Below are 288,358 nucleotides of genomic sequence, written 5' to 3'. Positions count from 1 at the left end.
AAGGCGTTCTCGTGCAAGGTTTTGCACAACGGCGTCATGTCCGACCACATAAAGTTACTGCTGGTGTGAGACAGGACTGCATTTTATCGCCGCTGCTGTTTCTCATCGTTATGGATTAGATATTAGTTGAAGCGATTTACAGTAGACCAAATCGAAGATTGCCTTGGAATCCTCTAAAGATGCAGCAGCTAAATGATCTAGACCTAGTCGACGATATTGTGTTGCTCGCATAACGACGAAACGATATGCAGAGCAAGTGAGATAACCTTTCAGAGAGTTTCCAGGCAGCAGTTCTTACAGTCCATATTGCACAAACTAAGCCTATGGTAGTGAACAAGGACAATCCCACCAACTTTACAGCAGCGGAACAAGAAGTTGAGCAGATGGACGCCTTTAAATATCTTAGTAACCAGACAATGCCCAATGGTGGTACCAAGGCTGATATTGCCACATAGATCAGGAAGGCCAACGGCGCTTTTGCAGGTCTGCGAAACATTTTACGCTCTTGCCAGATAACTCTACATACGAAAACCCGGATTTTCAACTCAAACGTTAAATCTTTACTGATGTGTACCGGAGGGACGGTAATATTATATGGTGACCACACCGGTGCAGCGTATTTTTAGAATACTGCGAGCAATAGAGCAATAGAGCGTTTTCAAAGCATAAGCATCTTACTTACTTAATTGGCCTAACGTCTTACGACGCAGTATAATTTCTCCATCTGTTTCGGTCCATGGCAACTGATCTCCATTTCCGCGGGCACCCAGTGCTCGCCAGATCTCGCTCCACCTGGTCTTGCCGCCTCGCTCGCTGTGTTCGTCTTGTTCCTACCGGATTTGATGCGAAAACCATTTTTGCAGGATAGTTGTCCGGCATTCTAACAACATGTCCTACCCAACGTATCCGTCCAGCTTTAACCACTTTCTGAATACTTGGTTCGCCGTAGAGACGCGCGAGCTCGTGGTTCATTCTTCGTCTGCATACACCGTTCTCTTGCACTCCGCCAAAGATGGTTCTTAGCACCCGCCGTTCGAAAACTCCGAGTGCTCGTAGGTCCTCTTCTAGCAGTGTCCACGTTTCGTGCCCGTAGAGGACAACCGGTCTAATTAGCGTTTTGTACAGTGTGCACTTTGCACGGGGGCTCAAATTGTTCGACCGCAAGTGTTTGTGGAGTCCGTAGTAGGCCCGACTTTCGATTACCATGGTACTGCCCAAACGGGCCCTGTCGCGCTCGGTCCCGCTCGCCAGCATATACTTTGTTTTAGACGTATTTATCTTTAATCCAATCTTATCTACTTCGCATTTTAGTCTGGTGTACTGATCTTTCACCGCCGACAAATGTTCTGCCGACAGCATCCACGTCGTCAGCAAAGCAGATAAAATGACTGGATGTATTGAAAATCGCATTTCGATCGCCGCTCGTCTTATCACACCTTCAAGCGCAATGTTAAACAGCAGGCAGGAAAGACCATCTCCTTGTCGAAGTCCCCTGCGAGATTCGAATGGGTCCGACAATCCACCCGAGATTCTCACACAACACTCGATACCATCCATCGTAGCCATGATAAGTCTAGTAAGCTTTTCCGGAAAGCCGTTTTCGTCCAAAATTTTCCATAGCTCTTGTCGGTTTACGCTATCATATGCGGCTTTGAAATCGATGAACAGGTGGTGCTTAAGGACTCGGAATTCGCGGCACTTCTGGAGGATCTGCCGCAGGGTGAAGATTTGGTCCGTTGTAGACCGACCCTCCATGAAGCCGGCCTGGAAACTTTCCACAAATCTATCGGTTATTGGCGATAGTCGATGAAAGATGTCTTGGAACAGCACTTTGTAGGCGGAATTCAGGATAGTGATTGCTCGGTAGTTCTCACAATCCAGCTTATCACCTTTCTTGTAGATAGGGTAGATAACCCCGTCTGTCCATCCACTCCTCCGGTAGTCGTTCCGTATCCCAAATCTTGACAATCAGTTGATGCAGACAGCCGGCCAACTTGTCCGGGCCCATTTTAATAAGTTCCTCTCCAATGCCATCTAAGCATAAGCATCTAAATATCTTTCACATCAGCGGCATTTCGACAGATGAAACGTATGTTTTGGATGAAATCGTGCTTGTAAAACCTTATCTTGCTGTCGATCGTAACCCCAGATCTTGACGAAACAATAGTGTGTTATACACGTGCATCCAGTATGTAAAATGTTGTCGGTTATGAAGGCGGTAAAATGAAATAACGTTGCATTTCGATGCAGTCTTTTCCATACCGTTTACGAGGCACCAATGCAGCAGATTGTTTACATCACTTTACAAAGCATCGCGGTCGAGAAAGGAACAGTTCGGAAGATTTTTAGGTCGTCTGCAAATGACAATTTCTCAGATTCGATCCAACTGATCGTCCACAGAAAATTAACTCGAAAATTAACGGTCCTAGGATACTGCCATGATACTCAGTATGGAATGGGAAAGCATTAGCATTTAATTCCTTGAACATTCACGGAAGCCGTCATGCCAATCAAATAAGAGTGCAACCAGTTACATATCCAGTCCTGTAAACTGAATACCGAATGAATATCAACTTACAACAGGAGTCCCTCAGGCAAACAAGAGTTTTATAGTTAGTCTTCCCTCCTTTCGTGTAAAAACCACTACTTAGACGAATGTGGAGACATTCCCAACGAACACTAAATTTAAAATAATTGTTGCAGCGTGCGAAGAATGGGACCATCAGTGCCTTGTCTGTTTGTTTGTGCTTATAGCGAATTCGATGTTCAAACAAAACCTGAACAGTCGCCCCATTCAATAGGAAGGGACACTATCTACTATCTATACTACAGGCTCGCAATCGATGTGAACTCTGAATTATTTATTGACCGCTTTGACATTACTTCGACTAACATTCATGACCCGTACATGGCTCATGAAACAGGTTGATAAACGAGTTCGGTATAAATGTTTCCCAAAACAAAAACCGATAGTAGTATTTATAAAAATAGCTAAGGATTTATTCATCTCAAATCAACCGTCATTGCGACAGGAAATTATTTGCAGCCTATAATACATAATGAAACTAGTAATGACATACCACAGCCTTTGCCGGCCGCATGAATTTCGAGATATTTTTATGGATTTCATTTGCGACTAAGGCATCAACAAAGCAAAGCCAAGCATTTTATAATTTAAATATTTTTAATTATTTTAAATTTTTCGGCAAGGTAAATATCGGACATGTGTTATGCGTGTTCAAATTGCATGCGAAGTACAAGGATGAGCTGATACTACAATATTAAATAATCTAGCGCTTTATGTTTGTTGTTTCCAAACTTGAGTAATGCTTCTGATATTTTTTCCTCCTCGAAACCCAGATCCAGTAATTCACTTAACGGTATCAGATGTTCAACGATCTAAAAAAAATAGTACAGTAAGTGTACAGGATTTGACCGTAACACAGCATTACTTTAAGCTGCGAATTTAACATAATATACCTTTTTATCATCGCTCCCTATTCGCTTCAGTACAGCCGCAACACGTTCCAACGGGAAACCCATTGAACCTATACTTTTGACTAGGTTTTGATCCGCTAACGACAGTTGGTTGTAAATTGTGAAATCTTGTTCCGTCGATGCCGCTGTATTTTGCACTTTCCTTCCTAACATGAGAATAAAAATTCAAAATAGATAGCTTACTTTTTTCCTTTTATTTAAACTTACATTTAAAGAGCGATTTTTAAAATTTTAATTCGAGATGAAATTAAACTCTAAACTAGATTTTATAACTAACGTAAATAAAGTAAAACTTGATTATACGGTACTGTTCGTATAATCTTCAAGCTCACTGCCTTGTGAGTTCCAGAAAATATACTCAGTGTCTTTCCAAAAAACTATTATGTTCTCCACATTAATCACTTCATAGACAAAATTCTGACAGATCAATGAAAATATCTCTGAAGTCTTCGAGAAATACCAGGATTATAATGATTATAAGCGTACAAAACGTAGCCTATTTTGCGTTACATGTTCACTTTTCATTTTTCATATTAACAGGTAATGAACAAAGACGTAGTCCTACGTTAAAATAAAAACAATAGTTCAGATGACGAATTCACCAAGCCGAATGAACAAAACGGTATTTTGTGGCAACACTAGGCCACTTTTATCTGGAAATTTGAAACAACTGATTTTGCGTTTCCTTTTGTGATGTTTATATTACCCATGAAATTTAATACATCAGAGTGCCACATGATGTAAAGTTAAAAAAATTGAATAAATGTCACAAGAATACGATTTCAAGAATATTAACGTTTTAACGGACTGTACTGCAAAATGAAATTTCTGCTTCATTACTTACCATTGTCTTGTTCGTCTACAATGGATTGACTGTTGTTTCTAGTTCTTCTCTGGGCGGAATCCTTCACCTCTTCATCTAACTGCCGAACAATATCTGGTACGCTTTTGGATTTTGATCTATTCATAGCTGTTGACAAAGTTGAAGCGTCCGTTGTTGATAACTCGCTAGCAATATTACTAGTACCGTAGGCTGATGGTGCGTCTTGCACCATTGTACCGGCCTTTGCTTGCACGGAATATCTATAGCTTCCGGTAGATGAGACCTGTTGACCGTAACTGTTATGATACGAAGAATACGAAGGAGCGTACGTAGATTGCGACACGGAGCTTGCTAATGAACTGGTATAAGGGTAGTAAGTATATGTTGCAGGGGATCTACTGCTTTGACTATAAGGTTGATATTGCGTCTGTGACCCTGACTGATAGGAAGTATTGGAAAGTGTTTGATACTGATTGAGCAATGCAGGATTTGCTGTTGCAGGTGCGTAGCAAACGGATGGAACAGCTGAAACTGGGACATATTGTCCGTAATTGTAATGGTAACTATTGAAAGCGCTGTAGTAATCATTTGATGTGGATGTTGGTTGCTGCGTCACTGGCGTGGGATAAGCTGCATGTTGATACTGTGCTTGTTGGTCATAATTTAACTGTGGTTGTTCTGCCGCTCTCGGTTTCCGTTCAGGAACATGTACCTCTAGGTCCATGGATTCAGTTTCATTTTTACTAGCTTCTTCTGTTTTCATTTCTGAACAAGAATTGGAAACGTTTAAGTTTAGTACCTGTGCCAATATATCCAAATCATTTATTGTTTTCAACTCCATGTTATCAAAAGGACTTGACGTATCGTTTTCAAAATCCGAATAGTTAATTTTATTATATCCACTGCTACTGTTATTATTATTGTTATTGAAAAGATTGGTTTTCTTTGGAATGTTATAACTAATGAGCGAACTAAGGTCAATCATTTTGTCATTTGTATTTTTTACTGACGTATCTGGGAGTACCGTAGGAATCAGAATAGAATCGAAATTCATCTGACTATGTTGACCGGCCACAGTCGATTGAACATGTTCTTCGGATGATCCTGACGGATTTGAGTCGTCGTTCTCCTCCGATTGTTCATCTTCTTCGCTTGCACTCGATAAGTCATCTGTATTTGGATACGATATCTGATTCAACTTACGCTTTTGTTCTTCTTCAATAAAACGTATCCGTTCCTGTTCTTTGAGCCTAAGTCGCTCTTGTCGTTCATACCGATCCTTTTCTTTCACAGCACGCCATTCGGTAATCCGTTTTAATACCGTTTCTTCCAGCGTAAAGTCATAAGTATGAGAATATCTCACACTATTAGCACCATTTTCAAACTGAACTAATCGATTGGTCACACTTTGCGGAAGGCTAATTTTAGGAGGTGGCTTAAAACTCTCTGAAATCTTCACCGGGACCCCGTCCATAAGGCTTGGTGGACTTTTCGACATCCTTTTACAATGGCCTTGAGCGACAACATTCGACAATACGTTAGATAAGACAGTGATTCTACAACAGCAATTCTTGATTGCTTGCTTTACAAATTGAATTAATCACTTTTCGAGTATTCTTCCGTGTTCATTTTTAGGAGTGTTTTGTAAGCCAACCAAAAATTAAATATACGCAACGTTTATTTATGCAATATTATGCGATATTTTAGGCGATATTATTCTTCACAAACACGCAAAACCATCATGAAAAGCGAAATTTATAAAACATAAAACGAACGAAAACCACGAAAACTATTTTTTCTGTATAAAAATGACAATTAAAAATGTCAAAGTCATTATTATTCAAAGTATAATGAAAATAGAAGGTATATGATATAATCAATTCTAGATAGAATTAACAAAAGGGCGCATGTCGCAAATGTAAACAAAACGAGTAAGAGTTAATTTTTGCTGGGCCAGCATAGGAAAATCAACTCTCACTCGGTTTGTTTACGCTTGCGACATTCGCCCTTTTGTTAGTTCTATCTTCAATTGGAGATTGCCACCCCATCGGCAGGCAACCATCCCGGAAAAAATGAAGATATAATTAACAAAAGGGCGAATGTCGCAAGCGTAAACAAACCGAGTGAGGGTTGATTTTCCTATGCTAGTCCAGCAAAAAATAACTCTCACCCGTTTTGTTTACATTTGCGACATTCGCCCTTTTGTTAATTCTATCTAGAAATAACAGTAACACCACAGAGAACAGACATCCAAGCGAAAGGTCCCCACTTGGATAAAACTTATGTCTAATTAGTTAGGAAACTATAGGCGAATTCGAGCAAAACTAAGAGCAACCGTTCGCTACCTGATTGTGATTATTGGAACTACAAAAAAAGTGCAATTCCCAAAATGCTTGCTGGCACCTATATGGAACTCGACTCTAAATGTAATATTTTATTGAATTACCAAAAGTGGAAATGATGAAAATGGATAATAGAGGTAAGAAAAAGCATTACCTTTCATTTGATATATATTGTTCCTGCTTCGGGAGATTATTAGAGCTTCGCAAGTGTATTTATGGTTACGAACTGATAGGTTATATGTTTGGTTCTTGGCGCAGATGATGCTAATCAAGAAAATAAATCCGTTAGCACTTGAAAACACATTGGAAAACGCCGAAGACTGAAAATAATTGGTGATTCTCTATCCAGGATATGTAAACTTTACAGCTGACTCTATGTACTTTTGTTTCATGCGGTACAAAATCAAACATTAACATTTTTCTGCCATAAAGTTAATTAATTCGAATATTTTCACTAACCTTAACGTAGATAAACAAATTTCTTCCAATATTTCGCTATCTAAAATCCTGACAATTGGGTCCTAAAGCCCTATGTCGTTTTTAGCTTGAATCGATGAGGTTAGGGTTAAAAACACATATTTTGATATTCAATTTTATATTTTTAGGCTATTACCGTTAAAAACCTTTTTTTTTTAATTTTGTGAAATTTTAAACAAAAAGTAAACATTTGGGCAACCTTATATAGACAAACTATAGTTGTGCATGGTTGTATCAAGCGGTGTTTAGACAACACGAATTATAAAAAGAAACCATAGTATGTCTTGGAATGTCACGGAAAACTTTGTTTACCTTCACGCTCATGTGATAGTGTGTCAAAAAGTCAAAAGTCAAATGTCAAAATCAGCAATAAGCGTAGTGACTGCACTTGGTCACAGCGTGGATGGCTTCAGTTTTTGGATGCAACACCCGCCATCGAGATGCGACCGTGTTTGGTTTGAAACGCACAGAAATTTTTGGTCTGCCGTTCGCCCTACTGCTGATTCACATCGGAGTAGCAGAACATACCAATCTGATTGATAATACGGTGCCAGTTTCGGTTGGCGTTTTTTTTTTCATACTGTTCTGCGGGGTCGATTGTACCGAGATTATACTGTTGGCCATCAGTTTGACATCGTTTAGTCATTCTTAGCGCAAACTAAATTTGGACAAAGTCTAGCACCGTGAATCGATGGATTGGAATACATTGCCCGAATCAAAACTTTTATCCGATAACTATAGTACAAATTTGATGTTCCACTTCCTCACGACCAGCAAAACGCAGACAAGCACAAGAGACAACTGCGAAGCTGTAATTGTCAAAACGATCAGCTGCTCTAATGTCAAACCAGAGTTGCCAGTGAGAAAAAGTTATCATTGTTACCAGAAACGTGTTATTTTCGTTATGTCAAGGAAGATCTCTAATGTCAAGGGAGAATAAATTACAATATTTTTGTTTTTAATTTTTTAGTGCTCTGCATCTTTTTAAAAAAGAAAAAACTATACTCTGGTAGTCATAATGCGAAGCTTTATCGTTCCTTCTAAAAAAATCATCGCTTTATCACAAATTTTAGGACCCAATTGAAAGGGTTAATCAAAAACTGCATTTTATTTCAGTTTTTTTCAAAAATGTATGGAGTTTGACAGCGATTTTACTTTTCATCACTTTTTTTATGCAGCGCCTCTAAGCGGGCGATAGCTTGTCAAAAACGCCTATAGGCTGTGCACCATTTCGCGAAATTTTTAACTTTTTGGTTAAAATGTGACAGTTCGATGGTTTTTTATCTTCTGTCGAAAATAACGCTGCTCGGGAGCATGGTTAATTTTGACCAAGGTTTTGACAGTTCGATGGTTCGCTTCTGAGAGCCAATGAGATATGCACAGGTGAGGAAGAGAGCTTCGACGTGTTTCACTGATTTTTCGTTGGATATTTTTACATTGGTATGGATGCTTATCGCATAATAAGGTTTTGCACGGGCGAGCATAACCTCTCTTCTTTGACGTCTATCAGTGGTTTGTTTACATGGACTTAGAATGTGGGTTAACATGTTGAAAGTGAATATTGCTTAAGGCCTTAACGGCAAGTCAGAAAAGCACAAAAACTGCCATTCCGAGTAGTTTGGATGGCGACACTGCTGGATAATACGCTTTTAAAACGTTTAACTTCAATTTATGCATATCGCGTGCGCCTAACAAAAAGTAAACAAACCACGAGTGGATGTCAAATGGGTGAATTGCATTCATTCCGGTTCATTCGTGACGTCACCTTGCAAAACCTTATAAATTTGTTCAAACAACCCGGGTTGAAATGAGATGAATTTTATCTATCAAACAAAAGCAAATGAACATCAAAAATTCATCCAATTTTAACTCGGACAGAATAAACAATATTTTGATCCTCACCTTGTATGCTCTCATTGAGCTTTTTGCACCAACAAACAATCATGAATGTATCCATAGTAACTCCGTCAGGGCGAACTCGACGCGCCTGCAATGAAGGTCAAAAGATTGTGCCCACTTGTGCTCAATATCCGCCATTATCGCTCGTGGAAAGCTGGATAGCTTTGAAGTATCTATGAAGTACTCACATCACTTCGCAAAGCATTTAGTTCCACGTATACTTGATATACACTACTAATCAGCAATAAAGTTCCACGGAACTGAATTTGAACTAATTGTGAACTTTCGAGTTCGCGTGTGTTAAGTAACTTCTGGTTGCTTGGGATACCACTTAACCAACGTTGCCACACCTGTATATATCACATTGGTTTGGTAGAACCCACTTACGAAAAAGTCGGAGGCCTGGCAGAAATCGAACAGAATCAGTCTTCATTTTTCGCTCGATTCTCTTTATGTCAAACCACCCCATCGGCAGACAACCATATGTTTTCGCCGCCAACATCTCGTGTGTGCGAAAATGAGATAGCATGACAGCACTGCGTTTCACTCAACTGCCAGCAATCTGATTTGGGTCCGCTGTCAAATTTTAAGCCCCGGACATGCTGTCGCTGACGTTTACTGCAGTTTGATATAGAGATGTCGATGGGGTGTGTCAAACACTCAAAATAAATTTCACGTCGAAGTCATTGGAAAAGTTATGTGAATATTTTCCATTCAGCTTTTCCTGTACTATTTACGTGATTTTCAGGTAGTCTGCACGCATACTAATGCGTTAACGTGAAAATGAGATAGATGCTATTATTTTTCCAATGCTGTCAGCTGAAAATCTCGTAACTGCCTGTAAAGATATTTACGTGATTTTTCACGTGGAAAGGACGTGTGGATTATTTTGAGTGAATGTGACACTTTGAGGCTGGAGAAAAGTGGTTCATCAGCAGGGATGCCAGGTGATTTTTTGAAAAGTCTTCACGAATCAAGGAAAAATGCCTCCATTTGTCTTCCTTCGGCTTTCCGCCCATTTAAATTGCATGGTGAAGAAATGTCTTCAAACGAAGACATTTCACTTTTTTGTAACAAAAATGTCTTTAAAATGAAGACATGTACCGTGGACCCCCGTTCGTTTGACCGTTTTTAATCTGAACACTTTTTAATTTGAACCCCGCTGGTTTGCACGATGTGCAAATTAAAAATGGTTCAAATGTCATTCTCAACATGGCATCATTTGCCTTCGCAGACAATGCACATAAACACGATTTGTTTGTACTGATCTAGCGTGTTTAATCCTAGTTTAATCAGTTTCACATTTCGTTTCCCAACGATTACGATAGAAATCCGATCGGAGAATAACAAATTCGCTGCTTGCAACTACCAACTAAACGAGACTAAATCAAACCACCAAAACAATAACAAAGAGCAGGGCGGCCAGTTCATACAAGTTTCAGCATATTTAGGGTTGCTAGTTGTTCAAATTAAAAACGAACCCCGTTAGTTTGCATGAGGAATCGTTCAAACGAACGGGGGTCCACTGTATTCACTTCTGGCATCTCTGTTCATCAGTTTTGCAGTTTCAGGCAAAAGGTAAGAGAATAATATGGAACATGATAAAGCAGGTATAATTTAATTGTTAACCTGTTTATTGCAAGCTTCTTGCTGCTACCGTCCGCTGCTGCTACCCTCCAAAAAAGGAGGGAAAGCTGAATCGATGCAAAACCGGTTTTTATTCGAAACCTCTGGCAGAAATCGAACAGAAATCCGGCAGAAAAACCGGGCGAAAATTTCTGCCCGAATCAGATGTTGCATTTCTGCTAGTTTTCACGGGTAACGGCGGCCAGAAATTCGGCAGAATGTCTGGCAGAAAAAGTTTTTCGTTGCCAGATTTTAGTTCGATTTCTGCCGGACGCGCCTAACGGGACTATGCGACCTTTTGAAAACTATAAAGCTATCAGAAAGGTTCATCTTCATCTTCATCTGCCACACCTTTTTAAACCTCATTGCTACCAAATTTCTCATCAGGCAACTGTCAGATGTCAGAATGTTTGTATAATGAGAAAATCGACAAAATCAAAAGTTTTCTCCTTATTCTTCTCATGAACGTCAGGTGCACAGAGCGGATGGAAAAAGAAAAAATCAAAAATATAAAAAAGAAGATCATCTCACTCACTTCTCGCGTCGTATCGGTCTGGTTAGTATAGAACAAAAGTAAAATTTTTTTGGAAAATAGTAAAATTTCTCGTTTGAAGTAAGCTAGTATAAACGAAAATGTTCAAGTATATAAAATAGTTGCATAAACTTTGCACGGTGTTTGGCTGGTTATTTTTGTTTGTGCAAATTGAAATTGGAAAACGCCCTTTTCCGAAAATTCATCGTCAGATCGTCTCTAGTTGAACAAAAAGTAGTACTGTGGAACAAGGACCGGAAAATCTTACCCGAGCGCTGCGAAGATGAATAAGTGAAGATCTCTGAATTTGTTTTTCATGATTCAATAACGCAATCGTTTCTGACTTTCAATTAGCGTTTAAACTTCGAGCTTTGTCAGGCATGAGCTATTTTTATTGTGGTTTCATTGGTGATGCGAGATGAGTCATGATTTGATTGAAAGTATCATCCAAGCTTGTTCGATTAGAAAAAAGAAAATGCATCAATGAATTGTCGCTCGTAAAAAAATAAAACAGCAGTCGGACATTTTGGATTAAATCGACGTTTTTCTCAGTGCTTGGATTTAAAGTTTTCAGTCATCTGAAAAGCTACCATTTCAATGCTAGCTATTAGAGTGTCAAGTGTTGAGTAAATAGTCATTTGCTAATCGTGCAAAATATATACCTACAGACATCGACAGTGATACAGGTACATATGGGTATATGTAAATGGAACTATCTATTTGGTTAGCTGCGACCGGTAATTTGCGAATAAAAATTCGATCGTGCACAATAGAAACGCTTCCGAAGACTATATTGAAAGTATTCAAGCAGCACATTCTACATACTTGATTTTTTTCCAGTAGTATATACTTCAAAGTACTATGGGTTAAGACTAGACTTGGTCCATATTCATAATTTTCACTATTAATATAATTACTCCAAATAGTTCGCATTTAGATTATTATATAGACAAGCTGAGTTGCTAAAATTGAACCGTAATTTTGTTTTTAATTTATTGTAACTAGGGTAATTGATCTTGAATGGACCTATTTAGTGCTTTTTAACACCACCACTCGCACTCCTGCTCAATTTACTCGTCATTTATAAATAATATGTGGTGATGTTACTATTTGTTGGAAAGTACCACCTTTTTTCTACATTATCAGTACTTTAAAAATGTATAATTGATGAAACTTTTATTAAATATATCGTTTTTTGCCAAAGCCTTTTTTTGATCTTGAATGGACCCAACATGATCTTGAATTGGACCTATTTTTGATTTTGAAATGGACCTAAATTAGGATTGTCATAGTTTCTTCCATGTAAATGAACAAAATAATAACAAAGAATTTTTTTTTAATAGTACAACTATACTACTGTTATTTATTAATAGGACACAAGGTTGAACAGCTTTTACCTTTCTTATACTCTGTTAGAAAGGTATGAAAGTCGGTTGAAAAATTTGAAATCGGTCACAGTCACCGAGGGTCTTGTTTTTATGTCAGCCCAATAATTGAACAATGTTTCAGTGACTTGATATGCGTTGTGTATGTATCTGTGTGTGACATTTGTATATTGGGAATTTATTATTACCTGTTGTTCAGATATGGTTGAAACGATTTCCACGTCATAAAAAAATTATGTCGCCTATTAGTTTCAAAAATTTAAACCATTCATTAAAAATATGTAATATAACTTGTATTAAACGTAGTTTATCAAGTACAGTGGGGTTCGAGTTTTTATTTAGTGACTACATATTTCGAAAGGTCAGACTTTTACTGACGTAGGACTACGTCTTACTGCAAAGCATCTAAAGGTTTGCGACAGCCTCTGTCGAACATTTTGAATGTAAAACCGTCGCAATCGTGAAAAATTCGTTAATTAGTGGTAATTATTCAATTTTTGACACATTTATATGCAATTTTTTCAGTTAAAAAATGGTCTAGATTTTGCCACGGTTTCGATTTTGGCAACATAGGCGACACGCATTTGTTGTCAAATTCGAAATCATACTGTAAATGGTGCTTGAAAAAATTAGACTTGGTAATTCTACTAGGTTTAAAGGTAAGCTTAGATACTAGGTTTTAATTTTAAATGATAGTCGATGAAGAACTGTACCAGATAGAAAATAGGAAGTTTCAAAAATGAATATTTTAGATCTCAGAGTCACTCAATTCCGGTGGACAAGGAGGTATTAATTTTGTCACAAGTCAGAGGGGAGAGGTGCTTAAAGAAAACTTTACATCCCCCAAGAAAAAAATCAGAGGGGTTGTGTATAAGATACGACCACGGATGATGTAGTACAACGTTAGTACGGTTGCATGATTTTGAATATTTTACTAAACTGATTTTTAATCTATCTGTCAATCGACCAAAAGGTGATGTGAAGTCAACCTGCTTACTTATCGGCGGAATATAAGGCCTTTGCAAAATATTTTTTAAGTTTTTGTCACCCCCCCTTTGGAAATTGACTTGAAAAATCGTGTGGCTAAAAAAAATTTCGAGGATATGAGTATAAAATCAATTGTCCGTGGGCTCTACAGCCTGAAAAACTCGAAAAATGAGTGTACTTAACACTTCTAGCACGAAACAGAAATGGAAATTCGAATTCGGAGTTTCCGAAAATCGTCCAAAAAAAATTCTCTCGTTTTTGCCTTTTTTCGTACATTTTTGCATGGAAAATAATAACGTATATACGTATATATTAAAAGCAAGAACAGATTTGGTTTTCACGCTGAAACTTTAAATAAAAATGCTTCAAACCCATGTTTTTTGCTCGATTAAAAAATTCACTTTGTCCCCCCCCCCCTTTAGTGGCCCAACACCGGAAGGACAAAAACTTTATAAAATATTTGTAATGGCCTAATTTTACTTTATTCTGAGCCTCATAATTATTTTAACTAAACTAGAAAATTATCAAATACAATATTATTTTTTTAGGCATATCCAGTTCGAAAATGGTCCAGATATTGATCCAAATTTTATATTTTTTGCACCATATTATTATCCAGGCCTTTACCTAATTTCTAAATCCTCCATTGACACACAGATGATTTTATTGCCAAACCGGGTAATTTTGTAGGGCGGTTGGGCATCACAAAGTTTCACGAGGGTGAGGAAGTTGGCGTTCTTAACCATCAGAAGTGGCTGCTTCTTTTTACTCAGACGAGTCTGATTTTGTGACTACAGGATCCGGTTGAATTTTATTGACCTTAGGGTTTTCGGTCAGCGCGCTAAAGGTGTTTTGAAGCTTTGGTATATGCTTGATTAACGTGTTTAAACTATTTCTCATCTGAGTTTTGTCAAAACTTAAACTTACAGCAAAACTTTTTGCTGTATTTATATGGAAAATACAGGGCGTTATTTGTCCATGAAAAAAATTTTGATTCCAACCATTTTTACGATGTTGCCCGTAGTTAACTATCTAGCAGGGATAACCACTTTAAATAGAGTTTGGAATATTAGCTTCGAATTCTCAATTCGAAGTTCCAATATTAGAGTTTCCTATACAATAAAGCTATATATAAATCTTCAGAATTGTATTCTCAAATAACTTGTTTCATTCTTCTGTGCATTACTTTTAATGATACAAGAATTGTCCCGTTTAGCATAATTTGGGAATTTTTTTACATAGGGCGAATAAATTGGGAAAATTTTGCTCTACTTATATAGATTACTTATATAGATTATATAGATTACACTTTTGCTTCGTGCTAAAACAAATACGTAAAATTCAATTGAAAAATTTAAGTGTAACTGGTTTTGTGCTAAATGCAAATGAAGCAAAAATAGCTCTTTTTAAGGGGGATAGTACCTTTTACACCATATTTTTTGCCTAATTTCAAATAATTTTTTCTCGATAACGCGAAATGCAAATTGAATCGGGTTTTTTGCATTTGAAACATTGCATTTTATACTAATATTTGCAATTTTGTTTTCATAAGGGAACCTCTTCCCCTTGCCCCTACGGCTCCTTGAAGATAGTCGTTCAAAAAAACCATGAATTGTGGTACCATGGATTGGCGCTGGGGGGGCTTATCCGAATTGAAAAATTCCAAAACGAGATGAAAGAACATTAAATTATCTCGTGTTTGATCCATCCTTTTTTAGAATTCGAACACACAACAAAATGGCGGACATTGAAACATAAAAGTATGGTTTTTAAGCGAAAAAATTGACTTTAAACATTTCTAAAAAATTCAAAAATTACAATATCAAGAAAAGGATGGGTCAAACACTAGATAATTTTGTTGGCTTTCAATCAAAAAAAGAATCATAAGAATTGCTTGAGCCGTTCTTGAGATATTTATGGTACCGACTTTCAAAACCTGGTTTCGAGAAAAACAACGCTGAAGTTTTTACTCGTTGTTTAATCGCTCCAGACATGCGCGGTACAAATAGCTGTAACTTTGTCAATATTTGGAATTCATGAAAAGACTTCCAACACATATGGTCAAAATGTTAATCTTTCGAAATAATCAATAAAAAAATTTAGGTTTTAAAAAATTGAAAAGGTACTATGCCCCCTTAACAGAAGGCAGTTAGTATCCCTCTTATCTTTTGATCCATCTTATCTTTAAATCAATGATGGTTAAAATTTTTGTACAATACTGATTTTGTACAAATTAAGTTTATATTATTTTAAGCATAAAATGACATATGTTAGCTAACTAATTAGGAAGACTTTTTAGTTTCAAAACTAGAGGCTACAATGTACAAACACTATGAAGCAACTACGAAAAAGGATGAGTGATAGTTAGTTTTATCAATATAATTAAGTTTTTATTTAGGCTATAAATCAAGCCTACTTTCAATATCCCGTGCTTATAGATTAATTATAAACGGAGATACTATAGTGACAACAAGCAGTTTTATGGAATATAGAACGGCGTGTTCGTTGGTGGTAGGCAATGATAGCTACCGGCAGTGATGTCTCGGAGCGCAAAACTAGGTCCATTCTAAAATCAATACTAGGTCCATTCAAGATCAAAAAAGGGGGTTAACATTTTTAAGGAATTTGAAGATTTTACTAGTTTTACTGAATTTTTAAATACCTAAATTGAAATTACACATATTTTAGCATCATTTTAAGAGTATTGTTTTATTTCAAACCAGAAGGGTTCCGGGTAGTAACAGTTTGAAAATACTCTATGGTGACTGCCAAAACGCTGAAAAACAGCTACTTTTAAATAAGCGGCAATAAAGTGGTTTTGGCTATAATTTTAATTTAATTTTAATATATTTACGTTCAGAAATGATTAAAGATAAACATAAAAGCTAAATACAGTACAAAGACTTGATAATTATATCCTAAAATTCTTATTTAAAAATAGGTCCATTCAAGATCAGAATTCGACTAGGTCCATTTCAAAATCATTTACCCTATAGATTGTTCAGTCCAAGATTGAAATGTTTCAAAATATTAAAAAGATCAGCATAATGTTTATCGAACATAATGTTTAATGAACATAATGTTTATCGAAGCGCCATAGCATACCACCAAGCGAGACATTGTCCGTAGGGCATTCTGAAATATCAGTTTGGTGGTTCAAACAAGCATCATTGAAAAGTAAGAAAAAGATTTCAATGAATTAATTAATTTTCTTCATAAATGAGACTCAGCCAGTGGGTTCGCAAAAAAACAAAAAACAGATTTTTATATAATGGATAATGAAACTCTAAACATAACTGATTATGTTTAGAGCATTAAAACAACTTTCGAAAAGCAGATATAGTAGGATTTCGAATTTGGCAACAAATGCGTGTCAGCTATGTTGCCAAAATCAAAACCCTTTTTTGATATGAGAAAATTTAATGTAAATGCGTAAGAAGATGACTGCATATTACTAATCAACGATTGCAAACATTTTATGTTTAAAAAATCCGCCAAGAGCTATCCGCCCGGTGAAAATAAGTTTTTGGCAACCTGCGGTAAGACGTAGTCCTACGGCAATATAAATATAATTCGAAACCGCAAATTTTTTTTCATGAACACACTGAGGGCATAATTTTTTTGTCATTTAAAACATGCATACGGAAATTGACTACTATTTAAGCATATTTTTGGATGTAAAATATTTTGTGTTGCCAATAGCGGGCACTTTTGTTGCCAAAATCGAAATCCCACTGTACAATGATTTTTTATGTACAACTCCTCACTAGGAACGTAAACGCTGCAATCCTGTTCATTTGTTCTATTTAGCTAATTCTAATTAATGCCTATCTTTTATCCCTGTTTACAGAAACAATCGAATGCCTCGTGTTGCGAAAAGTAAACAACGTTTGCTTCATTAGTGCCAACACCGACATATTAGAATTCGATTTTAAATTTTTGGAATTTCCGATTTAAAATTTTGGATTAGAAATGACGGAATACAAATTAGTAGTTGTCGGTGCTGGAGGCGTTGGAAAATCGGCTCTCACGATTCAGCTCATACAGAACCACTTCGTGGATGAATATGATCCCACGATCGAGGATTCCTATCGAAAACAAGTTGTGATTGGTAAGTAACCGGTACACTGTTGTTTTATACCACCACATAGTTATTATTTTTGACGTACTACAATAGTAGTATTATATAATTCAGCTATCTGTGAGTAGGTATGTGTTAATTGAAGCGCAGGCCTGATTTCAGCTATGACCTGATCTGTTTAATGAGACCGGGAGGGTCCAGTAAAACTTCTGGGGATTACAAACTGGTTTCTGTAGTGCACCCACTTAACCCATTAAGCCCCACACTTTTCCCAGCAGGGATAGAAAGTTGATACTTTCAGGAAAATTCTCTTTTAGGTCAACTAAGAAAAAGCCGCTGACATGTATTTTCAATTTTGACCCTGTGTCCCGAAACGCTACGTTGCGAAAACGCAACGCTGGGCGTTAAGGGTATACCGTTTTTGCATACCTTCATTATTATGCATATAAATGCTTCATACTTTTTTACCGTTAAATCAAATTTGGGATTTTTTTTGTGATTTTGAGTATTAATAAAGATTAAATAAACGTCTTAGAGCATTACATGTTATGTTTTATGCTAGATATCGAACATTCGGGTTATAGACCATTTTTTGCACTAGACGCATAGTATGCAGTTTGAATGCTAAATGCATGTCATCGCAGATGATTAAATACCTACCAACACGTTCCGGAAAGGTTGTAACATTAAATTTGGGTCCATGAAACTGTCGTTGCCATCACTCAATTCCTCCAGATATTCCGGAGGCAAAGGTACTTTAACAATTTTATTACGCTCTTATCACAACGGCTTCTCCATCTGCCATCAGTGTTTGAAGCTGCGAATTCTATGTTATGTAAACTTTTATAATGTTTCCGGGATATTTTAAATAAGCGAAAGATAAGATTTACGTTCATTTGTTTACTAAAAAGCAACGACATCAAATGAAACACCGCAGCGAACGAACGAAAACAAACGTTCCCGTTGCAAATTTTGAATATCGTTACTTCCTAGCGTTGCGTTTTCGCAAATCCTACCTGCTTTCCAACTAGTTTTGGGTTACTATACTGGGTCATTATACCAGTTATGGTATACGCGTAACTCGAATCGGTCCGAGGGAGGCCTCAGACTCGGGAAAAGTCGGGAATTCGAACCTGTCGGGGAAAATGCGGGTCGGGAATTTGATGAAAATAGCTATAAATCGGGAATTTAAGTAAAGATGTTCAAGTTGTATTCTTTGATAGAATCTGAGAGACATGTCGACACTCGACACCCCTGCAGTTCTGAGACACATGAGTCTTTAGACCCCAAACGAAATCTTCGTACCAGGAATTTCCTTCACCTGCAAAGACGAACTAAAAACCGTCTGTAACTGTGAGCGTGTGACACTCTCTGTATCAGCTTTTTCGTAATTGTAGTGTGTGGAGGGTACAACTTTCCAGATGGCTTCAAGGTACGTCGCTGGACTTGATTCCTTTGTTCTGCCGAACCATAAAGCAACGGACATGAACATATCGGTAATTAAGTCATCAGCAACAAGAAGAATATTACAATAATTTAAAATAGTGGACGCAGTGGTTCAGCCCGCAACAGAAGAGAGCTCCATTTATTACTAACCGTCTCCTTCCTGGTACGATACTGATCCAACAAGCTACTCGTCATATGTTCGAATCTCGGATGAGAGAGATTGTTAGAGTCAATAGAATCGTAGCACTAGCCCAGTAATTGTTTTGTACTCTGACGGCTGGCTGCGAAGTCTGTTGTATGTATGTATGTATGTATGTATGTATGTATGGGGGTAGCCACCATCATCTCAAGGGTTTTCCATTGCATGCAAGTAGAATTACTGCAGAATCGAGTTTATCTACCTAGCCATTTTCATTTCAATGCTGTCGTGAAGGACCAAAAGGAGTTGGGTGGATCTATAAGCAATGTCGCTTATATGATTCCACGGGATATAAGACACTCCTTCCAGCATAGACTTCTGGTTTCTAGATACATAACTTCGCCGTGCAAACTTATCTTGCGTGATGATTTGTGTGCTAGAAGGGCGCGTCAAAATCCTCTCCGTCCTTATATGACTTGGACTGGTTACCACATCCCTCACCCAGTCTTCGATTCATTCGATACCCTGATGTTCCTTCCCCTTTACGATAATGATGGTATATGGCAATGTAATAAAATATGTGTTTGTATAAGATTATACATTATATGAAGATATATAGACAAAAACAGAACAATCTCACCAGCAGTCCTTCGAATGGAATAGAGTTGCATCATTTGAGTTTACATGAGTGCTTCCATTATTAATTTAATTTATTCTTCTGGTATCCATGAGCATTATTTAAACTTTCTGCGGCCCGAGCTTTCACTGTACAGTAGGAGGTGCTTGCTCCATGAGCTAAAACGAAACAAATCATTAAAATAACTTATGTTAGGCTTACCTACTAACAAGGTCGTGTGGCTCAGCCGTCATCCAAACCCGCAGTTTTGATATCAGGCAGCCGGGAACCACCCATTATCGCTTGGTCACTCAATAGAGCATTACCGGGTAAGGCCACGTGGAGGCGCTAGGTAGGGGCTTGGGATGGCTGAAGATATGTTGGACGCTTCCTCATTTGCCTTCCACATTTCATACCCACGGCTGGCTGCGAAGTCTGTTGAGCAAAAGCAGAAGGTCAAGTTTCAAAAATGGTATATAGCGAAACTCAACCACTGCGTCCAATATTTTGAATTATTGTAATAATCCCCGTTTTTATTTTATTACTGATGTGTTCATGTCCGTTGGCTTGTGGTTCGGCTGAACAAAGGGATAAACTCTGCCATGGTTTTCTGCAATTTGCCACCTGTCGCCAGGCGTGGTTCCAATAATAATCTAAATACAGCTAGCAAGGCCACGCGGTCAGTAGCCTCTAGTTTTGCTTATTCTGTTCTCCTATTGAGTGTCTTCTTGCCGATTTCATTCGCTCCTCTTCTCAAAATATATCAAATCTTCCTCTACTTACGCTTCCGAATCTCTGTTTCTATCTGGTGATATTGACGATAGAGGAAATCCAAGTGTGAGGCCAACAACTCTTTTTTTTTGTATTGTTTATGCCGGGAGAAAATCTTCATAGACAGCACGGTGCCGAATAGGATTCACAAGGTGCCAACATGCGCCTACCTACTAAAAACTCTCCTGCTGCCCGTTCCTGAACCCCTCCCGGAACTACCGTTAGGGAGGACGTGCCTAAGCACTCCGACTTATCCGTTGCGTATGTGGGTTCACACAATACCCTTGTCACTTCATACCGCCACTACCGCCATTACTGACCCTAGCTAAGCTATGTCAGGCCCTGTCGTTGCAAACGTTCCAGCCGTTGCAACTCCGTTAACACCTCCGTTGCCGCCCTATCGACGGCACCCCATTCGCGCTGCTCAGCGCACATTCTCTGCACGATGTTGTCGGCGTTGGTGTCTTCCCCAACGACTACAAGCATCACCTGCCGAGTGGACGTGAAACGTGGGCAGTGAAACATCACATGCTCCGCCGTTTCCTCGTCTACCGTGCAAACGGGGCAGAAGGGTGAGCCTACCCGCCCACGTGTATGTAGATACTTCTTAAAGCATCCATGTCCCGACAGAAACTGGGTAAGGAACAAGTTTACCTCACCATGTCTTCTACCGATCCAGGACGATTGGTTCTGGATCAGCCTATGGGTCAACCTACCGTGGTCGGTGCGATCCACGTCTAGCATCCGGTCAAACTGCTCCGGCGACCACCTAGGTGGAGCGTACCAGCTGCAGATGCAGACGCTATCGACCACAGCAATCACGAACCCTTCTTGGTTGGACGAAACTACCTCCTGGATCGGGTATCTACCCATCACAGCAATTGCTGCCATCCGACCCTTGTCGATTACCCAGTTTGCGCTGCCCGTGGGACCCGGTAGGGATCCGCGATAATGGAAATATCGCCCCCCGTTTCGGCTGCCGTTTGCCAAAGCAACTCCTGTGCCGTCTCACAGTGGTTCAGGTTAATCTGTATAACCTGCACCATTATCGTTGCAAAGCCCTCCTATAAGCCGCACACAGTGGACCACCTGTGGCATGCTTATTTCCCGCTTCGACTGTGCAGAGCAAGCACCTGGGGGGATTGCTACATCCCCTGGCGAAGTGGCCATCTTCGCCGCAGCGCCTGTACATCTTAGACCGACCGGGGGCCTTACACTTGCCTGCCCCAAGGCCAAAGCCCATACACCTGAAACAGCGTTCGATACGCCGTTTCGACACAAGTGTACAGACTGACCAGCCCATCCTAATTTTGCCAGACGCCAACTTTTTGTTGGCGATTGCCTCTGGCACGTTTAAGGTTGCAGTTTGCATATCTCCATATGCCTTCCGCAACCGGATGTCTGCGGGTGCCACATCAACATTAAGCTGATCCCGCAGAGCATCCTTCAGGTCAACTGCCGTCGTAATCTCGTCGAGGTTTTTACACTCGACAAGAACACGCTGCGACAGCGCCTTTTCTTGGCCACCAACTCTGAATGATATATAACGTAGACCTGTCTCCTGTCTGTTTTAAACGTGAAATTCGTTCGATTGCCTGTGTGACGTTGTCCGTATCGGTGGAGACAGGTCTTACTTACTTACTTAATTGGCCTAACGTCTTATGACAAGGCCTGCGCAGTATAATTTCTCCATCTGTTTCGGTCCATGGCAACTGATCTCCAGTTCCGCGGGCACCCAGTGCTCGCCAGATCTCGCTCCACCTGGTCTTGCCACCTCGCTCGCTGTGCCCCTCTTCGTCTTGTTCCTACCGGATTTGATGCGAAAACCATTTTTGCAGGATAGTTGTCCGGCATTCTAGCAACATGTCCTGCCCAACGTATCCGTCCAGCTTTAACCACTTTCTGAATACTTGGTTCGCCGTAGAGACGCGCGAGCTCGTGGTTCATTCTTCGCCTCCATACACCGTTCTCTTGCACTCCGCCAAAGATGGTTCTTAGCACCCGCCGTTCGAAAACTCCGAGTGCTCGTAGGTCCTCTTCTAGCAATGTCCACGTTTCGTGCCCGTAGAGGACAACCGGTCTAATTAGCGTTTTGTACAGTGTGCACTTTGTACGGGGGCTCAGATTGTTCGACCGCAGTGTTTGTGGAGTCCGTAGTAGGCCCGACTTCCGCTGATAATACGTCTTTTAATCTCACGGCTGGTATTGTTGTCCTCTGTTGCCAGCGAGCCAAGGTATACGAACTCGTCGACTACCTCGAACTCATCCCCGTCGATTACCACGGTGCTGCCCAAGCGAGCCCTGTCGCGCTCGGTCCCGCCCGCCAGCATATACTTCGTTTTAGACGTATTTATCTGCAATCCAATCTTCTCTGCTTCGCGTTTCAGTCTGGTGTACTGATCTTCCACCGCCTCAAATGTTCTGCCGACAGCATCCACGTCGTCAGCAAAGCAGATAAATTGACTGGATTTATTGAAAATCGTGCCCCGCATTTCGATCGCCGCTCGCCTTATAACACCTTCAAGCGCAATGTTGAATAGCAGGCAAGAAAGACCATCTCCTTGTCGAAGTCCCCTGCGAGATTCGAATGGGTCCGACAATCCACCCGAGATTCTCACACAGCACTGGATCCCATCCATCGTAGCCATGATAAGTCTAGTAAGCTTACCCGGAAAGCCGTTTTCGTCCAAAATTTTCCATAGCTCTTGTCGGTTTACGCTATCATATGCGGCTTTGAAATCGATGAACAGGTGGTGCGTGGGGACTCGGAATTCGCGGCACTTCTGGAGGATCTGCCGCAGGGTGAAGATTTGGTCTGTTGTAGACCGACCCTCCATGAAGCCGGCCTGGTAACTTCCCACAAATCTATTGGCTATTGGCGATAGTCGATGAAAGAGGACTTGGGACAGCACTTTGTAGGCGGCATTCAGGATAGTGATGGCTCGGTAGTTCTCACAATCCAGCTTATCACCTTTCTTGTAGATAGGGCAGATAACCCCGTCTTTCCACTCCTCCGGTAGTCGTTCCGTATCCCAAATCTTGACAATCAATTGATGCAGACAGCCGGCCAACTTGTCCGGGCCCATTTTAATAAGTTCCGCTCCAATGCCATCCTTTCCCGCTGCTTTGTTCTTCAGCCGCTGGATGGCTTCTTTAACTTCCCTTATCGATGGGGGTGGCACATCTTCGTCGCTTGCTGCACCAATGTGGTCACTTCCTCCGCTATCATGGTCTTCCGCCTGCACGCCATTCAGGTGTTCATCGTAGTGCTGCTTCCACCTTTCAATCACCGCACGGTCATCAGTCAAGATACCTCCATCTTTATCTCTGCACATTTCGGCCCGCGGCACGAAGCCTTTGCGAGATTCGTTGAGTTTCTGATAGAACTTCCGTGTGTCGTGAAAGCGGTACAGCTGTTCGAGTTCTTCGCACTCCTTCTCCTCTTGGTGGCGCTTCTTTTCCTTGAAGAGTCGGGTTCGCTGCCTCCGCTTCTGTTTGTATCGCTCCACATTCTGACGGGTGGCTCTACGCAGCATTTGTACCCGCGCTGCGTTCTTCTCATCCAATATCTGCTGGCATTCCTCGTCAAACCATTCGTTACGTCGATTCGGTACCACACTGCCTAGGACGTTCTCCGCTACGCTGTTAATGGCTGTTTTCACGGCATTCCAACAGTCTTCAAGAGGGGCTTCATCCAGGTCTCCCTCTTCCGGCAGCGCGGTTTCGAGAGATAACGCGTAGTTTTCGGCGACCTCTGGTTGCTTCAGTCGCGCTAGATTATACCGTGGCGGGCGGCGGTATCGTATGTTGTTCACAACAGATAGTTTTTGACGTATCCTTACCATCACTAGGTAGTGATCCGAATCAATGTTAGCGCCCGGATAGGTTCTGACATCGATAATGTCTGAAAAGTGCCGACCATCTATTAGAACGTGGTCGATTTGTGATTCTGTCTGGTTGGGTGATCTCAAGGTGTACCGATGGTAGAGGTTATGCTGGAAGAAGGTACTACGTATGGCCATGTTCTTGGAGGCGGCGAAGTCGACAAGTCTTAGGCCGTTTTCGTTCGTTTGCGGGTGGGCGCTGAACCGTCCAATCACCGGTTTGAATTCCTCCTCCTGACCAACCTGAGCATTACAGTCCCCGATGATAATTTTGACATCATGTCTTGGGCAGCGGTCGTATTCACGCTCCAACTGCGCGTAGAATTCGTCTTTGTCATCATCGGTACTTCCGAGGTGAGGGCTGTGCACGTTAATTATGCTTATATTGAAGAATCGGCCCTTGATTCTTAATCTGCACATTCGGGGGTTGATCGGCCACCACCCGATCACCCGCTTCTGCATCTCGCCCATCACTATAAAAGCTGTGCCCAGCTCGTGTGTATTGCCGCAGCCACGCCAGCTACCGCATTCAATTAGGTCTTCTTTTTTAGGGAGTTTGGCCAATATGCTCTGAATCCAGTCCATCGGAAAAGTTACGGTTTTTCATATATTGTTAAAAAGCTGATGCACCATCTGGGCTGACAAAGATGGCTTTGCTACTAGCGGAAGGTTGCACAAAGTAACGTCGTCATTTATTAGCTAGATAGTTGATCCTGGCTCTCTTGTCCTGCTTGCAAGACTTCTTAACAGCCCTCCCTAGTTTGGCGTATCGTTGACGGGCTGTTGTCTGAGCTGACCCTTGTTTTGCTAGGCTGTCAGCAAGCTCGTTATTCTCGATTCCGCAGTGTCCAGGCGCCCTGAATGAAGAAACTTTGTTTTGGCGGGAAAGTTCCCTTAGTGGTGCGGCACTTTTACACTAATTTTGATTCACATTAGTGGACTTGAGAGCTAGTCGTGTCCAGGCTGTCCGTAACATTATTTGAACTTCTATTTCTGTTTCGTGGCAGAATCTATGAATGTACTTCGTCGACTCATTTTTTGATCTTAATTGCCATAGGAAGCAACTGCAGTCACACAGAATTTTTGTGAAATCCTTGAACTCTTTAACGCTTTAAACGCAGCTTGGCTGTCCAATAAAGGTGGATATTGCATATATGTATTAGTATGTAGTTCCTCTAATTTGTAAGGGGAAAAATGTTAAAAGGGAATATAAAAGGTGTATGATTCAATTGTCTGAGGAGCATAAATTTCCGGCATTTCAGATGATTGATAAGTTATATCCTTGAGCTTTTCTCTGCAATATACACAGCATATAAAGCAAAGCCTGGGTACTAATTCCGTTATCGAAATTTGACCTTCTGTTTTTATACGACAGACCACGCAACCAGCTGTTAGAATACAGGACAGTGCGGGGTCAGTGCTACGATCCTATTGATTCTAACAGCCTCTCCCAGTCGAGATTCGAACATTCGACGACTGGTTTATTAGACCAGCGTCTTACCTCGAGGCCAACTGGAAGGTTTAAGCCATGGGTTTAAACAGTATAATCAATATATAGAATAACCAACTTATTTTTGTCCCCATAAGTAACTGTACATAATTTGGATAGTTCCATTTGATTTTTTTGATTTTGCTGTAAGTGTCCAAATTATGTACAGCTATTGATGGGGTCCAAATTACGTTGGTTACCCTATATATTGATTATACTGTTTAAACCCATGGCTTTGCTTTTTCTGTTTTTACGTCCGTGCGGTTTACGTGATTTCTTTTTACTGCCACTTTTTTACGTTCGAAAGTTGAATTGATATCCTTCCGCTTTACGTCATTAACGTCCTCTCTTTTTACGTCCAAAATTTGAATTAACGTCTTCTCTTTAAATGTCCGAAATTTGAATTAACATCCTCTCCCTTTACGTCCAAAATTTGAATTACTGTTAATTTTTATTTGATCAGTCTTAGTAATGAGGACGCCTGTTACTATACACCCGTATTCAATGAAAATCTAAACAGAAAAAAAAACTTTTTCTATGTTATCTAGATGGCGAGACATGTTTACTGGACATTTTGGATACCGCTGGACAAGAGGAATATTCAGCTATGCGTGATCAGTATATGAGAACAGGAGAGGGATTTCTTCTTGTGTTCGCAGTGAATAGTGCCAAAAGTTTCGAAGATATTGGTATGTAACATGAATCAAACATTTGCTTTTGCTGATACATACGATTACGTTAATTATACATATTTTACTAATTTTTTCAATAGGAACATACAGAGAGCAGATAAAGCGCGTAAAGGACGCTGAAGAAGTTCCCATGGTTTTGGTCGGCAACAAATGTGATCTTCAGGCATGGGCAGTTGATATGAACCAGGCGAGAGATGTAAGTTCTCGATTACACCGTACGCATGCTAACATTCTCGACGCTAATATTTATTTCGTATTCTTAGGTGGCGAAGCAGTACGGTGTTCCATTCGTAGAAACCTCTGCAAAAACTAGAATGGGAGTTGATGATGCCTTTTACACCCTTGTGCGAGAAATTCGTAAGGACAAGGAAAGAGGGAAAAAGAACCGAAAACATAACAAGTTAGGACCGGGTCGTCGTTTCAAATGTCGGCTGCTGTAATTTCGTTTCTACTGCATAAATGAGAGTCGAGTGCTGCCCCTGTCTAACGAACGCTATCCAAAGGAAGGGAATCTGTCATCCCTTGTACGATCGCACAAAGCTAACAATCATTCAGTTGCGTTATCGTCTCATTTAAACTCTATCAACATAAATTGAAAAGATATGCAATCAAGTTCAGACTGTCTACCGCGGATCAGGTACCAGTATTGTGACTCGAGTAGCACATTCTCCATACTTGCCTGGAGATTTAGGCTTCTATTAAACCACGCATATCTGCTAACAAAAATATTTGTACGGATTGCGGGTAACTTGTGTTCAATGTTTCTGAATGCGCAGAGATTCAAAGAAAAACGCAATAGTTATAAAAAATGGCACAATTGTCTCAATGATTAGTTATATTCAATAAAATTATCGGATTTAACAAAAACCAGATGTAATTAAAGAAACAATTTGCATTAGCACTCTTTCTATGTGGTCTTGTTTTTCATTGTATTGTGTACCAAAGTCTGTCAACCACAACAATGAATAACGATGAAACTTTACAATATTTGATTATAATAATTGGAAACCAGACTTAAAAATGGAAATCTTTGTGAACAGTTTCGGAATGTTTTTTAGTTTGTTTCATTTTTCTGTCGTTGATTGCGCAACGGTCAACAAAGGTCGCAAAGGTCAAAAGTAGAAGAGGCCTCTTTTCGATTGTATGTTATTCGATTCTGTTTTAAATTGATCGAGTCGATTGCCAATTCATCTTGCTATTATATTCAAAAATTCTGCACGCTGCTTGTAAGGTCAAAATTGATATTTCATTTTCAAGAATAAGGTCAAAAGTCGCGGTGATTCGATTTTTTTACATGTAAGAAAAATTTTAAACGAGGTAATTAAAATATCTAATTAATTCATAATTTGTGTCGCATAAAACTTGTAAGCTTGAAAATTATTCGAAAAATTCATATTAATCCATACGCATTTAAAAGTCGTTTCACGCACCCATACGAGGATCACTAACAATAGTTCGGTTTTATTCTCAGTACTCTATTAATAGTTTACTACATGATATTTTGAAATAATGGAATGGTTATTTTCAATTTATTTTTAACATAATAAATTATGATTGTAGGCCGCTAGTAATAATTATGTATTAAATTTTCATACGCAATTCTCGTAACTCAAGATGAAGCGCGTTCACATGAATATATGAACATTGCATGACTAGATCTACTACGATAAACAACATTATGGGTATAAATGGTACCTCGATGTTCACCGATTAGACGAGAAATTAGAGGAAATATGTATGCGACAGCAGTAATATGAACTCTCCCAATTAATTTCACCCTGCTTATAAGTAAGTACATACATCGCTGTATTCAAAACAGTAAGGACTATCACGGTATCAATGCGTTCTTTGTACATAGAATTATTTAAGAAATTATGACTACACAGTCCAAATCTCAAGCCTGCATAAAAGTGCTGCAAGAAAAATGAAATTCAATCACTTTACTCAGAATAACCTACCAAGCATTTGCTAAAGTAAAAGCTAGTGAGCCGTATTGGATACAGATAGATTATGTACCAAAACTAATAATACCTATTATTGAATAAAAAAAACCTGTAGTTAAAAATATATTGTACTTATATCTGGATAGTTTTTGTATGTACTTTCGAATAACAGGCATTTACATGGAAAAGCGTAAAAATGCATGAAAAACATCAAATGGAGATTTTTATTATTTGGTTGAGAATGCGGTATTGTACCGCAGAATCTCACATGCACGTCGCAATACACATTACAAGGAAAAAAGTCAATAAAGGCACTAAACCAATGTTTCTCTAATTTCAAAGAATTTTCCAAATTTCGAAAGTAATTATCGCTTATTTAGCAAATAAACTTGACGTCGTTATGAAAGCAAAATAGGGTATATTCAAGCAGTGATTTGATTTGGAGCTAATGGCAAACATGCTGTTTGCTGACTAGAAAATGTCCGCGACATACACTAAATAGGTGACCAAGCCTTGGGCTTGGCGTCAGTAGTCTGAATATTAAAAACCGAGAAAAAAAAACTTGACGAAATGTATTTTCAAGTGTATCGTTCGTGCTATGATAGGTTTCCAGCAAAATGTGTAAATGAATGATGAAAGAATTCTGATGTACAGAAAAGTCACGCCTGAAAGACGATTGTAGTCAAAATATCGATTAAATAAAATTGATTAATTACAGATGATTCCAATACATCAAACTTTTTTTCTATAGTTAGACCAATCCTTTTATCATTCGTGGATGTGATGTGATTGAACTCTCCGAATAGTATTTCCAGCCTTGAATGCTTGAATGTTGACTACGAGCAACTTTTGTGCGAATAAAACGAGTAGTTTACGACATTTATTCAGTAGAATTAAGGGGAAATGAGCAGTAATTAACTTTTCGTCGCAAAGCCCGTTTTCTAAAGCACATTTTGAGCCTTAAACAGGGATTCAGTTTTTATAAATGTATTTACTGCATACAGAGCCATAGCGTGACATTGAGGCGGAAACTTGGCGGAAACCCAATTTAGCACCCCGTCGTTTCCTAAATCAGTGTTTTCTCCAGATCCAGATCATTTTTTCGTGTTCGCTTCTCATCCAATACTTCGCTACATTCAACGTATACATTTTAAAAATGGACTCATTTCGAATGGCTATGAAAAAAATATAAAAGCTAATTCAATGAAAACGATTTTCCTGAAATACTATGTTCATTAAGCCTTCTGTAACAATGTTTCGACGCCCTGCCAAGTAGCTCACCGGAACCTTCACTATGGCCGATCAAAAGATAGACATCGGCATATTATTCAACTCCAGTGTTGAGAGTCAAGTAGTTTTCGTCGTGCATTATGATTACGACATCGTGTTTTGTCGAAAAGATTTTTTTCACTAGCACCTGCAGCCGTTCTCTGGGCGATTGACTGCTACTCAGACACAGTCAGACCTCAGATCTCCCGGCCTAAGGTGCGGAACGATGAGACCATTTTGCTCTTAGTCTTCATTTTCAGCTTCTACTGCACGTTAAGGTCGCGCAGTACTGTCGGGCGTCCGAAACTAGTTCAACGCTTTCGACTTTCTCGCGTGGGAGGATGTAAATGCCAGATTGGTTCTATTCAGCGGGTACGAAGTGCTTCAGCATGTCAAACTTTTTCGCTACGAGGTGGAGCTGGCAGTATGAACAAAGTATCAAGCGCAGTTGTTTGACTGTTTTCGCCAAAATCCGTCCAGTTTTTTAATGAAATTTATGTCAATAAATACTAATACATTATTGAATACGAATTCACAAATTATAATCCTCCAGTACCATCGGTCCTGGACTGCCGTTCTCCAATCTCCACGAACACCATCTGAACGTGCATCGTCTTCGACAGCACACACTCACCGGATGCGGGGTCTACCTCGGAGTCTACGACCTCTTCCTGGTTCTCTATGAAAATAGTTTTGGCTACTCTTTCATCGGCCATTCTGGCCACGTGTCCAGCCCACCGCAGCCTGCCACATTGCACTACCTTCACTATATCAGCATATTTGTATACTTGGTATAGCTCGTGATTCATGCGTCAGGGCCACACTCCATTTTTCATTTTGCCACCAAGCATAGTTCGCAGAATTTTACGCTCAGAAACCCCAAGCACTCGCCGATCAGCTTCCTTTAGCATCCATGATTCGTGTCCGTTAAAAGCCACCGGGAGGATTAGTGTTCTGTAGAGCGCCAGTTTTGTGCGAATTCGCAAACTACGGGACTTCAGCTTGCTACGTAATCCGTAGAAAGCCGCTGCAACTCGTCGTTTCACTTCGCGGCTTACATCGTTGTCACATGTCACGAGTGTACCACTTACTTACTTAGGTGGCTTGCCGTCCTAAGACAAAGCCTGTTGAACAAAATTTCTCCATGTAACTCGGTTGAGGGCTACCGCTCTCCAATTCCTCGGACACCGAGTACTCTCCGCCAGATCTCGCTCCACCTGGTCTAACTACCGGATTTGAGGCGAACACCATCTTTGCAGAGTAGTTGTCCGGCATTCTTGCAACATGCCCCGCCTATCGTATCCGTCCAGCTTTAGCCACCTTCTGAATACTGGGTTCGCCATAGAGCTGTGCGAGTTCATGGTTCATCCTCCGCCTCCATACTCCGTTCTCCTGTACGCCGCCGAAGATCGTTCTTAGCACTCGTCGTTCGAAAACTCCGAGCACTCGCAGGTCCTCCTCGAGCATTGTCCATTTTTCATGCCCGTAGAGAACAACCGGTCTAATAAGTGTCTTGTACAGGGTGCACTTTGTACGTGGACTTAGTCTGCTCGACCGCAATTACTTGTGGAGCCTATAGTAAGCACGACTTCTGCTGATAATACGCCTCCGAATTTCACGGCTGGTATCATTGTCCGCCGTTACCAGTGAGCCAAGGTAGACAAATTCATCGACTACCTCAAGCTCATCGCCGTCGATCAATATACTACTGCCCAAGCGGTGTCGTTCGGCCTCGGTTCCGCTGGCCAGCATGTACTTTGTTTTAGACGTATTTACCTTTAACCAAATCTTTTCTGCTTCGCACTTTAGTTTGGTGTACTGTTTAGCCACCGCCACAGATGTTCTACCGATAATATCCATGTCATCGGCAAAGTAGACGAATTGACTAGATTTGTTGAATATCGTGCCCCGCGTGTTGATATCCGCTCGGTTCATAACACCTTGAAGCGCTATGTTGAACAGCAGGCATGAAAGACCATCACCTTGACGAAGCCCTCTGTGTGATTCGAATGAACTTGACAATCCACCCGAAATCCGAACACAGCACTGTGTACCATCCATCGTAGATTTAATCAGTTTGATGAGCTTCTTGGGGAAGCTGTTCTCGTACATGATTTTCCATAGCTCCATTTCCGGTCGATGGTATCATATGCGGCTTTGAAGTCAACGAATAAATGATGCGTGGGAACTCTGTATTCACGGCCCTTTTGGAGGATTTGCCGCAGTGTAAATATTTGATCCGTTGTAGTCCGACCTTCGACGAAGCCGGCTTGATAAGATCCCACAAATCTATTCGCAATTGGTGATAGACGGCGGAAAATGATTTGGGACAGCACTTTATAGGCGGCATGATCGCTCGATAGTTCTTACAGTCCAACTTGTCGCCCTTTTTATAGATCGGGCAGATAACCCCATCTTTTCACTCCTCCGGTAGCTGTTCCGTATCCCAAATTCTAACAACTAGTTGGTGCAGACAAACGGCCAGCTTTTCTGGTCCCATTTTAATAAGCTCCGCTCCGATGCCATCTTTTTCAGCTGACTTGTTGTTTTTTAGCTGCATGATGGCCTCCTTAACTTCGCCTATCGTTGGGGCGGGCACGTCTTCCCCGTTTGTTGCACCGTCGAAATCGCTTTCCCCGCCGCCATGGCTCTCCGCCTGGGCGCCATTCAGGTGTTCGTCGAAATGCTGCTTCCACCTATCGGTCACCTCCCAATCGTCCGTCAGAATACTACCAGTCTTATCCCGACACCGACACATTTCGGCTCGCGGCACAAAACCTTTGCGGGATCCATTCAGTTTCTGGTAGAAATTTCGCGTTTCCTGAAAACGATGCAGCTGCTCCAACTCTGCATATTCCTGCCCTTCCAGGTAGCGCTTTTTCTCCCGAAAGATTTGGTTTCGCTGCATCTTCTTCTGTTTGTGTCTTTCCACGTTCTGTCGTGTGGCACTGCGTATCTTGGCCGCCCGCGCAGCGTTCTCCTCATCCATCACCCTCCTACATTCATCGTCAAACCAATCGTTCCGCTGATTCCGGGCCACATGCCCGATGGAGCTCTCTGCTACACTGCTGATGGCTGTTTTGATAGTGTTCCAACAGTCCTCGAGAGGGGATTCGTCCAGCTCGTCCTCTTCCGGCAGTACAGCTTCGAGTGAATGCGCGTAATTTGCGGCGACGTCTGGCTGCTTCAGCCGCGCGAGATCTAACCGAGGCTGGCGTCGGTACCGAATGTTGTTCACAATGGAGAGTCTTGGGCGCATCTTAACCATCACTAGGTAGTGGTCCGAGTCAACGTTAGCGCTTCGATAGGATCTGACGTCGATAATGTCTGAGAAGTGCCGACTGTCGATCAAAGCGTGGTCGATCTGTGATTCTGTCTGATTTGGTGACCTCCAGGTGTACTTATGATGGATTCTGTGCTAGAAAAGGGTACTACGGACGGTCATATTCTTGGAGGCGGCAAAGTCGATAAGTCTTAGGCCCATTTCATTGGTCCGTTGGTGTACACTGAACCTTCCAATCACCGGTTTGTATTCCTCCTCCTGGCCGACCTGAGCATTGAAATCCCCGATGACGATCTTGATATCATGTTTTAGGCAGCGGTCGTATTCACTCTCCAACTGCGCGTAGAATTCATCCTTGTCGTCATCGGTACTTCTGAGGTGAGGGCTGTGCACGTTGATGATGCTTATATTGAAGAATCGGCCCTTGATTCTCAACCTGCACATTCGAGGATTGATTGGTCCCCCCGTTTCCGCATCACGCCCATCACTATGAAGGCTGTACCCAGCTCGTGTGTTGCCGCAGCTCTGGTAGATGGTATCTCCATCTCTGAACGTACGTACCGTTGAGCTCTTCCAGCACATCTCCTGCAGCGCTACGACGTCGAACTTGCGGCTCTTCAATACGTCGGAGAGCACTCGAGTGCTTCCTTGGAAGTTGAGAGATCGGCAGTTCCACGTCCCGAGTTTCCAATCCATAGTCCTTTTTCGTCGCGTGGGTCTATTCCGATTGTTCCAGTAAGAATTTATTTGTTCTTCGTTCCGTGCTTTAGTATTTTTCGTGGTGACGGCTTGCAAAGCCTGCTACACCAACGAGTGTGTGAATTCTCAATGGCATAACAGGTTTCATGTCAGACGTCATTATAAATCGCACTGTAGAAATCACTCGACGTGGAGAAGCGCAGTGTGTACAAAGTACGTCTTACCTGTCCAAGGGTCTGCTGGATAAGAGGCCGATACGTGAGCAATGTTGCCAATGATAATCGCGCACTGTAACAGCTTCACATAACAGCGTTGCCAACACTTTCGTCGTTAAGGGGGAAGTAGAGTGACTATATATAGAGTCCTGCATGCACTTCACTTACATGCATCTCACAGAGTGTACCAAGGTATATAAATTCCTCCACCACTTCATATCGTTTCCCATCTAACTCCACCTCGGCACCAACACCACTTGGGCTCCCACGTTCCCTACCAGCAACCGTGTACTTCGTTTTGACGGTGTTAATGGTAAGTCCCAATCTCGCCCAATCTTACGGCAAGGTTTGGGACAGGGTGTCGTTCCAAAAAATCGAAAAATGTTCTAAATAACTGCTCGAACGAACCACGACGATCAAAACAAAATCAAAAAACAACAATACAGAATGTTTGTTATAGGCCGTATTGAACCCACGATCCCCACGATATGTGCGTTGCTGACAGTTGCAGTTGAAAGGGATAGGGATGCACATTTACAATTTCTTCCTCACCTTGATTGGGTATACTCACTGGTCGATTTTGGAAAAATAAACTATATAGACGATAATACTGCCCTAATTTTGACAGATCGTCGCTCACAATCTTTGTCGACTGTCATTTTTATTTACTTTTTGTTGCAGCGTGAATGAAAGTCCGTAATATAATAGAAATTATTAAAAATGAGTATTTTGAACCGAATTTGGCAGTATTCTGCACAAATTTGTAAGTTTTCCAAAGCTGCCCAATCTGGACTGATTAATTTATCTGGGAAAAGGTCTGTAAGCATCCTATTGTATGTGGGTAAGACAGTGTTATGAAGGCAAATTTTCTTCTAGTGCCAGCTTGAACACACCAGCAAACAGCTTAATTTCTTCGACAAGATATTTCTCACTAACTAGTCGTCGAGACGATTTATCAGAGTTTTTTGAGGACAAAAAAAACCTTGGAGAAAATGAAATCAAACATGGGCGAGCATGGAATAAAGATGAATTAAGGATAAAGTCCAATACTGATTTGCATAAACTGTGGTTTATTTTGCTGAAGGAACGAAATATGTTGCTTACTATGGAGCATGAATGTAATGAAAAAATGGAACTTTTCCCCAGTCCTGAAAGGTTCGATAAAGTAAGGGAGTTAAGAAAAAAAGTAGATATCAGCGTTGCGTAATATTTTATTTTATATTTTCAGGTGAATGAATCGATGACAAATGTAGAAACTGTGGTTCGAGAACGTAATCGCGCTTATTACGAACTAGAAACTGGTGAAACGGGCGAACGCCCTGGCAAACTAGAGTACAATCAATTAGGACTTAAGTTTTACTACAGAATGTTCGAACACGTTATTCCCAAGTATCGCAACGGAAAATGGAATCAAACACACAAGTTTTACTATAAAGGAGCTGCGGTAACTAAATTCCTTCGACTTTATCGAGAGCAGCTTTACAATGTAAAACGAAAGCAAAGAAATCGGGACCGAAACGAAGTAATGCATTTGCTTAAAAGATTCCCTAATATGGATAGAAACATAATAGCAGCAAAGTATCCATCAGTGAATCTAGATAAGCTCGCGCGGTTGGATAAAATACGAGGAAATTACGATCCAATCAAGGTATGATTTGACTCAATGAAACTATATAGTCGATTATCTGTTGTATCGGTCTTTTCTAAGCAGTCCGAATCGTCAAATATATTTCTAGTGTTCTATTTATAAACTAATTATCACAATCACATATTGGTTACGATTTTTTCACGCTTGAAATTGCTTTTTAACTTTTAAGACTGTTGGTCGATAAGTCTTACGTTGTTCACGTTCTTCCATTGCTTTTGCCAACGTCGCCTTTGGATGGACGTGTTGCTTTAGACGAAACAGTCTACCGGCGATGTCGATGTGATATACTGCGTTTTTGTCCATAATAAATTCAGTAGTTATTACTTTCGATACATCTCGCTGCGATCGACTGATATAACCCAAACATACTAGCCTTTCCGAAGCAAATCCATACCTGTACAAAATGAGACGATTCTAGTAATAGATTCAATTGTTACAAAAAAAGACTTGAAATGGTAAAGGGTCTTGAGGTTAATTATGATTTAATTTATCATATTATTATTATCATTTGTTAAGTTATTCCTGCAAGCGAAAAAACATTGTCATTTATTAGTTATCGGAGTAATTTAAAACACATGGCGTGGGACTACGTCTTGCATGCAAAAAATATTTACGATAGGCAACGAAAACACGATAGATGTGCTGTAAACTTTCGATTTAGATCCGCATGATAGATTTGTGTAATTTACGCTCTTAACTTCAACTACTGATTACGCTATTAGTTTTTGGTTTCAAGTGGCGAATATAATTTGGGTATTTATCGAACCATGTTTCCGAACTATGCTTGAGGACCGGGCTTGAGTAGACTACCCACACCGGTAAACGTAGCAAACCAGATGCTAACTTTTCTAAAAGAGCATTTTCAATTTTAAAACTTTAAATAGAAGCAGCAAAAAAGGTTATTTCATTTTTAAATACTGATTTTCTGTAAAATTATAAAATTTTGTGTGATTAGACAGATAAGATCCTGTGTTATTTACAGTGTGCAAGAAAACTGTTCGTGAGTTACCTAAAACACATAAATTGATCACGCCATCTTACCCCGCGGACGTAACGGTACCGCAATACTCGCCATTGCGATAGATAGGTTCACCACCCCAAGGCCAGACATCCTTTTCAATATCAATATCCTCCAGATGAAACAGAACCAAACGCTTTTTTAGTCCTTCTTGTTTCTGTTTTTCAAGGGCAGATCTTCCCACGAAATTCTCTTTTTTCTTCAATTGTGAAATCTGTAAATGACTTTATGCTCAGAAAAACAAACATCAAACGGTCTACTTACATCCAATCGTACTGAGTAAAAAACGCCGGCCTCGAGAGGAGTTGTCATACTGGTTAGTTCGTCGCCCCAGAAGGGAATAAATTTATCGATTCTTAAGAAGCGTTGAGTTAACGTGCCAACATCTCGCGCTCCATAGTCGCGTCCCACTGTCATCAACCTGTCGTAAACATGCAACGCGTATTCGGACGGAACGTGCAAGCAGTATCCTGGCATTCCTGTGTGTGTAAAAGTCATGATCATCACGTCACTTGCGAAGCCAACATTTATTTTTCGATACGTAAAAGGTTGTAACTTTACATTTGAATTGGATAGTTCACTCATGAGTTGGGTTGACTTCGGTCCCACCACGTTAAGGACAGTGTACATCGATGTAACGTCATTAAGTTTAACACTAGCATCCTGTGGAAGATTTCGTGACATCCATTCATAGATTTTGGTCTGTTGGGATGATGGCGATATCATAAAGTAATGATCATTACTCTGACGTATAAGCATACAATCGTTCTCATATCCGCCACGTTCATTTAACATACCAGTATGGACGATGTGACCGATTTGAATGTTAACATCATTAGCACACATTTTTTGTAAATAATCAAGAACACTGTTCCCGTGGATACTGCTCTGCACACCAGGCTGAAAGCACAAAAACGTAAGCTATTGAGATCTTGAAAACTATTTTATATTATACCTGGATTTCAATCTTGGAAAAAGATGATATATCTATTATGCCGACATGTTGCGCACATGCGAAATATTCTTTTTCCATAAAATTGAAAAATTTTGGTTTATAAAAACTGCCCGGTGGCATTGTTGGAGGAGGATTCCCCCCTGAGGAATATAAAAGTTACTATTAATAAGTGTTCATCTGTCATTAATTTTAGAAATAAACCTAGACTAATACAGATTTTGATTTTTGCAAGGTACTGCTCTTAGTAATAATCTAAAATTCTAGTTTAAAACTTCGAAAATATTCAGCCCAAAGTCAATTTCAACCATGTTTTCGCTGCAATGTTTTACATTTACGTTGGTCAAGCATGCTTTTCATTTTTACCTAAACCCAAATAAGTCTTAACTGTGATTTGTTTTGTTACCTTGACTTTTGTAATGATTTGAAGCATTATTTAATTTTTTCTAACCGTAGTTTTTTTTACAATCTACGAAGATAACGGTAGAAGAAAGTAATGAAAGAAAGGTGTTAAGAGTATCGCATGGGAAACAAGGCATTAATGGGAAAAAGGGGTCATTGAAACAACGCTTATTAAAAGTTTATATAATGTTTGTTATTAAAAGTATGTTATAATGTAATGAAAAATTTGTAAAATTAGATGCTTGCATCCTTGATTTATCCGCGATTATTCCTAAGTCAACTTTGTAAAAATATAGGCGATTTTTTCGTTTAAACCATTGTTCTGAAAGTTTGAGTCAGAATAAAGTCGACACAGGCTTTGTTCTTCTGGATAGTATGTGTTGTAAGTTTAATGCGTTTATTGTTATATTTTGGTATAAAACTGAGAGTCTGGGTCGAAAAACAAGTGAACAATGTCAAAAGTGCTATTGATTCATTATATATCAAAAACATTCAAAATATGTATCAAGCAGACCTCGTAGAATGAAGGATTTAGAGTTCAACTCAGATTCTGGGAGGTTTGTTGGACAGAAATTGACGTCAGATATGGAATTTCTATAAAAATTGTTAGGGTGTCGGTTTTACCCACAGTTCTTCCGTAAGCAAAGTTACTGTCTCAAGTCCCTCGACGACTACCGGTCTGATGAGCGTTTTGTACTTCGTCAGCTTTGTGCGGCGGCGTATGCTCCTAGATCAAAGCTTCTTGCGGAGGGAAAAATAGGCTCGATTTCCAGCTTGAATGCGTCGTTGGGTCTCCTTACTCGTATTGTTGTCGACGGTTACCAGAGATCACAAATATACGGACTCATCAACTACTTCCAGTTCACCGCCGTCAATAGTCTCTGTCCGTGGGAAGCAGACGTTGCTTTCTCTGGAGCCTCGTCCTGCCATATATTTGGTTTTCGACGCATTGATTTGTAACCCAATCCTCCTAGCCTCCGTTTTTTCCAGTCTGGCGTAGATTGCCTCTGCCATCCCAAGGTTTCTAGTAATGATGTCGAGGTCATCTGCGAAGGCTAGGAGTTGGCTACTCTGGCTGAAGATCGTTCCTCTCGTTTCGATGCCCGCTCGCCGGATCACACCTTCAATAGCGATATTTAATAACATACAGGACAGTCCATCCCCTTACCGCAACCCTCTGCGAGATTCGAAAGGACTCGAGAGTGTCCTCGAAACGCACACGTAGCACATCACTTGCTTCGGGTTCAGAGTAGCTTTGATCAACGGCGTCAGTTTGTTCGGAAAACGGGTTCGAAACGAGACGGGGCTTTTGTTATAAACAAACCCTGCGCATTCATATAGGGATGTCAGCGGCCTGCTGCTAGTAGTATGCCGTTAAAAAATATTCAAATAATTTTCTTGTTGGATTAGTCGAATTGAACGAATAATAGATTTATTTTAGCTGAATAGACTTCCATGTGATTTTTTCTGCGTTTCACACACATTTGCAATTTAGCAATTTGCACCACCAGTTTTTTGTCATTGCCTCGGCTCCTATATTTTCACAGTCACCTGACTTCTCTCACGGGACCTATTCACCCGCACCTAACCCAACAACCCCTATTTGATTTCTACAGTCACCCAGGTGACTGTACTCCGAATCGCAAATTGTCATCAGTATATTCAAACCTCGGCTGGGAGCGGCTGTTAAAGGCAAAGGGATCGTAGCAGCCCCGCAATTGTTCTGTACTCTAACAGCTAGCTGCAAGGTCTGTCGTATAAAAAACAGGTCAGTTTCGCTAACGGAATGTAACATCTAGGCTTGGCTTTGATTGCCTTTATCTGTGGAAGGTGTAGATATATTTACACTAAAACATTTGCTTTTGTTGATTATTTATTTGAATCATGTATGTACTTGTTTTGGTAATATTCCTCGTATACGTCTGAAGAGAATTATATCAGCTATTCAACAATAAATTCTTCTTCATCTTTTGCCATTAGTTTTGGTTATATGTAGTTTATATTTGAATTATCAAATTCTTTAGATTTGGTCTATGGTCTTTGGACATTTTGGTCTATTGGTTGAATCATTGTTGTGATGTTCAGCGGAAGAACAAAACTGACGAGCTCAATGTTATTACATTGTTATTAATATTTATTTGTTAAATTTATTACCAGTTTTTCACACATTACAGCAAGGCATAGGAGTTACTCCTATTGTGCTGTCCTGTGCCTAAACAACAAGCTATAATCGGAGCTAATTATAACCGGATTCGGACCCATTCTCCTTCCAGGTCATTTGAATCGCAGATATTGGTTAATGTTTTAACCACAACGCACTGGGTAAGAGGAAGGCCTGGAAGAAGAAGGTGTTTCGAATCCCAGCTTGGGTAAGGGGTACAGTACACAATTTCTGAAACGTTGCTTCAATGCCCTTCCCTTACCTAATTCATCTTCACGCCTAGTCCCGTTCTGTTTGGATGCTATCAAAACCTTTGTTCCATTACTTTCTTCTAACGTCTCCTCCGTTGATTTTAAAAAACTACCTTTATAAAAAAAATATTACAGTAGTACCTCGATATAATGCAACTTTTTTATTTTATTTTCGTTACGTTACATCGAAGCAAAAACGAAATTTATTCCTATTCGAACGAAATTGATTGCAAACAACTAAAAAAGGAGCCTTTTAAACCGTTATCTCTCAAATTTTATGATTGGTCTTGTAGTTTGAAAGATACATTAAGAAATGCAAATATGCGAAAGATTTTGTTAATTGAAATTTGAAAACCTAAATAACGGAATTAGCATAAGCATAAGCATAGGATTCCGCCCGTGTGCTGCTACTCAGTTATTGACCAGGACCAATGAAAATTGCAAAATGATGGCTGAAAAAAGCATGCTTGGGACAGCGCACTGTTCCTCATTGTGCAACCTTATCAGGTCCCTGCGTGCTGATCAATACCGACGCCGACCACGTCCGAATGCGGGTCTTGGTGGGATGGGAAGGCATGTTAGTCCAATACTTGTTGCTACTAAAGACCAGGGAATCCTCTGCATCTTCACAAGCATTTCGGGAAAGAAATTGTTGTTAGTAGAAGGGGGAGCTAGATAGAGATCCAATTTAATGGATAATGTAATTTGTCGAAGATTACGCGCGGATTCGAAGTGTAATAATGCAACAAACGAGGCAGAAAAACAAACGATGCTAAATTTCCATACGAAACGATACTCGTTATGTAAACATTATTCATTTGAGACTAACCTGGATGTTCGAAAATTTTCTTGTAGTCAGTAATTACGAAAATTAAGACCACAAATACAGCTTTTTATAAATTTATTAAAATTTACAAATTACGGTTGTTTATGAGCAATTCCAGCTCAAAACGCTGGAAAAAAGGCCATTTTTGACTCGACTATTTTTGATTAAAACGAAATTTTCCTGATGTGTTGGTTGGGTACCACGCAAGAACTCATTTTCCACTAAACTTGATTTTTTTCGTCAAGAGTAACTTTTCAAAAGGGCGTATTTAGAAATGAGATTACTTTTTTTTTAAACATCATATCTTGTCGGTAAAGTCAAAGTCGGTAAAGTTGTAGGAAATTAAGTGTATTTTTAGAAAAAAATTACCAAATGAAAATTATAAAATGTCAATTATCTCAAAACCATCCCCTCCGATTTGCATATTTTTTTTTTAAAGATAGCTTAAATTGTGCTCTAAAATCTGGTGAAGAGCTATCGATGGATACGATTTCGATTTTTTTTAAATCTGAAATTTCAAAAATATCCACATTTTGCAGTTTTTGGTAAAACTTAAACAAAATCAAATTCTATGCATCATTTTGAACAAATTATGTCATTTAAACTTTTTTCTTAGGCCCAGCCGTTCTTAAGTTATTGTACATTTAAAATCTAAAAAGAAAAAAACCTTGATAAAAATCATAAAATGTCAATTATCTCAAAAACATCCTCTCCGATTCACTTAATTTTTTTAAGATAGCTTAAGTTATGCCCTGGTCTGGTGAAGAGCCATCGATGGACACTCTTTGACACCTTTCTGATCAAATAAGTAGTTTTCAAGATAATATGTTTTGAAAAAGAGTAATCTCATTTTTAAATATCAATTTGAAAAGTTACTCTTGACAAAAAAATCAAGTTTAGTGGAAAATGAGTTCTTGCATGGTATGCAACACGTTTGAAAAATTTCGTTCCAATCAAAAATAGTCGAGTCAAATCGTTTTGCTAGTTGAGCTGGAATTGCTCTTTTGTAGTACCATTAGGGTAAGGTGGGGCAAGACGGGTCACGGGGCAAGATAGGTCAGTTGCATTAACATGAAAGTTTTAACTTAATCCAAGCCAACGATTTTTTCATATAGTACCTAAAGTAACGTTCTTTCATAATCATTATAATTCGTAACTTATCTTTCACCCGTTTTCGATAGAAAAATTTGAATGTAAAATCGCTGCATTTCTTACGCGATACATGAAACGATACAAAACGAAGCATATCCAATACTGCGTCAGCATAAAAAATAGCAATGTTTTCTGTTTGCTCTTATCATTTGTAAACCCACTTAGGATAACAATATTTGCTATATACTACAAAAGTTTTAAATAAACATGTATGTTGTGCTACCATCTCAACAGGGGCAAGATGGGTCACATTGTAAAAAGCTTGTGTGGCACCCTATGTTTGTCCATATATCTGTATTTTTGAGTTTCTTTATTGTCTATTTGGCTATTTTTAGCTGGCCCGGCGTATATTTTATCCACAAAACAGTTAATCCGGCAAAAGGTTAGTTTTTCAACATTTCACTTTTTGTCTGATATAATTTTTATTTTATATCGTTTTGTTTATTTTTGTTGCCAATTTTGAAATGTACAAGTCGTTTTTCTGCAGCAACAATGAATAATTTTTGTTTCTGTAAAGAATTCATAAAGGTTTTCGATAAAAAAAAATCGTTTTTTGTTATGCGACCTATTTTGCCCCGCATTTTGACCCATCTTGCCCGTACTTTTTGAGAGCTAAAAATAACATATCTTTTAAATGTATTCACAAAAAATATATGATCCTCGAAAAATCGGTCTTGTTGATTTTTTCGGAAGAGATTATTAGTGACTCCATCTAAATAAATGATAAGTGGGTTAAAATTGAATACGTAGAAACACGCATCGGGTACTTTCCTTAGGTGACCCGTCTTGCCCCACCTGACCCTACATTATATTAAATGTAATGGTATACTACACAAATAACCGTAATTTGTTAATTTATACATGCCAGACTCACGGTGGCTCGAAATACACCTAAAAATAAAAATCAGGCACAATATTGTCAATTGTTCCATCCAAAGTGCGATATCGCTCATAAAAGTGCTATTTTGCATTAAATCGTTTCGGTATCTTCGGCGCACTTTTTCGTTATCTTCCAAGCAATAAGTGCGCCGAAGAGACCGAAACGATTTAAGCTAAAATAGCACTTTTATGAGCGATTGCGCACTTTGGATGGTACAATTTTTCTTGCAATTGACAATAAAACGAGCCAATATAAAATCTAAATAACGGAATTGTATCATAACGTCCAAAATTTAAAAAATAAAAATGATTTTCACACAGTAGCAATGCGAGGTCACACCATAATAGAAGTTAATTCTGTTGTGAGCTAATTTAAGGTAAACCGAACCGAAAACTAAAAATATTCAATAACTCTGTAACGATTGAGATTTGGCCAAATGCGTAGGATTTTTTTCGTCAAATATGATCCTTTATCACCCTCTGAAATATTTACACTCAGCTACCTAACACCCTGTATAGCAAAGGTTTAGAAATTGGTCGAAAACACGAAATTGATCTAAGGTCCGGAGGGCCGAGTCACATATCCAGCTTTTTACGAGCCATAATGGCGGACGTGTTCGTGATATTTGAACAGCATTTTTGACATTTCCCTAATACATCGCACGTTTTCTTTCCGTTCATTCCTTTAGCTTTACCGTGAACGCGCGGAAACAAGACGTGCGATGTATTAGTGAAATGTCAAAGATGCCGTTCAAATATTACGAACACGTCCGTCATTATGGCTCGTAAAAAGCTGGATACCAATCGATAGGGTTCGACGAACTGAGCAATTGCTGTGTGTATGTGCGCGCGCACTGAATTTTCTATCGCCTGTTACTCGGAGATGGCTGAACCGATTCGACTGCTATTACTTTTGTTGAAAAGGTATTATTGCCTAGTACATCACTATTAAATTGTTTCGTGGTCTGACGTTTTGTTTAAAAGTTATAAGCAAAAATGTGAATCTTACGTGACCCGATTTTCTCCGGAACCACACAATCAAATTTAACGATTTTAGTACCAAACGAAAGCTGCTGCTATTACTAAACTTTTCACCAAGTTTTATTGAAAGCGGACAAGCAGCTTCAAAGTTAGCCTTCAAAAGTCTGTTTTGACCAGGTACAAATGAACGCCTGTTTCACAGAAATGGCATGCGCTATTAATCTCATTTGAAAGATAATATAGCCTCGTAGATCACTATTGAATTGTTTTTGGATTGGACGTTTAATTTGAAAGTTATGAACAATCGTGCACAGCATATCAAAATTAACAATAATTTATAATGATTTATCTAGTTTCAATAAGTATCAAAGAAAGGTTTTGGTTTTGACACTGCGAATATATATACAGAATTTCATAAGAATGGGTTTTACCGGTCAAAAGATATTTAACAATAATTAGTGAAATTTATACAAGAAAACTTTACTGAATCAGCGTGGCCAAACCTGAAAGACGCGATAATTTACTATATCGTAAAAATGTGTAATTTTTCAACGGGTGTTTCTTTAGAGCCGTTTATTAATAAAATATAGTACATTTTCTTACACTATTAGCGTGATCGTGAATCCGCCTAATAGCGTGACACAAATTTTTGTTTTTTAAAGGGGCCTAAAAACATAGTGTCTTCACAAAAATTGTAGAACACACTAAAATAAGCAACTTCGCTGAATATAGTAACTATCTATCTGTTACCGGTTGCAAAATTTAATGACTTGTGAAAGCAGTTCTGCTCAAAAACTTCGCACACGATTTTTTTCATTGCTTTGAAATGTTCAACAAAGTTATTCAGTAGCTTAAAATACACTCTGAAGATTGTTTAACGCTAAGATGCATATAGGTGATAACTAAGTTCTGAAGACGTGTCGATTTCTATATGAGCATTTCTAGCTCAAAACGCTGAAAAAGCCATTTTGACTCGACTTTTTTTGATTGAAACTGGGATGTAAAAATAGTTTCTTTCTTTCTTGAACATATTTTTTTTTCTAAATATATTAGTCATATTTTATCCATAAACAAAAGAAAATAAAAAGGGTTGACAAAACGGGTATTTCCTTTTAAAAAGGACATACCACAGACTAACAGACGTAACATTTCGAACAAAGTTTCTGGCAAAACGTCGTTCAAATGATTATTCTAAATCTCGCAAAAAACACTACCATCACCTGATATAGTCTTCGCGCTACGCAAAGCGGCTTGCTATAAATTTAGCTATGCTATAAATTTACTAGTATTTTATCTGATTGCAGCGCCAGCGCAAGCGAACGATGTTTTCGCACAGCGACTGCTGTTTGAGTCTTGGCTAAGAGGAGAATTTGGAATGATCGTTTTTGTTGTCGATGGAACTATGCTCCAGTGTTACGTCTGTTAGTCTGTGGACATACTATCATTAATGATGGGGAGGAGCAATCGGTACCAAATTTAGGATTTTTGCTTTCTGACCTAAAACGAACAATGTGATAAAATTTGGTTCAAATCCGTGAAGGTCGATTACAAGGTTAATGAATACTTTGCATGAATCGACCCTAATACAAAATTTTTAGATTTTACATTTGCACTTCAGAACGAAAAAAAAGTATAACCTTCTGCGGCTGAGGTGGTAGTCTGGCAGACATCGAAAATCAGACAAATATTTACAAGAGATGCGTTATGTATCGTATTTTGATTCTGAAGTTTGCAGTGTCCAGTGTCTTCCCGACATATATCTGCGATTTTATTACATCCGATAGGTTGCTACATATATGATCTTAGTTCTAAAATAATTAAAAACTAGATATACATAATGCAATGATAAGAATTATAAACTTAAGTTTGGGTGTCCAGCAAACTACCACGTCAGCATAATCGTTAAGATTAGGGCACCTCAGCCGCAGAAGATTAGTGGAAAATGAATCCTTGCGTGGTATCCAACATATCAGCAAAACTTCATTCCAATCAAAAATAATATTTGTGCCGTAAATCCCCATATCAAATGACAAATAAGATGGTATAACAAAGGTTCTTTTCACCACTAGGTGGATTAAATCGGGTTTTTTTCAAAATTTTTAGTCCGCCGTGTCCCCTTAATTATACGCAGAAAGAGACAAATTGAACGAATTTTGATTTGGCTTTTAAGTTTGTTTTTCACTTTCGCTTTGCTACAAGAGAAAAATGTCTGTTCTAAATCTTTGCAATCTTACTTTCAATGTACAATGCGAATCACTGGAATTTTTAGGTGTATAATATTCCTTTCAATTGGCTTCGAAATACGACGCTAGTCTAACCAGACAGTCGTCGTATGTTCGAATCTCAGCTGAGAGAGACTGTTAAGGGCCAAACAGAATGCTGCGTCAACGCATCCGTCAGCGTCAATTTGACAGTAAACCCATGGGAAAACTGTCAGAATAACGCTGACGGACGCGTTGACGCAGCATTCTGTTTGGCCCTTTAGAGTCGATATAATCGTATCATTAATCCCGCAATTGTCCTCTATTCTAACAGCTGGCTGAGAAGTCTTATGAATAAAAACAGAAGGTTAAGTTTCGAAAACGAAATGTAGCACCTAGGCTTTGCTTTGCTTTATAATATTGTTTTTTCTGATCGGATTGTTATGAAATTAATATAAAAACAAACGGATAACTAATTAAATCGAAGTGTTAAAATTAAAAAAAAACATTTGTTGTAGAAAATGAATTTTTTACTTGTTTTCTGAATCGAAATCCTGAACAACAAAAGTATGATCAAACTTTTACTTTTTGGATAGAAATTCATTTGTTTACGCATCATACTCTAGGCCGTCAAAGGAAAGATTGTAAAATTAGAAATGGTTAGGATCATGCAAATTAGCTTCAAGAAGTAATGTTGTATGACCCGAGCAAACATTGGTTTTCAAGTTTTGTTACGTATGTGAAGCTAATACTTACGCTTATAGTCAGTATCAAAGTACAGCGCCCTCTCGTAAGCCATTTTTGTTCCAAACACCGCCCCTCGTGTTTCCAGAACACTGTACAATGGAGAACAACGCAGTTTTCGCGAGAATTTGTACTCACTCTGATTTGGGTACAGAATAGCGTATTGTCGCCCCACAACTTCTCTTATACGGTTTTGCAGATACTGTCGGTTATTGTGGAGATCTAAGAATCGCTGTATATTAAAGGGTAACATTTCTATCGTAGGTGTTCCTGCCACAATCCATTCGGCAAGAGCCTTTCCAACGCCACCAGAGCCTTGTAAAGGATTTCCATTCAGACCACAAGCGACGTAGTAGTTTTTAACTTCAGCAGTTTCACCAAAAATCCATCGCCCGTCGGGAGTAAAATTATCTGGACTATTTGTAATCTTTGGTTGGGCTGTATCTTTTAGTGAAGGCATTCGATCTAATGCTTTATCCCATAGTGGTGTACAATGATCTTTCATATTTTGCGATAAATACGCTTTCCAGCCTTTAGGAATATCCTTTGTATTTTCGAAAGCAGGTATTGCTTCTTTCTCAAACCAACCAATCAACATTTCTCCGCCGTACTGTCTAGCGTACATGTTAGAATCGTAGTCACGAATACACGGTAGAAGGCTATTAACCGGAAGATCTAAATTTGCTGAAAGAGCATAAAAATGCTGCGCAGGATATGCAGGAATACACACTGGCTTTTTGCACTTTAATCCCAATTCACGGGCCCACATTCCACTGCAATTGATGAAGTATTCACATTTGATTGTTCCAATATCTGTATCAACACTGTCAATACGACCCCCTTTAGTGTTAACCTATAAAAGGTATAAAATTGTTCAATAACATTTTACTATCAATTTGGATTATTTACCCATTTTACTTCACATCCTTCAAAATATTTGACACCTTTTTGCTTAGATAAAGTAGCAAGCACCTTTAGTACCAATGCTGGGTCGGCAACGCAATCATCAGGTACGTGTACGGCCCCTTGAATATCGTCCACGTTTAGAAGAGGATGTAATTGCTTGGCTGTTTCTGCATCAATAAATTCGCAAAATAGCCCTGTCGGTACGTTGTACGCTATTCTTCGCTTAAACGCTGTCACTCGATCGTGCGTTTGAGCTAGATTAAGGCTGCCACATTTTTGTAAACCCACATTATGACCAGCACGTTGTAACCGTTCGTATAATTTAACACTCTCCATTATAATGTTACGTTCCGGGGTAGGCTTAAATAATCCTATGGTTCCCGACCCGAAATCCGATGTGCCACTTCCTATTTTGTGTTGATCCAGTACCACGACGTTAGTCCAACCATTCTCAGTCAAATGGTATGCCACCGAATTACCTACCAAGCCTGCTCCAGCAATTACCACTCTTGCAGTTTGTGTTGAATTGTCTGCAAGACCGGTACTGTACCATTTCCAACGAAATCTTTTTGGATGGGAAAATTTGGTTAAGTAATTCATGTTGAGTCGAGTAACTTCAGTAAGCAAATGCAAACTGCAGCTGTACGTATTATGTGTTTCTAATTAAAGCACTTATATAATGTGCATTTTCAAAGTAATCCTAACCAACGCACACTAGTATTGAGTGCAATGGTTGTGCACTTGCTCCTTTAGGTGCTGCACTTTCATTCATGTTTTGATGTCTTATTTTATTCTCCTTCAACTACCAAATCGATTTTGTGCAAGAACCGTCATCTCATAGCTAAGAAGAGGCTTGGTTGCATCGGCGCAGTTTGTATGCAACAGAAAGTATAGTATATAACAGTACCATGCCATGTGCACAGATTGTTTACTAACAACAGATATTTTCAACAGAATTTCGCTAGCAACAGACTCTGAGTATACTGGGGCAAAATTTATTACATAATTTTGCTAAGTTTTACTAAAAATCATACAATGCCAACGATATGCTCTACACATGATTTTTATACGACTGGACAATAGACATTTTACAAAAATAGCATGCAAAATTGGTCGGTCTTAAAATTTCATGAATTGAATTTTATTTTTTATACATGAACATACTTAATGGATTTATGAATAAAAATAGCATTTAAAAAATTGTGGTTACCTGTTGTCCCAGAAAGGAGGGAGGAAATTTTTCGATTTTCTTAGATGTCGCTTATTTAAAAATTTATGGCTTTTGAACCAAGTATCATAAAACAAAATTTTATAAAAGAAAATATAAGGGTCATTCCACGCGAAGTCTCCGAGTCACCTGTAATCGACCTTCACGGATTTCAACCAAATTTGGTCAGATTGTTCGTTTTGGGCGAAAAAGCACAAATCCCAAGTTTGGTGCCGATTGAACCCTTCCTTGATTAATGGGAGCCCCCATCTTTTTAATGAATAGCCCAATTTTTGCTAATTCTTTTGCTTATATCTCCGTAGATATTAAGTTTAGAAACAAACTTTCTTGTGCATTTTCAAGGAAAATTATCCAAGGAATCCGAAAAAGATATCAGTTTTTAGCAACAGTGCTGCCAAATATTGTTATTTTCGATTTGAAAACTAAATTTGCATTTTTCTTTCAATGAAGACAATTTGATCTCCAAAATTTCAACACCATCGTATTCCTCGGACTTTTTTACTTAAGAAACGCTCATCACCCCGAGGTTTTCTTAGCCGATTCCGAGATACAGCGTTTTGAAATAAACAACACCCAATGTATCATGTAAAATTACAAGCGAAATAAAACTTTTTGAAACATGAGCAATCTAAAAGCACTTTGCACCGTTGTGGAAACACATAAACAGTATGTAACATAGTCTTCCTAACAGTGATACCAACTATTATTAGGACACTATCCATCCATATTAATATTTTATATCAGTATTAACATATACGGCATTAACAGTATTAATATATTTTTATTTCTCTCAATAATTCTTTCCTTCTGCTTTTATTGCTTATTTCTATGACACTATCTTGAATGTTGTCCCTGATTTTGATTCGGAAATAGTTTTCATTATAACCGTGTTGGTGCCAGACGGAATTGCAGCATGCATAGATCGGATACCAGGAATAGATGCTGCTGACTTGAATCGATCCTTCAAAATTTGTTTTTCTTCGCAGCATTCTGCGGTCGACACGAATTTCACCTTGAGTTTACAATTATTTAGCGCCCAGTAGTGAAGTTGTTTGGGTGTCTGTACACTCTTAAATGATTCTACCCGTGAATAAGTCGGATTTAGCTAAAGCTAGGTTAAAACTACTCAAAATGCCCTTAAAGTGTACAAACTCAGATTTTGAGTAGTTTTTCAACCAAAAAAAAAATCGCTGAAAAACGTGGTAACGTGGTGGTTGTATTGTGCTCTAAAGTGTCTGAAATTATGATACAATTCCGAGGCAAAACAACTCCTTCCTGTCCGATATATGCCGCAAACGGATGAATCGTAGCCTGACTATTATTATAGTGAACCGCTATCTACGATCGGCCACTGCGGGGGACAACCCTTCGTGGAGATCACCTCTATCTAGGTTTATTTATTTTCCTAGATCTACTGACCTCTATAACTTTCCTTCAGTTGGGTCACCCCTGCGAAATTGTACTTGCTACAAAAAGATTTTCCGTTAAATGGTATATCCCGCGTAAGGTTTTTCGCGAAATGGTATTCTGCGAAACTGTATCCACCTTTTCGCGTGCGTAATGGCGGCTGGTGGGTACAACTTTCGGAAAATATTAGCATACCTTTGGCAATTTTATTCACGTCAAGTTAACATTTCCACCTTTGATTGTTGTTGTAAAATTATCAAGCGTACGTGAGCGGGGTTGCTAAAAGCAAATAAACATTTTCGAAAAGTGTACCCACTAGCCGCCATTAAGCGCGCCACTAGCCACCAATAAGCGCGCGAAAAGGTCGATATTCCGCGTTAGGGTCAACCGAGAATTGGCGTCCGCAAAATGGTATTCGGCGAAATGGGTTGTAATGATGTCGAATATTTAAATGCTATCCGCTTTGTTTTATCAGGCTAAGCAATGTGGGGAGTTGTTTTCTACTTTACTGTGAGGAAAATTTGTATATTAAAACACACATGAACTCCACAGAAACTTGCATAACTCGAGATTGTGACAAAGGTCATCCGAGATTCACGATTTATGTACAACACAGTTTAATTTGTGGCAATACTAAGTTTGTCGGGTCATCTAGTATACTATATATATACTTTATTATTGAATCCTCATGATCCTTATTGTTTACCTTGCCCTACTAACACGATATCCTCTGTTTTCCTGTAACATCTATGAAAGTAGTATGTGTTCCCTGCACTTTCAAAAGTAGATGCTATCACTACCATGCCTACCCACTTCCCCTGCGTTTGTTCGGACGTAGCCAGGTATATAATGTGGTTATCTATCCATCTACGATGTGTCCAACCTCATATGCTAATGCTAAATGCCATTAAAGTAAAATGGTATAATTACTTACTTGCATTTAACTTACAACAAGTTGTACGTATAACTACTCAATTTAAGAAATAAAAGCACAAAGGTCTGTGTCCAGGGACATGATCGCTGAGTTTACGTATAGTTTACATTTTTCAAATGTTCAACAGTTTTACAACTTTTAGGTGGAAGTCTTCTATCCTCAGACACTTCAGGTTTTTAAGATAAAACTAAATAAATAGCGGGTTTATTACATCTATTTTCCCTTTAATGTGGAGAAAAACAATATTATAATTGGGAAAAATGATATGCAGACTGTGAAAATTAAACAACGGTCCAGGTGGGACTTGAACCCACAACTCTCAATCTCGTGTCGAGTGCATTTTCATTACACCACCGGCCAGTTGTTCTGCTTCTGGTTCTGGTTCTCGAAGTATTGGGTTTCAGCTGCAAAAGTTCGCAATCATACTGTTAAAATTGCGCCAAATGAGCCAGCTCTGAAATCAGCAACCTATGATTCGCGCTATCTGATAAATAAATTAAGAGCGCTATGGAGAACGCCGCCGTCCAGTATGTGAACTTTATTTTTCCTTTAGCGACTGTATGTATGTATGTATGGGGGGAATCCACCATCAGTTCAAGGTCCTGCCAGTGTGTGAAGATCCAAATTTGATTGTCAAATGAATTTCTCATTAAAACTGTTGTAGAAGGACCAAAAGGGATTGGGCGGACCCACAAGCAGAGACACTTGTGCGCATTCCGGGTTATAAGAATTTCCTTCTAGCATTAGGATCCTTCCATGTAACAATCAATTTTGCTGCACCAGCTTTAACCCACGTGATGGTTTGTTTGTTCGAAGAGTGCAACATAAATCCTAGTGATTCCGGTTGACTCCTCACTCCATCCTCCAGTCTTCCACTCATATGATGCCTCTGTATTCATGAATTTATCATATAATGCAGATAATGAATTTATCACATGATGTATAATGAAATGAAATTAATATGGCTAAAAATAGAACGAGCTCACCAGCAGTCCTTTGTTCAGATATAGTTGCATCATAATGATGCCATCATTTGAGTTTCCATCAGTCCTACATGTACAACAACCCAACAATATCCATGTACATTATTAGCAAGTTTTACGGTCAATGTTTCCATTGTATAGTAGGTTTCTGAAGAGCTAGAACGAAACAAACAATTAGAATATATGTTAGGGCTTACCTATCAACGGGGCCGGGTGGATCAGCCGTTTGCCTAAAACTACAATTTTGTTATCAGGCAGCCGGGATCCACGCAGCATCGCACCTCCTAGCCTAGCTACTCAATCTAAAGGAAAGAGCATTACCGGGTATGACCACGTGGTGCTAAATAAGAACTTGGGTTGGCTAGAGCTATCTTGGACGCATCCCCCTTGTCTTCCCCCTTTCACAACCTTATTTTTGCTTTAGCGATTGTGGCAGTCAACTCTCACATGCTATAAATACTGAGTCTGAACTTTAAATAAAATCAGTTTAATTTCAACTAAATGATTTTTTCCGGGAGCACCTGTATGTATCAAGTGTCCATAAGGGTGCTTAGAATATATTTTATATTGTGTGTTCAATCATAAATGGTTAGTTCAGGCACTATTAGAATTTTATTTTTTTAGGCAAATGCAGCGAATTTTTATTTAGTTGTACAATTATTGTGGTTAGAATTAAAGTATTAATATTTTTTTGAAACGATGGTTCTACACGAGTTTGATCAATAGAATTGAAGTGTTAATTAAAAAATCTCAAAACTAGAGTCTTGCGAACATAGGTTCAACGCATGTTAGCTGCAGCCTGTGTTAGACACACACGTGGCGTTACTGAAAAAATCATTTCATTTGTTGAATACTGATTTTTTCGACAACTGAAAGTAGCTCACTAGACTGCCTACGGAAAGTAAAACGCGCGCAAATTCAAAATCAGCCCTTGGATATGCGCAAACATGTCCTCTGCTTACCCTACTAGCACGGTTGTTACAAAGTAGTTGTGGTAACCGAATTATAATAAATTTTAGTCGTAATCCGGTTGCTTCAACTAAATGAACCTAAAATGTGCTACTTGGGTATACAGTAGTAGCTCGGAAAGGTTCAGTCGGACATAATCCGCTTCATTCAAAATCTTCGCCGGAAAAGAAATCGCTTGAGCTTGAAGAAATTAAACAGCACTAGTTTAAAGAACATGAAAAATCCCTCTGGAAAATGGCAAAAGTGGAGACCTTTCCTTCAGAAATAGCGGTTCTCAAACCTACTCAAGGATCTCCTCAATCGTGCCATGTCGTTGCGAAATCTAGTTCCATTTATAAAACGTGGCCGTTTCTCGACGAACACAGCATATTCCGTAAGCGCTGCACCATCCGTTCTATTTAAAGCTAAATCATTTTTCCGACCATTCTCCCAAAGGTACATCTCATAGTTTTCCTTCTGACCGACTGCTATCATCGTCACTTTTGACATGCTAATCGGGAAACCGTGGTGAACGAAATGCGAAGCGCCTCGAAATATCTAAACTTCGAGAGCAAATTACAAAGGTGATGCAAAGGGTTACCAGGTGAATTTTTGAAAAGTCTTCACGAATCAAGAAAAAATGTCTTCGTTTGTCTTCTTCCGGGCTTTCAGAATTTCCCGCCCATTTTAATTGCATGGTGAAGACATGTCTTCAAGTGAAGACATTTCAAAATAAATCCTCAAAAATGTCTTCAAAATGACCTCTTTACCATCTACAGAACTGCCCGTAGTTGAATGCGTGAAAATTATTTCCGATATATTTCTGTCTTTTGCACTCTTTAACAAATCGCTATTCTGCTTCACGCAAACTCGAAACTAATGTAGATGTCTCCACTGCGGCGCCGTCGTCATAGCGAATTCGTTCGCCTTTTACTTCTGTCGACGTGGACTACTTTGGTCCAATTCATGTCAAAGTCGGCAGGAGCAGAGTAAAGCGGTGGGTGGCCCTATTCACCTGCATAACAATTCGTGCAGAGCATTTAGAAGTGGTGCACAGTTAATTAACGGAATCATGTATTATGGTTGTTCGGCGCTTCGTTCTACGACGTGGATCTCCGGCTGAGTTCTACTCGGATAATGTCTCGTTTTTCAAGGGTGTCATTAATCTTTTGCAACACCAACAAAAGATAGGGGAAATAAATCGAGCATTGGCCACAACATTCACAAACGCTCAAACCTGCTGGAAATTCATTCCTCCTGCAACCCCTTACATGGGTGGCGTGTGAAAACGGCTTTTGAGATCCGTCAGTCGCCATCGGATCAATGTTGGATTCCCACCGAGTTTCGGACGATAATGTACGAAGCAGAAGCCATGATAAACCATAGATTATTAACGTATATCCCGCTCGAGTCGGCTGATCAGGAAGCGCTAAGGAAGGAAGCGTTCGAGTGGGAATAAGACCCTCCCATTGTAACCAATAAAAAGAACGCTACTCTGCGTAGCAGTTGGAAATTGGCTCAATATTTATGCGATGAGTTCTGGCGACGCTGGATCAGAGAATATCTGCCAGTCATAAACCGCAGATGCAAATGGCTCGCCGAAGTCGAAGACGTCAAAATAGGTGACTTGGTATTTGTGGTGAGTGGATCTTCAAGGAATCAGTGGATCAGAGGTCGCGTATTGTATGTGATGGCCGAGTACGGCAGGCATTAGTACAAACGGCTACTGGCGTGGTAAAGCGTGCAACGGTGAATTTGGCATTACTCGACGTCAGAGAGAATAGTAAATCCAACCATGGACACTTGGAGGAACCGCGACCACACCAGGATTTACAGGCGGGGGACTGTTACGACGAAACCCCTCGATAAAACGCTATAGCAGACGCACATTCTTGCGATAAGCTTGGTCGACCAGCCATATATCAAATAAATCGACCTGCGATCAGCTAGATCGATGTAAAATCCGCTACGTCACACAGTGGGGCAGATTGATCCGGCGCTCGGACAAAACCTCATAACTTCTTTCATATGCTTCGTAAAGCTTTATTGTCTTCAGCAACATTGTTTGTAATAAAATTGCGCATCTTTCTGTAAATTTTAAGTAGTTGTATTTTTATTCCTGTAGATGGCGTTGAGATCTAACTTTTTAAATAATGACTTTAGAAATATTGTGTCTTCAGAAAAGTTGTTTGTCCTGTAAAGTTACGTAAAGTTACTGAACATACCAAAATTGTAGGACTTACGGGAATCAAGTTATAAATATTTTAAATATTCAAACACATTTTTTAAGTAGTCGAAATTGGTAGTCTGACGACTTCCTATACAAATTATCACAATCTGTATATCAAGAGTAATTTAGTATTATTATTCTGGTATAGGGTAAATCAACCATTTGTGGACCTTTCTATACATTATTTTGAACTCGTTACGCTAAACACCCAACCAATGGCACTTACAATATTAGTAACTTTCGAATAAGCCTAAATATATCAATTTCTGATGAAAATCTATATTTTACAGATTTTTTAAAACAGATTGGAATGTCCATTTTCCTTTCATGGACCCTTGCGGTTTACAATAGAATAACAACCGGGTCCATTATAAGAATTTTAGTGTATTTTGCATGGAGAGAGTCCGGTGGCGACATTTTTTGCATTGTATATAATGGACCCACTTGTTGAAAACGTCAATTTTAAAGCATTAATAATGAAATGCAGCTAAAATTTTATCAACTCAAATGTGTGTTATGTTTAGTACGGTCTGTTTCATGTTATATATCCTCAGAAATAAGAAGTATAAGCTAATAAATACCGAAATTTTATCCGAGTGTTTATTACAGGTAGATGGTTTACTATATAGGTTAACTTACCCTACTATCTGCTTTAGTGCATTCATGTAATTTTTTTAATTCATTAGTTTGGCCATACGCAGCAAAAGGATATGAGTGGCGAGATAGGCTGTCATCGGCCTCAGCCAAATCCTGGCAGAAGGCACAAAAAATAACGAGTAACTGACAGAGTATAGCAATCTGTTTATCCTGCAAACACGTATCAACATGTTCGACTCTAAATAAACAAAATGGAGGCTAGTTGAATCGAGCTGAAAGTCCAATCGAACATATTCTACTGCCAACTTGACTTGAAACAGAGCTAATTGGGAAAAAACCGTTAAGTAGTCGCCTTTACAATGTCCTGAATTCCCCTTATCGACTCCGATGTATCTCATAACGATAATAATGCTATGTCTTACATACACAAGCATGACTATTTAACGTACAGCAGGAATGAACTTCGTACTGGCGCGCGCATTTACTAATTTGTAGCCTAAAATGCCGGAAAACATGCATTCGAAAAACTTGAATATCTCCGAACATCGCAACTAGTAGCAGCTAATTTTTTGCTTGTTACTAGTTAACACCCTGAATGTTGATTTTATGGTAGTGTCAGAGCGGAAATCTGTGGAAATCTTTTTCTACACGCTATTGAAAATTGACAAAAATAACAAATATTTTGTTCTAAAACACTTCGTCAGAACAAAGCCTACTAGTAAAAAATCTGTCTTAATATCACCTAAACTATTAGTTTATAATCCCTTTAATGTGAATTGTCCTTTAAAAGTATAGAATTTTAAGCAGCATGGTAGCCAGATACTAAAAGATTAAATGATATTTATTTTTTCATTTTCCAAAAATTTTTTACACTGTGTTTCACCTTCTTTAATGCCTATTGAAAAACTACTTATTAAAACAATTTATGTATATTTACAGATTATATAGATTATATGTCTACTATACGTAGAATATTAAGTTTGATAGAATATCTCAAATAAAAATTTTGAGGTTTTGTCCGAGCTTTTTCGGGTTCTGCCCCATAGTGCGTCAGTATTGATACCAATAGTATCTTATTGTCTATGAAAAAAAGCCAGAATTAGATTACAAAACGAAGTTCGCTCAGTTATAATCAGTCGTTTATATATTTTATAGTATGTACAATCGACTAGTTTTTGGAGCGTCTTAGTAGAGTACGAAACCTGGAAATTAAATAAAAAAAAACTTATCCAATTATTTCTACTATGTATATTTTATTCTTGACAGATACGTATTTCGCCTACGACTTGCAGGCATCCTCAGTGTCTGAAACAGAACTGGATAAGTTTTCTTTTTATTTACTTTCCAGGTATGTACAATCATTTTTCTTATACAACCTAAAGGATAAGCTAAATAAAATGCTAAGTTAAATTAAGTTATACGTGATAAAGAAAATAATGCGTGTTTCTCAAGCCGATGTCCGAAGTCCGCCAATTTGCATTGAACAGAGGTACTTACTCGCCTCGTCATTTGCTATAAATACGCATGCGTACCACAAGAGAGCTCTCCCTCCGGAGACGAATGAATATTTTGATTTAAAGTCTCCGTTAACAAATTAAAAACGAACGAACGAAGAGAGCTCATTCAAACGTCGAAGTCGAACGCTGAGAAGTAGACATCGGCAGCAGTAACCAATTCAGCCATGAAAAAGGGTTAGCAGCAACAGCTCTTGGGTCTTCAAGAAGCAGAGCCCAATCGAGCCGAAGGACATCATCCGATCAACGGATAAGCGAGCCATTCTTATTCTACAAACCACATAATATTTTTCTATCTTTAACGTAGATTGGCGAAGTTCATAATTCGGTTCCCTGAAAGATTTATTTCTTGCTATTATTATTTATTAAATATCTATGATGTAAGCAATGTAAGTTTAGTTTATAACCTAAATATGAAAGCACATTTATTAAAAAGAATCAACATTAATTAGATAATTGGTAACGGATTTCTGCCTCGTGTTACGATTCTTCATTTGAATAGCTGAGTACACTAAATAATTGAAAGCTCGCAAATTCGATCACATTATTATGCCATACTTAACACAAATAATTAATATTTTTTGAAGCGGTAGTTCTTTTACAATTGGCGAAGGGACGGTAGAAGAAAGCAAGGAGATTTTAGAGTTAAAGAGAAAGAGCGGAAACGTGAGTCATCTAGGTGACACGGGTGACTCGCCTTGCCACCCTTGTGATTCGGGTGACACGGTTGTCACCTAGGTGACATCACCCCATTCGACTCGCCATGACGAGTATAAGTATTCAAAAAAATATTACGTACCCAATGATAATGTGATTAATTAACACAATGGACCAGCTTCCTAAGCATACGTACAATACTTTATTAATCAATTTGTACAGTAGTTCGGGCTTTTGAAACATAAAAATAAAAGGATGCCAAATAAATTGAAGTCAGCCAAAAAGATCAAGCTGTTGCTCCTTTACAAATTGATAAACAACTGTGTTTTATTGATAAGATTTAAATTTCATTGTATTTCACATCAAACACATCCATAAACGGAAAGTGCGCTACAGATGGCTGCAATAAGTCTACTAGAAAACACACTGTTCCGGCCAATCCCTCATATAAGCTATACGGGCGATCAGGCTTTCGTGCACCATTTTTGAATGTATCAGTAGTTAAGAACTCCATGAATTTAGCTGCTCGGTACAAGTATTTGTTCTCCCGTGTTAAGCGAAACATCAGCAAGAAAGCGTATCCGTTTCCTGCTACACCATGGCAAATTCCTGGTCCTTTACGCAACAGCCCTTGACCCCAAATAAGATCAGCGCACTTACGTGCAGCTTCCAAGTATTTGTCTTCATTGAAAATAAGATAGGCTTTTGCTAGTAGGTAGATTACTCCCGCGCATCCATGGCACCAGTGAATCAATTTTTTATTCGAATTATAGTATTTTGTTGGAAAATTGCCATCTGCATCCTGAATTAACAGAAAATGTTCAACTGATGCTTTTATGTCGTTGAGTTTAGTTACTGATATATTGTTGAACTCACAACCTATCTTCATAAACCAAGGAGATTCGAGTAGCATGTGTAAAATGGCACACAGTCCATGTGCTGCTCCCAAATAATCGCTTTCGTGGTATGCATACATTAAAGGAAGAGGATACCGTCTAGCACGTGAATATCCCCTTCCGCGCTTAATTATGGTTTGGCATACATCTTGTATTACTTCATTCTTAATCGGTTTTGTTGGTAACGACTGATTTAACCAATAAGCACCACTTAGATAACCCGCTCTACCAACCAACATTTCATCTGCTTTACAGTTATCGTTACATATGACGTGTCCTTTCAAAAAGTCTGCAATGAGACGTCTGGACTCGTCATGGTTACCCAGATCATGTGATATAACTGCAGAGACAGCATTTATTCCGGATTTCCCACATAAAAAAGCAGCTATACTCGAACTATCTTCAGAAGGTTTAGACTCTGAAATTTCGTATGCTCGTTGAATATATGAAGATGCATGTTCCAAGCAAGGAAACAAATGTTTGAACTCTCGCGATCGACTCAGTTTCCAAAACATGAATGCAATTCCTGTGGATTCACAAAATCAATAGCATTATTAAATAAAATTGTGTGTTCTTACCGGCTTCGCCAACATACAGATCATCTCTAAGTTTATAATTACTCTTTTTAGTTTCAGTTAGAATGGTTGCAGTAAAATCTTTTACTAATTGTACAACCAAATCCTTGTTAACAATAGTTGTCGTCTCTGTTCCGTGTATCGACTCGTTGTACTCATCATACGGGTTATCGAAAAATCTGGACATTTTCCTTTTTTAAGTTTGTTTTCTGTGGTAGCCGTAACGGCAGTTGTAAACATTTTATATTGTATCCTAATACTTATTTTTCTTTTGTGTTGAAGATACGATGTTGTCATTAAGGCTGTGAGCAGGGATGCCATATTTTCTAAAAAAATGTCTGCAACTGCTCGAAAACCGGAAAAATCGAGCAGTTTTCCAGCTACTCGAATTTTCTGGTTTGAAAATAATCTGCGAAAATCTGCACACTTTTTTAGGAAGTCTGTGAAAGTTTAAAGAGCTTCGAACAAAAATCTGCAACAAAACAATAAAAGTCATAAAAACTGCAAATATCTGCAAATTTATAATGATCTGCAAGACCGTTCCAAAAATCTGCAATTTGCAGACAAATCTGCAAATCTGGTATCCCTGGCTGTGAGCCATTTCGCGAAATTTTTAACTTTTGGGTTAAAATTCGACAGTTCGATGGTTTTTCGAACATAACCCTGCTCTCGGGAGCAGAGATGCCAGAAGTGAAGACATGTCTTCATATTGAAGACATTTTTGCACCCCGCTGTCACAAATGTCATTCCCATACATTTTTCGTGTAGCCAACATCTCATCTAGCCCACAACAAACTTTGCCTCGGACAAAATGTATTTGTGAGTAGCCCGCTCTAACTTCAGCCTCGGAAGAATCTGTATTGGTAAGCTCCCGAACAAAGTTACTTTTTTGCTTTTTTTCTTTTTGTGTCGGACGTGTAGGAAGCGTAAAAAGATGTTAGCTACTTCTTTACCCTTCAGTTTCATACGCCTGCATTTTTGTTACAAAAAAGTGAAATGTCTTCGCTTGAAGACATGTCTTCACCATGCAATTTTAATGGGCGGAAAGCCGAAGGAAGACCAATGAAGACAGTTTTCCTTGATTCGTGAAGACTTTTCAAAAAATCACCTGGCATCCCTGCTCGGGAGCTAGGAGGACAGGCATGCCATTATCTGGCTTCTTACTCTTCTTCTCATTATTATATATATTGTATCCAGCTTTTTACGAGCCAGAATGGCGGACGTGTTCGTAATATTTGACCAGCATTTTTGACATTTCCCTAATACATCGCACGTTTTCTTTCCGTACATTCCTTTAGTTATACCGTGAACGCGCGGAAAGAAAACGTGCGATGTATTAGGGAAATGTCAAAAATGCTGTTCAAATATTACGAACACGTCCACCATTATGGCTCGTAAAAAGCTGGATATATTATATATTATCCCGATTGAATATTCTATAGCGTTTTTGTTTTTGCTTAGGTCCAACTTAGGTTCGATCTAGTTCCAATCGTACGGCTGTCAAACAATTGTTTTTTCACTCAGGTTGAATTTAGTTTCGCTCTGGGTTGAACTTTTTAGACGACGGGTTCGCTCTGAGTATTTTTACAGTTTCAACCCCGCCGTGAGGAATACACTGACAACCTGAAAACGTTTGTGTGAAACGTCTCCCGAAAATGTTTGTTTATTCAGTGGTCAAGTTGGAACTAATCCAGGTTAAAAAAACGCTAATACTAAATAGCTGGAAAAGTAGGAGGGATTTTTTTGGGGAGATCGGAGAAATGTTTTGAGGATTTTTGACGTTTGTACTTTGTAGCTCAACCCTGAGTAAAAAACGCTGTGCCGCCCTGTGCCCACCCAGACAGAAAATTTTGAAGAGATGTCGGCCGTGTCGGGTTCTCTCTCTCAAAAATTCATCGGTTCGAGCCCGAAAAGTAACTCGAACGAATCTATACACGGCCGACACACGAACCCGCGTACTAGTGTGTGGTGCTGGAAATCATTCGTTACTGTCCGGGCTGCCAAGTATGCGAATGTGACACTGGAAATTCATCATAACTTTGAAAATCTCAAGATTTACCAATAAAAACGCTGGCAGCCCGATTGATCGATGACAGTTACAGTTTGCGAAGTGAAAATATCTCGTGTGGTTGAATTGAACCCGTTGAACCGGCGCAGCGGTTGTTCAATTTGTTTTAACTATTTTTTAGTTTGTTTTGAGTCGGGCAAAATTTATAATTTTAGTTTAGTGAAAACAACTTGCGTTAAATAGTTGAACAATAGTGTAAATGACCCATGATATGAAGTAAATTGAACCCTGACGTGTGATTGAACTGAACCTAAAGGTAATTTAATTTTTAAATATTATTTTCGCTGTTATAAAACATTTTTCTTTTAGATAATATGTGCAAAAACCTTGAACACAGAGCCGACTGCGTAAACGACACTTTGTGCAGTAACTACCAACGTATTTTGCGATAAATTTTGCAGCCCGCTCCTGGAATATTATGGCATCGCCGACTGCTGGCTTCGGTGCTGTTACTATTGGAAGCTTCCGGGATGACGACAAACATGGCCAATAACATAATAAAAACCAGAGCCGTTTCGGATAATCACAATAGGGAAAGTCGTTGCCCGCTTATAGGTTTTTTAAGAGGGCCACATTGTCCAAGTCAAGTGGAACGTACAAAGGCTGTGATTGGACAGGTTAGTTAACAATTGTAATTTAGATTAATTATATCAATTAGTGCACGTGCTAGGACTTAAGTTTATTAAAGAGTGTATTTTAAATTACACTTTGAATAGAATTCTTGCATTTTTTATAGTTTTTAAACTGTTGTTTCTGTTGAAAAAAAATGGTTCCAGAATTTACTGTATTATTGTACGAATTTAAGGGAAACTATTAAATTTGATCAGACTCGTATTGTGTAACCGTGGATTGCAAATCAACAGATTTCGATCAATAAGTTGACAAATAAATGAGGTTCATCAACTTCACTTTATGATTCTTTATTAGTTTACATCATTCACAAAATTTTTGTGTTGAGCGCGTTTTGCGTTGAATTTTAATATTTATGAAAAGGTTCGGAAGCTTTTTATAACTCGAACAAGTTATTGATACAGAGTACTTTTTTCGGTTGCGGATCCACGAAAAGATATCAATGAGTCTCTCAGCAAATCTGTTGAGTTTTACAACAATTATAGTTACAGTTTTTCTTTCAAGCCTTTTATATAACTACTTAAACATTATTTCTTCAATTTAGTTATATATTATTAGTTTTCCAAATATTTTACATGAACACTCATGGTTGTGAATACTATTTTGTTCATACCAATTTCGATTTTCCATATAATTAAGAAATATTTAAATATTGTTCTTTTCCAAGAAAATGTTCGATTTTATTTCTATTCATGTTTTATGTGTACAATATACCGGAGACTAGCGATCTTCTGCTAAATCTGCCCATTATTTTTAGGTTCAGGGCATTTAGTGATTGTATAATTTAGATTTCGATTCTCTACATAACTCGTAACTAAGAGGGTTTGTATAAAGTTACCTATAAAGTATAGGGATCAGGTACGTCAGAGGAAAAGTCGACAGATTATCTACTAGGGTAAGCAACTTATATTGGATCCCATCTGCAACCGCACAGCATATGGCCACCGACAGTCGAAATAAACTACACCTAGAAATACGGCCCGAATTCAATTGACATTTAATATTGAAGAATCTTAAGTAGTTGGCATTCTAGCTTAACTATATAAGAATGCAGTAAGGCTCGATACTCAATATGAGCAATTGCGAAAAACACTATCAGGTATCAGGTATCAGCATCTTTGGCTCGAGCAGCACGTTCCTCACAATCATGTGGAAGATTTGTGCCTTGCCCATCTTGCCCGTGTCATCATTTACCTGATGAGGACGGGAAGGAAAACAGGAGGAATAGGAAGGGGTGGATGAGGAATTTGGACAAACACAAACATATATATACCGAGAGATTTTTGTACCCCCGAGGGGATACTGCAATCCTTGGTAGTTAACTTATCAAAAGTACACCCCCTGGGGGGTATACTCATGATAAATAAGAGCTTATAGCTCAATACCGCTTTCGGTAAGGAACATCAAAATGTCTCGTAATTTTAGTTTCCTAAAATCCGATTCATTTAAGACGTAGGATCCAAAGATCCTATGACGCAATTGTGCTACTGCAGGACAGTTGCAAATTACGTGATATGGTGTACCGTAGTCGGATTCACATAAATTACAATGAAACGATTCAGCTCGCTGAATCGTAGCCATATGATAATTTAGTCTGCAGTGACCAGTCAGTGATCTGACAAGAATACTGCAATTTACCTTTGAGTGTTGCAAAAGAAATTTCGCAACCTTCTCACAAGGCTTAACAATGAAACTTTTCGTTTGACGACAAGTTTCAAGATTTTCCCAATAACGTACATGTTCAGATGAAAACCAAGATCGAATCTTTTGTTTTATCCAACATGCCGCAATTGGTAAAGCAGGTTCCGGTCCGAAAACCGACTTTTCTGCTCCAGATCTTGCTAGTTCATCAGCCCATTCATTTCCGGTTATACCAGAATGGCCAGGAACCCAAACCAGATGAACGGCATTTAGAATGCTTAGTTCTTCTAATTGGGTGTGGCAGGCGATGACTGTTTTAGATTTAGAATTAGCCGCACAAAGGGCTTTTATAGCGGCTTGACTGTCAGAACAGAAGTAGATAATCTTGCCTATCAGTTCTTTCTGAAGTGCAAACTGAGCTCCGCACATAATTGCAAAGATTTCAGCTTGAAAAACGGTGCAGTAACTACCCAACGAATAGGATTCCTCCAATTCCAGCTCACGGCAGTAAACACCAGCACCCGCGCGACCTTCGTACAAGGAACCATCGGTATAACAGACCACATAGTCGGAAATTTTCCTTTCCATGTAGCCTGACATCCAATCCTCTCTAGGAGGAAAGTCACTTGAGAAAGTCCTATACGGGAAAGTACGCATGAGCGTTACATCGCTAGGAGCAAGGGCAAACTTGTCCTCAGCAACAATTTGCGACCACAGTCGAGTATGACCAGTGGAACCGTCCACAGACTGCCAAAGGCCAATCGCGTGTAGTCGATAAGCACATATTAGTGCCTCTTGCTTCAGGTGGAAGTGTAGAGGTTTAATATTGAAAATAGCTTCTAGGGCGGCAGTAGGAGTTGTAGTAAATGCACCAGACATTGCCATTAAACACATCCTTTGAAGATGGTTTAGCTTTGTCTGGACAGTCACAACTTCCCCTCTCTGCCACCATACAAGACAACCATACGCCAGTATTGGTCTGACAACGACCGTGTATAACCAGTGTATGTATTTGGGTTTAAGCCCCCAAGAGTTGCCAATTGCTCGTCTACATTGCCCAAAGGCCATGCACGCTTTTTTAATTCGGAAATCAATATTTGTGGACCAGTCAAGCTTGGAGTTGAGAATCAACCCCACGTACTTCACTTCGTTCACAACATCAACATCCGAATCGTAAAAGCGCAGAGCGCGAGCTCCATTGGTATTTCTACGTCTTGAAAATAAGACGATAGATGTTTTGCTCGGATTTACCGAAAGTGCAGTTTCTCGGCACCACGTTTCTACGACACGTAGTGCCTGCTGCATTAAGTCAAATAATGTGCTTATGCACTTTCCAACTACAAGGATGAGATAGTCATCCGCAAAACCATATGACGGATAGCCTAGACCATTGAGTTTCCTCAATAGGCCGTCCGCCACAAGGTTCCATAAAAGAGGCGAGAGAACGCCACCTTGTGGACATCCACAAACACTTTGCTTCCAAATGCTTGCTTGCCGTAAGGACGACAAAAGCAATCGGTTACTAAGCATTTGTTCTATCCACTTTATGATTATTGAAGGCACATTATGATAACGAGCAGCCTCCAAAATGGAAGCGAAAGATACGTTATCAAACGCGCCTTCAATATCCAAAAAAGTTCCTAAGCAAGATTCCTTTTGTGAAAAAGCAACCTCAATTTTATCCACCACATCATGTAATAAAGTGGTTGTAGACTTGCCACTTTGATAAGCATGCTGTGCTGAATGAAGAGGAACTTCTACTAAGCTTGTTTCGCGGATGTGGTGATCAACAATCCGCTCAAGTGATTTAAGCAAGAAAGACGTTAGACTGATTGGTCTAAAACTTTTGGCTTGCTCGTATGTCGCGCGTCCACCTTTAGGAATAAACTTAATGGTTATTTCACGCCATTGAGTTGGGATGTACCCAATAGCAATACTACACACAAACATCCTTCTCAGAATGTGTTTGAAGTACTTGAATCCTTTTTGCAGTAGAATAGGGTATATTCCATCTGTTCCAGGAGATTTGTATGGAGAGAAGCTGTTCACGGCCCACTCAATCGCTTCAGTTGTGACAAGTCTCCGAGCAAAAGCCCATGAGTCTAAGCCACCTAAAACGATTTCTGGATCGTTTCGTACTTCAGGTTCCACACAGCCCGGAAAGTGACTATAAAAGAGACATTCCAGGATTTCATTGTCATTCGAACAGTATTCACCGTTCGAACTTCGAATGTTATTAACCTGATAATCTTTCGATTTTGACAGTATTTTATTAAGTCGACTTGCCTCGCCGAAACTGGAAACGTTGCTACAGAACCTGTGCCAGCTCGTGCGTGCTGAAGATCGTAAAGCCTTTGCATAGGCTTTCCGGGCCTGCTTGAAAGGCTCCACGCCATCCCTCCGACGTCTATTCCAGGCTCTCCTGCATCGTTTCTTTAGTTCCGCGAGATGAGAGTTCCACCATGGTGTTCCTCTAGTCGTTTTAATAGTTTTTAGTGGGCAAGCTACTTCAAAAGCTTCCGCAATAAAAGATGTTGTGACATCTACAGCCACATCCAAGTCGATCGATGACTCAATCGTTGGTTCGAATCCTTGAAATTTCGTCGCCAGTTCCTCCTCAAAGAGTTCCCAGTCAGAAAATCTCGGATTGCGAAATGTTGCAGCGTTCAAGGAGACACCCAAATGATCAAAATATATAAAGCAATGATCAGATATTGGTGTCTCATTTGAAACATGCCATTGTGCCAACTCATGACTGATCCTGTTAGAGCAGAGTGTTATATCTAACACTTCCTCTCTACCAGCTCGTATGAAAGTTGGACAATTGCCAATGTTGAGTATTCCAAGGTTGGTACCACTCAAATATTCCATCAAATCAGAGCCTCTCAGATTGATATCCGAGCTGCCCCAAATGATGTGATGGGCATTGGCATCACTGCCTACAATGAGCGGAAGCCCACTAGATTGGCAGTATCTCACCACATTTCTGAAATCGTCGCTGGGAGACGGTTCATCGTGTGGTAAGTATGCAGAACAGTAGACATAGCGCCTATGGACATCATCCACGACGAGTTCTACTGTGACTGCACAAATATCTCGAGTAGTCAACTCAGAGATAAGGCATGCACTAATTGACCTATGCAACAATATGCATGCCCTGGGCATCAAACGAGGATTTGTCATACCAGTTTTGCTGAAAACAGCAAAGTTCTGGTTTCCAATATCCGTCGAATGAAAGTACCCCTTGCGAAAATATGGCTCCTGGACCAATGCGATGGTGACAGAGCCATTAAAAAGTTTTTCGCATAAATACAAATTTGCTGCCCGTTTGTGTTGAAGATTTATTTGTGCGACTCTAACTATTTGACTAGCGGAGTATATGCACAAACAATCTCCAACACAGATCAGACAGCAAATTGTAAGCGAAGCCAATTAAGTTGGCCAGAACGCACTTGGCGTAAAACCCATAAGGGAAATTGGGCAGGACTACTATGCTGTTCCCACGAAACGCAAGGGACAACAAAGATCGACCGTACCAGAGCCCCGCATGGCACAGTAGGGGCAAGATGCCCAAAGCACTCCGTTCGCGACTGGCATGTTTTCACCCCTCCAGCCATTCAGTCATCGGCACGGAGATAGACCTTGACTTAGGGGCACCTGATTTGCCGACTCCCGGCAGGATCAGGTCCCGTGGCTCAATTTTTGCCCAAACGTACAATTCGGCACCAACCGCCAAAGGGCGTAAGTGCAGATTGTGTAAAACAGACCGATTAAGAGTCTCTCTCTCTCTCTGTGCTAAGCCAGCTGAGAAAATAACTCTCTCCCGGTGTGCTCACACCCCGCAGCCGCGCCCTCCGAAAATCCTGCGCCGAACTGCACGATTAGGTAGCCGGAAACCACACGGCGAGTGTTCCACCTTCTCTGTCTGCATACGACAACCAAAGTTGCGCACCACCAGGTGCGCAACTTTGGCTACCGTACCCCAGCCGGCACCTCGTGGAGGTAGAGATAGGAGTTAGAAAACAGAGGTGATATATTTGCACATGTTCACTCATTTGCCAGCTTAAGGCCAGTAAGGCTCGATACTCAATATGAGCAATTGCGAAAAACACTAACAAGACTAGAAAAGATCAGGCTAAAATGAAATAGGTGATAAATGACTAAAAGACAATCTAGCGACAATAAACACCGAACCGTACCGAACATGAATAATTTAAGTTCTGTTACTAAGGAAATGTACTCATTTTATCAACAATTGTAAATGTAACTGCAGCAAATCCTTTGCTGCATTGCCTCGCGAGTCGGTTCGATATCCAATTAGCAATATGGTGTAGCTGCTTATCAGCTAGCACAAAAATGAAAATTTTCTGTATGATTTACTACCAACTAATGATAGCAAAAAATTTAGATTAACTCCATATAATTCTTTAGGCTGTGAAGAAACTGATAACATTGAGAGTTGTTTGGAGGATTTTCAATCAGAATCAGGACCTTGGGAAGATTCTATAAATAATTTTAAGATCAGAATCATGAGACCATTGACACTAATTTACGCACAATGAATAAGGAATTGAAGGGTTGACGAAAAATTCTTTTTTAATTCTGCTACTTATTTTGAAGTCGTTAGCGCGTTTCTGTTTCATTATGATTTTATAGTTTTGTTTAAGTTCGAAAAAAGTTCAACATGTGCATAATAAGATAAATAACTACACGTTTAAAGTGTGCGCACCAGTCGAGAATACTCTGCAACTCTAGTTGCCGTAACAAAATGACCATAATATGTCGGTTTACCTTGGTTTCTTCGCTGTAAAATAGCGACACGTACAAGATACTGTTATGGTTTTATGATTATTATGTACTATAGTTTGAGTATTCAAAGCAAAGCAAATTCCCGGTGCAACATTCGATTTTCATAACTTGATCTTCTGCTTTTACGCGGCATACTCTGCAGGCAATTGTTAATACACAAAACAACTATATTGCTATCCGCTTTATTTTATCTGGCTATGCAAAGGGGGCAGTAGTTTTCTACTTTACTGTGAGGAAAAATTGCGAATTTAAATATTAAACTACCTATGCTTTCATAGTGAATAGTTCATAGTTCATAGTCTTATATATAAAAATATATTTCTGTCTGTCTGTCCGTATGTTCCTTATAGAATCGAAAACTACTGAACCGATCGGCGTGAAAATTCTTTCTTATGATTAAGAGACCCTTCCCCCATAAGACGGGGGGCTTCCATACAAATGAAACACAAATGTCTGCATAACTGGAACCAAATTTGGCATGAGGGTGTTGTTGGAGACAGGAATTTTTCCTATAGTGAATTGAGACCCCTTTCCTCGTAAGGGGTGCTCCCATACAAATGAAATACAAATTTCCGCATAACTCGAGAACTAATCAAGCAAATGGAACCAAATTTGGCGTCCGGGGGTTTTAGAGGCAGTATTTTTTTATATGGTGAATTGATGCCCCTCCGTTTTTAACAGGGGATGGAGGTCCTACACAAATGAAATACAAATTTCCTTACAGCTCGAAAACTAATCGAGCAAATGGAACCAAATTTGGCATATGGGGTTTTTTGTAGGCATGAATTTATTTTATGATGGTTTTAGACTCTTCACCACTATGGTAGGGGGATAAGGACTCTCATACAAATACAGAAATTTTTGCATAACTCAAAAACCAATCGAACTCGAGAAATTCAAGACTTTTCCATAAAATATTAGTCCGAGATGACCGCAGGCCGCGAGTGTTCCCGGCCATTGCGAGGGGGTTCGAGTTTTCGAGGGTTGAAGCATCTAGCTTCATAGAGGAAGGCAGAGCTTCATCCAGTACGCGCGCGTAGTTTTCAGAGGGTTGTTTAGCTGCTAATGTTTAACCGAGGAGGGCGGCATTGTCGCGAGGTATAAACCGTTGATAGTTTTGAGCGCACGTGTACTGCTACTAAGTAATGGGCCAAGTCGATATCTGCACCCCGTAGCCCGTAGGGAGCGTACTTTAATGAAGTTCGAGAAAAACTGGCCTTCGATGAAAATATGGTCGATTCGGTTCGAAGTTCGTTGGTCAGGTGATCTCCAGGTGGCTTTGTGATTATCATTGTGAGGAAAGAAAGTGCTTAAAATCACCAAGCCTCAGGAAGCTACGCAAATGAACATGTCCAGTTTCCTCAACATCCACGCATTCGGGATACGCGGGGGACTCCCCATGCCCAAGTTTGTGCAGATACTGTCTAAAGCAACCATGCCCTGACAGAATCTGTGTCAGGTGGAAGTTGACTTCGCCGTGGCGCCTGTTAACCCACCTGGATAATTCCGGGATAAGTCGATGTGTTCACCGGCCTTTTGTGGAATCAGACCATGCCCGCTGCCATGCGGTCTTCGAGGCCGATCTTGTGGTACTCCGTATGCCTCTAGTTCCACGTTGATTGAAGCACTGTACGTCCTCGCTGATGGTGATACCAATAGGCATCATACCCGCTAATACGCAGATTGCGTCATGTGAAACTGCGCGATACGCACTTGCCACTCTCAAGCACATGAGACGATAGGTGCTTTCCAGCTTGGCTAGATAGCTTTTGGTACCCAATGCCGATGACTACACCGGCCTGCCATACCTGAGTATGGACTGGACCACGTTGGCTAGCCTTCTCATGCTGCCATATACCGCAGGAGTTCCAGCTAGCGCTATTAAGGGGGCATAGTACTTTTTAAAAACCGAAATTTTTTTTATTCATTATTTCGAAGGATTAACATTTTGACCATATGTGTTTGAAGTCATTTGGATAAATTCCAAAAATTTACCAAGTTACAGCTATTTGTACCGCGCATGCCTAGAGCGATTACACAGCGAATAAAAACTTCAACGCCGTTTTTCTCGAAACCAGGTTTTGAAAATCGGTACCATAAATAACTCAAGAACGGCTCAAGCAATTCTCATAATTCTTTTTTTGTTTTAAAGCCAGCAAAATTATGTAGTGTTTGACCCATCCTTTTTTCGATATTGTAATTTTTGTATTTTTTAGAAATGTTTAAAGTCAATTTTTTCGACTAAAAACCTTACTTTTATGTTTGAATATCCGCCGTTTTGTTATGTGTTCGAATTTTAAAAAAAGGGTGGGTCAAACACGAGATAATTTAATATACTTTCGTTTTGGAAATTTTCAATTCGGATAAGCTCCCCAGTGCCAATCCATGGTACCGCAAGTCATGTTTTTTTTGAATGACTATCTTGATGGAGCCGTAGGGGAAAGGGGAAAAGGTTTCCATATGAAAACAAAATTGTAAACATTAGTATAAAATGCAATGTTTTGAATGCAAAAATCGCGTTATCGAGAAAAAAATATTTGAAATAAAGCAAAAAATATGGTGTAAAAGGTACTATGCCCCCTTAAACGCATTTTTTACGCCGGGTGTGACAACTGCGCAATAGCGGATACCTGTCCTCTTGCCCTGGATCACCACCTCGGCTGTCTTAGTGACAGATAAGATGGTATCCACCGTAGATTTGACTTTGCGGAAGCCGAATTGGTTCCTTGACAGACCGTTTGTGCCCTCAGTGTACTGTACAAGTCTGTTAAGGATAATCCTCTCCAGCACCTTGCCGGCAGTATCGAGCAGACAGATCGGCCTATATGACGAGGGAACACCCGGAGGTTTTCCCGGCTTCAGAAATAGGACCAGGTTCTGTCGCTTTCATCTGTCCGGGAAGTGGCCAACTTCCAGGCATCTACTCATTACTGCCCCGAATAATTCGGAAGCTTCTAAAATAGCCGCTTTAATGACCATATTTGGGATTCCGTCTGGCCCCAGAGCTTTGCTCTCCTTTAGGGATTTAGCGATCTCAATGAGTTCCTCGTTTGTAACCGTTACTTGCTCCCCAACCTCTAAGCCGCCGTCGCCCACGTTACTTTGGATGTTCGGCATGGAGGCCGACCATCCCACGCTATCGTCTGAGATACTTGAACGTCGGCCTTGGGACGACTCAGCGGCCTGAGGCCAGGGGCTTGGCTCGTGGCGCGGAAAGAGGCCCTCGATGATCCGCTCCAGCATCTCTGGCGATCGCTCTGCGGGCGCCATCACGCCCTTGGTCTTTGCCATTACGACTCTGTAGGCATCACCCCACGGGTTCGCATTGGCACTAGCACATAACCTTTCAAAGCAGGCTCGCTTGCTAGCTTTTATCCCACTCTTAAGCGCTGCGCGTGCAGCAACTAGTGCTACTCGACATTCTGCCCTGCCCTCGTCCGAACGAGCTCTTTGCATAATTCTCCTCGCACGAAAGCAGGTTCCGCGAGGTTCCGCAATTTCTTCTGTCCCCCAGTAAGCCGGTGACCTCCCATACCTTGGTCGGCTTTTCCTAGGCGTTACACGCTCGCGACAGTACCTCAACCAAATGATCAGCGTTCGGATCAGACATATCGCGATCACTGCACTCTCTTCGGATCGCTTCCACAAATACTTCGGAATCCATGGGTGGTAGGAGTGTTGGCTCTACCCGCCGCCTGTCGCCTCATTATCTGACCGACCCTATAGCGAACCGCCTGATGATCATTGTGAGTGTAGTCATTGTCTACCCTCCAGGCTCTTTCGGACCAGGACTGCCGAATGGCACGTCGATAATAGACTCTACACCATTCCTACTGAAGGTACTTATGGTTCCTATGTTGGCCAGGTCTACGTTGAGCTTTGCCAGAGCCACAAGCAGAATCCGACCCCTATGGTTCGTGCGACGACTTCCCCACTAAACCGCCCAAGCGTTAAAGTCGCCCGCCACAACCACCGGCCTTAGACCAGTCAGCACAACTGATACTCGATCTACCATTCGCGTAAACTGCACGATAGACCAACTCGGCGGAGCATTACAACTGCAGTGAAACATTCCACCCACTTTGGCAACCGCAAATCCCTCGTCTGCGTTTGACACAACCTCTTGAACCAGGAAACTGCTTGTCCATATTGCCGCCGTCCCGGGCCTATCCGAGACCCAGCCGTTTCCGGCAGGGATGCGGTATGTGTCCGAGACTCAGTAACTGCTTGGTACAACAGGTGCTGTGCCGCGTAGCAGTGATTCAAGTTTAGTTGCGTTACCTGTACTACGCCCGTGTTTTAGTCGCCGGCGCGACTGCCGGGCACTTTGGGCCTCCTGTTATGTATTTAGCGCCCCTTGGCCGGTACATATTAGGCACTTGGGCGGCGCAGTACATATGGCCCGCACCGCCTCATCTCCTACACAGGTGGCTTCTGTCAGGCCCCTTACAGCTCCAGCACTTGTACCCTCGCACAAAGCACCGGAAGCAGGCCTCTGGCTGCTGGAACACGCTTAGTGGGCATACGGACCATCCCACCTTCAGCTTAGCCACTTTCAGGGTTGCATTTCCGTCTACTAGTGGAAGTCTTATTGTAGCTCCAGGTTTTTAAGCTGGAGAGTCATCTCAGGCGTTAGTGCGCATACTTTTTGAGCTCAAGGATCATGTCGCCAATGCGGGAGCGGCGGATACTCCGCATATCCGCACCAAGACCCTTCAGTTGATCGTCCCCTCTCATGGCCTTCAAGCGTTCTGAATATCTCAGCCCCTCAGTTTTGAGGATAATGGCATCACCTTTGCTCCTCTTGTTTCTGACCACTTTCGGCGGAGTTCGATCCTTCTCTTTCTTCCTGGCCTTTTTCTTTTTCACTAATTCCCACTGATTGTCGGACGCTAACTGAGTCTTGTTATCCTCGGTGGGTTCCTCAGTTGGCTTGCGACCCTCAGCGATCAAGTGCTTCTTCAGACCCGTGGGGGTTTCTTCCCCTGGGGACTGCCTTACACGTTTGGTGGAGACCATGTCATTGGACTGCTCCGTAGTCGCAAGGACCACGGTGTGGTCAGTCGTTGACGGGTAGGCATCCGTTTGTGCAGACCTCGATTCAAACGCCTTCACTGTCTCTTTCTCTGCCACGTTTACTCGCGCTTCGAGTTCACTGTGTTCCTTCGTCGCAGCACGCATGGTGCTCCGAAGCATGAGCAGACTTTGTTTCAGGTCCTTCGCCAGGGTACTGCGAGCTGCCATGAACTCGGTAATGGCATCGAGCCGATGAGACACCGCTACCACTCTTAGTAGCATGTTCCTCTTTCCTTCCACTGCTTTTATTAGCGACGGGCCGTTCATCGCTGCGACCGGCGGAGATGCAGTTGAAGCGACAGGTGTGCGCCCTTTCCGCTTACGCTGGCGCTTCTACTCGTATCCTTCAGCGGAGATCTCTGGATACCACCTCTTGCGAACGGATTATCTAATCCGTCCACGCTCACTGAAGTTAAGTTTTTTTTAGATTTTGATTGTTCAAATAGCATCCCACGAGTTAAGGGGAAAGAAGAGTCCGCCGCATCAGAGCCCCTCATGATGCGGTTAGGGATTATTACTGTGGAGGGCGCTCTGGTACTCCACAGGCTCCGTTTGAGGCTGAGCTTTTATAGAACCCCCCCCCCCCCCCCCTTATCATTCATCCCTCGGGTCGCATGACGCCTTGGATTAGGGGTTTTAGCTATGGATAACAGCTATTTAAACCATCCTCCTTTTGGGGCTTTGGACCCTCTGCTTAGGTTCTCAGTATTTCCAGGTTAACTGAACATGCTTCTACTGAGATCCGTCATTTGCAGTCGGAGTTTAACATTGGGCTTTGCTGTTACGGATCCTACACACCTCGGTTTTGCGACAGATCTCCTGCAGTGCCAAACTTTCGAGGTTCTAACTAATCGAGCAGCACCCTGTCGTCACCAACGAAATTTAGCGATCTGCAGTTCCAGGTACCAGGTTTCCATTCCATGTCCTTATTTCGTCACTTTTGTCCATGCCGAATGTTCCGAGTAGAATTTTCTTGACCCTTTTTAGCTTTTAGGGCTTAGATAGGTAGCCGTACCAAGGCCTACGCTAACGAGTCTCGTGATGGGGCTGCCATCTTAAAGTGTGGAGATACACTGTGCCTCGTTTCCTGTTGATATACGACCTTAGTTTTCACCGGGGTTGGTTACCCGATCTCCGCTAAGGTTGCTCAAAGCTATTCAAAGGTATTCAAAGCTTGCATATTAAAGAGATAATCGGTCACTCCAGATCACCTGCTTCAACGTACCGCACATTACAATAATTTTTGTGCCCAGCTGCGTTGCCGCTGTTCTCGGAAATCTGATAATGGTTTAACTATTTCTATACCTACGTACCATCGTTTTCTTCCAACATACTTCTGCAGCGCTACGATGTCATAGGGGAGTGTCGTCGTGGTTGGGCCACGTTTTGGAATTCAACCATAACTTTCATTTCAAAAGGAATTTTGGAAATCTTAATACAGCGTTGGTCTAAGAATAAGGTATATTTCCGGAAAGTTTTAAACTGATTGCTTGACAAATGAAAAAGTTATAGGCAAAATGTTGTCATAGTCGGGAAGTCGGACCATGTTGTACAGGTTGGGCCACCGCAGAAAATCTAAGACATACGTATCGAAATTCTGTATAGAGACACGAAAAGAATGAATTCCGTGAACAACGGTTCATAGGTTAAAAACCCTATTTTTAATTGCATTTTTGCGAAATTCTGGCGATCTTGTAAAATCAATATTGCTACAAACGCCTTTTCTGAAGTGTATAACTACAATGAAAAATACAACAAAAATCTAGGTTTTTATGGTATTAATTTTGCTTTATTTCATGACATTTTACGTGACTGACATTCTCTAGCGATTATTGCGCTTCTGCGCTTCAAATTATGGTGGCCCAACCATGACTACTCAAGTGGCCCGACCTTTACAAATAGCGCTTTTCTAGTATTTCACCTTAGCCTTCCCAAACACCTTACTAGAGGGGATTTTTCTATAGTCTTCGTGTGCAGCACAACACACTTCATACATATTCAAAATTTATCTCGATAATTGCATTTCAGAAATCATTTCTTGCAGAAAAGTTCATTGCGCCTGAAAAACTTTTTTTTAAGATTTAGTCACTGAAGTCAGTACGGGTGTTTTGAATACACGATTGAAACTCACAATATTGTGAAAAGTTAGCTATCACAGTAAGAAGTTTTACAGTAGTTATATCGAAGATATCATGAGTTACTAAAACCGTAAAATCGTGATGGCCCGACCATAGCAGTGGCCCGACGATAACGACAATACCCTACTTGTAACCCTTCAATTCTTCGAAAAGCACACGGGCACTTCCCAATCCAAGGTCTGTTTTTGCCATCAAGGTCTATGTCGATCGCACTGATCTGAATTACTTGTTACGATATCCGTTACTTGAGTTTGGGAGTACCGGCTTGCGAGACCCACGACCAATCCCACTGTTTCGTGGAAGGACTATCGTGGTGCTGCTGTTTTTGGTCACGAGCACTACAAGGCTTGGGCTTGGACAAAGCTCAAAAACTTGCTTTCGAGGAAAACCCACTTGCCTAGTTAGCATACGACCAACTACCTCACCTGGTTACCTGGTTACTCGAACTTCTTATTAGTTACTCAGTTATATCCCAGTTGGTACCACAAATACGTAAGGGTTCGGAAGCTAGAAAGCTAATATTTATTAAGTAGGCGCTATATTGCACCATATATCCAGTCATTCGCATTGACGAATGGCTAATATTGCAGGAAGTAACCAATATTGGCGAATAATATTTTTGCTTGACTGTTGAGAAAGTTTGCCAAATTTCCATGAAAAATTTGTTTTATGACGCTTGGTTCAATTCAAGAATTTATAATTTTTTATATAATGTCCGAGATAATCAGGAAATTTCTTTTGGTGTGTTTCGAGATATTGAATTTTTCAAATTGGCAGATATCGAATTTTTCTAAATTGTTCTCGTTTATAAGTTCACTACCGGGACAAAAAAAGCAAAGCCTAAGTGCTACATTCCGTTATCGAAACTTGACCTTCTGTTTTTCTACGACAGACTTCGCAGACAATTGCAGAGCCAGTTGCTACGATCCTATTGACTCTAGCAGCCTCTCCCAGCCTAGATTCGAACATACAACGACTGGTTTATTAGGCCAGCTTCATACCTCGAGGCCAACTGGGAGGCTACCGGGGCATACGCATAGAAATGAGTCTTTTCAGCCCATTTTGTATGATAATTTCGTAAACAGCTAGTACCGTAATTTCAACATTTTGTATCAAATATGATAAAATGATTGTAAGCCAAGTTGTAAGTAGCTTGGAATATCATTTATGTCGAATGAAAACGAGGAATAAAGAACTTGAATATTGCTGTTGCAGTTGAAAACTGTAATAATCGACTCGCGACATTCGGTTTCATTCTTGTTCTGTGTGTCGCAACTACGTCGCACGTGGTGCGCTGTATAGCGCATCAATGTGCGATCACAGCGCACCACGTGCGACGTAGTTGCGACACACAGAACAAAAATAAAAGCGAATGTCGCGAGTCGATTATTACGGTTTTCAACTGCAACAGCAATAATTGAATAACATGTTATTTCTTTTCCACCGAAATCCATTATTATCTGTAAGTTAGAAAATAGTATAATAAATAATTGCAGTACCGTCTAGATGAAAATGCACCACTGTTTATTATAAGTAAGTAAAATATTTTATAAGTGAACATTAAATTTGATTCTCATTCCTGAACGGCGATGCACACTTCTGTGTTTAAAATACCGATAAACCCTTAAACACAGGATCATTTACAAACATCCGCAGCGTCCGCAAAAATGAATAATGTACTATTTTATTAAGTACTATACCATTTCAATCAATTAGCAAGTTGAAATCTTGATGCTTTCTTTATGGTTTTTGAAATGCATGTCCATCGATCATTAAAAATTTATTAAGTAGGTATAGGATTTAAAATCTGGGCGGTGCATTCCACGGGAAAACTATCAGAATAACGCTGACGGACGCATTGACGCAGCAGTCATTTATTTATAGATTTATAGATTGGTTTATTGGACTATCGATTTATTGAATAGTTAATTTGTCATTATTTTAATTTATTGAATTAATAATTATTGATTTATCGATTTGTTAATTCGTTAATTTACTGATTTATTGGTATACACTAGAATCTGTTTTTACATCCATTCATTTTACGTGATTTCGTTTTACGTCCACTTTTTTACGTTCGAAATTGGAATTATCATCCTCTAGTTTTACGTCCGTAATATGAATTAACGTCCTCTCGTTTTACGTCCTCTTTTTTTACGCCCTTTTTTTACTTTCCCCCAATAGTGCACTTAAAACTAGATTTGAGTGTATTGATTTATTGTTTGTTTGATTTATTGATTTATTGATTTCTCAATTTTTTGATTATTTTGTTGATTCATAAATTGGTAGATTTATTAATTTATCGATTTTCTGGTTTGTTGATTTATTGACCTGTTGATCCATTAATTTTTAATTTTTAACTTATCGAATATTAACCACGACCCAGCTAACATTCTATATTGGAAGGATGCTTCGGTTTTAATTAATAATCCATTATACTTTACTCTAAAGCACATAACAATAATCTAACATTTGAAAAATTACCATAAAGCCTTGCAAAAAATTACATAATACTGGTCTTTTCTGTATTGAATTTCCCTTTCCTTTATTAATAAAAAGAAACCAAGCAAAAATACCTATGTAAAATTAAAATATATTTAAATATACTTTATTTTGAACCGCACTAACAAAAGTGAAGCGCCCTAAGAATGCGCGTCATAAACAAACATCCGCTGCGACGGTAGCGGTCAGCCATCGCTGCTGTGTGAAAAATGTTTTTAATTGTATTTGTTTTGATCAAGTCCGCTTCAAACACCAACCAGCAGCAGCGGATTTACTTCAAAACAAATACAATCAAAACGCACTCCCGGCTTCGTGGTCCCGTCGCCGGGGGGCAACAAGCAACCGACACGTTCAATTTACATCGATCCGACCAAAGGAATTTACATCAATCCGAATAAAGGTGCTCGTGTCGGGTTCGAGCGGACGCGACAAACGACCGACTCGTTCGATCTGTATGGATCCGACCAGAGGTGCTCGAGTCGGATTCGAGCGGGTGAACTTTCAACCCGACAGTTCCGACATTTTTGTTGCAAAATAGCCCGACAATGGATTCGAAACGGGTCGACATGTCGACTCGATGTTGAGTTGACAAGCAGAACTGTGGAGTTGATGTCGACTTGATATCGGGTCGAGAATTCTTACAGGGCAGGGTTGCCACATGCACAGATTATTCTGTGTTTAACAGATATTTTAAAGAAATCGCCTGTACAGAATCTGTATGCATAGAATACAGATTTTCGCCAAATTACACAGATTAAACAGATTTTTGAGCTTTTACATGAGACGGAAATAATCCGGAAAATGACTCTCTATCTCTTTCACTCTCATTGTTTTGCATTGGACAGATTTTTGCACAGATATTTTTCCTCGCCGTACAGATTGTCAGATTTTTCCAACAAAAAACGCAAAAAACACAGAATTATATGTGGCATCCCTGCCTGTGCCTGTACGCCGCCATTGTAAGAGGTGTTTTTATCTGCTGTTGGATGTCTTGTGGAAAAATCAAGAAAAACTTATTTAATATAGTCACAAGTTTTATTCACTTCGTGAGATTGTAATTGTGCCTATCTCCAGTTTTTAATTGGTTTATGGTGATGAATCAATATGAGTGAACTTGAAAAAATCATTGATAGGAAATTAGCGGAGGCTCGTAAATGTAGTACAACTACTAATACTGTTTCAGCTAAGCCCAGTGAGAGTAGAAAAAACAAAATGCAGGATTCTAAAGACCGCGAGAACAAAAGTGCTGATAACCCGAAAGCAAAAACTTCAAATAACGTAAAAAGTTCTAATTCTAACAAAAACGAGAAGACCACCAAAACTCTCAATGAAAAAAATGAAAGTAGTTCTAATAATAAATCTGAAGAAAAGGCTCCCCGCAATAAAAATTCTTCCGACGATAAAAACTCTAGTTCAAAAAATAATTCAACCGACGATAAGAAGTCTAGCACGAAGGCTTCGTCAGCGCAATCCAGCAGCAAAACTATGCTCTCCGTAAAAAGTAATACGAAGAAAAGCCCAACTGAAAACCCGTCGAAAGCGCAAGATAGTGAGAAGCCTCGCAATGAAGACGGCCCTAAAACTTCAGCATGTAATAGAGATAAAAGTTCTAGCAATCAAGCTTCACAGAAAACAAACAATAGTGATAAGGCATCTGTAAAAACAACGCATACTTCAACAACAAAATCGAACGTTAAAAACAATACAGACAATGGGAGTAATAAATCGGCTGGTCAATTTGCGCCAAGTGCTAATGGTAAAGACAGTAGTGCAAAAAATGATAAAACTAAATCCGACAGCATGACCGCCTCCAAACAAAATGAAAACAAAAGTTCAAATGCGAGCAATAAAACAACAGTTAATAAAGATCATGAAAGCAAAAGTACTAATAACAGAGATGAAAAAAGCAAAAGCTCCATTGACAAACGGTCTAAAGAAGACACTAAAAAAACGGAGGTAAAACGTGATACTACTGATCGCACAAGATCCTCAAAAGAGACATCTAGAAGTGAACGAAGTAAGGATAGTAATCGATCTAGATCCCGCTCGAGAACATACCGTGACAGAAGCCGAAGCCCAAGAACCTGGAGCAGACGTTTTTCACCTTTGTATACATCCAGACGGTTTTCCCAAGATCGATCTCCGCCTCGTCGAAGATCAAGAACACCAGTGGCTGGTTCATTTCGTGATACGCTGCGTCGACGATCACCTAGCCGTCCTCGAAACGACCGAAGTCGTTCTCCGGCCACTTCTAAAGCTTTGATAGCTAAGAAAAGCTTCCTAGATGATTTAGCCGTTAAATTTGCTCAAGAAGGAAAGGAATTTCCGGAATTGGAACAATATCGTTGTGAAATAAATAGTCAGTTTATCTCTTATCCGAAGCAGTATTATCCTGAACAATATGCGAAGCATCCATTTTCTGGAGGTTTTGATGGTCCTGTTTTTCCAATGATGGATGTCGGTCCACCAATGAATGTCGGCCCTCCAATGAATGTCGGTCCACCAATGGGTATTGGTCCGCCTATGGATGCTGGACCAATGATGTTTGCCAATCAGTTTGATCCACCGAGATATGATTTCGGTCCTGTTATGCAGCCTGAGCCTACTATCGATGTTCCTCCATTGGTTTCATATCCGATTCCAGGAATGTTACAAATGTTGGATTCTCCTGGCTTTTTGAACGACGATTCACAGGATACAATGCTGGCTGTAAGTATTGTTTTGATATGTTAACGGTTTTAATTACTGAATATTTAAACTTCTGCCATTTGTAAACGATCAGCAGATCAAAACACCCTCAGAGAACAAGATATTAGTTACGGACGTTCCAGAAATCAAGTCTGCGGTTTTAGGTAAGTAAATATGTCCAACAGTTAAACAAATTATTGATGTATACCCTAAACTGTGTCCACGCCTTGTTTGTTTAGAATCTCAGGCTAAAAGCTTATTATTCTACTGTACTTTTAGGTTGTATGCACTAAATGCCGGGTTGTTTAATATGGTTTGTTGATTTAATTTTTTTATATTCCGATGCAAACAAATTAGCGTTTCCGACATTATACATCTATTCAAATATTTTTGTTATGATATTTATTTGAATATTGCTTTGTTCATTTAAAAGTTATTCACGTAACATAAGAAAGTGGATGGCACTATCAAATGATTACAATTTATATTTCATTACCAATAAGCTCGCGTCCATTTCAGTCAATACAGGTAAATCCTTTAAATAGATTTTCTTCGGTTGTTTCCGTGTATTGTTATTTTATATCGTTTTGCTGCATTATCCAAAACAATGTCTCACTGCTATCAGCATAGGGGGTTGACAAAAGGGCGTGTGTCCTTACAAGGCGAAGAGGTCCAAATAAAAAGAGAGGACTTTGTATCTCTTACATTATGAAAATTTTGAGACGAATAACCGACTTCAGACCTAGGCACAATGCATACGAATTTTAATACGTTCTAGAGACTTGAAATTTGAAAATCCGTATGCATTGTGTCTGGGTCTTTACAAGTACGAAATCTGACTTGACAATCGTACGTCTTCTTGACAGATCTTCGGCCCCTTTCGTTGCGATCGCAATATTCACAATAACCTCAAAAATACATAAATTTCGATTGCAGCCCAATGCCAGTTCAATGTCTCTATAATCGAAAACAATGATTGGTTGTGATGTCCGTCGAGAAATTGTGGGTGACAGAGCTTTCCGATAGTACATTTTTGGTGTGCAATCTGTTTACCTCCGCATGATTTAAAAGGTCATATCGGCACTAACTTTTCAAAAAGGCCAATCTGCAAAATGTAAACAAACCGAGTGATGGTTTCTTTCCCTATGCTAGTCCAGCAAAAGACAACCCTCACTCGGTTTGTTTACATTTTGCAGATAGGCCCTTTTGAAAAGTTGTTGCCGATATGATCAAAAACGTAAATAGTTCGTTGACGGCTGCAGTAGGTGATGGAATTATTCTAGACAATTTCAGCAGCGCTAAAAATAAACTGAAATCTTTTGGAAGCATGTCAACGAACCGCGAAAAGATGACGGTGTACCTTCGGTTATGTTCCTGGGAAGTGAAACAGCGAGTAATATACATAGAAAAGACATCCAAACTGCTTTCACGGAAATGCGTCAGAGTGTTGACAACCAGTGGCGACTCGTCCGCATGTTCAACCTGTTCATAGGACAGGCAAACAAAATTCAGCCCGACAAAATTTCGTTTGAACCGACGCATATGCAATGCAATACGAATTTAGTTTAGTTACGAAGCTGATAAGCAAACCGTTCAACACGACATTTGAACGTTGCTTTTGAGATCTCAATGCACAAGCATACCAGCACATTATTCCTGGTATTGATTCTTGATACTGAATTAGTACCAGGGACAATGTGTTGGTACGAAGGAGATAAAAAGAGAATGTGACACAGCTTTTACTCGAAAGCGCGGGCGCTTTATAGTCTCGTTCATCTTCAGCATTGAACAACTTACTACCACATATCCCTATGGCCTGCGCTTTGATTCCATATTTTATTTAGTTAGGAAGCTAATGAGTAAAACGTTCAGCACGACGTTTGAACGTTGCTTTAGAGATTAGCACCAGGAACTGGTACGAAGGGGATTAGAAAATAGAGCGCGGTTGGCAATTTGGCATGCATTATTCGCAAAATTTTCTCATTAACTCGTTCATCTTTAGCATTGAACAACTTACGCATATTGCTTGTTGCTTGTGGTGCGTGTGATGTGGGCTTGTGCGCGCATCGCAGTAAGGTGGTAATTCTTGAATTTGGTTCAATAGGTAAATTGAACGAAAAGTATCCGGTTCGTAATTAAAATTCAGAGACGAGTTTGCTGATAAAGTAAACCGTCGTATTCCGTTGTTATTTAAATAAATAGGGATATTCACGTAGCACTTGCTATGTTGCGAATACGGAGTATTGCGTATTTATACTGCCGCTACTCGCATAACAGTTTCATCTCCATAGAAACTGGAACTGCAATGCGAATTGCGGCAGTATATACACGAAATACACCGTTTACGCAACATAACAAGCGCTACGGTGAATATCCCTAATGTTTGTTTTATGATTAAAATATAGAAATGCGATAATAAAAAAAAGCTGCGTATTAATTTGTATTTTTCGCTTGTTGAACAGCAGAACAGGTAAGCTAAGCCCCCACGAGTCGCCACTGTTGACAACGAAAGGTTGTTAAGAGCAGGAATTTCCGCACCCGTCTATTGTGTTCCTGTACTTTTCCAGTAAGAGTTTGTCGGACAGTCGCAAACAAAAAGTGGGCTTGTGCGGACGTCCGACAATTCTTACCAGGTTGTTTCGTTGCCTCACCTCATTGACGAAGTAGTTAGATAGTTACATCAGCCTCTGCGCAGTTAAAATCAATCCTCTCCTTCCTTCGGACCGGATGGTATCCCATCTGTTTTTCTGAAACATTATGTCAACGCACTTTGTGCACCGTTGAGCCACCTGTCAATCTATCAATCGGTAGAGGTGTCTTTCCAACTGTATGGAGATCAGCATACTTGCCTGCACATATAGATGAAAATAGGAGACATGTGAATGACTATCGGTGTATCTCTACACCAAATTTAATATCAAAACTGTGAGTTCGTCGTGCGTGCATGTGCAGCTGTATTCGCATTTAGTAAGCAATAATATTGATATTATGTCGTTAACGATCATTACGGTCAATATCGCCATATTCACACGGACCTTTCTGATGCTTTCGATAAATCGCCATCAGTATCTGTCTATTTACCGGTACTGTTTCACTGGTGTCAATATCCTACTTAAAGATACGCGGGGTAGTCGGGGTAGTTGGTTGCTTTAAAAAAGGAGTGATGTTGAGGATGTTGATGAATGGATGATAGAGAAGGATAGAAGTATTGAGATTGATGGGTTAGGGGCACGCGCGAGAGTGAAAAAAGACTCGTACATTTAACTAGTAATAATTTAAAAACTTCGATGCAGGAACTCATACATTAATAATGTTGAATTTAACATTTGGATGGATCTGTTAGTTGCACAGTAATAAAATTTCGATGCTGGATTGCTAGTACATAAAGAAACATTCAATTATTGAGTCAAATAATTTAGTTATTTAAGTTTTATGTTTAAATTATTGCAGTATTCATATCAAAAATCTATAACTAGTTTTCTTCATATCACCAGGGTCGCAACCGATGGTAAAGTGCACTAAGGGTGAAGGTAATTGATTGATTCATATTACCATGGTGTAAAAATGTATAGCAAATTCCTTCAAATTCGTTTTCTAGTGAAAAATCATGTGATTCAGGCGCTTGATCTGTTAGACGAGTTGGGACTCACAGTCAGTAGAACTGCGAAATTTATGTATCGTGCGCCAACCTTTTACGAGAATGAAGTTTACTTAAAGCGGTCTCCAGTGGTTCAGAGTAGGAACAATCCGCTTTTCATGTTCAGTAGCCGTTCTGGTGAATCAAGTGATCCGTTCGGGAATATTCCTCGTAAATTGAAACCAATTATCAGTCTGCTCTCCTTGGATGAAGGAATCATTTCGAAGCAAATTTTTCTTCGAGAACAAAAACATGCCCAGACTCGTCATCGTCGCCAAGAAAAGGCAGAACAAGAAGAACGGCAAAAACGCCTGCAACCAAAGGTTACACTGCAAAAAAATACGCAGACTGACCCAACGGTATGCAAGGAATGTTTGCTGCGGATGATCAAAGTGAAGGTTAATGGTGAAACACAAACTTTTACACCTCATACCGTGGAGTCGACGACACAGACCAATCCTATGCCAGTGCAAACGGTTAGTGAGTTTGGTTCAATAACCGAACTTACACCGAACCAAGTTCGAGCCGTTAGCGAATTGATCAAGTATATAAAATTAACAGTAACGAGTGGAACATTAACCGAAATGCGTGATAGTATGCGCGATGATCAGGTGTATAACCTCAACAGCGACCTGCGAACTGCATTTCATTATTTTGATGCAATGGTGGAGCATAAAAATCCTACCGAACATGCACCAATGGCAAATCGAGGTGCCTTGTTGTCACGATGCGACGAGTTTGAGGACGAGCTTGCCGATCAAGGGGACGATATAGTTAACAACGCTCCGACATCCATTGCTGAACCATTAGATGAAGAAGATGAATATGAACAATACCATAGAAACTTCTGTGAAGGCGATCCTGATAAAGAATTTGAAGACCCTCAAGACGACTATAACGAGGACAGCTTTAACAATGTACAGGATGATGATGCTTTACACGGATCTCGTTATATGTCATCGGTAACTCACCCGAGAACGTTCGAATTCAACAGTAACTCTAGGACAAACAATTACATAGCTATTGATTCATCTTACAACTCTAACGATAGGAACTTTGGCGCGCAGTATCAGTCCAATTCATCGCAACATTACCAAGCTGGCGGCTATAGGCATGGATACAACCGAAGAGGGCATTCATTTATGAACAGAAGAAATTAGCTTTAATAAATAGCATTTGTTAAATTGAGATAGAGAATTAAATGCTTATAGTTACACTTTTCAGTTAGAACGCTGTAGGGTTGTTATTAAATTAACAAAACAACTATAAGCAAATAAAGATTTTTGGTATCATTCATACGACTTTAATTTCATTGTAAATATACTATAGTTTATTCCCACACTGCAACTATCGTGCATACGAGCTCTGGGCAGACTCTGGAGGATCGGAAAAACATCTTGTAGCTCACTGGGATGCTGGACATAAGATGTTTGGATATAAACCAAAGCGGTTCTCTACATAGAAGCTTAATTGTAAATAGGCTGTGTTTGAATAAAAATGATTAAACATTTAAAAGACTTGTGTTGTATGTATTTGATGAAATAAACAGCTGCACTCATCAATTGATTAAGTAAGCATTAGACTAAATTCGTCCAAATGAAATAAAGTGAGTCAGCGGTGATATTCCAACGCAACAGGCATGTCATTCTACTTGAGCTGGGTGGTAGAAACAAGAACATAGACTGCGCAGATCCCAGTGGAGGCCGAGCTAGGTTCTGGTTAGTAATCGTCCCCCAATACACTACTGCTCGAACGCAGTCAACGGAAGTTACGACCCCTGGACTTCTGGGCTGTTAATGGTTTAAATGGAAATAAAAACTAAGAAACCGTTTGACGGTGCTATGGGTGGAGCCATTTATTGTATTTATGGTAAAAATGTGTACATTAGTTTTTATATACATGCCATAAATTTAAATTGTAACTTTAAACTATGTACTATCTTTAGCCTCATTAAATATATATATATATATATATGCATAATACGAAAAATAATATGGAAAATCTTCAAGTATTACTAGCAGATGGAAAAGAAATTTCAGCAGCTTTGCGAACTACACCAGACTTAGCTGTGCTGTAGCACGATATCACAATCCTGTTGTTTATTTTACCGAACTATAAACAACCTGTATGCCTGCATCTGTTATGAACATGGTTCAGTCAAAATACTATTTGTGTTTAAATACGCTGATATACCTTTCAAACGCCATTAAGACGGCGCAAATCTGTTTAATCATTGTTTAGAAAACAAACTGAGCTTAAAGTGAAACCTACGCCAATATCACCTATTTTCGAAATAGAATTTATTGCTATATAGGTATGTGTTTCTTTAGGCAGCCTTTATTAATAGGTTCATTTTGAAGTGAAATACTAGTTTTCTTGAACATAGAAAACTTTTCTGGTAGCTGAAATAAAAACAGAAAAAAACCTAGTAGGATGCTTCGTAAATTTTATTGAAATTGTCAAATTTTGAAATAAAGCAGATTATTTCGTACGATGATAGTGTTTCTATTGCCGTTTTTCTTTATCCCTCTTTACTACTCAACGATCTATCGACATCAGCGCAAGTTTGATGGCATTGGCCTTTTTTGGTAGTATCGCTCGTTTTAAGTATTCGTTCAAGCTCAAAAAGGTGACTATCATTTTCTTTGGGATATAAAAGTCTCATGGCATCAGCAAGTTTGTAAACATATTCAACATTATCGCCACTTTCCCCAGAGGCTCCTAAAATTTGTGTAGCAATTGTGTTCAAACTGTCATGTTCACCAGCGAACGAAGGATTATCTTGCGTGGCTAAGTATACTAAAATCGTTTTTGGTTCATTGGTTTGTGAGCTGCTCGGGGGGTAAGGATAAAAAAGCACCTGTTGCCGCTCGTAGCCGTTCTTTTCTCGATAGTCTAAATGACTCAGCACTTTATCGGAATCGCTTTTCGCGATTCGGTACCCCATGCCCCAAACTTTGTCTTCAGGATTAAGTGATTTTACCAGAGTAACTACTCGACCAGGCTAATGAAAACAAACGTATTAATAATATTTTTGGAAATAACGATAAAAGCTTACCTTGGTACTTGTTCCCCGATGATCGATGCTATTTTGAAAAAACCTTCGCAAAAATCCCTTTATATAACCGGTGCGTTTTTCTTCAAAGGGAAAGTCAGCCTTCCACACCAGCGATCCATAACCGAAAACCCAGGTTTCTTCGGTTCCATTGTGTTGGCTGCTATCACAAATGCTCGAATTTTGTCTTTCCATACTTTATTTAAAAAATAGAATTATAAAAATCAATTTTATACGAGACTGGTTAATTTTTTCAGCATTTATCTAAGTTATTTTTATCGACATATACTTGATTACTTGGATTTCGTGTTTTATTTACTCTCAGAAATTTACTATCCGCAAGCAAAACGCGACGCGAACAGGAACAGGACATCGACTGAACTTAAAATTCCGCAAGCAAAACGCGAACAGAAACAGGCAGGACCGAACTTAAAACAAAAACATCGCATATTAGGGAAATGTCAAAAATGCTGTTCAAATATTACGAACACGTCCGCCATTTTGGCTTTTAAAAAGCTGGATACCTTTAGAGGGCTTTAGGTTATTCAGCTTTTTACGAGCCATAATGGCGGACGTGTTCGTAATATTTAAATAGCATTTTTGATATTTCCCCAATACATCGCACGTTTTCTTTCCGTACATTCCTTTAGTTTTGCCGTGAACGCGCGGAAAGAAAACGTGCGATGTATTAGGGAAATGTCAAAAATGCTGTTCAAATATTACGAACACATCCGCCATTATGGCTCGTAAAAAGCTGGATATTTATGGGTGGGAGAACGGTAAATATAATCCAGCTTTTTATGAGCCATAATGGCGGACGTGTTCGTAATATTTGAACAGCATTTTTGACATTTCCCCAATACATCGCACGTTTTCTTTCCGCGCGTTCGCGGTAAAACTAAAGGAATGTACGGAAGGAAAACGTGCGATGTATTAGGGAAATGTCAAAAATGCTGTTCAAATATTACGAATACGTCCGCCATTATGGCTCATAAAAAGCTGGAGAAGGAAAAAGTAATATATTTTCGACAGCCCCTCCGTTCATACTTACACGAAATCCCACCCCGACATCTCTATCCAGCTTTTTACGAGCCATAATGGCGGACGTGTTCGTGATATTTGAACAGCATTTTTGACATTTCCCTAATACATCGCACGTTTTCTTTCCGTTCATTCCTTTAGCTTTACCGTGAACGCGCGGAAACAAGACGTGCGATGTATTAGTGAAATGTCAAAGATGCCGTTCAAATATTACGAACACGTCCGTCATTATGGCTCGTAAAAAGCTGGATATCGAGCTGCAGTGAACGTCAACGACAGCATGTCCTGATGGGCTCAAAATTTGACAACGGGCCCAAATCAAGCTGCTGGCAGTCGAGTGAAACGAAGTGATGAAATGCTATCTCATTTCGCACACACGAGATGTTGACGGCGAAAACATGGTTGCCTGCCGATGGGTGCGAAATTCTATCCAGCTTTTTACGAGCCATAATGGCGGACGTGTTCGTAATATTTAAACAGCATTTTTGACATTTCACTAATACATCGCACGTTTTCTTTCCGTACATTCCTTTAGTTTTACCGTGAACACGCGGAATTTTTAATAGCGTCATCAGTGGCTGTTAATAAATAAAGTACGTTATTAAAGAACCGGAAAACTGTCTTTTTTGTTGCGTTCGCAACAAATGCTGTTCAAATATTACGAACACGTCCGCCATTATGGCTCGTAAAAAGCTGGATATGCTCTTATCTGACGTAAGAAATAACTTTTTTGTTCAGATATGATGTCGTATTTCTCAGTTGCAATCGAGATATCCAGCTTTTTACGAGCCATAATGGCGGACGCGTTCGTAATATTTGTACAGTATTTTTGACATTTCCCCAATACATCGCACGTTTTCTTTCCGTACATTCCTTTAGTTTTACCGTGAACGCGCGGAAAGAAAACGTGCGATGTATTGGGGAAATGTCAAAAATGCCGTTCAAATATTACGAGCACGTCCGCCATTATGGCTCGTAAAAAGCTGGATACAAACCAAATGGTTTACTGGGATGGATATTTTTTGATGCGTTTGGCAAACTATTTCTGGAGGGCGCCACCGACAGATTTTACACACAAAAATCAATTGCTTCCTTCGAGCCAGTTAATCTGTTCTCTGTGCTGATACGACATGGCATAAATTAAAAGAGGACGCACCACAATAGATCAGAATAATGGTCGCGGTGGTAAGTCTGCAATACGAAAAAAAACAAGTTGCTGCTAGTGCTGCTTGGGCATTTTAGTTGAAACTGTCGAGCCAATTTCCTCTTCTGCAACCCGTTCGTTCAGTATTCGCACATATTCGAAACGTTTGTTTTCGTCAAATCAAAACAACACCTTAAAACACCGAAGCACTGACGAACTGACATGACACATAGGAGAAATTCCTTTAAAAACCATCGTCTTATACATTTTGCTTGCACCACTAGCACGCTCTGTTATGCATGTTGCGGAGCAGCTTGCATTTGTATGATTTTATGCTGCGGGGTTTTTACATTTGTATGGTTTTATACTGAAAACTCAAAGCAGCACTCGCGTCGCGGTGTGGCCATGTTGCGAAACATGCATTTTTGAAAAATGAGTGGTTTTTGATTGGACGATGTAATTAACGCGAGTGTCCCGTCTGTTTGTCTGACTGAAGCTTAAACACACACAAAAAAATCGACACGTCGCATCTACGTGAAAAATCATGTAAAATTCTGTATCCAGCGTTTTACGAGCCATAATGGCGGACGCGTTCGTAATATTTGAACAGCATTTTTGACATTTCTCTAATACATCGCACGTTTTTTCCGCGCGTTCACGGTAAAACTAAAGGAACGTACGGAAAGAAAGCGTGCGATGTATTAGGGAAATGTCAAAAACGCTGTTCAAATATTACGAACACATCCGCCATTATAGCTCTTAAAAAGCTGAATAGCAACTTACGTGAACTTCATGTACTAGTTAATGGGAAAATTGATAAAATTTACCGGGGTTGCACGTAAACTGGTTAGTACACTCAAAATATTCTGCACATAACTAATGGTAAATTTCCATATGAAATTCTAGATGATTATCATGTGCCACATATAAACATAATCCGCCTAGAAATACACATAGAAATTATACGGATATGAATAGTATGTGCAATTATACACATAATAAATATACGCATATGAATAGTATGTGCAAAAGTTTCGCTTACCCATAAATTATAACTGTGTGGCATATAAAGTTCATTGACTAGGCACATTGCAAAAATCTATGTGTGGGACACATAGAAACTATACGAAAAGTTTTCTCAGTGTATGAGTGCGAGTTACCAACAATTCACGTGAATGTTACATGAAAAGTGTGATGGATGAGAATTACCTATGTTTTCACGTAAACTTGACGTGCTGATTTTTTTGAGTGCGCCTTTTCTTAAACACCGAAAAATACCGGACGTCCTTTGTAAACGACGCCCAAAACCGAATTGAGTGAATATCACCCTAATTTTATTTTTTCTCTGCGTGACCGATCATTGACATATGTCATGTGCACGAAAAAAATTACACCTCGGTCCGTCAGGTCAGTCGTCAGTCTTTATCATCGAAGCAATGGTTTATTAGAAAGTTTAAAGAGTCCTCAAAATCAATCACCCTTTTTATTGAAACACGAAGGTAAGTTAGATAAATATGTTCTTTTTTAGTACGCAATAGTTTTTGATGATCATCGACTTAAAGGAAACTGGTCTTAGTTGACCTATTTTCGAGGATATCGCTACTGTCCAGTTTTTTTGTATTGATTTGTTTGCCAAATACGGCAAAATGAAGAAAAAATAAAGTTTTCTGTTCAAAAGTTTATCTAAACCATAGAATCATAATACTATCTCTTTAAGACCATACCTAGCTCAAATCGAGCCTTTCAACAATTTTTAATGTATTGCACAAAGTGGTTTTACAAGTAATTTATGATACATATTTGTTATATTGGACAGTTAGTGTAAACTCGAAGGTCATTCAACGTAAACTAATGTAGAGTCCACGCCTGGAAATTATTTTAATAATTTTATTTTTCTTCCAGTATTTCACGCAAATTTAGTCGTAGCTTCAACATGGAGCTTTCTCACAGTCTCACATTAAATGAGGATGCTTTGAGCCAGATTCCAGAGCAAAAACGTCCAGTATTCATTTTCGAGTGGCTTCGTTTTTTGGACAAGGTTTTAGTTGCTGCTCAGAAGTCGGATATAAAAGGTTGTCAAAAGAAATTAGTAGAACAGCTAACGCAGCACATACAGGGTTCGCCAGGACCACCAACGCGAAAACTAATAGCGCGCTGTCTTGCTACTTTATTCTCTGTTGGAGACACATTTTTGCTGTTTGAAACTGTGAATAAGTGTAACGACATTTTAAAGAACAAGGATGACTCACCAAGCTATTTGGCGACTAGACTTGCTGCCATTTGTGTAGTTGGTTGCATGTACGAAAAACTTGGACGAATGATGGGCCGCTCCTATGAAGATACAGTACAAATTTTGATAAAATCTTTAAAGAACGCCGAATCGCAAGTGCGCATTGAAATAATGCTAACATTGGAAAAGGTTTGCTCTGGAATGGGGTCAGCTATTTCTAATGTCCATAAAGACATCTATAAAGCTGTTCGATACTGCCTCACGGATCGGGTTATGGCAGTACGCGTAGCGGCCTCAAATTGTTTACTTGAAATGACTAAACACGCTCCATTCCTCTATACAACAGAGCTTGAGAGTTTAGCAGCGTTGTGCTTTCGAGCATTCGATAGTTGTAACTATGAAGTCCGCTGTGCTGTTGCCAAATTATTGGGAACTTTGATAGCATGTACACAGAACGGAAGTTTGAAAAATTTTACTAATATGACTTCTTCTGCATCGAGCACCAGGTCTGTTCGACCGATATCTTTGGACGAAGCACTAGGAGTTCTAATGGCTGGTTTCCTTCGCGGCGGTGTTTCATTTCTGAAAGGAACAGGCGAAATTATTAAAGGAAGTTCTGGAGTCAATCGCGAGGTTCGTGTTGGTGTAACACACGCGTATGTAATCTTTGTGCAAACCATGGGTGGCTTGTGGTTGGAACGGAATATGCAAGCATTTTTAATACATGTACTAGACCTTGTCGCCAATCCTAAAGCTGCGTCATCTCATATGGATGCTGTATACTCAAGAAAGTGTACCAATTTTATACTTCGTTCAGTGATAGGAAAAATGCTTGGAGAGAAAGCACAAACGTCAGCTTGCAAAGAGTTAATTCATATCATAGCGAAACAGATGAATTCAATTGATTTCAATCCAGAGAATGCAAAAGATTCCAACCAAGAAACATTGTTTAGCCAACATTTATTGGTTTGTGCGTTACAGGAGCTTGGCAGCCTTGTGTTACTTTTAGGAACCACGGCACAAAATTTGCTTACAGATCAGTCATTGAATTTTATTGATGCCACATGCGCAGTTTTAATTCACCCTTGCTTGGCCGCCAGACTAGCTGCTGCGTGGTGTCTGCGATGTGTCTGTGTTGCCGTTCCTAGCCAGATAACTCCTCTTATTGACCGATTTATAGAGGCGATAGAGAAAATGCGAACCTCTCCCGATGCCATATCTGGTTACAGTTGCGCTTTAGCCGCTGTGTTGGGAGGCGTTAGCAATTCACCACTGGGCATTCCACATACAAGAGGCAAAGTTATATTCAACACTGCAGAAGAACTCTTACGGACAGCAAGTCAAAATAGTCGACTGTCTCTAAATAGAACGCAGGCCGGTTGGTTATTGATTGGGGCAATTATGACCCTTGGGGTGCCTGTTGTGAAAGGTCTTCTTCCGCGTATGTTATTACTGTGGCGTAACGCATTTCCTCGTTCTACCAAGGAGCTTGATTCGGAAAAAGCACGCGGAGATGCATTCACCTGGCAAGTCACACTGGAGGGCCGTGCAGGCGCTTTATCTGTTATGCATAGTTTCTTGTTCCATTGTCCTGAGCTGGTAACAGACGACATAACGCGACGTCTACTAACACCCATCGAAAGCGCTTTGGCAATGTTGATAAAGTAAGTATTTTTTTCTTTCAACAAACAAAGCGATTTGGAATACAATCCTGATCTACTTCCAGCTTTACTTCCGTTTTAAAAAGCTATGGGCAGCATCTAAAAGCTCCAACGGCGATGGTTCGATTGCGTTTATATGAGACTCTAACGTTGCTACCAGCGAATGCATTAGAATCATCTTACACGCATCTGCTGCGCATGCTAGTATCAGAGTTCACTCTCACAGAAAATCCGGCAAATACCACAACATCTCTCTTACGACAGATGTGCCATGCGGATGATTCCATAATTTTAGGAACATGGCTACAAGAAACGGACCATCGTAGCATCGAAGACCAGGTACGCAAACAAAAAATAAGCCATTCTTGACATAAATTAGAAATCTATAGAAACGATTATTTTTTTGTTCGTTCTGTTTTCTATTTATTATAATTCCAAACTTCATTATCTGAAGATGGAACCGAACCGTAAAGCTGACCGTGAATATGTAAGTTTGTAGTTCAAAACTAGTATTTCATAATGATATTTAGCGCTAACTATTGTGCTTAGCGTTTGCTTTTTGGCTTTGTATTTTTTACTGATTTGTCTATTGTTGCCAGCCTCCGTTTAATGCATTACCTAATCCTATTAGGCGTCATCGCACATCGTATCTAAAGACAATTGCCAAATTTTTTACCTATATGTGAACGTATTTGAATTTTAAAGTTGATAACACGATTTTCTTTGTTCTAAACTTTTAAGGTAAATTTTCTGAGGTTGACAAAGAGTCTAGAAGGTTTTGGAGCACCTTGATCAACTTGAGCTTTATACTTACTTATAATATGTGACGTCGACTCAGAGCAAAGGACTAAACTCTTGAATCTGTCATGCGTAATAGCATAACTGTTCATATTTCCAGCCCACAATTATGATAAAGGGCCGTAATCGTCATTCAGTACCATCAAACGTTCATTTTCAATTCATAAGCTATAATTTTTGTGTTCGTCGCTTTCCAAGCCTATAGTCAAGCACACCCATGTAATTCTAGAGTTCCTTCTGAAAAAACATTCCCTTTATTTTTCAGCTTCAACCTAACAGCGCTGCAGGTTCTGGAGCCCTTGAACATGATCCCTGCTGTTTGTATCGAGTCGTTACTAGTGGAGAACAATGTCCCGGCCCGCTGCCGTTGGGTGTCGCTGTAATAGATCAGTCTGTTACACTTTTCGGTTTAATATTTCCAAAGGTGGCCAATAAACATCGGTTGCAAATGCTGGAGCATTTCGGGGAGTGTATCAGGCATGCTAAAAGTTCACGTCAAGAAGCAGTGCAGATGAACATTTTTACCGCTCTGTTGAGTGGACTAAAAGGGCTGACCGAAACTAAATCTGGAATTGGTCAAGAGGAAGTAAGAAAAAGTGCCACCAACCTGATAATCAATGCATTAATCTGCACGAATCCAATACTAAGATGTGCAGCTGGAGAAGCGCTAGGACGCATTGCACAAGTTCTTGGTGACTCTCGAATTACCGCAGAGTTGGCTCAAACTAGTTTTGATCGTCTCAAGTCGGCACGCGATGTTGTGACTAGAACTGGCCACTCTCTTGCATTAGGCTGCTTGCATCGTTATGTAGGCGGAATGGGTTCGTCTCAGCACCTGAATACCAGTGTCTCTATATTACTTGCACTTGCCCAAGATGGAAGCTCACCTGTTGTGCAAGTATGGTCCTTATACGCACTATCGTTGATCGCAGACTCCGGCGGACCAATGTTTCGAGGGTATGTTGAGCCAACACTCTCACTATCGTTGAAGTTACTTCTCTCTGTACCACAGTCACATGTAGATGTTCATCAGTGCATTGGGCGCGTATTGAGTGCGCTTATAACCACTATGGGTCCAGAGCTCCAGGGTAATGGTACTTCGATTTGCACTGCTCGGTCCTCATTGCTCTGTGCGGCAGCGATTATGCAAGCTCATTCCGATCCGCTGGTACAAGCAGAAGCTACTGGTTGTTTACAGCAACTTCATCTTTTCGCACCTCGCCATGTCAATTTATCCACATTAGTTCCTAATTTGTGTCAAAATCTGAGCAGTAACTACCTTATGCTACGCAAAGCAGCAGTTTCCTGTCTCCGTCAATTAACTACGCGCGAAGCGAAAGAAGTATGCGAGCATGCATTGAATTTGGTTAGCGATGACGATAGTTTCGCCCTGTCGGACTATGGATTGCCAGGAGTTTTGTTCGGAATGCTCGATACAGAGAGTGATAATGTAATGATTAAAAATATTCATGACACAATAACATCAATGTTGCAAATATTGGCTGCCGATAATCTGTCGCAGTGGCTCAGTATGTGCAAGAATGTGCTAACCGTCGCATCAGAAGCTGCTTTAACAGCCGGTCCTACTGAGACGGCAGGGTCTAAGGATGAAGCTGACGATGACGCAGAAGATAACGAAGCTGATGATGATAACATCGAGTTTCACGCCGAAGACAATCTGGTAACTCATCCAGCCGTTCAGCCACGCTGGCCTACTCGAGTGTTTGCTGCGGAGTGCGTACGCAAAATTATATCAACTTGTGAAAATGCTAGTCCTGCTCACTACGACTTATTGCTAGCAAAAGAAATGCAAATTACAAAATCTCGCGGTGATTATCTGGTTTTGCATTTGTCGGATTTAATCAGAATGGCCTTCATGGCTGCAACCAGTGATTCCGATCAGCTAAGATTGGAAGGCTTGAAGACATTGCAAGAAATAATTGATAAATTCGCCAGAGTCCCTGAGCCTGAGTTTCCCGGCCACTTACTGCTGGAACAGTTTCAAGCACAAGTAGGTGCTGCATTGCGACCAGCGTTTTCTCAAGACACCCCGTCTCATGTGACAGCGGCTGCATGCGAGGTGTGCTCAGCTTGGATTGGATCTGGAGTAGCAAGAGATCTCAATGACCTGCGTCGTGTTCATCAGTTGCTAGTTTCCAATTTAACTAAGCTGAATGATAAGACTAACAGTACGCAGTTGTACAATGAAAGCATGGCAACGTTGGAAAAGCTTAGCATCTTGAAAGCGTGGGGTCAAGTTTACATAATGGCAATGATGGGAAATGGAACTGCACCAGCTAGCTTGATGCTGAAAACGTTGTCATCCTCGTCAAACACCATTACACCCGTGACCAATGAAAGTCGTTCGGTTGGCGATGAAGAATTCGGTGATTTCGAAAGTCGTGGAGAAAGTTTGTTAGCTCTAGTGCAACCGGAACTGAACAATTTATCTACTCACTGGTTAGCAGCTCTCAAAGATTATGCTTTGCTTTCACTTCCAGCGGACTATGCAAGTCAGTTGCCACATGACGGTGGAGCATTTTACACTAACGATACGATGAATTTAGCAAAACCGCACTATTTAACCTCATGGCCACCGATTTTGCATGCTGCTGCGCTCTGGCTTAATGCTGAAGGATTTGCTAAACATGAAAACGATTCTGCCACGACGAATGCTTCTGTTGATGATAAGGTTAACGCAAATGATTTACCCAGTGGTAAAGTTATTGATAGGTTTAATCACCAAAATCCAACCGGAATGACTAGCGGTGCTATAAACACTATCTCCCATGGCAGTCTAAGTGCCGACCGTTTTCATCTGGTGTTTGGGATTTGCATGGAAGCTCTCTGTAGTACTCGAACAAACGAGAAACTAGATAGTGTTATTGCGTGTTTGCAATCACTGTATACGATATTCGATTCCAAATGGTCACGTATGATGCTAACAAAGAATAAATCTTTACCAGTTGAGCTCTGCAACGTCTTACATCGTTTAATACTCACGAGAGACAGTATTGAGGTTCAATTTCTAAGCATTCTTATACTGAAACAGACTATTAAAGCCAACATTGAATCTTTGGAGATGGACAAGCAAGAAAAGCTGGCTAAGGAAAAATCGGAAAATGGCAATGATGAGAGTAACGATGTTGATTTTCTTGGCGAAGGCGGTGAAGAAGGTGAGATTTTGCCTGGAAAATCGCATGTTTATGCAGTAATGGAGGTGATACTATGTCTGCTAGCGCGCCAAATTCCGGCCATGAATCCATCGCAAAGTGCACGTGTTGCCACCGAACAGCTACAACGTCAGATGACACAGACGAAAAATGGCCGGTTTAAATTATCTGAAGACAACAGTCTACTTGTGGCAACCGCCATTCAGAGTATGTCGGATCTAACGAAGCTTTGCTCACCAACAGGTATGTGTTTCTAACTGTGTAACAAAAAATCTAATTCAATTGTTTTTTATTATATGTCAAATGATTATTTGTTTGAATTTGGCGTAGAATTATATGTCTTACAGAAAGAGGAAGTAGTCGTTTTCTAAAAAAAATTTTTCTCAGTCACATTTGCTGAAACCGCTCTCCCTCTTGTCACAACGGTCACAGCTTATCACCCATAAATCGTTGATGCCATTATGGAGTGATCCATATTGACAGATTAATTATTAATACGACTTTCGCATCAGCCGATCAAAAAAATTTACGATATAATTCGTATGGTAGAGAAGATTGGATTTCAATCGCAAAGTAGTGAAAATTAATGAAAAGTGAGAAAGTGTAAAATCTCCATGCATTTTCTCCACGATTTATCAACTTTTAGACCAAACTCGTGTTTTTAGTCTCTGACCTTAAAATGCGGTCAGGCATTGATATTAATCCCACTGAAAAGCGGGCGTATTATTCCCTCCACAACACGCTTCCCCAGATAACACAACATTGTATTATGAAGTCAACATTAAATCGTATGCATGTCAATTTTACATTGGCATTGTATAATCATTCGAGTTTATCGAAACAAAGTGAACAATAAGTTGTTTTAAAGTCGTGTGTGACCTCATATACAACTCATGACTGTGAATTATAAAGCAGTATAATAGATGATTGCAATATTAAGTTATATGTTAATCATATATTCAGTATTAAGTTGCGTGTTTCAAAGAGCACGCAAGATAGAGTTACAAATGGCTGTCAAAATTTTCGCACGTATATTACCTCCAATTTGGTACCTATGTTCTTATGTGGTGTGAAATATAACTTTTTCTGCAGTCTAGATGTACAAACAAAATTGTTTACAGGGCCGACCATGGAGCATACGCTGTAGCACAAATTTGACGATCTGATTGCTCTTTATCACTCTTAAAGTACCGACTTAGTAAAGTGATCCTTAATCGAATCCAGGAGAAAATCGACGTTATTTCGGTATGAACACGCTGGATTCCGTGCCGTCGTTAATGTATGGATCAGATCACGACTCCTTGTATTATATTGGAGCAAGTCATCGAAATCCAGAGCTGTCTTCTTCTAGCGCATGTTGATTTCGGAAAACATTCGACCGACTAACATAAACATCTGGGGTGTATTAAGGCGTGGAGGAGTTCCTGATAAGCTAGTCTATCTCATCGACGCTTAGTATGAGGCGGTTTTACGCAAAGGGCTGCACGACATGCGTTCTGTCGGACCCTGTAAGGGTTACTGTAGAACTGAGACAGTGTTACATACTTTGGCCGCTACTATTTCTCACCGTTATGGACGACATTTCAATTGACCATTGACAATAAACCTAACTGAGAATTACCCTGGTTCCCTTTGAACAAGGAGCAGTTAAATGAGCTCCACCTGACCGATGATATTCTCAAGCTCCAAATGGCATGTAGAGAAATCTTAATGATCTTTGCGACAACTCCAAAGCAGCTGATTACCGACCTTAGCACGAATTTTCAATTTGAACGTGAAATCTGTTTTATTGCCTGAGCGGGACGTGGTGAGTATCGGCGGAAACAACTGCAGGTCTTCTTTAGTTGTTGCCTGGATACGTCACTTATTCGGACCTGGTGGCCTCACAATCGGATTTCCAATTCGGAACTCGATCGTCGATATCACCAGCGTCAGATAGTAACACAGATTCGAAAGTTTAGATAGGTTGGGTCTGACATATTTTGAGGCGAGAAGCAAATGAAATCTATAGAAAAATCCAGCGGACATAGACATATAAGTCATCAGCAAGCATTTGACTTTTCTCCCTGGTTTAGGATGAAAATTCCTGGCATCTCCCGGTTTTGCTTGTTGAGTTGCCACCGGAATCTGTGCATGTTGATGATATTATATGGTCCTGCGACCGCACACCATTCGTACTTCATCTCCATTTTGGCAAAGTTCATTGCTATGTTACCAAGGTGGGAACATTCAGTGGTTTACAGTTCCAGTACAGAGATTTTAATCGTTGTCCCTTGTCCTCAAGGAGAATAGCAGACGTAAAAAATTTTCGCGCTGACATTTTCTATGTTTTTTGATAAAATTCAAGTGGATTAAAAGTGGAAACTAATATTTTCAAAAGTGTTTTGTTTCGGATAGTCATTGAAAGATCAAGTGTTTTAATTAAATACTCACCAGTGGAGACGACTTTGAAATATTATGAATGCTACTATTGAAAAACGCCATAAGGCATTTTTTGTAAGGGTTGGATCGCCTAGCTGAAATTCTTTCGAAAAAAATTATCGCGCCAGAGCAACCCATTTCAACCAACTACTTCAAAATATTTCCATTACCACCGTTTCTGAACATCAACCAAGTTAGCAGCATTACCTTCTACGCCGATAGACGGGACCACCAAACTTAGCTAACAGTATGCCGGACTTTAGGTTCAGTTTAATCATTCGACTTGAATCTGCCATTCTAACGGACCAGAAAGAAAAATGAAAGTACTGATGAGACCGTTTTAAAACTACATTATTTTTAGTTGTTTTATGCAACTACATGGACGCAATAAGTAAATTTATTTACTTTATTATTGCTTCATTTTGTTGTTTAACAAATTAATTGGTATATTCTATCATGTCTTTGGTAGCGTTGTGGTTGGTGTTTTTGATCTATTTTAATTAGTTCATGCCCTAGCTCCGAGGGCCCGGAGTATCACTTAACCATTATTAGCAAAGATACTCTCAACGAAAACAATCTTGAAATTACTCAGAGACGGTTGGTACGAGACGTCCTTGTTTCTTCATCCCCTATTGATTTAGAAACGCATCTATGCATGAATAACTTATTCATACAAGATTCAATTCGTATAATCGTCTTTGCGGCAATACTTCACATTTGGTCTGGCCGATTAAACATTTCCGATATATCTTTGTTATTTTGCAAATGTTAATACTGACAAGTAAATGATTTGAAGTATTTCTGTGATTAGAAATAATTAAAATTATCTCCAGGAATCCTTAATTGTGGCTGTAGATGGTATTAATAAGATAAGATAAGATAACATAAGAAAAGATTTTATTCGTTGTCCTCAATTCGCATATGTCGCTGCCTATTGTTTCGACACTTATTCTCCACTTGGGATCGGGTTGTAAGTTCGTATGGTATCTTCTACATCCAACTCGTCCGGTTCTGTGTTTGTTTTCGAGATACTGAACCAGCCTGTTGTTCTGTATTCTTTAAAATCATTTCAAAACCATTTACTGTTTATATGTCTCAGGTTTAGAAATACAATTCGATACCACTCAAGGAAATATTTTCAAATTACTTTTAAACAAAAGATAACGCTACTTTCAACTTCAAATGAAAAATTTAAAATTCCTTTTTTTAACATGCCATGTAAAAGAATCTAGAAATGGTAGAATTTAGAAATAGTATTAACATGAAATCCTTTCATAAATTCCCTCAGGAGCTGTATCTATTCTTCCGACAATACTCTACCTCACTACTAGTGTCATAAAGGAGGTGGCCACCAAATCGATTAGTGATGAAACGATCATTGCCAATTCGAACATAATTCAATCGGCACTGCAGCTGCTGAAGGCCCTCGCTACCGATCGCTACGCCAAACATGAACTTTCAAGCGATGAATGGAAAAAATTGCTGCAGAGTGCGCTTGGTAAAATCATTGATCTTACTAAGACGGGATGCGAAGAAACTAAATTAGACGAAGTGACCATGATGCTGGCCATCGCTGTCTTTCTACTGCACACTCCTTCGTCTCTGGTAGCGGTACCAAACCTACAGTATCCCTGTATCAACCATTTTCGCCAATGCTTGATGAGCGGAGCGCCGATGGTTCGGTTGAAGTGTGTACAAACTATGCGCTCAATTTTTGTCAATGCCGATTTGAAAATTTCAACTCCGTACATTCACGCTTTGGTGCCGCGACTAATAGAAACACTATTTGCTGAGAACAATAGAAGCCCTCAAAATGACATGGAACTGGCGTTTATTCTAGAAGGTATAACAAGTTTGGAAGCCTTAACAGGAATAGCTGAACCAAACAATCGTAAGTATTTCTTTTCTAATCCCTTAAATAACATTGAAAATACATCTTTTGAACTTACTCATTCAACGCTGCATTCTGCTTAGATGATTCAATCCAAGGTAGAAATTTGCATGATTTGACCAATTTCAAAACTAAATAATAATTCAAAATTTCTTTAGGTACACAAATGCTAACTATACTGCTTCCAATACTCATCAATTATCTTCTGGAACCTGACCAGTTGAGGAATAAAGCCAAACAATGCGTTCAACTTCACGAGCAAGCCATTCAGTGGTTAATGAAAATTGGACCAAAATATCCAGCGGAATTTAAAACATTCATGGCCCAGAATGCAGAGTTGCGTATCAAATTGGAAGCGGCAATCAAGCGGAATCAGATGAACGCAATTCAGGCTAAGAACAAAACCGAAGCTGCTAATGCAGTGGCACGAGCAAGTGCAACACAGCAGCAGAAACCTACAATTCAATTGAAAACCGATTTTAGCAATTTCAGCACATAAACATCATTACGCTTAGCGAACAAAACTCGGCAAGATGAGTGTAATCATTATACCTAACATTTACAAAAAGAACGAAACATTTAAGGCTAATAATCATAACCATCTTTCTGCATGCCTAACCAACCCATTAACCGTTGATAATGTGTGAAATGTAAAATTACCCATCATTCTTTCAAAGAGCCCAAGTGATAAAAAATATGATCATGTTTTCAATTGGCTGTAGTTTTTTGAGCGCCTTCGTGACGTCTTCGAAGACGAAGATTGATATTAATGAAAACTTTTTCTCGATTGAATTTCACTTTTAATCTTATTCACTCATTCGTGATTCGTCATTCGTCATTCGTGACCTCTGCGGGGTTGGGATTAGAACCAAGTCCTCGGCGTGAGAGGTGTTGATGTTAAACACTACACCGGTATTGACCACTAAGTTTTATTTTTCAAACATATTTTTCATGAAGTTATGATTTTGAACATAGTATAAATGATTTTAATTTTGAACATAGCAGGCCGTATGAATAAAAGAGATAGAGCAAACTCTCCCATAAGATTTACACGGGAAAAGCAAGGCAAACTGTTTTATTCATACGGCCTAGTATATATCCCTACGTATATAGTATTTCTTTTATTCGATAGCTAAAGTTGTCGATAAAAAGGTTCGAAAATAGACACTGAGGAAGCCTGCAAGCCGTAGGCGAAATACGTATTTGTCAAGAATTAATATATATAGTAGAATTAAATTGGATAAATTTTCTTTTTATTTAATTCCAGGATAAAAAGGGTCAAGTTTTGGAAAGACGTTTAAGCCCAAGGCTTTGCTTTTTTCTACATTATTTCCATGATGGTAGAATGAGATTGGCCGAAATTTATACATTTATTCATGAAATTTGATAAAATAGCAAAAAGCCCTCTCTGTCCCATGGTAGCACAGGTGATCCATGACTTCCGAAACTAAAATAGGCCGATAAAATTTTTAAGGCATTTAAATATCGATATTTTGATTTTATAACGTAGTAAAAACATTATTTTACAAGCTGTATAGTCATATTTGACGAATTGCTTATTATTCGCTTTTTCACATGATCGAAAACTGTAAACCACCAAAATACCCCTGGGACAGAGAGGGTTAAAGAATAGTTTCTTTACAGAAGTGTAATCGATCTACTTTCCCGATAAACGAAAACGGAAAAACAGGCATTAGAAGCAACTTTGTTATATTTAAACTATTACTTGGCATTAATATTTATGGAATACCTCTTCGTTATTGACGAAAAGATCATCTAAGAATTCTACTATTTTTCACTATTGTGAAAAAAATAAAAGTCCTCTTGGTTTTCCTTCGAAGTGCAGTTTTCTTATGACGAGCTGCCGCTGAAGCATGAAAAATTATTTCACTAAGAAATGTAAGTTCGGAAATATTTTGTCTGCCTAAACGGGAGTACATGTACAGTAGAGTGTCCCAAAATAGCACTATGTCAGAAAACCCGGAGGCTCAACCCTCAAATGATAGCTTAGGGTGTCACAACAAAACTTTTATATGACGTCAACATTGGTTGCCGCGATTTAGGGGTCGCACATTAGAGTTTTATGAAAAAATGGCATTTTTCAGGAGTAAATTCAGAAAAATATTTTTAGAAATGGTAAAGTGGGTAAAAAAAGATACTTAAATATTTTTTTTCACAATCATTGGGATCTGATACATTCATAAAAAAGTTATGGTGGCATGTCTGGAGTCATATTTGGTTACAAAAATTTATTGAATTGGCAAAAATTTAAAATTTTTGAAATTTCATTTAAATAAACGTCAAAACAGGGTATCGAACAGTATATCAGAGTAACGTACGTATACTGTTTAGATGAGAAATTTTATGACAAACAACTTTGCCGAAGAAAATACGGACGTATGTTCAAATCTCGCTGAGGTATTCACGTTTTTCTGAAGGCGGGACCAAACATATTTCCGAAATTTTCAAATTTTAGTAGTTCCACGTGAAAAAGGTAAATGATAAAACGTATTTATTCTAAACGTTACCTACGTGTTTGATAGGAAGAAATATGCACCTTCCACAGAATTTAGCACCATTTAGGATCAAGAATCACTTTAAAAAGGACGTACTTATTTTTAAAGGTACTATGTTTGAAAAATCTTATCTCCCGAAACTAGGGTTGCTCCAAAGTGATGCCTAAGCGTGAGTTGTAGAAAGTTGATTTTTAAACCTGAAAAAATAAACACTGAAATTTTTTTGACCCTTTTTGTACTATCAGTAGATGGTAGAATCAGCAAGGTGTATTCAGACAAATTGAAAGGTAATATTTATTCTAGTTGCTAACTTGGTAATATAACACGGATAACATAGGAAAAGGGCACGTTTAAAATAAAAAAATAAAATCTTAAATATCAAATATCTTAAATCAAATATCTTAAATACGGCTGCATTTAGAAGCTAATCATTATTTTGAACACGTGTTGTCAAGCACATACGAAGTTGTTCTTCAAATTCACATTACATATATGTATAACGAGAAATATAAGAATAGTAATAAGAAATATAATAATAATCTTAGGTTACAAAATATTCATAAAGGTCGTTGTTCTACAAAATCCTTTGATAAATGTTGCACCATTTCAGAAAAAGTCTCAAAATGCATCAAATCACCACTATTTTTCCAAAAAAAAATCGAAGTTACCATTTCCTGTATATTTTAATTTTACATTTTTACCTGGCGTTAGAACACAGTGAATTTTTTTCAGTGTTTATTTTTTCATGTTTAAAACTCAATTTTCACAAACTGACGCTTAGGTTTCATTATGGAGCAAACCTAGTGTCAGGGGATACAATTTCTCAAACATAGTACCTATTAAAATAATTACGCCCTTTTTAAAAATGATTCTTGAGCCTTAATGGTGCCAAATTCTTTGGATGGTGCATGTTTCCTCTTATCAAAAACACAAGTGACGTTTAGAGTAAATAGTTTTTTCATTTACCTCTTTCACATGAAACTGCTAAAATTTAAAAATTACAGAAATGTGTTTTGTTCCGCCTTCAGAAAACAGTAAATATCTCTACGAGATTTAAAAAGACGTCCTTACTTTCTTCGGCAAAGTTATTCGTCATAAAATTTCCCATCTATACAGTATAGCTACGTTGCCCTGGGACACTGTTCGATACCCTGTTTTGATATTTATTTAAATGAAATTTCGAAAATTTTAAATTTTTCCCGAACTCAATCAATTTTTGTAACCAAATATGACTCCAGACATGCCACCATAACTTTTTTATGAATGTATCAGATCCCAATGATGGTGAAAAAATAGTTAAGTACCTTTTTTCACCTACTTTAACATCTCTAAAAATATTTTTTTTGAATTTACTCCTGAAAAATGCCATTTTTTCATAAAACTCAAATGTGCGACCCCTAAATCGCGGTACCCAATGTTGACGTCATATAAAAGTTTTGTTGTGACACCCTAAGCTATCATTTGAGGGGTGAGCCCCCGGGTTTTCTGACATAGTGCTATTTTGGGACACTCTAATGTACAGGCAAGAATAGTCAGATTCATCTCGTGAGAAAAATTTGAGTAGTTGCGGATATAATTCTTTTGAAAACTCGAAATCGCTGCGCTAAACGTTTCAGGGTCTCCGCTTCTCTTGAATTTTATATGCACCTAGGGGAAGGGCGGTAAAGACGGACACCTTAAGGTAAAGACTCAATATCTACTCAAATATAACTGTATTGATCGCAATTTTCGCACAAACTGAACCTTTAAGTCTCTGTCTAATAAAGTTACAACGTGCGCTGGAAAATTTCTTCCAAAATTTATGCTTTTTTAAATATTATAAACATCATGTATAAATCAGAGTTTCTGCGCAAGGGCGGGAAAGACGGACACTTGATATGGGAAAGACGGACACTCGCAAAAAGGTGTCACGCGTCGTCGAATTATCAGTATTAAGAAAGATTAACATATTTCATCATGTATTTAGGAAAGAATTGGTTTGGGAAAACCCCCTTCCCGATCCCCCCTTTGAGCGAGAAAATAAAATGGTTCCCTTCAATATTTTAATTGGTGACGAATTAATCGTTTCTAAAAGTTGGCCTATTCCAACTGCTATATGACTTCTGGTTACTTTTACATATAAAATATTTAAGTATTTGCAATGTTAAATAGTTGTTGGGCAAAATGGGTTCAAAATCTGTGTGTCCGCCTTTCCCTACCTTTGGGTGTCCGTCTTTCCCGACTTGGATATCATTTGTTCAAACTTCAATAACTTTTTACTGAATATTCAAAAGTTTACCAGGTTTCCAATGCATATTCAGTGAAGGATCAAACTAACGGAATGTCGTCTGTTTAGCATGATTATGTTATTTTTTAACGATTTACTAGCTATTTTCTTCACACACAAAATTACATCGGTAAGCGTATATACGTATTTTTTCTTTGTTTTGCTTATAAATTTGACAGCTGCGCTGCTAAAAATCAGCAGTTTAATTCAAAAGTGTTAATTCAGTCTATAGAAACATTTCCCATCATTGATTTGCTTCAAAAAATTATTGTTTATGAAATATGACAAGTGTCCGTCTTTCCCGCAGTGTCCGTCTTTACCGCCCTTCCCCTACTGATAAAAAACAAAAAATTTTGACCCATTTTCTCCATCTTTTGTTTCATTAGTGAATTATTTGAATTTTATAAGCATTTACGCTGGGGCTGTTTGGATTAATGCGTCGATCTTTAATACAAGTCACATTAAGCATTATCACGGTGAGAAATCAATTGTAACTAAATAACTGGAAAATATAAGTATTGGCTGTATTTATTACTAGACAAAATTAGCAACGTTTCCTACTAAAATAAACTCTGTAGAAATTTATTTACATTTTATTGTAGTAATGCGACTAATTGTTATTTTCAATATAATTCAAGTAATAAAGTATTACTATCAATTATACTTACTCTATTATTCGATATACAAATTCTTTACTTCGAAAACTCGTGAGACATGTTGAACTTACATCAGACTACGGCACGCGTGCGATCGATCTCTCAGTTCACTATTGATTATAAAGACGGGATATAAGGTGCAGTACACTTACCTTAAACAGCAGTGGTCACATACACATTTCATATCTGTTATTCGGCGCGTGCGGTCGTATTCGTGGAAACTCCGCAAGAGATTCGAACAATAGTTAGCAAGTGCTTTTGTGGTGAACATCCTTTGTTCTCAAGTGAAACACGTAGGTACTGGTTTCTGGTGCTAAACGGGTGATTGTGCCTTGCCCTCAGGGTTTGTGCGGTTGAGGACGATACGTTGAATTTATTCTAGACTAACCAACATTAAGTGGCTGTTTTTTCCTACACAACGGGATATCTTTTGTGAATACCACGTGTATTAAGTACGGGCATGAAAGGGGGAAGGCAATGAAGATGCGTCCAACATAGCTCTAGCCAACCCAAGTTCCTATCTAGCACCTCTACGTAATCATACCCGGTAATGCTCATTCCTTAAGATTAAGTAACTAAGCTAGGAGGTACGATGCAGCGTGGTTCCCGGCTGCCTGATACCAAAATCGTAGTTTTGGACAGACGGCTAATCCACCCGGCCCCGTTGATAGGTAAGCCCCAACATATATTCTAATTGTTTGTTTCGTTCTAGCTCTTCAAAAACCTACTATAGAACGGAAACATTGACCGCAAAACTTGCTAATAATGTACATGGATATTGTTGGGTTGTTGTACATGTAGAATTGATGGAAACTCAAATGATGGCATCATTATGATGCAACTATATCTGATGCAAAGGACTGCTGGTGAGCTCGTTCTATTTTTATCCATGTTAATTTCATTTCATTATATATCATGTGATAAATTTATTATGTAAATGCATTATATGATAAATTCATGAATACAGAGGCTTCAACCGGAATCACTAGGAGGAAACTCCTGAAGGTCTGAAACAATATTTATGTTGCACTCTTCGAACAAACAAACCATCACGTGGGTTAAAGCTGGTGCAGCGAAATTGATTGTTACATGGCAGGATCCTAATGCTGGAAGGAAATTCTTATAATCCCGGAATGCGCACAAGTGTCTCTGCTTGTGGGTCCGCCCAATCCCTTTTAGTCCTTCTACAACAGCTTTAGTGTGAAATTAATTGACAATCAAATTTGGATCTACTGTAAGTCTACCCACATACACTGGCAGGACCTTGAACTGATGGAGGATTCTTCCCATCCATCCCTCCATCCATACATACATACATACATACCACGTGTATTAAGTACCAACAAAGAAAGAAAGCCAGTTGGTCTCGAGGTAAGACGCTGGTCTAATAAGCCAGTCGTCGTATGTTCGAATCACGGCTGGGAGAGGTTGTTAGAGTCAATAGGATCGTCCTGTATTCTAAAAGCTGGTTGCGAAGTCTGTCGTATAAAAACCAGAAGGTCAAATTTCGATAACGGAATTAGCACCCGGGCTTTTTTAAGAAAGAAAGCCGCCATTTTAATGGATAATGGCCGCTGTTTTAATGGAGTTGGGTAAAAAGGATGCGAAGATCGACACCCTGTTAAGCGAAATTCAAAAGCGAGATCGTGAAATTGCTCGTAGAGATGAAGGAATCAGAGATTTGGAATCCACTCTGAAGATGAAACCACATAAAAGACTGACTGCCGCCAAACAATACGGTACCATCATTTAAACAAAAACCGAACCGCGAAATCCCAACAAAAAACAAACATCGATCACTCCTGACGCCGAGAACCAAGGAACCGAAATACATGCTACAGGTACGAAGAAAAAAATCGTTAAAAAAACGATCATAACGAAAGAAACCCAAAGCGATTGAAAAATGATACATCACTGATGTATATCTCCGCTTCTGAAATGGAAATTTTTCCCTCCGGAGAAGAATATGATTCCGAAATTTGTATCCAGCCGCACGATAAGACAACTACGCTAGAAAACATACGACCATCCATATCCGATTAGATCGCTACCGACCAGTCCGTTCTTTACCTAGACATCAGAACTCATCTCTAATGCCCACCACCATGGCTCCATCGCAAATCTACACTGCGACTGAAAACAATGTAAGAATAGAACGGCCTGAATTAAAAAATAAATCAAATAATGCTATCACACATGCAACTGTCACCACACCGGATAACCATCTCGACAACGCCAACATCTCCAATAATTTGTATAAACCAAAGCATGTCCTTGCACTGGCCCCGACCGGGGCCTTTCCAGTTTTGACTGATGCACCCCCGGCGGCTGTTGGTGTGGGGGACTTCACTTTCAGACAAGTACTTCAAATATCGCAACTGAAACATATGACGCAGCGCTAGCAATTCTTTCAGAAACTCCAACAAATATAACCAATAGAAGACGAAAGGGTAAATGTGCAAGCGCTCAAACTAGCGACACCAACAAAAACACCAGATCTACAATTCCAACTCCAATAGCCAGCGGTTTGGCGAATCGTTGACTGAAGTACTCGAAAACAATACCACCGCAAACAACGACCAAAACAACCATCACTCTAACGACGCACATAGCGCCCCTAAGTAATACGAAGTGATCGTGATACGAATGGACGACAGGATAACAAATCCCAAAGGAAACCAAGGAAATGTGATCAGCAACAATGTATCGTTCTTCAATGGAATGTAAACGGCCTTCAAGAGCGCTATGCAGAGTTAAAATTAATCTCGGAACATCTGCCGTGTGTAGCTGTACTGCATACAGTCGGTAACATCATGGAACGCTAAAACATCAATATAGATTGGTCCCTAAAACACAACTATCGGACTAACACCACTAAGTCGGACAAACACCAGCTTTAGCGAAACAGCTATTTTACGAATTATGCAGAACAGAATACCTACTGTACGAACATATCTACACCGATGGATCTGTCGACGGAGATAGTGTTGGCTTCGGGATCTACAGTGAATCAAAATCAGTGGTCAGGAAACCCCCGACGGAATGTTCTATTTTCACTGCTGAAGCGATGGCGATCCTTTTTGCACTAAACAACGTGATAACAGAGCCTCACAACACCGTCATCTTCACCGATTCTGCGAGCGTTCTTCAAGCACTACCCATGGGTGCAAGAGATTGAACAACGATTAGTAAATCAATCAACAATACTATGCTGGATCCCGGTAAATACCGGAATTGCTGGTAACGAACTGACTGACCAACTTGCCAAAGCAGGAAGCAACAACGACGAGATTCCATACCGGATACCCAGTGAAGACTTAATCCGCACATGCAAAACGACAATCCGACAACAATGGGAAGAGCAGTGGCATAATAGTTCCAGTTTCTTATAGTCAATTAAACACACAACTATACGATGGCCTGACCGATGGGGACCAACGGAGCGAAGAGCACTCAGCCGGTTACGTATAGGGCATATAAATCTTACTCATCAGCACTTGTTCAGCGGAGAAAGTAGCGTATGTTCGACGTGCGGGGAGGCACTAACTGTTCCACATATCCTTGTCAATTGCCACCGCTCAGAGTGCGGTCTAAGCGGCAGGATAGAAAAAATTCTAGGTAACGAGAAGATCGCAGAGACGAAACTAATCAAATTCCTTAGAAACACTAAATTACACGTCACGTGACAGTTTTAATTCAGTTAGTGCATATTATTACAAGAAATTTTGTTGAACACAGTAACCTTATACACAGTTTCTTATATATGAATCGTTAAAAACAGTTTTTCTATTTTAGCTCTTTTTGTTGGTCTTGTATAACCGTTTCTTGTTTTACAACTATGCACAAATAGTAGATACACAACAAACAAAGATAGAGGTATCTATATTCAGTCAAGTTGTGTATTTTTACTATTTGTACAACTTTGTGCACCACAAAAAAATCACACAATTACAAAAAAAGGTAATTTGGAAAACCTGATTCAACGATTCATACCTATAGAAGAAATAGATTTTTTCTATCTTCGTTGAAGAGATAGAAGTTTACTGTGTTCGATTAAATTTCTTATAATAATGCGCTCCAAAACTTCGCAGAGCACCTCAACGTGTTATATTGAAAAATAAACTTTTTTTTCATTTTTAGAAGGATTAATCAGAAGTCGAATTTCACCAAACGATAGAGCATTAAATTCAAGACTCTGCCAGAGGTTCCACAATCCTAAAACCCAGTTTTTCTACACAAAACTCAAATGAGCAGGTTTTTTGTTATTGACCACTGTGAGCTGCTATTGTAAAAAAGCAACTACAAATTTAAGTAATAAAATATAACATTTATTAAGTCAATTCAATTGACATTACTCGTGGTTCGAAATAGCTTGAATTATTTTTTGAACAACCCTTTGTTGACGTTGTACTCTCGTTGTTTGAGGTTTTGAACCTTCAAAAGAAATAATTTTGCAAAAATATTGTTGTATGAATTCCAGAAATTTAGAAATGGTCTTCTTGTAGATGAAGTCGTACATGAAGTGCGTTGCGATGAAGTCTGTCATCGCACATCTGATGTCGGACGTTCCTTCCGTCAAACGTGTCTCGTCTGCGTACACGTAATACATGCTCGTATTACCCTCATCTGAAAATAAACTTCTGTTTATCAAAATATCATGAATTGCTGAATATATAAAAATTATTACCAACTTCAACCAACATTGGATCTGGTGGATCTATCTGGATGTCATCTAATCGGGTTCCAATCTGCGCGAAAAAAAGCTTAGTTAGTACCTGTTAGTAACTACGTTAAAGGATAATCTATTACTTCTTTGCTGCATAAAAGCTCACTCCATTTGACACCAACTAGCTCGCATATAAATTTAAAAATATCTACATCCGTGCACGTCTCTGTCAGATGTAGCTTTTGCGGTCGTGTTTTTGAAAAACTTATCAGCTTGTTACGTTTAGACAGAAAATAATTTTCCAAACATGTTGCTTTTGTTCCGGTAGATTGTTCAAAATGGTACAAAATTAATTTTCTGCGGCGCAGAACAGGAAAATCCGAAATAATTAACGATAATTTTTTCTTTTCATCCAAGCGATATCGGATATAACCCTGAGATTCACTTAGCAGTTCGGTTGTAAGAATATCCGGTTCATTTCTTACTAGTTTTGACAAGATATCCGGATTACACTCTTTTGATGTATTTTTCCAGTATTCTTTAATAGCGCATGCTTTAACATGGCGACTTTTTTTTATTTGCGTTGAGGTAGCGCTAGGAATATTGTAGTCTCTGCATCGGTTAAGGTATGTATTGCGACTTATCATCTTGTATTTGAAGGCGATGTAACCATTTCCACCCCCAAAACCATCATCATCCTTAAAATCGAGGCATGGAAATTCGGCGAAAATTTTCTTGGCCACGCACTCCATGATTTCAGCTTTGATTTGAGTATCAATCGTTCTTAGCTGATCAACAACTGCGTTAATCAGTGCGCTAAGATCAGTTTTAGCGATTCGCATATTAGATGGTGGCATTTTCTTTGGATTTTTATTTTTGAATTCTTGGAGGTTATTTAATCGCTGAACAATCGTGTCACTAACTTTGTACCAATTTACTTCAAAGTATCTGAGTTTCATTTCAGTCGATGCATGTTTTTTAAAAATTTGTTGGAGATCAATTTGATGGTCGGGTTCACTTGAATTGATATTTGGTGAAATATTTTCTTTCGGATCATCCAAAGGAAATGTGTCAACATTCATGCCCACTGTATCGCTCTGGCAATAGATTAAATTATCGTCTCTGATATCGTCACACGGAACTGAAAAGAAAGAATTCTTATTATTTACAAACTATGAATTATCAACCTTAACACTAGATTTATCACCATTTTACATATACCTATGTCTATTTCTACCAAGACCAGTCAAAATGACTAGTGTATAACGGCTGCATAATGTACAACACGGACCCCATAGTGGTCCTTAGCCTTTTACCCAGTAACTTCTATCCCCATCTCCTCATGGTAGGGTAACCGCCTGTTTTGGACCTGCTCTGTAATTGTACATAATTTAGATACTTACATTACATTTTGCTGTGAGTGTCCAAATTATATACGGCTACAGATGGGATCCAAAATAAGCTGTTTACCCTACCACCCGGAATACGAGCAACCTTAGCGGAGATCTAAAGCGGAGTTACTAAACCAACCCCGGTGGAAACTATGGTAGTATACCGACAGGGAAGGAGACGCTGTGTTGTCTCGGCACTATACGATGACAGCCCCATCACGGGACTTGGTAGCATCGCCCTAGTAAGGTAACCTTTTTATATCTAAAGTACTTCGAAAAATCAAGAAATTTCGACTTGGAACATTTGGCATGGAAAAAGGCGACGAAGCAAGAATTTGGAATCGCTGCTTGGTACCTGGAACTGTAAATCGCTAAATTTCATGGATGGCGATAGAGTGTTGTTCGTTCAGTTAGAATCGCAAAAATTCGGCATCGTGGCACTACAGGCGATCTGTCGCAAAGGTTAAAAGGTGTGGATTTTACCAGAACGGTGGAGCAACCAACGGGCTTCGTAGTGATGAGCAGAACGCAGGATCGCGTAATGAACTGGAAGGCGATCATTAAGGGGATGTGTGTGTTGAGGATAACAGGCTGTTTCTTCAACTATACCATCAGAAACGTGCTCAGTCCACACGAAGGTAGACCCGACGACAAGAAGAAGGCGTTCTATGTCCAGCTAGAGGCAACTTACAACTGCTGTTCGCCACGGGATATCATCGTCGTCGGGGACATGAACGCCCAGACCAGCTGGGAAGCAATGTATAGCGATAACGACCAGTGATGCATCAACTTTGCAGTTTCCCTAGGCCTGGTGATCAAAAGCACTTTCTTTCTCCGCAAAGATCCACAATACCACATGGAGATCATCTGGCCAAAGAACATTGAACTAAATCAACCACATTCTCGTCGATAGCCAGTTTTTCTCGAACATCACCAACGTACGCTCCCTATGGGGTGCGGATATTGATTGTCAGTAGCAGTACCTATATGTGCGTAGAGTGAAAGTTAACGTGAGAGAGCCTATAAACGAAAACAGCGTATTGACTCTCGATCTCAAAGAGATCCGGCGAAGAATCGGTCAGCTGAAGAACCGAAAAGGACTGACTCTCGACGAGACTCTACATAAATGGCCAAGAACCATTTGGAACAGCACTTCACTGGATAATTTCATGCATCGGTCTCGCCGTTCTCCCGAAATGCTACATTTCTTTATAGAATCATGCATCAGTCATTTTGACTGGTGGCAAAAACAAAAATTATATTTGTTACTAATATATAAAAGGTAACATTCAGTTTATAAATTATATTCTCTACTTAAAGCTACAAAAGTCATAACACCGTTTCTGAAAGCAAATGTTATATGTTGTAGAATTTCGAATTGAATCTGCACGGCCAGGCAAAATGACTGGTCTGGTAAATCTAGTGTTAAAGCGATACAGTATTAGGTATTTTCTAACTCTCAATGAAGAATACATATGTACTAATGTTGTTTGGGAAGCAGCGACAATGAATTTATCATAGTACTGATAATATCCATCACAGCAATAAGGCTGGAACGAACATGTAGTGTGAACAATCAAATACATGGTAGCTTCGAACAAATGCAAAAAGGTAAGAGTAAACAAAACCGAATGACTCAATTGGACATTTTAAAAATATTTGATAATTACTGCACAACCAGGGAATCAAAAATCACTACCGCACAAGAGACGATGATATTGTGTCTACTTCAAAATGTTGGGACAAAGTGTGATGGAAGTTTGTCACTATTGCATGAAAGTAAGGATAACAACAAGTTATCGTAGCTGTTTATCATGGATACAGATGTTCAGGAATGGTTCGATCACTTTGACTCATTTGATAGTACCGTCTTAACGGGGCCAAATATTATAAAGTTATACATGGGACATTTGTAGAACAAGTTATTATCTATAATTTTTCTGAATGAAGATTTGCTGTATCTTTTGTAGTTACGGCGCTACAATGCTAGTATCTTATTAGTGACTAAATGAACGTTCATTTAGTCACTGATGAGTTACTAGCGTTGTAGCACCGTAACTACAAACGATACAGCAAAACTTTGTTCAGAAAAATTGTAGATTATAACTAGTTCTATAAATGTTCCATACATAACATTGTCATGTTTGGCTCGGCTGAGACGGTACTGTCAAATGAGACAAAATTGAGTCAAAGTGACTTGCGGAAGAGACACACTGTTGTACGCAATACGTATTGTACGCAACAAAAACAAACCTAATCATGTCACACTTTTTTGGCAGCGGGAGTGTTTGGTAGTTACCAAGGTTACGTTCGACACTTACCGGTGGTACGCATTGTATAATGATGGGGTTAGTTCATGCTCTAGCTGCTGTCATGTCTGGTAAAATGTGTTAGGTAGTGTTTTGTTTTAATGTTTGATGTAAATTTATAACTAGATATTTTCCGCATATCAAAAATTTTTTTATTGTCAAACTTACATTGAGAATGGTGTTGCTGTTGGTTAGATAGAGTGTACGGCTCCCATGTTTCATCAATAGTAAGCAGCATCAACAGATTGTTTTTGGAAGCCTGCAATGACATCTCGGTTGTTCAGCAGCATCCATCGCTCTCCAAAGCAATCCGCTTTACTTTTTTGCCCAGTGCCAATGTTCTTAAAAACAAAGAAGTATGGAAAAATATCAAATTGAATATGTTCAATATATTCATATAATATATTCAGCTATAGCTCTAATAATTAACACTTACCCTGTTCAAGCAAATCCGGTATATTTGGTGCAGAAGGTACAGTTATCCGGATGTTTCGCGTGGCACTACAAATTTTAAATATTATACTATCCATGGTCACTAAACATAAAAATTGTCTGTTTTCGTGTTATAATTTTAGAACGGAATGCTTTATGAATAAGTATTGTTCATTATTTTGTTGAAAAATGCAGATCGGTGTAGGATCTTCAAATTCTTCGAGATTTTTACAAAACGTTCCTCCTTGAGAATCAATTGAGAAACAAAAATATTTGGATGTTGGTAGATTAATAGATCAATTCTCAGAACACAAATACTTTCTCCATACAGATCGCGATTGAAAAATAGGTAGTTTCCCTTTTGGTATGTATGACCGCGATAAATTCCTTTTTCAGCATAAACGGTCTGTTTATGCTTCAGATCGTATTACTGCAACTTGTAGGTATATCATATGCCAAGGCATTTATAATGATCTTTTGAAATTATGGGAGATGTAATCATGCTTGTAATTTTATTTATCAGTAATAACATTATTACAAGTGGCTCGTTATATTTGATACTTTTGGCCGTAAAAAGAAAGGTATAATTTGAACTAGATGCCATATATCACAGATTTTGGGTTTTATGTTTCGAGATTTTCTTGTGAAATCCAATGCTATTTGAGCATTGAGCTTCAATATATGACAAACGCGGTTGATTCTAGACTGTAAATAGGTTATTGTGACAACCCGCATTTGTGTAAGCTTTTTAAAAATCAAAAAGAGATCGTAAGTAACCCATCCTTCGAATAAATCGTGAGCTATACAAGGTACTGTTCCAAAATCAAATGAATTAAAATATTTAAGTTCATTGAATATGCATCCCGTCTTGACACCGCGGTAGGAGGTTTCAGCATTTTCAGTTATCTTTTTGAGATCTGATGCATGAGTTGTAGGAGTTCTTAGCTGAGCTTTATGTTGAAAGCTAACTTTGAACTGATCATTTTGGATATAGCAAGTCCTGCAAAAAAAAGAATCTAAAAAATTTTCTGTTAAATCTGCCAATTGGTGTGCTCCGAAAATGATTTCTTTAGTTCCATTTCTGTAAATTTCGATTCCCTCGCTTTCCAATATCTTAACGTCGACGACCAATCTACGAAAGACTTGATTAGGGCCAAAATAAGAAAAATCTCTTGTTTTGCATAACATTACTAAATGGATGTTATCTGTCAAACAGCGTAGATGAGGTTCCATGTTACCGATTACCAAGTATACAAAAAGCAATGGCGAGACGTTGCATTGCCAATGGCATTTACTACTACTTCCGCTGTATCTTGATACAGAAATATGTTGAGGGTTTTACTAGTAAAAAAGGGACTATTTTTGAGTTTTAAACCAGCATAGTCAGTCATGTATCCTTGTATGTTGCGTTTTTTACAAAACATTGCGTTATATAGGTGATCATCATTTAGTAATGATGTCAATGTTTGCAGAACAGAAACATAGAAGCATTCTTTGTGATTGTTATCTACTCGAAGAAGCACTTTTTCGGGCGCAACAAATGAAAATTGCTCGGAATAATATTTTTTCCTCGTATAAGAGGAACGGAAAATTCTCTTTTTTCCAAACATTTCGGCAAAGATTCTATTTCCACTAAATAATTCGATGAAATTTCTTTTCGAAATGTTCTGTTCTTCGCACAACTCCGAAACTCCAATTGTATCGATATAGTTTCGGATAAAGTTTCGACAATTTGCTGGATTACTGTATGATGTTTTGATAGTAGTTTCAAAAAGAGGCTTCCAAATAATTTTTAAAAAGCAGTATGTTTTCGCATGATGGACTGAACACCGCACAAAACGTCCTCTAATTGTGCGGCTATGGCGTAGTCGCAAATGGTTTCTAGGGGGAAGTTCTCTATGCTCGGACACTTTAGGATTTGAGATAAAACTCCAAAAATACCGGGTTTATTACATCTATTTTCACTTTGATGTGGAGAAAAACAATATTATAAGCAAAAAAATGCAAAGTAACAAAATTTGCGATGCAGGGTTAATTTTGAAAGTAGATAGTATTTTGTGTACAAATTAGCTCAAATCGAAAGCTGTCCTCTATGCTCGGACACGATAAACTGATCTATTAAAACCTGCGTCAATAAAAGAAAAAGATCCTAGAACAATTTAAAACTTCTGCACAAATCTTGTGAGTCCAGTCCTTGCAGGTTTGCTGGATAAAAGTTGAATAATGTTCTATTCACATAAATTTTTTGTTGAGTGTGCTGGTAATGCGGAATGTACGTGAAAATGTACGCGGCATGCGGCAACTCCATTTACAAGGCACGTGAATAGGTTGACATCCGATTGACATTTGAAACTCTGCTGCATTTTCTTCCGCATTTCGATGCAACACATGCTGTGCCGAGCATAGCGAGCACGTAGTGCCAAAGGTCGCCACATCCATCACGCACACGTCGGGTGGATGATTCACATTGAAACGAAACAGAAATCGTTGCGAATGCGTGTCTTCTGGTTTGATGCAAATCTGGAGGAACATCTTTTCTATATCTCCTCCGAACGCGATCCGTCTTTCGCAGAACTTGCAGATTACACCTGGTAACAGAACTAGTCGATCTGGTCCTTTTAACAGCTGAGAATCTAGCGAAACGCCATTGACCTGCGCTGCTGCATCCCACACCAGTCGCTTTTTATCCGGTTTCCTTGGGTGGGTTACCACGTTCAGTGGTAAATACCAAACTCGACTGGGATCTGCTGATATTAAATCCGCTTCCGTCGCCTTATGTGCGTAATTATTTTCGATATACTCGCGAATCTGCTGGTGTACATTATTGCCCAACACGGGGTCCTTCGCCAGCTTTGACTCGAGACCTTTCATCCTCATTGGTAGATTGTTCGGAAAATAAATCGCGTCGCTTTTCCACAGCAGTCCGGTAGTAAATCTTCCATTCTCGCGAACCGTAGTTCGCTCCAAAATTTCTCTTGTTCTCAATACTTCTGCTGACTCTGGCAGCGGAACAGGGCTGATGTCGGCATCTTCCATGACGAATTGTTGCCGAATCATCTCGTTTAACTCTTGCTCAACAACAGATTTGCTGCCATGGAGACCTAGAAACTTGTACGAGTCACCGTTCCTCGCGCAAGGACCGTAAAGTGTCCAACCTAACGCATTTCACCGCTATAGGTTCGCCTTGTTGACCTATGCGACTTTCGACTGGAGCAAACAGATGAAGGTTCTGTAAACCAATGAGCACTTTTGGCTCCGCATTCTGGAACGACGGCATAATGATGTTCTCGAGGTGTTTATATTCCTTAATCATCTCCTCGAAGCGCAAACTCTGCTTCGAAACATTCAGTTTACCAACAGTATGTGCAGCCGAAAGCTTGTATCGCTTTTGTGCTCCTCTTCCTGCAATCATCAGATCGATCCGTTTCGCGGAGCTCTCTTTGCGAACAACATTCGACGTCCAAGTCAACTCCAACGGCTCCGGTACACCGTCGACTCCGAGACTATGCGCGACATCGGACTCTACTAAAGTAAGAGACGAACCTTTATCGAGAAAGGAAAATGTATCGAAGCTGCGGGTCCCATGGTAAAGCGTTATCGGCACTATGTGAAATAAGATAGGCTTCATTGTAGCACGATGAGCTTGACACTCTGCTTGCACAACATTCGCGGACTGCTCTCGATGTAGTAGCGGATAGTGACGAGCTCGACATTCTCCAACATTGCAGTGGTATCTCGATCGGCAGGCCCAATTATCGTGGTCAAACAGGCACACTTCGTACAGTTTGAACCGTTCTTGCTGCTTTTAGGCGGTCGCTGACACACATTTGTTTAAACTGCTCGCAATTGCGTACTCGGTGGTCAAGCTTCAAACAAATCGGACTCGGTTTCCTAGGCGAAGATTCATTTATCGGAACGGTGCTCTCGTTATGGACATGGACGTGAGCTTTTTGGTTCTGCTTCCCCTTTTCCAGTTGATCACTCCCCTTCTTTGACTGTATAAGAGTTGTCGTTGGCCTCCTCCAGCAGCCTTCGAGTCGCCGGAGAACGTAGGCAGCATCTTCGGCCATAGTTGTCTCGCTGCAATCTGATTCGCATTTGGAGGCGCAATCAGTGCATTCGTGTTTTTGGAGTTGCGCCTCGCTGTTTTGCCAAGCATGATTTCTAACCGATATCTTCGGATTAGGCTTAAAACCTTAGGCGGAAAACCTTGGATCCGGCACTGCTCTCGCTTGATACAAATCGCTGGACCGATCTTCGGGTTCTCTGATTGAGTTTTCCGAAATTGACCATTCTACTGTGCCTCTGCGAATGTTGATTATTTAGCCATTCTCACTCCTTCACTAGAGGAGGTGCACGTCTCCTCCACTAGAGGAGGTGCACTGCAAATGAACGTCGTCTTCGACTAATCGTTGCTCTAAATCCTCCTTTTCCTCCAGAAATTTGTCGTGCATTTCCAGCCTTTTTCTGGCGATAGCATTCTCGTACTCTTCTATCTCTTTCTCCTTCTGCAATCGCTCTTTTTCCTTCTCCAATCCTCTTTGCTGCAACTCTAGCTTCTGCTCTTCAATCTTCCTTTTCTCCTTTAACCGCTGCAGGGCTAACTGCGCTAGAGCTCGAGAGCTGGAAGGACTTGATTTCGCAGATCCCCCAAGGTATTCGCTCGTTTCTGGTGCGCTGGATGTTTCTTAGGAGTGCCAAGATCAGCCGAAGACGCACCACCCAACGGTAAACGCTTCGCAATATCGCCGGTCCTTGGTACCTTTTCACTAGAAGTACGCCAGTGCCGTAGCGCGCGATCGCCAGAAACTTCGCCACCGGGCGGTAAATCGGTAAAACAACTGGACGTCAGCGGTTTACTGTTGTTTTTACAATCGCTAGTCATCCGCCCGTTCCTTGAACTGGATACGCCTGAAATTTCATTCGATTTTTTCACAACCTGGCTGCTATTAACAGCTTTTCCTTTCTTGGATTTCGCCGTTACTTGTTTGCTGCTCTTTTAGTCGCGTAAACGGCCGGCAGTGAACTAGTACGCGGCAAAGTACGCTTTTCGCAGAACCATTCCCTGTTCGACACTCCCGGCGTCACACAGACATCGCACTGCACCATACACATCATACACCGAGTTGGGCCTTTCGCAAGCACCGCAATCTAATCCGTCAGACACACGCGATATTTCGGAAGTAAAACTTTGAGATTGTTCGCATAGTTTGATTCGGTACACAGATTTTCTGTAGCACTTTTTACTGATGCTCAAAGCTAGAAATATTTATTTTAAATTTTAGTTTCTATATGTTTTGGAAGTCGTTTAACTTACTTTTAGTCTTTTCCCGTAGTTCTGAACCATCTGAACAATTCACGGTCAACCACGGACAAACGTAAGGCAAATCTACGAGTAAGTTTTTAAACTATGGTAAGTATGGTTTTTTTCTGGTTTTACAGGTTATAACAACGGTAAGTATGTTTTTTTCTGGTTTAACAGGTTAATTTCTAACGAATAAAAGTGAAAGTATGTTCGTACCTTTTGTTACTCCTTTAGGTTAAAATCCTTCTCAACGGCGCAACGATTGGGTTGGTTCTAGACCTGTCGTATCTGCAACTAACTCCGGCTACTCGCAGCTATTTACTCCTTATAAACCTTTCACGTTCTATCTCTATCACTTCACTTCTAAAATTACTAAACTCGTAGCTAAAAAATTTCGCGGGGCTTTTAGGGGGCAGAAATTTTTTCTATGGTGAATTATGACCCCTCCCCCTTTTAAGAGGAGGAGCTCCCATACAAATGAAATATAAATTTCCTCATAACTCGAGAACTAATCAAGCAAATGGAATCAAATTTAGCATGTGGGGATTTTCGGAGGCAAGATTTTTTTTTGATGAACTAGGCCCCCCTGTTTAGGAGGGGGGCTCCCATACAAATAAAATATAAATTTCCTCATAACTTGAGAACTAATCAAGCAACTGGAACTAAATTTGGCATGTGGGGGATTTTGGAGTCTTAAATTTATTTTATGGTGGTTAGAGACCGCTCACTTGTATGACACTCTCAAGGAGTGTCATACAAATAAAACAGAAATTTTTGCGTAACTCAAAAACTAATCTAACTCAAGAAATTCGAGACTCTTCCATAAAACATTAGTCAATAACAAGACCACAAAAACTATTTATAGTAACACTAGATCATTCAGGGCGAGTGTTGCCGGCGACCCGCCGTTGGAAGCGCCGGCCCCTGGAGGGGGGGGGGGGGGGCAACCACCCCGCAGAAATCACCACTGTCTAGATTAGGAGAGGATAAGCCCTGCAAAATGGTACTTTCCACGAAAAAGTTTTCCGTGAAATGGTACATTCCGCTTAATGTTTTTCATGAAATGGTATTCGGCGAAATGTTGTACAATCACGGAGGATATTGCTGGAGGAAAAATTCCAAATTTGTATATTAAACTACCCATCCCAGGTAACCAATAAGCATTAACATAAGCAGCACAACAATATACCTGGCATTTTATACTGTACGTTGTTGTATATTAGCTTTTTGACTGCATAGATGTTATAAATTGGCATCTAAAATTCTATTCAAATTCTTCGTGTCGGTAATTAGCTGCAAATTAGCATTGTCAGCATTATAAGAAGATTAGCAGTAAAGTAGCTTTATATTTTGCCAAAATGGCATTAAGGTAGCATCTAAGGCGACCTAAATGCACATTGGCTTGCATTTGAATAGCATTGGTGACGCTTATTGGTTACCTGGGATGCTTTCATAGTTACGTAACTGCCAAAATGAATCATCTAAGGTTGAACTCCTCAGAAACTTGCAAAACTCGAGATTGTGACAAAGATCACCCGAGATTCATGATTTATGTACAACACAGTGGCAATACGAAGTTTGTTGGGTCAGCTAGTATGCAATAAACTGTGAGATAGGTCCGGTGCAAAATAGTTGGAGCGGTAGATGATAACAATGCAAGATTGGTTGCTCTTCATGACGATGGTGGCGGGTATCTACATTTCCTACAAAATCTCTATTCGTTATCATCTATATAGGAAGTTGTGAAATCACGGTTATATTTCTCAGTCAATAAAGTAGTATTTATAAATGTGATATACATAAGGATTTTTTCATATCAAAATATCGCAATAGTAGTAAAACAATCAAAATAATATATTGCAAAAGATGCTACCGTTCAAATGTAATGCGAGTTAGGAATCATTACAATATTATTAATATAATTATATAATATAGGGCTCCCCACGCTTCTTCTCGTGCCTTATAAATAAACTACCTTCCCTTAAATAAACGAAATTATTCATTGTCACTTGGTTTTACAGATGCCTCAACAGGTGCACGATCGTCTGTTGATGCGTTCAGAAGTTCATTATAATGTTCCACAGAACCTACCACTACATTGGATACAGTTGGGGGAACCTCTGGTTCCGGCAGGGGATTGTCAAGCTGTTTATGCTTCTCCTGTTCCTTCTTTTTGTTCTTCTTTAATTTATCGCGTACCTTGTTGCCAAGACGGGATGCGGCCATAACCTTGGCCACTTTATGACTTTCTAACCAGCGAGAATTCCATGATTTTTCTGGTCCATCTTCCGCCATTTTTTGTTCGAGAATCGTCTCATCACTGGAATCATGTATTTCGACTATGTCTGGATCGTCTTCTTCTTCGCGAGAACAATCATCATCCTGTTCAGTTTCGCTGCTAGAATTTGATGAGTCATTTTCACTCTCATCACATTTTTCATCCGCAGAAGAAGTTGTATTAACTATCTCTTGTGTACTTTGATTAGCGTCTTCAAGTGTTTTGGACGAGTCATTGCCTTGCGCATTCGATTCTGGCTCAGAATCAGAAACTTCTTTAATCTCATAGTCAAGCTCTTCTTCCATTTGTTCGAGTGGCGTTTTCAAAATGTCGTCATTGCTTTTTGTACTTTGACGCACAGTTTCTGGCGAGGTATCGTTTAATGTACCTTGCGTAGCTGATATAGGGTTGTCATCTGCGGAAATTTCGCCTTCCTCAGGTTCTTCATTCTCGACTGGCTTAGAAATTTTTTTTTGCGCTTGATCCAATTTAGTATTTTGTCTCTGCTTATCAAGTTCTTCAACATTCTCGACAAAAATTGATGATTTTTTACCCTTTGCTTTTTCTTCCTCAGAATCTGATGAAATAAGTAGCGTTTCCGGACTCGGAATAACAGGGATAACTTCCGGAGAGCTGTCTCTGCTTTTTGGTTTATCTACTTTACTTTCATTCTCGGTTGGCGGATCTGCTGGCTGAACCGGTTTAGGTTCAATTTGTTTTTCACGGGATTTACTTCTAGATTTTCTTTTACCGTCCGATGGTTTTTGTATATCTGCCGGCTGCTCCGGTATTATTTTTACGGGTGGATCTTCGTCACCAACCTGACGAATGCGGAAATTTCGTTTTAAACGCACACGTTTTGGTTGCTCAATTGTAGGGGCCAATTGGCTCGACGTGCTGGCTTCCGTATTTTTATTATCTGTTTTAGAAGACTTTAAGTTTTTCTTTGCTTCTGTCTCTGTCCCTGAAGTATTCTCTTGGTCTGAGTCAAGCTCAATTTTTGTGACAGGTTCAAGGGCTAACTGTGACCGAATTGCTCGGGCCCGGGCTTGCAATTCTAAAATTTCTAAGACGGTCATCTCTTTTTCATCTAGAATGTAAAAATTTATCAAAAAGCAAAGCAGGCTAGGTATGAGAACACAACTTACTTTTTTTATTTCCATTTTTGTTAGCTGTTTCATTAACTTTGGAATCTGAAAAAAGTTAGAGATGACTTTCATCGGAGAAAATTGTTTTCTTTGGCAAAAGCTAGCCATTGAAATGTATTACGAACAATCTGTCACAGACGTATTGGAATCCCTGGTTAAAGGAGTCAACATTCTTGTTATAAGGTTTGGATTACATTCAGAGCACGAATCACGAACCATGTTGAATATGGCAAACAAAGCTATTGAACTTTATCACTGTAAGGTAGCACCCTGGAAGCCTGTCATTGGCGTCGCGGCCGAAATAAGCGGATCTGCGCCCAGATTGAAATTTGGGCGAATGCCGGTATATTACAGCGTTACGGCAGGTCAAAAAATTGTTTTAACAGTAAATCCGAGTTATGCAGACAAATTTATAGATGGAGTATTCTACGTCTCTAATTTCGAAAAACAATTGTTGGAGTTGAAAACAGCAAACTTATTAAGAGTTGGTCAAGTGGAGTTGAAAATTCGCAAAATCAAAGGAAAATATTTAGTTTGTTGTGTAAATAATAGACATGATAGGTATGTAGTGTTTGAGACAGTTCGCAAGTCCTCCAATGCATTTTTAGAGTACCACACCACATTTTATTCCAATGCATGTTACAGCCTTCCAATGAAACTTTACTCTTACCAGAGAATTGTGCCCATTAATTGCACCAGCAGTTGGCAAGTCAATTCGAAGGCAATTGAAGAATGCAGAACTGCCATGGAGTATAACTGTCGGTATGTTATGATACCTGATGTGGACAACCAACAAATGCTTAACTCAATACACGAAATTATACAAAACAACTGGAACCCAACGAAATTTCCCAGTATTTTAGTAGAAATTTCTTCACATTTGTCAGATGCAACCGTTAGGAGCATTATCATTCAAAATGTGGCAGGGGTTATTACAAATAATACCTCGATCATTAAAGTCTGCAGGAAACACAATGTAGCTGTAATCTTTGACCTAACACGTGAGGATATTTTTTCACAAAACGACAACACCCTCTATTATACTGATGTAATTTTTACAAGTTTGGCAAAGGTGGATGTGATAAAAGAAAAATTAAAACAATATAACATGACCGCAGTTATCAACAATAACAACCATAAAACTGTGATAACCAAAGGAAGTTATGTTATGGAACAGTGCATTGAATATGCAAGCAATCGTTGTAGAGCCAATATTATTATGTTATATCTCTCGAAGAATCCAAGCGCACATGAGCTTTTGTGTGGGAAAAATCTTCCTTGTTCTATACTTGTCGTGATTGAGGACGAAGATCAAGCGCAAAATTTGTTGTTGAAAAAATATTGCATTCCGATTAGTATTCCGAGAGACATAAAATCCCACAGGAGATTAGTAAAATATCTGACGGTGTTCGGAAGACGGTTTGGATATTTAAAGCCAGGCAATCTTATAATTACAAGTATTGGGTCGCAAGCTACTCGAAGTATAGAATTATGTTATGTTCCGGATGATTACGTCTTGTCGTTTCGCTTTGATTCGGTAAAATAAACTTACCTTTATCTTTATTCTTCTTTTTTGCTTCTTTCGTTTTGATGGTTTTCACCGGATTACTAATTTCTACCTCCGAATCGGATGATATTTCGTCAAGCGAAATGTGTTCTGTAAGTAATGCTGATTTGTACCGAACATAAATAGCAATAGTTATTATTGGCTTACCTGTATGAACCTGGGCTTCATCCTCTGATCCATCCGACTCCGTATCGGTTGGACATTTTGTGCTGTTGATAACCGAAAGCAACCGCTTAGTTGATATACCAAGCACTTCATCTAAACACTGCTCTTGGATGGTCTCGATTGATTTACCCGACATGAATTCAGGGACCAGAGCTTTAACTTCCTTCGGTTTGAGACACATGAACGCCTGACGAATTAATTCCACACGATCGTCTGCGTACGCACTTAGCGGTTTAATGTCCAATGGCTCTGATTTTACCGAGACCATCACTGGAGCCGGTTTAGCATTAGATTTTGCATTCTTTTTCTTTTTTTGACTTGGCATTTTTATGGTCGAAATTAAGATTAAATTGGTTAAAACTGAGCAATTTAATTCACTTTACTTTCTTCACAAGCCAAAACCAAATTTTGCACAAACAAGACATAAACAAAAACCGCACATAAACAAAACAAGTTGGCTAAACAAAGTAAATTTAAGAAAGGTAACTGTTTTTCATAGACCATTGCCAAAGTATCCAGCTTTTTACGAGCCATAATGGCGGACGTAATATTTGAACAGCATTTTTGACATTTCCCCAATACATCGCACGTTTTCTTTCCGCGCGTTCACGGTAAAACTAAAGGAATGTACGAAAAGAAAACGTGCAATGTATTACGGAAATGTCAAAAATTCTGTTCAAATATTATGAACACATCCACCATTAACGCCCCCATACACGTACGCATATTTGGGTTGGTAATGAACAAAATGTTGGAGGGTCATTCCGGCAGGGTTGCCACATGCACAGATTATACTGTGTTTGACAGATATTTGAAGGAAATCGCCTGAACAGAATCTGTATGTACAGAATACAGATTTTCGCCAATTATACAGATTAAACAGATTTTTGAGCTTTTACAATGAGCGTGAAAGAGACGGAAATAGTCCGCAAAATGACTCTCCGTCTCTTTCACTCTCATTGTTTTGCATTGGACAGATTTTTGTACAGATATTATACCTTGCTGTACAGATGGCCAGATTTTTTCAACAAAAAGCACAGAATTATATGTGGCATCCCGGCATTCCGGTCGAGCGGTGAGCCGAACATTTTCTTCTATCAGCTTGGTACGTGGCACTCACACATCGGCGAGCGTGTTGGACGAGCATGAATTCACCAACATTTTCGGTCAACATGTACGTACATGTATGGGGGCCTTCAATGGCTCGTAAAAAGCTGGATAGGTGACATTTTGTACAATTTGTTGTAAAAATCATTAGCGTACATTGCAAAAAACATCGAAAATCAGATGACATTTTTCCTGACATTTCTGTTGAGAGCCATCATCGAGCGATAGACCGACTGACCGAGAAGCGAGAACGAAACCGACCATCTTTCCACGATCTTGGTGTAGTGAAGTGCGTGTGATTTGGGAATATTATTAGATCTCTACGCAAAAAAGTTCAATAATTTTTCATCATGCTGTCTAGAGCTGCACTTTTAGCTGGTAAGTATAGTAGTGATAAAGATTTTGATTCACAATGGAAAACCTGTAATTGCTTATCGTGGATCCAAATGAAAAGTTTATGTAATCACTTTTTGAATGACATTTGTCATAATGATCGGGAATACTGCTATGCGAATTAAATGCTTCAAATTTTTTCAAAATATTTTTTTTCCTTAAAAACCTTTACACTACAACTAGCCGCCAAAAGGCCGACCGCGCTTGTTATGGCTCGTGGATCAGCATCGGCCACAGATAGCAACCGCCCTGTTCGGCCAGAACATCCAGGCAAGGTTCGGCTAGGTTTTTTGCCCGAAGAATGGTTTACCTTCTTTTACAATAAAACTGGAGTTACCGGTCCTTACGTTTTTGGTGCTGGATTGTTGACCTATTTGTGTTCCAAGGAAATCTATGTTATGGAGCATGAATACTACAACGGTCTTTCCCTTGCCATCATGGTCATCTATGCTGTTAAAAAGTTCGGCCCAGCAGTTGCTGCTTTCTGCGATAAAGAGATTGACGTACGTTAAACCATTTGCGTGTTGGTAGTTTTCTATAACCTAATTCGATTCAATATTGTTTTTTAGAGAATCGAAGGCGAATGGAAAGAAGGTCGTGAGACAAATATCAAGCAATTGGCCGATGCTATTGAAGACGAGAAAAAGGAGCAGTGGCGCGCTGAAGGCCAAACCTTGTTGATGCAAGCGAAGAAGGAAAACGTCGCTCTTCAGCTGGAAGCTGCATATCGCGAACGCGCTATGACTGCCTATCGTGAAGTCAAGAAACGATTGGATTATCAGGTTGAGCGCCAAAACGTTGACAGACGTATTTCACAGAAGCATATGGTTGACTGGATTGTGAGCAATGTAGTCAAGTCAATTACTCCTGATCAAGAGAAGGAAACATTGAACCGCTGCATAGCTGATTTGGGTGCCATTGCCGCTAGGGCTAAGTAAAAGAGCACCAATTTGTGGCTAAAATACCGGGAATAAGTTTCATGCTCTTGATTTGGCCGAACAATAGCGAGGAATACATGAATAAATAAATGGTGAATTAACTTCAAGCTCTAACTGATTCACGATGACAAATACAAGTTCGGATTGGTAGTCGTGGAATAATCCTAGTTAAACGTTATTGTATATCGAGTAAGATAAAGTACACGACTGGTTTTGACTATCAGGCTTCGACTTAGAAAGATCGCCGTAGTATTTACATGAAAAATCTGGTAATCTGGAATAATACTGTATATTGTATTATTGTATTTCAACTCTATTGATGACAAGTTTATTTTAAAAGACTTGCTGCTTAAATAACTATGTATGTACAATATTTATTAACAACATTTACTATAATAGTATATTTTCGGAGAGAAATAAAACCATGTCGCGTATGTTAAAGTACGATCATATAATATAATTTAAAGCATATTCAAAATAATGTATACTTTCCAATGCATTATTATTCCGCAGTATTATGTTATCAGTCTTGCTGCCACTATAAAATAACTAATTAGAAACCAAAGTTAACATATGTTAAAAGCTTACTCACTTTTAAAGTTGGTTGAAATCCACCTATACGAGCTGCTTCTTCTTCACGTTTTTCGAGTTCCTGGGCTTTCTGTTGCATGCGTCTCACCTTTTCTGGATCCTTAATACCCCTGGTCTCATTTTGAACACGACGTCGTTCCGCTGCTTCAAGTTGTTGCTGCCGACGAACCTCCTAGAACACAATGTACCTAGGTCTATGTTGGGGACTTCGGCTAATAGTATTTTCATTATCTACAGTTCATTATTGCCACCTTATATTGCTGTTGCAGTTGAAAACTGTAATAATCGACTCGCGACATTCGGTTTCATTCTTGTTCTGTGTGTCGCAACTACGTCGCACGTGGTGCGCTGTATAGCGCATCAATGTGCGATCACAGCGCACCACGTGCGACGTAGTTGCGACACACAGAACAAGAATAAAAGCGAATGTCGCGAGTCGATTATTACGGTTTTCAACTGCAACAGCAATACTTACCGCACTTGGTGAAAGAGTTTCAGTCTCAGCACCTTTAAAACACGATGAACATATTCCCATCTTATGATTTGTGTTAGGATAAAACGTAAAGGAAAGGATGCACTAGTATGGCTTCGAGTTCTACTGGTTTTCTGTTCTGAAAAAATATCTATAGTCTGGAACTTGTTGCACCTTTGTTATATTCGATGTATAGAAAATGAATTCGCTTTATAAATAATAAAATTGCGTTGTGTTATGACACCTGCGCTGTCAAAGCAGACCAAATGACAACTGCGGACCGCCGCTTAAGCGCAAGTTCAATACTGTTTTCAAAATAAAATTTGGTTCTACAATGAATAAATATGAAAAATAAGGTAAATATATTAATTAGGGTACTTGATCCAATAGTTGTGGTAGTACCAATAGTTGCGGTACTATTAATTATTAATGCATATTTTCGTCACCGTAGCATTTTATTTAAAACAATTACATTCATTATATAAAACAGGTTTTTAGAAGTATTGGTAGTTAGACTACACCATTTAAAATCAAAGCATTATTTGCTAAAATGCCAATTTTCCAAAATCCAACGCGCAGTTGGAGCGCACAATTATAGGCGCTCATCTATATAGTTTTGCTACGATGTTTTTTCACTTAGCAACCTAGCAATGTATATGGAATAGCACAATTAAAGGAACATCAAACTTAATTAAGGAAATATTAGCGCAACTGTTGGTACAATATAATTGAATCGGAAAATTCATTTTTTCTTTATAAGGCTTCTCGTACAACGAAAGCAATTGTCTTGCCTTGTGACAAATACCTTGTATTTGATAAATTTATATCCCACTAGCATTAATTGAAGCATATACCTCAATAAACAAGCAAAATGAAGTTATATTGTGCTTAGTAGCGCAACTAATGGATCATCTACCCTATATAAATATAGATATAAAACCTTTAAAACAAGACTTCTTTTTCCCGATAGTGGCGAAAAAAAGCATAAAAAGTTTTGTCAAAAATTTTCTTTTAATTAACCACATTAACCCTTATTTAGACTACAGAACTCGGGTATTCTGTAAAATTTTCACGAACCTAGAAATTGAATGATTCTTTCTGCGGAATATACTACGGCATTCCCTTTTTCAAATTTTACATGGTTGATACGGCACTGTCAAATGAATTAAAATTGAGTCAAAGTGGCCATCCCTGGCTATTTGTTCGCAATTAAGCATTGGTTGATAGCTGGTCAACGGTAGCTGAAATACAAGAGCAATTATTGCTGTTTACGGGTTGGTTTAAGGCGATCAAAGTGGCATAAAGTAAGCACTTAAATGGTGTTTGAACAAGCGACGTTTAAGCTACTTTAAGTTCTTCAACCCAGCTCTCTCAAAAGCAGTGTTGGACAACGCTAACCGACCAACCGAGAAACGCTAGTTTTACTGTTATCTATACCTAAAAAATGGATTTCTGTCTGTCTGTCTGTCCCTATGTTCCTTATAGAATCAAAAACTACTGAACCAATCGGCGTGAAAATTTGCATGTAGGGGTTTTTGGGGCTAGGGAAGGTTCTCTCGATGGTTAGAGATCCCTCCCCCCACTAAGAGGGGGGTTCCCGTACAAATCTACACCTATAAAAATGGATTTCTGTCTGTCTGCCCGAATGTTCCTTATAGAATCGAAAACTACTGAACCGATCGGCGTGAAAATTTGCATATAGGGGTTTTTGGGGCCAGGGAAGATTCTTATGGTGGTTAGAGACCCCTCCCCCACTAAGAGGGGGGCTCCTATACAAATGAAATACAAATTTCTTCATAACTCGAAAACTAATTAATCAAATGGAACCATATTTGACATGTTGGTGTTTTTGGAGGCATGAATTTTTTCTATAACGAATTGAGACCTCTTACCTGTCGCATCTGTTACTGGAATTTTCCGCCATCTTATTCGGAGCGTAGAAAGGCAACACGCCTGTACGCCACAATAATCTCCAGCCAGGTCCAGCGCCTCTATGGTTCAAAGGTACAAGTACCAGCGAATCACATGCCCTGGCGGGTGTTGTGGGTTCGAATCCGGTTATAATCTTAGATTACAGCTTGGTTCGACTCATGCACCCTCCAGCATTGGACAAAAGGTAGGAGTCAAAATGACTACTTGTCAAACATAGCTACCAATATACCCCCCCTTCCTTTCCGCTCTTCCCCTCCTTCACCAAAAAATTTTCATTTCTTTCCCCTACCGTCCCTTCATCAATTGTAGAACCATCGTTTCAAAAAAATATTAACATATATGTATGACCGCATTTCAAGGTCAAGACTAAAAACTTGAGATTAGTCTAACCCATGTTGCTATTTGATATTTGGGAATGTCGATCATAGATAGTGCTAGTGTTCAGGCTAAATGTGAGGTACGATAATTTTTGTTGATTTTTATTCCAAGAGTTACGTGTCTGTTTGTCTGTGATTATAAGTTGAATCATGTCTTAAGCGGTCGAACATAGATACCTTCACGGTAAATCAAATTATCAAATCAAATCAAATCATACTCAAATCAAATCATACTTAAACTAACTTTATATATTATTTTGAAGTAATATTAAAACTAATTTTTTTTATGTAGGACTACGTCATACTTTAATAGGGTGGCATGCTTCGAAAACAAAAATAATCGTGACACGAAAAAGTGAAAGATTTTGAACGGTATTAGCTCGGTCAATTCTGAACGGATTTTACTGGATTACGAATCGATTCACAAAACGTGTGCCTTTTCTGTAGTTTTCACAAAAAGGTTGGTATTTACAGCCAACTGCTGGAATTTTTACAGAAAGTCGAACAAGTTTAGTGAATCTTGAGTATTTTCGGGTATGAACTTGTATTGCATGTATCAGATAGATGTGGGAGGGAAATCCATCGTTTTTATAACCTTTCAGTCTAATTACTGCCATTTTTATTCAGCTCACAATTCCTCATCTTTTCTTTTTATGCCGAGTGCTTTTATAGTCACACTGAAATGCAGCACAAAACATCAACAGTTTTCGTTGCTACGTGTAGTAAAAACAGTAATAGTTTCGCGGTTTGCTATGAGTATCGAAATGAGTATCTTCCAACGAATTTCAATTTCCTTTCTTCCGTGCCACCGTAAGAACACCACAATACGAATATTGATGGACAAAACACAAACACGTATCACTATAAGAGTGATAATTGAATTGAATTGAATTTTCGTATCGTATACGAATTTCTACCGAGACTTCTAGTCTGATACTACAACAAGTGCTCTATAATTATCCCACCCGAGGGTCAAACCTCTGGAAATCAACTGCACCCAGGAGACTTGGACAAACTCGTCAGCTCGTACTTGGTAGCTGTTTCCTGTATGCTTGGTAACTCTAAGGAGATGTTTCAAAACAAGTTTAATAAATCATCTAGCAAGATGTCCCAGAACTAATTATTTCACTAAAATTAATTTATCAAGTTACAAAGGTTTTACGAAAAACCAATTAAAATTGTTCACTTACGTTTGTGCCTAATTTGGAAGTCAGTTTACAGTTATACAATTGGAGTTTGGTTTTAAATTTGGTACATATTTTTTGAAACTCGATCCATTCCGACAATTTTTCAACAGAATTGTAATCTATACCTACAAAAAAGGATTTCTGTCTGTCTGTCTGTCTGTCTATCCGTATGTTCCTTATAGAATCGAAAACTATTGAACCAATCGGCGTGAAAATTTGCATGTAGAGGTTTTTGGGGCCAGGAAAGGTTTTAGTGATGGTTAGAGACCCCTCACCCACTAAGAGGGGGGGCTCCCATACAAATGAAACACACATTTCTGCATAACTCGAGAACTAATCAAGCAAATAGAACAAAATTTGGCATGTGGGTGTTTTCGGTGACAAGAATTTATTCTATGGTAAATTGAGACCCCTCCCCTCTTTATAAGGGGAATTATAACTCCTCTCCCCTTTAAGAGGGGGGGCTTCCGTACAAATTTCCTCATAACTCGAGAACTAATCAAGCAAATGAAACCAAATTTGGCATGTGAAGGTTTTCGAGGGCAAGAAAATTTTCTATGGTGAATTAGGACCCCTCCCCACTTAAGGAGGGTGGGCTCCTATACAAACAAAATGCAAATTTCCTCATGATTCGAGAACTAATCAAGCAAATGGAACCAAATTTGACATGTAAGTGGTTTTGGAGGCAAGTTTTTTTCTATGGTGAATTGAGACCCCTCTCCTCTTTAGAAAGCGAGTTATGATCCATCTCCTCTTTAAGAGGGTGAGCTTCCATACAAATGAAATGCAAATTTCCTCTTATCTCGAGAACTAATCAAGCAAATGGAACCAAATTTGGCATGTGGGAGTTTTCGATGGCAGAAACTTTTTCTATGGTGAACCCTTCCCCTTTTAAGAGGGGGGGGGGGGGGGGGTTCCCATACAAATGAGATACAAATTTCCTTATAATTTAGTACTAATCAAGCCAATGGAACCAAATTTGGCATGTGCGAGTTTTAGACGGCAGAATTTTTTCCTGTGGTGTATTACGACCCCTTCCCCTTTTAAGAGGGGGGGCTCCCATACAAATGAAATACAAATTTCCTTATAATTTGAGTACTAATCAAGCCAATGGAACCAAATTTAGCATGTAGGAGATTTTTGAGTCTTGAATTTATTTAATGACAGTTAGAGACCTCTCCCCCCTGTGGTAGAGGGATATGGACTCTTATACAAATAAAACAGAAATTTTTGCGAAACTCAAAAACTAATCGAACTCGGGAAATTCGAGACTCTTCCATAAAACATTAGTCAATAACAAGACCACAAAAACTATCTATAGTAACACTAGATCATTCAGGACGAGACGGCCGCGAGTGTTGCCGGCGACCCGCCGTCGGAAACGCCGCCCACTGTGGGGAGGCAACTCCCCGCAGAAATCACTACTGTCTAGGTTTATTTATTTTCCTAGGTCTACCTGGGTTTCCTGGAACGAGCGACAGCGAGTAAGGAGAGGATCGCGAAATGGTACTTTCCACGAAAAAGTTTTCCCTGAAATGGTACATTCCGCTTAAGAGTTTTCGCAAAATGATATTCGGCGAAATGTTGTACAATCATGGCGAATATTATTATCCGCTTTCTGGATTTGCAATGAGGGGACAGGGGAGTTGTTTTCTACTTTACTGTGAGGAAAAATTGCAAATTTGTATATTAAACTACCCATTCCAGGTAACTAATAAGCCTTAACGTAAGCAGCAAATCAGCGTATCTGGCATTTGATACTGCACGTTATTGTATGTTAGCTTTTTGACTGCATAGGTGTTGTAAATTGGCATCCAAAATTGTATTCAAATTCTTCGTGTCGGTAATTAGCTGTAAATTAGCATTGTCAGCACTATAAGCAGGTTATCAGTAACGTAGCTGTATATTTTGCCAAAATCGCATTTAAGTAGCATTTAAGGCGACTTAAATGCTTATTGACCTACATTTGAATAGCATTGGTGATGCTTATTGGTTACTTGGAATGCTTTCATAGTTACGTAACTGCCAAAATGAATCATCTGAGGTTGAACTCCTCAGAAACTTGCAAAACTCGAGATTGTGACAAAGATCATCCGAGATTCATGATTTATGTACAACACAGGTTAATTTGTGGCAATACGAAGTTTGTCGGGTCAGCTAGTGTTTTATAAAGCAAATTCAGTAAAACATTTTATTGTGGAGTTTCCACCTATTTTGAATCTCACGCGAAAATTATTATCGTAACACGTGGTTATTTTCTGCGTTTACCACACGCACACATGTTTGCAATTTTGCAATTTGAACCATCAGTTTTTCGTTACTGCCTCCTCACTGCACCCCTCCTTGCTTGACAAACATAGTTTTAGTGTATTTAGTAAGTACAGGATAATTATTATTAAAAACCGGATTTGCGTAGCACTCGTAAAATTGCTGCAAGGTACAATATTATAAAGAAATATATCTTCAAGAAAGAATTAGTTAAATCAACTGTTTTATTTTAAATAAATTATTAAGGTTCTGAGGTTCAAAGACTATTTTTTGATTGATTGATGTAAGTATTTCTAAGGTGAAAATATATCACTAAGCCGCTAAAAAAACAATATAATTGAAATTTCTCTCTAACCCATTTGGTCTTGAATTACAAAGCCCTTTAATGATTTGAAATGGCACAATTTCCTTTATCAAATCATAATAAATTAGTGATGGACGATCATGCAACAAAGAGACTTACGTAGTCCTACGTCGCCATGCGGTCATGTCTTGTACACAACCCCTCTGATTTATTTTTTTGGCTAAGGTCGATAGGTGACACGACTCATTCCTTAAACCTAACAACAATTATCCTGACAATAGCACTAAATATAAATACTTGCGGCTCATTAATAAACTAATGGGTTGCGATATTTGTCCATGCTTGCTAGCTTACTTAGGAGAACAGGGGGTAAAATGAACACCCTTAGCAATTTCGTCATTTGCTCCTCCAGGAACCAACCAAATGCCGAACTCATTGCATAAATTGAAAGTTAGACTCATATTCTACGTAGCAAAATATAAAGATGTTTAAAAAAGGACGATTAGTCATGAAAAATTCTTAATTTTCGAAAGCGTTACATTCGAGCCTGATTTTTTTTTCGTGTGGGTAAAATGAACATGCAGTGGGCGCAAAATGAACATGTCATAGAAAACTAAAATTAACATGCAGTTTGGATAAATTAAACATTATTTTACACTATCATCGTTCTACATAAGATGTAGATATTCAACAGGGCTTTTGGAACTAAAATGGGACTCTATAAAGTTAACATAATGTATCTTCATATATCTTCAACTCGTTTTATCGGTCATTTGTTGCCATTTTTCGATCATTTTTAATGCTTGAATTGTAATTAGGTCGTGGCTGCAGGTAAATTGAAAATAAAACTTGTTATACACACTGCTTCATTTTACCCTCATTGTTTTATTATAAACATTAGATCCGCAGGATAGTGACAAGCAACCAACACTAAAGGATACCAATAGTTGAAATTTTGTTTGTTTCTCCAAAAAAATTTATTTACTAATAGTGGAAATTACCATCGGCGTCAGATTTCAGCAAATATTTTTTACTTTTCCATTTTTTTTCACATTGAAAAGCTTATGATCACCACATAATGTCTCAAACAGCTTGAAATACTCTCAGGAGAAGATACCTATTGATTTGGAATAGATTTTAATCGATTTGCTGGGAATTTGGCATTTTTCCCCCTGTTCATTTTACCCACAGTTCCCCTACATTACGATGTTGCGTTACAATCTCTGAAATGAGCCACAGTGTTGAGTGGCTACTGGCAAGTAGGAAATAGGAACCGACGTTACCCTAACATTGCTGCTAGATTTTTTTTTGTGAAAAGTTGACAAGGCCAGTTTGTTAACTGTGTCACCACCAGTCATTAAAGAGGAAAACCAGTTATGATGGAATTACCTACACAAAATTCATCAATAATGGGTCGAACCAGTTTTGAAGATTTATGACAACTATTGCCCTTATATAAATAGAAGGTAAGAACAAGGAAGAATTGTTGAAAGTAATTTTTTTTCTTTGACTGTTAAATATTAATTTAATACATTTTAGATACAGACACCAAAATGAGTAACATATACTCAATGTTAAAAATACAGAACCCTATCACCACAACGTGAATCTTTTTGCTGTTGGATTATGTGGCAAACCGAACTGGTAACACAACACGTGCTGGCATACGGTGCTGGCATACACCTGTGCTATGAATTAGACATGCTTGTTAAAAGGGGTATTTGTATTAAGTAAATAGTTTTTCCCAGTGAAAAATCTTCGGTTGCCTTTGAAAGCTAATCCGTTCAGTACCGATCGATGCAGGCTGAAAATAGATTAGATAATATTTATATTTTCATAATTTATGTTCTAAAAATTTCAAAAAATGTATCCAGAGTCCTAACAAACGTGCTGCTCGAGCCAAAGATGTTGATAAGGGTTAATTCTTCTACTTTTCTTACTTGTATTACACTAAGCCGCTCAAAAAGAACTCTTTTGATTTTACATATTTTATTAAGATACCTGCTACTAAATACAGTCAGTCCACAATCATTAGTCATTTTAGCTTGTTCTGCTGATTAATGCGTGAATATTATACAAAGTGATTGCTAAAATTGCTACTCATAGGTAGCACTAATTAGGTGATATTTAAACGCTAATCAGCAGCTGCAGCTAAAATGACCAACAATTTTATGTGGTCCATGATTGTGGACGGATATGTAGCCACCGAAATTATCAAAACTATTCGCGGAAATAAAAGGAACTAGGCGACTCTTTAATAAGATTCCATACCTACATTCATTTGTATTTGAATTTCATGCAACTTGACTTCTGGCATTTTTTCGACCCTTTTTTTCGTCATTATATTATAATCAAATACAAATTCTGCATGGAACTTCATTGAAGTGACGCAAATAAAAATTGCGCTCGCGTTTTTATTACGTATTAGTTAGTTAATTAGAGTTTTCAAAATTTAAAAGCTTGAGTCGATTTCATTAGCGAAGGCTAAAGTTATCTTAGGGAATAAGATTTAGCCCCCTAGCCCTTCTAGTTCTACTAATGAATAAAACGGTCGAAAAAAGCCGGTGTCATAGACTTCCTAGAAATGAGCGCTACTTCCCTTAATAGTCAAAACTCAGGGCGCTTACAGAACAAACGAGATTTTGGTGCGACGCGCCCTTCATTGCTTTGGTTAAATAGGCAGCCCTGCTTCCGGCGGAGATGGGTTGCGCATATAAATAACTACAGCAGTAAAATTCGCATCACACTATATGCCGGTTTTACTCTGGCGAAACCATATGGGATTATAAAACACAAGACACATTGTTTCTTCGACATAATATGGTTTACCAACGTCGATTTGGTTGAAATTTGATGAGATTGAGCGTCCTAGTATAATTCTAGTTTCGATGCATAGAAATGGAAAAATCTCTTGTTTACTTTCAAAAATTTTTTGTTGGCAGCTCGGCAGTCTCTGGAGTGTGGTGTAAGTAAAACTTACCATTATGATCTTTAAAGTTAATTTCACTAACTGTAGCTATCCATGGGAAATGTCCGTCAGAGCTTAAACGTGTGTAAATGCCAGGTATTTTTGAACCGCACGATTTTCCTATGGTTTTCTGACCTACCAGGAAAGGCACGTGCTTTCCGTTTTTCTCTAGTATAGTTTGCATGGGTGATGACAATTCACTCTAAGCAGCAACGAAAGTAATTACGTGGTTAAGATATAATATAAACATTAATTGCTACCTACCGCGCACTTATTTTCCGCAGCGTTACGAGCACACATGCAGCAAACTAACAAAGCTCCATATTTGAATTTTTTAGTTGGAGTATAGTATTCATGACACTTGTCGGATGCAACTAATTCCACTGCGGTTTTCTGGTATTCTCCGTACGAGTCTCTGCCAATTACATACACACTGGTATCCATTGATGGTTCTACTGACAAGATGCATGCCGGTTTAAATTGACTCGATACAGATTGCGGGTTTTCCTTAAGAAAAATTATTGCCATATTATGATAGTAATATTCCGCTTGATATCTATAATGGACCAATATGTTTTTGATTTGGAAATCTCGTGGAACGCCCATGGCAGATCCAAGTCGAACAATATCCGCCTGAGAACCATTTCGTTCCAAGCAACGGGCGCCAGTCATAATCACGTTGTTTCCGATGTACGATCCAGTGCAGTCAAACACGATGGCACCATTGTTGGGATTAGTCCACCCAATCAATCCAATATGAGCCACCTCGTAGTTTTCAAAAGTTTGAGATTCCCCTGGACGTATAATTTGAAAATAATAGTAGGTAAACAATTAAAATTACTGCTAGGATGCTCTTACCCGGATCAATCGCTAGAAATACTAAAAGCAGAATGCCAAGCAGGATCATTTTAACAAACCGTTTGTTTGATATGAGCGCAGCGTGTAAACTACTCAATGAAATAATATTTTCAGGCACGCTTTTCCCTTAAAGTTGAACAGGTTGTCATGCACACACATGGTAGGTATAATGTTCGCTTGTAGACCCGCATTGTCTTTGTTTTCGTCAGCGTTATGTGTAGCAATCAGACATACCAACGGGTCGAAGATACACTATTCGCACTCTGATCGGCCTGACAATGACGGGTTTTGCCGTTGCCGTATAATCAAGATAACATGTTTGATTAAACCCAAATGACTGCATTAAGCTCTCTTCCAGAGAGAACAGACAAGCTTTGAAGATGAGTCAGGTCTCGGTGTAAAACTGGTTCTGTGTGTTCTATACGCACTAATCAAAAGCACGATCGATTCCAAAAGAGACTATTCACATAGTCACACAAACAAAAACTGGTAGTCTGACTTGAGATGCGATCGAGTGTAGTGCATAATCTGGGGATTTCCCTGAAATCGTTAGTGATCCTACTTGGTTTGGTAGTCAACATAGTGACCGGTCGCTTGCAACCAGCTGAAAATATATTCCCTACCGATGTGAACAAAGCATTACTGCCTAACTATAGACAAAATTTAAATGGTGCGTTTCCTACTGCATTCTAATTAAAAATATCCTCTGTACAGTAACGATGCGTAATAATGCTTCCAGATTGTCACCTTCGTTACCACAAGTATGGCGACTATAACTTAGTTTATCCAATATTTGGAGTTCCAGTGAGAATTGGTGAATTCGCTCACATGGCGGCAATCGGGTGGGTTATATCGGGTAACGTTGAATTCAGTTGCGGTGGATCACTAATTACACCAAGTCACGTGTTGACTGGTGCGCACTGTGGTTATCGTGATGGTTTGACACCCACTGTGGTTCGCCTGGGCGTAATCAACGTCAATGTTAGTATCGATGACCCAAGCAACAAGTTTGCTCAACAGTACGAAATAGCTTCTTTCAAACGGCATCCTGAGCATAAATATTCGTCTTTCTATCACGATATCGCAATTATAACGTTGAAAAGTGCGGCTGCAATAAATGACGTTGTAACACCAGCATGTCTTTGGAACCAAAATTCCTTAGCATTTCCTAGACTGGAAGCAGCTGGATTCGGACAAACGTCCTTTGCTGGAAGTCAAACCCCGATCTTGCTCAAAGTCCAGCTCTCACCGATCGACAATACTGAATGTCGAAATCATCATCCTTCAGATAACCGCAGATTACGACAGGGAATAATTGACTCGCAAATGTGTGCACAGGATAGTAAAATGGATACTTGTTTGGGTGACTCCGGAGGGCCATTACAAATGAAACTGATGTCAAATCACCGGACGACTCCGTTCGTAGTAGGAATAACATCATTTGGATCTTTCTGCGGAACGCAAACTCCATCCGTTTACACTCGAGTGTCGGCTTATATATCATGGATTGAAGCGGAAACTAATACATCATTCACGTCGGCAGAATGCACAGCCCGATATGTACATCTGCGAGAAGCAGACGAGTCCATGGTATCCTCGCGTGTGGGAGACCATTTGTTTATCGAACCGGAAAAAAGTTATATGGACATCGAGATATTTCCAAAGCATCAGGCTTATTTGGGCTATTCCGCGGGAAAGTTGATTCAATGGAACTGTGGTGGTGTGCTAATCAACGAAGATTACGTGTTGACGGTGGCCCATTGTGATAAATTCATATTTGATCAAACACCTAGTCATGTGAAAATCGGAGATCTGAATATTCACAGTAATAGTCCTCAGGCGCAGATAATAAGAATTGAAAAATTTATTAAGCACCCCAACTATAATCCCGGTTTCTTGAATAACGACATTGCACTCGCTAAGCTCGTCACCGATGTTAAGTGAGCAACTTTTTGGGTATTCACATCTTTTATTTTACAATTTTATTCTTCTGTAGGATAGGCCCAAACGCGCTTCCAGCTTGTTTGGTGAATAATGACTTAACGATGCCTTTCTATGAAATGGGTGGCTTAGGACCATATAATTTAAACAACTTTCTGCGTGACGATGAAGTTGCATCCCTTAGTAAATTTCACTTTTGTATTATACGCAAATTCTGTAATGATCAATTTTTTCAGATAACAGTCTCGTTCTGACTCGTATGCGAGTAGATCCTATTCCATGCCATCGTACAAATAGTAGCGAATTCATATGTGCTAAAAACAGCAAATTTTTGGTTCCTGACACCTGTAGAGTACGATCTAAAAAATTCTGTTATCGCTTAGATTATTATTTAGTAATCTTTTGTACCGTGTTTTACATAATATATTTAGGTAGAACACGGCGGTGGTCTGGAACGAGAAACTTGGCACTACGACCGGTATTTCCAGTATGTTTTTGGACTCGGGGTTGCCGGCAATGATTGTGGTTTTGGCAGCAAAGCCTATTTCGTGCGTACTGCAGCGCATAGTCAATGGATAGAATCGATTGTTCTGGGAGTACAAAAACCGGCAGCCGTCGTGAGTCGACCGGTTCGACAGATAGTTTTCCCCTCGGAAGATAATAGCTTCTACTCCTCGGTCGGGCAAGAATGCAGGACTGCTCAAAACACTGCTGGTAAGTGCCAGTACTATAAAAAATGTCCTAATGTAATCCTCCAGAATATGGTGAAAATTTGCCTTCATGGTTCTGATCCCATAGTATGCTGCGAGACACCCACGAAGCAAACGTATAAAATCAAAAAATGTGTCACTTATTGGAAGCAATACAAGCAACGGGAGGTAGAAGAATATGAAGGAATCCCCTCTGAAGGACGAACTGTTCAAAGAGAAGAGTACCCTCATATAGCTTTCGTTGGGATTCGTCGTAACAGTGAAATTAGCTGGAGTTGTACAGCAGTAATAGTCAGCGATCGATTTGTTCTGTCCAGTGCTAGTTGTGTTAAATTAGGATCTCAGAATGTTGTGCGAATGGGAACAGTCGAACTAGCAAGTTCTGTGAGAAGTGCTGGAATCCAAGATATCGAGATTGAACGAATTGTTACACATCCAAACTTTAATGTCGCTGGGTTGAGAGCGGATCTAGCTCTAATTAGACTAGCATCAAATATTAAGTTCGACAGTAAAACATTGCCAGCTTGTTTGTGGCCTAATACTGAAGCTGTACCTTTGAAACTTTATTCCTTAGGAATGGGCGAAAGTGTGTATATTGCTTATATTGTAACGCGAGTTTTAGTTGCATTTAAGATCCTTATATTTACAGGTCAGCTTATTGTGCGTCCTCGACTCACCAAGTACAACCAAGATTGTCGGAAGTTTTATCAGCTGCGAAATTTGCTAGATAAAGAATATCTCTGCGCAGAGAATTACTACATCAGCAATGATTCTTGTCAGGATCGTAACGGAGATCCTATTGAAGGCATAGTTACAACGGGAAATATTAAAATATCCATTGTAGTTGGAATCACAGCATATCCTTCGGGATGTCCTGGAAAAGGATCGGATACAGCTACCGTTTACACACGCCTATCGGCATATATGGACTGGATTCGAAATGTCGTTGAATCCTAATAATTGAGATTATATTGATATTTCTGACTGTAATTTTTGTACTCATTTTGCTCCGAACGTACAAGATCATTCGCAATTTATTTGTTATTTATATATTTAGTTTATTTATTTATATTTATATTTATATGTCTATTAGCAATTCTATTAAAAAAAAGATATTTCATTTCATTTATTAATTGTCTAGCAGAACGCGACCATTATGTTAATTTATTATGGTACTAGCTGACCCGACAAACTTCGTATTGCCACAAATTAAACTGTGTTGTACATAAATCGTGAATGTCGGATGACCTTTGTCACAATCTTGAGTTTTGCAAGTTTCTGGGGAGTTCATGGGTGTTTTAATATACAGTGGGATTTCGAATTTGGCATGCCTCGATTTTGGCAACAAAAGTATCCGTTTTTGGGCAACACAAAATATTTTACTTCCAAAAATATGCTTAAATATCAGTCAGTTTCCGCATACATACTTTATCTGAATTATCTAATGTTACTATTGATAGTTTTTGGTGGTCTTGTTATTGATTAATGTTTTATGAAAGAGTCTAAAGTTTCTCGAGTTCGATTAGTTTTTAAGTTACGCAAAAATTTCTGTTTTATTTGTATGATAGCCCTTATCCCCCTACCACAGGGGTGAGGGGTCTCAGACCATCATTAAAAAAATTCCTGCCTCCAAAACCCCCCACATGCCAAATTTGGTTCCATTTGCTTGATTACTTTTCGAGTTATGAGGAAATTTGTATTTCATTTGTATAGGAGCCCCCCCTCCTACAAAGGGAGAGGGGTCCTAATTCATCATAGAAAAAAATCATGCCTCCAAAAACACCCACATGTAAAATTTTGTTCCATTTGTTTGTTTAGTTCTCAAGTTATGTGGAAATTTGTATTTCATGTGTATGAAAGCCCCCCTCTTAAAAGGGAGAGGGGTCATTATTCCCCTCCTAAAGAGGGGAGGGGTCTCAATTCACCATAGAAAAAAAATTGCCTATAAAAACCTACATGCTACATGCTAAATTTGGTTCCATTTGCTTGATTAGTTCTCGAGTTATGAGAAAATTTGTATTTCATTTGTATGGGACCCTCCCCTCCTAAAAAGGGAGGGGTCTCGATTCACCATAGAAAAAAATTTTGACTCCAAAAACACACACATGTAAAATTTTGTTCCATTTGCTTGATTAATTCTCGAGTTTTGCAGAAATTTGTGTTTCATTTGTATGCGAGCCCCCCCTCTTAGTGGTTTATTCCTAAAGGTGGACGCGCGACATACGAGCAAGCAAAAAGTTTTAGACCAATCAGTCTAACGTCTTTCTTGCTTAAATCACTTGAGCGGATTGTTGATCACCACATCCGCGAAACAAGCTTAGTAGAAGTTCCTCTTCATTCAGCACAGCATGCTTATCAAAGTGGCAAGTCTACAACCACTTTATTACATGATGTGGTGGATAAAATTGAGGTTGCTTTTTCACAAAAGGAATCTTGCTTAGGAACTTTTTTGGATATAGAAGACGCGTTTGATAACGTATCTTTCGCTTCCATTTTGGAGGCTGCTCGTTATCATAATGTGCCTTCAATAATCATAAAGTGGATAGAACAAATGAACTTAGTAACCGATTGCTTTTTTCCTCCTTACGGCAAGCAAGCATTTGGAAGCAAAGTGTTTGTGGATGTCCACAAGGTGGCGTTCTCTCGCCTCTTTTATGGAACCTTGTGGTGGACGGCCTATTGAGGAAACTCAATGGTCTAGGCTATCCGTCATATGGTTTTGCGGATGACTATCTCATCCTAGTAGTTGGAAAGTGCATAAGCACATTATTTGACTTAATGCAGCAGGCACTACGCGTCGTGGAAACGTGGTGCCAAGAAACTGCACTTTCGGTAAATCCGAGCAAAACATCTATCGTCTTATTTTCAAGACGCAGAAATACCAATGGAGCTCGCGCTCTGCGCTTTTACGATTCGGATGTTGATGTTGTGAACGAAGTGAAGTACGTGGGGTTGATTCTCAACTCCAAGCTTGACTGGTCCACAAATATTGATTTCCGAATTAAAAAAGCGTGCATGGCCTTTGGGCAATGTAGACGAGCAATTGGCAACTCTTGGGGGCTTAAACCCAAATACATACACTGGTTATACACGGTCGTTATCAGACCAATACTGGCGTATGGTTGTCTTGTATGGTGGCAGAGAGGGGAAGTTGTGACTGTCCAGACAAAGCTAAACCATCTTCAAAGGATGTGTTTAATGGCAATGTCTGGTGCATTTACTACAACTCCTACTGCCGCCCTAGAAGCTATTTTCAATATTAAACCTCTACACTTCCACCTGAAGCAAGAGGCACTAATATGTGCTTATCGACTACACGCGATTGGCCTTTGGCAGTCTGTGGACGGTTCCACTGGTCATACTCGATTGTGGTCGCAAATTGTTGCTGAGGACAAGTTTGCCCTTGCTCCTAGCGATGTAACGCTCATGCGTACTTTCCCGTATAGGACTTTCTCAAGTGACTTTCCTCCTAGAGAGGATTGGATGTCAGGCTACATGGAAAGGAAAATTTCCGACTATGTGGTCTGTTATTCCGATGTTTCCTTGTACGAAGGTCGCGCGGGTGCTGGTGTTTACTGCCGTGAGCTGGAATTGGAGGAATCCTATTCGTTGGGTAGTTACTGCACCGTTTTTCAAGCTGAAATCTTTGCAATTATGTGCGGAGCTCAGTTTGCACTTCAGAAAGAACTGATAGGCAAGATTATCTACTTCTGTTCTGACAGTCAAGCCGCTATAAAAGCCCTTTGTGCGGCTAATTCTAAATCTAAAACTGTCATCGCCTGCCACACCCAATTAGAAGAACTAAGCATTCTAAATGCCGTTTATCTGGTTTGGGTTCCTGGCCATTCTGGTATAACCGGAAATGAATGGGCTGATGAACTAGCAAGATCTGGAGCAGAAAAGTCGGTTTTCGGACCGGAACCTGCTTTACCAATTGCGGCATGTTGGATAAAACAAAAGATTCGATCTTGGTTTTCATCTGAACATGTACGTTATTGGGAAAATCTTGAAACTTGTCGTCAAACGAAAAGTTTCATTGTTAAGCCTTGTGAGAAGGTTGCGAAATTTCTTTTGCAACACTCAAAGGTAAGTTGCACTATTCTTGTCAGATCACTGACTGGTCACTGCAGACTAAATTATCATATGGCTACGATTCAGCGAGCTGCATCGTTTCATTGTAATTTATGTGAATCCGACTACGGTACACCATATCACGTAATTTGCAACTGTCCTGCAGTAGCACAATTGCGTCATAGGATCTTTGGATCCTACGTCTTAAATGAATCGGATTTTAGGAAACTAAAATTACGAGACATTTTGATGTTCCTTACCGAAAGCGGTATTGAGCTATAAGCTCTTATTTATCATGAGTATACCCCCCAGGGGGTGTACTTTTGATAAGTTAACTACCAAGGATTGCAGTATCCCCTCGGGGGTACAAAAATCTCTCGGTATATATATGTTTGTGTTTGTCCAAATTCCTCATCCACCCCTTCCTATTCCTCCTGTTTTCCTTCCCGTCCTCATCAGGTAAATGATGACACGGGCAAGATGGGCAAGGCACAAATCTTCCACATGATTGTGAGGAACGTGCTGCTCGAGCCAAAGATGCTGATACCTGATAGTGGGAGGAGGGGTCTCTAACCATCATAAGAACCTTTCCTGGTCCTAAAAACCCCTATATGCAAATTTTCACGCCGACCGGTTCAGTAGTTTTCGATTCTATAAGGAACATTTGGGCAGACAGACAGAAATCCATTTTTATAGGTATAGATTTGTATGGGAGCCCCCTCTTAATGGGGGGAGGGATCTCTAACCATCATAAGAACCTTCCCTGGCACCATAAACCCCTATATGCAAATTTTCACTCCGAGCGGTTCAATAGTTTTCGATTCTATATGGAACATAGAGCAGACAGAAATCCATTTTTAAAAGCATAGATTTGTGTGGGAGCCCCCCTCTTAGTTGGGGGAGGGGTTTTTTGCCATCGAGAGAACCTTCCGTAGCCCCAAAAACCCGTAGTTCAGTAGGTTCAGTAGTTTTCGATTCTAAAAGGAACATAGGGACAGACAAACAGACAGCCAGACAGACAGAAATCCTTTTTTATAGGTATAGATTAGCAATTCTATTTAAAAAAAAAAAGATTTTTCATTTCATTTATTAATTGTCTAGCAGAACGCGACCATTATGTTGATTTATTATGGTATAATTCTTCTACAAACAAATTACAAATACCTATTTTTGTTTTTATTTAGAAGTACTAAACAACTTCCGCCATCGCTGGTGAAAATATGACTATACAGGGAATTTTATCGTGTTGTTGTCACAACATGTTTTTCTTTTTAATCCAAGGAATAAGAGCGCTAAAGACTCCGACCCGACATAGAATCATACTGTTATCAGTGAGCAAAGTAAATTGATATATACCAGGTATATGACAATGCGAGCTGTCATATACACTTTGCACTAAGACATCTATACACTAGTTCTGAGATTTCGAGCATTTTGTATGGAAAATTAGTTAATTTTTTAAAAAAATCGTTGGATACGCAAGATTTGTCTATTTTTTTTCTCACAGTTTTTATGTTTATGCTTAGAACATTATTTCTAGTATGTATTTTCATGAATACAATGAAGTGCAACATTCCAAATTGCAAGCGGAAATTTTTTCGTCAAAACGGTATCAAGATGTCTCAAAGAAATGTCGTTATATCGCTTTCCTACAAGTAGTAAAACAAAAAAGATTTTTTTAAAATGCTCGGACATGATTGTTCAATAAGCAGCATGAGCAACATTGTTATCCGCCCGCGATATTTTTCGTCTGATTTCTGGTAAGCTTTTAAAGTGTTAATTATCTTCTAAGACCGTTTTGTAGCAATCTAAGATTACTTTTTATGGTTTTCTACGTAGTGTTGAGACGGGTAAATTTATGATAAAAAGGTATCATCTTGGAACAGTGACTTCAACTTAAGATTTTCAAGCAGTAGCACAAGCATCTATTCGAATAAAACTATTTTTTAAAAGAAGACATCAAAGGCAGATATTCAAGAGCATCATGCAAGCAAAATGTTGGATGGAACGTGTTTTAATTTAAGCAACCGTATACCGTATTGATCGTGAAGTATTAGAAACATTAATTCATTTTTCAATTGCACATCGAAATAGTTAGTCACCCATGTTCTCAAATTTTTTACGTATAATAAAGAAGGCTACAAGTGCAAATGACTTTAAAATATTGTTGGCGCTTGCCCTACGTTGTGTATTTTGAAGGAAAAAAGCAGACGACGATAGCCGGCAGCAGGCGGGAACGACGACAGCCGGCGGCTGCTGGATAATAACCACCAAAGAGGATGGTAGTGGATCGGAAATTTCACTGTTACAGAATATCACTTAAGTCACCGTATTAGGCACTATAACTTAGAGATTTATTTCAGGCTAAACGGGTTCAACTAATAACTAACTACACAGGTAAGTATTGCAGAGTGGTAAGTATATTTGATTGCAGGATAACGAAGACGCAAGTTTTGCGTTCACTCTTGCTACTGGTTCGATCTGGACTGACTATTGTCCGATCGCTACCGAAATTATTATGCGGCTGACGGGTTGCCAGAAGGGCTGCAAAACTGGTCTAAATGTACGCCCGTTAGCACCAATCTGCTACAGGATGCAATTCTAACGCCAGTGCGGTCGATTTTACTTCTAAGTCTCAACATACCCGCCGCCTTGAACAATCGTGTTCAACAAAAAATGTAAATAAGAAACATAACTTTTAACTAACTAGTAATACAGGTTTGTTTTTATAATTCTAACACTATTTCTTCTCACGTTAGTTCATTCTGACGACATATCCGAACTGCGTTGGGCCGGTTGTGGGTTGTTGGCCATTGGTGAAGTGCTGGCTGGTACTGGAGAACACGGCAACAGGAAACTTTTTGCAATCGGACGAGTGATGATTCCACGAGTAGTGCGGACTGAAACAACTCGTGCCAGCTGATCTTTTCCGGGCTTAACAGCTTGTATTCGCCCTAACGGCCAGCGAATCGGTGGTTGCAGTTCGTCGACAATGATGACCATTCTGCCGGGAACTATTTCATCATTTCGTTTCCATCCTCTGGTGTCTTTCTGTAGTTCTTGTAGATACTCCTTTCGCCAATGGATCCAAAATTGCTGCACATGCAACTGCAGCTGCTGATAGTGGTCGAGTCGGTTCACAGGTATGTTGTTCAGTTCTGGGTCGGGCAGGGCTTGCAGGGATGATCCGATCAGAAAGTGTCCAGGTGTGAGTGCGGCTAAGTCGTTCGGATCTTCTCTCATGGGTAGCAGTGACGGTTCGAAATTTTTACCATTATCAGAATGGATATGCGCAGGACAGCCACGCCGGGCGAGGAACCTTCGGAGGCAACACTGGAATGCTTGGGTGGAGAGGTCATTCACCAATTCTAGGTGCACTGCTTTGGGTGAGGAGCCCAGAAAGACGCACAGATAAGATTTGGCAGGTGCTGCACGCTTATGAATCGGACGAAGATACAGTGGGCCAGCGTAGTCAATACCGATGATACTGAATGGACGACTTGGGATTATTCTCGGAGCTGGTAATTGACCGATTTGTTGCTGGGTAGGTACTGGATTGAGGCGTGTGCAACGAAAACAATTTCTGACGATGCTTTGAACTAGTTTGTGGCCTGTTAGCGGCCAAAATTCCTCTCGAATTGTACTTAACAGCAAGCGCCCGCCGCCATGAAGCAATTTACGGTGGTAATGTTCAGCTATCATCCGGGTAAACGGGTGGTTAGCGGGAATTAAAGCCGGATGCTTTGCTTGATAGGGTAACTGGGACAAATTAAGATGGCCTCCTACTCTCAACACTCTCTCTGGGTCGAAAAACGGGCTCATCAGGTGAATCGAGAACTGTTTTGAGACGGTTTCACCTTTCTGAAACTGGGTGGCTTCTTCGACTGTTTGTGCCCCACCAATGAAACCGTCGACATAAAAACATTTCTTAAGAGCCTGTGCATCGGCCGGATATGGTTCGCCTTCGTCTGTCGCTAGCTGCTGGAGAGTACGGGTCGCAAGAAATGTTGAAGGAGCTAAACCATAAATTACAGTTAGCAATTCGTAGGTTTGTACAGGTGGTTCTGGTGAAAAGCGCCATAAAATGCGCTGCAACGGGGTATCTTCCGGATGAACGAGTACTTGTCTGTATATTTTAGCAATATCTCCGACTAGAGCAACTGGGAATGTGCGAAACCGTAAGATGATACTGAGAAGATCGTCCTGCACCACGGGGCCTACGCAAAGAGTTTCATTAAGCGAGAAACCGGTAGAAGTTTTTGCAGAGCCGTCGAAAACGACTCGAACCTTGGTTGTCGAACTTGCTTCCTTAATTACGGGGTGGTGAGGTAAATAATTAGCTCGAGAGTTGTGTTCTTCGTCCTCTTTGATCAACTGCATATGGCCAAGGGAGAGATACTCTCGCATGAACTGGTGATAATCATCTTTAAGTAGTGGGTTTCGCTGCAGCCGTCTTTCAAGTAATTCAAATCGTCTCATAGCTGCAGGTTTTGATTCACCTAATATTGATTCGAAATCAGGCTTCTTGGGGTAGCGTACAAAATAGCGTCCTTCAGGATTTTGGGAAACAGTAGCCTGGTACAGGGTTTCACATTGCGTCTCCTCAACCGAGTAGTTGCCTTCCAGAGAGATATTCGAAACTAATACGGTATTGCAGACTGCCGAAGAAGAAACTGGTGTAGAAAGAACAGGACTTGCAGAGCCAACAATAGTCCATCCGAAGACGCTGTCTACTAAAAGCGGTAGATTTTTGTCCAACTGAATACGCGCAGAACTGGGAAAGAACGAATAGAAATGTCTGGCTCCTAATACCATATCGATTGGTTGACTCTTGTTGAACGATGGATCTGCCAGGAACAATCCCTTGGGAATTTTCCATCCAGTTGTAGAAATATCCTGAGAAGGAAGATTTGCCGTTACCTTATCCATTACTAGAAAACTTACACCGCAAGAAAAATCATCCCGTCTAGAATGGATTTGTGCAAAAACTGATTCTCGAACCGGCTTACAAAGTTTACCGGCTCCCTGTACGGTAACATTAACACGATCCCTTCTTAAGCGAAGAATTTGAGCCATTCGATCTGTGATATGATTTGGCTGCGATGCGCTGTCCAACAGAGCGCGAGCCAGATGCGTATGTCCGAAGGCGTCGATTACCTTCACGATCACAGTGAGCAGGAAAACATTCTCTCTTGGATGCTGGACAGTGGAACTGACTTCCACTTCTGGAACATTTTCGGTAGCTGGAACTGAAGACTGGGCCGACGCGGTTGCTGTAGTAGGTTCATCAGGTTGCGAACTCTCCGATAGAGTAGAACTTGAAGCTGTTGCTTCGATGGTCCTTCGTGATCCGTCACCTTGCGTAGGATGCAGCAGAGTATGATGACGACGATTGCATTTATGACAACTGGAGTTGGATAAACAATTGCGAACCATGTGGCCAGTTTTCAAACAATTATGACAAAGTCGCTTGGATTGAACGAGTTGTTGACGTTCTCCAAACGTAAGCTGGTTGAACTTTGGGCATTTTATCGCCATGTGCGGTTGACCGCAAACACCACATCTTTCTGTGGGCTTGGATCCTACTGAATTTGCTGTAGAAGAGTAGGAAGACAAACGATATTGCGAGTGAAAGGGTCGCTTTGATGTGTTAGCTGGCGTAACAGAAGCAGGATTGGAAGCGTGGTTATGATTCACTGATATTGAATCCAAAACTCTGGTCCTTCTTTGGAGGAAATCGATTAAGCAGGTGTAATCAGGATTCTCTACAGTCGAGGCATGGTTTTCCCATTCTCGAAGAGTGCTGTCATGCAGGCGGGTACACAGAAGATGCTCCAAGATGGTACCCCACGAACCGGTTGGCTCGCCCAGTTGATGAAGAATTTTAACGTACCGCTCGAACTCGTCTACTAACCCATGTAACGTTGTAGCGGACTCCTTTTTCATGCACGGAATGTCGAAGAGTGCCTGCAGATGCCGTTTTTTAAGTAAATAATCGTTGGAATAACGCCCTTCTAATGTCTGCCAGGCCAAAGCGTAGTTGGCAGAGCTAATTCCAATCGATTCGATCAATTTAGCAGCTTCTCCCTTTACAGCTGCACGCAGGTAATGAAACTTTTGAATATCCGGAACTTCACTGTTGGAATGTATCAACGCTAGGAAAGTGTCGTGAAAAGCAAGCCACTGCTTATAATCACCATCGAATTCCGGAAGAGAAATTGTTGGCAACTTGATGCCCGAGAGAGTGGAGGAAGACCGAGAGGGCTGAGGGCTCTGACTAGCAGGAACAGAAGGCAATTTCGAAATTAGACTGGCTTTTATTGCGAAGAGACGGGATTCAAAATCGGCACGTGCCGCTGCATGCTCCGCTTGACCTTCTGGACTGGCTTCAATGTCCTCTAATTGAGCCTGCACGGCCTCTAAGTTATCCCATATTCCGGAAAGATATTGTAACCTTAATGTTACCTGCGTTTGGTCTCGTTGAACGTTGAAATCAGTATCAAAAGCCTCTGCCCGACCCAGCGATGCTAGCAGCGTAGATCTCCGGGAACGCAGCTGCCTTTCTAGTGGTTGATCCGCCATGTTGATGAGCGGCACGATGAATTAAACTGGATATGAAACAGCCGAACGACCTGTAGAACGAAAGACCACAAGTAGACCCACAAAAGGGTAGAAAAATGCTTGGAAAGGTGCTCACCTTTGCCAAGGCTGATTATGCCTTGTATAAATTTCAGCCAACAGGAACAAATATGAATACCGGATTCACCGGTTCGAATAGCAGGATGCAGAAATGCCAAGAATTTCCACAGCACAATGAAACTGGAACTACAGCTCGTTGAAACTTTCGAAAAATCCTCCGAATTTGTTGTATCAGGTAGAAAAGCGTTAATTCCCACAGCTTGGGACGCCACAGCAAGATAATGGTCGTATTGTAGTCCTATTGTTGTCCAGATCGATGAAAGCGTCACTTTGTATTATGAACAATGGTGATTCGTAGTATAATAGCACTTTGTAGCAGGAACAATGATGCCTCGTGGCGGGAACAATAGCACTTTATATCAGGAACAATGGAACTTTGCAACAGGAACAATAGCAATGTATGCCAGCCGATGCCAGCAGAACAATCAGGAACAGTACCGATCCACGTGAAGCATGAAAGAACAAAGCAGAATCTAAAGGGCACCTGCGATACCCGCGAACTTCATTGGACAGGTCGTTACCTTACGCCCGATAAATCGAGCCTTGTAGAAAAATTAAACAGCTACTGGATGCGCCAAACAGCAAGTAACCAGTCAATCCTGGTCACGGCACCAAAATTGTGTTGGCGCTTGCCCTGCGTTGTGTATTTTGAAGGAAAAAAGCAGACGACGATAGCCGGCAGCAAGCGTGTATAGCAGGCGGGAACGACGACAGCCGGCGGCTGCTGGATAATAACCACCAAAGAGGATGGTAGTGGATCGGAAATTTCACTGTTACAGAATATCACTTAAGTCACCGTATTAGGCACTATAACTTAGAGATTTATTTCAGGCTAAACGGGTTCAACTAATAACTAACTACACAGGTAAGTATTGCAGAGTGGTAAGTATATTTGATTGCAGGATAACGAAGACGCAAGTTTTGCGTTCACTCTTGCTACTGGTTCGATCTGGACTGACTATTGTCCGATCGCTACCGAAATTATTATGCGGCTGACGGGTTGCCAGAAGGGCTGCAAAACTGGTCTAAATGTACGCCCGTTAGCACCAATCTGCTACAGGATGCAATTCTAACGCCAGTGCGGTCGATTTTACTTCTAAGTCTCAACAAATATATTCCTTAAATTTCATTGTAAATGTTCAAATATTTCTCTGGAATAATATAGCTGCATTCATTAATTACAATTAATTTAGTTTTAATTTTCATGCAAGTTCCACCATATTTCAGAACTATTTCTTCTTCTTTCTACACACATTAATGCAACCCTTGATGGTCACATACCTGGTATATATCAATTTACTTTGATCAGTGAGTCATTATATATTTTCGGAAATAAGTATAGGGTATGTTGCTACATCGTCGTAATTGCCTATTCCCGTCCTATCCAACACAAATTGTTAAAAAAATCTGCATTTTTATGACACACAATGCAAAACTGGTTCTCCCTTATATTTTAGTTAGTTGTCTGAGCTGTGAGTCTGTGAGCTGAGATCTATTTAAATGCTTTTTATCATTAAAGAAGTCCTACCAGCCAAATTTCCTACGTTTTTTCGTGCGACGAAGAAGACAATGTTGACTAAGCGTTTTAATTGCTGTCATTCATTCATGAAAATAACTGATGCAAGGCATCCCATGCTGTAAGATTGCTTATCAAGCGCTTGTTTATTGAATATTGACTATATAACGGTGGAATAAACTACTATTCAAATAAAATATTTGTTGGGATTGTCGTTATTTTACAGCCAGGAAAACTTGCCTGACCTGCAGAAATTTTGCAGAATAACATTTGCCATGCCCTCCTGCACAAATACATGCGCATTAGCTTTGTAAACATTGTTGCGATGTTTAGTTCAGACGATGAAAAATTTAGATGGAGGGATTTTAAAACGGTACGACGAATTTTAGAAATAAAGTCAGTTGCGTAATTTCAATAATATGCTTTAATAGTCGCTTTTCAGTGATTTCAGTTCACGGATCGGAAGGCAAGTGTGTTCTATAGTCAAATCAGCTCAAGAACTTTTGGAGTATTCATTAAATCCATCCAACAAATGATAAAAATTAGAATGGCTTTACTTATTACGACGGGAATTATAAAAAACCCTAGTACAAGCCAATAGTTGCTTAAATTGTGTACGACGTTCTATTATATGAAATGTGTACATTATCGGTCAATATACCCCCATCTTCAACACATTAAAGTTATGACTAATGTCAGAAAACCGGACCTTTTACCTGACTGACCAGTTTTGTGATTGAAAAATCAGGTAAGTGACAAGCATAACTCTATCATATGCAATTTACGAAGTACAAACGAAGCACATTGCCGTTAGTAAGAAAACCTTTTTTTCCTTAATACTACACAATAACAGAGGTATAGAAACTGGTTGAAAAACGCCTAATTGATCCGAAGGCCCGTAGGGCAGATTATCAAATATCAATCGATATAGGGTTCAACAACAGACCTCATACCTCTAGACAAGTATTGGCGCTAGTGTTCCAATTGTATTCCTGGAAAATCATCTTCCAGCAAGAAGCCAGCACTTCTGAGCTACAAGTGTGTTTACGTTTACCAAAAAGAAAAAGGCAAAAACAACTGCCCGGTGTCGGTGCTCGGTGCTTGCGAAACAGTAACGGATCCCTTTTATCAAACAATCGACCGTGTTTAAATATATTTCATATTCATTTTGAAACCGCTGAGGTTGCCGGGAGCAGCTGCTGGTGTTGGAATAAACAATCTGCAGCCCGCAGAGTTACCGGCTATCTCAGTGAAATAGGTGGCTACTGGCTAGAGCAACGAAGTTATTGTCGTTTCGGATATTTATTTTTGTGTTAAATTAGTTGCCGAATCTGCCCCAGTCAGCGTGTGGTGTGTCGGATTTGAAAGTATGTATCAGCTAACCAGTAAAAATCTGCTGCAAATTGTGGTGCAGGTTGTTATCGACTCGACAATTGAAAGCATACGCAAGCATACTTGCAGTTTGTTCGCATCGATTCAGGACTCAATCCATTTCGAAAGGACTAGTAAAAAGATACCGCTGGACCCGCTTACCGTTTAGATAATTAGCACCCACGTCTGCAGCTGACTACTCAGTACCCCTCCCCCATTTTTTGCAAAAAAAATCTTCAAGTGTGTTCAACGTTGTATATGATCAATATTGATCTGCACAAGTTCAATGTAAACAAATTTGACATTTGTAGTACAGCACATAGCAAAACAACATAACCTGCAAATATCTAGCGATGCCAGCGCCAATAGAGCTTTCTGACAGCTCAAGCACCCACACTAGCGAACACGAAATACGCGTGTATATACATGATGTTTACCTCATTTTGGGGAACAGCTGATGCTGGAGGAACCAGCATCTCCGTTTGCCACACTGCAGAGCACATATTGCAGTCAAATTTTCCATCCTGTTCCAAATTCAAGCACATATTTTGAAAATTTGCTGGTATTTAATCCAGCGGAAGACGAAATTCATTCTGTACCTTGGTGACAAAGGAATGCATCTCTTTTGTTTACTGTTGTTGTTTGCCTCATTTTCAAGCACCAATACACACATAACTGGAAAGCTCTATACTTGTCTACACTCTTAAATGATTCTACCTGTAAATTGGTCGGATTGAGTTAAAGTTAGGTTGAAACTACTCAAAATGCCCTTAAAGTGTACAAACTTAGATTTTGAGTAGTTTTTCAACCAAAAAATTGGTAGTAGAAACTTAAAATTGCGTTATTTGTCATAGAGAATAATTCAATTATCGGTAGCAAGTAGCCAAAATTGGTTGAAATTTTTACCCAAAGTTTGAGTTTGTACACTTTAAGGGCATTTTGAGTAGTTTCAACCTAGCTTTAACTAAATCCGACCTATTTACAGGTAGAATCATTTAAGAGTGTAGGGACTATGAGGTCTGTTGGTTCAACAAACAGAGCAATGTCCACGGCAATATCTTTGTGTGACGCTTGCTTTCAGTCGTCTGTTTCTCACCTTCTCAGAGATGGCTGAACCGATTCGTAGGCTATGTCTTTCAAAGTATTAATGTATTAATTATCTAGTACCTATCCAGCTTTTTACAAGCCATAATGGCGGACGTGTTCGTAATATTTGAACAGCATTTTTGACATTTCCTCAATACATCGCACGTTTTCTTTCCGTACATTCCTTTGGTTTTAACGTGAACGTGCGGAAAGAAAACGTGCGATGTATTGAGGAAATGTCAAAAATGCTGTTCAAATATTACGAACACGTCCGCCATTATGGCTCGTAAAAAGCTGGATACCACGATTGAATTATATTTCGTGGTCCAACGTTTTGTTTAAAAGTTATAACTATAAATACAGCAGATTTTTACGTATATTTATTTTAGTTATTTATTTATCTGATAGCGTAAGGTAAACCTTATTCAAATTGCCCAATAGAAAATCAAATTGCCCAATAGAAAATTTTCCTGCCGACGAAACACCCCAAAACGACCAAATCAGGTGATTTATCATACGTGGTTTACGGAAAAGCAGAAGGATTTCTAGATAGAATTAACAAAAGGGCGAATGTCGCAAATGTAAACAAAACGGGTGAGAGTTACTTTTTGCTGGACCAGCATAGGAAAATCATCCTTCACTCGGTTTGTTTACGCTTGCGACATTCGCCCTTTTGTTAATTCTATCTTCATTTTTTATAGAGCTTTCTGACAGCTCAAGCATCCACACTAGCGAACACGAAATACGCGTGTATATACATGATGTTTACCTCATTTTGGGGAACAGTTGATGCTGGAGGAACAAACCGAAAAATAGCGATTACTAGTTCTGTTTCTCGTGTTTCTCCGTTTGCCGCACTGCAGAGCACATATTTTCCATCCTGTTCCAAATTCAAGCACATACAGTCAACCAAAAAAGTATTCGGACAGCAACGCATAAATTTTTCTTTTAGTAATTTTGCGCAGTATTTTTGCAAAGAACGAAACCACATATTTTTTAAAACAATATTTAACTAAAGCATATTTAGATGCACAACAAAAATTCGGGTAAAAGCTTTCCGTTTTGAAGATAGAGTACATATAGTTTGAATTGCCTAAAAATGCAGCCAAAACGTATTCGGACAGTTAACTATTAGTTGAAACAAATGTCCTTTCTCGCTCAACTACTACCTTGTAGGACCATTTACATTCTTGACCTGTTTTAATCTGTTTGGGATAAAATTAACAATTTTTCAAATATCCCTCTGTGAATTGCTGACCATTTTTTTTACAAGAGTTCGGTTTAAGTCATTTTAATATGAAATCGAATGATTTTTCATTATAGAAATGAAATTATCTAAACAGACGTTCAAAAGGGTTCAAATCTAGACTGAATACTGATGTTTCGATAGCGCTAGGACAATTGTATGGTGCCTACCGCTTAAAACTATCGACAGTATGTTTAGATTCAACATCCCGGTACAATATGTATGTACCACACAATTACGATTTGTCTTACACACTTAGATTTTTTCACCGAGCACGGTAAATCCCGGGAGATCCCAACAGCTGAGATCTCGGTGAAAATCTCGGTAAAACATTGAAACACCGAGATCTTGGAAATCCAAAACATCAAACAACTGTCAAACTTTACCGACAATCTCGGTATTATGTTTCCATGATATCCGGTAATTAATACTGAAACTCGGCTAAAATTGCCGAATATTCGTAAAGCGTAAGCGACCCAAACTGTCAAATTTTAACGAGATTTTCTGTAAAACACTAGCTGAAAATGCCGAACTACGGTATTAATATGCTGAAAACTCGGTATTTATTAATAAGTTTATGAAAATCAATAACATTTTGAATAAAACCATAAAACTATCATCATTAACCAATATGCGCATTTTTTTATTTTAAAGAATTATTGTTTAACAGTTTAACAGTGTAATAGTATAGTTAATAGTATAAACTATTGAAAAATAAAGGCAAAGTTAATAGGTAGAACCAGCAAATTTTTCACCTGTAGTGGTTGATTTACCTGCTGAAAAAATTGTTGCTCTGATAAACACAAAGAACTGCTTTTCGTTGGGCATGCAGTTGGTGGCAAATACATCGTAGCATTCGCATAGTCTAAGAAAGCCTACTACTGCATGGCAGCCAACGGGGATATTGTCTTCTTTCCATGAGATGACGCATTGGCCTCCACACTGCAACATCTCACCCCGAATTATGAGCACTGGATTCACGTTATGGGTTGGGAGGGAATCGTCAACCTAGAGAAATGTTTTTCATATTTTATCTTCCAAAATTCAGTACAGTAATTAAAAAAGCTTACTCCAATCCATTGCACCAACCCGTTCAAAGGATTTTCCTGTATTGCAGCTGCACCACGCGTGCGCTTACTTAAACCGAATGATAGCCTGTGATCGAAAAAAATCTGCAAGAATTTATGCGTTAAGTTAAAACATTCACACATTTATAAACATTCCGTTTACCATCCGAAATTTCTTTGAAGAGATGCCGATACGCGGTTAGAATTTTCACAATTTCAACTTCACCGGTAACGAAACTGCAGTCGATCGCGCACAGTTAATTTTTGACATTGCTTTCTGAAATCGCGGTAAAACAGTTTGTGGCTTTTTTCAGTAGCATTTAACGAAATTTCGTTAAAACGATATTGAAGTACCTAGATTCGGCACTTTATTTTACTGAGCTCGGGGATTTACTGTTTTACTGATCTTCTCGGCAAAGAAGATTGCGGTATCTCGGTAAATAAGCTTCATTTCCGATATCTCAGTAAAATAATATTCCAAGTTACGGTAAAACGAGAAATGTTTACCGATATCACGGGAAAACAGACCTATTTTTCTGTAGTTCGGTATTTTACTTTACCGAGACTTTATTTTGGAATTAAGTGTGTAATTTTGCCTAAAACTGTACATATGTATAACATATATATTTAGCAGCGGTGCTTTTGCAGCAACTTGCAATTAGCGAAGGGAAAAGCTGAGGAAAAAAGTTAAAATAATTATGGAGTTCTTTTATTGGTTGAATCCGTTGTATCGCAGATTTGGCATCTCTGGTTGTATGAGTTGATGTGTTATATGTTTACCTTTTAATATGTCACCGCACGGTAATGACGCATACACTCTTAAATGATTCTACCTGTAAATAGGTCAGATTTAGTTAAAGCTAGGTTGAAACTACTCAAAATGCCCTTAAAGTGTACAAACTCAAACTTTGGGTAAAAATTTCAACCAATTTTGGCTACTTGCTACCGATAATTGAATTATTCTCTATGACAAATAACGCACTTGTAAGTTCCTACTTCCAATTTTTTGGTTAAAAAACTACTCAAAATCTGAGTTTGTACACTTTAAGGGCATTTTGAGTAGTTTCTACCTAGCTTTAACTAAATCCGACCAATTTACAGGTAGAATCATTTAAGAGTGTACGCAACGTCCAAAGTAAATTGATATATACCAGGTATATGACAATGCGAGCTGTCATATACACTTTGCACTAACACATCTACACTAGTTCTGAGATTTCGAGCATTTTGTATGGAAAATTAGTTAATTTTTTAAAAAAATCGTTGGATACGCAAGATTTGTCTTTTTTTTCTTACAGCTTTTATGTTTATGCTTAGAACATTATTTCTAGTATGTATTTTCATGAATACAATGAAGTGCAACATTCCAAATTGCAAGCGGAAATTTTTTCGTCAGAGCGGTATCAAGATGTCTCAAAGAAATGTCGTTATATCGCTTTCCTACAAGTAGTAAAACAAAAAAGATTTTTTTTAAAATGCTCGGACATGATTGTTCAATAAGCAGCATGAGCAACATTGTTATCCGCCCGCGATATTTATAGTCTGATTTCTGGTAAGCTTTTAAAGTGTTAATTATCTTCTAAGACCGTTTTGTAGCAATCTAAGATTCCTTTTTATCGTTTTCTACGTAGTGTTGAGACGGGTAAATTTATGATAAAAAGGTATCATCTTGGAACAGTGACTTCAACTTAAGGATTTTCAAGCAGTAGCACAAGCATCTATTCGAATAAAACTATTTTTTAAAAGAAGACATCAAAGGCAGATATTCAAGAGCATCATGCAAGCAAAATGTTGGATGGAACGTGTTTTAATTCAAGCAACCGTATACCGTATTGATCGTGAAGTATTACATTAACATTAATTCATTTTTCAATTGCACATCGAAATAGTTAGTCACCCAAGTTCTCAAATTTTTTACGCATAATAAAGAAGGCTACAAGTGCAAATGACTTTAAAATATATTCCTTACATTTCATTGTAAATGTTCAAATATTTCTCTGGAATAATATAGCTGCATTCATTAATTACAATTAATTTAGTTTTAATTTTCATGCAAGTTCCACCATATTTCAGAACTATTTCTTCTTCTTTCTACACACACTAATGCAACCCTCGATGGTCACATACCTGGTATATATCAATTTACTTTGCGCAACGTCAACGAATGACGCGAGACTGGCGATGCCGTCGTGAGGGTCGTGAGTGAAACATAAAAGAACAGCATAATATTTTGATAATCGTATCGACGTCGCGACGCTTTTGATTATTTGCATGTATAGGTGCACTGTGTACAAAACAAAAGCGGCATTTATTTTCGCATTGTCATCTAGTACATCTGTATAAAACACAGTGAAGTGTAGGTATAAAGAAATACCGTATATTTTTGGCAGCCTTTTATACGCGAAGCGTTCTAATCGAGATTATTTTGCCTGTCTCTGCTGTGCAAGTCATATTTTACTTACGATACGGCACTGCCAGACGAAAGCTGAATTTGAGTTGATAAATGTAATTTCCAGATCCACAGAAAGTAGAGTACTAAAATCTATAAGTGCGATAATCAAACCAGTGTTCATTATAATTGTGTGCAGTTTTTACACAAAGCAAGGCAAAATGTTGGATGTTCCTGCTGATAAAAAGGTATGTTTGAATTTGTATCAGCATTAAATAACACGTATTTAAATGAGCTAAATTAAGGGTGAATCTCATCGCATTTACTGTCAAGTACCGGAGAGTTGGTAGGGTAGTTTGCGTTTCTGCCTATAGAGAAATATGGTCTTCCACATGATGTGCTTCAAAAGGTACAGCAGGCTAGAGACAGTTTTGAGATTTGACCTTCATTGTCCTTGACATGCAAATTCATAATATGATGCCGGCTTTTCACATTATGATAAACGTTATAGGTATTTGTCAGGAATACAAAAATGGGATTTAAAGTGAAATAAAGCGGTATTTTAAAAGTGCTGTTAAAATTAATCCAAATGTTCAATGACAAACGATATGTGCATGTTATATAACTTCCAATTTACTTCGGTGTCGTTTGGTACAGTGTCAAGCATGATAATGGTGTTTTAAATAAATTATGTTAGGTTTGCTAGATTTCTAAGTCTCAGTTTTTGCTTGCGAATACAGCATTGTTCCGATAGTATCAGCCCCTCCATTGGGCTGATATAACTGAAAACCTGATATGTATATTCGAATTTTTTTTTTGCTCAGAGTAGATATTATATCAAGTTTACTGATGAATTATATTCTATCTTCTTGCATTATTGGGGTGGCCATGTTTCTACTTTTCTACACATTAGGGTGACTAAAAAAAAGTTTAAATGCGTACCAAAAACAGGATATCTTCATAAAAGTTGTAGAACATACTAAAATAAATAACTTTGTCGGTTTTTGACGTAGGACTACGTTTTTATTTATTATACTGGGACTGGGTAGCACTTTGTGAAAACGAAAATTAAAGTGTAACGTCTGAATGAAAGATTTCAAATGCTAATAACTACTAAACTACTGAACGAAACTGAACAATTTATATGTCATTGGGCAGATAAAATGATCAGCAATTTTATGGAGAGGGTAAGAAAGCAATTTTATGAAGGGCGTAAGAGGGAGGGCTCCTATACAAATGAAACACAAATATCAAGCAAATAAAACCAAATTTGGCATGTGGGGGTTTTAGAAGGTAGGATTTTTTTCCATGGTGTACTGAGACCCTTTTCTCTTTTAAGAGGGGGGGCTTATATACAAATGAAATACAAATTTCTTCATAACTCTAAAACTAATCAAGCAAATGGAGCCAAATTTGGCATGTGAGGGTTTTAGAAGGCAGGATTTTTTCTACGGTGTACTGAGACCCGTCCGTCTTTTAACAGGGGGGCTTCTATATAAATGAAATACAAATTTCATCATACATATAACAACATGCATATGCCAGAAATGCAGTTTACATTACAGTCTTTGATCTAATGATCTGATATAGTACTACGTCACCCTTTTGTACAACCCTTAGGGCTGTATACCTTAAAATTAAAAAAGAAGAACACTTATTCACTTTAATTCTACTATGTATATACATAGTAGAATTAAATTGGATAAGTTTTCTCCTTTTTTATATATGCATAGTAGAATTAAATTGGATAAGTTTTCTTCTTTTTTAATTTTAGGTTTCGTATTCTACTAAGATGCTCCAAAAACTTCAGTCAACTGTATACCTTGTAATTTTTGCTGTTCTTTAGTTGTTTGATCTGCCATTATTTGCCACCTTGACAAATCGTTAAGCTCAAAGAAGTACTGTTTTTCACCGTGAAAGCTCAATGTCTCAGCAAATTTAGAAACTATTGTATAACGATGTTCCACTAAAAAATGGATTTTAGTAAGATAAATAACTTTCTAGAACACTATGAATATGTAAAAATTGACCAGATTAGTTTAGAGGCAAACTGTTTTTGAGGGTTTGTCCACAAATAACACTTTCAATCCCGGTGTACTGGTTAGCATTCACACCTCTCTCGGCGAGGATCCGGGTTCAAATCCCAACCCCGCAGAAGTCACGAATGATCCACGCTATTGTAGTAACTAATCAAACCAAAAAAAAAAAAAAAAAAAATAACACTTCGTAACTAATTTCTGTGAAGAGATATAGCTATAATGTCTTTGACAAAGCTGATTGTATTGATATTTACTACATCTTTGCTGAACGCATCAAACCTGTATTTCGATTATATGAGAAAATAAATTTCGTTTTTCACTTTTAAGGGGATTAATCGTATAATTGTCACATGAACTTTTTGACGTAGGACTACGTCTTTCAGGAAGGTAGCTGGTATAGAGGGTAATTCCAAAAAATCTTTCTCGAAAAGTGGTCAGGTTTTGAACGCTAAATCTTAGTGGTTTCTCGAACGATTTTCAATATTCTTACACCAATCGATTGGAAAATCCTCTAAGAATTGGCCCAAATGAAGAAAAGTATGCATTCTTGATGTTGAACTATTGAAAAATTGAAAATAAAGAACCTATGTTTTACCAGAATTCTTGCTTCGTGATTGGTTGGAAGATTCTTTACGATGATCTAAACCTATACCAATTTAATATCTGTGCTTGGGAAGTAAGCCAAAACAAGTGACAAAGTTCCCTCATTTCAACAAGATTTCTTAACACCGCGATTAAACCTAGACCATTTTGATGTTCTTGCTTGGGAAATACGCCAGAAAGAGTGACAAAGCCCCCTCGTGCCAACAGATTTCTTACGAACGGAATTAAACCTAGTCCAATTTGATGTCTGTGTTAGGGAAGGTGCCAGAAAAAATGACACAAATTCGTTGTCCCAACATATCGCAGATTCTTTACTGCGAGACGATTAAACGTAGACGAATTTGATATCTGTGTTGGAAAAATGTGCTACGGCTGTAGTGTTCGGTTATAATACGACTGTATGAATACGCATGCTTGCCGTTTCATTAGAAGTGTAGTGAAAAGATGTGCTGTTGATAAAATTGGATTGAATTGGTAAAATCCTTTCAACGTGGGTAATAAAAACAACCTTTAATTTCTGTAAGGTAGCAGGAAAGCAATAGTTTGTGTTCTTGATTTTGTTAAATTGTTTCCAAATGCACATAGAAATAACTCTGAAATCTTTTGAGGATTGAATGTATGCAATGTTACTACTTTGATAAATGTTACATACAACGGATGTACCGTATGGTCGCCATCTACCGCTCATTTAAAAACGATTCTAAGTTAGTTTGTCCATAGCCAATCTAAATTGAGGTCCATCGAATCCCAATTTGCGTCATTAGATAGAGAAAACAATTGTGTTTACAAGAAAAATTTACTTGGTTTCTAAATATTTAATAATTGTGACTTTAAATAAGTAATGCAATCTCATGACCCCTTTTACCGCTCACTTGAAATATGATGATCCATTCACCTCCCATATGGGTGCCATTTACCGCTCATATTTTTTACTGTTACCAAACAAATAAAACCTGCGTTTTAACCCTTGTTTTGAGTTTGGCATTTATAGCATAATAGAACGCTAATATAAATACTGTTGACTTATTTCACGTTATTTAGTAGAATAGTTTCTAAATAACCAAAGCAACAAGTTCGCTTGAGCTAAAAATCAATTTAGTCATTTGCACACGGTCTTAATAAAGACACGATGAAAATGTCGTTTTTCGCTCCTCACTATAAAGATTATTTATTTTGGAAATGAGCTTTTATGAATATAGTGGAAATTTATGTTCAATTCGTATCATTAAACATACAAAATAATTGTTTGTCAATAGTTTTTACAATAGTTAACCATTTTAAAAAGATATAAACATTTTTTGTTTGAAATGAGCGGTAAATGGAGCTGAGCGGTGAATGGCGACCTTATGGTAGCATGTATATATGTTGCATATAGCATGTATACATGAAGAATCGAATGATTACAAGCATGGATACATGCTACTATCACTACAAAGAGACTTACATACGTAGTCCTGCGTCACCTGTACGCCATTCATCAAAACGAAAGGAATATTTTTATTATATTTATAAAATTTCTGTAAATACAATGAGAAAAAAAACAACTTACGATTCCAAATAGATAACAAGTTTATGTATTGATAATACTTAGAGTTTCGCTTAAACAAATCCTCCGAGACAGAATCGAGCTATGCGTAATCGTGCAATTTCCTTCATATTATTTGATTAACATTGATCTATGGTTTCATCATGCTTACGGCAATGACATCAGCAAAATTATCACAGGTAGTTTTGTGTAAGGAAGCGATTCCCGCAACGCTGTGGTATGATGTAATTATACATTCCGCGATGTCATTGTTCTTATTGTTCTTATTTATAAATGAGATCTTCGTTCAGTTTTTATGTTTTGTCTGTATACGTTAATTCGAATTATATTACAATAAATAATTTATAAATTTATAAATCTCAATATTTTATTGGCTCTCAGTTCTATCTGCTTCAGCCCAACCTCCATTACGAAGTTCGTAATACGAACATATGCATAGTAAATTGGCTTATTAATCTTTAAAAAATCCGAGCTTTTCCCATTAAAATCCAAAAGAAATTCTTCGATTTTCTCGAATATCGCTTATTCTATATTTACACGAATTATATTATATTTACACGAATTGAATGTGGAGATAATTCGGTTTCTCATTACTCAAACCCAAACCCGGGTTTAATTTTTTCACTAAGCCCGAACCCGAATATTTTTTCCCGGCCAAACCCGAGCCCTACCCGACTGCGACACTTGTTAAAACTTTTAAGCTAGACGGGTTCGCGCTTTTTCGGATTTCGGGTCTGAAAGCCACCGGCTGACGAATGGTGTCAGCAGTAGGTAACTACATGACACGATTTTCTCCGGAACCACACAACCGATTTCAATGATCTTAGTACCAAATGAAAGCTCTTGCTATCATAACATTTTTTAGGAAGTTTTATTGAAAACAAATAGTTTAGAAGTTATGCTTAAAAACGTGTTTTGACAAAGTAATAATTATCGCCTTTTTCTCAGATATGGTCAAACCGATTTATGCGCTATTAGTCTCATTTGAAAGGTAATATAGCCTAATGATCACTATTGAATTGTTTTTTGATTGGACCTTTAGTTTGAAAGTTATGAGCAATTAAAGTAAATTCACGTTAAAATTTACAATGCTTTATAGCGATTTTAACTAAGATAATTTATCTAGTTTCAATTATTGTAGTAATAAACGAGAGATCTTAACACTGCAAATTTATCTGCCAAATTTCATAAGGATTGGTTCTACTGGTCAAAAGATATTTAAAAATGAATCATGTAGAATTCAGCATGAAAGAAGGGTAATGAGGGGCCTGAGAATAAACCCATGCTAAAGTCACTTGACATCGAATGGCCCTGGTCCTACTAAGATTCGAACCCACGACCACTCGCTTGTTAAAGCAGACTCGGTAACCTTGCGGCTACGGAGCCCCCCTAATTGCACGGTTTGAGCAGGTTGTAAAACGAACGGATTTTATTTGACGAAGGTGAATAACTATTAGGCATTCAATTTATCCACTCAAACGCGCGATAATCTATGAGTTTTGCCTACTACGAATAAAAACTGAATAAAAGAGAAACGAGAATGTTTTATACCCATTTATTGTCGTTCGTGAGCATGGGTTACCAGGATTTTTATTTATCCCATTTATCATTATCATTATTTATTCATTTATGTGAGAAGAATGCGGGAGCGAAATACATACTATACATTTACTATTAGATAAGCGGCAATGATGGGTTTCAAGTTATGGGAATGTCGCCATGGTTGGGCCAGCTTTTGGCAATCGCCCGTAACTTTCATTTCGAAAAGGATTTTGACAAATCAAATCGATGGTTACAAAGATCTAAGTATAAGGTATCTTTCTGGAAAATTTCAAACAGATTGCTTGAAAAATAATAAAAAATTTTTACGTAAAGGCAAAATATTTTATCAAAGTCGGGCCATGTTGTACAAGTTAGGCCACTGCTGAAAATTAAAAAAAATTGTGTTGAAATTCTATACAATGAAATGAAAAGAAGTACAACGCACTTAATACATTTTCAATATTTTTCTTGATTATTGCATATATGAAACATTTCTTGAAGAAAAGTTTATTGCGTCTAGTAAACTTTTTGACGTAGGACTACGTCTTTGTTTACTATACTGGGACTGGGTAGCACTTTGTGAAAACGAAAATAGAAGTGTAACGTTTGAATGAAAGATTTCAAATGCTAATAACTACTAAACTACTGAACAAAACTGAACAATTTATATGTTGTTGGATAGATAAAATGACCAGTAATTTTATGGGGGGAGGGGTTAAGAGAGAAACTTTAAGGAGGGCATAAGAGGTGGGGGAGGGGGGGGGGGGGGGGTTCCTAAACAAATGAAACACAAATTTCCTCATAACTCGAAAACTAATCAAGTAAATGGAACCAAATTTGGCATGTGAGGGTTTCAGAAGGCAGGATTTTTTTCTATGGTGTACTGAGACCTATTTTCCTTCTAAGAGGGGGGGCTCCCGTACAAATGAAATACAAATTTCCTCATAACTCTAGAACTAATTAAAGCAAATGGAATCAAATGTAGCATTTGGGTTTTTTGGAGGCATGAATTTATTTTATGATGGTTTGAGACGCCTCACCCCTGTGGTAGGAGTATAAGCACTCTCATACAAATAAAACAGAAATTTTTGCGTATGTACCAGGCATTCAATTTATCGTTTCAAATGCGCGATATTCAATGAATTTTGCCTACTACGACTTATAACCTTGCAAAATAGAAACGAGAATGTTTTATACATATGTATTGTCGCTCGTGAGCGCAGGTTATCCATATTTTCCTTTATCCCTAGAAACACGCGATCATGATTTGTTTATTTTTAATTTTTCGTAACACGAGTTTATCCTCTCTTTGTTGCGAGAGGATAAAGCAGTATCAACCGTTTTTCAGAGACGAAAATGCACAGGTTACTATTGACCAAGCAACCAGCCAACAAGAGAGAAACATATAAAACAACCGAATTTATGTATTTGGGTATCACCATGGGTTTCATTATATACCTAGTAATGCATTAGAGTTTCGCGCCAATTCCACCTGCGATTTATATTTTTCATGGTTCACTGAGTGAGAGGATAAATGTTTTTCAGGGAAAAATGCTATGAGATATTATCAACTCTCATTCTGCAGTGGAAAAATGTTTTTCGTTCGCTTTGTTCAAACAGATAAGCACAGAATCTAGTTGTCATATGAGAATAATGGGTGAGCGAAAAACGTTTATCCTACATGTGAGTGAAAATTTTAATCACTGGTATGTACGTATGTTTCAACCTTTATGATGCACACAAGTGAGTTTTAAAAGAAATTTCTATGTCTCAATGGTTGCAGGCGTTGTACTTATGAACCGACCGTCCACGTATGTTCAAAGCCACCATTGCATTCAAAGAAGAATTTGATCTGAATATTTCGCTCTTCTCTTTTAAACATTCACTTCAACAATGGCACTTACAGATTCTTATAAACATACATATGCCAGAAATGCAGTTTACATTAGTCTTTGATCTAATGATCTGATATAGTCCTACGTCACCCTTTCGTACAACCCTTAGGGCTGTATACATTGTAGTTTTTTGTAAGGCTTAATCACTGAATTCTTCTGTACGTATGTTTTGTAAGCACGATTTAAATTCACAATATTGAAGTAAAGTTAGCTGTCACAGTAAGGCGTTTCACAATGTTTATACATAGATGGTAAGAGTTACTAAAACTGTAAAATAACGACATCTATACCTATAAAAATGGATTTCTGAATGTCTGTCTGTCCCTATGTTCTTTATAGAATCGAAAACTACAGAGCCGATGAAATACAAATTTCCTCATAACTCGAAAACTAATTAATCAAATGGAACCATATTTGGCATGTGGGTGTTTTTGCAGGCATGAATTTTTTCTATGATGAATTGAGACCCCTTACCTTTTCAGGAGGGGGGGTTCCCATACAAATGAAATACAAATTTCCTCATAACTCGAGAAGTAATCAACCAAATGGAACAAAATATAACATGTGGGTGTTTTTGGAGACAAGCATGTTTTCTATGGTGAATTGAAACCTCTCCCCGCTTCAGGAGGGGGGGCTCCTATACAAATGAAATACAAATTTCCTCATAACTCGAAAACTAATTAATCAAATGGAACCATATTTGGCATGTGGGTGTTTTTGCAGGCATAATTTTTTTCTATGATGAATTGAGACCCCTTACCTTTTCAGGAGGGGGGGCTCCCATACAAATGAAATACAAATTTCCTCATAACTCGAGAACTAATCAAGCAAATGGAACCAAATTTAGCATGTGGGTGTTTTTGTAGGCAATTTTTTCTATGGTGAATTGAGACCCCTCCCCTCTTTAGGAGGGGAATAATGAACCCTCTCCCTTTTACGAGGGGGGGGGCTCCCATACAAATGAAATACAAATTTCCTCATAACTCGAGAAGTAATCAAGGAAATGGAACCAAATTTGGCATGTGAGGGGTCTTGGAGGCAGGAATTTTTTAATGATGGTTTGAGACCCCTCACTCCTGTGGTAGGGGGATAAGGATTCTCATACAAACAAAAACAGTAATTTTTGCGTAACTCAAAAACTAATCGAGCTCGAGAAATTTTAGACTCTTTCATAAAACATTAATCAATAACAAGACCACCAAAAACTATCAATAGTAACATTAGATAATTAAGCGCGAGACAGCCCCCCGTAGATATCACCTCTATCTAGGTTTATTTATTTTCCTAGATCTACTGACCTCTATTACACCCATGAACTCCCCAGAAACTCGCAAAACTCAAGATTGTGACAAAGGTCATTCGAGATTCACGATTTATGTACAACACAGTTTAATTTGTGGCAATACGAAGTTTGTCGGGTCAGCTAGTTACCCTGTAAATAATAATTTTAGAGTTATTTGGAGAGACTAAAATAGCCGCAATAATCGGTCTCATCAATAGAATTTAGAACAAGCATGCTCATTCGTAGTACTGGTGAGAGTACTGCTTTCAAAATTCTATTGGGTTGGCGTGATAAGCGCAGATGAATCCAAGACACGTGTATGCTTATCAGCATTTTTGTATTCTACTGTTTAAATTTAATTTTTTATGCATCACTGCATTCGATGAAACGATGTTTTTACATCGAGAGCTGATACAAACACATTTTAAAATCCTGTAGAATAAATGACAATAGTAGAGAGCAAAAATAATCGTACTATTAGTACCAACAAGTAAAGTATACTCTTCTGGACCAACTACTCGACAGTCATAGATTTGTGAGCTCCATTCTGAATTTTACCATTGACGGAAGCGCACATTCACGGTGAATACTCGGTCTCAGTTATCGCATGTTTCAAATGGTTATCGCGTTTTAATTGCAACGTGCAGTACGCTAAAGTTTGTGTGTAGAAAAATCTTAATGTTGACATTTATTATATCCGTCTGATACTTTGAGGATCAACGGTTGATACACGTAACTATAAGCACTCGCCAGTGTGTGATTTATCTGCTAGACAAGAAGAAAACCCGAGATGACCGGCGCAATTGATATTCTTCTGAAAGTAAGTTTTTGGTCCATTTTGTATGACACTTTGCAAATTTTGTGTGTACAATACGAGTGCTTCCATAGGAAGCAAACAATAGTGATGCGTGACAGAGCTTTTTTTTGCGTGACGAAACTTTTTGCTGATATTGGAAATTAAACCGTATAAGTACATATAAGTGATAGTAGCTCTAGAGTTATCGGCAAAGGTTGTTTCGCGAATTTTAATTGTTAAACACAGTATTTTCTTTGGCGTTGTTTACCTACATATTTGAAAAGTATCTTATTGATATGTGCTAAAAGCAGTAGAAGTCCTTTTTTCAAATTTTGTGCTTTTGTCATCAGTGGTTGTCTATGAAAACAATAGTGCAAGAGTATTTAAAGCCCAATTTTTAGGAATTTGTAGTGATTGTTATCAATTTCATCAGTCTAGTCCACTAGTCTAGTGAGGGTTTTGTACATTGTCAGCTTTGTACGGTGGCGTATACTTCTTGTTTGTAGCATTTTGCGAAGGGCAAAGTGGGTTCAGTTTCCTGCGTGAATGCGCCTAGTTACTAGTATTGTTGTCCACGAAATCATCTAGCACTCCTTCGTCTTCGAGGCATTTCAAATATTAAATATCAAAGTCATCTGTGAGGCCTTCTTAGGAGGTGGCTACCTTTACTACTTTACTAATCGTACCGTTTGTTTCGATGCTCGATCGTTGGATCATCCCCTCAAAAGCCTATGTTAAGATACATACATGAAAAGCAGTCACCTTGTCTCAACCTTCGCGCGTCTGGAATAGACTCGAGAGTGTCCCCAAAATGCGCATTAGTGAAAGATTTTTATTCCACTTAATTCTACTATTATGAATTCTTCAAATATACACTTGGAGAAGGATTCGTACACAAAATATTCACTTTAAAATGGTTCGCAAAACAAAGTATTAAATTGTAGAAATATTCCGCAGATACGCATTCCGGCTGTTACTTACAACCTTCATCAGTGCTTGGCAAGAAAAAAAAATATGATTGGTTGAAAAAAGTTGAAATTAATATTTAAATCTTGACTTGCATTAATTCTATTTACAGTTAGCATTTCCAAAAAATCGATTTTTTATTATTTCATAATCGTAATGTACATATATTTAAGTATACGCACTTTCATGTCAGCCCGCTAAATATTTACGCACATTTGTAACAAGTTTCAGAGTGATTAAAAAAGGAATACGAAATTTGGAACGCGTAGACCAACCTCGAGTTTTGTCTTTTAATGAGGACAGGTATAGGTATGATTGTTTTTTTGATAACGGTAGTTTTTTTTTACAATTGTCGTTAGAAGAAAGTAATGAAACGAAGGTGTTGTTAGTACCAATCAGAACAGGACAAGGCGTGAAGAGGAAAGAGATGGTCATTAGCCGCCCAGTTAGCTTCGAGGTACGGTGCTGGTATAACAAACCAGTCGTCATATATTCGAATTTCGGCTGGGTGGTGCTGCTAAAGTCAGTAAAATTGTTGCACTAGCCCCACCCATTATTGTCCGGTACGCTAATAACTGGCTGTGAAGACTATCGATAAGACGTTCATAACCCTAGGCTTTGCTTTTGGGTCAATGAAGCAACGCTCAAGAAGTTGTGTGCAAGGAATCACGGATGTAAAAAGTGAGCATCGCTGATTTACGATCATATGTTGTCGAAGGTAAAAAGATTACTACCGCTAACGCTCAGCAGTGATCCAGAACTGTACTGATTCGCTCTCGCTGTTAGATGTGCACGAACCAGTCTCGAAAGAGAAATGATTCAGAGGAAATATGAAAATTTTATCAATTAATTGAAGGTTGTTTTACTCACCGATCAATATTTTCCATTTTATGGACAGTTTAAGACCAAAACGTATGCCAAAAATCATTTTTTGTGTTCTGAGGATTCGCCATTTTGTCAAAAATTATTATTTCTCTTATTCCAAGGTAATGTTTTGCATTATCGATTCCGTTTTGGTTTATTGATTTCCGGTATCTATAATTAAATTATCGTATTCACCACAAGAGGTTAAAAGGTTATTGTCTAGACAATTCGACTTTTACAGGCCCTGCATATAACCCCTTAAATTGTTAAGGAAACCTCATCGTCGTGGTCAACATGGAGCCGGGGTGACTCGGGCAGTTTCAAGCAGTCGTCTTCAATCAACATGATTCTTGGACCGCTCGTCGCAAATTTCCCAGGTATCTTGGAAGTCGCAAGTCGCTTTTCCTGATGCTGGCGGGGTTGTTGAGAATTATTTTCGTCACACTGGCGTCTGGCATCTTTACCATGTAGCTGGCCTTCCGATTTTCACTAGATGATCTCTAAGCAGTGCCTATAGCTCTTGATCCATAGGCTTCCGTCACTCTTCGATTCCAGTTTGTATCCCGAATTATCGTTCGCAGCACCCGCTCGAACACGGCGTATGTCCCCGTGAGCCAGATCATAGCTTTAAGTCCATAAAGAACTGCCAGTCTAATAAGGGATTTGTAGATTGTTGACTTCGTTGTTAGCTTCTTGATCGTAGCGCTTTGCAAAGAACAAAGTAGGTCTAATTTCCTGTTTTAATGCGCCGCTGGATCCCTTTAGTAGTGTTGTAGTTGGCGGTTATAAACGTCCTCAAATAAATAACGGGATATGGCAGACAAAAATATCGCAAAGAATACTGCGAATCGTAGTCTGCGACCAGTATTCCACACTTTTTGCAGTATCGCTATATAGTAAGCGATCTGCTTTTATTATCCGTGGTTAAGTGTAGGTGTTTTCACTATTTTTTTTTTACTTTTATGCTTTTCACTACCTTTCAACCATTCTTGTTCTCCAGAGCCAGGAAGCAAGGAGACCAGTTATAATTTGGCCTAGGACAAGAGGATTCATTCGCACCGCGAGCAAGTATTTTATTCTAATAACAAGCTTCGGATAGAGGCTGCATGGTCGATAAAGCAGATTTCATTACTAAGGGAAGGTGTGTAAGTGTACGTTTTTATCCACTTCTCGTGACCGGATTATCACTGATTACAAAATTAGTATCCAAATAAGCAAAAAAAAAATATATAAAAAAATAAGAAATATCAATTTCTTCAAAAATTTTCGTCATATGAATATGAAAAATAAAAATCTTATTGTACGTCATAGCTGCTAAACGTTTTGCGATTTCCTAAAAAAAATTGCATACTTTATGGATTAGTAACCTTTCCGAGACATTTGGGCATCCACGGTAGCTGTCAAATCCTCTGAACTGAAATCTAGAATTAAAATCAAACGCTGTGTCTCTTTTGCTTCAGAACCTTGTTTTATGAAAGATTCGAAGTAGATGTTAACTTTCTTGAAGTGTTTAAATCGGAAGGCTTGTCAGTTTCGATTATCAGATATGACGCAAGATGCCAATTTTTCTCTGGACGTATACCACTTACATTGGATTGATTTTTAATATCTTTTTAAATCCATTTGTTGGAAACGATTCATGCTTATAAGAGATGGACTCCTATAATGTCCGGTATCTATAAATAAGGTTTTGTCTAGAAAATTTCTAGAAAAATCGACTTTTACAAGCCCTGTATATCACCCCTTAAACTTTAAGGAGACCTGGTCGTAGTCTTCAGCATGGAGCCGGGGTGGCTCGTGCTGTTTTAAGCAGTTATCTATAAATTGTTGGAATTACTCAGAATCTTCTTAAAGCGTACAAACTCAGATTTGGAGTAGTTTTGAATCCAAAAATTTGTAGAAGGAATTTAGAAGGTGGAGATTGGTCAAAATAGGACTTGTTTTTTTACTGAAAAGCTAAATTTTCACACTTTTAAGCAATTCTGAGTAGTTTCAACCAAGTTCTAAATAAATCCAACCAGTTTGTTGCGATAAATATTCAAGAGTGTGTATATTATTTATCATTTGATAGCACTAAAATGTAATATTCATCCTTAGCGCTAAATGATTACTTTGATATAATTTCACTCTGTAAACATTGAGAAAGGTATTGCAATATACACTGAATTCAATTGAAAGCGATAAATAATTTGTTGGAAACATTGTATGGGAATGCTCGTATCAATGAGCGAAAGAAAAGACGTGCGAACATGTGCTTCTTTCGGCATGAGGTCGTTTGTATGATTGTTTTGTACATCATTGGCAGGGCGATCGTGGTTTTAGTAGATGGAGCGTTATGCTATTACTGCCTTGCTATCAATGGCTTCAACTGTACACTGGCGTATAGGCGAGGCTAGAACATGCCAGAAAGATAATTTGTTTAACCGATTCACTAAATCGTTTGAACAATACTTTGCATCACAACTGCCGATCATTTAGTTTTTTGCTGTTGAACAGTTTAGAGTGCAGAGTTACTAGTTTTTGCGAAAAGTATTGTGTGATACAGTATGCGTTCGTGCAGTTAAAAGTTACTCCAAAGTGGTATTTAATATTTGAAATAATGATGCTAAGATTCCAGAACTCGTGTGTTGTATTAAACTCAAAATCAGTTATTGATTACTTTAATGATGACGAAAAACCGTTTAAACTGATTACACAAACAGTGATAGATGACCATGTTAGTATTTACTCTATATTTATTTAGTATTGAGATTATAAAGAAAATTATTTTATTTATGCTTCTTATACTGTTTGTCACCTATTGCTCTTTAGTGAGATTGCAATCAACTATACACTGATTAAATTGGAGGTCGCGCGATCGCAAAAAAAAATATTGCATTGATAAGAACAACCCGTGATTGAGCAAACTATTGCCTAGTATGCAGGGCTTTTGTTGAATGTGAATAGAATAAATATTTTTATTCACGTTTGACGCAGCTAATCTGTGTAACGATCGATTTATCAGAAATCTTTATTAGTTCCTTTTCAAGCACGGTTAGACAAACGGCTAGACAAAAGCGTAAAACGCTGGGATGTTTCGTGGTCTGCAGCTCGCCAACCAGTTAAATTGGGATATTAACGGTGCAGAATGACGTATAGATACTTCGCGTAGAACTTAAGTAAAAAGCCTAACGAAGCAAAACTTGGGTGGGAGTATCAATAAAATTAATATCAGGTTTAGATATAATAAGTTTGCACTATGTTTTGATAAAAGTTTACATTCATAAATACATTGATAAGTAAAAGTTTTGGGGTCAATCGCGGCGTAGTGGTTAGCATTCACGCCACTCACGCCGCGGACCCGTGTTCGAATCCCAACCCCGCAGAAGTCACGAATGACCCAAGCTGTTAAAGTGACTATAATCAAAAAAAAAAAAAAAAATAAAAGTTGACAAGTAAACAAAAGTTTTAGAGAAACATACAATTTTAACAGCTGAACAGCTGTAATCCACGTGATTGTTTGTTTATTTAGAAGAGCGCGTCATATTCATGTTAGACCTACAGGAGTTTTCTCCAAGTAAATCCAAATGACTAAATCATCCTGTCATCCGGTCGCATACTTTCATTAATTTTTAAGACTAACAAGACAGCTACTGAACTTTATTCCATTTATATTTCAATCATTCGACAGGTTCGTGGCCATCAGCGCGTACCATCTGATACCAAAGAATTTCACGAGACTACAAAACGTGATGCCTTGATACGTTTGCGCAAAGATCTGGATAATCTGCTGGCAACGGCCGATGATTCCAGAAAGCAGATCCTGCAGAAGGAAATGTGTGGCTTTGAAGCGTTGTATCATCGTTTTCTGCAGGAAGATGGACCATCCGTAGAGTGGGATCGGATTCAGAAGTTGCCCCAAGAAGCGGTGAAAGATTATTCAAGCTTACGAACACCACAAGAATCGGAAATTCGTGGTATGCTGGACAAGCTGGTTGTTGTTAAACTGAACGGTGGTCTGGGAACGTCCATGGGCTGCCACGGACCAAAAAGCGTTATTCCTGTACGCAGTGATCTGACGTTCTTAGATTTAACGGTGCAGCAAATCGAACATTTAAACAAAACGTACAATGCTAATGTTCCACTTGTTTTAATGAATTCCTTTAACACTGATGAGGATACTGAAAAGGTAATCCGCAAGTACAAAGGCTTTCAGGTTCAAATTTATACCTTCAATCAAAGTTGCTACCCTCGCATTAGTCGTGATTCATTACTGCCAGTAGCAAGAGATTTCAATATAGAAAGTGATATGGAAGCGTAAGTATCCTATACGAATAATCCTTTTCAGTTGCTGTAAATGAAGTATTACCCATTTCAGGTGGTATCCACCAGGTCACGGTGACTTTTATCAAGCTTTCCAAAATTCTGGGTTACTTAAGAAGTTTATTCAGGAAGGGCGAGAGTATTGTTTCCTGTCTAACATCGATAATCTTGGAGCCACAGTAGATATAAATATTTTGAATCGATTGCTTGGAGATGACCGCCAAGGTGACAAACCAATTGAATTCGTAATGGAAGTAACGGACAAAACACGCGCTGACGTCAAAGGTGGTACACTGATTCAGTATGAAAACAAATTACGTCTATTGGAAATCGCTCAGGTTCCTAAAGAACACGTTGATGATTTTAAATCCGTGAAAACGTTCAAATTTTTCAACACTAATAATATTTGGGCTCGATTGGAGTCAATCGACCGCGTTTTGGACGCTCGGACTATGAATATGGAAATTATTGTTAATAATAAAACTCTTGATAATGGTATGCGTGTTATACAACTGGAAACAGCCGTGGGCGCAGCGATGAAATGTTTCGACGGAGGAATTGGCATCAATGTACCGCGGTCGCGTTTCCTGCCAGTCAAAAAGACGTCAGATTTACTGTTGGTAATGTCCAATTTGTACAGCTTAAAGTATGGATCTTTGGTGATGTCCCCACAGCGCATGTTTCCTACAACGCCACTGGTAAAGCTAGGAGATAACCATTTTAGTAAGGTCAAAGAGTTTCTCGGTCGGTTCGCTAATATACCGGATTTGATAGAATTGGATCACTTAACTGTATCAGGAGACGTCACATTTGGTCGTGGTGTTTCATTACGAGGTACTGTCATTATTATTGCAAACCATGGCGATCGAATTGATATACCAGCCGGCGCGATACTGGAGAACAAAATTGTTTCTGGCAATATGCGTATATTGGATCATTAAACGTTTTGAAATGCAGTATGTAATTGTAAGAATCACATATACCTACTCAGGATTTTCTGTAGAAAAAAAAACAAAGAATATTAACTTTTAGACTTTGTAGTGCAATGTGCCGCTAACATAGTAGAGGAAGGTTGAAAAAATTACCAACTTACTAACTATTTTGGCTCTTGTTTCCTGTCATCACCCAAAACCATTGATTTTAAATTAGAATAATATTGTAGAATTGCTCAAAGCATCATAAGTTTTACAATTTTGCCGTACAATTAAACATAAATTAGAATTGTTATTTCCGTTTATTGTTAAATAATCATAATCGTGAAAATATATCTACTTTTGTCTTTACTCTATAATCTTAGTTTCGGTTTTTCGCTCGATCGTAAAAAGTAAGCTTCAATTAGTTTGCTTAATAAAATAGTGTATGACAAATTGTTCTCTCATTTTTCATTTAAATGTCAGTTTTGAAGCACTATGCAAGAAGGGTAAACCTCGAGCTATGAAAACGCTGCCGACGTTGAGCAATCCTTTTCTGACTTAAAATTATATATGCAGGGTTGGCACGGATGGTTTGATACGATTTTGCTCTATTGACCTAACCACCTAGCAGTCTAGCAGAATTTCCAAAAGTTGTGTATGGGACGTTTGATTGGAAACTGTGAATATTCGCAGGTTCTCTTCTCTTCGTACAAAGTCCTCGTTCCATGCCCATAGATGATATCCGGGTTGATTTGCGTATAGGTCAAGGTGCCATAGCGTATAGTTCAAGGGGCGTAGATTATTCGACCGCAAATGTGGTTTGAACTTTGGGCAGCATTTCCGTTGGTAATACACCATCTAATACAATCATCCTGTACTTTAATAGCCGGCTGTGAAGTTTGTCGATAAAAAAGGGCCAAGTCTTAGAAAGACGTTTGCTTTTTATACACCATCTAATATCAGAGTTGGCATTGTTGTGACCTGATTTGTTGAAAATCAATGCAGCATGGTGATCCACTCACCTTATAACGCATTATTGAATACCAGGCATCACTTTGTCAAAGGACCTTACGAGATTTGAATCCGAGATTCTATCGGACCAGTCCACCCGAAATTCGTCCATTGAATTGAATCCTATCCATCGTACCCGTAGTCTGATCAGCTTCTCCCGAAGTTTTTTTAAAGCTCTTGCCGGTTTACACTATAATGTGCGACTTTGAAGTCGATAAATGCATAGCGACTCGGAATTTGTGGCACTTACGTTGGATCTGCCGTAGGAGCAGGATAAAGATATTGCATACCGACTGATAATTTCCTGTGAATTTATTGGCTGGTGGCGACAGTCAATGGAGTGTTCGCCCGATACTACCCATTATTTCATAGTTGACCAAAATGTACGCATTGTCAACGATGATAATAAACATGTCCAATCCGCAAACAACATATGTTTGTTGTCCGCCCAATTAGGTTCGATGTACGTTGATAGTCCAGCAAGCTAGTAGTCGGGTGTTCGAGTCTCGGCGGGTGGTGTTTCTGGAGTCAGTAGGATCGTTGCACTATAGCCCCGCAATTGACCTCCGGCTGTGAAGTCTGTGCCGATAAAGAAGGGTTAAGGATGGTGTTGGTTTTTACGTCAACTATGAAACCATGGACAGGATAGTTCTCACAATCCAGCTTGTCGTTATACTTGTAGATAGGGATATACTCATCCGTCCACCCTTCTGGTAACCAGGGGCGGACTGGAAGTCAAAGGGCCCACCGGGCCTTTGAGATTAGGGGCCCCGTGCAACTTGACTCGACTCAGTCACTGTCGAGTGTCGAGTATCGGGAGAACGGGCAGCATAGCGGCTCGATGCTCGAAACAAAACAAACTCAGTCGTTATTAGGACCGAGTTATCAACTTTTAGCGTGTGCGGCATATTAGCGGTTCACGGTACTTTAGTTTGGACGTATTTTTCTTCAACCCAATCTTCGCTACTTTGAGTTTTAGTTTTTTCAGCCTCCACCACAGATGTTGTTCTATCGACAATATCCATTTCATTGGCAAAGCAGACGAACTAACTAGATTTGCTGAAGATTGTGCCTGTGTGTGCTCCTTTAATAACATCCTGTAACGGCATGTTGAACAGCCCACATGAGGGACCATCACGTTGATAAAGTCCACTGCGAGGTTAGAATGGCCATGATTTTACGGTCGATGGAATCATGCGCAACTTTGAAATCAATGAAATAATTGTGCGTAGAATTCTGTATTCATGAAATTTTTGGAGGATCTGCCGCAGCGTGAATATTTGATTCTTTATTGACCGTGCTTCAGCGAACCCGGAAGAGAACTTTTCACGTTCTGATAAGTGCCACTGTGCATCTTTGCCAGCAATGCAACGTTTTCCTCATCTATCACCCATTTATATTTCTGCAGATTTTATGTTATAGGGTTAATGACATGCAAAATTGCAAGTATCAAATAAGCTGATTTTATAAATGATGGGATGTAAACAGTTCAATATATATGAGTAGCTTACTGCGTCTTCAAATCAGAACAAAACAGTCCATAGTGCAGGCGATTCCCGTGCCGAGTTGTAGCTATCCCTGGGATTAAACTCTTGGATTTTCCTATAAGAATTCTGCTTCTATAAGCAAGGTATTCTGTGCGAATCCTCTGCAGAATTTCTTCACACGATTCCGATGTGAGGAAGGCCCGAAACTCTGCGCGAATCTTTTTGGTTCGTCCTGGTAGAGCTGCGGAAGAAAGAACCCACCGTCTAAAAATGTCAGTACGAAGAGCACGTGCTCGCCAGTCCAGAGGAAAGGTTCGCCAGCAACGACACACGGAGTTTCTACAAAACGGTCAGGTGCAAGAATTTTGCCATGCCTGTGATGTGCAATGATAGTGCTGGCAACCTGCTTACTGACAAAACGACGGTAGCAGCCAGGTGGAAGAGTATTTCCAGACGCTGTTGAATAGAGAAGTTAACACGAAGATCAGCAGGTACAGGATAAGAATTTTGAGCGACGGAAAAACTGTGGAGCAATCAACACAGGAGGAGGTCAAAAGAGCAATCAGTGAGCTGAAAAACGGTAAAGTTGCTGTAAAGGATGCTATCCTGGCTGAACTTCTAAAAGCGAGGAGCGAGCAGCTGTACGAAACAATTCGCCACCTTATTGTCACGAACAGAATATGGGAGGAAAACAAATCTCGGAGGAGTGGTTGATTGGTCTCATTTCCCATAATTTAAAAAACGGACATCGACTTGAGAGTAAAAACTATCGAGACATTACGTTGCTCAATTTTGCCTATAAAGTGCTCTCCCTATCGTGTGTGGCTGAGTCCGTTAGCTGAGTTCTTCGTCGGCGAGTATCAAGCTGGTTTTCATGAGGGTCGCTTCACGATGGATCAGATATTTACCCTGCGTCTATAGTAACTGACGAGTTCCGGGAGTACAACTTGCAGATTCATCATGTTTTTATGGATTTCAAGGCGGCATACGATTCAGTAAAACGAAATGAGCTGTGACAGTTAACGCTAGGACATGGTTTTCCCACAGAACTAGTTACGTTGATTCATGTGACGCTGGATGAGTAAAAATTATGAGTCAGAATAGCAAATGAGACCTCACGTGCTTTTTGATTTTGCGGATGACGTCGATATCACCGAAATCAAAAGAAGAGCAGAAATTGAGAAATTGCGACTTACCATTAACACCGTCAAAACGAAGTACATGGCGCGGTTTGAAGAAAGGTAGCCCAGGATTGAGTACTGAAGGACCATAATTCATTCGGCGCAGGATCTATAACGGACCGTCGCCACTGAAGTAAACTAAGTATGGAGCTTAAACCGACAGTTCGATATTTATAAGTAGTCAAATAACTGCGGATGAAATACTAATTCTACTTTTAATTACTCAGAATTGAAGCTGGTAATATTTTCTGAGCTTGGACCCCAACAGCTCAACTTAAATGGTTTCATGAATCACGGGGCCCCAGCAATCGAACATTCGTGAGTCATAGAAAAAGTTTAATTGAAAGAAAAATTTTGGTTTAAAGTTCGGGGCCCCAATAGTCCCATTTAAAGCTGAATTTTCAATCTTCAAATCGGTTGATTTCATGAGTCATGGGGCCCCAGCAATCGAACATTCGTGAGTCGTAGAAAAAGTTTAACTGAAAGAGAAATTTTGGTTTAAAGTTCGGGGCCCCAATAGTCCCATTTGAAGCTGAATTTTCAATCATCAAATCGGTTGATTTCATAAATCATGGGGCCTCAGCAATTGAACATTCGTGAGTTGTAGAAAAAGTTTGACTGAAATAAAAATTTTGGAAAATCTCATTTTGTGTAAAGCCTAGTATCCAGCTGAAAAGAAAACAGCTCAAGAAAAAATCGTGGTATTTACCGAAGAAATTTTGACAACTGCAAGGCAAGCAATTATCTGTCATTTTTTCTTGTGGTAATAATTGCGCCGGATATTATGCCGTACGGAAAAGTGACGTTTCAATTCACTAGCATGTAAAACTGCGCCATCTGAAAGTAAAACAATATTTCTTGTGAGGTGCATACTGGTAAAGAAATCGCAAACGGAAAATCTTTTCTTTAGCATTTCTTGGCCTATCTTTTTACCCATTTCTTTTCAGGTCGATACTAGGCTTAACGACGAAATTTTTACTGGGGCCCACCGGGCATTTGCCAGTCCGCCCCTGCTGGTAACCATGGAACTATCATTGGACTATCCTTCAATTGCCCATACGAAATTCATAGGATTTTTGATAGAATTTAAGTGTATCGTGAAAATGATACAGATGATATATAGTTTTTCGCATTTCGTTCTCATGGAAGAATCGGGTTTGTTCACAGGGTAAATCACTTCCTGTATTAATATTCCATCCACCTTTTCACGTGCGTAATGGCGGCTAGTGGGTACAATTATTGTTGTAGAACCACCTTTCAGTTACACTTTTGGCTCTATATCCATTGATTTTCAATCGATTTTTAGGCAACAAGTCTTAAAAGAACCACATTAGATTGACCTTTAATGGAAAAGTATGCTGGTAAATTATGGTTCCATTTTCCCGGAGATATTCCAGATAGCGTTGGGATTTTTTTGACGTCATAAGTAACAGATGAAATAAAATTAGAAATCTGCTTAATTGACTGCGCAAAAGTTATCCATTTTATTTGTACACGCAGAAAAAAATCGTAAATGCAAAAAAATTCTGCATAAATTCAACAAAAAATATTGTAGACTGAAGGCTAACTCAGATATAGTTTTGGTTTTAACTGTTCGACTTTTTAGTTCAACAATAAGGTTTGTTATTTCGAATAATTGCTAGTTTCTATCAAAGAAAAAAATGTAGAATTAAAAAGTACTTTGGGTTTATAAACGATCTAGTAGAAGCAAAAGGAGTACGAATTCAGTTTAAACAATATTTTTTTGATTCAAAAATATGATACAAGTTGAACTCAACAACAAGGGATTGTTGCTTCAAACTGTCATCATTTTTCTGCGTGTAGTCACTAATAATGACTTTTACACTATCCTGTAGAGCGCTGGCTAACGCCTCACACTTCGAAACATCCGTTGTCGGTTCTACCGGAACTCAAAAGTGGTCATTTAGTATTCTCTTCGAAAATATGGTAAATGGGGTATCAAATGACCGGATTTTTCAACACGAGCTCTTTAGTGCATATTTGGATGTATTTTGGGTCGATCTGGACATTCCGGAATATCCAGCATCGGTTCCACCGGAACTCAATCATTTGGAATTCTTTTCTTAAATATGGCAAATGGGGTGTGAAAATGTCCAAATCGGCTCAAAATCCACTTAAGAGCTCGTGTTGAAAAATCCGGTGATTTGATACCCCATGTGTCATATTTTCAAAGAGAATTCCAAATGACCACTTTTGAGTTCCGGTAGAACCGATTTCGGCCAGTTTGGTTTAGATCACTGCTAACGGGTTTCGAGCAGTTTATTCAAGCAGTTGCAAAAAATTTTATTTTCCAGGTCATATGGCAGCTCTGGTCACATCAAATCAAATCCGTCAAATAATCTTTTTGTCTGTCTTTTTATCCTTCGTATTTCCAGTTCCACGCACGAGCGTTGTTTACATTAGTTTCATTCAATTTGTCTGCTGCCCGCACTTGTGATCTGTGAGTACTGAAGTGAAAAAATTGTCTAAACATCTCTCGATATAAAGCTAATTTAAGCTAATTTGATACTCTTTAGTCTTCAGCCACGTCGATTGTCATTATGGTAGTAGCTTGAAGCAGTTTTAATACGTTTTTTCCGGGTGAACTCATTTACAGTTCCATTTGATATACTAAATTTTGCAGACTACTTTATTGATTGTAATTTGTAATTTAGTTGAGTGTTGTATTATTCTAAATTCGGATCGGCATGAGTGAAACCGGACAGGAAATCAAAAAACAAAAAACGGTAAATTTTATTTTTATAAATGGTGTGAATTTATGAGATTACCTTCAAATTAAGTGTAGATTCAAAACGTGATTTATCAGATATAATGTATAATTTTTTTGATATTCGTTTGCAGTTTATCTATTCAGCTATTTATTCATTGAGGCTATGATGAAAGGCTTACATGAGTTTCGTAGCGTATTTGAAATACCGTTTCAACCGTTTCAACCCTCAATCTATGAACGTGGATTTCATATTTTATGTTTCATATTTGGTCGGTGTTAACTGTTAAAGACCGGACCAAGTCGCAAAATTAAAAAAAAAGTTAATTACAGCAAACGATCAAGTATTTTCTAATCTACATTTTACTTTAATCAGACAACATAAATGTTGCAAAGAAGCTAAGGTTAAGAGATGATTTCAAACGATTGATAGCTGTAAATCATACAGAGCAGTAAACTTTGAACGCGTTTTTCTCGAAATCAGAGTTGTGTCAATTGGTTCGGTCTGATTTAATACCGACCATTTTATGTTCTAATTTCGGTATATTCCTTTTAAAATACTGTCAAAAGCGTTCCGATCATTGCTATTTAGAGAACTTCAAGCAAATTAAATCGTTTATATGGAAATGTGTCGGTAATTTTATTGAAGTTTTTATTTGTCAAAGTTACACCAATTTTGACGAACCGAACACTTTTCGTGGTACAAAATGGTCCGATATTTTTTCAACTTCGTTTACTTGATCTTTTCTAAAAATTTAATTCTCGTGTTTTTTGTTTTGTCCTCATATAATCAGAGCTGTCCTGTACTCAGTGTAATGATTTTGCTTTAACTGCATTTAACATGCAATAATACTGCATTCAATATTTAACTGCAACACCTCAACCAAGCAAAATTTAAAAATGTTATTTATGGGGCATTTAGGTATAGAGTCAATCGTTATCCATCAGATTGTTGAACTAAGTATTACTCTCTCTTACGTATTTACGGCGCATTCCCAGCCCAGTTCACACTGGGTGGCTCATTAAGAGAGATTTCTGTGCATCACCATGTTGCCATAAAATTGCTCAGTCTAAACGCACGTTAAGGTCCACTGAAAATCTGGAAAATTTAAATCTTGAAAATACAATATTAGCGCGCGGCAATAATGAAGTAGTCAGACTGTAAGCAGTTTTATATAGGGTACGGGTGGGTATTTCCAGCCCATTAAGCGGTAGCCTGAACAATATTCAGAAACTATGTTGAAACTATATTTATTCGAGACAAGATTTTTATACCAGTTGATAGACTAATATTTACTGAATATCGGCGTGTGTTTTGGTCTTCACAAAACGCTACTGAATTTGAGTTATAGTCGCGAGGAAGGATGAAGTCGCTGCGGCAAAATTGAGCCCTATAGTGGTGTCTGTGTTTTTTAAATCCGAATGGCCGAAATAGCTAGCACAGCGATTAAATGCTTTTCAAAAACAGATCAAAAGAGACAAGAAAAGAGAGACCGATGGATAACTTCTCGCTATTGCCTACATTCCGGGCTCATTGAAGAGAATTAGTTTTGCAGTGACAACAACTTGCTGCTGGCGCTAGTGTATCATTGAATCGTTCATATACAGTAGCGCCAGTTGTCACTCAAATACCAGATATGTCAGCACATATATTGGTAGTAGTGTAAATAACGCACCATTTGCTGGAATTAAAAACTCTCAGTATTTTATGCCATTTTGTAGACCTATGGTTATTATTTTTTTGTATTCCAGAAGGGTACACTCAGAAAACTTTTCGTATAGTTTCTATGTGTTTCACACATAGATTTTTTCCACGTGCCCAGTAAATGAACTTTATGTGCCAAACAGTTACCATTTATGTGTTTTTAAAATTTACCTTTAAAATTTGCACATAATATTCATATGCATATAATTTTCATGTGAACTTCTGGGCGGATTGTGTTTATATGTGGCACATAATAATCATAAGGATTTTCATATGGAAATTTTCCATTAGTTATGTGTGGATTATTTTGAGTGTACTGGTTCCACTGCGACAGTGACAAAGATTGTCTTTTGTAGTTGGCCCCGATTGCTGTACACAGTATGGCTATTCTATTAATGAAAGCAAAATTTAAAAAAATTAATGTCTCCTATGACTCAAATGGAAATTTGCTAATTTTCTCGGACATCGTTTATTTTAAAAGTTGAAAACTTTTCAATCAAGTATCGTTGAACAAATATTTTTTATGAAACAGTAAGAAAATTTTCGCAGTAATCCAGTAATTGGAAACACCATGTTTCAATACATACAAAATTTTAAAAATATTTTTTCTCTTATTTGCCAATTTATAATCTCTTAGCGACAAAAATTTCACGATAGCCCTATATGTTTTATTTCTGAGTTAGGGTACGTGTTGGTATTTTTGGCCTATTAAGCAGTAGCCTGAACAATGTTCATGAATTATGTTGGAACTAAACTTATTTGAGACAAGAGTTTCATACCAATTGGTTGGATAACATTGACCGAATATGTGAGTGAATTTGGGTCTTAATGAAACGCTTTTAAATTTGAGTTATGATCGTGAGAAATACTAAAATTGCCGCGACTTATTTCGGCTTGCGACACTATTGTGGTGTCTGTGTGGTTTGAATTTTCAGCTTGTCGAATGCGCGTATGTGGTACAGACTATAACAGTTATAAAGCAATCTCCCGTTTAACCCTTTATAAGGCAGTGGCAACTATATTGCCACCAACGGAAAATATTGTTTTTGCTTTTCTAACAATATCGTTTTAGCATATTATGTACTCAATATGTTCTGATAGCCTTTGGCAACATTCTCAATGTTTTTAAACCGCTGAATTTAAAAAATGGTAATTTACGTACCACTTTTATGAAAACAAATCTTGGTTTTTGAGTGTCAACAGTAAATTTGGTTTAAATTCGTAGAAAAACCATTAAATTGGAAACTTTTTTGGATGGTAATATTTAGTTTACGGCGTTTTGTGACAGATTATGCGGATTTATCCAAAAACTTAGAACCAATATTCGAGAACATGTCTTTTGGGCTTAACGTGCTGCGGCAAACATATTGCCACCAACGTTTTGCGCTAGACGGGCAGTGGCAGCTATATTGCCACCAATTTTTTCAAGTTTTCCAGCTATTTTTCCAGCAAAAAAACTAAATGTTAACGAATAACGTATAGTTGTAGATTTAAATGGTAGAACTTGATCAGTTTATTAAAACTGATCCTGCGAGAGGGTGGCAAAAATATTGCCACCAACGTTTTACGCCAGACAGGCAGCGGCAACTATATTGCCACCAACGCCGGCGATATAATTGAGGGGGACCCTACTCTGGAAAGTCGTAAACATCGAATTTTATTTTTTTACATTTTCGAGACTCTTATACCTTTAGAAAAGTCATTCAAAAGGATTTTTTGATATCTGATCTAGTTGAAAAGTTATGGCGAAAACTGTGGGGTCACTTAACAGAAAGTGTATTGCTGTACGAAACTTTAAACGCGTTTTTCTCGAAACCATGTTTTTTCAGCTGGCGGTACGAGTATCTCAGAATCTAGTACCGTCATCCGGGAATACTTGCAACACCGGGGTTACTTGCAATAGCAACACTTTGGCGCATCGCGCTTTGGACAGCTCTAACGCATTTGTTTGTTAACATAACCATTTGTACCCAATGCCATTTTAAAGAAGGGATGTTTACCTATTGTTTAGTTAAGTTCAATCCATTACATCATTGTTTTGCTTGTTTTTATACGATTGGAAAGCAATGTCACTTTCAGAGTAGGAAAAATTGATGTGCAAAGTTGCGTCAGTTCATTGACATGGAATTATTATTTACTGTTTGGTTTCTATAAACAATAAGTGCATCATATAAGCTAACAAATAGCAACTTTGAGCTTTGTTTATATTTTGAACTTGGAGAAGAAACGATGAATTCGTGTTGTTACTTCCAATATGGCGCGGCTTGCAGTACTTGTAAAAATGAAAATTATCGTAATAGACAGTATGTACAAAGCAAGTTTGCATCTGTACGATGTTATTTTGTCTACCATCATCTCCAGAAAAATTAAAATTGTGAAAAATTCCACGTGCCTTGAAACGGCAATTTGGAGTTCGCCGACATGCTGCATTTTCACCGAATATCTTTAAAAAAGCGATAGACGAAATTGGGAAACAAAAAACGCCTCCAGTATCTCTTGTTTCACTACAAATACATTCAAAATATCTCAAAATAGTCATTCGCGGTTTGAAATCAGATATAAAATCATAAGAAACGCAAAATCAGAAAAGTGTTGCAAGTAACCCCGTTTACTGGGTAACTTGCAACACCCCTATTTACGGTTCATTCTGCAAATTCATTTAGTTTATATTTTTTCTCATAATCATAAATCAAAAGTAGTCACCACTATACAAGTTTTGGCTACTTACACTTGGAGCTAAACGGTATACTTCGAAAGTTATACTAAGTCAAAGTTCAAAAGTGTTGCAAGTATCCCCGGATGACGGTAGTCTGATTCAGCTGAAATTTTTTTTCAGCGTGTAAAAATGAATTATCTAAATTGTTACGTAGCCGTTTTTTGATAATTCAATTTCTCAATTTTTTATGAGCTCTTAATTGGCGATTTTTGATGAAAAAAAAACACCTTTCTTTTGGAAAAATTGCCGCCATTTTGGTAATTTTTCGAATTTTCAAAAACCGCTACGTAACAATCTAGGTATTGACCTAAAGCTTCAAAATCATCTTTGAAATTCATTCTCCGATACTACGTTGGCTCCCGACATGTGCCGCCAGTAAGAAACTTTCCTAGAAAATATCCACGCGCGCAGTTGCCACCACATAATCACTATTCTGGTATCCAAAAAATACAAAATATATCTTTAAATATACCTTAACCAATATACAAAACATATCTTTAAATATACCTTAACCAATACCCAAAATATCCCAACACTTAACTTAAATTCCAGCATCCGAAAAATTAACGAAAATCTATTATTTTTTTACCTTCCAGAGTAGGGTCCCCCCTTAATTTAGTATGGATGTTACTCAATAAAGCGTTCTTGACGCCTCTGCCTCGCACATTTGTAGGTTTGTTTAGGCTAGAAAAGGAAAATTGATTTATATTTTTATATCAGAGGGGAATAATTGTGTTCCTCCTTTCAGTCGATTGGTGATAAAAGAATGGAGAGCCGCCGAGAAACAATCGAGATATGGCCATTTCGGTAAAGTGAGTACTGGAAATGTTACCAGTAACGTTCTATGGCAATTTTAAAACATGACCGAAACCATACCGATATTGAATCAATTGAAGCGGGTTGAAAATCCTGAAGTTTGACACCCATATTGATATGATTTCGGATATTTTTAAAAACGCCGGGATCCCTAGAACCTGCTACACGGTTGCCATGGCAAGCTGCGGACCTGGAATTGCATTCAGTGCCAGTAGCTTATAAAACCTTAATGTCTGACGCTCATATTGATATGGTTTGCGTCATGTCTTAAAATGGTCAGAGCAATAGATGTTACTGGTATTGATTTCACGGAAATGGCCGTAACTTGATTGTTTCTCGACGGATCTCCGTTCTCTCTTCACCAATGCTACGGATTATCAGCTGTGAGTTGGCGGAAATGTTGAACTATTCCAAATCCAAGGCTTGTGATGTGCTACAAAGACTTGGAGAATTTTTAACTTGGTTGGTGTGCTTAGTTACGCTCATTGGACTGTACTACCTCAGAGTAGCAAAACCTGTACATGTCGTGTGTGTAACTTTTGTGGAGCTGAGTGTAATCTATAATCTGTCTGAATAGAGTACTGCATTATTTTTCCAATTTCTGCTACTGAAGGTCTGTAAACTTTATCATTGATAAATGTACGTGCGTTAACCAATGAGAAAATTGCAACCTTACTGCAGCGTAAATACAAAAAATAACACAGTACTCTATTCAGAAAGATTGTAGATTACACACAATTGTACAGATGTTACATACATGACTTTTACAGATTATAGAGACCAAAAATAGTACGATGACAAATGCGTCGCTGTAGTTCTCAAGTTATAGAATCCGGTCAACACCTATTAGAGAATACTGGTAGATTGTGAAGAGCAAGTTGAACAAGAAGGGTGGAATTACAAGTGAGTGGCAAAATATCTGATGCAAAGGATTAGGGGGCGTGTTCTGAAAAATGGCGAGGCAATAGGGTATGGTAAGAAGTAAAGCGAAAACATGGGTCTTACAATAAGCATAAAACCTAGTAATATAAATACGATATATCTATACCTATAAAGAAGGATTTCTGTCTGTCTGTCTGTCTGTCTGTCTGTCTATCTGTCTGTCTGTCTGTCTGTCTGTCTGTTTTGTGTTCCTTATAGAATCAAAAACTACTGAACCAATCGGCGTGAAAATTTGCATGTAGAGGTTTTTAGGGCCAGGAAAGGTTTTAGTGATGGTTAGAGACCCCTCCCCCCACTAAGAGGGGGGGCTCCCATACAAATGAAACACAAATTTCTGCATAATTCGAGAACTAATTAAGCAAATAGAACCAAATTTGGCATGTGGGTGTTTTCGGTGACAAGAATTTATTCTAGGGTAATTTGAGACCCCTCCCCTCTTTATAAGGGGAATTATAACTCCTCTCCCCTTTAAGAGGGGGGGTTTCCATACCAATTTCCTCATAACTCGAGAACTAATCAAGCAAATGGAACCAAATTTGGCATATGAAGGTTTTCGAGGGCAAGAAAATTTTCTATGTTGAATTAGGACCCCTCCTCACTTTAAGAGGGGGGGCTCCTGTACAAATGAAATACCAATTTCCTCATAACTCGAGAACTAATCAAGCAAATGGAACCAAATTTGGCATGTGTGTGTTTTTGAAGACAAAATTTTTTTCTATGATGAATTGGGACCCCTCCCCACTTTAAGAGGGGGGGGGGCTCCTATACAAACGAAATACAAATTTCCTTATAACTCGAGAGCTAATCCAGCAAATGGAACCAAATTTGGCATGTAGGTGTTTTTGGAGGCAAGAATGTTTTCTATGATGAATAAGAACCTCTCCCCACTTTAGGAGGGGGGGCTCCTATACAAATGAAATACAAATTTCCTCATAACTCGAGAACTAATCAAGCAAATAGAACCAAATTTGGCATGTGGGTGTTTTCGGTGACAAGAATTTATTCTATGGTAAATTGAGACCCCTCCCTCTTTATAAGAGGAATTGTAACTCCTCTCTCCTTTAAGAGGGGGGGCTGCCATACAAATTTCCTCATAACTCGAGAACTAATCAAGCAAATGGAACCAACTTTGGCATGTGAAGGTTTTCGAGGGCAAGAAAATTTTCTACGGTGAATTAGGACCCCTCCCCACTCTAAGAGGGGGGGCTCCTGTACAAATGAAATACAAATTTCCTCCTAACTCGAGAACTAATCAAGCAAATAGAACAACATTTGGCATGTGGGTGTTTTTTTTGGTGACAAGAATTTATTCTATGGTGAATTGAGACCCCTCCCCTCTTTATAAGAGGAATTATAACTCCTCTCCCCTTTAAGAGGGGGGACTTCCATACAAATTTCCTCATAACTCGAGAACTAATCAAGCAAATGCAACCAAATTTGGCATGTGAAGGTTTTCGAGAGCAAGAAAATTTTCTATGGTGAATTAGGACCCCTCCCCACTTTAAGAGGAGGGGCTCCTGTACAAATGAAATACAAATTTCCTCATAACTCGAGAACTAATCAAGCGAATTGAACCAAATTTGGCATGTGTGTGTTTTTGGAGACAGCTTTTTTTTTCAATGATGAATTGGGACCCCTCCCCACTTTAGGAGGGGGGGTCCTGTACAAACGAGATACAAATTTCCTCATAACTCGAGAACTAATCCAGCAAATGGAACCAAATTTGGCATGTAGGTGTTTTTGGAGGCAAGAATTTTTTCTGTGATGAATTAGGACCTCTTCCCACATTAGGAGGGGGGGCTCCAATACAAATGAAATACAAATTTCCCCATAACTCGAGAACTAATCAAGCAAATGGAACCAACTTTGGCATGTGAAGGTTTTCGAGGGCAGGAAAATTTTCTACGGTGAATTAGGACCCCTCCCCACTCTAAGAGGGGGGGCTCCTGTACAAATGAAATACAAATTTCCTCCTAACTCGAGAACTAATCAAGCAAATAGAACAACATTTGGCATGTGGGTGTTTTTGGAGGCAACCATTTTTCCCATGATGAATTAGGACTTCTTACCTTTTTAGGAGGGGGGGGGGCTCCCATTCAAACGAAATACAAATTTGCTCATAACTTTAGAACTAATCAAGTAAATGGAACCAAATTTGGCATGTGAGAGTTTTAGATGGCAGAATTTTTTTTCTGTGGTGTATTACGACCCCTTTCCCTTTTAAGAGGGTGGGCTTCCATACAAATGAAATACAAATTTCCTTATAATTTGAGTACTAATCAAGCAAATGGAACCAAATTTAGCATGTAGGAGATTTTTGAGTCTTGAATTTATTTTATGATAGTTAGAGACCTCTCACCCCTGTGGTAGGGGGATATGGACTCTCATACAAATAAAACAGAAATTTTGGCGAAACACAAAAACTAATCCAACTCGAGAAATTCGAGACTCTTCCATAAAACATTAATCAATAACAAGACCACAAAAACTATCTATAGTAACACTAGATCATTCAGGACGAGCCGGTCGCGAGTGTTGCCGGTGACCCGCCGTCGGAAGCGCCGCCCACTGGGGGACTTGCAAAACTCGAGAAGTGATAAAGATCATCCGAGATTCATGATTTATGTACAACACAGGTTAATTTGTGGCAATACGAAGTTTGTCGGGTCAGCTAGTTGTATAATAAAAAAGGGATAGTTTTACTCTAACAAGTTTTTTGTGTCCGATTTTTTTCGTGTTCAACCTTTTATGTGATTTTAATCCTCGCTCGTGGATTGTATTGCTATATTTTACGCTAAAAAGCACTGCAAATACGATCTTTATTGTATCGTTCTAACACTCGCAGCGAAGCCATAAACATCACTACCCACTAACCGTAAAATTACATTGGTAACGGCGGCGGCGCTCCGTTTATGGGCCCTAAACCTATGCAACGTTCTTGCATTTGGTAATTTTGCAGTTTCTTCTACTCTAACGATAGAAATTTCTCCACTTTGTTTTTCATCTTTTGCAAGTATACACTGGTGTAACGTATAACTTTAGTTTTCGGAAAATTAGCAATGCTTTTAATGCTCTTAACCACACAAAATATGTTGCGATTCGCCAAATTGGACAGTACTTTTTGATATTTTCATTATATTTTGCATTATTTCTTCTGTCCCAAATCATTAAATATTCTAAGTGGGTTTGTTCCATTATCACGTCATTCCGAAAAATAATCTAAGAATTCTATGCTTCTGTTTTTCTTTACAATCGTTTTGGGTAACTGTAGCTCTTGTCGATCAAAGTTCATTATGGTTTGAATTTCATGAACCATTGAAAAGGCAACAAGCAATGAATAAAAATGGTAGTGCTTAGCTATTATTTTGATAGTTCAGTTTACTGATTGTGAAAAATAATAGAAAATTTAAATACGGTAATATTTGAAGCAAGCTCACTAAGTGATCCCTTACCTTGCTGTGCATCTAATACTGATTAGAACCGTCTGAACTTAACACTAATGATTCCACAAATTGATTCACGTGTTTCAGAAGGCTTTGATCAGAAAACACCGAAACTAGGCCACGTACCATTTTACATGAGTGTTGTGTGTGCCGTTGTGGATTCGACGAGTCGCTCGTTGCGGTTGCGATTAAAACCATCTTTCAGTAGCGATACTCAAACAGTCGTTGCGAAGGCTTCATTTAGAAAGTGTGCTTCATCAGCGTCAACACTGCGATGTGCCACGCGCATTGCTTGGGTCATTTTTCGTGAGATATCTGTAGACTCTGCGCAAGCCAATATTCAAAATCTGTATAAAGACGGTCATGTGCTACAGCGTGTGAAGCCACGGCGTGTACTTTCGGATAAATAGCGGAAGCCACCTTATGTAAATCACAACATTCAAGTGTTTTTCCCTTTACTTATTTGCAATCTGTTTTGCGAGCAAGCGGAAGCTAGCGATAAAAGTGAGAGTGATAGTTTGAAGTGGAGTGTTATTTGTTTTTCTACAAGTGTTACGCGGTTTCGGAGGCAAACTGGTTCTTGGCCGTCCGGGTACCTACAACCTGTTGAGTACTAGTACTTATTATTACGGAAAAGTACCGAAATTCAATTGACTAAAATGTTTGTAAAACGAAGAAAGTTTGCTAACTCTAACAATAATGTGGTGTTGAATAATTCCAATTATGACAATAATGGAAGCGAGCAGGCGGTAAAATCACGCTGCAGTAAGCATAAGAATTGCAATGGAGACACGAATGAGGTACGCTTTGCTGTAGGTGTTGGTTACTTATGTTATATCATGCTATGTAATGTCTGAAACAACGATGAAATCACAATTAAAATTAAGGCGCAAGATATTATCTTCAATTAAATTTTAATGCAGATTTTTACAATAAATGGTTAACGTAGATTGAACAAAAAAAATGTAAATGTTCTTGCGTCCGCAAGGAGAAGAGATACACAGATGCACAAACATTTCGGATACTGATTCCATTATGCGAGATTATGCAATCGACTAATTTTGAATTTCCTAAGCACAGTAGATAACGTATAATTTAATGTTGCGTATATTTTGAATATTCGGACCCAATTAGGAAGGGTTACTCACTCTGAGCAAGGATGCTTTCTCATCCGTTTATTATATCACAGCTCAAAAAACCCGTTTTCTGTCTTTCTTTAAATATTTAATGTTCGTTTTTAGTAAAGCTATTATGTATTTCATTTCCTCTCGATTTAAAAAATCATGCACAAGCTTGCTTATCTCGAAAGCAAAGAAATCAATTGCCTCTCCCAACCGTGAAAAGTGTCGAACAGCACAATCAAATTTTTTCTTAACGCACGCGTGAGAAATTGGTGCTATTCCACGATTTCAAAGCATGCAGTTTTTTGACGTACGACTACGTCTTTGATTTCTATATTGGGGTGTACTTTAGAAAAAATGAAAAGGGAACATGTAACAAAGCTTGATCTACTTTACCCACATATTCCTCACTGCCAGTACTATCCCCATATTATAGCCGTCCCTGGCGAGGACTCATTTGTACCTCTGACCAGTACACTAAACTGTAGGAGGGACATTTGCACTGTCAAGAGGCGTCAGAGGGTAAAATATAGAATTCAGCAGGAAGGAAGGATAATTGGAGGGGCCTGAGAATAAACCCATGCTAAAGTCACTTGACATCGAATGGCTTGATTCTACTAAGATTCGAACCCACGACCACTCGCTTGTCAAAGCAGACTCGATAACCTTGCGGCTACGGAGCCTCCCACGACGATACGGTAACGATAGTGAATAATGATGTTTGCTGTCACGATGATGATGAGCTGTCACGAGTAGTACGGTTGTATACAACAGTACTTAAATTTACACTCATTCCAGTTTTTAAACTTGCATTTAATGGTTCTCGTTACATTTTTCCTTTATTTTTATAACAAAAGTGACAAAGCCCCCTCGCCTCCAAAGATCGAAGATTCATAACGACGTTCAGACTTATACTAATTTGATATCTGTGCTTGGGAAGTAGGTGGTGGTGGGAAGTGGTGGGAGGTGGTAAAGTCCTCGTCCTAGCAAAATTTCTCAGGACCGCTATTAGTCTAGACCACCCCACTGTCACAAATGTCATTCCCACACATTTTTCGTGTAGCCAACATCTCATCTAGCCCATAACAAACTTTGCCTCGGACCAAATGTATTTGTGAGTAGCCCACTCTAACTTCAGCCTCGGATGAATGTGTATTGGTAAGCGCTCGAACAAAGTTACTTTTTTGCTTTTTACCTTTGTTATACTATATAACAAAGGTTTAGGAATTGGTCGAAAAACACAAAGTTGATCTAAGGCCCGGAGGGCCGAGTCACATATACCAATCGAAGGGTTCGACGAATTGAGCAATGTCTGTGTGTGTGTGTGTGTGTGTGTGTGTGTGTGTGTGTGTGTGTGTGTGTGTGTGTGTGTGTGTGTGTGTATGTGTGTGTGTGCGCTGCTTATTTTCTATCGCCTATTTCTCGGAGAAGGCTGAACCGATTTGTCTGATATTACTTTTGTTTGAAAGGTATTATAATGGAGAATATTGCTACGCTATTTGTTTCGTGGTCCGACTTTTCGTTTAAAAGTTATAAGCAAAAATGTGAAAACTACGTGACACGATTTTCTCCGGAACCACACAATCAATTTCAACAATCTTAGTACCAAATGAACGCTCTTACTATTGCTAAACATTGTGCCAAATTTTATTGAAAACAAACAAGTGGTTTAAAAGTTAGCCTTAAAAAACCGGTTTTGACAAGGTTCAAATGATCGCCTGTTTCTCAGAGATGGCCAAACCGATTTATGCGCTATTAGTTTCATTTGGCAGGTAATATAGCCGGATAGATCACTATTGAATGGTTTTTTGATTGGACGTTTAATTTGAAAGTTATGAGCAATCGTTTACACCACACCAAAATTAACAATTATTTATAATGATTTTAACCAAGATAATTTACCTAATTTCAATTATTTTTATATCAAACGAGAGGTTTTGACACTACGAATATATATACAAAATTTCATAAGAATTGGTTTTACCGGTCAAAAGATATTAACACTCGCGCCAACTTTTGTAACACGGTTACTCGCGCGCACAATAGCCCAAACCAAAGAAAACGTGCGTACTAGACTTTTGACTAGGAAAACTTGGTTTAAAGTTTATCAAACCTTTGGGAGAGTTTCTTGAAATTGAATGCTCTATCGTCTGATAGAATTTGAATTTTGATTAATCCCCCTAAAAGTGAAATAAAAAAAATTATTTTTCTTCAGTTTCAATATAACACATTGATATGTTCTGCAAAGTTTTAGAGTATATTATTACAAGAAATTTTGCTGAAGACAGTAACCTTTTATCTCTTCAGCGAAGTTAGAGAAATCTTATTTATATGCATTGTAAAATGCATTTGTAAAATCAGTTTGTCTATTTTAGCTCTTTTTGTAATTGTTGTATGATTTTTTTGTGTATTACAAAGCTGTGCAAACAGTAAAAATACACAACTTTGCGGAACATAGTATCCCTCTATGTTTGCTTGTTTAGGAACTGTAGAACTTTGATCATAAAAGATACCCTGATTTTGACCCCGAATTACTCGACTACCGACAGATGGATACATTTTATACATTTTACATTTGCTGATAGTTTTGTTGCATACAGGCACCATTTTTCCATATGAAGAAACGAGAGAAACTTCCAGTTGGGGCCAATTGCGGTACACCTTAATGCTGCTAGCTTCGTTTCTGTAATGTCGGTTTATGCTGATCTATTTTCCCAACAATTTAACGTATTAATGCATTGAATAATTATGACATTTTGCTCATAACAAGTTTATTGAAAAATATACGTTAGATAAACAACGATTTGTAACTTTATAACACTATGGCGTTCAAAAACCTACACATGTTGTTCAAAATAAAACAGCGTGAGTAACCGAAGGTTAATAAAAATTGATGAAATTTATTCAAGAAAACTTTATTATTGTGAATCAGATAGAATGGCATGACAGGAAATTATGCATAGTTCAAAAACCCATAAACTATACCTTTACTACGCAATGTATATGTTAAAGAATAATATTTCCTCTTACAACTTGCTTTTGCTTGCACTTACTCAAATTAGTAACAACTTACTCAGCAATTTCATAAGAAAAGGTACTATCAAAATTTATAAGTGCCGTAAAACGGGATAACATTGATCACCGGGGTAACATTGATCAAATGGACTATTCGCATAAATAAGTGAAATAAACCACTACTGCCAACTTTCCTGAACTGATCAATGTTTTCCCGTTTTACGGTACTTCTATTTCGTTCAAAGTTTGTAAACTTATTCAGTTTCCAAAAATTTTATGTAAACAAACGCACCACGCAATCTTAACCAATAGATGATTTATTTTCCGAGGACTTGTCGATTTCTATCTAATAGCAAGTAAGACCGTATAACAAAGGTTCCTTTCACCACTAGGTGGATTAAATCAGGTTTTTTCTTTTTGTGTCGGACGTGTAGGAAGCGTAAAAAGATGATAGCCGCTTCTTTACCCTTCAGTTTCATACGCCTGGTCTAGACCAATTTAGTGTCCATGTTGGGGAAGTGCGCCCTGCGCCAGAAAAGCGATAAGTCTACTCATCCCAACAAGATTTCTTTGGACTGCGTATTGCAATAAACCTAGTCCAATTTGATGACTTGAAAGTGAACAGTAATAAAAAATTGAGCGACCAATCCTATATTTTGACCGATTGCATCCATATACTGGAAGAATTTATTCAAAACTAATGTCTATGAACAAGGGGTTGAAAAAGGGGTCATGCATGTGACGTGTTGTACAAAGTAAGGAAGAATTAGCTCTCTGATTGTCTGACCCGAAAATAGGTTTCGGGTGTTTAATTTGTTGCTTTACAATTAGTTGCATGCAATTATTTACATAATTTCGATTGTATTGCCATCAAGTGTGAAATAATTGAGAAACATAGTGTATCTCTAGTTTCAAGGAAATTGACGAATGTGAACGAGTGGTAAACGACAACCCAGATTACTTATTTCAACCGTAAGTTGTGCGTTCAATGACAAATATTTTATCTTTTGAACAAGATCCTTAAACGTAAATTTCCAGCCAGTGACCTTCAGTTGACTAGTGTTGTGTTACAAGTCACACAAAAATTTTCAAAGTGCGATTTCGTCGACAATCACCAGAAGAAGTGTGATTGTGGCTTCTGGGTTTATTAAACTCTTAGTGGAATTACAAACTCTAAGAAACGGATAAAACTTAAACAGAGCACGGGCATTGAGGAAATTTAAAGTAGTCTTCGTGTATCAAATTTATGGGAATGTTTTAGAGCTTTATTATAATACAGAAAACTTAAAAAATGCGTGACAAACATTTGCAAGATACCGTCATCCGGGGATACTTGCAACACTTTTGAACTTTGACTTAGTATAACTTTCGAAGTATACCATTTAGGTAGCCAAACCTTTTATAGTGGTGAGTACTTTTGATTTATGATTATGAGAAAAAATATAAACGAAATGAATCTGTAGAATGAACTGAAAATAGGGGTGTTGCAAGTTACCCAGTAAACGGGTTACTTGCAACACTTTTCTGATTTTGCGTTTCTTATGATTTTATATCTGATTTCAAACCGCGACTGACTATTTTGAGATATTTTGAATCTATTTGTAGTAAAACAAGAGATACTGCAGGCGTTTTTTGTTTCCCAATTTCGTCTATCGCTTTTTTAAAGATATTCGGTGAAAATGCAGCATGTCGGCGAACTCGAAATTGCCGTTTCAAGGCACGTGGAATTTTTCACAAATTTAATATTGCTGGAGATGGTGCAAGACAAAATAACATCGTACAGATGCAAACTTACTTTGTACATACTGTCTATTACGATCATTTTCATTTTTACAAGTGCTGCAAGCCGCGCCATATTGGAAGTAACAACACGAATGCATCGTTTCTTCTCCAAGTTCAAAATATAAACAAAGCTCAAAGTTACTATTTGTTAGCTTATATGATGCACTTATTGTATACAGAAACCAAACAATAAAAAAATAATTCCATGTCAATGAACTGACGCAACTTTGCACATCGATTTTTCCTACTCTAAAAGTGGTATTACTTTCCAATCGTATAAAAACAAGCAAAACAAGGATGTAATGGGTTAAAACTTAACTAAACAATAGGTAAACGTCCTTCTTAAAAATGGCATTGGGTACAAATGGTTATGTTAACAAACAAATGCGTTAGAGCTGTCAAAAGCACGATGCGCCAAAGTGTTGCAAGTAATCCCGGTGTTGCAAGTATCCCCGGATGACGGTATCGAGTTTTTTCGATTCGATTTCGTAGTCCTACGCAAGGCCCTCGTTCGTGTCCCTAGGCATGGACCTTCATACTTTTTATTAAATTTTCATGCAGGACCCTATTCTCAGAGTCACTTCACTTACAGTTTTTGGGTGAGAGCACAATTTGCGACTCTCAGAGTCACCTAGGTGACTCCGCTCACCTGGGTGGCTGTACAAATTAAATGGGGCCGGTAAGATGAGGTGGGGGTGACTGAGAATAGAACGCGTGAGAGAAGTGAGGTGTGGTGAACTGATTGTGAGAATAGGGCCCCCTATTTTATAGTTTACCTAGCTGTATGGCAAGCATGGCACGATCACTTCTACTCAGATTTGATTCATTTGACAGTACACTCAACCCCCGCTAATATGAAAAACACCCCGTTCAGATCAGGTGAATTTAAATAACTATCATAGTTATTTCCAACTGTTATTTCTAATCTAACTGTAAATAACTTTTTCAAATTCTATTTTGCTGAGGCAATATTTTACTATAATAAATTAAGTATTGATGGAGTATTTCCATTTTGAACTGGTTGAAAGGCGACAGCCAAGTATGCAACATACCGATTTATTGGTGTAGAAAAGACGGAAAATTTTAAAAAGTGGATGTCCACAAATAATCAATGAAAAGGATTTCCAAGCGAAATTTGAACTTTGTCGGGTTGCATAATTAAAATGTGTTTATAAGTGCAAGAAAATGTTCAAAGCACCAAAGAAAAAGAACAATAACATAGTTAAAATTTGCAAAGCATGTTCGACACAGGTATCTCCCGGAAGTCCACACAAGTGTAATAATATCGGTAAGCTTCAGAATCTATCTACATTCGAGAACATAATCAAAGACCAGTTTGTTACTAAGCATATTCGCGAAGTCTCTGGCGATAAACTAACTGACATCAGTTTTTCGAACTCACATGGAAAACCAACACCTTTGAATCTGAAGCAGTCGAATTAACAATTTTCACATGAAAATTAGCTTGGTATGAAAGTAGATCTGAACTTAAGCATTATTATGGTCAGTATTGAACATTAATTTATCTCATAATCATATTTTAAAATATTCTGTTACATAATAGACCTTGAAACTGGCTAAGCACATTAGAAATAATGGCCAACACATGATGAATATGCTGTCAGAGCTTCATGACTTCTTTTCCGTCGTAAAATTTGACATGATATGAAAGATTTAAAACTCCAAGTTATATGTTAACGAATTAATTTACAAACATTTCAATACTGTGGCTAAAACTGAGATTAAATGAAATTAAAGCTACCGTTGATGGTAAGATTGAGCTTAGGTATATTGTTTGATCTTGCATTCAGAAAACTTTTCCTTTACGAGCCTTCAAGGTAATTTATATTTTAGTCGGAATTATGACCAACTTACCCATGCGCTTACTGCATGGCGCATTAGAATGACATAATCAGTCGTAATGGTCAAAAGCGGATCTTGGGAGTTGTGAAACAGGAGCTATGGATAAGGACGCGTACATTTTTTATAATTGTCTGAATCATCCAGTATTGTATGACAACGACGATGCCAGAATATTGGATACAAGTCCACCTACCCCTTGGACCTATTTTTGAGCATCATGAACACCGTTTTAACTTTGTAACCAAATGCAATCCTGTTCCCGCTTCAGCTCGGGCAGCTGCAGTGAATGCAACTCGGTATGCCCAATTTGGATTCGCCGGATGCCATTGTAGATAATTGCTTGCAAGCGCAACATTTTAGAAGGTAAAAAGGTAGATAATCTTCGAAAAGTGTTGGACAATATGGATGTTATGAATAAACATTGTTTTGGCGATAAGCTTGAAAACGAATTCGGGAAATGTATTAAGCTGTTCAGCAAAACTTGGATTACCGTAAACCTGCAAGTAACTCCTCAATTCGACATTGTAACATTTCATATCGTTGATTTTTGCACAAGCGCCACAGGAAAAGGCCTGACCGGGTTTGCGGAACAGGCCATTGTCAGCATTTTGCTCTTACATGGAGTAATTATAAAGTATCGGAAAATCATACTAAATATAAAGAGAACCTATTGAAAGTGGTGGTGTGTTATAATAGTGGTTATTTTGTAACGATCGCTTTTTTTATTTTCATTTTACTCCTGTAAATAACGGAAATTGCTGTCTCAAAATTAAAAGAGAGTATAAGTTGTCACGGCTTTAAATGAGGTGAAATCATATATCTGCAATGAAAATTCTCTTTTGGTAAAACTGAAATTTCCAAAAGCGTTAGTGATCAGAGATGGGGCCGTATGCATAAAAGTGTTTCTTTTACTTCTTCCATAAGCTGCTGCTACTCGCATAACAGTCCCATTTAAATAAGAAACTTCATAGAAAATGGGACTGTTGTGCGAATAGCGGCAGTAAGGTTAACACGGGAAAAGGATAGCAAACTGTTTTATTCGTATTGGCTACTGTGTGATTGTAATTAGCAGTAATATAAATTAATATAATAAAATAGAAAAATAATGTATTCAGAAAAAAAATATACCTAGCAGCATTCTACGTTATCCTTTTCGTACAGTGTAAAATTTTTTATACGAAAATGTCGCTCACGCAAGGATATGCGTTCAAAGAAAATTGAAATTTTTAAAGTATAACGAAAACTGTAAAAGGAGCTTCTAACAAACGGAATCATCATTTGCATTAAACTTTTTAACATATGCACGCTTCTGAGAAAAAGTATGAAGGTTTGTACTTAGGAGCACGAGCGCTAGATTAACGTAGAGCTACGAATGTAGATGATGTAGATATAATTCGATAATGCTGGACATTTTTCAAATGTTCTACAGTTTGTTACCAAAATTTAAAATACTTGTTAGATGAAGTCGAGATTATGCTTTCCAAATACCCGAGCAATGTGTACCATTTTTATTAGTTTCTTAAAATTTATAGTTCCATAAAGATTCAAACCATCAAGTCCTCTGGGGATTGGCGGTGACATCGCATTTTGAAGATTTTGAACTTGTAACACCAGGCAACATTAGATAACTGATTGGAAACTACCCATTAGTTGACAAACGGAACATTTTTGCATCAAATCACATGCTCGCATATTTTGTCTATCATGTTTTCATACAGGACTTCAGTTTTGAATAAATTGTTACAGTATATCTATATAATCGGTTGAAGGTAAAGAATGGTCGCGCTTCTTTCTTTACCGGTTTACTTTCAGGACATCAACTTGCTCTAGGTTTAATCGAATCGAAATAAATAATTCGTAACCTGTTCGGAAGGAAAGATTTTGTTAATTTCTTCCTAGAATCGACATTGTCGTATCAGGCCTGGAAAACAAAAGCGTGCTTACATGTGATTGGTTGATTTATTTATTCTTGACAGTGCCTAATATTTATGATAATTTCAATAGGGATTCGATAAATTTTCATTGTATTCTTTATATCAATCAATGAATCATTGAAAAATTTGATGCAAATATATCTAAAATCCATTAAAAAGGCTGAGTTTATAAGCGTGCAAAACGTAACCACTTTTTGATACCTACTCACTTTTCGTACTTCTAAAGTGCACCCCAATATAGAAAAGAAAACCTAGTTTTACGTTATAAACAATTTTTAAATTTCCTTACTTTACAATAAAAAGTGGTTCAGATTCTATCCTAAAATATTAACTTGCAGTCGTTTCTTTCTCTTCGGCAGTGCCTGCAAGTCGCTACTAATGTTACCGAGCAGAAGCATAACGTTACCCGCGAGGTCCGGGGGCAAAACCTGGGCCTATGCCGAGGATTTCGGGGGTGCACCGTGTGGTTGACCGGGTTGAGCGGTGCCGGAAAAACCTCTATTGCTTTCGAGCTCGAAGCTTACCTCGTGTCGAAAGGAATCCCAGCGTACGGTCTCGATGGAGACAATATACGGACAGGATTGAATAAAAATCTCGGATTTTCGCAAGTTGACCGCGAGGAGAATATTCGACGTGTCGCCGAAGTGGCAAAGCTGTTTGCCGACAGCGGAGTGGTATCGATATGCAGTTTTGTTTCACCGTTCGCTGAAGATCGCGAAATGGCTAGAAAAATCCATAAAGATGCGGATTTGAAATTTTTCGAAATCTATGTAGACACTCCTTTGGAGGTATGTGAGTTGCGTGATGTGAAAGGTTTGTATAAAAAAGCTCGCCAAGGAGCCATTCAGGGATTCACCGGAGTAACGCAGGCCTATGAAGCTCCAGTAAATCCGGATTTGTCAGTTTCTACAGAAGAAGTAACTGTGCGGCAATCGACCTATAAAGTGATAAGGCTTCTTGAAGATGAAAACATTATACCAAAGTTCATTAAGGATGACGAGCCGATTCCAGAGTTGTTTGTGCCGGATGAATTGCTGGCCTCTGTCGAGGAGGAAGCGAAAACACTTCCATCACTCTCGATAACAACGGTTGAGTTGCAATGGTTACAAGTGTTGGCTGAAGGTTGGGCACATCCACTTAAGGGATTCATGCGTGAGAAAGAGTATTTACAGACACTGCATTTCAACTGCATGTTGAACGAGGACGAAACGATGCGAGAAAATCAGTCCATTCCTATAGTATTATCTGTTAGTGAGAGTGATAAAAGCAAACTTGACGGGGTCAGCGCTTTGTCACTATCATACGAGGGACGCTTGGTAGCAGTTCTGAGAAAACCTGAGTTTTACTATCAACGGAAGGAAGAAAGATGTGCGAGGCAGTTTGGCACTTGCCATGAGAACCATCCTTACATTAAAATGATAATGGAATCTGGTCAGTATTTGGTGGGTGGTGAGCTGGAGGTTTTGAAACGCATTTACTGGAATGATGGCTTAGATAGCTATCGTTTGACACCCAATGAATTGCGTAAGAAATTTCAGGAGATCAAGGCCGATGCTATATTCGCTTTTCAACTGCGAAATCCTATTCACAATGGCCATGCCTTGCTGATGAGTGACTGCAGACGACAATTGCTAGAACGCGGTTACAAGAACCCAGTGCTGCTGCTGCATCCGCTCGGTGGCTGGACCAAAGATGATGACGTACCACTGCCTGTGAGGATGGCTCAACATCAAGCCGTTTTAGATTCCGGTGTTTTGAAGCGGGAACACACCGTTTTGGCGATTTTCCCTTCTCCGATGATGTACGCTGGACCCACGGAAGTGCAGTGGCATGCTAAAGCAAGTGAGTATTTTTTTCGTTTAATCATTACGTAATGCTTTTGTATTCCGCTCCTATCGCAATATTTTGAAAAAAAAAAGAAAATGCATTGTCACGATTAAAAACCTTTTCGCAAAGTGCGAAATTCTCAGACGATATTGCAGCGAAATTTTTTGTCGAATCATTATTATTGGGTGCAGATAAGGTATCCCCTAATAAGAGATAACCGCCGGCTATTGTGAATGGGTGATCAAAACAAATGCGCGTGTGGTACCGTTTGGAGGCCAACGGTATCATTATTCATGACGCTTGTTATCGATGATCGATGATTAGCACTCAAGCAGCACATGAAATGGGGTGATTGTTTATGCAATTGTAATTCATATACCGCAAATTATTACATGATGTAATCGAAAATCTATTTTAATCTAAAACTAAATTTAACCTGTTCTGTCTTACACGTGCTCGAGCAAACATAAACATTTAATCATTGCAATATTGTTTCGCTTTCGTTGGGAAACAAAATCAATTCTACTTAGTTTCTTCGAGCAATATTTGCAATAATTTTTGTACTGTAAATCGAGTATTGGACATTGAATAGAGAGAGAGTTAATATTTTTCAGTCGTTTGCCAGGACATGCTCTATGGTCTATGCACTGTTTATGTTCAGTTCCGAGATAATATGCAGTATTTTTTCAAACACAAACTTTTTTGTCGATTGTAAAATTATCAGTAACCATCGGAATCATGCATTGAGTTTCTCGGTGTTAAGTGCTCGACTCATTACGAAGCAGTATAGAGAAGAGGCATAAACATACTGATAGCTATTAACAAACGTCTTACTAAATACATAGCACCTACCAGAGTAGTTTGCTTCGTTTCTGAAGCCGACAAGCAAGTTGCATATGGGGCAAATGAACTGATCTATATAGCCTGATATAATAGCTAGCAGCTAGTAACAGCTGAACAATAAAAATACCTATGCATTATTCATATGGTCCCTGTACTGCACGTGTTCTTTTTAAGTTTTAGAACTTTGCTTCAATGAGTTACTGAATTCAAACAATTTCCTATTGCTAGAAAACAGATTTTAATGCTAAAATATCTTTAGAAACTATTTTTTGCACTAGAGTACGAAATAATTGTAATATGAAAACTAAAACAAAAATAGTTTTGAGTGTACAGAATAATAAGTTAAAAATTATAAGTACCTACATTTTTTAAATTTACAAAAACCAACAAGTCAAAGGTTAAACGTATTGTCAAGTGACAGTGCGTGTAGAAATACAACTTACCTTAGATACGCATTGTTCCCACGATTTTTATCTGAATTTAATACGAAATTTCCACGTCATAAGAATGCAAGTTGCAATTATAATAGACTCTCCGATCGTTGTTGATGTTATCTCAACTCGATATACCTACCTAATGAAAATTTGATGCGTGAAAAAAAATTAAACCTTGTTACTAGGATTATTCCCAAATGAAGCTTGCATACTTTTCCTTTGCATGGAATCTATGAGTTGTCACTGTTCATCCACTATCGAATGTTTTACACATTTGAGTCGTTCCGAATTATAGTGGTCATTCTGTTCCATACCAAAAATTCAACATGAAAAAAGCAGGATGGAAACCTACTTTTTTTGAAATTTTTACTGTCGGCAAAGTATGTACATCTATGCAAAAGGATACGATTTATGTAAAAATCTCGATAATTTCGATAAAAATGATCAATAGACCACCATAGTTTGGAACGACTCATTTACTGCATGGACCACCGTGGCAATAAGCTGCTGTCAACTGCGTAACTATCAATAGGACACCATATGAACCGTTGCTTTTCAAGAGATGGCGCTTTTCTAGTGGTAGTAAAATTCAAATTTCTCACTTATCTATGTTTGCCTAGGTACCTGAAAAACAATCACTAATCACATTTTACTTGTAGTACAGTTACTCTGTTTTTCTTAATTTTCATGACTTTAGCACAATATGTAATGTGTATGAAATATATTTAATAAATTTGAAGTGACAGCCCCGTGAGTTAAAGTAAATTTACTGTTACGAATAGTGTTCAACATCGGAATGAAAATTGAAGTCCGGGTTTCCGGTCCGTTTAAAAATCGGTACGAACTTTTTTATTCTGACTCTATTCTGGTCCGATTTGGCTCTGTTCTGGTTCCGGAACAGAAACAGAGGCAAATCGGACCGGAATAAAGTCGGAGTAAGAAAGTTTGTTCCGATTTTTAAACGGACCGGAAACCCGGATTTCAATTTTCATTCCGATGTCGAACACTAGTTAGGCTTATACAAATTTGAAAAACTACAAGGTATTCAACCCTAAGAGTTGTACGAATGGGTGACGTAGGACTATATCAGATCATTAGATCAAAGACTAATGAAAATTGCATTTCTGGCATATGTATATTTATAAGAATCTGTGAGTGCCATTGTTTAAGTAAATGTTTAAAAGAGAGCGAAATATTCAGATTCAATTCTTCATTGAGTGCAATAGTGGCTTCGAAAATACATGGACGTGGGTTCATAAGTACAACGTCTGCACCCAAGTAACAATTCCAAGTTTTATTACGTTCGTATAGCGGTTTTCATGACCAATTTCATAAAACCGCTAATAAAACTATGAGCTCCACCAGAACTTTCTGATGACCGCTATAAAACTGCTTTCTGACCAAGTGGCCCACGCCTCAGAATGTTTTCATAACCGCTATAAGAATCAGGCCATAAACTCAAGTAGTCATATCACGCTCTGCTAAAAGCAGCAATAAAACCGATTAAGCTTTCGCTACTTGACAGCCATCGCCATAATTAAAAAAAGCTTTTCGCTTTTTGCTTTTCGCTTTACTAGCAAACGCCAGATAAGTTCGGTAGCTTTGTCAACTTGAAAATATATCCGTGAGCAGAAAAGTTTTAGTTTTACTGACAGATCATTCTGAACGATTTGGTTTATAGCGACCAGAATAAAATATCCCATAGAATATTTATTAATTTTAAGCAATTTCGTTGGTTTGCACTATGTGCGCATTTAATTTCATCGTGCATTTTGATATGATAGGTCGATAAAATCTGCGCGCCACTGAAATTTTGCAATTTTCGAAAACTGGTTGTTTTAACAAATTGAAAATATTCAGTTCTAAATCTCAATTTCTAGCAAAATCATTTTATTTGCTTCCTCTGACAGGAAAACCGATTGATAATGACCTTCTTTCTGCAAAATACTTTGCTTTGATGACTTGTTGTTTGCGAGCTAAAACAAAATACTAGAATATGGCAATATGGCTTCGCATAAAAAAAATGATTTTGGTGTTGAACTTTGGTATTCTTCATAATAGCAGCAAAAAACTGTTTGGTTAGCGTGTTACCATTTTAATAGCTCTATAAAACTAACAGATTTATTGCGGTTTGACAAGTAACCGTGATAAGATCAATTTTGATTGGTGCGCCATTTTGTGTTGCTACGCCACACTTATGGTAAGTTTATAGGAGACGTGGTGCAGCTAACAAGTTTTAACGTGGTAATATAAGCAACCACAATAAATTTGCTTTATTAACAGTTTTATTACGGTTTTCTAGCTAGCTATAAGTGTGTTTGGACTCGTATCCTCTTGGTATTGCGAAATACCACCATAAATCCAGTGGTAATGATTCATACCGCAATAAAACCTTTATAAAATTCAAGTAAAACCAAGTGGCTTTGAATTGTTACTTGGGCAACCATTGAGACATAGAAGAACTCTTTTAACAATCACTTCTGTGCATCATAAAGGTTGAAATAGTAATGAATGATCAGCCTCCAGATTTTTGTATTAAATATGATTATGCGTAGCTTGACATGTTTCAATAATCTTACTTTTACTTGCTTGTTTACCGTTAAAAGGGCCATTGATTACAAATAACATTAAAGCCAAAGCACGTTCATCGCAAATATGACGTACCATTCGAATGTTCTTCTCTTTTGACATGAATGGCAACAGGCACGAAAGTTAATGGCGTCGATTCACTGTTTTTTGCTCCGAGAAGGTTTTACTAGTTTACTTTCACAGTTTACCGCTTGTTACACAGCAAAAAATATGGCACATATGCAAAATTTCTTTTTTATTTGTATGATATTCCTTATCCTCCTACCACAGGGGTGAGGGGTCTCAAACCATCATAAAATAAATTCATGCCTCCATAAACCCCATAAACATGCCAAATTTGGATTCATTTGCTTGATTAGTTCTCGAGTTATGAGGAAATTTGTATGTCATTTGTATGGGATCCTCCCTTCTTAAAGAAGGCAAAGGTCCTAATTCACCATAGAGAAACTTCCTGCCTCCAAAAACCCCCACATGCCACATTGTGTTTCATTTGTATAGAACCCGCCCCCCCCCCCCTCTTAGAAGGGGAACAGGTCTCAGTATACCATAGAAAAAACTCTTTCCTCCAAAAACGAATTTGGTTCCTTTTGATTGATTAGTTCTCGAGTTATGAGGAAATTTGTATATTATTTGTACGGGAGCCCCCCCTTTTAGAAGGGGGATAGGTCTCAGTACACCATCGAGAAAAATTTTATTTTCTAAAACCCCCACATGCCAAATTTGGTTCCATTTGCTTGATTAGTTTTCGAGTTTTGAGGAAATTTGTGTTCCATTTGTATAGGAGCCCCCCCCCCCTCTTACGCCGCCCGTAAAATTGCTCTTTCGTTCCTCCATAAAATTGCTGATCATTTTATCTTTCCAACGACACATAAATTGTTCAGTTTCGTTCAGTAGTTTAGTAGTTATTAACATTTGAAATCTTTCATTCCAACGTTACACTTCTATTTTCGTTTTCACAAAGTGCTACCCAGTCCCAGATAGTAAACAAAGACGTAGTCCTACGTCAAAAAAGTTTATGTCACCCCCCCCCTTCAAAAATTTTCGAAATGTGAAGGGGCAAAAATATAAAGTGGAATAATGTTGCATTTTTAATGGTAGGCAGATTTTTACAATTCAACGAAATTACATCTCTAAATTACCCAATCCATGCAAAGTAGAAGTAATTATCCCGTTAGTCTCGATCAACTATCCTACACCACCTAAGCTTTCTGATTCCTGCTACAGGCCACAGGCGACTATTGTGCTTAACCTTTAAGTTCCGACGCCGAAATCTGGGGGCTTGGAATAAGACTTTTGGCTCTATTCCCTTTAAATTTTGTTCCATTTTAATTCAACTTGCTTCAAAAGAACCGAATTAGATTGAGGTATCAATCAACTAAACATTGTATTAGTAAAATTTGCTACCACTTTTGACGGAGATATTCCGAATTGCTGTGGGATTATATTTTGCTGTCATAGGTAGTAGATAAGAATGAAAAAGAAATACAACAAATTACACACTCCGGAACATCACCTTTCGGTGCTTTCGGGGCTCCAAATTGATCGTTTTATTCCATAGTGTCCACGTACCTACCGTAATTTTGGATGTAAGGGACGAAAAACTTCAAGATGCAATTTTTTACCATGCATTGGACGCATGCAGAAAGGATGTCACTGAACTGTTCGAAACTTTTCTGACTATTGTCATGTTGTGATTACCATTGGGATTAACGGTGGCCCCGACCATTACATCAAATCAAGTCATGTTAAGTTATATGGCTTTTATACTGAGTTTTATCTGCTTCTGCTTTAAAAATGGAGTTTTAGTATGGAAATGTGCGAAAGTGGAATTAAATTGGAATAACACTTTCATTGCTAGGCAGTCGAAACAGTTTATCTCTCCAAACATTTCAATGATTCGTAAAATCCTAGAGCTTTCGAAGAAAGCTCCCAGCGCAGTACTGCACTTCATCCGAAGTGCAGCACCAGACTGGACTAATGCTATTAGTCAAACAATGACAATCGCTTCTGATAGTGGTGCGTTTGCATCCTTAATATATCAAAGATAAACACGTTATTGTTGAGAATCAGCATCAGCTGAGGAATGGACTGATATTCATATGACTAAAAGGTTGACCAAGAAACAAGCGGTTTCAAACGTGAATGATGTGAGTGATTGTTTTTCTTAAAAAATGTTGGTAGCATTGCACAAGCGTTCCAAGTAAAAAAGTTGTAGGGACCTAAATTGCCATTTTTACGAGATTAGATTCCGATACTATTTCGTGGTTACCGAGTTCTGAACTAGTAAGTGACACAGATTTGGATTATTCTAAAATACAAGGTAACTATCCGAGTGATATGCAAGTAAAAAGCAAAATTCAAATGAAGGTCAAGTTACACGTTTATGGCTCGCTAAGGTGATCCTTTAGCACTTCACTATTTACAAGTTGATTCATCTCTAGCAGAATACATTATGTGCTTGGATCAAAAAAATTTGAAAGTTGTTTTGGTTTGAACTAAAATTTAAGTACTGTCAATATTTTTTTGTATTAAACTTTTATTAATCTGGAAAAATAAACACTGGTTTCTTTCTCCTTTGTTTAGTTATTGAACGTTTGAGTTAATTATTTTTTTCTTGCCCCCCTTGAACAATATTTCGAGACCAGGACATAAACTTTTTTCCAAATTTGTATAAGCCTTACGAATGAGGATAATTAATTGATGTGATCGATGGTTTTAGATAACAGGCATAAAAAATAAAAGTAAAAATAGACATTAGGTAGACATCTAGGGTATTGTCGTTATCGTCGGGCCACTGTTATGGTTGGGCCATCACGATTTTACAGTTTTAGTAACTCATGATATCTATGCTACAACCATTGTAAAATTTCTTACTGTGATAGCTAACTTTTCACAATACAGGGATACCTCGATATAAGACAATTTATAATTTCTAAAAGTTGTCTTATATCGAAATTGTCTTATATCGAAACATGGTTTTTTCAATAAAAAAAATTGCATTAGCGGTCGCCAGTTTTGCTCTGTGTTATGTGTTTACGGTTTTTGAACTATTTATTATTGTTTGAACTATTAATTTTTACTACTTTTGGGGTTATTTTGAAATAATGAACATCTTCATGGCGCCGATTTCAGAATGGAAAATCAGCTCTGGTATCGTTACCAGCTATGTTAAAGGGATTGGTTTCGATATAAGACAAAAATTGTCTTATATCGAATTGTCTTATATCGAGGTTGTTTTATAACGAGGCTGTCTTATATCGAGGTATCCCTGTATTGTGAGTTTCAATCGTGTATTCAAAACTCCTGTACTGAATTCAGTGACTAAATCTTACAAAAAAAGTTTTCCAGGCGCAATGAACTTTTCTCCAACAAATGATCCATGAAATGCAATTATCGAGATAAATTTGGAAAATGCATGAAGTGTGTTATGCCGCACACGAAGACTATAGAAAAAGCCCCTCCAGTAAGGAGTTTGGCAAGGCTAAGGTTAAATACTAGAAAAGCGCTATTTGTAAAGGTCGGGCCATTTGAGTAGTCATAGTTGGGCCACCATAATTTTAAGCGCAGAAGCGCAATAATCGCTAGAGAATGTCTATCACGTAAAATGTGATGAAATAAAGCAAAATTAATACGATAAAAACCTAGATTTTTGTTGTTTTTTCGTTGTAGTTGTACACTACGGAAAAGGCGATTGGAGCAATATTGATTTTGGATCGCCAAAATTTCGCAAAAATGCAATTAAAAATAGCGTATTTGTACCTATATGAACCGTTCTTCACGGAATTCATTCTTTTAATGTCTCTATATAGAATTTCAATTCGTATGTCTTAGATTTTCTGCGGTGGCCCAACCTGTACAACAGGGCCCGACTATGACAACATTTTTTGTCTTCACGTAAATGACTATAACTTTTTTTATTTTTCAAGCAATCATCTCAAAACTTTCCGGAAATATACCTTATTCTTAGACCTATGCAACGATGTATTTAGATTTCCAAAATTCCTTTTGAAACGTAACTTATGGGCGAATTCCAAAACGTGGCCCAACCACGACGACATTCCCCTATTGTAATCGGAGAATTAAAAAATGTTCTTTCTAAACACACTTTAATCTTGTTAAAATCCAGTATTGGGGAGACGTAAAAAAATCGGTCGTAAAAAAAGAGGACGGTAATTCAAATTTCGGACGTAAAATGAGAGGACGTTAATTCAAATTTGCACGTAAAAAAGGGGACGTCAATTCAAATTTTGCACGTGAAACGAGTGGACGTTAATTCAAATTTTGGACGTAAAAAGATGACGTAAAACGAAATCACGTAAAATGAATGGACGTATAAAGAGATTCTAGTGATACCATTATCTGCAAAAATTTAAAATTTGCGATGAAGACAAATTGCGAATTCGGAACAATCTTCTTCTTTTACCACAAAAGCAGTCTAGTACACCCATGAGCCAAATTATTTTTGATTTGTGATTATTTGTGATTAATTATCATCATGCTAATTGGAGAAAACACACATCACATATCGAAAATAGTTCGGTTTACCTAGTAAGTCTTAAAGGTTTAAAAACAGAAGAGTTGAATGATAGGTGCGATCAGAGCAAATACACTTCCCACAATAATTTATTTATTTATTTGAATGCAACCAAAAAAGTGTTCGGACTATTAGTTGAAATAAATGTTCTTTCTCGTTCAACAACTACCCATTGACCATTGACATTCTTGATTACCTGTTTCAATCTGTTTGGGATAAAATAAACAATTTTTCAAATATCCTTCTATGAATTTGTGGCTATTGTTTCAGAAGAGCTAGTTTGAAGTCATTTTGATAACAAATCGAGTGATTTTTCATTATAGAAATGAATTTATTTCAAAAGATGTTCAAAAGGGTTCAAATCTGGACTGGATACTAATGTTTCGATAACGCTAGGACAATAGAATGGTGCCCTCCGCTTACAATTATCGACAGAATGCTTAGATTCATCTTTCCGGTACAATATGTATGTACCACACAATTACAAGTTTGCTTTAATTTTACCTGTGATTGTTCAGACACTCGAGTTTACACTTTAACGTCGTATGTTCGAATCTCGGCTAGGCGGTGCTTGCTAGATAGAGTCAGTAGGATCGTTACCCTGGCCCCGTAATTTTCCTGTACTCTAAACAGCCGGCTGCGAAGTCTGTCGATAAAGAAGGGTAATGTCTAATGACGGTTTAAGCCCACGGCTTTGCTTTGCTTCAATTATGGGCAGGATACATGTTCTTGTTATCTGGAGCATATTTTTCACTGGTTTAAGTGATTAATGCATGAAAAAATTATAATTTTAAACTTGAATTATGCACCTTTGTTTTTGTCGGTTCCTAATAGGTAAAAATCAGAGAGGTTGTGTACAAGACACGACCGCATATAGGTGACGCAGGACTACTTAAGCCTCTTTATGGCGATCACAGCATATATTCATGCATGTAATAATACGATTCTTCATGTATACATGTTACATGCAGCATATATAGGGTTTGTTGAGACTGGGGTGAGAATATTCAATTATTTTCGAACGAATGTTAATAGTGCCTCAAATCTAACTTCAACAGCAAACACGATTTAGTTAGATATATATGTTTTTATGTATTTGATTTGATGATATCAAAAAATTGTTATGTTAAAATGGTTTGGTTGAGCTGCAGGTTGAAAAATCCAAATTTTTGCAAGTTGATAATTTTTTACAGCGTTTTATTCATTCTCATGAAAGAAAGCTACTAAATAAGTTAAAGTGGTTTGCAAAATGTGTTGTACCTTACTGCCTTATACTGAGTTGACCGTCAAATAAACATTAGCCTCACTACGGGTCCCTCTTGCCTTGTCTCGTCCATCATTTTCAAAAGAAATTAATCTAAATGTAATGCTTGACTATGGAAACTATGTAAGGAATTGCCAGTAACTAACTGATGCAAAGCAGCAAATGAAACGTTCAAAACTATTCTCGGATAAGAGTCGCTTATTTTCCTCGCTTTAAGAATTCTGCGTCACATCACATGCACAAATGCAAGACAACCGTTTCGAATAAATTCTTGCAGTACCTATATGGATACAATTTGGCAAAAGGAAAGGATGACTGCTCACTTTTTGATGACGTTTCACCTTCAAGAGGACATCAATTTGAACTAATTTCAATCTTAAATGTTAAAGGCGGTTGAAGAAAAGGGGTGGTTTTATACTTTAAGAAAATTGTTTACCTTCTGGACTCACATTGGACTAGGTTTAATGCTAAAATGAAAACATCGGTTGAAGAATAGGGTTGGTTTTGCACTCTGAGGTACTTCCAAAGCACAGATATTAAATTGTTATAGGTTTAAGCGCCGTAAAGAATCCTCGACCTATTGGGACGAGGAGTTTCTGCCACTTTTTTGCAAAAGCACGTGCAAACCATGATGACGTTTTTTCTTCGGCCAATAAGGATGCGAAGATTTCTAGTCTAGATTTCTAGACAATCACTATATTCAGTGGTGCATTGGTGGATTGGTGCAGAAATATTGAAAATCGATCGGGAAACCGCTAAGCTATTAGCGTTCAAAACCTGACCACTTTTTCGAGAAAGATTTTTTGGAATGACACCCTGCCCAGCAGGGTCGCAAAAGAAATTGAACCTATGCTTCATGGCAGCTGGAAAAGGCGGTGGCGATGAAAAATGAAAGCTTTTCTTTACGATAATCAGCTACGATACATGGAATTCAAGTGAATACAGCACGCCAGGGGCAAAAGTTTGGCGGCTTCCAAAAACCTAGAAAACCAGCAGTTCTCACATCGCTTAAGGGGGCATAGTACTTTTTACACCATATTTTTTGCCTTATTTTAAATATTTTTTTCTCGATAACGCGAAAAGCGAATCGATTCGGGGTTTTTGCGTTCAAAACATTGCACTTTATACTAATATTTACAATTTTGTTTGCATATGTGAACCTCTTCCCCTCTCCCCTACGGCTCCTTGAACATGATCATTCGAAAAAAACATGATTTACGGTACCATGGATTGGCGCTGGGGGGCTTATCCGAATTGAAAAATTCCAAAACGACATGAAAGTATATTAAATTATCTGGTGTTTGACCCATCCTTTTTTTAAAATTCGAACGCATAACAAAATGGCGAACATTCAAACATAAAAGTAACGTTTTTAGTCGAAAAAATTGACTTTAAACATTTCTAAAAAATACAAAAATTGTAATATCAAAAAAAAGGATGGGCAAAACACTAGATAATTTTGTTGGCTTTAAAACAAAAAAAGAATCATGAGAATTGCTTTAGCCGTTCTTGAGATATTTATGGTACCGACTTTCAAAACCTGGTTTCGAGAAAAACGACGTTGAAGTTTTTATTCGCTGTGTAATCGCTCCAGACATGCGCGGTACAAATAGCTGTAACTTTGTCAATTTTTGGAATTCATCGAAATGACTTGAAACACGTATAGTCAAAATGTTAATCTTTCAAAATAATCAATAAAAAAAATGTCGATTTTTTTAAATTGAAAAAGTACTATGCCCCCTTAAGGAAGCGTGCATTGCAGACTAGATCATACAGACAGCCGGACCATATTTTTTGCCTTATTTTAAATATTTTTTTCTCGATAACGCGAAAAGCGAATCGATTCGGGGTTTTTGCGTTCAAAACATTGCACTTTATACTAATATTTACAATTTTGTTTGCATATGTGAACCTCTTCCCCTCTCCCCTACGGCTCCTTGAACATGATCATTCGAAAAAAACATGATTTACGGTACCATGGATTGGCGCTGGGGGGCTTATCCGAATTGAAAAATTCCAAAACGACATGAAAGTATATTAAATTATCTGGTGTTTGACCCATCCTTTTTTTAAAATTCGAACGCATAACAAAATGGCGAACATTCAAACATAAAAGTAACGTTTTTAGTCGAAAAAATTGACTTTAAACATTTCTAAAAAATACAAAAATTGTAATATCAAAAAAAAGGATGGGCAAAACACTAGATAATTTTGTTGGCTTTAAAACAAAAAAAGAATCATGAGAATTGCTTTAGCCGTTCTTGAGATATTTATGGTACCGACTTTCAAAACCTGGTTTCGAGAAAAACGACGTTGAAGTTTTTATTCGCTGTGTAATCGCTCCAGACATGCGCGGTACAAATAGCTGTAACTTTGTCAATTTTTGGAATTCATCGAAATGACTTGAAACACGTATAGTCAAAATGTTAATCTTTCAAAATAATCAATAAAAAAAATGTCGATTTTTTTAAATTGAAAAAGTACTATGCCCCCTTAAGGAAGCGTGCATTGCAGACTAGATCATACAGACAGCCGGACCATATTTTTTGCCTTATTTTAAATATTTTTTTCTCGATAACGCGAAAAGCGAATCGATTCGGGGTTTTTGCGTTCAAAACATTGCACTTTATACTAATATTTACAATTTTGTTTGCATATGTGAACCTCTTCCCCTCTCCCCTACGGCTCCTTGAACATGATCATTCGAAAAAAACATGATTTACGGTACCATGGATTGGCGCTGGGGGGCTTATCCGAATTGAAAAATTCCAAAACGACATGAAAGTATATTAAATTATCTGGTGTTTGACCCATCCTTTTTTTAAAATTCGAACGCATAACAAAATGGCGAACATTCAAACATAAAAGTAACGTTTTTAGTCGAAAAAATTGACTTTAAACATTTCTAAAAAATACAAAAATTGTAATATCAAAAAAAAGGATGGGCAAAACACTAGATAATTTTGTTGGCTTTAAAACAAAAAAAGAATCATGAGAATTGCTTTAGCCGTTCTTGAGATATTTATGGTACCGACTTTCAAAACCTGGTTTCGAGAAAAACGACGTTGAAGTTTTTATTCGCTGTGTAATCGCTCCAGACATGCGCGGTACAAATAGCTGTAACTTTGTCAATTTTTGGAATTCATCGAAATGACTTGAAACACGTATAGTCAAAATGTTAATCTTTCAAAATAATCAATAAAAAAAATGTCGATTTTTTTAAATTGAAAAAGTACTATGCCCCCTTAAGGAAGCGTGCATTGCAGACTAGATCATACAGACAGCCGGAGCTGGTATTCCTATTGATGTGGAACGTTTGAGGTAAAATCCATTTATAAACAGGATTGGGCGAATTTGTTTTGGAACCAGATCAATGAAATTTCTTCTCAGTCTTCCCATGCAACGTACTCGAGTTACAGTAAATTCAGATTTACAGGTGGTTCCAAAGTTGAGACCTAGCCACATAGCGAAAAATATGTAAGACCTACCCACATAGCGAAAAATATGTAAGACCTATCCAAAAATCATACGGCTGTTTTTAACATGGATGGATATCTGTCCTACAGAGATGATAAGTTACAGAGGCGACGAGGCACTTAAAACCGCTAAATTTTGAATCAAGACGGAGAGTACCTTCACAAATAAAGGTAACTCTCCGTTTTGATTCAAAATTTAGCGCCAAGCCAAGAATAACGGGTCTCTGTTTAGTAAAGTGGAGAAGCACCTCTTGTAAATGTCTAAACTCTCCGTTATATCCATCTTCCACGCAGAGCAGTTGTTAATTACTTTTGCGTTGTCAATGGTGAGTGGATGGTTGTCGTTGAAGATATGTTCGGCCACTTTTGATCTAAAATGATGTGTCAGATTTTTCTCGGCATCTCTTGTTGCTTTTGTTACCTCTGCCAAGTGTTCTTTAGTACGTGTTTCCAGATTCCTTCTAGTCTGGCCGATGTAAACCTTCTCGCAATGTGGGCACTTGATTTCATAAATCCCGGATTTCCTGTGTTCTTCAATCGGGTCTTTAGTTGGTCCCAACTTATTTTTGAGCTGGTTGTTTCGGCTCGTGTCGACTAGGTCAATTCCAAATTACCTCATTTTTCGACGGAGAGGGCGTGTAATGTTTCCGTCGTATTCTACTGCCATTCTCTTAAGTTCTGGTGTTATTGGTGGAAGTGATTTTTTGTCTGCGTCTCTTCTTTTCTTGGTAATAATGTTCTGGATTGTCGTTTCTTTATATCCGTTCAGTTTTGCAATTTCAAGAATGTGTGTTAATTCTTTTCGTTTCCCTAGCTCACTTAACGGTAATGTTTCCATCTCATGTATCATGTGATGGAAAGCTGCCATTTTGTGTTGGTGGGAGTGGTTAGATGAGCTAGGTATAGCTCGTTTGGTGTTCGTTGGCTTCCTGAAAATTTCAATTTCTGTGCTTTCGATTTGTCTGGTTACTACGATATCCAAAAAAGGAAGTTTTCCATCTTTCGTGTGTGAAGTGTATGTTCCTGTGTGTGTCATTGATCGCTGCAGTTCTCCCTTATATCGCCACCATCTTTTTAGGAGCACCTTTGTTTTGTTCCAGCTTACTTTCAATGTTAGCCCTGAACAGCTCACACAGGAATGGTGATAATGGATTGCCCATCGGTGCACCTTTCAGTTGTTTGTAATAATTGTCTCTGAATGAAAAGTAGTTCTCCTCCATACACAAACGTGTCAGCTTCAAGTATCCTCCCACCTTTTTTCTCCATGCGTTGTCCTCGTAGCCAGTCTTCCAAGAGGCTTATCGATTCTTTCACCGAGACGCTTGAGAATAAGGCCGTAACTATAATCCTATCCTATAAATCCTTTAAAAAATCCTATCCTTTAAACACTGTAAAATTGCTTTGGTAAATTTAGTTCGAAAACAGACACTGAGGAAGCCTGCATTTCATAGGCGAAATACGTATCTGTCGTGAATAAAATATACATAGTAGAATTAAATTTAATAAGTTTTCTTCTTTTTAGTTAATTTTAGGTTTCGTATTCTACTAAGACGCTCCAAAAACTTCCGTTGAAATAATAAAAAATCAATGTTAATGGTTCAATGTGATATTGATAAATGTGATTATAACTTGCATACTAGCAGAAGCTACTGTATGTAAAAAAGTACTGAAATTAAAAATGTTGGTGGAAAAATCGGTTATTGTTGTCGAATTTTACTTGAAATTGTTTGCCACTCGTTCTAGTTATAAGGTAAAATAATAGTTTTAACTTTTTCAAGGCTGATTTTAATCGATCGGCAGAAAAAAATGCCTTGCGATTCAAATTTGAAATACCGTGAGGTGCCCTAATTCCGTGCGGCACCTAATTGTGTGCACTTGGTCAAAATGTGCGGCTTCCTAGCGGCACTTGCAGAATATTTTCAAAAAAAAAAAAAAAAAAAAAAAAAAAAAAAAAAAATGTTTGAACGTATACTCTTCTAAGCATTCAAATCATGTTGAAAGAAATGTGCATTTTTGTTGAGAGATTTTTGACTTTAAAACCAGGTGCCCGAAATTAGCAGCCAAAATTAGCTCCAGTATGAATGAAATTGTATGAGGCTAGCGTATCAGTAACTGTTATCTTCGGGAGTCAATCCCACTTTAGTGGTTAGCATTCACGCCTCTCATTCATATCAGAGAAGGATCGAGGCCAAAAAGTGATCTTCAATTTTTGTTTGACCTCATCGAAAAAAAAACCTGGTCGCTCGCAGGTTCATGCAGTCCTGAAACAAACCTACTCAAAGGATTTTTTTAAAAATTAAACACGCACCGCTTCACTTTACTGGCTGCAAACAATATTCAAAAATTAAAACATAAATTTTTGCTGTTTTGAATTTGGTCCATAGGGAAAAACTGATATTTATTTACATTTGAACGTACATAATACACGCATAAAACTATGTTTGCCAGATAGGCATAGGCATATTTGAAATTATATTTTTGTAGCGAAACGGTATCAATTTTGGATTATTATTGGTAACGAATTATTTACTGGAGAAGTGCTACATTTCAGGAGTAATCTGTATTATTAAACAATACATTAAAAGAAAGCGACTTCCACAAAAATGGTTTGTTGAAGTTAGAGAATAATATTCGAAATATTTGGATCATTAAGATGTTTATGCACGAACTAAAGAGTGAAAAGAACAACTAATAATGCAATGTTTAAACTCACTTCTTACAGGGATGAATGCTGGCGCTAACTTCTACATCGTGGGTCGTGATCCAGCCGGTATGCCACATCCCAACAAGCAAATGTATTCGGATGGAAATCTGTATGACGGAACGCATGGCGCCCGCGTGCTTAAAATGGCTCCTGGATTGGACAATATCGAAGTAAGATCGCTAGTCCATTATTTGCTAACCCACGACGGCTGACCTTGTTTTTTCCTGCAGATTTTGCCTTTCCGTGTTGCTGCGTACGACAAGTCTACATCGAAAATGGCATTTTTCGATCCAAGCAGGAAAGACGACTTCGACTTCATTTCGGGAACTCGAATGAGAGGGCTTGCACGATCTGGTCAGGATCCTCCGAATGGATTTATGGAACCAAAGGCATGGAAAATTCTTTCCGAGTACTATCAGTCACTGAAGGGAGGCGAGAATTGATGTTCATCTGCGGTTATGTTTTGTTTTTGCATAGAGAGCTGTTTATGCAATGTGCGAACCAAATTGCACAGCCTGCAGAGAATTGACTCGAAATCATCAGCTTTGTTTTTAAATTTTACACGCCATGTTTCATTTACTACATAAAAACCTAGTTTTTCAGATTTGTTGAAAGTGTATCAATTTTATATTGTTATGTTATTTTATCACGGCATTACAACATTATTTTATTCGGATGAATAAACAATAACTACTGGAAATAGTTTTAATAAAGTTTTAGACTGAATGCCGAAATTTATTCTTATAAATTTTGTATAGTGGCAATTGCTACTATCTTATCAAGGTATTAACTGAAACTTTCCTGTTTAGCGGTTATTGAACGAGAAGACTGCGCGCTCAGTGACACTATCATGAAACTATATTGCAATTCCAAGGAAAGGAACAAACTCAACAACAATAAATATTTGACGCTTCGCTACGCTATACCGATGAAACATGGAAGAATAATCTCTTATATTCTGTTTCCGCACACTCTGACATCTCGCTCGACGTCAACGGTGTTGTCTCTTGTTCAACAAGATAGGCAACTATCACATGTTGCCCCTGGTTGCTGCTGCATTAATAGTTTGCCAGTTACCCAAATTAAGAATTTGCCTACCAGCTAAGCTAGATGATAAAAACTAAGCACAAAATCTACGCTATGTGTAATGCTAGTTTACAGGCTAATTTACTCGGCGTTTCTGGTTATTTACATGGACCTATTTGTTCGATACCACAATGTCGTTAATGGGGAAAATCTGCTTCACTGGCTATCACACCTTTGTGAGTCATCAGGTCATCAATGTATTTTTTCACTTTGCGATCCACTGCAATAGAAAATATTTGTTTTTAAATTAAATGTTCAAATAATTTAGTTTTAGATTTTTGTACAAATTCTATTGTTTGAAAAGAAAAATAATTTTTCTACCAGGAGTGTAACAGTTTATGACATCCTGAGCAATTGTTCTGATTCTGTAATCTCAACAAGTTCTTTATAAGCGAGATAAAGCGATATGACTAAAAGTGCATGTTATCCTGCTTGTCTCTGATATTCTTAAGCCACACCTTGAGCTGTTTTTGTTTATATGAGATAACGTAGATTAACATCAGCAGTTGCCATGAAATCCATCCGATGGTAGAACGCGAAAACAAGTCGCTAGTTGAGACGTGACGGTACATCACGGTTAACATAATAACCGCTTAGCTTAAATTGCAATCTCGTCATAACTAACGTTTTGAGATGCGTTCATCCTCTGCTAATTAATTTGAAGAAAATTTTGTTTAAGACGTGTAGCAGAGCAGGCTATAATACTGTTACAGTGGAAGAAAAAGTTAATTTCTCTATCGATTTTCCGAACAATAGAGATAAAGATATATTTATATCAGGCACTATTTTCAATACTAAAAATCTCAGAGATATTTATGACATGTCCTTTTTTATAATACATAGCACAGTGCTTTGCACAGAATTGTAGAGCTTATTGATTATATTGAAATAACCGATACACCAACTTCTAAACCTAGTACTTACCGACAACTTCCACATCGTAGAACTTGTGCGAAATAGTTCGAGCGAGCCCCTTGAATAGCTCCTTCGATTTGATCTTCTGCTGGCGGTAGTACGGCATAAGGAAGCGGATGACGACATCGGCTAGATTTTTCTTGGAGACTTTTTCTTGCTCGATCTGTATGTTCTGTAGTTTAGCCGGCCCTTCAGAATTATGCGCCGCCTTTGGAATACTGGCCGCGGAGGATGATGCGGAAGTAGTGCTGCTCGAGGGTGGCAACGCTGCTATACTGGTAGTGCTGGTGTTGTTACTACTGCTGCTGTTACTGTTGAGAACAGTTGAGGATTTTTTCGAAGCTGTTGAAGTTGTTGCCGCCGTTGACGTCGAGAGGGATGATGACGAAGATGACGATGAAGACGTTCCGTTGCGTGCCGTAGCGTTAGAAACAGCGGCATTAAGCTTCTGTAACGTTGCATGTATTTGGGCGGCAGCATTGTATTGAGCAGCGGTTAATGATTTCATCTGAACGATAGGTACAGCCGGAGGTGATAGGTTCGTTGAAGAGCCCGTGGTTTTCTTGTGATCATATTGAATGACCATTTTCTCGGGAGAAGGTTCAAAAAGGTAATCATACGCTTTTTTCGAAGCAGGTTTTTCTCTTGGTGGTGAAATAGGTGCAGTTGATGGAGGTGGAGGCTTGCAGACAGGTTGCATATTCTGTTGGCTGTATATAGAATAACCTGTAGAATAACTCGACTCGACACTGTTGGGAGGCGGAGGCGGTGGTGTTTTGACTGGTGGTGGAGGTGGTGGGGCAATGTAGTCTAAAAGTTGATCCGCTAAAGAATCTGTTTTCTTCGAAACAGTTGGACTATCATCATCCCACATGTCATCGGTTGAATATAGGGCCCCTTTGCCGCTGCCAATAGTTGATGATTCGTAATTACTGTAACCTCTTGCGTTACTACCGCTATTGGCGCTAGTACTAGTATAAGCAGGAGAATAGTCTGTGTTCACCGAGGCTTTGCGATCGTAATGCGACACTCGTTTTTTAGAACTTGAATAGTTGTAACTTTCCATTGGAGATGGAGGTCGTTTCAAAGTAGGTTTCTCATCATAGTCACTATAATATCGTTTTTTCGGTCTGTGGTCATAATAATCATCATGTTCTTCTGCTCTGGATCTGGACTTTTTATGCTTTTTGCGGGTTTCTTCATAGTCGCGGGAGCGAGACCTCCGCGAACGATATGAATATCGATCACGAGACTTAGACCTATCACGTGACCGATGTCTCGATTTGCTTTTCGAAAATCCTCGAGATCTTTCCCGAGACAGGTCTCGTGCACGCGGAGTCAATGAGCGATCTCGTGAGGGATCCCGCGATCTTGTACTTGATTTTCTCTTTTTTGACTTGCGCTCTTTTCGATCCCAATCATCCTTGGATTCTTTTGATCTATGAGAGTATGAGTCACTAGAAAGAATTTCAACTGAAGGCGATCTTTGATCGTCCAATACGATCGTCTTAATGTCCTTTTTTGTTTCAGGAGTTGCGGTACTCGTACTTGCAGCACCATCTTCTGCTATATCCCATAAATCCCCATCGTCTAGTGTCGATGTACTGGGTTTGCTACTTTCATTACGACTATCGAATTTACTGAAATATGAATTGATTGATGTCTGATTCATACCGTCTCTGTTGGAGCTAATAAACTTGGAATTTCCACGACGGCGATCACCGTTACTACTTGCTTTATATCCGCTTGAACGTCGCTCGTCGTCATCTCGTAATTCGGCTACAACTTCATCACCGTATTTGCGTTTTAGCTCCGCTTCAATCGTTTTGAATTCACCGCCGTGTGAGTTACGTATTTTCGGAGTATAATTTTTCAAATCAGAATAGAGCATTTCGGACGAGGTAGCCGATTTGATAGCGGTAACCTGAAATAGAGTTTACAATTGTATCATTAGTTTTTTATTTACATAGAGAGAATGTGTATAAAATGTACACTGATAGTTTTCGACCTCACTGTTGAAAGGACAAATTGCCTAACCTCACTGCTGAAAGCGCAATCTGTCGTGTCTTCTGTTTTTGCTCATTTTGATATTCTAGCAGTTAACATTGGCAAATTATGATTAGCTTTTGTTGAAATTATGCAGAAGACTTCTTAAATGTCTTGATGAACAAATATTGTTAAATAATTTTAGTAATTTCGCTGACGGGTTATTGACTTGTGTGACCAACATTTCTAGTCCACCTTTGTGCCTTTAGGATCGTTAAGGTCATTTTCAATATTAAAATAATCAGCTACACTCACCCTCGACTCGAATTGTAGTGGCGTATGAAGCATTTCAATTTTTCTTATAAATATGAATAATGCAAAATTTGAAAATTTGGAAAGAAAAATTTGTATAAAAATCTTAAACAAACAAAAGAGTAAATTCTGCCGCATACAACAAAATCCTGCTAGGCCAATGTGATCTATACAGGTGTAGCGCTTTTGTTAAAGTAATGTCAAGGGAATCACGATGGCAGGGGGGATCTATTGGTGTCAAATTCCATACATGTGTGCGTTACCGCAGATGGTGTTTGGTCCATGCAGGCGTATGAAACTGAAGGGTAAAGAAGTAGCTAACATCTTTTTACGCTTCCTACACGTCCGACACAAAAAGAAAAAAAGCAAAAAAGTAACTTTGTTCGGGAGCTTACCAATACAGATTCATCCGAGGCTGAAGTTAGAGCGGGCTACTCACAAATACATTTTGTCCGAGGCAAAGTTTGTTGTGGGCTAGATTAGAGTGACTGTATACAGAGTGGCGACAATGTCAAAATTGGAATGATAATTATCTGTCAGTGTCATTCCAATCGAGCAGACGACCTATCCAACGCGTATGCAGGAAAGAGAAAGAAAAACCTTGGAAAAACCGCATTGCATACATTTGGGATGACTTGTCGCCACTCTGTATATAGTCACTCTAGGCTAGATGAGATGTTGGCTACACGAAAAATGTATGGGAATGACATTTGTGACAGTGGGGTGGGTCCATGCCACCCCATCGGCAGACAACCATGTTTTCGCCGCCAACATCTCGTGTGTGCGAAAATGAGATAGCATGTTAGCACTGCGTTTCACTCAACTGGCAGCAGTCTGATTTGGGCCCGCTGTCAAATTTTGAGCCCCGGACATGCTGTCGCTGACGTTTACTGCAGTTCGATATAGAGATGTCGATGGGGTGCTATGTACACTATTACTTAGGTACGGCAAACGCGGCATGTTTGTGTTCGTAATATGCTGAAAAGTATAGGTGTATTAGTGTCATCGTTGTACGGCACAATGTTTATGCTTTTTTATGCCCGTAGAAGAATAGGGCGAGATTGACGTCACCCTTGCTGTTTACATTATTTGCGCTGCTAACACAATCAAACGGTACGTTGTTCCACACCTCTACTACTTCACATAGGATGGGGTGGTCCATGCCGTTTGTACTCAATGTAATATAAACAGGTGTGGTAAAGTTGGTTAAGTGGTGTTAGTGCAATGAAGAAATTTCATCATGGTGTGAGTGAAATCGTAAATCGACCAATCACGATGAAGCGTGACGTCAAACTCCAAAAACAAACCCCATTGTCCGACGCGATTTGTTTTTGTAGTTTGACGTCGTTTTCTGATTTTACGCTACTAATACCATCAAATGTCTTCATCTGCCACACCTTTTTAAACCTCATTGGTTTGTACTGTTATGGACCAAACGGCGTGTGGTTGATTTCGAGCCAAGGGACTCGCAACTCTATTTTTGTCTGCTGCAGTTGACAGAACCTCAAACCCAAATGCGCAATTGTCGTTTGTATTGTTTTGATCCCGATAATGCATTTATCTGCTTTTTAGCGTAAATAAAGCAATCTATGAAACTTTTCGAAAGCTACATACATATACAGGCAAGAGCAGCAAATCGGTAAGAAAAAAAGTAGCAAGAGCGGCATTAAAAATTATGGTCACCTGCCTGCCCCTTCACATGTGAGTTTCACAATTCCTTACCGATAGATCCCCCCTGCACAATCGAGCGTGACGTCAGACTGCAAAAAACAAACCCCGACAAGCCAACAAGTCCGACGCCACGCGGTTTGTTTCTGTGGTTAGACGTCAATCGCTGATTTTTCGCTGTCTCTGGTAATTTTTCAAATAGACCTAAGTGACAATGAGAGATTCTCTTCGTACCCCTTGTCTTCCGTTTTTAACGCCGATACTAATGCATTTTAAAACATTAGCTTTGCATCGAGCTTGCTGAAGTATACCATACGCACACATCGGCGCGCCATTTGTTGTTGCTGTTGTTAGATTTTATCAAAAACATCCCATCAAGAAGACTGGCAACTCTGCCTAAAGTTGAGCGACAGTAACAACAATGTTATCTGCCGAGTTAAAGTTGAACTTTCACATACTAGTGTGTGTATATTAGAATATGGATGTACACAAACACGTATGCAATGCATTACCATGCTCGCACACATCTTTTCCCACCAATACATGTACACACAGCTTCAACTTTTGTCGGAAGGGGTGCGCTGTTGCTTCTGTTGCTCGTCATTTGTATGGGCGCGAGGAAGAGATGCCAGTCTTCTTGATGGAATGTTTTTGATTTTATACTGGTTTTACCAGGGGCTTGCGATGGGTGCCATGTTTTTGTTGCCAACATCTCAGCACATCTCGAAAAGGTTGGCAGCAAATTTACCTGTCAGACGGGCGCTTTTCTTGCAATAGCGCCCTTTGTTAAGTCGACTGTCAAACACCGTTCGTTAAGATAGGGATAGCACCCCGCTGGGTTTTACACGTTTGTTTTTGTTTCCCCCAGTTATACCCCGGTTGCCGGAGTTACTACCCAGGTAACCAATAAGCATTTCTAATGCAATTTAAATGCAAGCCAATGGCATTTAAGTTGCCCTAAATGATGCTTAAATACTATTTTGGCAAAATAAGCAGCTACTTTACTGCTAACTATCTTTTAGTGCTGAAAATGCTTATTTGCAGCTAGTTACCGACAAGAAGAATTTAAATAGAACTGTGGATGCCAAATTACATCAGTTATGCAGTCTGAAGGCTGATAAACAGCAACCTGCAGTATAAAACGCCAGAGATGCTAATAAACAATAAATAAATAAATAAATAAATAAATAAACGAGCGATCTACTGCTTATACTATAATGTTTATTGGTTACCTGGGTACCTAGCTAATTGTTTTGAAAATTTTCGTTTCTATGCATTTATGTAGCCGTGCAAAGTGGAAGAGATGAGACGCGAAGAGAATCTCTTATTGTCACATAGGTCTATTTGAAAAATTACCCGAGAAATGTCTTCTTCCAAACCCCTTTAAACCTCATTACTGCTCAATGTGGTATAAACACACAATGAGGTGTAAAAAGTTGTGGCAGATGAAGACATTTGATGGTATTAGTATAGCGAAAAATCAGAAAACGACGTCAAACTATCCAGCTTTTTACGAGCCATAATGGCGGTCGTGTTCGTAATATTTGAACAGCATTTTTGACATTTCCCTAATAAATCGCAGGTTTTCTTTCCGTACATTCCTTTAGTTTTACCGTGAACGCGCGGAAAGAAAACGGGCGATGTATTAGGGAAATGCCAAAAATGCTGTTCAAATATTACGAACACGTCCGCCATTATGGCTCGTAAAAAGCTTGATACGATTCCACCCACACCATGATGAAATTTCTTCATTGCACAATGCACTACACACTGACAGTCAGGGGCTTGCGATGGGTGCCATGTTTTTGTTGCCAACATCTCAGCACATTTCGACAAGGTTGGCAGCAAATCTACCTGTCAGACGGGCGCTATTTCTTGGATTTCTTGCAATAGCGCCCTTCGTTGAGTGGACTGTCAAACACCGTTCGTTAAGATAGGGATAGCACTCCGCTGCTGACAGTACCAACATCGCCGCCATCACCACACCCGCATATATCTCATTGCTCTATACACTCTTAAATGGTTCTACCTGTAAATAGGTCGAATTTAGTTTAAGCTAGATTGAAACTACTCAAAATGTGCTTAAAGTGTACAAACTCAGATTTTGAGTAGTTTTTCAACCAAAAACTAGGTTGTAAGAACTTAAAGTGCGTTATTTGGCGTAGAGAATAATTCAATTATCAGTGGCAAGCAGCCAAAATTGGTTGAAATTTTTACCCAAAGTTCGAGTTTGTACACTTCAAGGGTATTTTGAGTAATTTCAACCTAGCTTCAACTAAATCTGACTCTGACCTATTTACAGGTAGAATCATTTAAGAGTGTACGTTCTGTGCGTTTAGACCCAGACACAATGCATCAGAGCTGCCACAAAAAAAGTTATTTGTGCAAAATTTGGCACCCATCAATTATTTCAGTTGTTGATTTCTGGCTCTACTAATGTTCCTGAATTTACTAGTACTCCATAAACTATTTGTGTTATTTAAAAGATTAGGTCGAGAAAATAAAATACTCCGGAGAAAACGGCAGGGTCCTAAATTTATGCATGCACAAATATCTGTATTTATGGCAGCTCTGCAATGCATACGGGTTTTACAATACGTTGCGAAAATTTGTCAGTTTTTCCATGGGTTTTCTGTCAAATTTCCGCAATGTTACAGAATCCGTATGCATTGTGTCTGGGCCTTTTCACTCAGTTGGTCAGTTTCACTCAAGGGGTTTCCAACAGCAATGATTACTACGCACCTTTGAAAAAAGCTACTTTTGATTACTTTTCTGATTACCATTAATTTTTAGTAATCAATCTCTTGATCTCTTAAACGATTACCAATGATTACTTGAGATCAGTGCTGTTAATATTCATCAGCATAACGTTCAAACTTCTGGATTATCAGTCTACCTTCCATTGAAAATCTGCTTGCTTTGATTAAACGTACATAATAACTAAATGCAGCAAGCATGAACTTCATGCACGAAAATATAGAATATCAGCGCCCTGTGATATTGTAACAAACTGATATTCACGTTTGAGCAGTGAAAATCAATAAAAAATTATGTTGTGGTTTAGCATCTATTGCGATCAGCTGTTGGACATAAGATTTTTCTTTTCATTAACTGCATTTAAAATTGTTTTTTACCAGAAGTGAATATCATCTTCTGGATTTGAAAATCACTTTCTCCTGTTCTATTTTCACGATATATTGAACTTGTATACTACGTATATTTATTACATATTGAATATTTATGCAGGAAGTGATTTACCCCGTGATCTCAACAGCAATTTTCAAATAGTGGGCCCTATTCTCACAATCACCTCACCTAAATTTTTTAGGTGAGGTGACAAATTGCTATCCTCACAGTCACCTGGGTGACTCCGCTCACCGGGGTGACTGTACAAATCAAATGGGGCCTGTAAGGTGAGGTGACTTTAGGTGAGGTGACAGGAAAGTGAAAGAAGTGAGGTGAGGTGAAGTGACTGTAAGAATAGGCCCTAGTAATAAATTGGAAGCTGTTTCTCATTGAATAAGTGCTTATATATTACAAAAATATGTTTTAAATACTTTTTTCCACATTTATTTATGTAACTTTTAAATCACAAGCCCAATCATCATGAAATTTGGAAGTTATGGGTTTCAAAGACCCCCCCCCATTCATATGCAATCAAATTTTTTCAAATCGGTTAAGGGACCTATGAGAAAATAAAGTCTCAGATTTTTCGTATTTTTATACATGACTTTTGAACTAAAAGTCCGTTCAATATGAAATTCACACACACACACACACACACACACACACACACACACACACACACACACACACACACACACACACACACACACACACACACACACACACACACACACACACACACACACACACACACACACACACACACACACACACACACACACACACACACACACACACACACACACACACACACACACACACACACACACACACACACACACACACACACACACACACACACACACACACACACACACACACACACACACACACACACACACACACACACACACACACACACACACACACACACACACACACACACACACACACACACACACACACACACACACACACACACACACACACACACACACACACACACACACACACACACACACACACACACACACACACACACACACACACACACACACACACACACACACACACACACACACACACACACACACACACACACACACACACACACACACACACACACACACACACGGTAGTTCCGGGGGGGTTAAGGTTAGACGCCCGTGAGGTTTTTAGTGGGTTAGAGTCCCACACTGTGCCACATACATCATTAGTGTGCCTGGCATAGAGCGTTTCCTCACGTAAAAAAAACACACACAGAGAGAAAATGCTGTTAAGTGATTTCTATACCTTTATACTATATTTTCATATAGTACACACTTAAACGATTCGGTAAAATTTACCGAAATCTAAACAGCTGAACGTTCGGTAAAATTTTTTATTGCACCAAACATTACGAATGATCTGTAAACATCGATTGGCACCATCGAAATTTTTACCGAACGTTCAGCTGTTTAGATTTCGGTAAAATTTTACCGAATTCGGTGCTTTTTGTTAAGTGTGTAGAAAGGCAAACATTTACAACTTCGCTCCGGTATAAAATTAGATTTTTACAATACTGGTGCGGAAACGTTTTCCTGTTTGGCCTGAAATTCTGGACCAAAATCAGAATTTGGATCACCGTAGCAGATGCCCTAAGTCCAATAGTTTTTATTGTCAGCTATAAAATTTATGGCCTATATTTGATGATAAATATCCCAAAAGAATTTGATTTTATCAGCATTTTCATATCAATTATTAATGATGAAAAATTGATTATATTTCAATATAGATTAACTCAATCATTGACTATATTTTGATTCATCTTTAAAAAATGATAAAACTTGATTTAAATAAATGTTTAATATTGATGTATTTGATGTTTTTATTTATCAATTTCCTGGTGGTCTATTTGAGTTCAAAGAATGCATAATTTAAGCAAGGCACCGCTCAATTAATCTAAGTACGGCACCTATGGCAAGAACAGCTACTCGCTCAAGAAAACATACGTGCTGAGTTGAGCATGTGAGTCGAATTTCAACCACGTTGCTGACGGTGATATTCCGTACAGTCGACGTTGACAATACGCACAGCAGTTTCCGACGACGACCGCCATAGCACTAAATGTATGAGACAGCGAAATATTTTCTAGAATTGACCTTTGTAGGGAATTGATGTCATATAAAGTTTTCAGTTCAGTTTGTGCCAACAGCTAGTGTAGTTTAATTTTTTTAATAGTTAAAATTATAACTTATTTGCAACACAAAATACGTTCGAAAGATAAGATGCATTCAAGTAGAGAAAATTTTGTAGTTTGAGGATATCGTTCAGAGGCAAACAAATATTCGCTATGTAAGCACAAATCGAGCTCCTGTACTCTAATGGAACTGCCATATGGAAAGTTTGTGAAGATTTGGTTCAAAGTTTTGTCTATCCTTTTCACTCTTTAACAAACCTGTGCATTGACTTCACAAATAGAACAAACTTGGGAAGGTGGCAGCACCGTTTCGCGCACATAGCGAATAGTTGATTCAAGATACCGGTGTGTGGAATAGTAGCGCAGGGAGTCTATCGTTTCACGTCTTACCTCGTTGGTGGTCAAGTGGGAAAAGAGCGTAAGGAGTGGTTTTTAGTCAAACTATGGAGGTCCTCTTTACTAGTATTCTTGTGGAAACCCAGTGGTCCATATTGCCCACCTGTATGTCAGGTTGTCTGTTTTTCGTTATATCGGAGAACAGTAATGACAGTAGTTTGGAATATTTTTTTATTGAGATATCGGAAACGAAACGTATTTATTGAAATACAGCAGTCTTATTTGACTAAAAAAAAACAGTAAAACAACAAACCTCAGAGATCAGCAAAATCAAGTGCCGAGTCTCGGTGCTACAATATCGTTTTACGTTCGTCAAACCCAGCTGCAAAGAACCAGACCGTTTTGCCGAGATTCTGGAAAGCATTCTCACAAATACAATGTGCGCGTGCAACAGCAGTTGTGAAAATCGTGAAAATTGATGAAGTTTAATAGGGTAATTAGTGAAAAGTGAATCTGGACTGGACCAATGGATGGTAGTAAGATTTTTTTCATGGCAACTGAAATGTGAAAAGAGGTTAATTTTTTTCATATTGTGTGTCTAGGTTGACAATTCTTTTAAAATAAACAAAAATAATTTTTTTACACAGCTTGCATAATTGTGTAGATTTATTATAAGTTTTAAAGATTTAAATGCAACACAAATTTCATTTTTATCATATTAATACTGAAGTACGGTATTGATATTGATATTGATTTTGGACAAAAACATTTACTTAAGAGTAACAAATTTTCTTTGCTCCCCCACACGATTTTCAAAGGAAGGAGGGGGCGGGGTGTGGTAACAAAAACTTTTAAAATAATTTGCAATAACCCCAGAAAGCGCTTATAAACGAAGATAAGATTGTAAAGGAGTTGTAAAAAGTGATTGTTCTAAATTTGTGGTAAAATTCATGTGCTGTTATTGCGATAATTATAGCACAGTATTCAAGATAGTACCATAATCAATAATATGCTCAGTTCCATTGTGCATCAAGATGAATATGGAAGCATTTTTTGGCTTCTGCGACGCTACTACCAGCAACCGTTGCGAGGTTGTAAAAACATCTCGTGTTGACGAAAGACTGCTGCGCTAAGGAGAAAACATCTCGTGTTGGCGAAAAACTGCTGAATTTAGTTATCAGAAGAATAAACAGGTAGGTAGAATCTTTAAGATGTTTAATTATTATTTAAAGATGTCTTTTCTAGGTTAACGACATATGCTATTGGGTTGTACGAGCTACGGAATAAAAGATGACGCCGGCCGCTGCTATGGCAGGCCCAGGATTCGGATTGTAAACGATGGTGATACGCTAATTACAACAACCGTGCACAATCACCAAGGCGATGCCTTGGGTAAAGGCAAATGAAACACATTGGTACCGCAGCGTATTGAAGCGAAAAGCAACACACTAAAAAGCTAACACACTAGTGTTTTGTAAGTAGCAAGTGCTTGCATAGGTTCGTCATCCCGGATAGTAAACAAGTTACATTATAACCGGTTTCCTGGATAACCCGCGTTAAGAAACGCGGCTAACCTTGCAAGTCGTAAGGGCCTCCATAGTGTCGTAGTCCTGCCAGTAAAAACCAGTTAGATTTAAACTTCTCGGTCGGTGGCTATCTACATTAGACGTAGGAAAAGGCACGATTATAACCCAACCAGACGCGTCGCTATCTTGATGAGTGGATTTTGCAGTCTCCTTTTGTCCAGCGCCTCAATGGTTCAAAGGTACAAGTACCTTTTTAGACAGTGCAGTCGATATCGCATGTGTCACGGAAACTTGGTTAAACGAGAAAATTAACGATTCAATTTTAATGATCAATGACTATCAGTTCATTAGACATGATCGGGAATGCAGATTAGGAGGAGGTATTTTGATATACATAAAAAATGGTCTGAAATTTAATATCATTGATAGATCTACACGTGCTGACGAAGGATCGTATACTGAATATGTGGTTATCGAAGTTTGTGCTCCCGCCGAGAAGATTTTACTTACTGCATTTTACAATCCCCCTGAAGTTGACTGCTGTAATCTCTTTGAACATCTCTTGGTTGAGTTTGGAGTTATGTACGAAAATGTTCTATTTTTAGGTGACTTCAACACAAATTTGTTAAATAAAGGGTCCCCCAAAGTCTCCAAATTTAAATCAGCTTTAACTGAACACAATATGGTTAGCTTAGGAACCGAACCTACTTATTTTCACAGTACTGGTTCGTCTCAATTAGATCTGATGCTATCAAGTAATATTTCAAAAGTCTTACGATTCAATCAAATTGATGTCCCCGTACTGTCAAATCATGACATGATATTTGCTTGCCTGGATTTCGACGTGTGCAACACACTCAACACACGTGTTTTACAATATCGTGATTACAATTCGATGAATGTTGACGGTCTTATCAACGCTTTCAATACATTGGACTGGACTAACTTTTACAGAATCGGAGATCCTGATTCACTGCTTGATTTTTTCAGTACCCAAATGCTAAACTTGTTTGAAAATTTTGTGCCTCTTCGAAATATCTCTGGAACCCCCAAAATTAATCCTTGGATTAACAATACTATCCGTAAAGCAATGGTCGATCGTGACCTCGCATATAAAGTGTGGAAAAGTACAAAAAATGAAAATGACTATGGTCTTTTTAAGTTGCTTCGCAATAGAGTAAATTTGCTTGTTCGATCTGCAAAGGAGACTTACTACGAAACACGTCTAAATCATAACTTATCTTCAAAAGAATTATGGAAAACAGTAAAATCTCTAGGTATCGGTAAGACCAAGATGCAATCTCCTTCCAATTTCAGTTCCAACGAAATCAACATAAATTTTGTTAATAATTTCTCAAGCTCTTGCAGTGATCCTAGAGACGATTTACCAAATGAGGTCCACCAGAATGCTTTTTATTTTAGTCCAATTGATGAAATCGAAGTTATAAACGCACTCTACCACATGAAATCAAATGCAATTGGCTTGGATTATCTCCCGATTAAATTTTTAAAGCTAATTAATCCACTAATTATTAAACCAATAACACATATTTTTAATGCAATAATTAGTAGTGCGAGCTTCCCTGGTCTATGGAAAAGATCCAAAATTATTCCAATTAAGAAAAAGCCTGGTAACTCTCTACAAAACATGCGTCCGATCAGTATTCTCAGTGCACTCTCAAAAGTATTTGAGCGAATAGTAAAAAAACAGATGGAATATTTTATAGAAAGAAACAATCTTTTTAGCAAGTTTCAGTCAGGCTATAGAGCTAAACACAGCACTAAGACGGCAATGCTGAAGGTATTTGACGACATCGGAATTGTTTTAGATCAAGGACGACCCGTTGTTCTTATACTCCTGGACTGCTCAAAAGCCTTTGATACCATTTCTCATAAAATTTTGTGCAAGAAATTAATAACAAACTTCAGATTTTCCATACATGCCACTAGTTTCATAGAGTCGTACCTAACTGGACGTTCGCAGGCAGTCTTTAGCAATGACATTCTTTCCTCTTTCCTCCCTATCACATCCGGAGTGCCTCAGGGTTCTATACTTGGTCCAATTTTATTCTCGATGTACATAAATGACCTGCCCAGCATCCTCAAGTATTGCAGAATCCACATTTTTGCTGATGACGTCCAAGTTTATTACGATTATGTAGATGACTCGGCTGAGAGTATTTCAAATAAAATTAATTTAGATATAAAAAGTATATCTCAATGGTCCGTTAGAAACAAACTATCTTTAAACGTAAACAAAACGCACGCCCTCTTCATTAACAATAATAGTAGAAACGTTTCCAAGAAACCCATCTTGGTTTTAGATGATAATATTATTGATTTTGTAGAGAGCGCTCAAAGTCTTGGAATAACAATACAATCAAATTTAAATTTTGATAAATATATTTTATTACAATGCGGTAAAATATATTCTTCCTTAAGAACGCTTTACACAGCTGCGGCATTTCTATCTGTTAATACCAAACTAAAATTGTTTAAAAGCCTGATACTTCCTCATTTCATAGCATGTGACTTTCTCCTGTTCGATGTTTCTTTCTTTGCCAACTCCAAGCTTAGAGTTGCCCTAAACTCATGTGTACGGTACGTTTTTAATTTAAACCGTTTTTCACCAGTTTCGCATTTGCAATATCAACTGATCGGTTGTCCTTTTAATAATTTTGCCAAATCGAGATGTTGTTTATTTTTATTCAAACTTGCGAAGACTAAACAGCCTGGTTATTTATATGAAAAATTAATCTCATCTCAAAGTAACCGATATTATAAATTTTTATTGCCACGACACTTTACTGCAAAATATAGCAATTCCTTTTTCGTTAGGGGTACAGCTTCCTGGAATTCGCTGCCAAATAATCTAACTCTCATTCAATCATCATCGGTATTTAAAAGGAAAAGTATTGAGCACTTTAATTCAATTTAGTTTAACTTAATTAAAATTTAAATGAAAATAATTTAAGTAACGTTTATATTGTTATGTTACTACTACCACCATTTTGCTAATTCAATTCGGAGTAACGGTTTAAAAGACAATGTCTTATGTTACTAGCATAATGATAATAAATAAAAATAAAATACCAGCGAATCACATGCCCTGGCGGGTGTTGTGGGTTCGAATCCGGTTATAATCTCAGATTATAGCTTGGTTCGGCTCATGCACCTTCCAGCATTGGACAAAAGGTAGGAGTCAAAACAAGTACTTGTTAAGCGTAGCTACCAATATCCCCCCCCCTCCTCACCGTTCCGCTCTTCCCCCTCCTTCACCAAAAAATTTTTATTTCTTTCCCCTACCGTCCCTTCATCAATAGTAGAACCATCGTTTTAAAAAAATATCAATATATATGTATGACCGCATTTCAAGGTCAAGACTAAAAACATGAGATTAGTTTAAGTTACATTAAACTTCTCGTCCGGTAATTTAACTTCAATAGACGAAAGAAGAGACATAAGACACAACTTGTGTGTTGGCAGCAGATCTATCTGTCATGCGGGCGCTTCTTCTGAAATAGTGCCTTTTAATAAGTCGACTGTCAAACAACGTTCGTTAAGATACGGACAGCTTACCTAAGATTTTATGGGTTGCAATTCTTATAATATTTTTGCAATATTGAGTCTGGTTTTTCCCAATATCCTAGACATGCCAATGAATTCAGATGAGGGTTTTCATGGAGATGTTTGTGAAGAACATTTTTAACAAATTCATTTAACAGCTGAGTGGAATGTGTTGTGTAATAAACCCAAACTAACGGTGGCCTATCTTGCCTATCATTGTCATTATACCCTTATCACCCCTATTAATTAATATCCATTTCGTAATATTCATTATGCAAGATTAAAACGAATGTAGACACTTTATTTTCAGGATTATCAAATTGATTATGTTACGTTCAAATAACGGAAACAGCCTGTCACATTTTTCTAAAATTGACATAGAGGAAATCGCATGTGTATATAGATGTCATCACGAGAACAAAAATGTGCTTCCATGTGATTGGTTGATTCATCAATTGTAACAGTGCTTGATGTTTATACATTTCGTAAACACTGAGGTTCAAAAAAATAAATCTCGCCTGATTTTTGAATAGGTCATAACTGCAAATGAGAGATTCTCTTTATGCTTTTCCTGTCTTACGTTTATTACGGTTGCAAGAAAGCATTCCAATGCAATTTTTCTTATTGTTTAGCTAGCTTATGACGTGTCGCAAACAACCATTTCGTGCGAAAAAGATGTCGTCAAGCGTATTTGAACTGTCGTGATAAGCGTAAGAAAGGAGACACGAACAGAATCTCTCGTTTGCAGGAAGGATTTATTCAAAAATCAGGCCAGAAATTGTTTTTAGCAACATATTCAATTTGTAGAAAAATTTTTGATCGATAAACATAAATATTTTTCGAATTGGTTGAGAAATAACTGAGTTATTAGCGGTCAAAATGCGACTACTTTTCATGTAGAACGCAATTTCAGGTTTTAAAATACAAAAATTACTTACGTGTTTAGCTATAGACCTCCTGTACAAACTGGCAACCGTACTGTTTGTGAATGCTTCGTATTCCATTTCAACGGCTATGTCTTCAAAGTCTTTGTAAACTAGATCTTGTTCCGGAGGGTCAGAGGACTTGCATGCTTCTACATTTTTCCTAAGTAAATCGGCCAGCAGGGTCAGATGAGCTTCCCGGGAAGAAATCGTTAGACCGTTCACCTTGACAGTTGTTTGCATTGCATATTTCACTCGACTAATTGACGCGGATTTGTGCATGTCTAAATCTTTCGCGGCAGCAGCTTTTCGCAGTGCAAACTGCTTTTGTATGAGCAGTTCAGACTCTTGCTTAGCCCTTTTTTCTCTATCATCACTGTCTCCGGCTTCGTCATTTTCATTATAATCATTTTCGAAGCCTTTGCGACCTCCTTCGTAAAGATCCTCGAAATTGTCATCAAAGCCTATTTTCGTTTTTAGCTTTCCTGACACTGATAGTTGCTGAAAGGTTTCAATAGCTTTTTCTACCTTTTTCGGGTTCGAACACACGTCACACATATCAATGCACTCTGGGGGATCATCACCAAAAAAGTCTGAAAAAAGTCTATGTCTACAGCGGGCCGATTCGCAGTAATCAACAATTTTCTCAAAATTTCGAACTGCCAGTTTTGCATTATCTTCTTTGGCTGTGTCTTTTGCTTTCTGTAAATCTTGTTGGAGCAAAAAATCAATCGATTTACACTGATCGCGACAATGATAAACCCGACAATACGATTTTTTCCCATCGCGCCCTGCTCGCCCAGATTCCTGGTAGTATGCTGCAACACTTTGTGGAACATCCCAATGAATGACAAATCGTACCGAAGCTTTGTCAACGCCCATACCGAAGCTAATGGTGGCTGCAATGATTGGATATTTCCCGTCCATCCAGTCTTCCTGGACCGACACGCGCTCAGACTGTTTCAAGCCAGCGTGGTAGGCCGCAGTTTTTAAACCAAGCTTTGTCAAACTATTAGCCACACGCTCTGTTGTTTCCCGTGTGCGGCAATAGATTATGCCACATGCTTTCTTACTCTGTAACGAAATATAATATAAAGAACATTTTAGACATATTATTACTGATACTGAACAGTAAAAAGTATAGAAATTAATTGTTTTATCATCATAGCTACATTAATGCGTTATATTGGTTATATTACTTACTGGCTTGATGTCAATATCGTCCTTATCTAAAATACTTTCGATATAGTCGCGTAGATGAATATAGTCATCTTGGATAGAATTTTTGAATATTATATCGTAATAGAGATTCTGCCGGAAACAAGGTGTTTTGAATTTAGCTATCGGTGCCTTTAGTCGCAAATTTTTGAAAATATCATCAACCACTTTCTGGGAAGCAGTAGCCGTCAGCGCAATCCACGGAATTGATGGATACTCGGATCGTAGTGATCCAAGCTTTAGGTAATCAGGCCGAAAGTCATGTCCCCACTCACTGACGCAGTGTGCCTCGTCGACAACAACATATGCAACCTTTTTGTGTTTGACTAGCATTTTGAGAAGTTCTTTGAAGGTTGCCGTATTTGCCTGCTCTGGTGTTATATAAAGAAAGCGAATGTCCGTGCGGACACTCTTCAAGTCGTTCAGCACTCGCTCACGGTCCTTATTGCTCATTTTGGAGTTGATGGAACTGGCTGGAATTTTCAGTTTAGCCAGGGCGTCGAGCTGGTCTTTTATTAATGCCAACAAAGGAGAAAACACAATTGTTACTTTGTTATCCTGCATCACTCCAGGTAACTGAAAACAGAGGGATTTACCCGAACCGGTTGGCATCGAAACGTAAACGTCGCGTGTTCCTGAAACATGAAAGTTAAGATGTTACTCTGAAAACAGCCTAATAAGACAATTTACTTCACAACAATTCGTGGAAGTGAAATTAAGATTACAATTTCGTAAAATTAGATCTGCTCAAAAATTAGTTAAGGCAAAATTATCATTTTACGAATAGAATTTATTGTTAGATAATGGAAATTAGTTTCAATAGCTATGTATTACAATTGCAGTTTTTAGATTTAGTTTTTTAAATGCAGAAGAAAAGATTAGAGCAAGAGTCTAATAAGGCAGCACTGCGAATTTACAGTGTGCCAGGTATTGCGGAAACGAGAATTCTGGCGAAAAATTATACTATACTATAACTATATAGTACTACTATACTTAATGAATCGGTGAATCGGGAGTTTGATCTTAAATGTTAACACTTACTTGTTATGATGGTTTGAATAGCTTCCTTTTGTAACGAACTTTTAAAATCGCTGTGACCAAAATATTGTTTCAATTTCTCCTGGAGAATTCCTTCGGAACTTGCCTCTTCCTTCTTGATTCTTTTTTCAAAAATACTAGCTAACTTTTTCGCTGGTTCCGGCTTTTCGTCAGTAAAGCTCAGCTTTGGACTTTTCTTGCTTGTTTCATCTTCCGGATCAGAAGAAACCTCATGTTTAATCGTCGGAGATGAATTATTCAATTCATCATCTGAGAGGTCCTCCAGAAATGACTTTGCTCCATCCAGGTCAGGCTCAGCCTTAATACATATATCGGGTTTATGCTCGACATTCGGCAACTGTTCCAGTTTATTTTGTTGATATTCAGTTTCCATGTTTTCATTTGCGATCTCTCCGCTATCCTGAACGTCGTTTTCTGAGTTTATACAATTTTCTGATATTTCTTCATCTTGCAATTCACCGGGTTCTGGACTACTGCAACTAAGTTTATCATATAATTCATCGTCCCTGAGGCCTCCATCGCACTTTTCTTCCAGTTCTGATTTGACCAAAGGACTGCTACATTCTTTGCTGATGTCATCCAATACTTCTTCTTGGATATCAGTTTCTGTATTTGCCGAATTTATACCATCGGTGGGTGTTGCATTTCCGATTTCTTCTCCATGGGTCAATCCTGCCTCTTCGGCTACAGAAGACACACTGTTTTTTTCTACTTCATTATCCACCGGGTTATCCACATTACTTTCATTTTCGGCACAATTATCAGACTCGCAATCCGGTTGCTTTAAGCTTTCATCAACTTTATTTGAAGTTGTTGTACTTTGCGAAGCCGAATCTTCGCTGGAATTAGTCGTATCACTAGTAGCATCGGTCGACATATCTACTTTTTTAGATGCCAAGCAGAAACTCGTGAAATATCGTGTACTTGAATTCCGGCCTATCGAACCACACCGTCGAATATTCTTTTAAAAGTCAACCCGTTGGGAGACTACAACCAGATACAGTATGCACGCTATCTCAATACATATTTACGTAAGACGAATCGTTAAATCACTGGGTAAAATATCAAAATACAATTATAAATTTGAAAAATAACACCACACGAAACAATTTTCGCGGCCGAACCAAAACTTTTCTTTCTGTAACGTCAAAATCGTCAAACAAAAGATGGCGAAGCGTGCCCTGCGAATGTCATTTTATGGATTAAAATATGTATACACTCTACCAGAAAAGTACCCAGCGCTATAGTAAAAAATGACATTTGGTAAAGTTAAATGTTTACATTATTTAGGTAAATTTTACCTAAACAATGTTTAGCAAAATTTAGATTATATTGCAAATTGCATCAACAACGCGAAATACAAAGAATCTGCAGACAAAATGCAAGTAAAATCCCAGCAGCGAGCTGTCATTTATTTATGTCAAATCTTTGCGAGCCGTCAAATTGCTGATTACCAAACAGTAGATGCAGAAGAAAAGTAAGATAGTAGATAGGGTTCGGGATCGTTTGGTTGGTTATTTCAGTATAATCAATATACCGTGGACACCCGTTCGTTTGACCGTTTTTAATCTGAACACTTTTTAATTTGAACCCCGTTGGTTTGCACGACGTGCAAATTAAAAATGGTTCAAACGTCATTCTCAATATGATATCATTTGCTTATGCAGACAATGCACATAAACATGATTCGTTTGTGCTGATCTAGCGTGCTTAATCTATTTCACATTGCGATTTCCCAACGATTATGGTATAAATCCGATCGGAGAATGAAATATTCGCTGCTTGCAATTGCCAACTGAATCAAACCACCAAACAATAACAAAGAGTAGGGCAGCCAGTTTACACAAGTTCCAGCATATTTAGGGTTACCAGTTGTTCAAATTTAAAACTAACCCCGTTAGTTTGCATGAGGAATCGTTCAAACGAGCGGGGGTCCACTGTATATGTATGTTTCGCATACATACATACGCGCACATACAAAGATGTAAATATGCAAATATGCAATCATACAAACACAGACGTAACACTGAAGCCTCATTCCATCGTCAATAAAAACGATCATTTCAAATATTCGCTTAAGCCAAGACTCAAACAAAAGTCGCTGCGCGAGAACGTCGCTCGGCTGCGCTGGCGCTGTTGTCAGATAATCAAGCAGATGTTGGAAAATTCGCCAGATGAAAGTATACATCGAGCATCGGCAATGGATTTTATCATGAGAATACAGAGAAGCGAATGGTTCAATTCGCCTGCAACTAATGAGCCACATATGAAGTAATTTGCGGTTTCGTCAATAACGAGAATGACATTAGCTGCGGATCGTTTATGTAGGAGTGAGAGGGGAGTAAAGAGTGGAGGAGAGGATCCGGGAGTTTGGAATTTGATGCTCTTGATATTATTCCTACTGCAAACAGCTTCAGCGAGGTCCACAGCTAATGTCAAAAAATCTTTCGTGGTGGAATACTTCATATTCATTCATATATGACATCGTTGAATATACGAATATCGTGTGCAACGCAAAAGTGCGTGAATTGTCAATTGTTGCGCAGCTAAGCACTCGTCTACTGCAATTTGATGATTTTGAACAAATGAAATCAAATTTTATTTGGCAAAACCGCTTACTATACCGATAAACTAATATAAAATAAGGTTCCAAAGCCATCTGTGTAAAATTTCTCACAAAATTCGTGTAAAATGCGTTTTTGCATATCAACTTTGCACGCAATAACCTTCAAATCTTATTATTGCACACCTCACGCCCAACTGCTGCACAGCTTTTGTTTTGATTTTTCCTCATTATTACTTTGGAATTTTGGCCAAATTGTTTTATTTGTGGACAAAGCCACTTACGTATACATATACATTAGAATTACCTTAGCATCCGTTAAGACCTGAAAACCTCGCAATAAACGGTGAAAACGGGAAAAATCGAGATTCGGAAAACTACGGCTACCACTGTTTGCGTTGATAAACAAAAGGCAACACCGCGGGGAAGTGAACTGTCAAATCGGTGTTGCAGAAAAACAGGAGTTAAGGCAAGCAAAGCAAGTGTGCAATAAAATTGGAAGGAGAGTCATTAGTTGTTCCAATTATTGAACATACGAATTTATCGGCAATTTGTGTTAGAAAGACCCAATTTTATTCATTTATTGAGTATAGTAAGTTTCTATCAATTCTACGAAACCCATAGAAGATGTTTATTTGTATCTAACGTTCGGTGAAAGCTTATTTTGTAAATCAACTTCCTTAATAATTCTGACAAGAAAATCGTATGGTATCGTATGGCGAAATTCAGCCACATGTAACAAAATTCATTTTTATGCTTAAAAATCATGTCGATTTACAGGAAAAAGGGTAACATTCACTGGATGATGAAATTGTATAGCCGATGTTGTCAAATTACATTTAACATAATAAACCGGCGAGAAAAGGTGCTACGTAGTGTGCAATAATTGGGTGGTGTGCAATAATTGGCAAATTACCCTAATACTACTTTGAACTATTCTCTGTTCATGGATATATTTTATTTTGAATACCTTCCTTTCCTTTCTTCTTCTCCTAATATCTCGATTACTGGTATATATTTTAATAATTTTTTGGGCAAGCTCTTTAAGCCTACGGTCACCAACCGTATGCCAGTTGCAACTCAGTTACCTAAAGTTGACTGATGTTATAAGTCATGCAAAAATATTCAAAATGTGATATCACTGCCAAGAGGATACGCAATTGTTGTTACGACCGAAGTTGTAAGTTCAAAGCGTTCGGATACCATGTTGATAAAGAAGACACGACTGTTAAGCTTCGGAGGTCAGAATGTACTAATCCAATTATTTTACTATTGTTCTCTCTTAGTGAAACTACAAATTGTAAGAATCTGATAAAAATGTTGCACAGAACACTGCCATTCATACCTGATTTCATTTAACAAATATATGCATGTTTCTAGTCATTTATGACAATAAAATAAACAAACATACATATAAAACATACACATAAACAACATATTTTCCTAACAAACTGTTTAAAATTTTAAAAATGTCAAGATTTGTACCCGCATTCGTAGTGCATTCCTTGTTCGTGTCCCTAAGATACAGATGTTCATACTTTTTATAAAAATAATTTGTTGCATTTCAAATCACTCCAGATCATTCCGTATATTATACAGATTCATTTAAATACACTCGTTAGTGTGAAAATTAACAGTATGTATGTTATCTAAATATAGCTTCAATTCCATGGCCATACGTGACTACTAGCGTGACTATGATCTTTTGCTGTGTTTAATACCACTGCCACTTATATTACATTTGCATGCAATAAGTCATGCAAGAGTTTTTGCATACAACTTGTAGCATAAAAGGTTATAGCATAAAAGAATTATGATTTATGAATGATTTTCCTGCTGTTTCTTCTAAATTATAAATTTAAAAAAAAAAGACATGGTATGAAAGATGAGTAATAGGTTCAATAAGGTAATGTTTATTCCTAACGCTATTGTCCCTCGAAGGTGTTCGTCAACGCGTCAACATAATCTATAGCATATTTATTTAAATCCAACAGAATATTGTACTGAATGATAGTACAACATAGCACATAGCTGGCGGCTTTATGCTCTCTGTGCCTGTCAAAATATCCAAAACATTGCAGAAATCTCATGACATTGGAGGTACATAGCTGATGGCATGCGCAATGATCGCATCATCTTCTTGTGTTTGGAATAAGCGAGTGTATTCTGCTTTGTGTGGGTGTAGTCTAACTCTGTTTGCGATTTATGACAGAGGCAAAGGCCAAAAGCTATCTGTTAGTTAGTTAGATTTAAAGTAATTCTTAAGCTGTGCAAAATCTTGTGCGATGCAGTCATTGTAGTCATTTACTATTATCAAAGCCAATGTCAGTTTCGACTGCATGTATTTTTCGACAATCTTGAACGTGTTGAAAATGATATATCAGCTCTTTTGGATACTCACGACATGCTTCACTTTTTTGTTCAATGCTTTGTGGCTATGTTGCAACTTTGCTTCAGTCGGGATCCCGTGGCTTATGCTGATATTCTTCCTAGTTTGCATCGCGTCAAAATTTGTGAAGCTTAAATGTCCTGCGGGTGAAGTCGTACAATCGATGCTGCATCGAAGCGAGAAGGAGGTTGGCTCCGAGGTGCTATATTGGCCTATTGTCAGCAGGGGTGGGGCATTTGATGCGCCGGAAAACTCACTTGCTGCCATTAATCACGTATGAGTCACGCTTCCGCTCCGTTCCGATTTTGGTAGTGACATTATGCTTTTATGATTTTCATCTTTCATTTGCAGTGCTTGTCACAAAAATGCTACAATATTCTATTGGATTTGAACATAACATGCGACGGGCATCTCGTAGTGCTACACAGAACAACTTTAGAGAAGGCAAACATCAACGAACCCATTCATAAGCTAAATTTAAGTGCTTTAGAAAACTTCAACATTTCTGAACATCATCCCTTAGGGTATGATACTAGAATCTGCAAACGAATCCTTTGATACTGTCATTTGATGAATTTCTTTTTAAATTGCAGACAGCATTTTAGCGTGGAGAAAATAATAACCTTCGACAAGTTATTGAAATTGTTAGAAACGAACGAATTAACAGTGTTTCTGCTGGCGTCGCACATCACCACAAAGCTAACGGAGCTTGTACGAGATGCAGTTGGCAGAAACTCGATCCTCACCAAACGCATTGTGTTCTGCTGCTCTTCACCAGTGGCAATCTATCAGGTTGGACCAGTTTTTATATAATTAATTTTATTTAAATAGTTTAATTACTAGATTTAGACCCGATAACTAAATATGTAGCACTTATTTTTCGAAAAGATCTAAGAGTCGAAATGATTCTGAATTGCAGATCATTTTACCGATTTTTTGAAATTATTACACTTTTATTTATGTAACTATATCAATCTAAAGTTAAATGAGGGAAAGGCTCAAAACATAAACGATGTTCTTAGACTGTGAACAGGTTGGCAACATTTTCCAACTTTTGGTTAAAATTTATTGGGGAGCATGGTTTCTTATAGTTTGATAGTTATTTCAGCAATTGTCCTGTCTACTTTCTCATATTGACACACATGGTAAATGATCAAATCGGTCACTGTCAAAACTATATTTGACTATTTGAGGGAAAATGACTCGAACTGTCAAATTTGAATCAAAAGTTAGAAAATTGCGCCAAATGGTTCACTGTTTTAGAGCTGCATAACAATTTAAATTTTCATTCACACATGATAACAGTTTCGTTTACTTTTATAACTTTCAAAGCTAAATAGAAATCTGTAATTTGTGTATCGATGTGGGTTACTTTTTGAAGAGAACAAAATATCGTAACATTTTTTCTGTCGTTGCCATAAGCTTTATTATGTGTATCATAATTTTACTGACCCTTTCTTCACTGGATTCTATGATATTCTCCGATGATTACAGATACGTCAACATTGTCCGGATCTTGTTTGCGGATTGTGGATGGAAAAATCATCGCTCTCACGTACTCAACAGTATTTACACGCATCAACCATTTTGATGTCAATTTATGGTGCCATCTTTCGTAACATTATTGCACCAGTAATTGGAATTAGTTTAGTGTTCATCCACAAGGATGAATTTAATGCGTAAGTTTTTATAATGTCAGGCAATTCTTTTTCATTTCTAACCTAAAACTTGCATTTCGTTTGCTAGAGTTAATAGCCAAATAGAATAATGCGTCAACGCGTTCGTCACCTTAAATTTGACAGCAATCCGTGGGAAACTGTCAAAATAATGCTGACGGATGCGTTGACGCGCAATTCTGCTTGATTTCAGATTGTAATTTAATTTGTTTTTGCAGGCAAATATCAACATTATGGCACAACGTGGGAGTTAGGCCAATAGTTTATACAATCAATTCGCCGAACGAAAAACGATACTTTCAGCAGGTGACGAAGACACAGTATTTAACCGATTCACTGCGCTCTGAGCCGCAAATTATTTTTAGAGGAAAACATAAGTAAGCGTACAAGTGCGAATTAGTAATCTTTTAAAGAATACATCCCAGTAACGGTTCTAGTGACATAAATGATTTCGTACTATGTTTGGCAGCATATTTATTCGTATAGTACCTATTAGTTTTTAAACTGAAAGTTAATATGTCGCTTATTTTATTTTTTATATTGTTTTAAAAATTTTACTCGCGTTATGATATTCTCTTGGGTGCTGTACTTAAAATTCAAATGGGTTTGGGAGAATGCTGTTTTATTGCATTCGAGATCGAAGTCGGAAAACATCTTGCATTCGTTGTTTTTGTGTTGCGCGGACGGATTTACGGATTTTTGTGATGTCACCGGCCAACACTCTATATTGCAAGCATAGTTTAGACAGTCTGCCGAGCGATATTATGCTTCAGTATTGATTCGTATTCTTTTGCTCCGAATTACTATTGTTTCTAGATGAATAGTATAAAAATACCACCGATATTCGACCTGCCATGATCATGTGAACCATTTTTACTATGTAGTTATCATGATAAACGGTTTAATTTGAACAACATATTTGAAGGCTTTGTCCTTTACATTACAAAATTAACAGTCATTTCAAAGTGCAACTTATTAAAAAAAGTTCAATGCATTGTTTAAGGGTTGAAATGCTGAACTTATTGTAATAGATCCAATCTTGGAAAGAAAACAATCACTCAAGCGTGTGAGGTAAAGCTTATTGTGTTCAAGTTATTTTTATGAAAATAGTAGTTAATAACGGCTTTGCGTACTTTCTAGTACACAGCTTGGTATGAAATGTTATGGGCGATTTGGTGACCATTTTTTATGGTCAATAACTAATCAAAAAAACTTACAAAACAACATTCGAAATTAATTTGGATTTACATTGAACGTAGCAGATTGTATTCGAATGAATACGAATGAAATTGCGTTGAAAGCGAAAGAAATTTTTCGTGTCGTCGCCAAACTAGTCTGGTTGCATTGACTTATAAAATCACGATTGTCTTTAAGTACAGCACTCTTTCCTATACAAAAATTAAAAATGACGAAGCAAAACCACGTATAGTTTATACTAGTAAGACAGGAAACTTATATGCACAGATAAAAAGTTGTGCATTTTGAATGTTGCGTACTCAAAAAACTGCTGTTCCTCTACTGTGCTTCAAGTTTTGCCGTGAGTTTTGAAAGTTTGTTTTTATTTATCTAATATTTTAGACTTTGCTTAATATTTTGTTTTTATGTCGACGTAAACTGAGTGATATTCAATTTCCTTCTATTCCCTTCTATTTAAAACAAAAATGCAATGCCATATAGATAATAATTCAACATTCACTTTTTTTTAAATCTTTTTTAAATGCTAGCGTATAATTATAATCATCTGTATATTGCCTACATTCTGAAATACTGAAATTAACTATTTCTTACTACAATTCGAATACACCAGTCTATAGAAAATGTTCGAGCATTTAGTTTATTAAATAATAAATTTTCAATCCAAATCATGTATGCCACTGTGAATGCTTTAATATATGTATTAGTTTTATGATTTAGATATTACATTTGTTTTGTATCAAAATGTGCTGATAAAAATACTTGAGAATATACCTACAACCTACATTTTCGATTGTTTTCCGAAATAAATCCCTACATGAAATAGCCCACGGTGACATTCCCTTTCGAGAATACTACCAAGATTGTTGTCATGTTTAGCCTTTTTGAGAATTTGGGCATCAGCGTTGTATTCGAATAGTATTGTCAGTGTGATGGAGTGCCATGGCACCGGTTGACAAAAGTATCCTCTAGTTTTGTAACAGTCTTCAATGGATCCTTCAACAAGAAATAATTTTAGATGTTTTGCGTGCACCCATTTGGATAATCTTCGCTAAAAAATAATTTCAGGCCGTTAAAGTGTCATGCAAAAAGCAACCCAAGCAAAAAAAAGCCCATACTTCTGCCTTGTGGTACGCTTGGTTATTGTTAGGCTGGGAAGACTAGGCATGAGAAAGCCAGAGAAAGTAACGTTTGCCTCCCACGGACAGTGACTATTGACGGCGATGAACTGGAAGTGGTTGACGGTTCGTATATTGGCGATCTCTGGTCACTGCCGACTATAATATGAGTAAGGAGATCCAACGACGCATTCAAGGTGGAAGCCTACTTTTCACTCTGTAAGGCGCTTCGATCTACAAGCATACGACGCCGCACAACACTGACGATGTACAAAACGCTAAGTGACCGGTAGCCTTCTACGGACTTGGGATAGTAACTTTGCTTACGGTAGACATACGTGCACTAGCAATATTTGAACGGAAGGTGTTGCGGACTATGTTTGGCGGAGTATTATTGATCGTAGTATCGTGGGAAAGGTGAAGTTAATCCGATTTCTTTCTTGAATGCGCCACTGAATTTCTAAGCTATGTTGTTATCTGCGGTTACCGTGGGTGCCAAATATCTACCGCTTCTAGACCTGAAGCGACTAAACTAGAAGTTCTAGTTCGTCGTCGTTAGTTCAGCGCTCCTAGCTATCGTTGTTAGTCTAGTGTACTATTGATTGTCTCCGCCGTCGCAAAGCTTCTCGTTATAGTGTCGAAGTTATCTCCTAGGTGTTGGTTACTCTTGCTGAAAATCGAGACTCGTTTCTATGGTCGAGCTTGCCGAATAACCCGCTCAAAAGCGCTTTTAAATAGCATGCAGGATAGGCTGTCACCTGGTCTCAACTCTCGCTGCGCCTGGAAGGGGCTGTCCCCGATATGCACATGAAACACATCCCTCGATCCAATTGTTTGTCCAGCAATCTATATTCGTGAATTATCTGTCATAGTTGGTCTCAATTAACTGTATCGTATGCTGCTTTGGAGTGGGTAAGTCGTTTGAACATTGTATTTTGAACTTATTTACAATGTCTTCCGGATGGTGAAAAAATTTGGTCTAACAAGGCATGCGATTCTTTAAAATCCGCCAGGTAGTTGACAACAATCTTTTCGAAATTAGCTGGTGTTAGACGCGGTGTTTATCACTGTTATACCGCGTTAGTTGCAGCAGTCAAGTGGATCACGCTTATGTAGATGGGACAAAAAACTCCTACCATCTAAAAGTAGTCAGGGATTGTAATAAAAAGGTAGTAATCACTTAAAATCACGACAATAAAAAACGCGAAGGTCAAAACACGATCCTAGAAACTGTACACGATGATGCTGATGAAGTTCACTCGTGACGGTACCAGCTTATGTGATGACAAACTTAAAACAGCTTCCTGGGTAAGAGTTTTTATGGCAATCGGCAGGGGAAAAGTGGCAGACATTTTCAAGCATATGAAACTGGCGAAATTTGCTAAGAAATAATTAGTTTGGCTGGTTTGGTTTGGCTATCTGTCATTTTCATTTCTATAGGGTTTGTCAAGCAGTAAGATTACGTGGCGTGTTTGGAAAAACGGCCTTTTCTAAAACAAAATTATTATTCCGTGCTGCGTTAGCTGCTATTACGGTACAAAGGCCATGGAGTGGAATGCCGCCAACAATATGGCAGATGGTGCCCAAGGACCCACACGCCAGAGCTCCGCCTAATCAAAAAATATTGAGCCATCGTCAACCTGAGCCCAAAAACTGGTGGAAGTGAGAAGAGCCAGCTGGCGTTCTGCGACAAATAATGCGGATGAGGCCGTGTTTCTTATACTAATTAAACTACAGTTAGAAAAATAGTTTGATTTTTTAGTGCAAAATTTAATAATTTTACTAGCATTTGATTAAATTTTGATTGTAACACCCTTTACCATGGACATACATTTCTACTTAGTGTGTGATGATTCTTTATTAAATCAAGTTTTTATCTTTCAGACAATATGATACTGGGTGCTTAGGTATGCGCACTTCATTCACAAATAATGAATGATTTCTATTTCTCTCCGGGTTTTCAATTTGCGTACTGAGTGGCGAAGAAGAGAGATATCATTGTTGATGTAATATCGTTTGGTTCCTGTTATCATTTTCGTCATTTTATGCGCAGTCGTTAAGTTGTATTTTATCTGTATACCTTTAGATTAGCATATTAACCTGAATCACATTAAAGGTTTTTGTCTTCTCTTTCAAATTCGATTAGAATTCAATTGGGTGGAAAAATACAGCGGTAAAGCAAACTTAGTGTGTGTGTGTGTGCGTGTGTGTGTGTGTGTGCGTGTGTGTGTGTGTGCGTGTGTGTGTGCGTGTGTGTGTGTGCGTGTGTGTGTGTGCGTGTGTGTGTGTGTGCGTGTGTGTGTGTGTGTGTGTGTGTGTGTGTGTGTGTGTGTGTGTATGTGTGTGTGTGCGTGTGTGTGTGTGTGTGTGTGTGTGCGTGTGTGTGTGTGTGTGTGTGTGTGTGTGTGTGTGTGTGTGTGTGTGTGTGTGTGTGTGTGCGTGTGTGTGTGTGTGTGTGTGTGTGTGTGTGTGTGTGTGTGTGTGTGTGTGTGTGTGTGTGAGAGAGAGAGAGAGAGAGAAGATTTGATGGCTAACATAAGGGAAGGCGATTTGGGTTTTGTTTGTAGGACAAAAATGGATTTGACTTTGGGATGTACAGAGAAAACGTATTGGTATGTTTAGGACAGGTAGACAGGTAGCTGTACGTGGATTATTATAATTATAAAGATTATTAATAATTACTGGTAAATTGAGTGCGCTACAAGTGGATTACATACAAAACTTTGCTTCTATTTTTTATTAAATGTCATGAAATCTATAATTTTACCACCTAGTTAGCTTCGAGATACAACACTAGTCGAACAAAACAGTCGTCGTTTGTTGAATCTCGGTTTGGGATTAGACTGTTAGAGTCAACAGGATCGTAGCACTAGCCACGTAAATGTTCTATACACTAATAGGCGGCTGTGAAGTTTGTTGAATAACCGAAACAGAAATGAACAGAAAATAAATTCTGTCGGAATGTAGCGCAAAGGCTTTGCTTTACTTTGCTCTTAAAGCCTTTAATATATCATGCGTGAACCAGACTAATGTATGTACAGTTTATACACATTAATGGTAGGCAAATATTGTGTCTTTGCAATTAAGTGATTACATATTTTGGCAGACGCTGGTTGAATATTGTACAACCCCCTATGTTCAAGATAACCTGATAAGTTTATTTTAGATAGTCTCCAAATTAAAGTATAAACCGAATGTATTAGCGACATTATGTGTTCATTTGCCTGAAAGATGTCTGTCATTACAGATGGAAATCTGTCTTTTATGAGAAAGTTTTTTAAATATATTTCTATCCTATGGTTTTTACAATTAACCTGCAATGGAGCGTCAATGGGTAAATATTACTCTCTAAAAAAATTATGATGATTCAGTGAATTCTACTTTTATTTTTTACAGACAAAATAATTGAAATGGACTATCATCGTCGGCAGCCCTCACTGTTTCATCTGCTGAGAAGATATACGTTATGGCCTCCGGAAAAGCCGTTGGGACCTCTTCATCAGTATGATCCTGCGAACGATGCCAGTCCTTTAATTATAGGAGGAGATTCTACAACTATTACGGAGTATCCATTTCAATTGTCTTTAAGATACGGTGGAGTTCACATCTGTGGTGCTACAATCCTTTCGGAAAAATGGGCACTGTCTGCTGCTCATTGCCTGGATGACGGAAGCTCGCCGACTTGGGTATGCTGAAAATTACAATAGAAATGATCCATAAACATACGTTCTTCCTATTTACCTAGATAACTTTTCGCGGGGGAAGTCCTCACAAACTATCCGGAGGTTACATTTTCCATGCCAATAAAATCATTCTCCACGAAAACTACAATTCGAAGACATTTCACTGCGACGTTGCAGTAGTAGAAATAGTAGAAAACTTTCTAGTGGATTTCCTGCAGCCAGTTCAGTTGGCAGATAGTACTATAAAAGTTGGCTGTCCGAGTGTACTTGCAACCGTTATCGGATGGGGTACAGCGGCTGATGGCTATGCACCGGTGATTCTGCAAGAGCTGCGAGTCTTAATTCAATCACTGACTGCTTGTTCAAAGATATGGATTGAACAACTAACAGAAACGTAAGATGGGCACAATTGAAACTTTTTCTGCAATGAAGAATCAATTAATCATTTCAGCATGCTGTGCGCCGGAGGAGTCCTTGGTGAGGATACATGCAATGGTGACAGCGGTGGTCCTTTGATGTGTGAGAACTACCAGATAGGAATAGTATCCTGGGGTTCAACAAAGTGTGCCGTCGAATTGCCAGCAGTGTTTACGGATGTATCCAATGCGGAAATTCGTGATTTTATTCGCAATAACACCGGCGTGTAGTGAAACAGTGTTGGAAAGGGCATTCAACGAATGGCGGTAGAAGGTATTTAAATATTTACAATTTGGCGTTACAATTTGATGATTCAACATAATTTGTTTATACATACAAAACAGTACATAAAATATCTGTTGATCAAAAGAAAACTTTAAGCGAAACTTGATTTTGTTAGACCAGTATCAATAAATTCCAGAATGCACTGCAAGTACTCAGTCATTATTTATGGGTTTTCGGAAAGTCAGCGGAGCTAAAAAACAGGGGAAGTTAAATAGGTTTATACATACAACAGGATCAAATCTGTGGCTACTGTGAGGCTCATTGATATTTGTACCTAAAAAATTTTAAATGTGAATTCGTATTAGTCGAAAACATTGTTGTTAATTTCAAAATTCAAAATCAAATAAACAATATCGCTTACGATAAGCTAGAATGTGTTTTTGTTTAAACCTTTTAAAATTTGAAATCATCTGTCAGTAGTTGTTTATATACTGCAACTTTACGCGTTGGTGTTGTTTTTAAAAGTGCTAGAAATCATTGTTTCCTCAGAAAGTGATGATTTAGTGCGCATTAGGGGGTTTCGTCATTTTGCTTGAAACTGAAGATGTTTCGGTCAACTCAAAGTATACTACAGAGACACGATAGCTGACATTTTCTAACCAGAAATTAAGAATATGGACTTGAACGTTCTATGTTTTCAACAGAACGGCGCGACATGCCATACAGCTAGCCAAACTGTACACCAAATTCGGTAATTAAGAGTTGAGTGGAAGTTTTGTGTTTCAATTACAATCAATTTTTTAAGGAAGGGGTCATTTTTAACAATCTGGAAGCGGTCATTTGTAAACATTTGTGCGTTCGTTCGTATAGACCAAACTGCGGCTCGCGAGCCACATGCGACCCTCCGAGGTAGCTCGTATGGTCCAGGGACTGATTTGAGAGGATTTTTCAAATACATAACTGAATGCCAATTTGCAGATTAATCGTGATTCCTCGTATGCGGTGTGGAGTTCAATGCCTTCCGATATGAATGCTATGGTGAAACTAGAGAAATGATAGTTGAGGTCATATATTTTTGATCTTGTCATGAATACTAATGAGCAGAAATTATTGCGGTTCGTGGCGGGAGATCTGATTTGCTCCGCTTGGGCACCATTGGTATAGACTATACCATTTATTTAGAAAAAAATCGCTACTAGATGTAGTTTAGTGAATATCAGTTTACCAACTCCTCAAATGGTCTTCAAAGAAGTAATGTGGGAGCAGTACTTACTATCGATTGCATATCGCTTGCGATAAAGTAGTTTTCCTCCGTTAAACATTTGGAAACCCAACCCGTTGCCTTGAGCTACGTGCACTTATTAGATGAGGCTCTATCTTTTTCTGTGATTCTAGGACATTCGAATCTCGGATGGTTGGGGCAGGATACGCTCGGCGCTAAGCGGAAGAAACCCTGAGAGTCCGAAACGATCGGTTTGACGGGGAATGTCAGTAAGCGATTTACATAAAAAAGAACTTGGAAAAAAGTATGGAATGCCTCGAGCACACAATGACGGACTATGAAGAGAAGTATTTGGAATGGAAGTTAACCTGGTAGTTTCCAAAAATAATAGTAGCATTCCGGGTCGAGGATCGATCCAAAATCGATCAGCTGTAAAGTCGGAAATCCGGCAGAACTTTACAAACATGACAAGGGATTACTAGCAACGGCACTTGATTTGATCATTTCTAGGATATGGAAGAAGGAAAAACTATCGGTGAAATGGATAGAAACAGTAGTTTGTCCCATCTACAACAAGGACGGTCGACTTGAATGCCGTAATTCCTGTGGTCAATGCCACTTACAAGGTACTCTCTCAAATCCTATTACGTTGATTTCATAGCAAGACATTGAGGCACTCAAGCAATTGGCGTAAAGTAGTCCAAGAACGAGTGAAGCGGAGACAAGTTCTTGATACGATACATGCCATTTACAGTTTATTTATTACTACAGTGTAGTGGATCGTATATAGCGGGTATCCTAGTGGTAGCTGTAGGAATGCCGATTTAAAAAGAAAAGTCACATTTTATAAGTTAAAACTGTTCTCGTCAGAACCATCGAATGGTAAAACGAGTTAGATTAAAATTTCTCAAATTTAAAACTTAAAATTTGACTATAATAGACGGAGGAAGATACAGTTTGTGTTTAAAAATAACTCAATCCGCCAGTGTTCAATTTCACTGATTCGGGTCAATCACTGAGTGCAACCATTGATATGTGCAATCAGTCTAAGCTAAGCTAAGCTAAAATAACTCAATCCGCCAGTGTAGGTGGGGCGCTGGTACCGAATGGTCGAAATATAAATGGCAGAATCATGAACGGCTGAAATCCAAATGGCCGAATTTCAACAGCAGTCATAGAAGGCCGTATCTCGAAAGGTCGAATCATGACTAGCCGAATCACAAAAAGCCGAATTTTCTCAAAAGGCCTAAATAACTATTCAATAAAAAAAACATTAATTGGCAAGCAGTTAACAAATAATTTTAATCACACAAAAAACAAAATTTTATAATTTTATGTATAAGCAGCACAACTATTTTCTACAAACTATAAAAGATTTAAAGTTCTTTCTTCCACTAACAAGGAAACATCACTATCGGTCACAGGCTTAGAACTTAACCTTATACACCATAGTGTAGTCCTGTCGATCTAGAACGTCACTGCACTGCTCGTATAGCCTATGGAACTTTTTTGAGAAAACTTAACTTGAAATTTGTATGGGCATTTCACTTAACCTTCCTAATGCATTAGAAAAAAGTTACATATTATGCATTAAGGGTCGAAAACGACCCAAGTTTTGAAATTGCTCTCATTCATCCATTTTCAATCCGAATTTCGTTTTCTTTACCTCGTTTGAAAGATATGGCCAAAACCTAGCACCCAAGGTATGTTGGGGAATATTTGTTGACTGATGGCCACTTCTGCGTCGGTTCCGAAACATCCACTGCCAGGTCCCGGGGGACATTTTTATATTTTGAGATAATTCATTTTGCGGCACATCAAATCACATTGACTTGATAAAATAAGATTAATGGAAGTACAATGGGAACATTTTGGACCCAAGCGGCCATTTCCTCATTGGTTCTGGAACATCCGGTACCCGGTTTTTGAGGACAATTTTGAATTTTAGGATAATTTATCTTGCCACACGTCAAATTACGTCAGCTTGATATCATTAGACTATTGAAAGTATAATAAAGACATTTGGAAAGCAAATGGCCACATCAGCTGTGGTCCCGGAACATCCAGTACCCGGTTTTTGGGCCCATTTTTGTATTTTAGGATAACTCATCTTGCGACACATCAAATCACATCGGCTTGATTAAATAAGACTAATGGAAGTAAAATAAGGTCATTTAAAAGCCAAATGGCCACTTTACCACCGGTTCTGGAACATCCGGTACCTGGTTCCGCGGGACATTTTTGGATTTTGAAATAACTCATCGTGCGGCACATCGAATCACAACGCCTTGAACAAATAAGACAGTTACCGAACTGTTCCGAAACTTCGGGTGCACGGTTTACGAGAACATTTTTGGATAGGATAATTCATCATGCAGCACATCAAATCACATTGGCTTGATGAAATAACACTAATGGAAGCCAAAATTACCATTTCACCATCGGTTCCGGACTATCCGGTATCCGGGTTTTGGGGTCATTTTTGGATTACAGGGTAATCCATCTCCCCCGGTATAAATACCGGGTACCGGATTATATGCGACTGACGCCCCATTATACTTCCAGTGTTGTTATTTTGTCAACCCGATGTGATTTGAGGTGCCGCATGGTGAATTATATCAAAAGCCAAAAATGTCCCCCGAAACTGGTACTGGATGACCCAGTACCGATGATAAAGTGGCCATTTGGCTTCTAAATGACATTGTTATACTTCCACCAGTCTTATTTTATCAAGCCGATGTGATTTGATATGTCGCATTATGAGTTATCCTAAAATACAAAAATGTCCCCAAAAACCGGGTACCGGGTGTTCCAGGACCGATGCTGATGTGGCCATTTGCCTTCAACATGTGTTTATTATACTTTCAATAGTCTTATGTTATCAATGTGATGAAATTTGACGTGCCACAATAGAAATCATCCTAAAATTCAAAAATGGCCTCAAAAACCAGGTACCGGATGTTCCGTAACCGATGGGGAAGTGGCCATTCGGGTCCAAAATGTCCCCATTGTACTTCCACTAGTCTTATTTTATCAAGCCAATGTGATTTGATGTGCCGCAAAATGAATTATCTCAAAATATAAAAATATTCCCCGGGACCTAGTAGTGGGTGTTCCGGAACCGACGCAGAAGTGGCCATCAATCAACAAATATTCCCCAACATACCTTGGGTGCTAGGTTTTGGCCATATCTTTCAAACGAGGTAAAGAAAACGAAATTCGGATTGAAAATGGATGAATGAGAACAATTTCAAAACTTGGGTCGTTTTCGACCCTTAATGCATAATATGCAACTTTTTTTGCTGTGGCTCTTCTAGATGTCGCTAAAAGCTGAAACTCCCCCACAATGCTAATTTTCCAAAGTTAGGAAAAGTCAGAAAATTTCAAGTCTCTAGCTCGTACCGTTACTGAGTATCAAGCTTTGTAAGTATGCCGATGGGTCGAAAACGACCCCAATGCACTAGGAAGGTTAATGGAGGCGCATGGTACATTGTGAATATCCGGAACGTTTAAGTAACAGATCAAAAAGAAAATGATATTGTTTGAAAAGGATAATTAGATTATGCAGCCTTTCTAAAATCCCTTTTTCGTTCACCTGAAAGTGTTATTAAACTTTTCTCCGCGTTAACTCCGGTACGCATGTTTGGTGTTCTGAATTGAAACTAAAAATGTAATTGAAAAAGCAAAAATTCGTGCAAGATTGTTTTTTGCATGTTGCGTATCTTGAAAAATCAAAACAAAATTGGGCTGGTGTATTAAATTTATATGGATGTTCATCAATGAAGTCGATCCGATACCATGATACCATAAAAACTTTCAAGCATTGGTACCAAAGCATGTCTAGAATTGCCCCTTGAATGGCCTATTAATGTATATATCTGCCGTTTACAGAACCGAGGATGAGTCAGGCGGAAGTAAAATGATTTTCAATTTTTTCTGAGCGATTTGCAGCTACTCTATCATTTGCTTATAACCGGGCCACGAATTAATTTTTAAAACTCTGTCATCTTTAACTATGTCCAATAACACCTCCTTTATCCTTTGTTTACTTGACTTTTTTGACGACAATCCACTTATCGAATCCATGCCGAATTCAGAAGCCGTCTCCACATTTCTCGGTCTTGGACTGCCGCTCTCCAGTAGCCCCTAACACCCGCTGCTCTAGCAGCTATGTCAACAGCGCTCATCCAACGGGTACGCGGTCTGTTTTCACTGGTCTCTCATCCGACATCCTTGCTACGTGACCAGCCCATTTTAGCTTGCCGTGGTTTAGTCGCTTCACAATATCCGCATCTTGGTTTACTGGTTCACACTCATTTTTCTGATATGCCGCCAAGAAGTCAACGCGAAAATGATCAAAAACGACAAGAGCTCGTCGGCCGCTTTCTTTCAATTTCCACGGTTTGCGGTTGTAGAGTACCACCGGGAGAATTAGCGTCTTATAGGGCGCGAGTTTTGTACGGAGTTACAGGCTTCGGGAATTCAGCTGGCTACGTAATCCGTAAAAGGCCCTGTTGCCATTAACGTACCAAGGTAAACAAATTCGTCGACCACTTCAAAAGTATATCCAACTATCACCACCGCAGTTCCAACACCCACGGGCCAACATATTCTTTGTTTTAGAAGAATTTATGAAAAGCCTCATTCGCGCAGCTTCCACTTCAAGCCGCGTATTCGCTGTTCCCACAGCTCTACGGTTAATACCGATGATACCGATGTCGTCCGCAAACGTTAGGAGCATATGAGATTTCGTGAAGATGATACCGATTCTCTACACGCCTGCCCTTCGAATAGGACCTTCCAATACAATGTTGAAAAGCAAATTCGATAGCCCGTCATCTTGCTTCAAACCATCTAAGGTCACAAATGAGTCCGATGTTTCACCCGCTATCCTAATGCTTGATTGGAACCATTAACAATAGAACGTTTCAGCCTTATCAGTTTTGTTGGAAAACCATGTTCGAGCATAATTTGCCACAGCTCATTGCGTTTAACTGAACCGTACGCCGCCTTAAAGTCTATAAACAAATGGTGAGTCTGCAAGTTGAATTCCCGGAATTTATCGAGGATTTGTCGCAAGGTGAACATTCGGTCCGTCTTGGAGCGTCACTCTCGAACACCGCACAGGTATTCGCCAACAAAGATTTTCTGCAACAGCATCAGTCTGAGAAACAGGATACGGGAGAGAAGTTTGTATGCATAATTGAGGAAATTAATGCCTTGGTGATTGTTGCATTCGAGTCAATGGCCTTTTTTGTAAATAGGGAACAAAAGACCTTCTAACCAGTCCGTAATTTCCTCCTCAGTCTATACCTTTTAGTATAACCTGATAGATTGCGCCCGTTCTTTCAAAAGTTCGCTCCCGACTTTCAAAAGTTTAGCAGGGATGTCATCCTTTCCAGCTGCTTTGCCATTTTTCAGCTATCTCGCTGCTTTTATAACCTTGTCCAAAGTTAGTGAATCCACAGCTTGTCCATCATCTTCAGTCGTTGTCCTATTTCTGTTGAGCGCTCCATCTTGTTGACCATTTAACAATGTATCGAAAAGTTTTTCCCAACGCCATTGCTTGGCAATTTCGCGGCCCATTAAACCAGATTTGCTGGAGTATATTTGCAAATTTCCAATTGCTGTTTTACAAACAAAGAAAAGGTAAAGAAGAATGCTTATCCAGCAGCAAAACTATTGTAAACATCCACCGTATTTAGTTAAATAGAGAGAAAATACCGTCCGGTATCGTAAACGAATAACTTGAACCGAAATTAGCATATTATCAGTATGAGAAAAGCTTAATAACACTCCCAGGTGGACAGAAAAGGATTTAGAAATGCTTGTTGCGTAATCAAATCATCCTTTTCCAAACCATATCATTTTCTTTTTAAACTGGTACTTAAACGTTCCGGATATTCACAATATACCATGCGCCTCCATTAAGTCAAATGCCCATACAAATTTCAAGTTAAGTTTTCTCAAAAAAGTTCCAGGCTACACCTATACGAGCAGTGCAGTGAAGTTCTAGATCGACAGCACTACACTATGGTGTATATGGTTAAGCTCTAAGCCTGTGACCGATAGTGATGGTGACAACTCATATAAAATTACGTGTTATTCCACAATTTAAAATATTGTAGCGTGTGTTGCATGCATGTAGGCTTGTTAATTATATTTGGCTTAACGTAAAAATATACTTTTAGAAACGATTTAGGCCATTTACGTTTAATTCATGTGCGTGTAAAAAGATGTAAATTTCCAGGAATTGTGGACAGCGCAAATTCATCGGATGTGTGGTCTCCCCCGCAATAAACGACCATAGCCAAATGACCATTATGCCAAAAGTCTGTTATGCCCAATGATGTTATGCCATATGGGGTAGCCCTGCACACTGTCATCGAATTCAAATATTGGGACTTCGAAACCACACAAAAAGGAGAAGAAGAAGCATTTATAATTTGCTTCGTAGGTAGAATAAGAATCGAACTTTCAATTTATGTAATGAATTCAGCATTTGGTTTCTGGCAGAGCATTGTTACGGGTGTTTATTTTATCCCCGGTGTTTATGCATTCTCCTAGATAAGATATAAAAGATATAATTGTTTCGTTTGAAATTACTCGTCTTTGTGTTCAACCCCACACGTGAAGACGCTTGACTTTCTCCACTGGCTGGTTGTCTTTTTGCAAGCAGTAAAATATCGAGTATCTACCATATTTGACATATTTGAATGTAACATACAAGACTTACTATATTTTGCGTCGTATTTTCGCAGATTGGCATTAAAACTGGGGCTTACATACTTAAATAATAATGTGATTGGCTTGGTTATTGCTGGAAAGATGTCAGAATAATGTACTAGAATATCCATTCTAAATACCAACGATGGAAGTAATAAAATTCCGGATGCTAACTGACGCAATACGTGTGTACACTCCAGGTAAAGATCCGCCACATTGTGTAGCACCCCATGATACGATGCCCACTTGACGTCCACCAGTAACCAGTGGACCTCCGCTGTCTCCGTTGCATGAATCACGGCCCGGCTGCCCAGCACAAATCATGCTGTGAAATAGTTTAATTAATTGAATAAAGCGAAAGGAATGATTTTTTTTAAATCTTACTTTCCAGTGATACTAGCCACTCCCCATTGCCTGCTGCATGTAGTTTGTGAAACAATCGGTATGTTGACGGCCATTAAATTTGTCGGTATTTTTCCGCCAACAGCGGTTAGACCCCATCCTGACACAATACAATTTGTTCCAATAGCTGCCTCTGTTCCAGCGGGTACCAGTGGTATTGGTGCGATATTATTACCGCTAAACGAAGTTGTGATACGTATGACAGAGACATCGAAATCAAGGGTATTGAAGTTATAGTTGGGATGATTCACAATTTGAGCAGCCTGAAAAATTACGCCACCTGATATGTGGCTAGCACTACCACCACGAAGGCTTATCTAAAAACACAGCCATTATTATAATATTTAATTATCATTGATTTGTTATAATTTAATTTTTAGACATAGGATTGTTTTCCATTTTACCTCCTAATGAGTGTAAAACACCTCAAGCTTTAGTATAGAATTAATATATTTATAAAAATAATATTTAAAGCATTGTCGCACTGTAAATAGTGACCACTCGATACTTACGGTTGATATCGCTGGGACTGGGAATGTGCAATGGGCTGCTGACAATGCCCAATTGTGAGAGATTACCGAAGCACCGCAGAAATGATTACCGTTGGAACGTAGGGATAATTGATACGGATACTGCGCTACGCTTACTTCTACACCTCCAACAATTCTTCCATTGTAATTGCCAGCTCCATTAAGCACTTCTAACCCTTTCGGTAGAATTTTCTTTGAAGACCAACTATGATCCGTGGCTGCAGCGAAGGCACATCCTACCCACAGTGATAGTACAATAAAAGCCTTCATAGTGCAGCAAACTGCCAAAGTGCTGTAAGATATTCCCAATTTATTGTGCTAGGCAGCCTTATCAGTTGATGTACTACTATTCTCATATTTTGATTGATTTCTACAGATGATAAACGAACAGCTGACCAAGTTGAACAATCACAACCGGCTAGGAAAGCTTATGGGTACTGCTCGTTGTAAAAGTTACAAATTGTTTTGCCTTCCGTTTGCTGGTTTGGTCACTGACAGGAAATAACCTCGTTGTAAACTGGTTCTAGTTGTTCCGGTTCGAAAAGATAACGATGAAGCGGTGATACAGAATTTTTGATGATGTTCATACTCTGTCATCTCTATAAAAACTTTCTTACAATATTTAGTCTTATTTGATTGAAAACTATGAGAAAGGGACCATTGAGTGATGTTGTGATTTTTATTTTGTAGACTATAATTACAAAAATTGTAACAGCCTTTTGATGTAAATATGTAAATACTTCGCATATCATGTATAAGGATTTCTTCGAATTCTATGATTTTTGATTCGTTTCTGTTGGCTACGAAATTCCCTGTTGTGATTTTGTTGATGTCAACAATATTCGTAAACATGTCGTTATTTAATGACGGTATTCCAAGCGGTTTTATTTCTTTATGTATTTTTATTATATTTTAGTGATGCAAAGCCGATATAAGATCAGAAGATTTGATTAATTAAGTAACACATTATTTGTGTACTTTCATCCCAAGGTTTTGACCGAGTATAGAAAAAATCATATTTTTTTAAATCTCGAAGTGCGAACCAGTCACATGTTGAAAACCTCTGAAATAAAGAAGTAAAGAAGAATCTCTAAAAAATTTATCATACCAAAACAGAAAATTAATTTACTTAATTACTTTTAAAAACAAATAAATTCGATTCCCAAGGACGGTAGGAATGTGCGATTAGTATTTGTGGAATACCGATGACAGAAATGAGAACCCCTAAGCGTAGGTTTTCAGTGATAACATACGCAATTTCTTATCAGTCGTGATATCTCCGAAAGCGAAGTTCTGGACTTTCCATTTCGTAATAGGTTGAAGGGTAGATATGTACGCTGTAAGTTTGGTAGCTTGAAAGCTAAATAGTCTAAAACTAAACAATCCGTAAGAGGCGAACCAGCCGCAGGCTGAAAACCTCTCAAAAATAGAATTTAAAGAAAGCAATCTGTTCGCGTGCAAGTGTCGGTGGGCAATTTCTTTACAACGCTGCCAAGTCTATGAACAACGGCAATAACCTTTTGAGCTCAAAATAACATAAAACAATTAGATAACGAGTACTCAACGTTTCGTCATTGAGGTTTTTTAAAAGACGTTCAGTACACTGTGCTTAGTTATTCATACAAGTTGTCAATAAGTCTAGATTTCCGATAAATTAATCTGCTAATTACGGGAAACACCCGAATTATCTTGATTTGCACTAGACAAAGTATTGTCGATTGAAGTAGATCTTCTAATTCCTATAAATAATGCTACCAAAAATTGCTAAGTTGATTATGACGCGTGTCGTTTGCAATAGTACTAGGTATTGGCTACGAAGCATTTACGCCCAATGAATGTATTGCAGCAACTGTCGTTGATTTTTCGTCATACGATTTTTGACGATTATCAGACGTTGATTATTGCTCCGGTAGCTGATAAGTTGTTAGCAGTTATCGTTCATGCCGTTCAAATTTATAATTCATTCAACACCAATAATCAAACCGAAAAAAATGCTTAAGATACCAGTAAATGCTGCCTGTTGGAAAAATTGAAGTAGTCAGTAACATTAGCTTGTCCTGTGGAGCAATACCCGATAATTCGCTCTAAAACAGGTCTCATTGAAAACTTGATATATTCCATCCATGTGTTTCGTTTGAGGGACTTGAAATAAATTTGGCTTATTTTTCCTAATTTAACCGAATAAAAAAATATTAGGAGCCTTGATTGTGCGATTGTGATTCAAAGAAATCCATTTTTACTGTACTAAGTTTCGAAGAAAAGTCAGTCTTTGATAAAATGGATATGTTTCGTTTTCATATCAAGGTTACTTATGTAGGATATTTACCACCATTGTTTTTGGATTCATTTATTTCCAGGAGTAGATATACCAGTTGCCTATGAGGTACGATACTGGGTCTAACAAACTAGTTATCGTACGTCCAAGTCTCAACTGAGGGCGACTGCATAAGAGAAGTACATATATCAATCGAAACAAGATTTGTACATTTGACTTCAGAAAGAGAAACATTATACTATCAGTCTGTAAGCATTCTCGTCAAAACATGTTTGGTTCATTTTCCGGGTTTTCCTAGCCGTAATCTGTCATGGTAATAAATTATTACACGATCAAGTGATAAGCTCTTGAATATGAAGAACCAACCGTTTGCAAATCTTGTATTGCATGATGGTATTGATTTTTATTTTTTTTGGCAAAAGATTATTTGAACACCCAGATAACGACGACAACAGTAGCTGCTAATTCTAAAAGCTACATTGATTCAATATTTCAGTGACAGTAGTCATGATTGCTTTTGTCGTATTTGTGGGGTGTAATATTTGCTTGGTTTTACGACAAATAGCCAAATCTCGTTTGGGTCTAAAAGTAGTGCAGTAGCGCTTAGTAAGTTTATCGTCGAAAATTTTTATAAAATCGACCAAATATACCAAACGATAGGTTTCGACGTGTGTGTGTGTGTGTGTGTGTGTGTGTGTGTGTGTGTGTGTGTGTGTGTGTGTGTGTGTGTGTGTGTGTGTGTGTGTGTGTGTGTGTGTGTGTGTGTGTGTGTGTGTGTGTGTGTGTGTGTGTGTGTGTGTGTGTGTGTGTGTGTGTGTGTGTGTGTGTGTGTGTGTGTGTGTGTGTGTGTGTGTGTGTGTGTGTGTGTGTGTGTGTGTGTGTGTGTGTGTGTGTGTGTGTGTGTGTGTGTGTGTGTGTGTGTGTGTGTGTGTGTGTGTGTGTGTGTGTGTGTGTGTGTGTGTGTGTGTGTGTGTGTGTGTGTGTGTGTGTGTGTGTGTGTGTGTGTGTGTGTGTGTGTGTGTGTGTGTGTGTGTGTGTGTGTGTGTGTGTGTGTGTGTGTGTGTGTGTGTGTGGGTGTGGGTGTGTGTGGGTGTGTTTGTACATCACGTGACACGGTGTGGGACTCTAACCCACTAAAAACCTCACTGCTCTTTGCCCAAAATCCTCCCGGGACCACCGCTAGGCATTAGGCGTGCCAATGCATTACTCCGCTACCCGTCGAGACGTTCACCGATGCTGGGATGGCGACCAACGTAACGTCCATCCCTACACGGCCACCCTCGTTGGCTTTCTTTCTGTGAGTGTTGTTATTTTGTGAACTTTCCACACTGCTATCGTCGACTCGAGTAGTCCCCGGCGGTGGAGCTACCCTACTCCGGCGAGATGTTCCTCGGTGGTGAAACATTCCCCTAGACCGATTACACGCGACTTCATTTAAGGACTCGACTCTTAACCCTTGTGCCATTTTCGCTGAAGTGCCACATGATTTGTGTCATGATTCGGTTATTTACATTCCAAGTGTGAACTGGGCTGAAGTTCTCACCGTTCCACGCTCCGCGCGCTGGTGGCAAATATTGCGCTTTGCATTGCATCAAATCGTGGGCAGTCAAATACGTCGTGATCCGGTGTTTCTTCTACGCCAGCGCACTCTAGACAGAGAGGTGAATCCGCGTGGCTGAATCTATGCAGGTACCCAGCTAGCGCCAACTCGAATATCAATGTACGAAAACTATCGTAAATATCTCCTAACAAACTCGAAATCGTAACTAAAGGTGGATAAAGTGGGATCAAGTTGATTTTCGTAGAGTAGTATGGAGCGACTCGCGCTTAATCGGATATTATCGTATATAAATACAGTCGTAACGCTCAAACTTATTCGTAATCACGTATATCGCCTCCAAAATAGTACGGATATGCCAATTTTGCGCATGAAATACGATTTATTTAGCATGTATATCTGTACGTAATGCTGATTTTTACCTTTTTTATACATATGAAAATGCTAGCTGGGTATTTTCTAAAGCAACCGTGGCCTGACAGGAATTGTGTCAGGTGAAAGTTGACTTCCCCGTGTTTCTTGTTCATCCACGTGGATACATTCGGGATCAGCAGATGTGTCCATATTCCGTTGATAGCGTTATCCCATTTACTCAATGTATCTACACGTGTTCGTTTTCGAACTCCGCGGATGCCTTTATTTCTTTGGCATTCTAGATCCTCCTCCAATACCGATCCATTGGGGATCATGCCGGCAATGACGCAGACCGCTTCCAGTGATATGATACGGTAGGCGCTCACTACTCTCATGCTCATCAATCTGTACGTGATATTCAAACGCGATTCTATTCGTTCTTATTGCCGAGATCCATGCAGGCTGCCATACCTAAGTATTGAAGTGGCTACACTATTCTGCAAAGATACACGTCGACCATAATGTTAATCAGCGAACGGGCGTTAGTTTCCCCGCTGGTGCTGTTAGAAGCATTCCTTACGTCTAAGGTGACCACTGCACAGTAGCGATTTCCTCTTCTCTGTTGTTGGGCCTTTTCCGCAGCATCCACTACCATTCGTATGGCATCTATTGTATAGACCTGCCTTTTCGGAAGCCGAACTGCTTATTTGACAGTCCGTTCTCACTCTCCGTGTATTTGGTGAGCCTGTATAATCTCTCTCTTGCAGCTTGCCAGCCGTATCCAACAGGCATATAGGCCAATACGCTGAGGGGTTCCCGGGGGGTTTTCCCAGCTTCGGCAACAATACCAGCTTTTGGCGCTTTCAAGTATCGGTGAAGTTACCTTCGTCAATGCATTTCTGCAAAGTGGTCCTAAACATATCCGAACGAATTCTCCAGGATTGCTACTTTCAAAGCCAGATTCGGAATTCCGTCTGGTCCTGGGGCCTTCTTTCTCTTCATGGCTTTCGCAAGCTCGATTAGCTCCTCGTTGTCTCAATGGTGACTCGAGCTTCCTCTACGTGCTCCGCCTCCTCGCCGTATGATGGGCTAGGCCAGGGCGTTGTTTCATGCTGCGGAAACAACCCGTCGATATTGGCTTTCATCTTCTTCGGGCACCTTTCTAGTGGTACGGAAGGACCTTTAATCTTTTACATGGCAACTTTGTAAGCATCTCCCCAAGGATTCGCGTTGGCGCTGCGGCAAAGTTTCTCAAAGCAAGATTTCTTTCTGAGCTTAATTGCTTTATTAAGTGCGGTTCTTGCTGGCCTGTGCGCTAGTATTCTTTCTTCTCTATCGGCATCATTGTGAGCCCGCTGACTTCTCCTTTTAGCACAGTGGTGCCCAGGCACAGGCATGGTGCGGGCCAGATCTGATCATCCCATGAGTGCCGCGGGCCGCATCGACCTCTGGCTATTCCTGCGCATAACAAAATATAAAATATGCGGCAGCGAAAACCATTTAGGAATCACCATAGGAAAGGAATTTAGGAAAGATTTGAGCCGGAAAGCATCCACAACATGCACGAGTTATTAGGACTAAACTGAGTGATCCCTGTGTCATTTACTCATAAGTCCACCCTCAAATCAGTCCGCGGGCCGCACGAATTATCCTGAAGGGCCACATGCGGCCCGCGGGCCGCAGTTTGACCATCACTGTTCTAGCACGAAGGCAATTTGCCCGAAATTCAGCAATCGTCGTGTTGCACCAGTAGACTGGGTGGAGACCATTCTTCGGTCTCCTTATCCTCGGCTTTTTGACAAGTAACGAAAATTTACTTTACTTTACGTCCCTCCATCAATTACCGAACCACCGTTTCAAAAATATTAATATTGATGCCTGACCGCGTTTCAAGGTCAAAGACTAAAAACATGAGTTTGGTTTATTTTCATATGAACGGAGGCTTTCTCCGAAAACCCGGGCTGAGAATCGCGGCTAACACGCTGACAGACGAACAGTGTCACGCGCTGTACCTTGCAAGTCATAAGGGCCTGTATAGGGTCGTCGTCCTGACAGTAAAAACAAGTTAGATTTAAACTTCTCGGTCGGTGGTTTCTACAGTAGACGGAGGAAGAGGCACAATTTGTGGCTAAAAACAACCCAACCAGATACGTCGCAACCTTAATGATGGGGGTTTTGCAGTCTCCTTTTGTCCATCACCTCTGCGGTTCTAAGGTACACGGGTACCAGCGAGTCACATACCCTGGCGGGTGTTGTGGGTTCAGATCCGATTATAGTCTTAGATTATGGCAAGGTACCTTCCCGCTCTTTACCCACCACTTCAAAAAAAAATTTCATTACTTTTCCCTACCATCCTCCCATCAATTGCAGAACCACCGAAGATATACAATTACAATATATCAATTACAGAACCCGAGATATACCGAGATAAAGTTAGCGGTTCACAGACGGTGTACAAAATACAACTGCATAAGTAACGGAGAGTTAAGAAATTACCTTTCTTTATCGACAGAATTTGCAGTCGGTTATTAAATTACAGGACAATCACAGGGTTAGTGTAAGGATCCTATGAAACTCTAGCAGTACCGCACAGCCGAGATTAGAACATAGAACGACTGGCTGAAAGATACTCAAAGAGACGAATAACTTAACATGTTTTAAGATCAGTTTTTAATGTACTTTCACTTTAATTATATTTCGTTTGCCAGTTGCAACTTTTTAATCTATAGCAGTACGAAATATGGCTAATTTGTACCTGAATCGTTCATTAACTTGCTCTGTGTAGAAGATACGTATTCAGTTTCTTCTGCAAAAGTGTGTATTTTTAGAAGATACAAATGTTTGCAGAACATTATTTTTCCCTAAATGCTATACTGAAAAAACCGATTTTTGGGGGTCCGTCATGAAAGACGCTTAACCTCAAAAACTGTGATATTTAGAGGAAAACTTTTTAGCAAAAAGCTTCAGAGTTATTAAAAAAGTTCACGATTTCGAGCTATCAAACCACTGTGCACTGTTTCAAAAATATTAATACCATATGTATGTTGTCAAATGTTATTTTACAATTTTTGATAAAATCACTCGTTCACAAAAGTATTTAACACTTGGGAAACAATACCTTTTAAATTAAACATATAACTAAGCGATTGGAATTAGGATTTGTTGAAGCTGTGAGAGTCAATAGGATCTGCAATTATTGTCCTGTACTCTAACAGCTGGTGGCAAAGCCTGTCGAATAAAAAGAGAAGCTCTGGTTCCGAATACGCAATGTAGCACCAAGGCTATGCTTTGCTTGTAACTAAGCAGTTTCACGAAATCGGCAACAAAAAATACATAAAAATATAAGTATTTTCCAATTCGTCTTAGCTGCGGTGTACTTGGAATTTGCATATAAACATTTTAGAAATTTTTGTGGGGCATAATTCAAAATAATGCACTAAATAAGTCTGTAGTTGAACCCCGATTTGAAGAATATCATTTTGGGTCGCGTCGTAGATTCGAGTGAAACGTTATCAGAGCAGTGAACATGTTGTGCTTCATGTAATTGAATCAAATTACCTTTCTAATCATATTGTATGTACGTTCATCATTCGTCAGCACACAACAATTAAACTGCACCGCAAAATAACTAGATCTTTGTTAAAACAGAATATTCAGGACATTGGTTTTAAACGTGTAAAATTTATCCCGTAACATGTGCGATTGAAGTTTCATGCATTTAGAATATATAACTTAGTTTTCATTTTAGGAATAGAAAAATGTTGTACGATACCTTATTGAATGAAAAATCGACAAAACAAAATTGACGCATTTTGGAGTGCTTGTCTAGTCTGGATCTAATCTTTGGATCGGAACTCGGGAGTGGGTTGGCAATTGATGTTTGTGTGATTGTATTAAGAGGAATGTAAGAAATCAACAGTAAAAGTATAATTTTTAAATCTGGTGATGAACTTTGATGAGGAGACCTTAGGCTATCGTGCTCTACGGACACTGAATCACAGAATATTGCAAGTATTTATAGTGAGATTCCTGTAGTTTAGCGTACGCGCATAATGGTGCCTTAGCTCATATGTCATCGTATTTGATTAGTACACGATCAAGTGATAAGCTCATCGGTGTGAAAAACCAACTGCTTGTAAATCTACTGATATAAGGGTATTGATTTTTCTATTTTTTTGGCAATAGATTATTTGAGCATTTTGATAACAGCTGAAATAGTATAAAAGCTAATTCCAGTAGCTATGTAGATTCAGTTATTCAGCACGGAGTGACCATGAAGGCTTTTATCGTACTAGCATTGTGTGTGGCGTCTGCCTTCGCGGGCTACCAGGAGGATCTATGGCTTGAAAAGAATAGTGTTCGACCGCTCGGTCTGGAAGATTTCATTGAGTCGGAGTACACCGGAAGGATTGTAGGAGGAAACGAAGTCAGTATCGCTAATTTCCCATACCAGCTTTCACTGCGCTCCAACGGTAATCACATCTGTGGTGCTTCGATCATCTCCAGCAACTGGGCTCTGTCTGCTGCTCACTGTACTCATCCAATGCCATCGGTTGGCTCGGTAGGTTACAGAAGCTGGTTACTCGCATGGACAATATTCTATTAGGTTATTGTTTTAGATCACTTTCCGTGGAGGAAGCGCTAGCCGAACTGCTGGAGGCACCATTTTCCAGGCCGCTCAGATCATTAACCATCCATCGTATAACCCCAGCACCATTGATAATGATGTTTGCGTCATCCGTATCACTACTTCCTTCACTGGCGCTAACATCTCACCAATTACGATTGTGCCAAGTGGAACTAGCTTCGCTGCTGGAACCCGCAGTGTGGTATCTGGATGGGGTCTAACTACTCCTGGTGGATCGTTGCCAGTCAACCTACGTGCTGTGGACATTCCCGTTGTCGCTCAAGGTACTTGCCAGAGCCAATGGGGAGCTGGAAGAATCACTGCAAAGTAAGGCTTTAGTTTTAGTGGCCAAACGGTTATGGTCTTTGAACATTTTTTTATTTCTTCAATAGCATGGTTTGCGCCGGTGAGCCTGGACGCGATTCCTGCAACGGTGACAGCGGTGGTCCACTCGTCACTGGAGGACGCCAGTTCGGTATTGTATCGTGGGGTGCCGTGCAATGTGGTGGAAACCTGGCAGGAGTTTACGCTAACATTGGTGCTGCCAGTGTTCGCAATTTCATTAGTTCGAATACCGGCGTGTAAAGTATTTCGGTGTTTAAATCGATTTAAATAGATCCCGGTAATTGGCCAATCAATAAATATTTGATATTATTTGTGATTTCTTCTTAAAGCAATCGAATGATATTTTTTTCGTATCACGTCCATTGAAGAGATTTGAAAATTCTCCGGATAGCTCATGGATTCGAACGGTTGCTTATCTGAACGATTGAATATTTCCGATGTTATTGCGCATAGGTGAAAATATGTTGAATCATTTGAGGGTTTGTAAAGAGGTGTTAATTTTAGATTTTCGACAATCGTTGTACTTATGGCTTCTTGGTAATAATTGCTCGGCAGACTTCGAGCCGTCTTAAGCAAGAGAATCGCTTTGATTGGCTCAATATCTAGCGGACAATTCTGGCTAAATCTTCCCAGTTAATTGTTTTATCCGGTTATTTTTGGTTTTGATATACATTCGCTTCCGTCATCGTCTCAAAGTTATTTGTTTGAGATGATGACGGAAACGTATATTAAACTGAAAGCTTCGGCTAGTAGAGCTGGATTCGTTACGGGGAAAAGGTATTCCATAGGTCTTACCAAGAGAAACGTGTTGTCTAGGCACTAAAGCCAAGATGGCTGCCCCATCACGGCACTCGGTAGCGTGGCTCTATTAAGGCAGCCTAGCAAATCTAGAAAATTCGGCTCTGAACATTCGTCATGGACAAATGCGACTTGATGCCCCATCAAGTCCTTATTTTAAAAGAGCGATGGTGCGTTTAACGAGCTGGGAACGGACTTTGTAGCGATGGGTGGAATCCAGGATCACGTGATGGATTGGAAGGCGATCAACAAGACGATGTGTATGTTGCGGGTGAAAGACCGTTTCGTCAATTATACCATCATAAACGTGTCGTCGGTCGGACAACAAGACCGACAAGCCGTCAATAAGGCCGCAACCATGGTGCTAGGTGAAAACTCCCAAGTGCTTGTAATGATTGGTTTGACGAGGTTGCCAGCATGATGAAAAGGAACAAAAGAGTTTAGAAAACTTTCTACAAATTGCCGAGAAAGAATGTTTAAAGAATTGACGATAGTAGCCTGGGACCGAGCCCAATAGAGACAAGTTCTTGATACTGCACCCCGGCTCTAAGCTGCTAGAAGAGCAGGCAAGAGAAGGACGAAGCTCTGGATCAAGCAAATGGAAGCCGACTTGCGAACCTGCCCCGTTATTTTCTTTTAAAAAAGGGTTACGAATCTGCTACCATTTTCGCTGCGTTTCTCGATGAAAACTTCGGGTTTCGTTTGAAAAGAGCCGCTACTTTTGAATAAATTTTGGAACACATAGTCTTGTTTGTCATGAAAATCAGATTTTTTGACCACAGCTGCAAACACCTTGCCAGATCATAAGCTGTCTTGCGAAATTATAGGGAAAAATGAGTACCTAGCTAGCATTTTCATATGTATAAAAAAGGTAAAAATCAGTATTACGTACAGATATACATGCTAAATAAATCGTATTTCATGCACAAAATTGGCATATCCGTACTATTTCGGAGGCGATATACGTGATTACGAATAATTTTGAGCGTTACGACTATATAAGTATTTATATACGATAATATCCGATTAAGTGCGAGTCGCTCCGTACTACTCTACGATTTTGTGCTGAAAATCGTATGTATATCAGTCATTATCATTATATACGACAGAAAATCAACTTGATCCCACTTTATCCAGCTTTAGTTACGATTTCGAGTTTGTTAGGAAATATTTACGATAGTTTTCGTACATTGATATACGAGTTGGTACGAACTTACCAGTGGCTTTATAGAACTTCTGTCCAGGAAGCTGTCCCTAATCTATCTTCACGTACGTTTCATCGCCCATGAGGATGCATTCTTCGTACTTCGTAAAAACGTCATTGTGCTGCTTCCGAGCCTGTCTTTTGACCACTAGATTATGCTTCAATGTTCTGTTTGGTTGCTTATTGGCCGAAAAAATCTAATAGGGTAGATGCTCCAGTAGTTGTGGTAGTACCAGTAGTGGTGGAAACGCGAAATATATCATAATTTTGGCGGATTTCGAGATAATTTCAATTTTCTATTGTTAAATATATATTTGTTAACAGTTTTATCTAAGATACACAGTTAAAATTGAAGATTTTGGTGCAAAAATTACAAATTCCTTTTGAGCAGACCCATAAAGTACAATTGCTTAAGAAATTCGTAACAATCCATAACATTTTAACAAGCCTACGCTGTTATCCACCTGCTTCCATGCTCACTGCAAACGTTACTAAGGGCGGTAAATAAAATTACACTATTATAGGTAAATTTTCTACTATTATAGGAACATTACCACTACTTTAGGAGCACAGACTAATGTCAGGAAAAGCAATATTTTAGATATATAAACCAGCAGAATGGTATGAGTTTGGTATGTATTTAAAGCCAACATTATGGTGCACCATATTATCATGTAGTTCAATTGGAAACTGATAAATTGAGCGTTCAAATTGTCTTTAAACACTATCCCCCGACATAATCCCTCCATTACTGGAGCATCTACCCTACCTGGGTTTGCCCTAATCGTTCTCAACACCTTCAAAGTTCCACTACGATGCTTGCTACGATCCTGCTAATCGATAGTATGCCGCTTGTGGAAATGTTTGGAAATGCTGCACATAGGAGATATTTAGCCAATTTTAACAAGTTCGCGAATTTTGACCTTCACCACGTCGGATTTTCGAAGCGGGTGTCCAAACTTAATTTTCGATTCTTAACTTCCATCAAGTGTAACTGCTTGGAAATGCAATGAGGAATGATTTCAAAACAAATTGCAGTCAAAACGTTTCTGATCCTACCACTCAAACAGTGCGTACTTACTTTGCCAGCTGAGAGCCGGGGTGGCTCTTGCCGTGTCAAGAATTTCTCTTCATTGTACTCGGTCCTGGGCTACTCGTCGCCAATTCGTTGCGTGTCTCGCCACACGCAAATTGGCTTCAACTTGATTGAGCCATCTAGCGCGTTGGGCCCCTCTATTCCTGGTGCCGATGGGGTTCTTGAAGAGAACGGATTTCACTGTACAGTCGTTCGGCATCCTTGCGACGTGGCCGGCCCACCGTAGTCTCCCAACTTTCACTAGGTGTACGATAGGAATCTCTCCAGGTAGTGCCTGCAACTCGTGGTCCATACGCCTACACTGCTCTCCGTTATTCGTTTGTACTCCACCAAAAATAGTCCACAACACCTTTCCAAATAAAGAAGTCTATAGTGTCTTCCGTAAGCAAAGTAATTGTCTCATGTCCGTAGAGGGTTACCGGTCTAATTAGCGTTTTGTACATCGTCAGCTTTGTGGAGCGACGTATGCTCCTTGATCGAAGCGTCTTGCGGAGGGAATAGTAGGTTCGACTTTCAGCATGAATGCGTCGTTGAATCTCCTTACTCGTATTATTGTCGGCGGTGACCAGAGATCCCAAATATACGAACGCATCAACCACTTCCAGTTCATCGCAGTCAATAGTCACTGTCCGTGGGAGGCAAACATTGCTTTCTCTGGAACCTCTTCTTACCATATATTTGGTTTTCGACGCATTGATTTGTAACCCTATCCTCCTATCCTCCGTTTTTAGTCTGGCGTAGATTGCTTCCGCTGTGCCAAAGTTTCTATTAAGGAAGTCGAGGTCGTCTGGGAAGGCTGGGAGTTGGCTACTCTGGCTGAAGATAGTTCGTCTCGTTTTGATGTCCGCTCGCCGGCTCACACGTTCAATAGCGATATTGAATAACATACAGGACAATTTATCCCCTGTCGCCACGTTATGTGCGATTCGCAAGGACTCGAGAGTGTCCCCGAAACACGCACGTAGCATATCACTCACTCCAGGGTAGCTTCAACCGCATCAGTATGTCCGGAAAACCGTACGTGTATTATCTGCCATAGGTGTTCGCGTTTAACTGTATCGTATGCTGCTCTGAAATCCTCGAAAATATGATGCGTGATCAGATTGTACTCTCGACATTTCTGGAGGATTTGGCGGAGAGTGAAAATTTGATCCGTAGTAGCACGGGCCCTTAGGGATAGACGACGCAACAAAATCTGAGAGAGCACCTTGTAGGCGGCGTTGATCAGCGTAATGCCGCGGTAGCCACAGCAATCTAGCCGGTCGCCCTTTTTCCATCCACTCCTCCGGTAGTTTATCCTCCTCCCAAATCCTTATCTAGTGAAGTGCTGTTGCTAGCAGTTCTAGACAACTTTTGTAGAGTTCTGCCGGAAGTCTTTCCTTTCTGGCGGCTTTGTTATTCTTCAGCTGACCGATTTCTCGCCGAATCTCTTCGAAATCGAGAGCCAGCACGCTGCTGTCGTTTGTGGGCATTCCTAGGTTAACTTCCGTTGTGTCTTCTTCTGCTATATCGCCGCTGAAGTGCTCATCGAAAATCTGCTTACACCTGTCGACCAGCTCGCGCTCGTTTGTGATTACAGGGTGTTCAATAAGTTCGAATAAGTTCGAAAAAATGAAAATACAAGATATTCCTTTCTGAGTCAATTTTTATTGAAGCAGTGTTTATTGAGAACCTTTACGACATATTTGGTGAAAGCAACCTCCCCCCCCCCTTTGTGATTCATGACGAGCTTGAGACGTTTCTCAAAAGAATCACACGCGGTACGCAGCTGAGCTTCTTAAATTGGTCCATAGTGCTCACTTGATGTTCGCTCTGCTTGGCCAGCATGTACGACCATACATAAAAGTCCAGAGGATTAGGACCCGGGGAGCTGGGAGGCCACAAAGTCTTATCGAGAAAATCTGTCAAATTCTCCCGACACCACGCTTGGACGATATTCGTCGTGTAGGCTGGTGCGCCGTCCTGTTGAAAGACGTAATAATCTTTCCCGTAGAGGTCACAAAGTGCCGGGGCCACAACCTTCTCCATTTTTTTCCATGTTGGGTATTTTTATCACTGCAACCTTCTCCATAACCTCGGTCTTATAGTACGCGGCGTTGATTTTCACGTTTTTCTCGATAAACACCAGTAAAAGCTTCCCAAGCTTAGATACGGCCCCCCAAACCATCACCGACGCGGCGCTCTGGAACCGCGGGATGTTTATGTGGAACGGGGGCATGCTGGCCAACGTCGGCGCCCACAGCCGATCATTTTGGACATTGTGCGGCTGTTGCAAGATGAAGAGTTTGTCATCAGAAAACATGAACTCCTGACCAGCTAAAGAATCAGTTTTGCGCTGTCCAACCGCATCTTCGTTGTAGCCTCCGTTACTCCGTCAACCTTGCGTTTCTTGTATGGGTTGCATCCCAGGTCCTTCGTCATGATGGCGTGGGCAGTCCCGATTGACACATCCAGGTCAACAGTGGTCTTCCGGATCGAGCGGTTCCCTCGCTCCCTCACCATCTTGATGGCTGCTGGCGTTCTCGCCGAACGCGGCCGCCCGGATCTAAGACGGTCCTTGGCCGAGCTCGTCTCCCGGTGACCGGGACAACGACGGATGGTGTTATAGATGAAATTCCGCTTCATCCCGTGGGATTTCAACCGCCGAAATATGTCGCCGGGTCGCTCATCTCTCGCAAACAACTTTACTACGACGTTGCGGTACTCCTTCATGGCGTGCGGTAAACAAATAACAAATGACAGCCTATATATAAGGCTAAAGCTGACACCAATACACAGAATGCATATGATACGAACTTACACAACGATGAAAAGTTGTATTCGAACTTATTGAACACCCTGTATATCCCCTCCCTCGTCCCTGCACATGTCAGGTGTGTAGTACGAGTTTGGTTCACCTTCTCGTACAAATTGCGCGTGTCATTAACTTGGAATAGTTGTTCCAGCTCCTCAAGATCTCTGTCCTCCTTCTGGCGCTTTATCCTCCTCAGGATCATGGTCAACTCATTCCGCGTTCGTTAATACTTGGTCAAATTCTCATACGTGGATATGTCTAGATAGTTTTTCCAAGCTCTTCTTTTCCTCTCTATCGCTTGTTGGCATTCCCCGTGAAATCAATCATTTCGTGCACTCGAGGTTTCCTCACTTAGCACCGCGGTTGCGGCCTCGTTGACGGTTGAGCGTATCATATTCTATCCGCTTTCGAGGGTCGAAGCATTACCTGTCTGTATATTGCTTCCCTGCCGACCTGGGCGCTCATGCCCCCGATGCTGATCTTGATGTCCTGTGGTGAGCAATTGTCGTACGTTACCTCTAGTTGCGCATGTATTGCTTTCTTCTCATCGTCTACCTACCTACCTCTCATGTGGGCAATGCACATTTATGATTGCGTAATTGAAGAAACGGTATTTTATTCTCAACATGCACATTCTCTCGTAGATTGCTTTCCAGTCCATTACGTGATCTTATATTTGGCCCATCACTTCGAAGCACGTTCCCAGTCCGTTGGTGGCTCCACCGCTCTGGTAAAGTTGGGCTTTGCGCCACGGATCCTCCACACCTTCTCGACTTTGCGACAGATCTCCTGCAGTGCCACGATGCCAAACTTTCGGGGTGCTAACTGATCGAGCAGTACCTTGTCGCCGCCAACGAAATTTAGCAATCTGCAGTTTCAGGTGCGAAGTTTTCATTCCATGTTCTTATTTCGTCATCTTTGTCCATGCCGAATGTTCCAAGTAGAATTTTCTTGATTCTCTTTAGTTTGTCGGTTGTAGATAGTTAGACGTATTAGGGCCTACGCTACCCAGTCTCGTGATGGGGCTGCCATCTTGTGTCTAACAAGCCAGTCGTCGTATGTTCGAAACTCGGCTTGTCAGTGCTGCTAGATAGAGCCAGTAGGATTGTTGCACTAGCCCCGTAACTGTCCTGTACTCTAATCGCCGACTGTGAAGTCGGTCGATAAAGAAGGATAGACCAACCTCGTGTTTTCAATCTTGACCTTGAAATGCGGCCAGGCATACAAATTAATATGTTTAATATTAATATTAATTTCTCCTACCGTCCCTCCATCAACTGAAAAAGAACTACCGTTTCAAAAAACAAACTAATTGATAAAGAAGGGTCAAGTCTTAGAATAGACGCTTAAGCCCAAGTCTTTGCTTTGCCTAATAAAATCAATGAACTAATAGTAAACTATAGATATCGATCCGAAACATGGACTGCTTTTTGGGTTAGTATTTAATAATTATTTATTTAACTTTGAAAGACAAATTGTTTCATTGCTCACCTCCCTTGGCGGATGACGGAGGCGCGTGGTACGAGCATTCATGTCAGTTGGCTTTCCTTTGCAAACGTTGTTTTTTTTTGCTTCTTTTCCCGTAAACTGTGTCAGTGTTGTCATTGGTGCATCGGACGGGGTGTCCGCTGTGTGATAAAGGAAACTTTCTCGATAACATTGTCCGACAGCAATTGACAGACAATCGGGTGGTGTGTACACCGTCAGTTCAGATTGTTAGGGTGCCAAAACGATGATTGAACGGTGTTAAAACCTAGGCCGACTAGGAGTTACAGTACTATGTTCAACTCCAAGTTCGCACCGAATTGTGTCATCGATTTCCATTCACAGTTAAAGTTGTCATTTCAAAACTCGGAACCCATGTGCTGTATTGCATTCTGCAGGTATAAAAAGAATGCTTTACGGTGAAGTTGACCATTAAGATTATTTTTGCAGCCCTGGGAGCGTCGTGCGATGAAGGTTTGGATATTCGTTTTTGTGGTTTTCGCGGTGACCGCAACAGTGTGCACAGACGGTACTCATTTATATGGTAATTTCCGCATATATCAGAGCTTTTCACGTTTTTCATCCTCGATGTAGACACGGAGGAGGCTGCCTGGCAGGCAGCGCAGGTGATCCCAGAGGCGTCCAGGATATTCGTTTTGAGGCATTCGAAGCGTGTGATTGGATTGGAGAAAATCATTGGTGGTCAGAAAGTTGATGTGAAGAATTTTCCATATCAGCTGTCGCTGAGAAGTAATGGGAACCATATTTGCGGCGGATCGGCAATTTCACGTGATTGGGCTCTAACGGCGGCACACTGTCTCTACCCGGGGCGAGATGTTGCAACTGTGGGTAACAATTTCGGATATGTCGAAGTTTGAGCGCGTTCAATGAATGTTTGATTTCGTTTTCGGGCCAGATTTCATTACGAGCTGGTAGCAGCGGTCGGCTGTCCGGTGGTCAAATCTACAATGTGTCACAAATAATTTTCCATCCACAATATAATCCGGCGCTGTTCGATAAGGATGTAGCTCTGCTGAAGGTTGCCATTCCTTTCCAGGGACAGAACATTGCTCCGATATTATTGGTCAGCGAGGGATACGAGCCAGTGGAAGGCATTCGTAGCATGGTGTCGGGATGGGGAAGAACGGTATGTGCAATTAGTTGACAGAACCGAAATAACTGCTATTTCGCTCGAAAAGGATTCTTTCGTTTTTTGTGTCACCTTGAGAAGTACCTATGAGTAGTATCTTAGGTTGAATCCTAAAACGGTGGAGGAGAAAGTTTCTAAACTAATCACTAGTGAACAAGTAGATATGAAATTTCTAAAATCGTTTTAATACTTCGTCTTATATTTGAATATTCAAATATGTATGTGTAAACATTGTTTTTCTTTTTACAGTTAACTGATACCAGCTTACCGACTATACTACATGCAGTCGACATACCAATTGTGGGAAGAAGTACTTGTAGTCTATTATGGGGTGAAGGTCTAGTAACTAACGAGTAAGTAGTTATGTTTTTATCCATTAGAAAAGTATCTCTATTCAATATATTTTGTTATAACTTTAGTATCACCTAATCAACGAATAAATTTAGGTGATTAGTATATAAACTAAACCAAAGTTCAAGAATCTACAATTATATTTGATTAATAATTGGATAAATCTACATAAATCTACGCTATTCTAACCAAATGTAACGTTCATCTTCAACAGTATGATTTGCGCTGGTCAGTCGGGCCGGGACTCGTGCAACGGTGACAGCGGAGGTCCGCTAGTGTCCGGTGGGCGTCAAATCGGATTGGTGTCCTGGGGTTCTACCGAGTGCGGGGGATCGCTGCCAGCCGTTTACACTCATTTGGCAGCGACAAGCGTGAGGCGATTCATTCGCCGTGTCACCGGTGTGTAAGATAAGGACAAGTCAATTTCGTCGTTGTCGTAGCACATTAGATAAACTTATGACGAGCATATTATAGCATATTACTCTCCTATACGTATATCAGTGAAGTTGTTGGTTATCAATGCTAGAAACAGAAAATCACTTGTTACCGCCACCGAATGTTTCAGAGTTTGTACGGATAAGATAGCTGCGTTTGGTCAGGGTACTAATTATGAAGTTACAAGGTAGAGCGGTGTACTTCATTTGCCCGGCGCTTGTTATGTTTATGCGATGGAATCTACTTTTTTTCTTATCTCGAAAATATCATTACGAGAGTCGTTGTTATTGAATAAATGTTTGCAATTTGCTGTACCACTGCCATCTTTCGAGAATTTTTTCCAGTTCTGTTGTGGTTTTATTATATCAACATTTATCTAAACTGTTTTTAATGATCTTCGAGAGAATAAAGTACATTTTGTGAATCAGCTGGCATGTGTACCGTACTTGAAGGCAACGCTATGAGCACATATGTGACTGCCTAGCTCGCACAATTAGAGAACATAACGAGCTAGGCAAGTGTATCACGTAGCAAAAAAGTGTCTAGGATGATAAAGTTTGACGTATGATCTTGAAGCAGGAGGGTTGAAGCTAGAAAATCCGCTTTGAAAGGGAAAGTTTTTATGATGTAGCTCAAGTATGCAGTGTGTTGTTTTAAAATGCAGTATTGTATCAGTATGGAGTCCAACTATGTTACCTTGTGGCATGTACACTGATGTGAGCTGCTTGGTGTTGATAAACTGTTGGTTGTTAGTTTAGATATGTCAAGTATATACTAGAGCTTGGATTGCAGGAAACCCGATTGTTCAGCACATTGTGCGATGATTACTGACGTAGTGAATGTTCTTATTGGCATTCAAAGTTGGCTGATGACATACGATTGTGCTATTGGAAAATAATTCACCTGTTGCAGGAGTTGAATGAATAAAGGACACATCCCAGTGTTACGGGACAATTTCCGTACTATGCAAATCAGTTTCTATTTCGTCAAATTCCTGGCATACAACTCAAAAACTAGGCCAGCTTCATTTATATATTATTCCAGTTAGTTGCCATTAGTCTGGAAAAAGTGAGACGACTGATTCATCCAGCAAAAATGGGTTTTAATTGTGTCCCTTAACGCTGGAATATGTCATAGAATTATTGAAATTGTTTTGACCTGTTTATATTGTTCATATGTTGACTTGTCAGCAGAAGTGATTTTTTAATACTAGGTATTAGGAATGTAGTATTAGATATTTGAAGAAGTTTGCCTTGATTTAATAAAAATAAAACTTTAATAATAATAATAAAACTTAATTTAACAATAAAATTGTTGAAATAGATGCTATAAATTACGACGGTTATTATTACGTATTGTAACTTTTAATATGGTTTTACAAAATTGTTCGTAACTTATATAAATATAAATTTCAATATGGATTTAGAAAGGGTTGCAGTACTTCGACAGCTATAGTGCAACTAGTTGAATTTTTGTTAAGTAACATTGATAACAAAAGTATTGTTGGTGGGCTGTTTATCGATCTAAAAAAAAGCGTTCGATACTTTGGATCACAACATTATGCTTCAAAAGTTAGAATACTATGGGATTCGAGGTCTAGCAAATGATATTATTCGAAGCTATCTGAAGAATAGACAGCAATATGTAGCTATCGAGGACTCACGAAGTTCCTTGCAAACTTTTAATATCGGCGTGCCACAAGGTAGCAATATCGGGCCACTTTTATTTCTGATCTACATAAACGACCTCGGAAACCTCCCTCTTAAAGGAGTACCACGACTATTCGCTGATGATACATCAATATTTTACCCAAATAGGCATGCTTCCACCATTATCTCTGATATGAATGATGCCTTAAGTATCCTTAGGCAGTTTTTCGACTCCAATCTTTTATCCTTGAATTTAGGAAAAACTAAGTACATGCTGTTCCGGTCGCCGAGGAAAAAATATCTGAACATATAAATCCATGTGTTGGACAGATAACAATTGAACAGGTACAAACTTTTAAATACTTCGGATTTCGGTTTTAGACCCTACGCTTTCTTGGGGGAGTCATATAGACCATATTTGCAAAAAAATATCATCTCTTTGTGGGTTATTGTATCGCGTCAGATCATTTGTTCCACGGTATGCACTACTTAAATTTTATTATGGATGCATACATTCTTACCTGCAGTATCTAGTCGTCGTTTGGGGTCAAACCTGCAAATCCAAGCTTAAAAACTGCAAGTTTTGCAGAACAGATGCCTCAAAACAATTTATGCACTACCATTGTTATACTCAACGGTTGATTTATATAAAAACTTCACGCACAACGCCTTACCAATACTAGGGCTTTGCGAACTGCAAACCTGTTTATTCATCTATGATGTTACAAAAAATTCAAACATGCATCATAATATTATTTTGCCGGTTAGAGCTCATGGCCATAACACAAGGTACGCTAATAACTTGGCAAGGTCCCGAGCACTCAGTACCCTTGGTCAAACGCGAATATCTGTTTACGGCCCTTCTGCATATGATAAAATTCCAGAGCACTTTAAGCTAATCAACAATAGACTGCTATTTAAGAAAAGCTTGAAACAGTATTACAGGTCTAAAGTCAATATATTCATAATTTAATTTCGAATCAACCACAGCTTGATACAAATATAAAAAATACACTCACGCATAATACACGTAAATACACTCTATAAATGTTAAGATAAAAATATTTTTTATTTTTAACCTGTATTGTAAAATCCACTATTTATGTTTATTTAGGTTGTTGGGATCCCTTCAAAGGAACAAAGTTCCACTGGGAATCCCCTTTTCGTAGTTCATCACTTTCAAACACACCAATTAATTACACGTTCTACTTTATATTGTAATATATCTTTTTCGTTCTTTGTTTATTTTCGTTGTTCATTATTTTAGATGAGTCCATTACCAGGGGGCTCGTACTTAGAGCTTTTTGGTGTGGGGGTAGTGGTGGGTTATTTAAAAAAAAAACTTTTAAACTAAACAACCAGTCTGAGGGCAAATCAACCTATGAGGTTATATTACCTTTCCAATAAGACTAATAGGTCATAAATCGATTCAGCTATCTCTGAGAATAGACCAAATCTCGTGTGTTTTTAGTCTTGACCTTGAAATGCGGTTAGGCATATATAAATATTTTTTTTGGACAAAAGGTAGGAATCACAACGACAACTTATTAAGCGTGGCTACCCCCCCCCCCTCACCTTTCCACTCTTTGCCCTCCATTCAAAAATTCCTACTTACCGTCCCTTCATCAATTGTAGAACCACCGTTTCAAAAAAAAATATCTCTGAGAAACTTTCGATTAGTCAGTCATTGACGCCTAGTAAAACCATATTTTTAACTTTTGCATTACTTGTTTGTTTCCAACAAAGTTCCTGCAAAAGTTTTGCAGTAGCTAGACCTTTAATTTGATACTAAAATTGTTGAAATCGATTAGGTGGAAAGTCGTGTCATGTAATTTTCTCATTTTTGCTTATAACTTTTAAGCAGCTTTATCGTTATCACTGATGTCAGTGTGAAGATTATGGGTCCCTATTACCTATCTATACATCGCTTTCCTACCCATCTGAGCGTTCAGATCCCCAATAACGATCTTGATGTTCTGCAGCGAACAATTATCGTATGTTGCCTCCAAGTGCTTGTAGAACGTTTCCTTCTCGTCGCCACGTCTACTTTTATACTTAAAAATTCATACGTAGTATGTTCGAATCTCGGCTGGTCGGAGCTGCTAAATGACAGTAGGATTGTCTGTAATTATCCTATATTCGAACGGTCGGTTCCAAAGTCTTTTTTAAAGAAGGGTCAAGTTCTAAATCTGTTTAAGTCCAATCCAATCTAAAAATCTTACCTGCAAAGTAGGACTACTTGAAGTAGGACTACTTCTTTGATTTTTATATTGGGGTGCATTTTAGAAAAACGAAAAGGGAACATGTAACGAAAAGTGGTTATGGTTTGCATGCTTATAACTCAGTCATCCGTCAACAGATTCTAGAGATATTGGTATCAATCGATTGGAAATTTTTCAAAAAATCCATTACAACACAGTAGATTACATGTTTCCCTAACAGACGTTTAATAATTGAGAAAATATGAGTCGAATATTTAATATTTCATTATTTGCATTTTTTTGCCTTCCCACGTCAGTGTTTCCCTAGCACGGATGACAGATATATATACGAGATGATGATGATGATGATGATGACGGGCTCACCTTTTACCCCTACGGAGGTTTGAGGTAGACGATTTATCTATATGATAATTATTATAAAAATAAACCAGGAAAACAAAAAACAAACGGACTGGTTTTTTCACACAGATATAAATTTCTTTAGCGAATTTCTAATGGCTAACACCAACATGACTACGAACTATTAAACTCTCAAGTCATTCAAGCTAGAATACCCAGTACAATCATTACACAACTTTCAGCGAACAAGGGATATTCAACATTTACATGAGCTATGGGTTAAACTTCCTTCCCTTACCTTCTTCGGTCACCGGCTTTCGTTGGAAACACATTGGCAAGCAGCTAACTTGCGACGCATCGGACAGCAAGTTTTTGAGTCACATCCGGGCAATTTTAAAGGTTGTATTTGAAACATTGTTTGCCCTTTGCCTCGGTGTGCGTCATCAATCGGTCGCCGGCTTTCGTTGGCGAAACATCAGCCAGCAGC

At 38.8% G+C, this 288,358-nt stretch overlaps 21 protein-coding genes across 30 annotated transcripts; 12 read left to right on the top strand and 9 right to left on the bottom strand.

The window, feature by feature from the left end:
* Positions 1–3,013: 3,013 nt before the first annotated feature.
* LOC128742598 (putative mediator of RNA polymerase II transcription subunit 26) lies at positions 3,014–6,074 on the bottom strand. Of its 2 annotated transcripts, none has more exons than XM_053839009.1 (3): positions 4,343–6,074; positions 3,481–3,644; positions 3,014–3,399 (listed from the first exon to the last, which is right to left on the bottom strand). In XM_053839009.1, the coding sequence occupies exons 1-3, from the start codon at positions 5,817–5,819 to the stop codon at positions 3,274–3,276; spliced, it is 1,767 nt and encodes a 588-aa protein (XP_053694984.1). In that variant the 5' UTR covers positions 5,820–6,074; the 3' UTR covers positions 3,014–3,273. The 2 variants fall into 2 exon arrangements, 1 of the variants encoding a protein (XP_053694984.1); XR_008412266.1 differs by having other exon boundaries at positions 3,291–3,399; positions 3,481–3,640.
* A 5,131-nt stretch (positions 6,075–11,205) lies between these two features.
* On the top strand, positions 11,206–29,353 carry LOC128741720 (ras-like protein 1). The gene is made up of 5 exons (XM_053837707.1): positions 11,206–11,883; positions 17,420–17,680; positions 26,544–26,684; positions 26,768–26,883; positions 26,951–29,353. Exons 2-5 carry the CDS (start codon positions 17,542–17,544, stop codon positions 27,125–27,127), a joined length of 573 nt encoding a protein of 190 aa, XP_053693682.1. The 5' UTR covers positions 11,206–11,883; positions 17,420–17,541; the 3' UTR covers positions 27,128–29,353.
* A 5,436-nt stretch (positions 29,354–34,789) lies between these two features.
* On the top strand, positions 34,790–35,770 carry LOC128743283 (39S ribosomal protein L47, mitochondrial). The gene is made up of 3 exons (XM_053839827.1): positions 34,790–34,911; positions 34,973–35,261; positions 35,325–35,770. The coding sequence occupies exons 1-3, from the start codon at positions 34,817–34,819 to the stop codon at positions 35,748–35,750; spliced, it is 810 nt and encodes a 269-aa protein (XP_053695802.1). The 5' UTR covers positions 34,790–34,816; the 3' UTR covers positions 35,751–35,770.
* A 112-nt stretch (positions 35,771–35,882) lies between these two features.
* Positions 35,883–48,817, bottom strand: LOC128744016 (pyruvate dehydrogenase phosphatase regulatory subunit, mitochondrial-like). Its single transcript, XM_053840756.1, has 6 exons — positions 48,221–48,817; positions 47,324–48,164; positions 37,718–37,857; positions 37,027–37,662; positions 36,786–36,976; positions 35,883–36,138 (listed from the first exon to the last, which is right to left on the bottom strand). Exons 1-6 carry the CDS (start codon positions 48,815–48,817, stop codon positions 35,883–35,885), a joined length of 2,661 nt encoding a protein of 886 aa, XP_053696731.1.
* Positions 48,818–58,977: 10,160 nt separating this feature from the next.
* LOC128743081 (lanC-like protein 3 homolog) lies at positions 58,978–60,461 on the bottom strand. The gene is made up of 2 exons (XM_053839600.1): positions 60,190–60,461; positions 58,978–60,137 (listed from the first exon to the last, which is right to left on the bottom strand). Exons 1-2 carry the CDS (start codon positions 60,371–60,373, stop codon positions 59,056–59,058), a joined length of 1,266 nt encoding a protein of 421 aa, XP_053695575.1. The 5' UTR covers positions 60,374–60,461; the 3' UTR covers positions 58,978–59,055.
* A 19,572-nt stretch (positions 60,462–80,033) lies between these two features.
* Positions 80,034–87,688, top strand: LOC128742675 (uncharacterized). Of its 2 annotated transcripts, none has more exons than XM_053839106.1 (4): positions 80,034–81,759; positions 81,836–81,902; positions 85,233–85,268; positions 85,337–87,688. In XM_053839106.1, the coding sequence occupies exons 1-4, from the start codon at positions 80,155–80,157 to the stop codon at positions 86,533–86,535; spliced, it is 2,907 nt and encodes a 968-aa protein (XP_053695081.1). In that variant the 5' UTR covers positions 80,034–80,154; the 3' UTR covers positions 86,536–87,688. The 2 variants fall into 2 exon arrangements, with proteins under 2 accessions (XP_053695081.1, XP_053695080.1); XM_053839105.1 differs by having other exon boundaries at positions 81,833–81,902.
* Positions 87,233–88,823, bottom strand: LOC128742676 (putative glutathione-specific gamma-glutamylcyclotransferase 2). Of its 4 annotated transcripts, XM_053839111.1 has the most exons (4): positions 88,720–88,823; positions 88,434–88,626; positions 88,236–88,379; positions 88,076–88,174 (listed from the first exon to the last, which is right to left on the bottom strand). In XM_053839111.1, exons 2-4 carry the CDS (start codon positions 88,623–88,625, stop codon positions 88,166–88,168), a joined length of 345 nt encoding a protein of 114 aa, XP_053695086.1. In that variant the 5' UTR covers position 88,626; positions 88,720–88,823; the 3' UTR covers positions 88,076–88,165. The 4 variants fall into 4 exon arrangements, with proteins under 4 accessions (XP_053695083.1, XP_053695084.1, XP_053695082.1 ...); XM_053839108.1 differs by having other exon boundaries at positions 87,233–88,379; positions 88,728–88,801; XM_053839109.1 differs by having other exon boundaries at positions 87,233–88,379; positions 88,750–88,768.
* A 3,212-nt stretch (positions 88,824–92,035) lies between these two features.
* LOC128739178 (HEAT repeat-containing protein 5B) lies at positions 92,036–107,808 on the top strand. 2 transcript variants are annotated; one of them, XM_053834607.1, is made up of 7 exons: positions 92,036–92,114; positions 92,518–94,509; positions 94,572–94,845; positions 95,570–98,720; positions 102,187–102,789; positions 102,873–102,887; positions 102,948–107,808. In XM_053834607.1, exons 2-7 carry the CDS (start codon positions 92,549–92,551, stop codon positions 103,286–103,288), a joined length of 6,345 nt encoding a protein of 2,114 aa, XP_053690582.1. In that variant the 5' UTR covers positions 92,036–92,114; positions 92,518–92,548; the 3' UTR covers positions 103,289–107,808. The 2 variants fall into 2 exon arrangements, with proteins under 2 accessions (XP_053690582.1, XP_053690583.1); XM_053834608.1 differs by lacking the exon at positions 102,873–102,887.
* Positions 107,809–124,206: 16,398 nt separating this feature from the next.
* LOC128741878 (glutamic acid-rich protein) lies at positions 124,207–127,854 on the bottom strand. The gene is made up of 4 exons (XM_053837981.1): positions 127,471–127,854; positions 127,309–127,413; positions 125,757–125,801; positions 124,207–125,698 (listed from the first exon to the last, which is right to left on the bottom strand). Exons 1-4 carry the CDS (start codon positions 127,811–127,813, stop codon positions 124,326–124,328), a joined length of 1,866 nt encoding a protein of 621 aa, XP_053693956.1. The 5' UTR covers positions 127,814–127,854; the 3' UTR covers positions 124,207–124,325.
* Positions 127,855–128,839: 985 nt separating this feature from the next.
* On the top strand, positions 128,840–130,052 carry LOC128742322 (ATP synthase subunit b, mitochondrial). Its single transcript, XM_053838652.1, has 3 exons — positions 128,840–128,973; positions 129,172–129,491; positions 129,558–130,052. The coding sequence occupies exons 1-3, from the start codon at positions 128,946–128,948 to the stop codon at positions 129,924–129,926; spliced, it is 717 nt and encodes a 238-aa protein (XP_053694627.1). The 5' UTR covers positions 128,840–128,945; the 3' UTR covers positions 129,927–130,052.
* Positions 130,053–130,358: 306 nt separating this feature from the next.
* On the bottom strand, positions 130,359–131,189 carry LOC128743630 (small VCP/p97-interacting protein). Its single transcript, XM_053840242.1, has 3 exons — positions 130,993–131,189; positions 130,519–130,689; positions 130,359–130,464 (listed from the first exon to the last, which is right to left on the bottom strand). Exons 1-3 carry the CDS (start codon positions 131,050–131,052, stop codon positions 130,450–130,452), a joined length of 246 nt encoding a protein of 81 aa, XP_053696217.1. The 5' UTR covers positions 131,053–131,189; the 3' UTR covers positions 130,359–130,449.
* Positions 131,190–138,841: 7,652 nt separating this feature from the next.
* Positions 138,842–140,944, bottom strand: LOC128743999 (serine protease Hayan-like). The gene is made up of 4 exons (XM_053840731.1): positions 140,884–140,944; positions 140,290–140,819; positions 140,038–140,227; positions 138,842–138,861 (listed from the first exon to the last, which is right to left on the bottom strand). The coding sequence occupies exons 1-4, from the start codon at positions 140,930–140,932 to the stop codon at positions 138,842–138,844; spliced, it is 789 nt and encodes a 262-aa protein (XP_053696706.1). The 5' UTR covers positions 140,933–140,944.
* A 443-nt stretch (positions 140,945–141,387) lies between these two features.
* LOC128742866 (transmembrane protease serine 9-like) lies at positions 141,388–144,491 on the top strand. Its single transcript, XM_053839349.1, has 6 exons — positions 141,388–141,553; positions 141,623–142,823; positions 142,880–143,007; positions 143,061–143,176; positions 143,256–144,120; positions 144,184–144,491. Exons 1-6 carry the CDS (start codon positions 141,388–141,390, stop codon positions 144,489–144,491), a joined length of 2,784 nt encoding a protein of 927 aa, XP_053695324.1.
* An 18,316-nt stretch (positions 144,492–162,807) lies between these two features.
* On the top strand, positions 162,808–180,139 carry LOC128741950 (UTP--glucose-1-phosphate uridylyltransferase). 2 transcript variants are annotated; one of them, XM_053838085.1, is made up of 4 exons: positions 162,808–162,946; positions 163,107–163,227; positions 178,183–178,808; positions 178,870–180,139. In XM_053838085.1, exons 2-4 carry the CDS (start codon positions 163,201–163,203, stop codon positions 179,753–179,755), a joined length of 1,539 nt encoding a protein of 512 aa, XP_053694060.1. In that variant the 5' UTR covers positions 162,808–162,946; positions 163,107–163,200; the 3' UTR covers positions 179,756–180,139. The 2 variants fall into 2 exon arrangements, with proteins under 2 accessions (XP_053694060.1, XP_053694059.1); XM_053838084.1 differs by lacking the exons at positions 162,808–162,946; positions 163,107–163,227 and adding an exon at positions 172,430–172,706.
* A 5,690-nt stretch (positions 180,140–185,829) lies between these two features.
* Positions 185,830–223,834, top strand: LOC128739758 (bifunctional 3'-phosphoadenosine 5'-phosphosulfate synthase). Of its 3 annotated transcripts, XM_053835260.1 has the most exons (5): positions 185,830–185,868; positions 185,945–186,154; positions 205,832–207,314; positions 223,162–223,313; positions 223,374–223,834. In XM_053835260.1, the coding sequence occupies exons 2-5, from the start codon at positions 186,116–186,118 to the stop codon at positions 223,584–223,586; spliced, it is 1,887 nt and encodes a 628-aa protein (XP_053691235.1). In that variant the 5' UTR covers positions 185,830–185,868; positions 185,945–186,115; the 3' UTR covers positions 223,587–223,834. The 3 variants fall into 3 exon arrangements, with proteins under 3 accessions (XP_053691235.1, XP_053691234.1, XP_053691233.1); XM_053835259.1 differs by having other exon boundaries at positions 185,860–186,154; XM_053835258.1 differs by lacking the exons at positions 185,830–185,868; positions 185,945–186,154 and adding an exon at positions 195,999–196,557.
* A 35-nt stretch (positions 223,835–223,869) lies between these two features.
* LOC128741277 (uncharacterized) lies at positions 223,870–244,159 on the bottom strand. Its single transcript, XM_053836968.1, has 5 exons — positions 243,027–244,159; positions 241,971–242,620; positions 240,783–241,841; positions 225,154–227,068; positions 223,870–224,449 (listed from the first exon to the last, which is right to left on the bottom strand). Exons 1-5 carry the CDS (start codon positions 243,919–243,921, stop codon positions 224,367–224,369), a joined length of 4,602 nt encoding a protein of 1,533 aa, XP_053692943.1. The 5' UTR covers positions 243,922–244,159; the 3' UTR covers positions 223,870–224,366.
* A 3,680-nt stretch (positions 244,160–247,839) lies between these two features.
* On the top strand, positions 247,840–251,473 carry LOC128742984 (glycerophosphodiester phosphodiesterase 1). Its single transcript, XM_053839485.1, has 5 exons — positions 247,840–248,270; positions 248,348–248,520; positions 248,590–248,788; positions 249,491–249,675; positions 249,891–251,473. The coding sequence occupies exons 1-5, from the start codon at positions 247,947–247,949 to the stop codon at positions 250,051–250,053; spliced, it is 1,044 nt and encodes a 347-aa protein (XP_053695460.1). The 5' UTR covers positions 247,840–247,946; the 3' UTR covers positions 250,054–251,473.
* A 3,841-nt stretch (positions 251,474–255,314) lies between these two features.
* On the top strand, positions 255,315–256,314 carry LOC128739842 (chymotrypsin-1-like). The gene is made up of 4 exons (XM_053835343.1): positions 255,315–255,318; positions 255,381–255,670; positions 255,730–256,061; positions 256,119–256,314. The coding sequence occupies exons 1-4, from the start codon at positions 255,315–255,317 to the stop codon at positions 256,312–256,314; spliced, it is 822 nt and encodes a 273-aa protein (XP_053691318.1).
* Positions 256,315–264,389: 8,075 nt separating this feature from the next.
* LOC128742533 (trypsin alpha-3-like) lies at positions 264,390–265,459 on the bottom strand. Its single transcript, XM_053838931.1, has 3 exons — positions 265,172–265,459; positions 264,642–264,976; positions 264,390–264,582 (listed from the first exon to the last, which is right to left on the bottom strand). Exons 1-3 carry the CDS (start codon positions 265,457–265,459, stop codon positions 264,390–264,392), a joined length of 816 nt encoding a protein of 271 aa, XP_053694906.1.
* Positions 265,460–273,649: 8,190 nt separating this feature from the next.
* LOC128742039 (trypsin alpha-3-like) lies at positions 273,650–274,588 on the top strand. The gene is made up of 3 exons (XM_053838220.1): positions 273,650–273,937; positions 273,996–274,330; positions 274,396–274,588. Exons 1-3 carry the CDS (start codon positions 273,650–273,652, stop codon positions 274,586–274,588), a joined length of 816 nt encoding a protein of 271 aa, XP_053694195.1.
* A 7,605-nt stretch (positions 274,589–282,193) lies between these two features.
* On the top strand, positions 282,194–283,633 carry LOC128743331 (trypsin 3A1-like). The gene is made up of 5 exons (XM_053839885.1): positions 282,194–282,254; positions 282,320–282,570; positions 282,642–282,872; positions 283,125–283,228; positions 283,441–283,633. Exons 1-5 carry the CDS (start codon positions 282,194–282,196, stop codon positions 283,631–283,633), a joined length of 840 nt encoding a protein of 279 aa, XP_053695860.1.
* Positions 283,634–288,358: the final 4,725 nt, after the last annotated feature.

Source organism: Sabethes cyaneus, chromosome 3 (genome assembly GCF_943734655.1).
Source record: "Sabethes cyaneus chromosome 3, idSabCyanKW18_F2, whole genome shotgun sequence".
NCBI lineage: Eukaryota > Metazoa > Arthropoda > Insecta > Diptera > Culicidae > Sabethes > Sabethes cyaneus.
The sequence above is the reverse complement of the archived record's forward strand: the minus strand, read 5'-3'. Positions and strand labels throughout refer to the sequence as shown.

Coding starts and splice junctions, on each gene's coding strand:
- LOC128742598 (XM_053839009.1), bottom strand. CDS start 5,819: ATGTCGAAAAGTCCACCAAGCCTTATGGACGGGGTCCCGGTGAAGATT. Junction 3,645..4,342: donor TGTAGACGAACAAGACAATG/GTAAGTAATGAA, acceptor TTCTCATGTTAG/GAAGGAAAGTGCAAAATACA. Junction 3,400..3,480: donor TAGGGAGCGATGATAAAAAG/GTATATTATGTT, acceptor TATTTTTTTTAG/ATCGTTGAACATCTGATACC.
- LOC128741720 (XM_053837707.1), top strand. CDS start 17,542: ATGACGGAATACAAATTAGTAGTTGTCGGTGCTGGAGGCGTTGGAAAA. Junction 17,681..26,543: donor TCGAAAACAAGTTGTGATTG/GTAAGTAACCGG, acceptor TATGTTATCTAG/ATGGCGAGACATGTTTACTG. Junction 26,685..26,767: donor CAAAAGTTTCGAAGATATTG/GTATGTAACATG, acceptor TTTTTTCAATAG/GAACATACAGAGAGCAGATA.
- LOC128743283 (XM_053839827.1), top strand. CDS start 34,817: ATGAGTATTTTGAACCGAATTTGGCAGTATTCTGCACAAATTTGTAAG. Junction 34,912..34,972: donor ATTAATTTATCTGGGAAAAG/GTCTGTAAGCAT, acceptor ATTTTCTTCTAG/TGCCAGCTTGAACACACCAG. Junction 35,262..35,324: donor GTCCTGAAAGGTTCGATAAA/GTAAGGGAGTTA, acceptor TTATATTTTCAG/GTGAATGAATCGATGACAAA.
- LOC128744016 (XM_053840756.1), bottom strand. CDS start 48,817: ATGAATTACTTAACCAAATTTTCCCATCCAAAAAGATTTCGTTGGAAA. Junction 48,165..48,220: donor AAGGATGTGAAGTAAAATGG/GTAAATAATCCA, acceptor TACCTTTTATAG/GTTAACACTAAAGGGGGTCG. Junction 37,663..37,717: donor TTTCCAAGATTGAAATCCAG/GTATAATATAAA, acceptor TTGTGCTTTCAG/CCTGGTGTGCAGAGCAGTAT.
- LOC128743081 (XM_053839600.1), bottom strand. CDS start 60,373: ATGTCCAGATTTTTCGATAACCCGTATGATGAGTACAACGAGTCGATA. Junction 60,138..60,189: donor TCTGTATGTTGGCGAAGCCG/GTAAGAACACAC, acceptor GTGAATCCACAG/GAATTGCATTCATGTTTTGG.
- LOC128742675 (XM_053839105.1), top strand. CDS start 80,155: ATGAGTGAACTTGAAAAAATCATTGATAGGAAATTAGCGGAGGCTCGT. Junction 81,760..81,832: donor CACAGGATACAATGCTGGCT/GTAAGTATTGTT, acceptor GTAAACGATCAG/CAGATCAAAACACCCTCAGA. Junction 85,269..85,336: donor AAAGTGCACTAAGGGTGAAG/GTAATTGATTGA, acceptor TTCGTTTTCTAG/TGAAAAATCATGTGATTCAG.
- LOC128742676 (XM_053839107.1), bottom strand. CDS start 88,625: ATGGAAAGACAAAATTCGAGCATTTGTGATAGCAGCCAACACAATGGA. Junction 88,380..88,433: donor ATCGGGGAACAAGTACCAAG/GTAAGCTTTTAT, acceptor TGTTTTCATTAG/CCTGGTCGAGTAGTTACTCT.
- LOC128739178 (XM_053834607.1), top strand. CDS start 92,549: ATGGAGCTTTCTCACAGTCTCACATTAAATGAGGATGCTTTGAGCCAG. Junction 94,510..94,571: donor GCTTTGGCAATGTTGATAAA/GTAAGTATTTTT, acceptor ATCTACTTCCAG/CTTTACTTCCGTTTTAAAAA. Junction 94,846..95,569: donor ATCGTAGCATCGAAGACCAG/GTACGCAAACAA, acceptor TTTATTTTTCAG/CTTCAACCTAACAGCGCTGC.
- LOC128741878 (XM_053837981.1), bottom strand. CDS start 127,813: ATGCCAAGTCAAAAAAAGAAAAAGAATGCAAAATCTAATGCTAAACCG. Junction 125,802..127,308: donor AAAGAAGAATAAAGATAAAG/GTAAGTTTATTT, acceptor AACTTTTTTCAG/ATTCCAAAGTTAATGAAACA. Junction 125,699..125,756: donor CAAAAATGGAAATAAAAAAA/GTAAGTTGTGTT, acceptor TTTACATTCTAG/ATGAAAAAGAGATGACCGTC.
- LOC128742322 (XM_053838652.1), top strand. CDS start 128,946: ATGCTGTCTAGAGCTGCACTTTTAGCTG. Junction 128,974..129,171: donor TAGAGCTGCACTTTTAGCTG/GTAAGTATAGTA, acceptor CACTACAACTAG/CCGCCAAAAGGCCGACCGCG. Junction 129,492..129,557: donor TCTGCGATAAAGAGATTGAC/GTACGTTAAACC, acceptor ATTGTTTTTTAG/AGAATCGAAGGCGAATGGAA.
- LOC128743630 (XM_053840242.1), bottom strand. CDS start 131,052: ATGGGAATATGTTCATCGTGTTTTAAAGGTGCTGAGACTGAAACTCTT. Junction 130,690..130,992: donor AAACTCTTTCACCAAGTGCG/GTAAGTATTGCT, acceptor ATTGTGTTCTAG/GAGGTTCGTCGGCAGCAACA.
- LOC128743999 (XM_053840731.1), bottom strand. CDS start 140,932: ATGATCCTGCTTGGCATTCTGCTTTTAGTATTTCTAGCGATTGATCCG. Junction 140,228..140,289: donor CTGCGGAAAATAAGTGCGCG/GTAGGTAGCAAT, acceptor GTTGCTGCTTAG/AGTGAATTGTCATCACCCAT. Junction 138,862..140,037: donor TAACTTTAAAGATCATAATG/GTAAGTTTTACT, acceptor ATCTATTTTCAG/CCTGCATCGATCGGTACTGA.
- LOC128742866 (XM_053839349.1), top strand. CDS start 141,388: ATGCGATCGAGTGTAGTGCATAATCTGGGGATTTCCCTGAAATCGTTA. Junction 142,824..142,879: donor AAGCTCGTCACCGATGTTAA/GTGAGCAACTTT, acceptor ATTCTTCTGTAG/GATAGGCCCAAACGCGCTTC. Junction 143,008..143,060: donor CGATGAAGTTGCATCCCTTA/GTAAATTTCACT, acceptor CAATTTTTTCAG/ATAACAGTCTCGTTCTGACT.
- LOC128741950 (XM_053838084.1), top strand. CDS start 172,677: ATGACCGGCGCAATTGATATTCTTCTGAAA. Junction 172,707..178,182: donor CAATTGATATTCTTCTGAAA/GTAAGTTTTTGG, acceptor ATCATTCGACAG/GTTCGTGGCCATCAGCGCGT. Junction 178,809..178,869: donor ATAGAAAGTGATATGGAAGC/GTAAGTATCCTA, acceptor TACCCATTTCAG/GTGGTATCCACCAGGTCACG.
- LOC128739758 (XM_053835258.1), top strand. CDS start 196,417: ATGTTTGTAAAACGAAGAAAGTTTGCTAACTCTAACAATAATGTGGTG. Junction 196,558..205,831: donor GCAATGGAGACACGAATGAG/GTACGCTTTGCT, acceptor TCTCTTCGGCAG/TGCCTGCAAGTCGCTACTAA. Junction 223,314..223,373: donor CTGGATTGGACAATATCGAA/GTAAGATCGCTA, acceptor TTTTTCCTGCAG/ATTTTGCCTTTCCGTGTTGC.
- LOC128741277 (XM_053836968.1), bottom strand. CDS start 243,921: ATGTCGACCGATGCTACTAGTGATACGACTAATTCCAGCGAAGATTCG. Junction 242,621..243,026: donor TATTCAAACCATCATAACAA/GTAAGTGTTAAC, acceptor TTCATGTTTCAG/GAACACGCGACGTTTACGTT. Junction 227,069..240,782: donor GGAGGTCTATAGCTAAACAC/GTAAGTAATTTT, acceptor ACTCTATTTCAG/GTTACCGCTATCAAATCGGC.
- LOC128742984 (XM_053839485.1), top strand. CDS start 247,947: ATGTATTTTTCGACAATCTTGAACGTGTTGAAAATGATATATCAGCTC. Junction 248,521..248,589: donor TCTGAACATCATCCCTTAGG/GTATGATACTAG, acceptor TTTAAATTGCAG/ACAGCATTTTAGCGTGGAGA. Junction 248,789..249,490: donor CACCAGTGGCAATCTATCAG/GTTGGACCAGTT, acceptor CGATGATTACAG/ATACGTCAACATTGTCCGGA.
- LOC128739842 (XM_053835343.1), top strand. Junction 255,671..255,729: donor ACGGAAGCTCGCCGACTTGG/GTATGCTGAAAA, acceptor CTATTTACCTAG/ATAACTTTTCGCGGGGGAAG. Junction 256,062..256,118: donor ATTGAACAACTAACAGAAAC/GTAAGATGGGCA, acceptor TAATCATTTCAG/CATGCTGTGCGCCGGAGGAG.
- LOC128742533 (XM_053838931.1), bottom strand. CDS start 265,459: ATGAAGGCTTTTATTGTACTATCACTGTGGGTAGGATGTGCCTTCGCT. Junction 264,977..265,171: donor CAGTCCCAGCGATATCAACC/GTAAGTATCGAG, acceptor CTGTGTTTTTAG/ATAAGCCTTCGTGGTGGTAG. Junction 264,583..264,641: donor GTGGCTAGTATCACTGGAAA/GTAAGATTTAAA, acceptor ACTATTTCACAG/CATGATTTGTGCTGGGCAGC.
- LOC128742039 (XM_053838220.1), top strand. CDS start 273,650: ATGAAGGCTTTTATCGTACTAGCATTGTGTGTGGCGTCTGCCTTCGCG. Junction 273,938..273,995: donor CAATGCCATCGGTTGGCTCG/GTAGGTTACAGA, acceptor TTATTGTTTTAG/ATCACTTTCCGTGGAGGAAG. Junction 274,331..274,395: donor GCTGGAAGAATCACTGCAAA/GTAAGGCTTTAG, acceptor TTTCTTCAATAG/CATGGTTTGCGCCGGTGAGC.
- LOC128743331 (XM_053839885.1), top strand. CDS start 282,194: ATGAAGGTTTGGATATTCGTTTTTGTGGTTTTCGCGGTGACCGCAACA. Junction 282,255..282,319: donor CGCAACAGTGTGCACAGACG/GTACTCATTTAT, acceptor TCCTCGATGTAG/ACACGGAGGAGGCTGCCTGG. Junction 282,571..282,641: donor CGGGGCGAGATGTTGCAACT/GTGGGTAACAAT, acceptor TTTTCGGGCCAG/ATTTCATTACGAGCTGGTAG.